Source organism: Rhinopithecus roxellana, chromosome 20, assembly GCF_007565055.1.
Source record: "Rhinopithecus roxellana isolate Shanxi Qingling chromosome 20, ASM756505v1, whole genome shotgun sequence".
In the NCBI taxonomy this organism is placed as follows: domain Eukaryota; kingdom Metazoa; phylum Chordata; class Mammalia; order Primates; family Cercopithecidae; genus Rhinopithecus; species Rhinopithecus roxellana.
The window spans coordinates 16,155,268-16,443,625 of record NC_044568.1 but is presented as its reverse complement, the minus strand read 5'-3'; the positions used below and the strand labels follow the sequence as shown (position 1 = coordinate 16,443,625).

Sequence of the window (288,358 nt, the reverse complement as noted above, 5' to 3'; positions counted from 1 at the left end):
GAGAAAATAGACTTAAAAAAAAAAATTCTCAGTGACCTGTGGGACTACAATAAAAATCCAGCATTTGTGTTCTCAGGATCCCAAAAGAACAGGAGAGACTGAAGATGACAAAGCACTGAAAGAAATAATGGCTGAAAACTTGCCAAATTTGGCAAGAGATATAAATCTACTGAGCCACAAACAGGATAAATCCAAAGAAATTCAGGTCAAGATTCATAATAATTGAACTTCTGAGAATTGAAGACAAAGTCCTGAAAGCAGCTAGAGAATGACATCTTACCTGAAGGGGAAAAACAAGCAAGGAAGCAAGCAAACAACATAACAGCAGCTTTTTTTATCTTAAATCATGGGGGCCAGAAGAAAGCAGTACAGTTTTGTTTGTTTGTTTGTTTGTTTGTTTGTTTGTTTTCAAATGCTGAAAGAAAAGAACTGTCAACCCAGAATTCTATATCCAGTGAAATTATCCTTCAGGAATGAATGGGGGAAATCCAGGTATTCTCAAATGAAGGAAATGTAATAGAATTTACCACCAACAGACTTACCTTAAAGAAATGGCTAAATGAAGTTCTCTAAATGGGAAGTAAATGGTAAAATAGGAGCCTTGGAACATCAGGAAGAAAATATAAAAGCTAAAATACAGGTAAATACAATAGACTTTCCTTCTTTTCTTGAGTTCTCTGAATTATGTTTGACAGTTACACTAAAAATTATAAAACTGCATAATGTGGTTTTAAGTGTATGCAGAGAAAACATGAAAGATAATTGTATTTAAATGCGGGAAGGTAAGGGCATGTTAAGGGAGGTAAGTTTTCTATACTTCACCCAAATTGGTCAAATGACACTATTAGAGTGTAACAAGCTATGTGTATATAATACAATACCTAAATTAACAATTAACAAGTAAAAAGATATACAAAAATATACTCAAAAAGCATAAATAAAAATGTAATTGTAATAAATGTTCAAGGAGGCAGGAAAACAGGAATAAAGTTAAGCAAAAGAAAAGAAGGCAGGAAGAGAAAACAGAGAACCCAAAATAGAGAGAACCGAAAGCAGAAAGCAAAATGGCAGACCTAAGCCCTTCTGTACATGTAATTATATTAAATATAAATGGTTTATAATAGAGTAAAAGACAGAGATTGGCAGAGTGAATTAAAACACATATTGAAATTACTGTCTAACAACTCACTTCAAAGATAATTATATAGGCAGTCAAAATTAAAAGAATGGAAAAAGATATATCATATAAATATTAATGAAAGGAAAGCAGGAGTGGCTATGTTAATATTAGATAAAATAAACTTCCGAGCAAAGAATATTACCAGAAACAGAAAAGCCATTATAGAGTCATAAAAGGGTCAGACCACCAATAAGTCATAGCAATCCTAAATACACATGCACTGAATAGCAGAGTTGCAAAATATGTGAAACAAAAACAGAATTGAAAAGAGGAATAGAAAAATCCATAATTACATCTGGAGTTGTCAACGTCAAACTCTTCCAAATTTATAGAACAACTAGACAGAAAATGAACAAGGATATAGAAGAATTCAATGATACCATCAATCAACAGAATCTAATCTAATATTTGCAGAACACACCATCCAACAACAGAATACACATTGTTTCCAAGTGCCCATAAGCACATATCAAGATAGGCTACATCCTGGGCCATGAAACAAATCTCAACTAATTTAAATGAAGTGAAATTATAGAAAGCATGTTCTCTGACCACAATGAAATCTAACTAAAAATTAATAATAGAAAAATAACAGGAAAGTCTCCAAACACTTTGGCACTGAAAAACAGACTTCTAAATAATTCATGGGTCAAAGAATAATTCTCAAGGAAAAGTTTAAAAATGTAATAAACTGTAGAAAATGAAAATGCAACATATGAAAATTTGTAGAACACAGCTGAAACAGTGCTGAAAAACAATTTGTAGCACTATATATATATATATATATATATATATATATATATATATACACACACATACACACACACATACATACACATACTAGGAAAGACTGGTGGCCATGGCTCACAATTGTAATCCCAGCACTTTGGGAGGCCGCGGCAGGTGGATCTCCTGAGGTCAGGAGTTCGAGAACAACCTGGCCAACATGGCAAAAAACCATCTCTACTAAAATACAAAAATTAGCCGGGCATGGTGGTTCATGCCTATAATCCCAGCTACTCGGGAGGCTGAGGCAGGAGAATTGCTTGAGCTTGGGTGGTGAAATTTGCAGTGAGCTGAGATCACACCACTGCACTCCAGTCTGGGCAACAGAGTAAGACTCTGTCTCAAAAAAAAAAAAAAAAAAAAAAGAAGAAATATATACACACACATGTGCGTGCACACACACACACACACACACACTAGGAAAGAGTAAAAGCTTAAAATCAATATTCTAAGCTCCCACCTCAGGAACCTAGAAAAAGAAGAGCAAAATAAACCCAAAGCAAACAGAAAGAAGGAAATAATAAAGACAAGGGATGAAATTAGTGGAATTAAAAATAGGAAAACAATAGAGAAAACAATTAAACAATAGACTGATTCTTTGCAACAAGCCTCTCCAAGAACTGATTGACTAACAAAGAAAAAAACAGAGAGAAGATACAAATTACCAATATCAAGAATAAAATATGATCTTAATACAGATCCTGCAGACATCAAAAGGATAATACAAGAATACTATCTACAACTTTACACATTTAATGTTGAAAACTTAGATAAAATGAGTTAATTCCTTGAAAAACATAAACTAATGCCATTCACCCAATATTAATTAAGTAATTTTAATAGTCCTCAATTAAGAAAACAGAATGCGGCAGGGCTCGGTGGCCTGTAATCCCGGCACTTTGGGAGGCCGAGGCAGGTGGATCACCTGAGGTCAGGAGTTCAAGACCACCCTGGTTAACGTGGCAAAACTCCGTCCCTACTAATAATACAAAAATCAGGCAGGCGTGGTGGCATACGCCTGTAATCCCAGCTACTAGGCAGACTGAGGTAGGAGAGTCTCCTGAACCCAGGAGGTGGAGGTTGCAGTGAGCCAAGGTCGTGCCACTACACTCCAGCCTGGGGAACAAAAAAAAAAAAAAAAAAAAAAAAAAAAAAAAAAAAGAAAGAAAAGACAAGAAAAGAAAAAAGAAAACTGAATGCTTAGTTTTAAAAACTCCATCCAAAAAACATTTCCAGACTTAGATAGTTTCACTGGAGAACTTACCAAATGTTTAAAGAAAAATTAATACCAACACATCTCTTATAGACAATAGAAAAGGAGGGAACATTTTTATTTTATGAAGTTGGGATTAACTAGATAGCAAAACTAGACAGGCAATACACAAAAAGAAAACTACAGACTAATACCCCACATAAATTTAGATGCAAAAATCCTTAACAAAATATTAGCAGATAGAATTCAGATAGTATACACACACACACACACACACGCATAGAGAGAGAGAGAGAGGATTGTACATGATGGCCATGTGGGGTTTATTCTAGGGATGAAAGGCTGGTTTGATATTTGAAAGTCAACCAGTATAATCCAGTATATCAACTGGTTAAATAAGAAAAATTACAAAGTGATGTTAATGAATGCCTAAAAAGCATTTGTCAAAATCCCACTCCTATTCATTTCAAAAAATCTCATATAACTAGGAGTAGAGGGTTACTTCCTCAACTTGATAAAGAGAATATAGAAAAAAGTTACAGCTAAGGTTATATTTAATGACAAAAGACTGAATTATTTCTCCCTAAGACTGGTAATGAAACAATAATTTCTGCTTTAACCACATTCAATATAGTGCAAATGCAATAAGGCAGAAAAAGGAAATAAAAGACAGACATATAAAAAAGGAAGAAATGAAAGTATTGTTAGTGGCAGATAACATGATTGTCTAGGTAGAAAATCCTAAGAAATATACAACAAACAAAACCCCTAGATCTAGTAAGTTAGTTCAGCAAGGTCCCAAGATAAATGTTTGTTAGAAAATTAATTGTATTTTTATATTCTAGCAATGAACACATGGACATCAGAATTTTAAAAAAATACTATTTACAATCACTCAAAAGTAAAATACTTGCATGTAAATTGAAGAAACCATGTACAAAACTTGCATTCTGAACATTACTGTTGTTCAAAACACTGATGAAGGAGATCAAAGGCCTAACTAAATGGAGAAGGATACAGACTTATGAATTGGAAAACTCAACATAGTAAAAACGTCATTTCTTTCCAAATTGATAGACAGGTTTGCTATGACCTGAGTTTGTCCCCAGCAAAGCACATGTTGGAATTTGATCTTCAATGTGGTGGTATTAAGAGGTGGCGCCCAGTAGGAGGTGTTTGGATCATAGAAGCAGATCTCTCATTAATGGCTTGGTGCCATTCTCACAGTAGAGTGAGTTCTGGCTTGTGGGAGACTGGATTTGTTCTCTTGGAATGGGTTAGTTCCCGTGAGAATGGGTAGTTATAAAGACAGGATTCCCTGAGGTTTTCCTCTCTTTACATGTGCCCACTTCCCCTTCAACCTTTCACCATATTGTGATGCCACAGGAAAGCCCTCACCAGAAGCTGACCAGGTTCTGGTGCCATACTTTTATGCTTCCAAGCCTACATAATCATGAGCTAAATAAACCTCTTTTCTTTATAAATCACCCAGCCTGAAGTATTCTGTTACAGCAACACAAAATGGACTCGAACAAGGCTTAACAAAATTCCTATCAATATCTCGGCAGGATTTTTTTTGTAGATTTAGATAAGAGTATTTGAAAATGTATATGGAAAGGCAAAAGAACTATAAGAGCTAAAACCACTTTGAAAGAGAAGAATAAAATACGAGGAACCAGTCTACTCAATTTCAAAACTTATTATATAGCTATAGTAATTAAGATTGCATCTTAATTATGTTAGCAGACAGATAAACACATAGACCAATATAACATAACAGAGAACACAGAAATAGAATCACAGAAATATGCCCAGCTGATTTTTGGCAAAGGTGCAAAAATGCTACTCAGTGGAGAAAAAAGATAGCCTTTCAACAAATGCTGCTGGAGCAATTGGATATCAACAGGGAAAACAGAAATGAAAAACCTTGATCTATGTCTCACATATTATACAAAAATTAACCTAAAATGATTCATGAACTTAAATGTAAAATGTCAAACTACAAAACTGACAAAAGAAATTGGAAAAAATCTTTAGGACCTAGCGTTAGGAAAATAGTCTTTAAACAAAAGTATAATCTATGCAAAGAAACATTGATATATTGCACTTCATTAAAATTAAAAAACTTTTGTTCTGTGAGATTCTGTTATGACGATAAATAGACAAGCTACATACTGGGAGAAAATAATTGCAAACGTATATCCAACACAGAACTAGTATTAATAGGTAGAATATATAAAGAACTTTTGGCTGAGTGTGGTGACTCACGCCTGTAATCCTAGCACTTTGGAAGGCCGAGGTGGGTGGATCACTTGTGGTCAGGAATTTTGAGACTAGCCTGGGCAATATGGTTAAACCCTATGTCTACAAAAAATATGATGTAGTGGCACGCGCCTGTAGTCTCAGCTATTTGGGGGGCAGTGAGCCAAGATCACGCCACTGCACCTTAGCCTGGGTGGCAAAGTGAGACCATGTCTCAAAACAGAACAGAACAAAGAATAAATAACTCTCAAGTATCAATATCAAAAAGTCAATCCAATTAGAAAATGCACAAAAAAACATACATTTTACTGAAAAGGACGTATATTAGTAGTTGGCAAATAAGCACATGCAAATATTTCAACATCATTAGCCATTAGACACATGCAAAATTAAAGCCACAATTAGATATCACTACACCTATCAGAATGGCTAAAAATAAAAATAGTGACATTACCTAACACTGTTCAGAATGTAGAGAAAGTGAATCATTCATTCACTGCAAGTGAGAATGTAAAATGGTATAACACTTTGGAAAACAGTTTGGCAATTTGTTAAAATACTAAACATGCAATTACCATACAACCCAGCAATTGCACTCCTGGGCATTTATCCCAGAGAAATGAAGCTTGTATTTACACAAAAACCTGTATATAAATGTTTATAGCAGTTTTATTCATAATAGCCCAAAACTGGAAACAACCTAGATGTTCTTCGAAGTGTGAATGATTAAACAAACTATAATACATCCATATCATGGTATACTATTCAGCAATAAAAAGGAAAGAACTGTTAATACATGCAACAACGTGGATGAATTTCCTGAGAATTATGCTGAGTGATAGCTAATCTCATTGTTTCACACTGTATGATTTCATTGATACAAAATCTTGAAATGACAAAATTATAGAAATGGAAAACAGATTAGTAGGGGTTAAAGATGGGATGAAGGCAGGAAATTGTTGTAGCTGCAATAGGGAGCATAAGGGATTTCATGTTGTGATGATGGAAGTGTTGGCTATTTTGACTGTATAGATTCTCATATCCTGGTTGTGATATTGTACTATCATTTTATGAGATGTTACCATTGAGAGAAATGAGGTAAATGGTACATGGGATTTTTTTGTATTATTTCTTACAACTGCATGTGAATCTGTAATTACCTCAAAATAAAATGATTAAAGAAATACATTGTGAAGGTCAAATAAAGATATATTTGCTGGCCAAAAATGACCACTGTTTTAAACATGACTTATTTCTTAAAGAATATTTCAAATGCTACTTCCTTTATTAAGTATTTTCTGGTTCCTCCATTTACAGGTGATCTCTCTTTCTCTTGGTTGTTTGGAATAGGCTGTGGTTCTTTGATGGCACCTACATTTTTTCCCAGTTGCATTCCCATACATGTATCGTTTCACATGTATGTATGAGTCATATCACCCTAGTTGCTGTGAGCTTCTACTGTTTTTCATTTGTTGAAATTCCATTTGGGTAATTTTTCAAATCTGCTTTGTCTCTTTTTTCTCATGTTATTGATTCCTTTTTTTTCTTCAATAATGTAAAAGACACACATTTTATTGTCACTTGTGTAGTTCAGTTAGTTAAAGTTTTCTTGGTGTCTATTTCTATAGTTTATTATATCTTTTTCTCAAGATCATTTTTTCCTGTACTGTACAGTTTTGCATTGTGAGTTTATTTTAATGAGGCTTCCCCTGTAGGAATCTTATGAGGTCTATTTTGAGAGTGTTTCCTCTTAATGGAGTGATTTTATATTAATTTCTTCCCAGGACCTCAGGAGCAGTATTTGCTGAGGACCATTTGTAATGCTGATTTCTTGACCTGGAAATTCATGTACTGTATAGTTAATATAAATGTGGACCTCAAACCAGTGTACTTTGGCATTCTCATAAAGCCTAGGTTGATCTTTAATGCTTCTTTATCTTTTTTCTCTTTTCAATTATTTGCAAATTTTTTACTATTATCTTTTTAGATACTATTTACTCCTATTTATTGTTTTTAGTATTTTTGAGTGTACATTGTATGAAGTTTTCTTAGTGTTTTTTCTGGCATTACAATATACATATTCCATATCATCATCTAGTATTGATATTTTATCAGTTCTAGTAAAGTGTGAAAACCTTACTTCCCTTTGTCTTCCCCAGTTTTAAATATTATTGTTTTAAGTATCAGAAGGAGTTATAATTTTTGTTTCAGTCATCAAATATTATTTCTAAAAGTCATGAGAAGTGTAGTCTATTGTATGTGCACATATTTTTATTGTTCTCTCTTCTTTCTGAAAGCTTCAAGTTTCCTTCTTTTATCATTTTCTCTCTATATGTTAAACTTCCTTTACCCTTTCTTAAGAGAAGTGCTTCTAGTGACAATTTCTTTTAGTTTTCTTTCATTTGAGAATGTCTTTTTTTTTTTTTTCTTAATTTCTGAAGGATAGTTTTGCTCGCTATGGAATTTATGGTTGGCAATTCCTTTCTTTTAGCACTTGACAAATATTATGCCACTTCCTCTGGCCCCCATGGTTTCAACTGAGAAATCTGCTGTCATTCAAATTGTTTTCCCCCATAATTAAACTAATGTTTTTCGATGGCTGCTTTCGAGATTTTGTCTTCATTTTTAATTTTCAAAAATTTAATCACATTGTGGCTTGGCCTGGATACTCTTTGATTTATTAAATTTGTGGCTAACTCACCTTTTTGAATTGGTAGACTTATGTTTTTCATCAAATTTTGAAAATTTTAAAAAAACAATTATTTCTTTAATGTATCTGTCAGCTCCACTCTTTCTCTTTGCTTATAAGTCTCCAATAATACCAATGTTATTGTTCCACAGGTCTTGCAGGCCCTGTTTTTTTTCTGTTTAACAGGAAAAAAATTAAATAATTTTTAAAAATTATTTTCTCTCTGTTGTTTAGAATGGTTGAATTTAATTGATCTGTCCTCCAGGTCACTCATTCTATTTTCTGTCATTTCCATTCTACTATTGAACACATCCAGCATGTTTTTAATTTCTGTCATTGTATTTTTTAGTTACATAATTTCCACATGGTTCTTTTTTATAGCTTATACTTCTTTGTAGAGAGATTCTAATTTTTCCATTTGTTTCCAAATAATTTATAATTTCTTATTAAAGCTTTTTTTTTTGAGACGGAGTCTCGCTCTGTCACCCAGGCTGGAGTGCAGTGGCATGATCTCGGCTCACTGCAAGCTCTGCCTCCTGGGTTCACGCCATTCTCCTACCTCAGCCTCCTGAGTATCTGGGGCTTATGATGGCTGCTCTAAAGTACTTGATAGATAATCTCAACATCTGATATATCTTGATGTTGGCACCAGTTGATTATTTTTTCTCATTAAAGTTGTGATTTTTCTGTTTCTTGGTATGACCAGTGTGATTTCTGATTTTATCTTGGATATTTTGGTTATTATATTGGGAGTTTGGGTTAGTACTGTTTTTTATTTTAACAGGCAGTCATTTTAAGTTCAGCACACAGTTCTGGCCTACTGTTATTGGCTGTGGTTCTGATAAAAGTTTAATTTTTAGAGCTTTGCAGTGTTATTTTGGTTTGTTTGGCTTTTTGGATGTTGCTAGCCCTCCCACTGGTCCCTGCTGGCACTGCCTGGGACAGCAGAAGAGGTTTTCCCATGCTGGGCCACCAAGTGTATCCATGGGATAGGGGAATCTCAGGCCCACGGGAATGAAGGGGCTTCCTAGGCTGGGCCACTTGTTCTGGCAGAATCCCCTTTGCTGGTGTCCCTTGGATACCTGGTGTCTCTCAGTGAGGGAGAGGAGTCTCAAGCCCAGTGGGGAAGGAGACCACTTTTCCTGGTCACTTATTATCAGTGAAGTTCTTGTTTGATTCCAGTTGCTGGTACCATCAGGCATACCAGGTGTTGACAGTGGGGCTCCCGTTCAATCTAGGGGAGGAATGAGCTACCTGAGTGCTTTCTGTTTTTAAATTGGGGGTTGAAAACATTGGACCCGAATTGCTTTTTTCTGCTGGATGGGAAATCAGAAGGTGCCCTGCTGCTATGCTTCTCTCTGGTTCTGAGGTCCCCAACAAGTCCCCTTTCCTCTTCACAATACTCAGAATCCTTTGACTGCCTCTTGCATTTTATTTGGGTTTATGGTTATACTTAGCAGGGAGGATTAGGGAGAAACAAGTCTCCCTGATTTTTATCAAACATATATTGTTATGTTGCCCCAGTTTTTTTTCTTTTTCTTTTTAGTTCATTTAATCACAAAATATTTTTTAAATGATTTGAAAAATATGTGAACAGTTACATTTAGGGAAACTGAAACTTACAGTCTGAAATTATTTCATAAAGGTTCCCTCTTCACGTCTCTTTATTTGGTTCCTTTATTTGTAAAACAAGAGAGTTAGGACAGATAAGCTATAGGAGCCAGTTGAACTTTGAAAATATACTGTGGCTGGAAAATAGTGATGACCCTGGCTACTCTGAAAGAGTAGGTGGACATTTTGGAGGCTGCACTAAGCAGCAGGAGAGAAACTGCTAATATTTCCATTTCCAGACCAAAAAGAGGGGACCAGGGCTGGCTGGGCTGGCTGAGATATGGGAGTGATTAGGTGCTCTGTTCTAACTCGGGCAGTGAGTTGAGGAGGAAATCACAAGTGGCATAAGTGCTCTGAGCAGGTGTTCACAGCGCAAACACCAGGAAGGCTTTAAGCAGCTCAGATTGATCCTCTTAGAAATGATACTAAAAAGAAGCTCATGAGAAATAAATTCTTCTTGGTAAGGATCAAGGACAAATCTGGGAAGCTGAAAACACAGCTTTATAATGAAAAATTGAGGAAAGTAGGGTTAAACCATGTTAAATAAATGGTTTGGTGGGTGGAAGTATTTAATGATCATCTTCAAGGATACCTTGAGAAATTTTCTATTTCAGGATGTAATCATCAAAAAAAATCTTTCCCTGGTGTAAGTGTACTTTTTTTCTACACCACTTAAAAAGCAGTAATTTTCTTCTGGTGAAATATCTGACAGCTAAGAGGAGCACAGAGCGATGGAATGATTTGCCTCAGGTACTGCCGGCAGGGATGGAGCAAAGACTAGACATCATCTTCTCACCTTCAACCTGCGGTGCTTTCCATTGCCAAGGGAGTCACCATGTTTCAGCTCCTCAGAGGACAGAATCAATAGAAACAAGCTTAACAGGCAGTGAAATGGGCTTAAATTAGACAAGAAGATTTTTCCTATAAGCCACAGTTGTAAGAGAATGAGCCTGGCTGGAGCACTTCCGCAAATCTTTAAGATTGGGATTCTGGGCCTCCAACACTGGATGTGATATTTTACATGGTGGCAGGAAGAGGAAATGGCTTTTGGGAGGAAGGACTTTTCACTTTCAATGTGATTGCCAAGATAGTTTTTAGAGATGGAGAGCGTTGAAGTAAATTGTGCTGATATCTCCTATTTGCCTTGCCAGGGGCATTGTCCATCATTTTCCCACTCAGAACAGTTATTTGTTCAGATTAAATCCAAGAACATGTTTTTCTTCTGGCCAATGGGAAGCCCCAGTGGGAAATGTTGAGAGAAGGAGAAAAACAAAGTCAGGATGTTTATTCCTGCATCTCTGTCCCTGTGGTTTCTCCGTAAACTGGCTGCTGCCTTCCACGGAAAAGCAGGTCCTGTCAGATGGTTCCCTCCCAGGATGGTTCTCCACTTTTGGGATCCATGACTGGTCCCCCACCCGACTCCTGCAGCCCTGCTGTTACAGGCCCTGGGATACTGCACTATCTCTTGTGGTTTCTCCACACCTTGGTCACAACTTCATAAATAATACCTTTGTTAAACTATCTCCAACTTGTCATTGTGTCTGTGTGTGTGTGTGTGTGCGCGCGCGCGCCATCTATTTTCCCCCTGCATTCTGACTGTTGCACCTGTTGTATTAGATGAAGATGCCCGGTGATCATGTTGGAAGGCTGCAATATGCAGCAAGGGGGTCACCAACTGCAAAGAAGTCTCATGCTCTTCTCTTTCTGCAGCTGAGAACTTCTGGAGAAGACACTTCAAGAAGGTGTAGTGTCATGTTCTAAAACAGAAATTGGCCAATGCTTCTAGGCAGAAATTTTCTTCAAACACACAGAGAAAAGTATCTCCATAAATAAAATTTAGTCATTCAACTGCATTATCAAGGTTAGAGCAATCAGATTATAAACAATAATCAATAATGGTCTTTACCATCCCTTAGACACTTAGCGTTAGTCATTAGTAAAGTGAATGATAAGGTTCTCCTACATATTTCAGGGATTTGGAAGAATGGAAGTACAGCTGCTCTAGAATCAGGATCCCTGAGCTTTCCTTTGAAATAAGAAGTCCTAGGAAACAGACTCTTTAATTTCTCTGGAAATCACTTCCACATTTATAAAATATGGGGCCTCTAACCCAGCTATTCCAGAAGCTGAGTTGGGAAAATCGCTTAAGCCTGGAAGTTAGGGGCCAGACTGAGCAACAAAATGAGACCCCATCTCTAAAATAAATAAATAAATAAGATTTGCGGATTAAACAAATGGTTCCCAAGTTCCTTTTTAGCTGTAATAGTCTATGGGATTATGAAGAGTTGGAAAGGAGGATATAGTGTGGTGTGTGGATCTATATTGTGTGGATGGAGAGGACTGGTGAATATTGTATGTGAATGGGAAAAACTGGGAAGTGTGGTATATGGATAGGAAAGACTGGGGAGTGTGGTGCATGAATGGGGAGGACTGAGGAGTGTGGTGCATGAATGGGGAGGCCCAGTAAGTATGGTGCATAAATGAGGACTGAGAAGTGTGGTGCCTGAACGGTGAGGACTAGGGAGTATGGTGAATGAACGGTGAGGACTAGGGAGTGTGGTGCATGAATGGTGAGGACTAGGGAGTGTGGTGCATGAATGGGGAAGAGTGGGGAGTGTGGTCAATGAATGGGGAAAGCTGAAGAGTGTGGTGCATGAATGGGGAGGATCAGGGAGTGTGGTGCATAAATAGGGAGAACTGGAGAGTGTGGTGCATGAATGGTGAGGACTAGGGAGTGTAGTGCACGAACGGTGAGGACTAGAGAGTGTGGTGCATGAATGGGGAGGACTGAGGTGCATAGGGCATGAATGGGGAGGACCAGAGTGTGGTGCATAAATGGGGAGAACTGGGGAGTGTGGTGGATGAATGGGGAGGACTAGGGAGTGTGGCGCATGAATGAGGAGGACTGAAGAGTGTGGTGCATGAATGGAGAGGAATGAGGTGCATGGTGCATGAATGGGGAGGACAAGAGAGCATGGTGCATAAGTGGGGAGGACTGAGGAGTGTGATGCATGAATAAGGAGGACTGGGGAGTGTGGTGCATGAATGAGGAGGACTGGAGAGTGTGGAGCATGAATGGAGAGAACTGAGGTATGTGGTGCATGAATGGGGAGAACTGAGAAGTGTGGTATAAGGATGGGATGACTGAGGAGTGTGGTATATAGATGGGAAGGACTGAGGAGTGTGGTATAAGGTTGGGGAGGACCAAGGAGCATGGTGTAAGGACAGAGAGGACTGAAGAGTGTGGTGTAAGGATGGGGAGGAGAATGGTGCATTAATGGGGAAGACTGGGGAGTGTGGTGCATGAATGGGGAGGACCAAGGAGTGTGTGTAAAGTTGGGGAGGACCGAGGTACGTGATGCATAAATGGGGAGGGCTGGGGAGTGTTGTCTGTGGATGTGGGAACTGAGGAATATGGTGTGTAGATAGGGTTGACTGTGGAACCTATTGCTTAGACAGAGAGAACTGAGGAATCTGTTGTGTGAATGGGGAGGACTGAGAAATTTGGTGCATGGGTGGGGAGGATGCTGGAGAGTGTTGTGCAGAGGGTGGGGATTGGATAGTGTGGTTCCTGGATGATGGGAAGGTCTGGGGAGTTGGTGTGTGGATTGGGAGCTTTGGGGGGCGTGGTGTGTAAAGGAGGAGGACTGCAAAGTGTGGTGCATGCAGGAGTAGGACTGGAGAGTGTAGTGTGTGTATGACATCGGCTGGGGATTGTGGTGTGTGGATAAAGTTGATTGGGAAGTCCATTGCATGGACAAGGAGGACTCAAAAATGTGGCTTGTGAACAGGGAAGGTTGGGGAGTGTGATGTGTGGATAGGCAGGATTACGGAGTGTGGTGTGTGAATGAGGATTGTAGAGTGTCTTGGGCAGAGACTGAGGACTGGGGAGCATGGTGTGTGGATGGGGAGGACTGGAGAATTTGGTGTGTAGATGACGAGAATGGGGGAGTGTGGTGTGTAAATGGGGGGGACTGAGGAGAGTGGTACATGATTGAGGAGGTTTGGGGAGTGTGAATGGGAAGAAATGTGGAATGTGTGTGTGAATGGGGAGATCTGAGGTGTCTATTTAATAAACAGGGATGATTGAAGAATATTGTGGGTAGATGGGGAGGACTGGGGAGGCTACTGAGTGGATGAGATGACCCAGGAATGTGGTCCATGGTTGGAGAAAACTGGGAAAGTCTGTTGTGTGGATGGCATGGACTGGGGGGCATGCTGCCTTTGTGGGAAGGATTAGGAAATGTGATATATAAGGACTTTCCCCTTGGCTTTGCCTTAAGTCTGGAAATTGAGGTAAAGATGGTGATGATCAGTGTTGAAAAGATAGAGATATTTGGTGTGCAACTTGGGATATTGCTTGCTGGTGCAGGGCTAGGAAGTAATGACATCTCAATAGTGACACTGACACCATTTCTCATCTTAACTGATCTTGTAATATGTTTCCCCAAGTAATATGTATGTGTTTAATGACCCATATGAGAGATACAAAGAAAAGTGTACTGACTCAAAGTTTGGAGACCTGGCTCTTCCTGTTAGTTGTGTGACCTTAACAAGTCCCTCTCCTCTTTAAGTTCTCGGATTGGGCTAAATAATACTATATGACCTTTAAGGTCACATCCACATCTAAAATCTTAGAAGCCCATAGCTCACAGTCTATGTTCTCAAATAGTTTGTGATCTCAGGGGGAGGCAAGACTCAAGCTCAGATAAAGCATGATGTGGCAAGAGGGCTTGGGGCCAAGAGAAGAAGATGAGCAGAGGAAGCCTAGTCATCATCACTCTCTCCCTAAGCCTTATTTTTTTAGGTCAAATGCTATCCATCTTCCGATTCTGTATCAGCTTGGGAGAACAGAGTAGCATGTTTTAAAAGCTCATTTTACATAGGTAATTCTCATTATTCTTCATAGCTATTCACAAACATTCCAGTGGTTCTTCCTATCTAGAACAGATTCAGGTTTTATGGGACCTAAAGTTTATAGAAATGCATAAAATACACAAAAAGATCTTACTTTACAAATTCAACAAAGAGCATGGCCATGGTAATTACATTGTTTTGGCGTCTCCTGGGGACTGGAAGGGGCTTGTGTAAGTAAGGAGACTAAAACTTTGATTAGTTTCACAGAGCACCTTTGCTCTTAACGGAATTGTACTTCTTCATCTCTTTGAAGGTATGCATGGCCATCTGACTTGACTTAGTGAGCAAAATGTTAGCAGAAGTGATATCTGCCCCTTCTGGATGGAAGATTCAAGAACTTGTTCATGATTCACTACATCCCTGGCCTCCTGGCATGGGAGCTGTGAAAGCAGCTGTCAGCATAGAGTCCCATCACCTGGGTCTCTGGTACTATAAGGAATGGAGCCCCACTGCCATGGGGAATGTACCAGGAATGAATAGACTTTGGTGGTGGTAAACCACTGAGATGTTTGGGATTGCTTGTTACTGCACCATACCCTAGCCAAACCTGACTGAAAATAATTATGAAGCATTTTCACAGGTGTAGTCTTGTTTCTTTCTGGAAGGAACATGGGCACTTCTCACCCTCATTTTTCTAATGAAATTCTCAGACTCAGAGAGGTTAGGTATCTTCAGGAAAGGTCATAAGTAAGCAAGTGGCTGACCTGGAAGAGCACCCAGGTTCTCAGGTCTTGTTTTGTCCACAGTGGAATGGTCTCCACAGTGGTTGATGCAGTTCCTTTGCTTGGTATCTGCACTCTCCAGTTCCTTCATCCCTCTGCTCTGATCCCAGATGAAGCCTGGGCTTCTGCTTTGGGCAGATGTCTCAGATCCAACTGGACAATCCAGACAGGTCCCTAAAGGGCTCCATTCTCATCAAAGTCAGATAAAGAATCCTAGACAGAAGTCACAGAGAAGAGGATTCTTGATAGAGTCCAGATGGATTGAAAAGTGTACATTTTGAATACAAAAAACGTAATCACAAAGACTTTTCTCTTGTCTGTTTATGGAGTGCAACCTATACTTACATACAGTACCTTGTCAACCTTTTCCCTAAACACACGTGTGTGCACGTTTTACATGGGAAATTGGATTCAGATTAACTCTGGTAATTTAACTGAGCTTGAGGGGACAGGCCTTAGTTTGAGTGGTCTAAAATGTTTGTTAAGTGAACGGGTGGAATGGTTTTGACTTAGGGAGAAAAGGTAACTTGGGACAAAAGTCACTTTCCTGGCAGGGTAATAAAAGTCCTCCAGGTGTACATCCTGCTCTAGTGAAATGGTAAGGGAGATCCAGGCTGGAGTGAGAAGGAAAAGGAATCTCACTTAGCTGAAGGGTGGTTAATACAGGGCACTGATTGAAGCATCTCAGTAAACAGTGCACATAGCTGCCCAGATCATCTGGCAGGAGATCAATAGGCTTGAGCTGAAATGAGAATCATCTGAAAAGCTGAGAAATATTGCCTGGAGAATTCCATTAGACAGCATTACACTCACTAAAGTCTGGTTCTGTCAGCCACTGGCAATGTGCTTCAGGATGATTCTTAGATTGGAATTGGTGCAGCTGGGAAAGGCTGTTAGATATGTGTAGACTTTCGCTTTGTGAGAATTGGAGTCAGCCCTGTAAACTCTCTGGGGGACTTAGAAATCCTTTCACTCACAGGTGGGAACTTGATGGTACAGGATTTACTGGAAGAAGCACTACTGTTGGCTCAGTTTCTCTCTCTCTCTCTCTCTCTCACACACACACACACACGCACACACAGACACACACACACACACACACACACACACACACACACACACTGTCTTTCTCTCCTTTTGGCTGCTCTTCTCTTTTATTCTTGGAAGCCTATTATTTGGTGAGACTTTATTTCTTTCATTTTTTCTTTTTAGAGACAGGGTCTTGCTCTGTTGCCCAGGCTGGAGTGCACTGGTGTGACCATAGTTCACTGCAGCCTCAACTTCTTGGGCTCAAGTGATCCTCTGGCCTCAGCTTCCTGAGTAGTTGAGGCTATAGGTGTATGGCACCTCACTTAGCTAATTCTTAATATACTTTTTTAAAATGGGGTCTTGCTATGTTGCCCAGGCTGGTCTCAAACTCCTGACCCCAAGCAATCCGGCTTCAGCCTCCTGAGTAGCTGGCATTACAGGTGCATTCCACTATAGCTGGTCCTTAGTGAGACTTTTCATGTCCCATCTCATAAAACATTGTTCACTGTAACCCATATAATATGAAACATAAAGCTAGATCAAAAGTTAAAACTCAGGGAAAATAAAATTTTTCTCCCCTCAGCACCTACAACCTCAAAAAAGTCAATGACAAATCCAAATAATTCTCTGTAATAGAATGAAATTCCCATTTTCCCAAAATAATTAGGGAAAAAAGCAATATTCTGTTGAAAGAGGGCTGCCGTACATACAACACATAGATTACCAGCGTCCACATAATGATACTACAGTGAAATCTGCTGTATACAAATCTAGGGATGTGCTTCTGGTGATTCAGAAGGCCCGTCACGGTCTGGTAGGGCCTTGTTACATCATTATGAGTAATTCTCATTATTTTGGACACCAACTGGGTAAGTATAGGAGGCTGAGCTGAACCTCTGCTGACATGTGGACTCCCAGGGGAAAATTTACATATAATCTGTTTGAAGTAAACTTGATTTCTTTGACATTTGTCTCTTTCATAAAAGTGAAAAACTGCAAAAAAGTACCTGTTTATTTTAGCTTTACTTGTGTTTGCATTTTGAGAAGGAGGAGGCTTATAATCCTCTGGGCTTCTTAACATCTTCCTGATGATTTTTCTCATCCATGATCTCATCTATCATTCCAGCATCCCTATGTGGCTAAGAAAAGGCAATTAGCATTAGCACCATCCACATACTACAGGTTGGAAAGCAGAACTCCTCATTGTAAGTGAAGTGTGTTTCCCAAGGTCCCCACCCTGTCATCCAAACTGGGCCTCCTCTGGATTCTCACCCATTGCCTTGCATTGAGAGGTCAGTGGTGCAGAGACATCTTCACCTTTTCAAACTATGTGTCCCAACCCTCTGCCACTTGGGCAAATGGTTTGCAATCTTGGGAGCTGTTTTCTAAAGAGGCAACATGGTATATGATGAAGAAGCACTAAGCCAGGAGTTGGGAAATTAAGACTCAAATTCTAGCTTCACCTGAAATTTTTCTGTGTTTTACCAAGAGCCTCAGTTTTCTTATCTGCAAAGTGGACTTCGTCATCCTGCACTGCCATCCTCATGAAGCTCTGATGAGGAATGAATGAACAAATTGGCAGAGAACCTGGAGCTTGCAGGGCCATCTGGTTGAGAGGGCTTGTTCTTTTACTGCCCTCTGGTCCCCTTTGTGGAGTTTCAGTGAGCGGCAGGTCCCAGGAAAGAGGTGTTTGGAGTTTCCTCCAAGGTTTAGAATTTTGCAAGCCCTCAGCTGCTGAAAAGTGATGAAGCACCTGCGAAGAACTCCCAGTTGATTTCAAGTTCATCTCTAGATAGGAGGCTGGTGAGGTGGACATCAGCCAGGCCCTAAGAGATTGACCTGAGCCTCTTGCCCTGCTCCCCTCACTTACTCTGGCTCTGCAAGTAACCTGATCTCACTCATAGATGCAGCATCTGGAGGCCCAAGGGGGATGATTCGAGAGCCTTCAAAAAGTGCCTCTGTTCACACTTACCTCCTTTCCTAACAGTTCTATAACTGTGCTGTACAGCTATACAGCAACTACTAGCCACATGTAGCTATTGGACACTTGAAATATGGCAAGTAACTGAGGAACTAAATTTTTAATTTAACTTAATTTGAATTAATTTAAATAGCCACATATGGACATGCAGATCCAAGTGTTTCTTCTTTTCATTAAGTCTCTGTGTCCAGAAGATCCTTGTTAAAGTGCTTATGTACTATTATTATTACTATTTTAAAGTGAGGCCATATGGCCAAAGATGAAGTTCTGGCATGTGCATGGGGGTAGGGGAGGGGAGAAGGGAGGAAATGTGCCAGAAAGGCCAGCTTGCTGGCTCCCAAGAGGCCTCCAGGGGAACATCTGGCTCAGTCTCACAGGAACAGAAACCAGATTTTTCAGGGCAAGGAGAGTCAAATTGATCTTCAGAGGTGGGAGCCCTTTAATCAAGCTCCCAAAACAGATGCAACTATTAGAAAGCTAGCACAACACAGTACAAGGAAACTAGTACTCTCGTCTCCTTCGGGCAGGGTGAGGGTGAGAGAGGCTGGTCATTTTCTACATGGAAACTGAGACCTGAAGTGGAGTTGGTGAGCATGGCCTCAGAGCAAGCAGCATGAAATAATTCACATGATTAATGGGCTATGCAATCATTGCAAGGTGGACCTTATCTGTCCTGGGAATGGTCCAGCTGTGTTTCTGACTATAGCCCTCTCTTCCTGAGTGGTGCTTGAGTGGTTATCAGCAGTTTTTGGTTCTGACTCTACTTTGTTTTCTAAGTGTTCATGGTTGATCAACCCCACACGATTGTCTTAGTCCGTTGGGACTGCTATAACTGAATACCACAGACTGAGGGGCCCATAAACAACAGAAATGTATTTCTTACGGTTCTGGGGGCTGGGATGTCCAAGATCAAGGTCGAAGCATCTGGTGAGAGCTCACACCTGGCTCATAGATGGCTGTCTTTTCACTGTGTCCTCATTTGGTGGAAGGGGGCAAAGAAGCTCTCAGGGGCCTTTTACATGAGGGCAATTATTCCATTCATGACCTAATCACTTCACATGCCCCATCTCCTAACAGCATCCCAGTGGAGACTAGGTTTCAGCATATGAATTTGGGAGAGGGGACACAAACGTTCAGCCTATTGTACCCATTGGCACATTCTTTATGTTACATTTAGGTTCCTGTCCTGTACCACACACTCAGGGCACATTTATTTCTTTAAGATGACTTAGCCTGAACAACTGTGGGTTGACATCACAGTTTGTCTCCCAGAAGACAATCTTATGTCCCATGTTTCCAAAGTCTTGCAGTCTCCGGCTACTGACTGCATACATTTTCTGTGAGGGGTAGCATGTTTATTAGTAGTTGATATCCATGCATGTTCTCTTTTAAAAAAAAAAATAGGTTGTGTAATCAGGTATCGATACTTGAAGTGCTTATTGGGGCCAGACAGTGACTAAATGAGAGTAGCATGCATGATGTCAGGCAGGTTGGTGTGGACCCCTTGGACATACAGAGCCGCAGCTCAGTTCAGGCTGTGTGTAGACACCCTAGAATGTGAGTCCAGAGTTGCCATATCTTCTGATTTTTAAACAGAAGTTGAACATCTGGATATTAATATGAAATCACCTGGTTTATCAAAGTGGGAAATCAATTCAACTATAACCCAACACTGAATACAAGCCCAACAAAATACATTAGCAAGTTGGATTTAACCCATGATCTCTGACTTGTAGTTTCTGGGTGTCGTGGGAGGCTTTAGTCTGGGAGTTTGCCATTGTGGGTTCTAGTCCACACTCCGCCTCTACACTGCCATGAGGTGTTGGGGACAGCATATCCCCCATTGCTGCTCAGACTCCTCCTCTGTGAATTTGACTGTCAGATGGAATGTTATCTAAGGTTTCCTCTTGCTATGTTCCAGTCTGCTGGGGCTACCTTAACAAAATACCATGGATTGGGTGGCTTAAACAACAGAAATTTATTTCTCACAATTCTGGAGACCAGAAGTCCAATATCAAGGTCAGCAGGGACTGCTCTCCTTGGTGTGTAGATGGTCACCTTCTTGCTGTGTCCTTACCTGGCCTTTCCTCTGTATGTACACATCCCTAGTGTCTCTTTCTCTTCTTATGAGACACTAGTCATATTGGATTAAGACCACATTCTTGTGAATTATGTAACCTTATTACCTTCCTAAAGGCCTGATATGATTTGGCTCTTTGTGCCCAACCAAATCTCATCTTGAATTGTCATCTCCATAATCCCCACATGTCAAGGGAGGGATTTGGTGGGGGTGATTGAATCGTGGGGGTGGTTCCCTCATGCTGTTCTTGTGATAGTGAGTGAGTTCTCACAAGATCTGATGGTTTTATAAGTGTTTGACTGTTCCTCCTTCACATACTCTCTGTCCTGCTGCCTTGTGAAGAAGGTGCCTGCTTCCCCTTCTGCCATGATTGTTAGTTTCCTGAGGCCTCCCCAGCCATGCAGAACTGTGAGTCAATTAAACCTCTTTCCTTCACAAATTACCAAATCTCAGGGAAGTTTTTTATAGCAGTGTGAAAACGGACTAATACAAAGCCTTATCTCCAAATATAGTCACTTTGGAGGTTAGGGCTTGAACATAAAAATTTGGTGAAGGGGAGAGCAAAGTTCAGTCCACAAAATGCTCAGAGAGTCTGTACTTCATTCACAAGGTCACTGAGGTTAGACTGTGACTCTAACTCGGCCATCTTTCCCTTACCCCTCCAGGTCTACTCTCTACCCTCCTGCACCCTGCACTATGTCTTTCACATATATTTTCCAGAGCAAAACTACAGAGCCCACCTATATTGCCAACCTGTGGTGCTAGCACTGAGGAGTCAAGAGCCCTGTCTTGGATATGGAGTGGCAGATCCGGGCATATGCATACATGCTCTTATGTGGGCAGCTACATAGAGCAGTTGTGCCTGGGAATGCTGCTTTGGTTGGCTTTAGCCAATGAGGAGTCTAAGTAGGTGGTTAGAGGAAAACAGGAGAATGAGGTTGGGAGAACCTTGCTCCAAGGTTCCTGTGGGCTGTCTGTGAGACCTCACTGAAGGTCACTGCTCCTGTTAGACAGCTTCTCTGCCTCCACATTCCACACTTTCTCCCTCTTACCCTATTAAGCCCCTACTGTTATTCACCCCAGTACACAGCACCCTCCCTCCATGAATTTCCTACCACCTACACTCTTGAGAAGAGTCCGTTTTCTCAAATCAGCCAACTTGTGGGTGCTGAGATCCTGACCCATACAGCCAGAGTATGAAGGAACCCCTTAGTGGGTCATCCTGTCTATCCCTTCCCCTTGGTTCCTCACCCTCCAGCTTCCAGGCAGCTCTGTCTCAGCCCAAGACTTGACTAGCTTCCCCCAGGCCACACACTTTTTTCCTGAGGTGAACCACATCATGACTCTTGCTCTCTGAGTTGGTTTGCTATTATCCCTTTGCAGTCCCTATGGACAAGGGTGGAAGAAAGAGCTGACTGGAAAATGCAGTTCCCTGCAGCTGGGTTCTGGGATTTGCCTGGCTGAAATGATGTTAGTTCCTTGACCATTTGCCCCAGACAAGTAGGCATTTCTCTGGGGACTATAGAATATGTTTAGAATGAGATCTACTCTGTTCTTTCTCATGGTCACAGACCTCTTGGGGCAGATCACATTCTCTCCTTCATCTATAATACCCACGCTAACAGCCCCCTCCCCACTTTTTATTGAGGTTCCTCCCACTGAAGCTTCAGGTACTGTGCTGGTTATGGATACAGATAAATAGAGCAAAATTAGTAATGTTTTCAGTATCCAGAGTAAGGGAAAGGAAGACACGTACATGATGATAATTATAGTGCAGGACAGAGATGGAGTGGAATAAACACTGCAAGAGTTTGTCAAGTGCTAGGGGTTGAGTGTAGCAGCACAGAAGAGTGGTTTAAAGGTGAAGACCCTGAACTCAGGTTGCCTGGGTTCAGATCCTGCTTCACTACTTAATAGTTATGACATCTTAGACAAACAGCACAACTTCTTAAACTTTAGTTCCTTCATCTGAAAAATATAGGCAGTAGTAGGTTATCTTTGCTAGGAATAAATAATATATAATGTCTGTAATATGTTTAGCCCAGTGCCTTGCATATCCTCAGTGCTTAATAAATGTCAGCTTTTATTGCTACTTAGCAAAGATTGTGCAAAGGAGTGGGTTTTGTGGTAATAATTCTTTCTTTCCTTAAAGAATGGGAGGATTTTATGGGAAGGGGAAGATCATTCCAGAAGGACAGAGGCACATGAATAAAGGCACGAAGACAAGTGTATTTAGGAATTGTCAATTAATCCAGCTGATACATGGTGGCTACTTATTAGGAAAAAGGGCAGGAAAAGCTGGTTAAATCTAAATCAAGGACACTGAATATCAGGATGAGGGGTCTGTAAGTAATTTTGTAAGCAGTAAAGAACCATTACAAATAAGGATTTTAAGCAGGGCCATGTATACTTAGATAAACTTTAGGAAATTTAATCTGGCAGCCTTTTCTAAACTGGGTTGAAGGTGGAGAAAAAATGTGGAAAAAGAAGGCATGAGGCTATTACTATTGTCCATGCAAGTAGTAACAAGACCTGTCTTAGAGAAAAGCTGATAAATAATAATCGAACTCCTAATATTTGACAGAACCAGTTTGGCAGGAGGCAGAACATATGCAAATGAAAGTGTTAAGAGCCACACATAGTCAGGGGACAACTGGGAACGAAAAGCTTGCACTTAAACTGACATCAACTAATGATGAGTTAATATTGATTTTTACAAAATTCTGAATTTAACATGTATTTTCCAGATCAAAACTGCAGAGCCCACCTGTATTGCCAACCTGTGCTGCTGGCACTGAGGAGCCAAGAGCCCTGTAGTGTAGATGGGGTGGGAGAACAGGGCATAGATGCGCATGCTCTTATGTGAGGAACTACATGGAGCAGCTTGTGGCAGGAACTCGAACAGCTGATGACTGTCCCCAAAGAGCACATCTACATGTTTGTTCAGCCCCCCTCACAGCTCCTGCCCCATTCTGACGAAAAAGCTTGCTAACATTTAGTCAGCGTTTTATTTAGAAAGATAGTGCCTTGGCTGGTATTTTCACTTGTGGGAGCTGGCTGTCCTAAATGTAACAGGAAAGTGCCCTGAAACCCACACCCCAGGTCAAAGAAGGTACAGGGTAGGGCCAGAGTATTCCCTCTGGAAGTGAATGCTAGTCAAGGAATACAGTAAGGATGGAGCCAGAGATACAAAGAGCCCTAATGTCCCTGTCCTCACCTCCAGGGAATAAGTATTTATGAAGCATGGCTGGTTGGGGAATTAGCCACAGGAAATGGAGATTCTAAGTATTGAATCCAACAAAACTTCATGTTGATGGGTTGCACCTTCAGATAGAAATGAAGAGGATCGTTTCCTTAACACAGAAAAGAAAGAGGTGGTCAAGGTTCTTTTTAGAACCGGAGAGTCCTTCTCCATAGAGCAGGGCAGCTTGGTGAAGCAACCCTAAACTGTAGGAAGGAAGACCTTCTCCAAAATGACCCGGCACAAGGAGCTGTCCGTGGTGCTGCAGCGACCCTTGCGTGAGCCTTCTTGGAAGGTGTCTATTAGCTGCCGTATGACAGGTGCTGTGTCAGGTACTTTACACACACTGCATCCTTTAGTCTTCACAGCAACCCTTCACTGTTAGTGTTTTTATCAGCCTTGTTTCTACAGATGAAGAGACTAATGCTCAGAGCTTCACTTTCTGCCTTATCCAATTTGGATGTTATGAATAACATTTTCAGACATCAGATTTGAGGAATTCCAGCCTAACAAAGACAGCATATTTGTTAACACCCTTTCTCTGGTCTGGATAAAGATATTTTATTTCTTTTGGTGGTGGAGGTGGTGGGAACTTACACCAAAGGCAACAGAGTTTAAGTCATAGGAGAGTCTTTAAAGAGAAAGATTAAGCGTGCATACCCATATTTTAGACTGTTGATTACAAAGTCTTTCAGGATCTTTAAATATGTTTGTTAAAAGAGAAGAAAAAAATAACCCCTCCTAATTAGAAGAAAGCAAATCATGAGTTTTTGTAAAAATCAGCAAGACCTTGTTACTCTTTAACAATTTTCTATTTTCTTTTTCCTGGGTATAACCTGGAAAAAAAAAAAAGCCTCCAAGACAGAAAGGTAGAGAGCAAATAAAGGCCCATCTTTCATTAATTTGGGAGAAATCTTTGCTAGGGCAGTTGAAGCCTTAATAAAGAAAAATTCACGTGGGCTTTTGATGCCAAACATCACTAAATCTCAGGATCTAAAACATCATTTAGGTGAGGGAAAGGATTTTACTCAAATTCCAATGTTGCAAAAATTCAGGAGCTGTTCTTAATGCATAGCATTTAAGCTAGGACCAAGGCTGAGACCAAGTGAGGGGTTCTCAACCTGGGTCCATAGACCTGGGGGATGGGGGAGGAAAGAAGTCCATGAATGGGCTCTGGACAGTCTATGCATACCTTAGAAATGTAGGCACAATGTTGTTTATAAATGCATTTTTACAGGGAGGGGATGAGAGCTGTCAAGATAGTCTCAAGACGTCCAGGAACATCCACAAAGTAAAGGTCTACTGGTTTAAATATTCACTCAAGAAAGTTAAGTCTTGGTGAATAAAGCATCTAATTATATCTATGTATTTATATTTCTGGGTTTGAAATAGGCAGCCCCTATCAGTATAACATTTGTGATAATTCAGATTAATGCTTGTACTTGTATATTTTAGTAAAGAGTTCTAATTTTATGGGAGATGGGTCTAATTAAGTAGAAACCGTATGTTGTTTTTTTCCAATTAAATGTATTCCTCAAGGGAGCCTACAAAGTGAGAGAAAACATCAGTCAGGAAAGACCTGATGAGAGCTCATCATGTGGCAAAGCTATCACTCACTTGCCTGAAATTCGATAAGGCTTCCTATGTTAGACATTCACATTCTAGCACAAATTCTGGAGGTCACTCCATGTCCCCATCTATCACCATGTGGCTCATTAGCCATTGCAGAGGCAGGGGAGCAGGGGCAGCACCAAGTGGAGCCCACTCTCCTTTCTGCCCGCTCAGCAAAGTTGTTTACTAAACTCTGGTGGCCAAACGTTTTATTCAGCTAGAGGAAGGTAAGAATCAGGACACAGCTGGATTTTTAAAGCCCACAGATTCAACCTAGAAGAAGAATGGGTGAGTACATATAAACTTCTCTTCTTCCTGAACTTCTACCCTCTGTCTTTGCCTGACTTACTATACAGTGATTTAAAGAGCAATGTGTGAGAGTGTGTGTGTGTGTGTGTGTGTGGCCACACCATCCAAGAAGAACATTTGATTCCTCTCAAGTGTCTTTGACAGCTCAGTGAGCTGACATAACCCAGAAAAATGTGCTGTTATTTTGATAAGGACAGAGATGCAAGTATAGCTTAGTTATCTCAGGGTTTCCCTGAAAAGAGCTAAACTTACTGAAGGCAAAAAGGGTGTGATCAATAGGCTGTGATCCATGGGGTCCTAAAAGCTTCCAGGGTCCTAGGATGTTGGGGATTCTGGCAATGTGGAGGATATAAAGGGCATAAACTTGTCCAGCACAGTAACTTTATCTCAGGACAGAGGCAGGTGTGAATGGGAGGCAGCTGGGACCTGGAATGAGTCCAACCCTGTGAGATAAAGCAGGCACAAGGGCTATAGATCTAGTTTTAGAGAAGTTGGTGGTGAGGGGATGATGGCAAGTCAGAATTTTCAAAGTGGAGCTGTGGTTGTCAGCACCTCATTTCCCAAGAGTGAGGTATTGGGCAGGTGTGCTAGACCCTAGTGTGTCAGAGTCTTAGCAGGGAAGACCATAGAGGCCACCCAGAACAACCCCCACAGGGGTCAAATGTATAATCCAAGGAAGATCCAAAGCCGGAACCCAGTGTCTTGACTGTCTAGTCATTGCCCTTGTCACTCTCCTGCATGTGTCAGGTCCCACTCCCTACTCCCTGCCTTCTACTGCCCTTCCCCAACTCCACAGTGTGATGAGGCCAGGAGCTGCTCATGACTTGTATAGCTCCCCAGTGGGGAGGACCTGGAAAGGTTGTTCTTTCTTGGCTGGCCACAGTCTACCGGGAGGCCAGCAGGTGTGAAACCAGCTTGATTTTATGGCTTTCTTGGTAGCTACTGAAGCCCCCACAGCAATGAGATAGCAAACATAGAGCATGTGCCAGGAACTGCTCCAGTGCTTCATATGTCTGATATTTAACCATCTCAACATCCCCATGTGATAAGCACTGTAACTTTCCCTATTTTACAGATGAACAACCTATGAACAGAGACGTTAAGTAACCTGCCTAACACCAGTGACGAGTGGCAGAGCTGAGATTCAAGCCAGACAGTTGGGCTCCCGAGTCCACGCTCTTCACCACTGTGTTATCCTGCCTCTCGACTCTTAGAACCACGCATTAGGCTGCCCTTCTCCTACATAGTAGTATTTTTTCCCCCAAAACCAAGCATTGCCTTTGCTTACCCCAAATCTCTCTCACTCAAAGGAGAAAGCAGGAGAATGCCTTTGGGCATTCATCAGGATGTATATTAAAGGGAGGGGTGCAGAATGAGCTCTGCTTCGAGGTTCCATTTCACCACTACTTTCTGCAAGTTGGAAATGATGAGGAATTCCTAGTGGAATCCCCCAGTTTCTTTGACTCCTACCTTGTTGCTCAGCAAGAGAGAGAGGTGGTCTGTCGTGTTGTCTCAGCTGACACAGGTGAGGAGGAATGGCACCTACAGAGAGGGTGGATGGGGCATAATTTCTGAAGCAGCATAAACTGACCATGTCCTAGTGCCAGCAAATGCCACCTCCAACCCCTTTCTGGGCCTCAATCCCCGAGACAGGGAACGCTTGTTGGTGTATAGGAAAGTGCATCTTGGTACTCAGACCTAGGGATATTGAGACCTACACTGCTGTGAAGTTTTGTGTGAACTCCACAACCTCGTGTTGTGACGTTTTCGTTTAAATAAAACTGATAGTGACTTCTTGAATTAAAGAACTGAGAGCATTCAACTTGTAAGTCAGTGAGCTGGTAATTTCCTTTATCATGAGCTTCATGGCTTCTTGCTTATAGTAATTTTACTATAAAATTTAAGTATTATCAAGAAGCTGAACATTGTTTTTCCAAGTCATTGAAGTAAATTTATGGTACAGTGAAGTTGTTACATTACATTCCCAACAAGTGAAAAAGGAAATCTGATGAAGAATATGTCCCCTTTCCTAGCGAAAGTGTTTTTGTGCATGAGGCTAAATCTACATGTATTACATTGAAGCATGCAAGAATGAAATTTGACCTCAGGAATGAGAGATACATGGAGAAACTTGTGGTCATAGTTTCCAGATGCCTTGAGGAAAAGTCAACTGTATGGGAATCTGAGATTTGATCTTGTTTTCAGCCAAACGCTATGATGCACAGCACTAGCAAAACATTAAAGCCATTAGTACTTGGTCCGAATTCCATAGATGTGTTGAAGTTGATGGCAGATATGTGAGAACCTCTTTTCTCCACTTCATTTAATGTGCCTCTCTCTCATAGAATCATAAAATGTCAAAACTTAAAGCAACCTCAGAGATCCTCTGTTTTGTGCATATGAAGAAACTGAGGCTCAGTGAGGGAGAGTGACTTACCCAAGTTCACGCTGTAAATTACCAGCAGAGCTGGGAACCCAGGTCAGCTAATACTTTGGGGACAGTACACATGACCCTTCCCCAGCTCCATCTTCAGCCTTTCCCTAGAGGTTGAAATGGGATTGATTCTTTCACCCATTAATTCTGAGCTATGATCATGCCCTCCCACCTAAAAGCATCTTCATGGCCCATCAATATTAATGGATAGTGAATGTGTGGACTTTGCTACAGTTCATAAACACAATAGGGGCACGCTTTATACACAAAAATGTGTGTATTTTGAATTCCTTGGAGATTTATTTAGATTTAACTCTTGCATTCTCGAATCTCTAGTCTCTCAGCAAAGCAATAAGCTTGCAGCTGGGAACAATCGGTGACCAGATTGGAGCAGAGGGTGTAGATTACACTGACCCCAGCCTTCAGGGACATATTGACAGTGTAGCCCAGAGGGCTGCTTCTCAAGGAGAGCTGCTATAAGAACTGCATCCCAACCTACCCAGCCAGCCCTACTGCCCACCATTCTCCCTGGGGACCTGGCCTTTGGAAGCCCCCAGATTGTCACTTCCACTGCATTTTGTTGGTCAAGCAGGTCACTAAGGCCATCCCAGATGCAAGGAGAGGGAGTAGCCTATGTATGCAGGGAAGGCAGGCATTGACAATGCCCATCTTTGCAGACTATCTAACTACAGTAAGCAGACACATTATCGCAGAGGGAAACCTACCTGCGCCTTTCTTCACTAAGTTAGCGACTGCACCGCTAGCACCGAGAAGAGCTTCAATACCAGGAAATATTTGGGGGAGGCAGATGGCAGGAAGAAGAAGGGAGAGAAGTCATTAGTTTGAGATAATGGTTAAGGAATTAAGCCTGGGGAAGATAAGGCAGGATGTAAATTGTGGATATTAGGCGGGTAGGGGTGGGGCGAGTGCTGGAGAAAAACTTTGTCTAATTCCTTTATGGGCTCAGCATCTGTTGGGGTCGATTGGAGACAAAGGCTGGCACAGTTCACAAAAGTATGGCAAAACATATTTATTTATTATTTATATCACATACAATTGTAATGAAGATTATTTTCAAAGATAAAAAAAAGTATCCAACATCCCACCAACTGGACACAGTTGTGTTCATTTTTCTTTTCAATCTTGATTCTTCCTTAAATATGTTTTATTTCTCTGTCATCATCCTGTGTTGGGCATGTGTTCTGGGCTTTTCACCTGGGCTCATTTTACAAATGCTGCTCTGATGTGAGCTGCCATTTTTTTCTACATCCTTTTAGAGGCCACATTTTATTCTGGTCGAGGGAGATTTGTTATGGGCCAATGATCTGAGCATGATTAACAAGGGTGACTCAGGTCTCCTGTGGCCCTGTCACCCACTGGTGAATGGGTAAGGCCCTAGGGAGGCTGGACCTGGCCCCTCCCGGGCTCTGGGGGGCTCTGTCCCTGCCCAAGATGCCCTGCTGGGGTGGAAGCCCTCAGGGCGCTCCGTGAATGTTTACAGCTGCCAGCAGGAAACAGTCTTCCTTTAAGCAGGGAGGCAAGCTGAGTTTTTTCCTTCTTTTCTTTTCAACCTTTCAAGGAGTTTGTTGGTTTCTGAAAACTATTAAGCTAGGGCACAAAGGTTTAGATTTCTCATCTCTTACCAGGGCTTACATTTCTTCCGGGAAGGGGGATTTAATTTTACTGTTGTAGCAATTTTTCACCACAAGAATCTGCTGACTTCTTTTTCTGATACTGAGATGCCAGGCTTGGCACATTCTGGGCAGGTGGAGGGCATCCCCCTCTCTCTGCAATGTCCTCTGCTCTCTGCCCATTTAAATTCCACCTATTCTTCAAAGCCCATTTCACATCCTTCGACGTCCTCCTTGAAGCCCTCCCTGGCCTTTTGCACCCATACTCAGGTTTCTGACATCTTAAAATATTTACCGATTGCTCATGGTCACATTCTCCTGGAAGGCATCATGGTGTCATAAACATACCCTGGGATGGAAAGCAGGATGCTTCAGATCTTGTCCCACTGCTAACCATCTGTGTGACCTTGGGTAAGTCTTTGTACTCCCTGGGCTTTAGCTTCTTCCATTTTAAAAAGAGGGCTAATCTCTGTTGTTCCTTTCTGCTATGAGTCTATGATCCGAGTTCTTTGACCTTTGAGGTTACCCTTGCACATCACTCTAGAGACTGTGGAAATTGGCCTGGTTAATTTATGCTTATTTCCTCCAATGACCTTGAATCTTTCTGCTCATAAGACATCATTTGGACAATGTGAAAATGTGCTTCTTATAGAAAACATGGATTGGGTCTCTTCCACAGACTTCTTCATCTCCTACCCCTACTTATCTACTTATTTTCATCCAATAAGTAGACTTCAGACTTTGTTCTTTCTTGTGGTTGGTGCTGAGTCTCTGACTATGACACAGTGCTGCAAATGGAAGCATACTTTCTGAAGGCTGTACTTCAAACACTCTATTAACGCAACACACCACATACCAATCCCAGTAGAATGCCCACAAACCAATTTGGCTCGTCTTTGATGAGACAGAGATGCAAGGCAATAACTACTCCTCTCCAAGGGAGAAGGGATTAGTGGCAGGGCGGCTGAGTTCCTGCCATCTCTATCACTGGAGCATGAAGGCGCACTGCAAGGACAAGCGGTCTGCCCTGGACATCCACGTTTGCTCAGCTTAAAATTGCTCAAGATTTGGCTGTGCTAAAAAAGAGAATAGGAACAGTATTGAGGAAGATGGACATGATTTGGCTTAAAATCAGAAAAAGCTAGAAATTTCTAAGGCTGGTTTTATGTCCAAAAATGTGAGGCCCTTGGGGGGAACCACCATTACCCAGTCAAAGCCTCCACCTGCTCTCAGATTCCCTCCTCTTCCATCCTTGGCACAAATCCTACATTTCCCTCTTCTAATACCCCATGCTCTTTCCTCTGCTTGGGATGCACGGGCCCAAATCACCCCCCTCAACATTCCACTCACTCACTGGGGCAAAAAGATGCTTACATAATGCCTCTACTATGGACTTTGGAGTCTCCATGTCTTCAGTTTAAATCCCAGCTTTTCTTCCTCTAGGGCAGGGGACTTAACCTTTCTGAGTAGCCTCTATTTTCTCTTTTGTAAAATGGGGCTAATTATCCCTGCCTTGCAGGGTTGCAGTAAGGATTACATGAGACAGTGAAGACTTTCAGCATTGAACACAGTGTATCACAGGGGCCCAATGAGCAGCGTTCTCACCATTGTTTCCCTTCTGTAAATCTTTTATGGGCAATAGTATGGTATTATATTTATGTAGGCAAAGAACCTATCCCACTGCTAAACAGAAAACTTCTTGAAGGTAGTAATTATTTGACACTCTTGTTGATCCCTTTCAATGTCAAGCACGGAGCTTTGCATAGAGTTAATTCTTCATATACTTTGTTCAAATGATTTCAGTCATTTTATCTGCCTTTTCCCTCCCTCTGATTATACCCAACAAAGACATGAGAAAGTCATTGTTGAAAAAACAGGGCAAGAAATAATTTCTTTCTACATTTTTAGGCCACGTTTTATTAAGAGTGCAACTTTGGGGTCTTGCCTCTTAAACTGTAAATCCAGGGAGGAGGGAGGGGATGGAGACCATGACCTTTTATGTGTGCTTTCAGTATTTACTGCTCTGCGGGGCACTTGCTGAATATTTAAGTGTGTTGCTATTCAGGATAAAAGCTTGTAGAGTGACAGATCTGGGAGCAGAAAGGCAACTTGGTAATGGATTTTATCTCAGACAAATGCAGGAGAAAGCCTGCTTAAAGGCTATAATTGCCCCAACTACTCCAGCCCCATCCTGCAATCCTATTCTCCCCTCACCACTGCAGCTCTGGGATCCTTTCTGTGATAAGCCCCTGGGCCTCACTCTTCACTCTTCACCACTAGGAGGGAGAAGCCTAGTGGATGAGCAGCCTCTTTCCTGGCATGTCAAGTTGAGTTCCATTGTGCAAGAATTCTCTACATTCTGCTGAGGAGTGGTCCAGCCAATGAGGAAGCTGTGACCTGATCTGACTGTGGGTTGAGTGTTGTTAACCCTGGCAAGATACAAAAAAGCTCAGGTCAACAGAGGCAGCATAGCACAGACTTGTGATTAAGAGCACAGACTTGAGTCAGACTGCCTAAATTTGCATCCCATTTCCATCCCTTTCTTGCTTGTAACCTTGGACATGTTATTCAATTTCATTGAACCTCAGCTTCCTTATCCATAAGATGGGAATGATAGAAAGAATGCCTACTTCGTAAGTTAATTATGAGGCTCCAAGGCACTATCATAAGTTAAGTTACATAGAACTGTGCCTCAAATATAGTAAGAGCTATGTAAGTAATTGGCTATCATTATTTTAGAGCTATAGGAGCCATTCCCCTAAATTGTATGAAAAGCCGTGTATCTCATGTTTCCTTTGTGCCTTAGCTTGCTTAATTCTTATTCCTGTACAGTGAGGTGAGCCCCAGGGTTGAAAGGGTCAACTTCTGTGGTGTCCACTCAGGAGATGAACACCTTGATATGGCAGCAAGGATGGAATAGAGGAGACGGATAAGGGGCATGTATAGGAGGAACTCACGGCAGTTACATGTGGAGCTGAGGAAAAGGGAAGATCCTAGCATGTCACCCAGGGAACCAAGGCTCAAGATCTTTGGGATGATGTCATAAATGAGATAAGGGATGCCATAGGAAGAGAGGTTCCTGTGGGGATATTGAGCTTGGAAAGTCTGCAGAATATTGGGACAGCAGGTGGAGATGCCCCCAGAATGTTGAAATTATGATTTTGGAGCTTTGGAAAGAGGTCCAAATAGAGCTATAGATTTTAAGAGTCATCAGTATTTGTGGTGAACTCTATGAGAACCAGTAGGATCCTTCAGACAATTTGCTACAAAATGTTGAGTGTCTGATCCAGGGCCAGAGAGTAAATATTTCAGGCTTTATGGGCTATGCAATCTCTGTTGCAAGTACTCAACGTATCACTGGTTTGAAAGTAACCATAGACCATATGTAAATGAATGGGTGTGGCTGTGTTCCAATAAAACTTTATTTACAAAACAGATAAAGAGTCCACACCTACTCTACTCCAGATCAGCATCTTACACATTGCAGGTATAGGATAACTATTTGTTGGATTAATCTACTAGCTCCAGAAATTTTCTCAAGTTCAGGCAGATTTTCAAAAAAAAAACAATTAAATTCCTAGGTGCTCAAAGTTTTGTTAATGACACATGAAAACAGTCACAAAAACAGGTGAGGGTGTTTGAATTTCTGCTGCTATACATAAAACAAACCACCATGAATTACAGATATACTGTTGGGTTGTGAAATATCCAGCCAGAAACCTTTTCTGAACCAAGTCCTAGGCCCTTAGTCAAGTATGATAAATCAGAAGGGTGAATTGCAGGGCCAGGTGATGTGAGAACCATTCGATTTTAAACCTCCTGAGGGCCGATGCAGGTGGGTAAGGTGAGAAGCTTTGACTTCCAGAATTGCACTCTTAGAGCCCCAGGGACCTTGAATGGCACTCTTGTTATGTCCAGGAAATCAACTGCAAATGGGTTTAATAATTAAGAAACTGCCCACAAGTATTGAAGCTTCCATTGCAAAGAAGTGGCGATGGGAGGAAATGGGAGAAAATCAGCACTAGAAGAGGAGTTGAAGTCGTGTGAGGGAGTGGGCATTTTTCACTCATTTCTAGTCATAGAAAATGAGAGAGAGAGAAAGAGAGAGAGAGAGAGAGAGAGAGAGAGAGAGAGGGAGAGAGAGAGAGAGGCTTCCCCATAAACAATAGAGTGATACAGCCGGATTATGAGTAGAAGTTATTAAAAGAGTTGAGTCAACACAAGAGCTGAGGGTTTCAGCTACTAAATTAAACTTAGTAGTAACTCAGGTGAACCACCCCGAGGACAGTCCCCATTCCTTCTTGTCTTACACTTTTGGTTGGTAAATCAAACCACCCAAGTCTCTCTTTTGCTTTTGAAGTCTGAACTGTACATCTCAATTCTTTGATCACCATCCTGGGGACAATTACAAGGTCTTGGACCTCAAGCAGTGGGGGAAAACCTAGAGAGGAGGCTCATGTTTGACTGATGGCTGCAAAAAGAATGTGTCTTAAGAGCTTAATGAAGCCCAGGGTTCCCAGGCAGGCTGTGTAACTCTGAGATACCGAGTGTTTGTACTTACAGTAATGGTAGTAGCTGTGTCATGTGCCACAAAATTATGTTTAAGTTAATGACATAGATGTTGGTGGTTTCATAAGATTATAATGGAGCTGAAAAATTTCTATTGCTTAGTGACATCTTGATGATCCTGACCCTGCATAGGTCTAGACTAATGTGTGTGTTTGTGTCTTAGTTTTTAACAAAATAGTTTTAAAAAATTTAAGTAGAAAAAAATGCTTATAGAATAAGGATTTAAGAAAAATATTTTTGTAAAGAAAGAAATATTTGAAAGCAAATTTTTTGTATAGCTATATAACATGTTTGTGTTTTAAGCTAAGTGTTACACATGTCAAAAAGTCAAAAAAAAGTTTTAAGTTTATAAAGTAAAAAAGTTACAGTTGGCTAAGGCTAATTTATTATTAAGGAAAAAAAAATGTAAATAAATTTAGTGTAACCTAAGTGTACATTGTTTATAAAGTCTACAAGTAGTAATAATCTATGCCTTCACATTCTGTCACCACTCACTCATTGACTCACCGAGTACCACTTCCAATCCTGCAAGCTCCACTCATGGCAAGTGCCCTATAGAGTTGTGCCGTTTTAAATCTTGTATACTCTATTTTCACTATACTTTTTCTCTGTTTAGATATATTTAGATACACAATAGTTACCATTGTATTACAATTGCTTACAGTATTCAGTACAGTAACATGCTGTACAGGTTTGTAGCTTAGGAGCAATAGGCTATACTATAAAGCCTAGGTGTATAGTATATAATCTAGGTTTGTGTAGGTGGACTGTATAACATTCATGTAATGATGAACTCACCTATTGACACATTTCTCAGTATGTGTCCCTATCATTAAGTGACACATGACTGTATATGCACATATATACATACATAAACATGCATACATGTTTACATGTGTGTATATATGTATGTGTGTGTATATGTATATGTATATTTGTGTGTGTGTGTTTATACATATGTATCTATATTTGTATTATGTACACTGACAAGTTTCTTTTTTTCTTTTTCGTAAAGACAGGGTCTTGCTCTCTTGTCCAGGTTAGAGTGCAGTGGCACAGTCACAGCTCATTCCAGGCTTGAAATTCTAGGCTCAAGTGATCCTTCTGCCTCAGCCTCCTGAGTATTTGGGACTACAGGTACATACTACCATGCCCAGCTAATTTTTAAATTTTTTTGTAGAGACAGAGGTCTTGCTTAGTTACCCAGGATGGTTTTGAACTCCTGGCTCCAAGTGATCCTCCCACCTCAGCCTCACAAATTGCTGGGATTACAGGTGTGAACCACCACACCTAGTGAATAAGTAATTTTTTTTTTTGAGATGAGTCTTGCTCTGTTGCCCAGGCTGGAGTGTAGTGGCGTGAGGTCAAGAGATTGAGACCATCCTGGCTAACATGGTGAAACCCCATCTCTACTAAAAATACAAAAATTATCTGGGTGTGGTGGTGCATGCCTTTAGTCCCAGCTGCTCAGGAGACTGAGGCATGCCCTATAATCCCATGACATTCAACCCTCTGATTCTTCTGGACAGGACCCCTTTCTCTCATCAGGGCATTGCACATGCATTTTCCACCAACTCAAATACCTGATGGATGTCTATCCATGCTTTAAAACGCAGTCTATTTGCTACCTTCTGTGTGAAAGCTTACCTGATCTCTACTCCGTTTCTCATGTCTTCTGCTGTTTCTGTAGTATGCCACTTATTACTTTATTATAATTATTTGGGTATGACTTTGGGGTTGTATCTAGACTGAATCTTAGCTCTTCTGTTTTTTATCTGTGTGGCTTTTGTCAAGTTATTTTAACTTCTTTGGGCCTCAGTCTTACAATCTGTAAAATGTGGATGTTAAGAAGAATTACTCATAGGGGTGTTGGGAGGTCTCAATGCAATTATATGTACCAGCAGGCTTACTTAGCACAGTACCTAGTACATAGTAAGTATTCAATAAATTATAACTTTTCTTCTCCACTTCACCTTGAGCTTATAAAACTTATGGATATAACTCAAATATCTTGGTAAATAAAATGCCTAGCTTTGCTACTACAGTATGGCTGCTTCCAGTTTTATGTTGCTAATAAAAACACACTCCAGTGAAAAGTAGGAATGAATATTTTCCAGGATTGACTATAATGTTAGGATGCAATGCAAGTATCAAAAAATTTTTTAAAAATCAAAATCATACCAAGTATCTAATCTGACCACAATGGACTAAAACTGGAAATCAACAGTAGAGGAACATTTTAAACTATACTAATATATATAAATTAAACATGCTCCTGAATGACCAATGGGTGAAGGAGAAAATTAAGAATAAAATTTTAAAATCCTTGAAACAAATGGAAATGAAAACACAATATCTCAAAATGTATGAGACGTAGAAAAAGCAGTATTAACAGACAAATTTATAGCAATGAATGTCTACATCAAAAAACTAGAAAGACTTTAAATAAACAACCTAATGATGCATCTCAAGGGACTAGAAAAGCAGGAATAAGCCAAATCCAAAATTAGTGGAAATAAATAAATAGTAAAGATTGGAGCAGAAATAAATGAAATGAGACAAAAATACAAAAGATCAACAAAACAAGAATTTTTTTGAAAAGACAAAATTGAGAAATCATTACCTATGTTAACCAAGAAAAAGGAGAAAAGACCCAAATATGTAAAATCAGAAACAAAAAAGGAGACATCACAACAGATACCACGGAAATACAAAGGGTCATTAGAAACTACTATGAATGGCTATATGGTGATAAATTTGAAAATCTGGAGGAAATGGATAAATTCTTGGGCACATACAACCTACCAAGACTGAACCAAGAAGAAATAGAAGACCTGAAGAAGCCAATAACATGTAATGAGATTGAATCAGTAATAAAAAGTCTCTCAGTAAAGAAAAGTCCAAGACTAGATAGCTTTACCACTCAATTCTACCAAACCTTTAAAGAATAATTAATACCAATTCTTCTCAAACTATTCAATAAATTGAAATTGAGGAAGTTTTTCTTAATTCATTTTCTGAGGCCAGCATGATCCTGATACTAAACCAGACAAGGCAACAACAAAAAAAGAAAGCTACAGGCCAATATCCTTGATGAACCTAGACATAAAAATCCTCAAAATACTAGCAATTTAAATCTGATAACACATGAAAAAAAGATAATACACAATGATCATGTGGAATTTATCCCAGGAATGCAAGGCTGGTTCAACATATGCAAATCAATAAATGTGGTGCATCATATCAGTAGATTGAAGGATAAGCACCATATGATCATCTCAATAGATGCAGAAAAAGCATTTAATAAAAATCAACATCTCTTCATGATAACAATTCTCAGTATATTGGTTATAGGAGGAAAGTACCTGAACAGAATAAAGACCATCTATGACAAATTCACAGTTAGCATCATACTGATTGGGGAAAAGTTGAAAGCTTTCCATTTAATAATTGTAACAACACAAAGACTCTGACAAAAAACTTCTAGAACTAATAAACAAATTCAATGAAGTTATAAAACACAAAATAAACATATAAAACCAGTAGTGTTTCTATACACAAACAACAAACTAGCTGAAAAAGAAACCAAGAAATGATCCCATTTGCAAAAGCTATAGAAAAGATACATAGGAATAAATTTCACCAAAGAGGTGAAAGATCTCTATAAGGAGAATTACAAAACACTGATGAAAGAAATTGAATAGGATAAAAAAATGGAAAAACATATCATGCTCATGGATTAGAATAATTAGTATTATTAAAATGACCACACTACCCAAGTAATCTACAGATTCAGTGCAATCCCTATCAAAATGCCATGACATTTTTTACAGAAATAAAAAAAATCTAAAATATTTATGGAACCACAAAATCTTCCAAATAGCCAAAGCCAAAGCAATTCTCAGAAAAAAAAAAAAAGATGGAGGCATTACACTAGCATTACACTAGCATTACACTATTTCAGACTTCAAAATATACCACAAGGTTGTAGTAACCAAAACAGCATGGTACTAACATAAAAACAGAAGCACAGACCACTAGAACAAAATAGATAACTCAGAAATTAATCCACACATCTATAGCCAACTAATTTTGACAAAGGCACCAAGAACACCTGTTGGGGAAAGTGCAGTCTTTTCAATAAATGGTGCTGGAAAAATTGGATATTCATATGCAGAAGAATAAAACTTAGACCTTCACCTCTCCCCTATACAAAACTCAACTCAAAATGGGTCAAAAACCTAAATGGAAGACCTAAAACTATAAAACTACTAGAATAAAACATAGGAGAAATGCTTCAGGGTTTTGATCTAGGAAAAGACTTTATGAATAAAACTTTAAAAGCATAGACAACAATAGAAAAAATAAACAAATGGGATTGTATCAAACTAAAGTTTCTTTACAACAAAGGAAACAATCAATAAAGTGAAAAGACAACCTATAGGGTGGGAGGAAATATTTGGAAACTCTCCATTCAACTCTCCATCCCGAATCCATATTCGGGATTAATATCCTGAATATGTAATGAACCCAAACATGTCAACAACAAAAATCCAAACAATCCAATTAAAAAATAGGCAAATAATTCGAACAGACATTTCTCAAAAGAAAACACACAGATGGCCAACAGGTGTATGAAAAAATGCTCAGTATCACTAATCATCAGGGAATTGTAAATGAAAACCACAATGAGGTATTATCTCATCCCAGTTAAAAGGGCTATTATCAAAAAGATAAAAAATAACAAACGTTGGTGAGGATGTGGAGAAAAGGGAGCTCTTACATGCTTTTGGTGGGAACATAAATTAGTATGGTCACTATGGAGAACAATATGGAAGTTCCTTAAAACACTAAAAATAGAACTATCATATGATCAAGCAACCTTACTACTGGATATTTATCCAAAAGAAAGAAAATCAGTATACCAAAGAAACATCTGCACCCCTATGTTTACTGCAGGAGTATTCACAATAGCCAAGAAATGGAATCAGCCTAAGTGTCGCACCACAGATAAGTGGATAAGGAAATTGTGGTATATATACACAATGGAATACTATTCAGCCATAAAAAAGAATGAAAGCCTGTCATTTGAAGCAATGTGGATGGAATGGAGGACATTTTGTTAAGTAAAATAAGCCAGCAACAGAAAGTTAAATACTGCATGTTCTTATTCATATGTAGAAGCTTAAAAAAAAAAAAAAAAAAAAAGTCGATCTCATAGAAGTAAAAAGTAGAACAGAGGATACCAGAGGTGGGGGAAGATAAGGAAATTGGAGAATGGGGAAAGATTTGTTAAAGGATATAAAAGTATAACTGGATAGGAAGAATAAACTCCACTGTTGTCTACTACTGTAGGATGACTTTAGTTAACAATAATATATTACATAGTTAGAATATACAAATAGCTAGAAGGAGGATATTGAAGGTTCTCAACACATAGAAGTCATATATGTTGGAGATAATGTATATGCTGATTTTCCTGATCTGATTACTACTGATTACTATATTATATGTATTGCATTATATGTATATCACTGTGCTATACATGATCATAGCCAAAAAGCTGAGAATAGATGCAACAGCACTATGTACCCCAGGGGATATGTTCAATTATTATGTGTCAATTTTAAAAATTAATAACAAATAAATTTAGTTATTCTGCTGTATGATCTTGGATAAGTGCAAAGACTGGGATTTTGGAGTCAGATACACTTGTTTTTGAATCCCAACACTGTGACTTTAAGAATTTACTCACTTCTGGATCTCTCATTTCTGATAGAAAATAGAGATAATGAGAAACCCTACCCTAAGAGATATTAGGATGGTTAACTGGGCAGCAAAATGGCACATCCAGTATAGTGCCTGGCACCAACAATAATAGCTTCCTTCCCACTTGGGGTCAGCACAGAGTACATGTCTCTCTGCTATGTGAAAGCTCATCTGACATCTCTATTTAGAGGGAGGAAGGGAACCAAACCGAGCTCCAACCAGGCCTCTTCCTTGTCCAGTCCTGATCCTGACCCTGCTGTCCTGAATCAACTCTCTCCTTCCCAGCTCATTTGATGGAACACTGCAATTTTAAATTGTCAGTCATCAGCACATTTAAATGTCCCAGGACTAGAAAAACATCAGAAGGAATGATTGAAAACTTTATTGATTTAATCAGATAATTTTGCACAAATTATGGTCCATAAAATTCTAGGTGCTCTGTAGTCTTCCATGAGACACAGTTGAAGCTACTGTCATCCCTCTAGGTAGGATCTAGAAGAACAAAGAAAGATTAGTGTGATTTAAGATAAATGCACGAAGCATAGGGGAGGCATTTGCTGAGAGAACAGGGAACAGTTTCTAAGTAAGCTGGACTATGAGTGTGTAAGGAAATGAGAAGGCGAGAAAGGGAGGTTGAGGGCAGGTAAGGACATCCTTGAATAATATTTGAGGCATTGGGACTTTGTAGGCAACTGGGAACCATTTAAATTTTTCAAGCCAGAAAGTGGCATGGTCAGAGGTTTGCTTTAAGAAGATAACTGGCAAGAAGGTGAGAATGGATTGTTTTGGTAGGGGGCAGAATGACTAGAGACAGGGGAATACTTAGGAAGTCTACTGCAACTGTCTGGACAAGGGGTGACAAAGGTTGCACTTGGGCAGTGGAAAAGAGAGAGCAAATAGAAGGCATATTGCAGTGCAAAATCTACAGAACTTTTTGACTAACTAGGGAAAGGGAAAGAGAGACGGAGAAGGATGACTCAGGATTTTAGCCTGAGGAAAGTGCTTGAGTTATCTACTTTAACATTCAGAATGCAGAACCTATCTGTCAACACCTGGCTTTCCTCATTTATTCTTAATGCATGCATGTGTGTGTGTGTGTGTTTGTGTGTGTGTAACTCTATGTACATATGGAATGCTATACATCAATAGCTGAATATCTCTCTCTCACAGACAGTCTCTCTCTCTCTCTCTCTTCTATTTCAGTCTTCATTCACCTCAAATGTATGTAATTATTGGCATTGTGAAATGAGGGTGTGAGGCTTTCTAACTTTGAGAAATAGCAGTTTTTATACTGGCAATGTAGAGATTATGTTTTATGATTTTGAAAATATTTAAGCTTGCCCTATTGATAATAGTAGCTTCCATTGACTGAGTGCTTCTGTGCAATGCTTTACACACATTGCTTCACTTACCCTCACAACAATATGTGAGATGGACACCATTAAGGCCCCACTCCCCTCACCCCATTCCCAAACAATTCCCAACTCCCTCCTCCCTTGCTAAACACCATAAAGACTGACCTCCCTTGCAACAAGGGTGGTCATGGAACCCAGGGCTGGACAATGAGAATATAAATGGCATCTGTTTAGAGAGTTCTAGGTAAGTCATTGGTTTCCAGATAAAGGGAATAGCATAAGAGGAGACAGCTGGTGTACTTACTCTTTTCCTTCTTGCTGGCTTGAACATGGTGGATGTGACGCTTAAGGTTCTGGCAGCCACTGGCAACCACAGATGACAAACACAGAAATAAAAAGCCAATGAGCAGGAGAAAGAAAGAGTGTGTGATCTGTGATCTCAGTGACAATGCTGAGTGACTGAACCAGCCTTGGAACCCCTATGCCCATGTTTCTTGATAAGTATTCAAGCCACCATTAGTTTTTTTTTTTTTTTTTCTGTTACTTGCAGAAAAATGAATTCTAATGTGTAGTTATTTGCCTAGGACCAAACCAGGAAATGGTGGAGCTGGGATGCAAACACAGGTGTCTATCTGACTCCAAAGTGATGTTATTAGCTATTTAAGATATAACTAGAAAGACATTTGGTCTTTGCTCCTGGTTCCTGGTACAAGGCTCTTAAAACCCTTGGAATTTCCTGAATAATAAGGGTGATAGAATCATCTTTGTTCCAATGAGGTGATTCTTAGTGGGACCCTAGAAGTCTTGTCACCAGAAAGACCAAGCCTTGATTAGAAGCTTGGAACTTTCAACCCCCGCCCCACCACCCAACCAACAGGGAGGGCAAAATGGGTGAAGATTGGATCAGTCACCAATGGCCAATGATTTAATCAATTGTACCTACATAATGACACCGCCATAAAAATTAAACAATGGGGTTGGGGAGCTTCTGAGTTGGTGAACACATCCACATGCTGGGAGAGGGGCACACTCCAACTTCATGGGCACAAAAGCTCCCATACTTGGAGCCCTTCCAGACCTCACCCTATGTACCTCTTCATCTGGCCGTTCATTTGTATCCTTTATCATAAACTGGTAAATGTAAGTAGAGTCCTTTCCCGAGTTTTGTGAGCCATTCTAGCAAATGATCCGACATGAAAGAGTGAATTTGGGAACTCCCAGTTTACACTTGGTTGTCAGAAGTATAGGGGGCCTGGGACTTGCGATTGGTATCTGAAGTGGGGCCGTTCTTGTGGGACTAAGCCATTTAACTTGTAGGATTTGATGCTAACTTCAGCTAGATAGTGACAGAATTGAATTGAATTGTTGGCTACCCAGTTGGTGTCAGAGAGTTGGAGAACTGGTGTGGATAATTCCCACCCATCTGGTGTAAAAAATGTCAGGAGAAAAGAAGAACCCTACTACCACATGTTCTCCCTCTTCTAGTACCCACTCTGAACAACATAAAGGGCTTGTTTTGTTGTGTGTGATGGATTCACTTGCTGTGCTTTCCCTGGTCTTTGTCTCTCACTTCTTCCTCCACAGTTTTGGATGTCTTCTAGTGTCAGGCAGTGAAACCCAGCCTTAGGAGATAGCGAGATGATTCTCATTCAGCCCTGCTCTCAAGTTGCTCACAATATAGAGGAGGGGTTGGCAAAGTATGTTGATCTGTCGCCATTTTTGTATGACCCATAAGCTAAGAATGGTTTTCACATATTCAGTGAGTTGAAGATAATCCAAAGAAGAATATTTTATGACCAGTAAAATGATATGAAATTCAAGTTTTAGTGTCCATAAATACAATTATGATGGAATACAGCCTCGCCAATTTGTTTATGTGTTGTCTACAGTAACTCTTGCACTACAACCATAAAACTGAGTAGTTGCAACCGAGATCATATGGTCTACAAAGCCTGTACTTGCCACCTGGCCCTTTAAGAAAAAGTGTGCTGACCTCTCATCTAAGAGGGTGGAATTTATGGATTAGGCAAATGAATAAGTCATTCTAGGTAGGGAAAGAGAAAGGATGTAGTGTAACTAAGATACTTAGAAAAATTTCCCAAAATAGCAGGTGGATCCAAAGCTCTGAGTCTCATCTCTAGACATTTTTCCTTTAAAGATAGATTCTATACAAGAGGTGGAGGTGGACAAGGGAAGGGTGGTCTGGGATATGTATTAGTTACTTTTTTCCAGTGAATGTCTTTGTTACTCATTCCTTAGAGGCAGAAGTGTGTGCTTCAGTCAGTTTGAACTCCACCCAGAGAGAACAGATCATGAATACTTCTAATGCGCACTGTCAAAATCCTGAGTTAAATAATTTTACTTTCAAAAAAATTGATCTTTTAATTAAGGTCCCCAGAGCCTCCCATGAAATGGCTGTCACCTGAAACTATTGTGTGCTTGGAATTTCTGTGAGCACACAAGACACCCTGCTCAGATCCTGATTCCTATAAACCAGGTACTGCTGTCCTCATGAATCCCATAGACCTTGTGCACATCCCTGGGATGGTGGAAGATTTCTTTCCGTGAACCCAACTCTTGTAAAAATCAAGAGAAATGTTTCATTTTTTTTCTTTCCAAAAGAAAGTAAGTGCCAGGCAGTCTTCCATAGTAACAGTGCTTGTCATTCAACCAGTGTCACATGACTTAGAAAGCACTTTTCTGGGCATTTTTGTTCTAAGCCTTAAAATAACCATGACCTACATAATGTGATCATAATGAAAAATGGTTGAACTATGCAAAAATCCAATGCTGATATGCCAATGAAATAAACGTTTGAGATCAATGAACTCATCGCCTTTTTGTCTTTATTTTACAGAGGAGGAAACTAAGACTTAGCCAGAAAGGCAGCCAATCAATGGCAACATCAAAGTGTGTGCTTTCCATTTACAGTGATAATGATGGCCAAGGCTACCTTATCACTGGCCTAATTAGATATGACCTAATTGTCACATTTAATGTATGTGGGTTATAGGTGGGATGATCCTATAATTTGTTACCCAAACTGAAATACTTTGGTTCATCAGGCATAAAGCAACCCTGTTCCCTGAGACCTATGGCCATGCTATATGCAGGTTAGGCAGATGCCATAGGCCATGTGACTCGTTCTGATAATCAGGTAGGTCCCTAAAATTTGCTTCTATTTCCTGACTTGTGTTCTCAGTCCCATGGACCCAGCACCTTGGAATGTCAGCATTTGATGAATGTTGGCCCTGTAGAGATTCAGTTCAGATTTCTCCCACTAATCTCTGGTTTTAGGCCATATTCAGAGCCTGAGCAATAAAGAAATCAGGATGTAACAGGGAAATATGAATGTGTCACATATTCTTGCATTGACTCAACCTTTCTTTATCTCCAACGTATTAAATTTCCTGTCTTTAGGTCAGAGAGAATGTTTTCAAACAGGAGTGGGAGACGATTCTAGACAAAAACCAGAGTGGAATATCCAGGGAGAAGAGGAAAGAGAATGAAACCTCTTTTCTTGACATTGTGTGTGCATTTTGTTGTGCTTTGTTTTTAGAAAGTAGTAACAGCTAATCAATATTTATTGATTATCGGTGGTGTCCTCATCTCTGAGCTATGTGGGAGAATGAAGAAACATGACAGGGAAAGAAAGAGAAAATATAATTATCTCACTATTGTTTATAATAAAGAACTAACTAAGGAAATAGATAGCTAAGAAAATTAAAATAATACTACATTTATAAAGGCAACTGTTAGAACACAAATACAGACTTTCTTAATATTAGAATAATTACACATAAAAGCTATAGTGTCTTAGTTCAGGTTGCTATAACAGAATACCACAGACTGAGTGGTTTATAAACACCAGTAATTTGTATCTTACAGATCTGAAAGCCGGAATTCTGAGATCAGAGTGCCAGCGTGGTCAGCTTCTGCTGAGGACTGTCTTCAGGGCTGCAGACTGAAGCCTTCTCACTGTATCCTCACGTGGTGGAAAGAGCAAGATAACTTTCTGGGGTCTCTTTTAAAAGAACACTAATTTCACTCATTAGGCCTCCTCACTCATGACTTAATTATCTTCAAAGTCCCCACCTCCTAATACCATCACATTGGGGTATGGATTTCAACATGTAAATTTTGGTGGGGGTTGGGAGAGGAGCACAAGCATTTAGTCCATAATAACCACATAATGAAAAGATTTAAAAAATGAAATTATTCAACAGGAACACAGTACGAATAATATGATAGGACAAAGACCAAATATATTTTATCTGTTAATAAAAGTAAATCTTCATTAAGATAATTTTCAGAATGAATTACAAAGCAAACCCAACTCTGTTATATGTAAGAGATACATCTAAACAAAGATATTCACAAATTTTAAGAGTTAAAGATACACCAGAGAAATACAAACACAAGGAAAGCAGTGATTGATATCTTAATATCACACAACATGGAATTCAAGACAAAGATCATTAAATAAGGAAGGAAGGGTACCTTTTTATGTAAATGATATAAATCAGTTTAAGATAACATTTATGAATAACTATATGCCAAATAATATAGCATCCACCTTTATAAAGCAGAAATTAGACACAAGAAATAGGCAGATACACTAATATAAAGGGAATTTAATTCACTTTTCTCACTCTATTTTATACCAAGAGGACAATAATAAACAAGGATATAGAATACCTAAGTAATTAATGAGACAGACATGATTAATCCATGTAACTAAAGAATACAGAATAAGCTTTTTGTTTTTTTAAAAGCTGTGAAAACATTCATAGAAAGTGATCATATATTAACTCATAAAGAAATCTTTAATAAATTCCCAAAATAGATATAGTCTGGATAACATTGAGTAACTATAATTCATTAAAACTAAACACTGATAACAAAAAAGAAAGCAAAAACTCCTTCCATCTGGAAGTTGTAAAGGCTCTCTTAACGCTCAGAGAGGAAATACAAATCAAAATGGAAGATTGTTTTAGGAAAAAACAGTAGTGAAAGTACTCTTTATCGGAATTTGTGGAATACTATGGGTTGAGTTGTGTACCGAAATTCATATGTTGAAGTCCTAACCCTCATTATCTCAAAATGTATTATTTGGAGACAAGGTCTTTACAGAGGTAATCGAGTTAATACGAAGTCATTAGAAGGGGTGTCCTCACCAAATAGGACTGGTATCCTCATAAAAAAGGGGAAATTTGGACACAGATACACACATATAGGGAGAAGACTATGTGAAGAGAAGGCAAGATCAGGGTGATGCTTCTACAAGCCAAAGACTGACAAAGATTGCCAACAAACCATCAGAAGCTGGGGGAGAGGCATGGGGCAGATTCTCCTTCACAGCCCTCAGAGGGAACCAACCCTAATCATGCCATGACCTTGTACTTCCAGCTCTCAGAAAACTGCAAGTCTTGAACTGCGTTTAAGATACCTGGTTTGTGGTACTTCGCTATGGCAGCCTTAGAAAACTACTACACAGATAAAGCAGTGTACAGAGAAAAAAAATTATAGCTTAAATAGCAAAAGAAAGAATAAAATGAGTTAAGCATTATGCTCAAAAAGTTAGAAACAACATACCAAAATATATTGAAGGACTCTAGAAGGAAAGTATCGATAGTGATAAAAATGGGAATTAACAAATTAGAAAACAGATTAACAGTACTAGTAAATCAATCCCAGCTCTAGTTCTTTGAACCAATGAAATACATAAATCATTAGATAACATAATTAAGAAATAACTGTCAAAATGTAAACACACAAATGAGAACTTGAAAGGGCAAAACAATGAAGAAACAGAGAAAAATTTTTAAAAATTGAAAGAAACCATTTGGCTCTACTTTAAGCAGATGAATGTAAAAATCTAGATGACATAGATATTTTTCTAGAAAAATATAATTTATCAATACTAACTTTAGAAGAGGTAAATTACCTAAATAAACTAAATTGAAAAAAATAATCAAAGAGCTACTTTCCCAAAAAAGCACCAGGTGTTGATGATGTCTTACTTTATTTTGTGTTGCTATAACCAAATACCTGAGGCCAGGCAATTGAGAAAGAAAACAGATTTATTTCTTACTGTTCTGGAGTCTGGGAAGTCCAAGACTGGGAGGCTGCTCCTGATCAGCTTCTGATGAGGGCCTCATGCTGTGTCATAACATGGCAGAAGGCATCGCAGGATGAGAGGGACACAAAAGCCAGACTGACTTTTATAACAGACCCACTCTCATGATGACTAATGCATTCCAGTAATAATCCATTAATTCATTAACCCATTAATCCATGAGTAGATTAATCTATTCATGAGGGCTCTGCCCAATTGCCTCAATGACCCAATTGCCTCTTAAAGACCCCACCACTTAATAGTGTTACATTGGGTCATAAATTTTAATGTGAGTTTTGAAGGGAACAAGGAAAAACTCTATAAAACTTTCAAAGAGCAGATAGTTCTAGCTTTGATTAAAAAAAAACACTTAATAAAATGGATATAGATGGTTACTTTCTTAACATGATAAAATGTATCTCTCTCAACCTAAAAGCCAAAATCATCATTACTCAGGAATTTGTAACATTCTAATTAGAAACAAGAGCAAGGCAAAAATACTCACGTTATTGAAAATTGTACTGGAGGAATTATCCAATTTAAATAGACAAGAGAAAGAAATTGACAGTAAAAAAAATCGAAATGTGAGACGTAAAACTATTACTATTTGCAGATCTTATGACTGTATATCTGGAAAACTCAAGAGAATTAACTAAAAAAAAGACAAACAATAAGATAATTTAGTATGGTGGCAGGATTCAAAACTGTATAAATCAATACTTTTGCATATGCAAATAACAGCCAGTTAGAAAATATAATGGAGAAATCACCCTATTACAGTGGCCGTGCATATATAAAGACATAACACCTAGGAATAAACTTAATAAAAAATGTGCAATACATATAGGAACAAAAACTTTTAAGTCCCAAAAGATACAAAAGAAGACTTGAGAAAATGGAATAACTATGCACTTGGATAGAAAAACTCATAATAATAAAATGTCAGTTCTTATTAACTTATTTTTACAATTAATATAATAGTATACACAGGGTTTTGTTTTTAATTAGATAAGCTTATTCCAAAGTTCACTTGAAAAAAGAAACTAGAATGGTAAGAAGGATACTTGCAAATAAAAGAAATGGCTAGCCTAACCAGATATAAAAACATACTATAAAGCCTCAAAAACTAAAGCAAGGTAATTGTGGTGAATGAATAGTGCTGCCCATGAAACAAAATAGAAAATCCAGAAATAGGTCCAACTACTATGGTAATTCAGAATATGATAAAGAAGATACCCCAAATTATAGGACAATTCAGTAAATGATGTTGGAATAACTGCATAGCCATTTGGAAATATTTCAAAAGTGTCAAACATTTAAATGCGAAATATGAAACCATAAAAGTATACAATGGAAATATGGCAGAATATTTCGTGTTTATAGATAGAAAGACAACATTTTTAAGATATCAGTTCTTCCCAACTGGTTCTATATATTCAATGCAGTTCCAATCAAAATCTCAGCAAGTTATTTTGTAGATAGGAAGAAACTGATTGTAATGTGAATTTTCATCTGGAAAGGCAAAGACCCAGAATAGTCAACACAATATTTAGGAGAAGAACAACATCAGATGACTGACGTTACCCAACTTAAAGACTTACTATAAAGCTACAGTGATTAAGCAGTGTGGTGAAAGAACAGACAAATAGATCAATGGGACAGAATAGAAAGCCCAGAAACAGACCCACATAAATTTGGTCAATTGATCATTGAGCAAAAGTAATACAGTGTAGGAAAGGCATTGCAATACATATGAGCAAAGGCAATACAATGGAGAAAATAGTCTTTTCAACAAATGGTTCTGGAACAACTGGACATTCACGTGCAAAGAAATGAATCTAAACACAGACCTTACACCTTTCACACACAAAAAAACCTCAAAACTGATCACAGACCTAAATGTGAAGTACAAAACTATAAAATTCCTGGAAGATAACAAGAGATGACCTTGGTTTTGGCACTGACTTTTTAGACATCATACCAAAGGCATGATCCATGAAAGAAGAAATTAATAAGCTGGACCAATAAAATCTAAAATTTTACCTATGCAAAAATCATGATCAAGAGAATAAATAGACAAGCCAGACTGAGATTAAATATTTGCAAATATATATCAGATAAAAAACTTACAAGATATGAAAAACCTCTTAACCTCAACAATAAGTGTCCGGAGCCATGAGGCCTGGAATTAGCCGACCTCTGTTGCTTGATCTCCGCAAAGCGGAGACAAGAGGGCACATTCCCGGGTTCTTTATTTACAAACCCTTCCCGCGCGCGCCCAAAGCTTTTCCCGCGCGCGCCTAAGTTTCTCCCGCGCGCGCCAAAACTGTTCCCGCGCGCGCCAACCTTTCCCGCGCGCGCCAACCTTTCCCGCGCCCGCGCAAACATTTTCCCGCCCAGGAAGATATGCAGCCCAGGGCGCAGGCGCGATCCCGCGCCCGGGAAAAGTACAAACCCACGGCGCATGCGCGATTGTAATTTAAGAAGACCCGGCCCCCGTCACCGCCCTGGCCCAACCTCTTCCCCTGCCAGCCTATATAAGGCATGACCCTACACTCAATAAACGAGACTTGATCAGGCTGTTTGTCTTGTCTCCATTTCTTGTGTTTTCTTGTCTCCTCCATTCCCACTCCCCCTTCCAGGGCCCGTTCGACTGTCCTGCAGGTCGGGACAAATAAGAATACAAACAACTCAAAAAAAATGGGCCACATGTCTTAGGAAACACCCTTTCAAAGAAGATACATAGATGGCAAATAAGCCTATAAAAAATGTTTCACGTCATATGTTATCAGGCAAATGAAAATTCCAACAACAACGAGATACCACTACATATCTATTAGAATGGCCAAAATCCAGATCACAGACAACGCCAAATGCTGGTATGTGGAGGCATCATGCTATATAACTTCAAACTATACTACAGGGCTATATAAGCAAAACAACATAGTACTGGTACAAAAACACACACCTAGACCAATGGAGCACGACAGCGGGCCCAGAAATAAGGCTGCATACCTACAACCATCTGATCTTCGACAAAACTGACAGAAACAAGCAATGGGAAAAGGACTCCCTATTCAATAAATGGCTAGCCATATGCAGAAGATTGAAGCTGGACTCCTCTCTTCACACCATATACAAAAATCAACCAAAGACAGATTAAAGACTTAAATGTAAAACCCAAAACTATAAAAACCCTGGAAGACAATCTAGGCAACACCATTCAGGACATAGGAACAGGCAAAGATTTTATGACAAAGATGCCAAAAGCAATTGCAACAGAAGCAAAAACTGACAAATGGGATCTAATTAAAGTAAAGAGCTTCTGCACATCAAAACAAACTATCAACAGCGTGAACAGGTAACCTACAGAACGAGAGAAAATTTTTGCAAACTATGCATCTGACAAAGGTCTACTATCCAGCACTTATAAGGAACTTAAACAAATTTACAAGAAGAAAACCAAACAACTCCATTAAAAAGTGGACAAAAGACATGAACAGACACTTCTCAAAAGGAGACATACATGTCGCCAAGAAACATGAAAGAAAAGCTCAATATCACTGATCATCACAGAAATGCAAATCAAAATCACAATGAGATAGCATCTCACACTAGTCAGAATGGTATCAGTAAGTCAAAAAATAACAGATGCGGCTGGGCACGGTGGCTCACGCCTATAATCCCAACACTTTGGGAGGCTGAGGTGGGTGAATCACGAGATCAGGAGATCGAGACCATCCTGGCCAATATGGTAAAACCCCGTCTCTACTAAAAATACAAAAATTAGCCAGGAGTGGCGGCATGTGCCTGTAGTCCCAGCTACTAATGAGGCTGAAGCAGGAGAATCACTTGAACCTGGGAGGCAGATGTTGCAGTGAGCCAAGATCACACCACTGCACTCCAGCCTGGGTGACAGAGTGAGACTCCATCTCAAAAAACAAAACAAAACAAACAACAACAACCCCCTCAAAAACAAAACCAAACAAAACCAAACAAAAACCAAAAACGGATACTAGCAACGTTCTGGAGAAAAAGGAAAGCTTATACACTGTTGATGGGAGTGTAAATTAGTTCAGCCATTGTGGAAGATAGTGTGACAATTCCTCAAAGACCTAAAGACAGAAATATCATTCAACCCAGAAATCCTGTTCCTGCATATGTACCCAAAGTAATAGAAATCATTCTGTGATAAAGACATATACATGCTTATGTTCATTACAGCACTGTTCATAATAGCAAAGACATAAAATCAGCCTAAATGCCCATCAATGGTAGACTAGATAAGGAAAATGTGGTACATGTATACCATGGAATACTATGCAGCATAGAAAAGAACAAGATAATGTCCTTTACAGGAATACGGATGAAACTGAAAGCCATTATCCTTAGCAAACTAATGCAGGAACAGAAAACCAAATACTTCATGTTCTCACTTATAAGTGGGAGCTAAGTGATGCGAACACATGGACACATAAAAAGGAACAACAGACACTGGGGCCTATCAGATGGTGGAGGGTAGGAAGAGGGAGAGGATAAGGAAAAACAATTAATGGATACTAGGCATAACACCTGGGTGATGAAATAATCTGTACAACAAACCCCCATGATCCAAGTTTACCTGTATAACAGACCTGCACATGTACCCCTGAACTTAAAATAAAAGTTAAAAAGAAAAAGAACTTTTATTCATTGCTGGTGGAATTTCAAAATGATGCAGCCACTTTGGAAGACAGTTTGGTGATTTCTTATAAAACTAAACATACTCTAACCCTCTAACCATACAATCCAGCCATTGCACCCCTTGGTATTTACCAAAAGCAGTTGAAAACTTATGCTCACACCAAAGCCTGCACATGAATGTTTATAGCATCATAATTGCCAAAATTTGAAAGCAACCAAGATGTCTTTCTGTAGGTGAATGGATAAATAACCTGTAGTACATCCAGACAATAAAATACTAATTAATGCTAAAAAAATTGGTTTCTGTTTTTATAAAAGTGGGCCAAAACAAACAAATGAAAAAGGAAATGAGCTATCAAACTATGAAAAAGCATGGGAGAAACGTAAATGCATATCACTGAGTTAAAGAAAACAATGTGGAAAGCTTTTGTACTGTGTGATTCCAACTATATGACATTTTGAAAGGCAAAACTATAAGACAGCGGTTGCTAGATCACTGAAAAGATCATTGGTTGCTAGGGGTTGGGGAAAGGGACAAATAGACAAAGCACAGATTTTTAAGGCAATGAAAAGAACCAGTATGCTAGCATCGTGGTGGATATATGTTATAATACATTTGTACAAACCAATAGAATCTACAACACCAAGAGTAAACTCTAGGTAAACTGTGGACTTTGAGTGATAAGGATGTGTCAATATAGATTCATAGATTTTAACAAATATACCACTCTCTTGGGGAATGTTGGTAATGGAAGACTATGCATGTGTGGGGGCAGAGGGTACACGGGAAATTTGTACTTTCCTCTCAATTTTGCTGTGAACCTAATACCACTCTAAAAAACAAAACAAAACAAACAAACAAACAAACAAACAAAAAACCCTCATAAAAGTTCTGCCTGATGGAAAAATAAGGAAACAACCAACTGGGAAGAAGCATTTGCAACTCTTAACAAAGAAACAGCAGTGATGTTTGTTATTAAAAAAAGTACCCTTCTTACAACTCAATAATAAAAAGACAAATAACACAATTAAAATAGGGACAAAGAATCTGAGTAGACATTTCTCCAAAGAAGACTTAGAAGTGGTCAATAAGCACATGAAAAGATGCTCAACTTGATTGGCTATTCAGGGAAATGCAGAAGAAAAACAATGAGATATCATCTTACACCAACTAGGATGACTATAATAACAAAGGCAGACGATAACAAGTGTTTGTGAGGTTGTGGAAAAATGTGAACCTTCATACAGTGCTAATGGCAATGTAAAATGGCTTAGCCTCTTTGGAAAATAGCCTGGTGGTTCCTCAAAATGTTAAACACAGAGTACTATATGACTCAGAAATTCTTCTCCTGGGTAAATATCCAAGAAAATTGAAAACATACATCTATGCAAAAAATTTCTATGCAAATATTTATAGCAGTATTATTTATGATAGGCAAAAGGTGAAACAACCCAAACGCCCATCAACTGATAAACAGATAAATAAAATGTAGTATATTTATACAATGCAGTATTATTCAACAATAAAACGAAATAAAGTACGAGTACACGCTACCCATGAATGAGCCTTGAAAACATTATGCTAAGTTAAAGAAGCCAGTTACTCCCACAGGTGGTATAAAATTAAAAAAAAGAAGCCAGTCACAAAAGATTGCATATGGTATAGTCTGTTTATACGAAACGTCCCCAAACGGCAAACATCCAGACACAGTAGCTTAATGGCGGCCTAGGTTTGGGGATGGGAAAGGGGGAGTGAGGTTGGATGGAGAGGTGGGGGAAGGGATGGAGGGTGGGGATGTTTTCAGGGGAATGAAGAGTAGCTAGGAAGTGATGGCTAAAGTAGACAAGATTCCTCTTTGGGATGAAAATGTTCTAAAATCAATTGTGGTTGTGATTGTACAACTCTGAATATACTAAAAACCATGGAATTGTGTATTTTAAATGGGTGAATTAAATGGCTGTGAGTTATATCTAAATAAAACTGTTATATAAAAAATAAAACTGTTGTGTTACCAAATTTAAAAAAAAAAAGTCTTATCCATGGTATCACTTAAAATCATCCTGGTGCCACTTAAACCATCCCACATATCACCAGTAATGTGCATTCCAAGTCTGAAAAACACTGATGATTCAAGTAAAAGTAGCATGGGTTATTCCTAGAAAAACGGTTTAAACTTCATCTAATCATGATGATGCGATCAGAGAAATCCAGAACATGGGGCGTTCTATGAGACAATAGGCCTGGATTCTTCAGAAATATCAATGTCATCAATAACCACAAAAAGGCAAGGCTACTGCTCTGGAAAAAAGAGAGAAAATCGGTGTGACAACTAAGTTAAATGCATGATCTTTCAGTGGATCCTAGATAAAAGAAAAAAAGAAGAAGCCATAAAGGTATATTTGGGAAAACTGAGGAAATTTGAATGTGACTGAATGGTATAATATTATCTGTTAAACTCCTTAGGTATGATAATGGTATTAGTGATACATAGGAGAACGCCCTTGTTGTTAGTAGAAATACACTTAAATATTAGAGAACAAAGTGTCATGGTGTCTGACACTTATTTTAAAGTGGTTAGCTACATACACACACATGTGTGTATAAAGCAAAAATCGTGTTTTCACTATGATATTCTTTCATCTTTCTGTAGTTTTGACATTTTTCAAAATAGAAACTTGGAAAAAATTAATTAAAAGAAATTGAAGCATTAAAAAATAAATAATTGAAGCAATGAAGGCCTTTTGCTTGAATAATTTACATAATTGTCCCAATACTTAGTTCACTTCTCTTTGTATGAGCATTTCACTTTTCATAACACAATTTTACTATTTTTTTTTACTTTCTGAAGAAAATTGTAAGTTGATTACCACGAATTCTTTCAAATTTTCTCTGAAAATAATTTCTTATTGCACAGAGCAGTATCTTGGGACCTGAATCATATGAGCTTTTCCTCCCATTTTGTACCTCTGGCTTTTTGGGATATCTTGGTCAAGTTGCCTCCCTATGGGCTTTATATCTCTCCTCTTAAAAAGGCAAAAGATTGAAAGAGTGAAAAGGCAGGACACAGGGGGAAAATGTTTACAGTACAATATCCAGGATATATAAAGAACTTCTACAGATTAAAAATAGGCAAGCAACACAATACAAATAAGCGGGAAACACTTGAAGGGGCACATCATGAAAGAGGATATCCAAATGGCCAATAAACACATGACAAGGCCAGGTGTGGTGGCTCACGCTTGTAATCCCAGCACTTTGGGAGACTGAGGTGGGTGGATCACAAGTTCAGGAGTTCGAGACCAGCCTGGCCAACATGGTGAAACCCCATCTCTAAAAATACAAAAATTAGTTGGGCGCAGTGGTGCGTGCCTGTAGTCCCAGCTACTCAAGAGGCTGAGGCAGGAGAATTGCTTGAGCCCTGGAAGCAGAGGTTGCAGTGAACCAAGATCGTGCCACTGCACTCCACCCTGGGTGACAGAGTCTCACTCAAACAAAACAAAACAAACAAACAAAAAAACACATGACAAAGTGCTCAGCTTCATCAGTTATCAGGAAAGGGCAATTAAAATATAATGAGAGCTAGCGTGGTAACCCACGCCTGTAATCCCAGCACTTCGGGAGGCCAAGGCAGGTGGATCACGAGGTCAGGAGTTCGACACCAGCCTGGCCAGCATGGTGAAACCCCGGCTCTACCAAAAATACAAAAAATTAGCCAGGCATGGTGGCACACGCCTGTAATCCCAGCTACTCAGGAGGCTGAGGCAGGAGAATTTCTTGAACTCGGGAAGCAGAGGTTGCAATGAGCCAAGATCACGCCACTGCACTCCAACCTGGGTGACAGAGCGAGACTCGTCTCAAAAAAAAAAAAAAGTAATAATAATAATGAGATACTATTGACACCCATCAACATGGATGAATATTTTAAAAAGACTTACAAAGTCAAGTGCTGGTGAGGACACAGACCAATAGAAATTTTCATACACTTCTGGTTTAAGTATAAATTAAAAGAATCACTTTGGAAAATAATTTGCCCATATCTGATAAAGCTGAACATTCACCACTCTGGGTATGACTCGGCATTCCTTTTTCAGTTATATATTCAAAAAAATCTACGTATATGTCCTTAAGGACATATACAGGGGTGCTATGAGCAGCTTAATTTGTATTAGTCTCCAACTGAGAACAACCTGGATGTCCATTAACAGTAGAGTAAATAAATAAAGGTATTTTCTTTTTTCTTTTCTTTTTTTTTTTTTTTTTTTTTTTTGAGACGGAGTCTTGCTCTGTCGCCCAGGCTGGAGTGCAGTGGCGCGATCTCGGCTCACTGCAAGCTCCGCCTCCCGGACTCCCACCATTCTCCTGCCTCAGCCTCCCGAGTAGCTGGGACTACAGGCGCCCGCCATCTCTCCCGGCTAGTTTTTTGTATTTTTTAGTAGAGACGGGGTTTCACCGTGTAGACCAGGATGGTCTCGATCTCCTGACCTCGTGATCCACCCGTCTCGGCCTCCCAAAGTGCTGGGATTACAGGCTTGAGCCACCGCGCCTGGCCAAATAAAGGTATTTTCATACAAAGGAATCCTGGCAAAAATAAATGAGCTACTGCCATGCAGAATGTTCAGTTAGTTTACCTGCTAAAGTAGGTTGCAGTTCAGTTACATAAGGTAGCCTACTTTAATTTATGTAACTAACGTAAGTTACGTAAGGACTCAAGTACAGAGGCATCCTCAGGCCACTTAGTTTCGTTTAACAATTTTCCCCTTTGGTCAGATTCTCAATTCTAAGAGATTGTCCAAAACTTTGGGCATTGATGCCACTCTCTGTAATCATTATAAAAGGATTCTTTTGGTTTCCATATAAGAATTCACAAGTCAGACATCACATGAGTTAAATAATTATTTATGCTCTTGCTGGTTTAGTTGAAGTAAAATCACTCAGTGCTTGATGGATGGCTGTATCCAAACACTTAAGACTTTACAGAATATAGCACACCAGGGGGACTATTATAATGACTATCAGGAGGAAAATACCAAAGGACTGAAGTGTACACCTTAACAGTAGTCCTTACAAACTGAACTCATCTAAATCATACAAGTTAAAGTTCAGGCCAATATAGTTAGTTCAATATTATTTGAGTTCACTTGGCTATAGTCCAATTGTATGATGGCAATTCAGGGCCATAGTTCTCTGTAGAATGGTCTGATTTAATCAAGTACCCACTTTCATTCCTAGCCTTTAATACAAATGATAGTAAACTGGAGACTTACTAGAAGAACGTCAAGATTTGAAAACCTTGGAAAAGTCAAGTTTGCCATCGGATGTCTGCCAACCAACTGTTAGTTGCTCCTATAAATACATCATGTGTTCCTTTCCCTTGACAAATTCTCTTAATGCATTTGGTAGCAGTGTTTAAAGAAACAGCAGTATCAGCCACCTTTATAGTTCAGCTTTCTGTAGTAGCAAAACCAGGTGAGAGGTAGGTACAACATTCGATTTTGTTCAGTACCATACACAAGCCCCCAGCTTGAGGAAAAGGTAGATAGAAATCATGATGTCCCATTAAGTAATTTTGTTGAACCTAGATGTCATTATACACTTTTTGGAGAGTGACTTCTACCCATTTGAACTTCTACCCTAATGAGGTCTGGTTGGCCACAAAGTCCAAGGTTGTTTTTTCAATGTATGGATTAGCTTCAAGTTTCATATTACTGGTACCCCACTACCACAGAGAGTGAGTTCCCAGGAATCCCATTGGAATCTTTCCTCAGTGATAACTAGCTTATCTTCATAAACCCAACTGTCACTCTGTTTTTTTGTTTTTTGTTTTTTGCTAGAAAAACAAACACCATAAATCTATCTACAAATTATGTTCCATGGATTTTTGTGTGTGTGTGTGTGAAAAAGAAAAAAAAGAAAGAGAAGAGATTTGGACATCAGGAAATAGGGGGAAAAGGAAGAAGTTAAGAGTTTGATGACAGAGAAGTCTTGATGCATCTTGGGAATGCTGTTCAAATCGAAGATGCTGTCTGCCTCTGGGGAAAAACCTTTTCTGGTCAGCTTTACCATAATGTCTTTAAAAAGTATGCAGTTCCCAGGGTCTGAAGGGACCCTTTTGAGTTGAGAGATGTGGATCTAAGACTTGAGGCCCGGAAGTTTGGCTGCAGAGAAGAATTTGGCATGGTCCCTCCCAACAGAGTTCAAGGGCAGTCATTCTCTGATGATCCCAAAATATCCAATGAAAAGCTTCCTTTACCTAGTGAAAATATACTTTGGCATAATGCATTAAAGCCTTGCAGCATGTAATCACATCAGTTTAGGAGAGCAGGAGATACATAAGTTTTTATTATTAGAAACATAGGCCTTTTGGTGACTATTTCATAAGGGATCAACTTACGTTTTTCCACTGGGGCTGGATCTGGTTGCCATTAAGGCCAATGGTAATAACTTTAGCCAAGGCAATATAATCAATTTAGTTAACTTTGCCAATTTCAGTTTTTAAGTTCCCATTTGTTCTTTCAACTTTCCCAGAAGACTGAAGATGACCGGGGCAATGATAGTGCCATTATGTTAACAACTGATTTAATTGCTTTATAATTTTCCCAGTAAAATGGGTCTCTCTATTGCTGTAGATTTCTCTGGAAATGTCCCATAAAGGAAATTCATTTTTGAATAACATTTTGCTTACAGTTGTAGTATTGGTCTTCCTGCATGGAAAGCTTCTGTTCAACCAGAAAATATAGGCTATTACAAAAACATATTCATATCCCATTGAAGGTGGCAACTGAATAAAATACCTCTGTAAATGTACAAATGACTCATCAGGTAGCAGACATGTACCATTTGAACCTTTGATTATCTTCTCAAGATTAGGATTTGATAAACCAAACATGGGTTATAAACCAGTTTAGCAACTTTAGAAAAATCACCATACCACTATTTTTCTATACTTTGTCTCATTTTGTCTAGTCCATGATGAGTTATGGAGTGCAAAACTTTTAATAATGGAAGCTTTAAGGACTCACAAAGAACCAGGCAGCCAACCAGATAGCTGTCTAAATTCTTCATGAGTTTAACTCTATATTTACAGACTCTTAAATCCGATTGTTTCTCCATCTCAGTTGCATAGCACTATTTATTAAATAGGTTATCATAGATAATTTGAGGATCAATCATAAGGAGTTCACTTAAATGGACTATCTTAACAACATTAGTACTGGCTGACTTAGCCTGAAAATCTGCCAAATCATTTCCCTTTTATTTAACTACTTCTTGTTCCACTTAATGCTGTGTTAGCAGTTTCATGAACCAGTCAGGTTCTTCATTAGAGTTCTGGGAATCCTCACCCAGGCCAATAGTATGATCTTAAAGTTATCAGAAACCTGAACTTGTCAGAGTCCTTTCCATAAATATTCTTAAAGATGAAACACTTTAGGCTTACAGTTGCTTGGGAAAGTACCAGAGTAAACAATTAACTGTGAATAATAAGACTTAAAGTGACCATGGTTGAAGATCCAAGGAGAGTTCATTGCAATGATGACACAATTGACAAAGATACAGTTATTTCTGTTGCATATAATAATTTAAGATAACTAGAATTTTGACTGATAGCAATATGCCAGGACTATTAGATTTCTATGAATTTTATATAATTTATAAAATACATATTAATAATGCATTCATACAAGTATGACTCAAAGGAGGTAAAACATCATTTCTTATTTGACAATGCTTCCCATATAATTTACCATATCAAATAAGCCTAATTAGCTTAATATCTCCTTTATAAGAGAGAACAATTTTCTTTTGATCAGTTCCAAGGGCCCATTTGGAAAACTCCACAGTTCAAAAGGTCAGAAAGACTTAATTTAAAATTTGATTTTTGGGAAGTATGTAAAAAGCCAAAGTGTGTTAAAACACTTAATCAAAATAGAATCACAGGTTATTGTGAACAACAGTCACTCATTTAACGTGATAATGAAAAGACTTCAAGGCAAATACAGAAAGTTACAAAGTTGTAGAATAATGTTAGCTCTTTTCATAGTGAGAACTCAGTTTCCTTAAGTGATCAAAAATCTAATAAAGACAACAGGAGCACAGAAAATTATCTTTTTAAAACATAGAATCTTTATTTTCTAGGCCAGTTACCCTAAAAAGTAAAGAAAAACCATTCGTAATTTCCTATTAAAAGCAGAGGCCAATACTCTAAGAAAACCTTGTTGTTTTTAACAGAAAGGACTAAATTCCAGTTTTGCTTCAGTATATTATCGCTCAATTTTTAGAGAAACTTACAAATAATTTTCTTCTCATATTAGCTAGTTTGGTTACACATAAAATTTCTTTCACAAGATTCATCTTTCACAAACTTTCTACAACTTTCTTGTCCATTCAGTTTTTGTCCTACACTTCTCCTCTTCTCATTTTGGAACAACCAGTCATTCTATTTTAGGACAAAACTACTCTCTTTTTTCTTTTTTTAAATTTTCCGACAATTTATTTATTTATTTATTTTATTATTATACTTTAAGTTCTGGGGTACATGTGCAGAACGTGCAGGTTTGTTACATAGGTATACACGTGTGCCATGGTGGTTTGCTGCATCCACCAACCCCTCATCTTCTACATTAGGTATTTCTCCTAATGCTATCCCTCCCCTAGCCCCCACGCCCCTGGTGTGTGATGTTCCCCTCCCTGTGTCCATGCGTTCTCAGTTTCAACTCCCACTTATGAGTGAGAACATGCAGTGTTTGGCTTTCCATTCTTGTGTTAGTTTGCTGAGAATGATTTCCAGTTTCATCCATGTCCCTGCAATAGACATGAATTCATCATTTTTTATGGCTGCATAGTATTCTATGATATATATGTGCCACATTTTCTTTATCTAGTCTATCATTTTTTCTTAATAAAACAAAACTTCTTCATACTTGTCTATTTTCCCTACCAAAGGCATATTTTACTTTCCTCACATGATGTTGTTGTTTCCCTTGTTATTTCCATTTTTAATGACCATATATTGATTAGAATTTTAGCTCTTTGTAGCCTTAATTCTAATGAAGACCCAACAAGCAATTTTTAACTGTCATGTACTGACATTTTATGAATATATAGTTCATAGTTTCCAGAAACATGTGCTTCCTCAGAGAACAATTTTTTAATGTTCACTAACAGATCCAGGTATATTTAGCTTCTCTATACCACATAAAAACAAGAAGCTGAAGTATATGTACTTTAAACTTAGGTTTAGAAATTAATGTTTCAGTATTTTAACTTAGAAATGACTCAGATATTTCATAAATATCAACTATTTAATTTAACATAACATAACTTTAAAATTTCAAATTACTGAGAAAGATTTTTGAAACTATGACAAATTTATAAACTTTTATCTCATCTACATTCACCTGGTTTATTCACTCTTAACAGTTATGTTTGAATTTCCCATTAGGCAAAGATAGACATTGAAGGAGTTCAGGAAATGCCACCTACTGTGGTTTGAATGTGGTTTATCCCCATCAAAGCTCATGTTAAAATTTTATCCCCAGGAGGAGTATAGGGGCTCATACCTGTAATCCCAGCACTTTGGGAGACCAAGACAGGAGGATTGCTTGAAGCTGGGAGTTCAAGAACAGCCCAGGCAAAAAAGTGAGACACTGTCTCTTAAAAAACATTGATCTCCAATGTACCAGTGATGGGAGGTGGAGCCACGGGAATATTTGGGCCATGGGAGCAAATCTCTCATGCATAGATTAATGCCCTCCCTCAGGGGTGAGTTTTCACTAATGCGGAAATGGATTGGTTTCCATGAGAACAGGTTGCTATAAAGTGAGGACGCCCCTTGGGTTTTGCCTCTTTGCATGTGTCCACCTCCTCTTTGACTTCTTCTGCCGTGTTTTGACCCAGCACATGGCCCTCACCAGAAGCCAAGCAGACGCTGGAACCATGCTTTTTGTACTTTCATCTTGCAGAGCCATGAGCTAAATAAACCTTTTTTCTTTATAAGTTATCCAGTCTCAGATATTTTGTTATACCAACAAGAACTGGACTAAGATAGCAAATTGGCACCAAGGAGTGGAGTGCTGTTGTACAGACACCTGAAAATGTAGAAGCACTTTGGAGCTGGGTAATGGGCACAGGTTGGAAGTATTTGGAGGAGCAAGATAGAAACACACTGAACTGCAGTGAATAGAGCATTAAGGACAATTCTGGTGAGGGCACAGAAGACAAAAAGGGGAGAGAAAGTTTGGAATTCTTTAGAGATTGGTTAACTGGTTGTGACCAAAATGCTGATAGGAATATAGATAGTAAAGCCCATTTTGATAAGGCCACAGATGAAAATGAGTAACAAGGCATTGGGAACTGGAGAAAAAGCCATTCTTGTTACACTGTGGCAAAGAACTTGACTTCATTGTGTTCATGTCCTAGGGCTTTGTGGAAGGCCTAACTTAAGAGCAATGGAATAGCAAATCTGGTGGAAGAAATTTCTAAGCAGCAAAGTGCTCAAGAAGAGATGTGATTACTTTTAACAGCTTATGTTCAGTTATGGCAGCAAAAGAATGACCTAATGGAGGAGCTTATAATTAAATAGGAAGCAGAGCATAAAGATTTGGAAAATTTGTTGCCTGGCCATGTGGTAGAGAATGAAAGAATATTTTCAGGAGTGGAAACCAAGGGTGTGGCTGAGTAACTGGTTGCTAAAGAGATTAGTAGTGATAGAAGGAAACCAGCTCCTAATTGTCAAGACAATGGAAAAGAGATCCTAATGGCATTTCAGAATTCTTTCGGGCTGCCTCTTCCATCACAAGCCCAGAGGCCTGAGACGGCAGAATGATTTTGGGGCACAGGTTTGGAGCACTGCTATCCTGCACTGCCTCAAAATTTTGCTCCCCAAATTCCAGCACTGAGCTCAGCAGTTATTCCAGCTGTGGCTCAAGCAGCCCCATATGCAGGATGCAAGGAATAAGCCTGGGGGCCTCTATATGTTCTTAAGTCTGCAGGTGCCTAGAATGCAAGAGCTGTGGAGGCTTGGCGGCTTCCACCTAGATTTTGGAGGATGTATTGGAAAGCCTGGGAGACCAGGCAGAAACCTGCTGTAGGGACACAGCCATCACAGAAAGCCCCAACCTGGGCAATGCCTAGTGGTACTGAAGGGGTGGGGCCACTACTGGGACTCCAGAATTATAGAGCCACTGGCAACATGCAGCTTCAGCCTGGAAAAGCTGCAGGCATTTGACTCCAACCTGTGAGAGTGAGTAGGTATGTGGTCTGCACTCAGCAAAACCATGAGGGTCAGCTGTCTTAGGCCTTGGGAGCTCACCTCTTGCACCAATGTACCCAGGATGGAGTTGAAAGATACACGGAGTTAAAAGAGATTATTCTGGAGCTTCAAGATTTAATGTCTGCCCTGCTAGATTTCAAAATTGCATGGGGCCTGTTACTCCTTTCTTCTTTTGGCCAATTTTTCCCTTTCACAATGGAAATGTGCACCCACTCATTCCACCATTGTATGTTGGAAGTAAATAACTTGTTTTTGATTGTATAGTCAAGTTGGAACTTGCCTTGAGTCTCAGATGAGACTTTGGACTTTCGAGTTAATGCTGAAATGAATTAAGACTTTTGGGATTATTGGAATGAAGTGATTCTATCTGGTATGTGAGAATGACATAAGTTTTGGGGGACTAGGGGTGGAATGCTGTGGTTATCCCTGGCAAAATTATATTGAAATGGGATCTCCAATGTGGTAGTGTTGGGAGATGGGGCCTGGTAGAAGGTGTTTGGGTCATGGGGGCAGATCCCTGATGAATAGATAAATGCCCTCCTGTGGGGGTCAGTGAGTTTTTGCTGTTATAGGAACAGGCTAGTTTCTTGAGAGCAGGTTGTTATAAAGCAAGGACACCTCTTGGGTTTTACCTTTTCACACGTGTCAGCTTTCCCTTTGACTTTTTCTGCCATGTTTTGACCACACACATGGCCCTCATCAGAAGCTGAATGAATGCTGGTGCCATGCCTCTTGTACTTCCATCCTGCAGAACTGTGAGGTAAATAAACCTCTTTTCTTTATAAATTACCCAGTCTCAGATATTCTGTTATAGCAGCATAAAATGGGCTCAGACCATCCCAAAATAAGTTGCTTCGCTGTATTGATCACCAGTAGGTAAGAACGGTGACGCTTTCTGAATTCATTTTATCTGCCTGAGGACAGATTCTCCTAGAAGAACTTAATTGTTATCAATCCTCCCCACAGGGAGTCTCAGCAACCAGAAGGTTAACTTTTATCAGAGGAGAGGAGATTTCATCCCATTCAGACAGACCTTGCCACAAACCATCATCTCTTCCTCCAAGACCACTTTCATCTTCCCAAAAGTCAGTTATTGTGAGGATATCTCTCTTCTTTAACTTGTGAAAGCAAAATAAATCTTGTGACCCCATTCTTATTAAGCCAAAGGGAAAAGTTAAGCTGGGAACCAGGTCATGCAAACCTGCCTCCTCCTTTGGTTCCTGAATAAGATGGCTACAAAATGAAAAGCTATATGCCTTCCCCATATTTTGCCCGTAAAGAATTTCCTAGCAAGCTCCAAGATCTTTACCCTAAGGTGTTTCTGTTAAAATTCACCACGGTAATGTGAATTGATAGCTTATTTTTACAGGTGCAGTCACCCCCCTGCCCACCTGACACAAATGCGTATCTGGTTGTTCCCCTGCCCCATTTTGTCTATGTTAGCTTATGTAAAAGCAGATTCCCTGCATTTTTTCCTCTACCCCCTTTGTCTATGTCATCTTATGTAAAAAAAAATGCAGATTCATCGAGCCAGACAAAGACATGAATGATTATTTTTCCCTACCCACCTCTTAAATGAAAATTGTGTACATCTCAGTATCTCGCCCTTTCCCCTTTAAATTTGGAGCCCTCAAAATCATCTTCGGAGAAAGGCATTGACCTGTCTCCCAGGTGCAGGTCCTTAACTTTGGCAAATAAAGCTCCTAAAATGATTGAGACTTGTCGCATCCTTTTTCTTGATTGACTGTCTCCTGACCATTTTACGCATTCCAGTGAGGAGACCGAGGCAAATAACCTGTGCCCTTTTCTAAACTGACCAGCCAGGTTACTTCTCTAAGCCATTGTTAGCAAAGTTGTTCATTGTTTTCTCCACTTTTTGGCTTTTTAACTTTCTCCAAACTTGGATAAATGGATCAGGCTGATTTGGGGCCTTATGTTAGGGGCCAGCAGGGACTCCCTTTGGTCAATCCAACCTTCAATAGTGTTGTATCAAAACCTTTCTTTTAACCCCACAACTGTCCATTTTATTCACCTTGTTTGTAATAACCATCTAAATGTTTTCTATCCTAAATTTGTATTTCCTAATGAATGGTTTTACCTAATAAAACGAGGTAGGAATTTTACATCTCAAAAGCGTAGCATTTAGGTTTCAGGCCTAAATATTTTTATTTGCCTAAACCAAGAAAGAAACATACAGGTTAAGGCCCAGTTAAGATAAGATGGCCAGAAAAAGCATCTTAAACAAAGGTAAGGCTTCTTATGTAAATTTAAGCCAAAGCCTTCTCCATTGTAAGGGTTTCTAGTGACTTAGTCCTCCCTCTCTTCCCAGTGCAAGGAGGGAGACACTCTTTCAAATGGCAATTTTCTGTATAGATGAAAAACTTTCTTACAAAAGGGTCTCAAAATAACCAGCTGAAAATAGTCCTTATGCCAGAAAGGCATATTTTGTAGACTAATTTGACTAAATCGGCGGTTTCCCAGCTCAGCCTGTGTCTTTTAACTAGAATACTAAGTGAGTGGTTCCCACTGAAGACTAGGCCAAGCATTTCGCACGCCTGGACTCAGCACGGATACTTCTAATCTTGCTTTATAGTCAGAGACTGCTTCGTCCTTTTCTGTCTGTTTTTAAGATTGAATGATAGACCAGTTGATTGTTTACTTTTTTTTCCAGGAAAGAGTTCTGAGGCATACCAAGGATCATGACAAGAAAAAAAAGGAACAGTTGTTAGGACACTGTCAGCAGTGGGTTAGAAGAGGGGCATTAGCTGACTGAGAAGTCCCCACGGGAGAAGCAGGATCAAATAGAAAAACGAAGAGAACTAATTCTTACAAATATTTTTCAAAAATGGTCGAAGTGTCAATTAGACATATTTGGACATGGAGACCTTTCAGACTTGATTTGAAATCCCTAATGAAAAAAATATTATTTTTTTTTCTGGGAGATTAGTAGATTATTGCCCTGGGAGCGAAGATTTTGGGGGCTTCCTCTGGTGGGGAAACAGTGCACCCCAAAGGGAGTGGGTCCATCAGATGGCTGGTGTAAAAATGGACAATATATTTTCCAGTGGGCTGGCTGTTTATAATAAAGGCATCTAGGGACACAGAATTCACCAGTTTGGAACCCTTTGGTTTTGATTTAAAATATATACAAAAAAGGGCCAAGTGCAGTGGCTCATGCCTGTAATCCCAGTACACTGGGAGGCTGAGGTAGGCAGATCACTTGAGGTCAGGATTTCAAGACCAGCCTGGCCAACATGGCAAAACCCTGTCTCTACTAAAAATACAAAAACTTGTCAGGTGTGGTGGCAGGTGCCTGTAATCCCAGCTACTCAGGAGGCTGAAGTGGGGAAATCGCTTGCACCCAGGAGGTGGAGGTTGCAGTGAGCTGAGATCATGCCACTGCACTCCAGCCTGGGTGACAGAGTGAGACTGTCTCTCTCTCTCTCTCTCTCTCTCTCTCTATATATATATATATATATATATAGGTATATAAAGGTATATATATATATACCTTTGCCTTGTGTGTGTGTGTGTGTGTGTGTGTGTGTGTGTGTGTGTGTATATATATATCCTCTTGGCCCCTGTAATTATTGTAGTTGTGAAGATGGGCACCTGTTTGCCTTTTGTAAGGAGTCTTTTAGAGATGCAATTTTTGATTCATTTAGTTTTTTGGAAGTCTCTGTGTACCAATAAAAAATACGCTTCTTTGCTTTTGAGGCATTTTTTATTCCTTCTTTTCTAATGCATCTCACAAGTGAACAATTTTACCTAGGTTAAAACTTCCTACTGTGACCACTATAACTCTATAATCCCTTTGGTAAGGTTCACCCATTTCTCTAGAAAACCACGGGTACCAGGCCTGTAATTTTTATACATGAAATTGGCTGGAGTTCCAGATGGAGGCGTTCTAGATTCCTTGGATACAGATGAACTCATGATTCCCTGTCTTCTGGGAACCTTACCTACTGAACCCAGTCTGGTTTCTGTCTGACCTAGTCAGATACTTCAGGCCTCCTTACAGAACCCAGTCCTGTTTCTTTTGTGACTTCTAACCCAGTCTAGATAAAAAACACTCAAACTTGGAGAGCTCAAAATACATGTTCATGGAGCTTGGGATCTGAGAGAGAACTTACCCATGATCCTAGTTGCTGCAAGAAGTCAAAGGGCACAATGGGCCCAGGTGGGTACCTTTGCCTTCACTCAGGGCTCCTGGGGAGTCACTGGAGTTCTACTCTGGACACCACTCTGACATCAATCTGTTAAAAGAAAAACTTTAAACAAAGTAAAAGTGTCAATTAGACCGGTTTCGACTTGGAGATCTTTCAGACTTGATTTGAAATCCCTAATGAAGAAATTTTTTTTTTTTTTTTTTGGTGGGGGGTGGGGGGTGGAAATTAGTAGATTATTGTCCTGGGAATGAAGCCTTTGGGGGCTTCCTCTGGTGGGGGAACAGTCCAACCCGAAGGGAGTGGGTTAAAACTTAACAGAGTTTAGTTGAGCAAAGAACAATTTGCACACAAAATAATGATCAGACAGCCCTCAAAACCAGAACAGATTCAGAGAATTCCAGACTGCAATGGGGTCAGGCAGCATTTATGGACAGAATAGGAAAGTGAAGTACAGACGCAGTTCCATTGGTTACAGCTCAGCATTTGCCTTATTTGAACGTGGCCTGATCAGTGGGGCACCTGTGATTGACTGAAGCTTGGCTGCTTTGATTGGCTGAGACTCAGCAGTTTGTTACAAAAGTATACTCCTAAGATAGGCTTTCAGCGAGCTTACCTGCTTACCTGCTAAGATAGGTTGCAGTTCATTATATAAAGCCTCAAGTATATCCTCAGGCCAAATTTAGTTTAATTTAACGTTGGGTGTGGAGCTTCTGAGGAGCTTATAATATCCTAATTATGACTCTGACTGCTGGTGATAGGAATGTATTCACTTTGCAAAAATTCATCAAGTACTTCTCTATATGACATGCTCTATACTTGAACGAGAATGTATTAAAATGAAACAAAAAGAATAAAGGTTTAAACATTCCTTCCTCTTTTCTATTGGATCTCACAGGATTATTATACAAACAAGCAACATCAGGAAGTGAAACATCAATATAGTATATTTTGAATTATACCCTTATAGTATGCTTCCAAATTGCTTAGCTGGATAATTATTTTGTGTGTATATTATGTGTAGTGCATAATTAATAACGTTTATGGAACAGTTGCAATTTTCCTTCCATTTGCTTCTTTAATTCTCTTACAAAAATGGTGTAGCGGGCGGGTCAGATATTGTCTTAAATTTACAGATGAGAAAATTTAAAATTAAATGCATGCAGTGAATTACATACCCCCAGCCGGTTGTCTATACTTTTTGTTCAAATTAAATACTAATTCTAACTGGGTAACCTTGGATAACCTCAAGTGGGTACCTGGGACATATCCAAGGTCACCCAGCTAGAATTAATATTTAATTTGAGGAACAAGTATAGGCAACTGGCTGTAGATATGTAATTCGCTGTCTGCATTTTTATCTTGCTTCACATTTCAGAAATCCCGGGTTGAAGGAATGTAAGAGCTAAGACCTTGGGTGCAGTTTTCCTTCTGCTTCTCTAACATGGCCAGATTGTACAATCTTTCTGTGTTACAGTTGATACCCACTAATAGACTCTGGCTGGAACACGACATTTATCTCCTTCTCATTTGTACTGCACAAATGAAGTTAAAATAATGACACTTTGTTGGCACTGAGGAAAGCCAGTTCCAAAGTGTCCCACTTTTTCTCTGCTATTCAGCATTTAGAGCTGATGCAAAATAACAAATGTCTGGCCCAGTTTGAGAACACAGCCTGGTGGTGTAGTAAAGGCAAGGACTCATCCTTCCAATAAGTGCTTAGTCATGGGGTCTCCCATTCTTCTCACGTGGACCCGCCGAGTCTCCTTGGGGAGGGTCCTGGAGTGGCCATCAGTAAGAGTGAAACAAGAAGGGGAAGTCTGAGCTGGTGATCAGGTGATCCTCTTTGAGTCTTAGAAGTATGAAGCGGGAAAGGAGCCTGGACAAGAAGGGGGAAGACCCTCATTTCAGTTAAGACCCTATTACGTCACCCACTAGCCATGGGAAACTGAGCAAGCCACAAAACCACATCATCACGGGGTATTGTGGAAAGAGCCCTGGATTTCCAGCCAGGCAAACTTGGGTTCAGTTCTGACGTGGCATCTTAGCAGCTGTGTGACATTGTTCCAATGCATCACCTTCTCTGGACCTCATCTTCCTTTTCTGTAAATGAAGGGGGTTCTTTGGATGTCCTTGAAGGAGCCACTTCCTGCTAGCCATATTATGATCCCCAAGGATCCATATCACCATCTATAAAGTGGGGAGGGTGATTCCCGAAGGTTCATCTTCCAGGCTTGCTGGGAGACGCATGGGGATCAGGCAGCAGTGGGCGCTTGGGAGTTTTCCTCAGTGCTAAATGTTTGGGGTTGGGAGCTGCTGCCTAGATTTTCAGCGGCATAATTACTAACCATTAACCTCACTTTCTTTTCCAATCTCTTTCATAGGCTGTATTTTGTTGGAACAATTATCTTACATTAGCTGGCTTTTTTTTGTTTGTTTGTTTGTTTGTTTTTAGACGGAGTCTCGCTCTGTCGCCAGGCTGGAGTGCAGTGGCATGATCTCGGCTCACTGCAACCTCCGCCTCCCGGGTTCAAGAGATTCTCCTGCCTCAGCCTTCCAAGAAGCTGGAACTACAGAAATATGCCACATTAGCTGGCTTTTTAAGGTCTGTTCATCCCTCAGTGAAGAGGCAATTCAGGTTAATCACATGGAACTGGCAGAGCAGTATTCCACTGGTTACTGGAAGGAGGGATAGGTCCTCTTGTATTCTGATTCTACTCACGCTCTCCCCTTAACCCCTTGCCATCTCAGGGCTAAGCAGTTCCAGGAAAGCACTGAGCACATGCACGCGTGCGTGCGCACGCACACACACACACACCCCTGGTGCATCCCTTCTGAGGCTTACTGGTTTATCTGTGGAGACAAGAACTAAGCCACAGCCCTGTGGGGAGGAGCTGGGGCCAGGACTCTCTTGCAGAGACTGCTAGAGCATCCAGGGAGGTCAGGAGCAGGGATGCTGGCTTCAGTGGTCTCCCTCTCTTGGATTCATATGACTTCAGCCATATCCACATCCTTGTGGTCACTTTAGGAGGTGAGGATCTTGTAGGGTCTCTGCCCTGTGGAGACGGCACGACTTTCCCTCTGAACTTAAAAGAACCATCAGATTGTCTACTATCTAACTCTGTGTGTGTTGTTTAAAGGAGGCACAGTGATTTTCCCTCAGGGAGGCCTCCCTGAGGCTGGCACATTAGTGGCAGAAGGGGTTTGAGAGCTCCAGAAGGGCAAACATTGCCGTTGGAGTGGCTAGACTCTGACATCCGGCCATGCTCCCCCAGGGAGAGTGTCCCGTTATAATCCTCGGAGGCTGGACTCAGTTGAATAGTGTCTCCCAAAACTTCATGTTCACTGGATCCTTAGTATGTGGCTTTATTTGAAAATAGGATCTGGCCGGGCGCGGTGGCTCAAGCCTGTAATCCCAGCACTTTGGGAGGCCGAGACGGGCGGATCACGAGGTCAGGAGTTCGAGACCATCCTGGCTAACACGGTGAAACCCCGTCTCTACTAAAAAATAAAAAAAAAAGCTAGCCGGGCGAGGTGGCTGGCGCCTGTAGTCCCAGCTACTTGGGAGGCTGAGGCAGGAGAATGGCGTAAACCCGGGAGGCGGAGCTTGCAGTGAGCTGAGATCCAGCCACTGCACTCCAGCCTGGGCGACAGCCAGACTCCCTCTCAAAAAAAAAAAAAAAAAAAAAAAAAAGAAAATAGGATCTTTGCCCAAGTAATTAGTTTAGTTAAGATGAGGCCATACTGGATTAAGATAGATCCTAATCCCAGGACTACTGTCTATATAAGAGAGGGAAATTTGGACAGTAACACGGACACACAGGGAAGAAGTCCTTATGAAGACAGAGGCAGAGATCAGAGTGACGCAGCTGCAAGCCAAGGAATGCCATGAAAACCACCAGAAGCTTGAAAGAGGCAAGGAAGGATTCTTACCTAGACCTTTCAGAGGGAACAAGGCCCAGCTATCACTTTGATTTCAGACTCTGGCTTCTGGAACTGTGAGGGAATACAGTTCTATTGTTTTAAGCCACCCAGGGTGTGGTGCTTTGTTATGGCAGCCTTACGAAGCTAATATAGGGGCCAAGCTTTGATTCTTCTTGGGACCATGCTTATAGTTTAGCCTATGCTTTTCCCAGCCTGGGCTGAACTCTATTATTCATTTCACCAGCAGCTCAGCTTCAGATGTAAATTTGCTTTCGAAAGTCCCTGTTCCAGAAGAGAAATTACCCAGCTGAGTGTAACTCAGCCAATACCGTATCTATTTATTGCTCTTTGGACCTAAATGAGAAAGAGAGACCGTCTTGTCTCTCCTCAGCTCCCCATTTTGTGTTCATCTTTGTAGGTCTTGGTGGAATCTCAGGATTCATAAAGACCTAGATCCCCGGTCCCCAGGAATGCCAGGCTTCACTTGGCAGTATCTCCACCAAGAGGTCATCTTGCCTATGGCTTGGGCCTCTCTGGGATCTTTGTAACATCTTATTGCTCTTCCCTTCCACAAATAAGTGTTGACTACTGTTGTGTGCCAAGTGTTGTGTGGTAAGCAAATAGACTCAGTCCCTGCCCTTGTGAAGCTCACGTTTTGGTGGAGATTTGATGCAGGAAAGCTCTTCCTCTGTTGGCCCTGCGATCTGCCACCCGTGCAATCCAAGGCTGTTCTTGGTCTAAGTTGGTGGAGATTGTGGTACTAAATCCTATACCACTCCCTTGGAGGCTGGACGCATGCTGCTCTCACATCTAGATGGATGCAGGTATCAGGAAAGGATAAGACTGTTGAGATGGCATCTTCCTGCCCTCCGATGAGCCTGGGTTGCTATAAATTGTCCCCAGATCCATTTTACAAGGCAAATAGTATTTTAAAACACTGTAACCATGAGACAACTGGTAATTTCCATGCTTTATTTATCTCCAAATCAAATTAAGCATTGGGCGTGTGAACTGGAAGGAATAACTGTTTTTATTATGTGAGTCACACATTGTCATAATTTTGAGGTGTATTATCACACATGTATTTGACATAATGCAACATATATCATGTAAATTATACAATCTGTTCTAATTAAAATGTTTACAATGTACTATGTATTTTATTGTATTAGAAATAAAATATTTGGCAAGCTTACCAAATTCACTGAACAATCTGAAGACATTTTATAGACATTTAGAGCTGGCAGGAACTTTAGTATTTATTTGGCTTTCCCACTTTTATGACAGAGGAAACTGAAATGGAAAGAGCTAAACTAACCCATTAAATAAATCACTAGAGATAGATTAGAGAATCAAACATCATCTCTTGGCATCTTTCTAGCAACATGTTGAGACAGATTCCCATTTTGTGGATATTGAAGGATACTGAAGCTCTTGAGAAGTGAAAGCTTTTGATGTCCAGCCAAGGTCACATGGCTGGTGGTTCCATATATGTGAGGTGTGCTGTGCTTGTAATGTGAGTTATGTATCTTGATGTCTGGATAGAGATAGAGACTATTTAACACATGTTTCTTTTCTACTTTAAAATCCTATGGTGGGGGTTGGGTTTCTGCTGATGAGTAGTGGCATGATAACCCTTAATGGACCAAGGTTGAAGCTGGCAGGGGAGACGGTCTTCTTCCCACTGCATGGGGTGGTCAAGATGGGTCTTCATTTGCTCTCAACAGGATGGGCCTGGGACAAAGCAAGATTATGTACTTCCTGTGCTCAAGGAAATCCTCAGGGTTAGTGGGGTCTCTTAGCAGGAGCCTTTTGGGTACTGAAGCCAAGTAGGAAACTGGCTTAAGGAAGCCATGCTTATGAAGAGATCCTGGAGCATCAATCCAGACTATCACATGCTTCTGGTGCAGATGCCAGTTGTCAGGACTTTGTCTCAAGATTTCTGCTCCAGGGACACAAGATGCTGTCCTCCTGAACTCTGGTTTGGCTCCTCAAGCCTCTGATCCAGGCTGCTGATCATACAGTGTTGCCAGAACAACCTTTGGAAGGGCCTGAAGTGGGATCGGAGCATCACTGATAGTGTCTTGGGGCTCAGTTCTTCTTAAAGGCTGAGTGAAGCTCATAGACAGTTCTGGCAAAGTTTTGCACCTACCATAGGTAAGGTGTCAGAGAGGGTTATGTCTGGAGAGAGAAAGAACTAAAGCTAATTTATTCCATTCATTGATCCATTCATTCAAAAAATATTTACTGAGCATTTTCCATATACCATTCCTATTTCAGGGTGCTGCTAGATACTGCAGTGAATAGACAAGCTTCCTGCCCTTGTGAAGCTCCCATTTCAGAAGAGAGACAGATAATACACAAGCAGACATCTCCATGTAGAATGTATCATCACAGAGTGATGAACCTTATGCAGAAAAGCAAAGGACAGCGAAAGCATAGAGGGTAATGAGATGCATAATTGTAGACAGGGTGCTTCAGACACCTCTGAAGTGGGCACAATCGAGCAGAGAACAGAACACAGTGAGAAAGTAAACCCCTGGTCTATTTGGAGGAACGGTATTCTAGACGGAGGGAACTTAAGGTGCAAAGACCTTAAGAGGGAAGCACGATTGCAGTGCCCAAGGAAAATCACAGAGGTAGGTGTGGCTGGATAGGAGCAGGGAGAGAGGACGAGGGGTTAGGAAATCTCATCTCCAGTCCCAGAACTTTAATACCTACCTGTGAACTAGGGCACATCACTTACCTTTTAAAACCTTAAAATAGAGTTACCTTATTTTTGTTGTGTTCCTTTTGTTTACCTGGAAGGATGGTTGTTAGTGTTAAAGGAGATCATGTAGGTAAAAACATTTTGTAAACTGTTAAGAAGCAAGCGCATAAAAAGAACTATACTTTTTTTGTGTTTATTTTATCATTATCCTGGGTATTCAGAAATAACCCATCACGTGTTAACTGATGGTGAAAACACAAGATACAATCTTGGTGAACTGCAAGCAGACTAACTGGTTAAATAGAGTCTTTAAAGGATGTGGAGATAGAAGAAACTGCATTCATGTGGGCTTGCTGCTTTTTCTTTAAGCTCTAGAGGATTCAGCCCCAACTCCCATAAACTTCTGTATCTCCTGGGATCCATGAGACAAATGGTATTCAGAATAATGGTCTGTGCCCTCATGCTTTCCATCTCAAACCAAAATTTCTTTATAATCCCTGAGCTCTATTAAATGAGTCTGGAAAATGATCTCGATTTTCTTGTAGCATTTCAGCAAAGTTTGTGAAGTAAAGGGACATTAGGTCACCCACTGTGTTAGACTATATTACTTGTCCATAATTCTTTCTTTCCTCTGTGTCCTAGCCATGGATTATCCATAGCTCTAGTATACCTTCCTGCACTATTGATTTGGGGCTTGGTCATATGGTTTGCTTTGGCCAATGGGATGTGGGCAGAAGTGACATAGTGCAAGTTCCAAGCTGAGACCTTAAGTGAGTTTCTTCCAGCTCCCTTGTAGCTTCTGCTCTGCATTATAAGAACATGTCCCACTCTGAGGGAAGACACAGAGATGAGATCTGAAACATCCCAAAGCATGGGTCTAGTCTAGTTTGTGGAGCTCTGCGAAGCCTAGCTGAGAACAGTCAAACTACAGTTGACCCATGAGTATGAAATGAATGCTTAGTATTGTAAACCATTAGGATTTTGGGATTATTTGTTACACAGCATTATTACAGTAAAACCTGACTCTTATGCCACTGAAATGACAGCAATATTTTTAAACCACATCAACCTCTTCTCCAGCCACTTTGATTCCCCAGGGTTTCTCCGAGCTGTCTGGGGAGCTGCTCAGCCTGCTCTTTGCTCTCTTCTGGGCTTTCCCTCATTTGTCCACATCAATGACTATTCATTAGATAGAACAGGATTAAAGAACAGCCTCGCCAGGTGTGGTGGATTATGCCTATAATTCCAGGATTTGGGGACGCCAAGGCAGGTGGATCACTTGAGGTCAGGAGTTTGAGACCAGCCTGGCCAACATGGCAAAACCCCATCTCTACTAAAAATGCAGTAAAATTAACTGAGTGTGGTGGCACATGCCCATAACCCCAGCTACTTGGGAGCCTGAGGCAGGAGAATCACTTGAACCCAGGAGACAGAGGTTTCAGTGAGCCAAGATCATGCCACTGCACTCCAGCCTGGGCAACAGTGACATGCTCTTGCAAACCAAAAACAAACAAAAGAACAGCTTCCATGCCTATCCCCACTACAACAGCTAACCCCAAATCTGGCCTGTGTTGATACCAAAAGGAAAATTTTAAAGTTAAGATAGCTTATAGAGCCCTTGGAGATGGAAGACTGGAACTACAGGTACATCAGTCTCTTACGGCTTCAAATGAGAAACAGTGGTCCCACAGAAAACCATATGCAATTGCAAAGTCACCTTTATGTTTGAAGACTGACTCATATCAAAAGCTCTGAGACTTGGTGAATAAAGAAATAACTTTCCCCTTGTCAGCAACTGCTATCACTTAGGTTTAACAAATACATTCAGAATTTACAGTCCAGTATCTCTGGATATGCCTACCTGATGGAAAGATGAAAGATCTTCAGTGGAGCTTTTAGCTCATTGTAATTAGAAAAGCTTCCCATAAGACAGGCAGAGCAGGGAGAATGTAATACGAAAACCCAAAGGTATAAGAGACCCCTAGACCAGAGAGTCACCTTGGCACCTTCTGGCCTCAATTGTGTCTGAGTCATAAACTCTGGACACCTCAGGGCTGGAAGGGGTTTAAAGATCATCTGCTTGCTCCCTGTCCTAATTCTTGAAACTTCTAAAAGCATCTCTGAGAAGTGCATGTCTACCTGCAGACACTTCCAGCCAGAGAAAACACTTCTTTTCAAGGCTATGTATATCATTTTTAAATAACTCTTTGCTGTGGACTGAATGTATTCCCTGACCTCCACCAAGTATGTTAAAACCATAATTTCCAATGTGACGGTATTTGGAGGTGGAGGCTTTGTAAGTTAATTAGGTTTAGATGAGATAATCAGGATAGAGCCCTCACAATGGGACTGGTGTCCTTACACAAAGAGGCACCAGAGTGGGTTTTGTGTTTGTGCTCTCTCTCTCTCCTGTTTGACATCTGAGGATACAGTAAGATGGCCATCTGTAAGCCAGGAAGTAAGCCCTTACCACACGCTGAATTTGCTGGTGCCTTGATCTTGGACTTCACAGCCTCCAGAATCATGAGAATATAAATGTCTGTTGTTTAAGCCACCAAGTCTATGGCAATTTGTTGTTTCAGCCCAAGCTGACTAACACATTCTGGTTGTTAAGCAGTTTTCTCTGCTACCAAGTTTCTGTGTGTGTGTGTGTGTGTGTGTGTATGTGTGTATCTCACTCTCTCCCAACTCTTCACCAATTTTAAAGGTTTAGAACAGGAGGATTAAGCCTGTAAAGGATTAGACACTGTGGTAAACCTTTTGGGGCTTTGTGGGCCATATAGTCTCTATATCAACTACTCAACTCTCACACTGTAACACACAAAAGCATCTATCAATAATATGCTGTGTTCTGATAAAACCTTATAGATACTGATGATTTTCACCTGTCACAAAATATTCTTTTTTTGATTTTTTCCAACTATTTAAAAATGTCAAAACCATTCTTAGCTTGTGAGCTGTACGAAAATGGTTTGAGGCAGATTTGGCCTACAGGCTATAGTTTGTTGACCTCTAGCAAAGCTTCTCTCTCTTTTTCAACATAGTCTTCTTTCAATTATGAGTAATTTCTACACCATCCTGGAGACTCATCAAACACATGTGGAGTACCTATTATGGGCCGGGGCAAGACTATATTGGGTGATGGTAACATGAATCTGACAATGACATGGTCCCTGCTCCAAGGAGCCTGGGCAGAGGTGGAACTAACTTCAAGGACATCTCTCACCTTCACAAGTCCCCAAAGCCCTTAAGGTTGGAGAGATGCCTACCTCCATTTAAACTTTGCTTGAGCCCATTAATTTTGCTCTTGCCTCATGCTCAGTGCACAGTGCAATAGAAGACCAACTTTACCACATTTCTTTTGGTTATCTACTTACCTTTGGCTTTTATGGGTCTATTTTAAGTCCCGTGACTGTGACCTTCTGTTCTTCTAAAGGAGAAGACAAGGAGGTAGACAACACTATCTTTTACTAAGTTAAGTGACTTAATCATGCAAGAGTTACAGGTTTCTGTTCATTTGCAACATAGCGTGCTCCTGAATCACTGCAATAGCAATTGCATTCCAACCATCAATATTCCTGGCAATGCAAAGCTTCTCTCGGTTGCTTTCCCCATCTGTGCAGTGCTGGGACCATCTGAAATGGTTCTAAGGAGCTTATGCTGCCCATTTTGGGGAAACAAATGAGTTGGAACTCAGCACCACTGCTAGGGTAGAGGAGTCCCTATGTTAAAGTATTAAATTGCAGTTTTAGTGGAAATTCAAGCTTTTGTGTGATGGTGAAGCAAAGTCAAATGGTAGCATTCACTCTGATTCATAAGCTCTATCCCAATGTTCTGTGGTCTGGAGGCTCTGGATTCAGGACATCAGTCTAGGACAGCGTCTACCCTTCTAGGCTTCCTCTTGACTTTCCTTCCAGGAACCCTCTCCACAGTTTCCATACTCTACTTCCAAGAGCATCAGATAAATTTCCCTGGTTCAGACATGGAATTAAGAGAATTTTGCCAGCAGAAAACCTCTATCCTGTGGGCTCCCTTTTCTTCCCAAACTGTCCCCATCCTTGACGAGACTGGCTGTCCTGAGATAAGTAGTAGATCCTGCTCTTTGTTAGTGGGTCTCCACCACACTGCTCAACTCCAGAAAGGGTAATAAGATGTTTAGGTTTATTAAATTCAATAAAAATTTCCAGTATGAATTCATTAGCTCACTCATTCATTTATCCAGTGAACATTCTAGAGAACCTACTGCTTCCCAGGCTTCAAAAGGGACACACAGATGAAAAAGGCTTGGCCCTAGACTCTGGGGTCTTGGTTGGAAGGCAAGAAAATGATTGAACTCGGATGTTACAAGTACCTTAATAGAGGAATAAACAAGACTCCATAAGGCACCAACAGGGGATACCCTCCTGCCATGTGAAGGGCACCATTGCCTAGTTGCCCTGAGGACTGGAGTCCCAGGCTAGGGAGGCTGAAAATCCAGCCAGCTCTTTCTGGCTTACTTTGCAATCCTCACTGCAATAATGATATGTCTGTTTCCTGAGGTGGAAAGTCTCATGCAAGTCCCCACCATTAACAGGAATAGGACTCCCAACATTTGCCATGCTGATTGCAAAGGAGGTCAGGGATCTGCAGCACCAATAGTAACAACAACAGTAGCCAAAATAATAGCTGTTTATGGCGTGCTTACTGTGTTGTGTGCCTGGCACTGTGCTAAGCACGTTAAATGCACTTTTTAATTTAAACTTCACAGCAACCCTTTGTGGCACGTGCTGTTTTCATACAGAAGAGAAAATCAAGGCCAGAAAAGTTAACCACTTGCCCCAGGTCTAAGAAGTGAAACAGTCTAGATTGGACCCAGGCAGCCTGAGTTCAGTGTCTCTGCCTTGTTTGTGGCATCTCTGTAAGGAAATGGAGACAGTCAACTATGTTTTACACATCCCTCCTGTGCTGGGCCCTTTCTACCCAATGTCTCATTTAATCCAAACAACATCCTAGGAGGTGAGTATTAGCTATCCCAGTTTTACAGACGGGACTCTTGCAAGGAAGTGACTTGCCCAAGGCCATGCAGGGCCTTGGGCATGCTTCAAATTTTGACCGTTCAGCCCAATCCAAGAGAGACAAGAGAAGGGGACTCAGAACTGCCCTCAGAACACTTACCATCTGGGCAGGATCTACCTGACATGCCATTCATTCATAACACTTAACATCCCTCCCTAAGGTCCAGATGACAAAGTGCATTCATTTCCATGACCTCACTATGTGCGGAGACTGTGAAAAACTGGGAATTGTTGCTTGACGGTTGAATACTGGGATTGCGAAGGGAGGAGGAGGTAAATAAAAGGGATCTGGACCCTTGCTACTTAAAGTGTGGTCCCAGACCAGCAACATTGACCCAGCCTAGGTGCTTGATTCCCTGAAGAGTGACAGTTATTTCCAGGGCATGGCACTCTTCCTTGGGCACCAGTAACCAACCTGAGCCCAACTTGTTCCTTTCCCACACGTACCTTGGCGCACACAAGGAGCTCACATCACACTGGTGGAGACCTGGGTTCTACGCAGCAATCCTTCTCACTTGCTGTGTGACTTGGGGCAAGTTCCTACCCTTCTCTGTGCCTTAGTTCCCTTCGGTAAGGGAAAACAACTACCCATATAGTCGTTTTCAATCCTCATGGCCTATTGTTATCTCTTGGGGAGCTTTTAAATAATTCTGATGTCTGGGGCTTATAGCCAGAAATCCTGATTTAATCAGTGTGGCATGAGGCTCAGGAATTGGTACTTTTAAACCTTTCCCAGCTCGTTACATTGGTTTTGGGTTTTTTGTTTGTTTGTTTGTTTTTTGAGGTAGAGTGAGACTCTGTTGCCCAGGCTGGAGTGCAGTTGTGCAATCTCGGTTCACTGCAAACTTCACCTCCTAGGTTCAAGTGATTCTCCTGCCTCAGCCTCCTGAGTAGTTGGGACTACAGGTTTGCACCACCATGCCTGGCTAATTTTTGTATTTTTAGTAGAGACAAGGTTTCACCATATTAGCAAGGCTGGTCTTGAACTCCTGACCTCAAGTGATCTGCCCTGCCTTGGCCTCCCAAAGTGCTGGGATTACAGGCATGAGCCACCATGCCTGGCCCCAGCTCATTACTTTGTATAGCCAATGTTGAGAACCTGGAAGCCAAATCACTGGTTTTTAAAAATCTGAATGTGTCAGCATTTGCTGCTCTTGAGGCTTCAGACACCCAGGCCCACCCAGACCTTCTGAGTTAGAATTTCCTTGGTGTGTGGAGGGGCTGGACATTAGTATGTTTAACAAGCTCCCAAGGTGATGCTGACATACCAAAGCTTCAGAACTCCCCGAATCAATGGCCTCTGAGGTCTCTTTCAGCTCTGATTCTGAAGTCCTCCGAGTCAATGATTTCTTTCTTTCTCTCCACGCTGGAGCTGCCCGTTCGTGGTAAGCAGAGACGTCATCAGCTTGTAAGCTGAGCTTCAGTGTCCCCTGAGAATACAGCCAGCTGGCAACGGTAGAGGAAAGTGGTGAACTCATTTGACTTTTCTTTATCAGCTGTACCATGTACATGATGTGCAAGAGGACTGGGGCTCTGTGTTAAGGCCAGCTGGGATGCTGAGGTTTTGTGTTAGGACCAAGGGTGAGCCTGATGGCCGTTCTGGTTTGCCCTGCTCCATGTCATGTCCTAAAGGTGAGTATTAGCCACAGGGTGCTACTGCCTGGACCCCAGCCCCAAACCCACTGGAATGAGAAAGATGAGCCTTAGAGTAGATGTGGATTTACCCACCCAACTTTTTCTCTCTGGGTCAGCCCTACGGTAGGCTAGATAGATACCCTGACTGCCAGGAGAACCCAGGGCTGGGCTAAAGACTGAGAGGCAGGCTTGGAGCAGGCTCCTTGCTGAGCTCTGACTCTGCCCTGTCTTAGAGAGGCCATCCTGGTATCTCCTTTCCTCCATGCGGCATGTGGCAATTTAATGGCAGTGAAATTTATTGTGGGTAATGGAGTGTCAAGCTCTGTATTGCTAATGGATTATTTCAAATGTGGAGAAAGATTTATTAAGTAAGTCAAGCATATGCCTCCAAGAGAATATTACTGTGAGTGAAAACAATTATATAGTTAAACAAGGAGGAAAGAAAATTTAAATTCTTCTTTAAAGGTCTCTTTAAATCAGTTTAAATGTGTGATTTTTAAAAGATGGGGGGATTAGTTTCAGCAAATTACTCATCAATTTTTTTTTCTTTTTTTTGATTCAACAGGAAGCCAACGGCCCTACTTGGCTTCCATTTAAAGAAGTCACTTATTGGTGTTTGAAAAAGAAGGAAAAAAAAAAAAGTTAAGGAAGTGACTTTGGTAGCCTCTTGTGGTTCTCAGGTTCTGATTTATGTGGTGTATACTGAGCTCTCCCTGGGGCAGAAGGAAGGGGTCAGGGAAGCAGCAGCCAGAACTGTCATTCAGAGAGGAGGATTGGGGATGTCTAACTGGTATTAGACAATGCATCAGAGCTTTAGAGTTGGAAGCAACTTTGGAGAACATTTGGACAATTTTCTCATGCATGTGGAGAAGCTAAGGTCCAGAGAAGAAAAGGAACTTTTCCAAAAACCCACAGGTGGTAGATTACAAAGCTAGAAGCCGGGCTTTGCCATTGCTCTCTCCATGCAATGGGAATAATATTTGTCTCAGGGATGTTCAGAGGAGACAAGAACCTAGGGAAAGTACTTTGGAAAGTATACATGCTTAGTCCCTGGAAGGGATGATACGTGGAAGAGATTGGCTGGGAGCCTCCATGGTGGGTTCACTTTTGTGAGAGGCCTTCCCCCTACCCTCGGCCACTTCAGCAGTTCTGCAGCCAGGACTGTAGCTGGCTGAGGTTCCATACCTCTCTCCCCCACCAAAGTGAGGAGAGGCACAGGCAGCCACAAGCCCCTGACATTTTCCTTGAGATGGTGACAGCTGGTAAGACTTTTGACTAAAGGAATAAAGAGCAAGCAGGCAAAAAAAGTTACTGTGTTAAAAGTGGTTTAAAAATGTTTTGCACCATCTGTTTGGCCACCCTGGTTTTTTGGAGCATGTGTAGGGGGAGAGACCTCTCCTCTCCCACTCCTGAGCTTCACCTCGGTCTCAGGACCGATCATGAGAAGTTTTAGCATGTTTCCAGGCTTTGTTTTCCATGTTCCTAAAATTTTCTTTCTGCTCCCTTTGCTTTGCTTGCAATGCATGCTCTCATTCTGCTTCCGGAAAAGATATTTTCTTAATTGCTAATGAAATACTGAACCTGCAAAGCCCGGCACATTTGGATCAACAAACAGGTGTTTGATTTTGGCCTTTGCTGTCTGAACTTGGTTCTACTGTAAGGGAAATAGAACCTAAAAAGCAGATATTGAAAGACACATTTTGAATGTTCACATATGGGAACTAAAAATTAAAACAATTGAACTCATGGAGATAGAGAGTAGAATGATGGTTACCAGAGGCTGATGTGGGCAGTGGGGAGCAGGGGAAAAAGTGGGGATGATTAATGGATGCAAAAATATAGTTAGACAGAATGAATTTGTGTTAGTATTTGATAGCACAACGGGCTGACTATAGTCAACAATAATGTATTGTATATTTAGAAATAACTAAAAGAGTAGAATTGGAATGTTTCTAACACCAATAACTGATAGATGCTTGAGGTGACGGACACCCCAATTACCCCGATGTGATTATTACACATTGTGTGCCTACATCAAAACATTACATGTACCCCACAAATATATACGTCTACTATGTACCCATAATAATTAAAAATTTAAAAGAAAATATCATTTGAAGCAAAATAATAAGAAAAACTAAAAGGCAGAACAAACAAAACCAGAACAAAAAAAAGCTCTACTCCACCTAATAACATCACAACTGGGTTTCCCTTCACGTCCTAACTCTTTATACCACTTCTGCTGACATTTCTTATGAAATTTGTATGAGGTATTTTTCAGTTTTTTTTTTCCTTTTGTGAATAGAGTTATAAAAATAAATATTCTACATAGTTATTGCTGTGCTACTTTAAAATTATTAATTTTGTGTGTCGATTTTATATCTAGTCAACTTGTTTAACTCACATTTGGTTCTTGTGGGTTTTTCTGGTAGATGGTTATACTGACTGCAGATACTAACAGTTTTGTCTCTTCCTCTGCAGAGTTACATTTCTTATTTTCTTCTCTTGTCTTTATGTAAGCTTTCAGGGCAATACTGAAAAGTAATAGTGATTATAGACCTCTTTGCCTGGTTGCTGATTTTAAAAGGATTGTTTCTGATATTTTACCATTAACTATGATGTATACCGTGGGTCTGTGATATGAAAACATTACAAATTGAATTTGTTAGTTTTAATCAGAAATTGTTGTTAAGTTACATTAAATTTTAGCATCAGTTGACAGTATCTATTGAGATGATTTTACTCTAGTGAGGAACATTAGTTGCTTTCTAATGTTGCACTATTCTTACATTTTTTGCTCCTAATACCTTACTAGTTTTGACTTTCTAATACCTTAGATAGAATTTTTGTATCTTTGCTCATAAATAATACTGGCTTGTTCCTTTCATCCACATTTTCCCCGCCCACTGTTGGTATTTGGTTATGGTAGCCACATGGAATGAGTTAGAGTAGCTTTTATCTTCTTCCATGCCCTGCATAGTATATGACATGGGATTATGGATTTTTTGAATGTTTGCTAGAACTTGACCATAAAGTTTCTCACTTTGGTGCACTTTAGTGGGGGTAGATCTTAAATTACTATTTCAATTCTTTATACGATTATTGGTCTTCCATGATTTTCTTCTTGAACCAATTTTTGTGATTTATTATCTATTGTGATTTATTGTTTCCCAGGAAATTATTCATTCATTTAGATTTTAAAATATTTTGGTCTAAATTCTCTTTAATTTAAAATGTGCTTTGTATGTTATATCTCTATTATGTCTTAATGTTGTTGATTTTTGTGACCATTACTCTATTCTCACTCTCAGTCTTGCCACAGACTGTTCTAATTTATTGATATTTTCAAAGAAAGAGATTTTAGTTTTATTGATCTATACTATTGATTTTTCTGTGTTCTAGTTAATTAATTTCTGCATTTTATCTTTATTAATATCTTCCTCTAATTTCATTGAGCTTATTTTGTGTTTTTCTTTCTAACTTCTTGAATTAAAGAGCTTATTGATTTTGCTTTCAATTTTTGCCTCATTTCTAAGAACTTTATTTGAGACTATACATTTTCATGAGTTAGGTATATATCTCAGGTTTTTGATATATGGCCTCTCCTTGTTATTCATTTCTAAATAGTAATATTTTTTTCTTTGCTAACCTAAGAGTTATTTTTAAAGTATTTAGCATGTTCAGATGCATAGAATTGTTTGGCCATTTTTTTGTTATTAATTTCTAATTTTATTACATTTTGTCCCAGAAGGTAACCTGTCTGACTTCTTTCTGATGAAGTTTGTTGAGTTTCCTTTGTGGCCTACTATATGAGTAATTTTTTTTTAATGTTCCATGTGTGACTGAAAATAATGAAGTCTCCTTTTCTTAACATCTATGTCTATTAGATCACACTGTAAAATTATAATATGTATGTTCTTCAGATTCTCTCTAACTGTCCCTGATCCACAGCTACTTGATCAGGTGATTTCTGAGAGGTGAATAACGAGACCTCTTACCATGATTGTAGATTAACACTTTCTCCTTGTATATCCTTCAGTTTTTGCTTTCTGTATTGAAGTTAAGTTACTGGGTGCATAAAAGTTCATAGCTGAGATATCTTCTGTATTGATGTTATATTTTATCAACATGGATACTCCATCCCCCTACTTCCTTTCATTGTTCTTTTCCTTGAGCTCTATTTTGTTTGATATTGTTACAACTTGGCTTTCCTTTTCTTAGAATTCGCACAACATAGCTATTTCCATTATTTTATTTTTAACCTCTCTGTCTCATTTTGCTTTAGGTGTATCTTACAAGCATCATGTATCTGGATGTTAGTTTCTAAATCTAAGATTTTCCACTTAAATGACTTTTCATTTCATTTTTTTCTTCTATAATTGTTTGAAATTATTCATCCTATTTTGTATCACTAACCCATAGATTGATGCACTGATGCATTTTAAGAGACATATTGATATTTAGAGTCAATCACTTCCTAGATCCTCCCAGCAAAAAATATTAAAAACTTTTATTTCTTTACAGCTTACTTTCTCCTATTACTCTCTTTCTTCTTCAGCCTCCAGAACTGTGAGGACATAAATTTCCATTGTTTAAACTCCCCAGTCTGTGGTATTTTGCCAGGGCAGCCAAAGTTCATTAATCTGTTTCGTTTGTTAGAAGAATTTTCTCTTCTTCCTTGTAAATTTTTCCAAAAAAAAGCTTAAGTGTGGGTCTTTTTATTTAACTTACTCAGCAGTTGATAGATCCATTCAATCTAAAGACTACTATCTTTTGTTTTCGATCTAAAGACTTCCATCTTTTTTTTTCTCTGCCTCTTAATTATTTCTTCTCCTTCACTCCTCTTATTCGCAATTTCTGGAATTCCTATTAAATGGATTATCATGCTGTTGGATTCATTCTCCATTTCTCTTTACTTCTTTCTTAACTTCCATCTGTGTTTTCTTCTGTGTTCTGTTTCTGGGAAAAGTCCTTGGTTGAGTCTTTCAGTTTAGTCATTTTCTCTTGGTTTTTTATCTATTCTGATATGCAGCTCATATATTGATTTTTTAAAATTTCAATATTCAAGTTTGTAATTTCCAAGATCTTCATCTGATAATTTTGTATGTGTGCTACATTCCCTTGCATGAGAATACTGATTAGACTTTTATAAAGTATTTTCTTATTGATTCTATTAATTCTTTCCATGGGAATTTAGTTCTTCAGTTTGTTAAATTTAGTTCTTCATGTCCAATTTAGTTCTTCAGATGGTTAAATTTAGGACTTTTCTTTCATGAGGTTGATTTTCTTCAGAACCCCAAGCAATCATCCTATCAGTCATCCTTGGGTGCCCCTGCTGCCTTGGATGTTGGTACTCCTTCATTCTTGTAGCAGGTCTCTTCTTTGTGCTCTTGGGATGTGGTTTCCTTCTTTAGTCTTCTCCATCTGCCTTTCCCTTTCAGTCATTCCTAACTTTTTAATCCACTGGGGGTACCCTTTTTTTTTTTCCTACACTGTTATGGATTTTTATTATTATATGTTGTTATATTCTTACTTATATGCTGTACTGGTTATATTATCTTTTATTTATGTTATTGTTATTATCAATGTTTATTATTATTATTTCTTTTTTTCTAGGAGTTTAGGATAAGAAGGGAAATGTGGAGATTGTGCCTGGTTTACTATTTTTATCCAACCTCCTCAACTTTGTATGTATTGAAGATTGATGTTTTAAACCACAGTTCCAAAGATGAGAGTGAGTGGTTTGACTAGAAGTTACCAGGGTTGGGTCTGCCCTTTGAGTCTGGCCAACAGCTGCACTCGCAATCCATGGTTCCATTGGTGGCACCCTTCCACCAGGAATTCCATTTGTGTTTATTTTCATTGTCAAGATATTCTTATCTTGCCTCACCTCTGACTGGAAAGCTTGTGAACTCAGATGGGTTTGCCATTTGCTGACCAGCCATGAATTATTAGTGCAGGAGAAGAGATGGTCATAACAAACAGCCTGCGTCTTTGTGTCTGGCATGAGGGGATGTGTTGGGCATTGTGATGTGCCACCTAGATCTGCTTTTAGGAATGAAGGACATATTTCCCCAGCTGCTGGCAGTGGTACAGCTCACAGCTCTCTTCCCTTTGGGGATTGCCTCAGATAAAAGAATGGCTTTGCCCCTGGTGGCCAGCAGCCCACTTTCTCAGCCTTCTGCCCCAACTCAGGCAGTTCTGAAGGATCGCCTCATCTTCAGAACTCCCCATGCTTCTCTGACACTGCATTGCAGCTCACTGTCTCCCTCTTCCCAATCTGCCTCCTCCCCTTTATTCCACTGGCAGTGACCCCAAGATCAACTCCCTAATAAACCTCATGCCTGCTAAACTTCATCTCAGGGTCTACTTCCTGTGGATCCCAACCTATGATCAAGCATTTACTGAAAATTACTACATGTATCAGAGCAAAGCACCATTGTGGCTATATTTGGCTATAGAAACCCTTAAACCTGCCCTGGGATTGGGGAAAGGAGCTGCATATGGCCAGCCAGAAAGTATGGGGAGGCAACGGCCCCTTACACATGCATTTTGATTTGCCCACCCAAATCCGCTCCTTCTGCAACAGTCCCCAGCTCAGAAAATGGCAACAATATCTATTCAGTCAGTCAAGACAAAAATCTTGGAGTCATTTCTGACCTCAAACTCTAACACCACATTAATCTAATTCATCAGAGAATGGGCTCAGCTTTACCATCCAAACTGATCCTAAATCTGACTCTTTCTCACCACCTGGAATGCCAACCCCTGGATTCCAGCCACTATCACCATCCCTAACTTGGATTACAGCAATTGCCGCTGTGAAAGGAAAACAAAATCTTGAGACCCTCAACTCAACATGTCAAGGGAAAAGTTAAGCTTGGAGACCAAGTCATGCAAAAAACTTCCCTTTCCTTTTGTTCCTAAATAGCTGCAAGATAGAAGGCCACATGTCTCCCCAGGGGGCCTCCCTTACCCTGACGATGTAAATTAACAGCTTGTCTTTATGGTACAGGACAAGAGGAGACTAGAAATTGTACCCCCTTTCCACCGCCTACCCCGAGATGAATTTATATTCGACTTCTTCCTGTACTCTGTGTTTACTTTATCTTATGTAAAGTGCAGATTAACTGAGCGCGAGACGAATACATAATTGACTGTTCCTCTGCCCCCTCCTTTTCACATGCAACATGTGGATTCAGGGAGTGCTAATCAAAGCCTCAGAAAAATTTTTTTTCTCTTTTTTTCCTCTCCTTTCCCTGCCTGCCTGTTTTTTCCCTGTTAAATATTGAAGCCCTTAAAATCATCCCTGGAAAAAGTATGAGCCACAGATCTTATTGTGGTTTGTGTCTCTTTATCCCAGGCACGTCCTCAACCTGGGCAAAATCAACCTCTAAATTGATAGACATCACTTTTTCTTTCTCTTTTTTCTTTTTTATTTCTTTGGCTTTCAGGTTCCAAACTCTTAGCCCCTACAATCTATTCTCAACACAGCAGTCAAAAGGGTCTTTTAAAACCAAAGTCCATTCTTGTGTCTCCTTGGCTCAGCACTCTCCAATATTTTCCATCTCATTTTAATCAAAACTCCTAGCCCTTCCACGGCCCCCAATGCTCTTTATGATCTGGTCCTCCCCTGCTGTCCTGCTGACCTTTCCTACCACTACTTCCCCCTTGCTCACCCCAGTCCATGCCAAGCTCGTTCCTGACCTACTTGAAGTTCTCCCTGCTGAAAACGCCGAGATATCTTCATAGCTCCTCCCCTCACTTCCTTTCACTTCCATTTCAAATATCCTCTTGTCTGAGACCTTCCTTCACCACCCGATCAATGACACTAACCTCCTCTCCCTACAACCCCAACTTTGGCACTAACCATCTCTCTTGCCACGTTTATTTTTTCTCATAGCACTTATCACCATGCAATGGATTTCCTTGTTCATCTAGTCTGTTCCTCCCCCAAGCAGAATGGAAGCTTTATGAAAGTGTTTTGTTCACTTCTTTGTTCCTAACATCCAGAACAGTGCTTAGCACAGAATGGGTGCTAAATAAATGTTTGTCAAATACATGAAATTTTAATTTCCTGACTGTTTAGGAGAATCTCAGATGGGAAAATTGCTTAGGCACAGGTAATATTCCTTGTTCTGCTTCTTACTTGCCTAATGACCTTCCATAAGCTCCTTTTCCTATCAGGCTATCAGGAAGCTGAGGGGGTGGGACAAGATGGTCACTCAGTGTCTCTTCTTCATCTGATCTTTTGCTGAAATTGTGATTTGTTTGATGCAAACAACCTGGTGTGACATTACTGCAACCATTTTTCTACTGCTTAAGTGAATTCCAAATGAAGCCCAGCTCTAGCTTGCCCAGGATCCCTCCCTGGTGTCATTCCAACTGCAGGATACTGCCCCCAAGTACTTGACTCTCTTTCCATTTTAACCTTCCCATGCCCCTCCTGTGTTCTGTGACTTGTTTTGGCCTCACATTGGGCAGATTGTATGTCATTACCCTTTGCTCTGGTCAATGGATATGAGCAGATGTGAAGTCAGCAGCAGCTTGAAATAGACTTGAGTGGTGAGCTTGCCCTCTTGGGCTTCTTCCATCACAATAAGAGAAACATGTCTTGGCTAGCCTGGTGGTCCAAGAAGAACTGAGGGATACCTGGAGTACCTGGATCAAACCGAAGGCCAGAGCCAAACTCAGCTGAGCCCAGGTGAGATCAGCAGAGCTGCCCCAGTTAACCCATACTCATACTCATGTATGAGTGAGAATAACTGAATGCTGTAAGCACTGAGTACTGGGGTGCTTTGTTATGTGGCATTCTTATGGCAATAGCTGACTGATACACCAGTCTTCCAAAACTCAACCCAAGGTACATACTCTTCCAGAAAACATTCCCTAAGCCCAAGGGCATGGCCTAACAGTGAGAATTTCAGGTCTGTTTCAGGTTAGTGAGGTCAGCTGCTTGCAGGAACTGAGAGACTGCAGCAGAAAGAAGGAAAAATGGTCAGCCAATATTGCTCAGTTGTGCCATTTGATGACTCTGCAAACAGGAAGAACAAGGATTGAAAGGATTTATAGTACGAGCTGATAGAATGGAGCTGGGGCTGGCTTTGTGCCTTGCGGCTTCTTTCTCATTTTTTTCACAAGGCTCCTCACCAGGACACAGGAGCTGGTAACCCTGTCCTTGGCCTGAAATGTGGTTCCACCTATGGCTTCTGGGTATATCAGACTGGGGCAACAGGGCACTGTTATTCTGACAGTGAACATTACACTTTCCAAATGGACATTGCCGAAATTTAGAATTGAGTCTTGTCAAAACATCCTGATTTGCATATTAGGAAAGTCAAGGGAGAAGTTACTTTATCTTCTTTCTAACCTGATGAAAAGATTTTTAAGGAGACTTTACTGCAATCATGTTTCTATTGCTTAAGTGATTCCAAATGCTACTGTAAATTCCATTCATTATTTAAATAGCTTTAGCTCCCTTAAGAACCTAAGCACCTTACAGGAAGGAAGGAGCTATCAAATCCATGCAGGATGGAAAATTGCTCAGGAGGGTCAAATCCTGGGGCATAGGGAGAGGGACTGTAGTGTTCATGATGGGTTTCTAGGGAGGCAGATCAAGAGCCCGACTGAGTGATAATAGGAGCTGGGAGAATTACTAAGATCATCTGGGCCTAGGATGCTTTCCTAACTTTCCTAGTCCTAAGAATTTTCTGAATAACTTGTTAAAAATAGATCTGCAGACCCTTCCCCTGGAGATTCTATTTCAGCAGACCTGACACGGAGTTCAAAATTTCATACTTTCAAGAAAGACCCCAGGTGATTTTGACAACTAGACATGCATGGAAAATACTGATCTTTCAAGCTGCCTTGTTTATAGGTGAATAAATTGAGTCCCAAGGAGGGGTTAGTGCTAGAGGTTAGTGTTAGTCCCCAGTTAGTGCTAGAGCTAAATGCAGGACAGGATCACTGAGACACGAACAGCAGGTTTAGGATGCCCGATTTGCAGCTGTGCGGCTGGGATTGGCAGTGTAGTCTGCAGGTTTGCTGGTCCCTTGGTACATTTGTTTAGCTGCTCACTTTCTGTAAGAACAGCTGAAGGCAGCGCTCCTGGAGTCAGACAGACCAGGTTCAAATTCTAACTTTGCTTCTGATTCACTGAACAACCTTGTGCAAATTGCTTAACTTTTCCGAGCCATTAATATGGGCATTAAATCAGATAATGCACCTACCCCTAATAGGTACTCAATAAATGATTATTGCTTATGAAGTGCTAGACCCCATTCCACGCCAAAGAACTGGCCAGTATGAACTCATTTAACAAATAAAACAAGCCTATTATTAATCCCATTTTAAAATGAACGAAATTGAAGAAGAGAAAACTTGAGTGACTCGTTCAAATCACGCATATAGCAGGTGAGAAGCAGAGGCGGATTTGAACTTATGTAGTCTGTAGCCCCCCTTCTTCCCCCTGAGGATAGAGTCTGGGTCCCACTTACCCCAGCATGGCCCCTGGTGCAGGCCTTTGCACACAAGTAGATATCAATAAGTGCCTGATTAATGGGATTGAGTTTTAAAGGCAGGATGAGAAATTCACTTGAAGCATGGCTGAGGGTGGGATATTAGTATGGGGTATCTGGAGAGGGCAGTAGGAGGCCATAAGTGGAGAAGCCTGTATCGAGAGAAGATGGGACAGAGCCTGCAAGACCAGTCCCTGGGAGTTAAAGACTGTTTTCAGGCCTAACAATTAGCATTGAAATGCGCAGGAGCCTGGAAGTTTTTTGTCGCCTGCAATAAGGAAAAATCCAGACTGAACTGGCTGCTTGGATCAGAAGTGATGTAACGGGCTGGCTTTGGCCTAGTTTTCCTAAAGCAGGCGGCCCCCTGGCTCTCCCACACCCTTTTTTTCCAGAATTGGCAAGTGACAGCTACCGCCATCTAGTGGTTTGAGTGGCACTGCACAGGGATGGGGAAAAAAGGTTGGTCCGCATCACAGGTACTAGAAGATGCCCCTGACTTCCCTCGCCCAAAAGATGAGAGCCCCCAATGGTGGTAGAGAGTTTATTCTGTTCAAGGCATATTCTTACCTTTTACTTCATTAGATCTTCTCAACAACCCAGGAGGTCATTAGGGGCCATTAACTCCATTTTATGGGTGAAGTGACAAGTCCCTGGAGGAGAGGGGTCTTGTTCAGAGTCGTATTGTCAGCTATTGATGGAACCAGGACTGGGACCCAAGCCTTCACAATACAATTTTTTAGCCCATAAGTAATTCAGAGAGGTTGTCAGATCCCTTGAAGTCTCCTTGGACAGGAAATGGAAGATGATTTATCCTGGAGGTCTTTGTCACTTCTCTGCATGGAGGTGAGTCCCCTTCAGCTCAATGACTTGTGATTTTTCTCTGGAAAGAGAATCCTCAGGTGGGATACCTGAACTGATAATACTCATATGGGAGGTTTCAGAAGAAGATGAATACTGCCCCTCCAGCTCTAGACCCTCTTACTGGATACTCAGTCAAAGCTTATCTGGTCCAGGCCCCTTGTATGAAAGATGGGGAAACTGAGTCTCAGAGAGGGGGAATGACTAGGCTGATATCACTCTGTGGTTAAAGCCCTTCCTCTCCAGCCTGTCTTTCTATTCTATGTACTTTGGTATAATAGCTGGTGCCTGGAGCCTGCACTGTTTCAAACAGATATAACTGCTTTTGGTCCAGAGTGAAAATTGGAGTCTAATGTCTCCCAAATTATACCACAAAGGTATGCAAAGGAAAAGAGAAACCCCTGGATATGTATGCTTGTTTTAGCATCTGTAACATCAGTAATTCACAAACTTTTCAATGAAATCTTAGGCAGAATTTGAGTATGCAAAAGAGATTAATGTGGTGAGAATTGAGGCAGCTGAAATTTACTGTGCCACTGGGGATCTCTGTAATGCCTGAGAGAAAGGGAAAACATGTTTTAAAACAAGGTATTGCATAAGGAGCACTGACTGTGGAGTCCTAACACCTGGGCTTTGGTCCCTGCTCTGGCAGGAGCTTGCTCTGTGTGTGACCTTGGGAGTCACTCTGTCATTCTGATCTCTCGCAGTTTACTCATTCATATAATAATCCTGATCTTCCTACTGCCTAGGGTTGATGAGAAGATTATATGGAGGGACTAGGGGAATGGGTGTGAAAATGGTTTGTAGAAAGTAAAGTGTTACATTTACAAATAGTTTCTTTTTTTAACTAAATTGAGGTAAAAATTTATATACAATAGAAATGCACAACTCTAAAATGTTCTATTTTATGAGTTTGAAAAATTGTAATCAGCTGTGAAACCATTATCCAAAACAAGCTACAAAGTATTAACATCCGTCCAGGAAGTTCTCTTGGGCTCATTTGTAGCCAACCTTCCAAGCCCACAGGCAACCACTGTTCTGATTCCTACCACCTTAGCTTAGTTTTGTGTGTCCTAGAACTTGACATGAGCAAAATCGCCCAGTATGTACTATGATGTGCCTGGCTTCCTTTGCCCACTGTAATGTTTTTGAGATTCATCCAGGTTTTTTTCTTTACTGCTGCGGAATAGTATTTTATTGCGTGGACATACCACTATTTGTTTATCTATTTTACTACTGAAAACATTTGAGTTATTTCCAGTTTTGGATATTATGATTAAGACTGCAATGAGCATCCTCTTCCACATTTTAAGTGCACATATGAAGCCATTTCTGTTGAAATAGGAGTGAAATGTTGAAGCGTACATAAGATGCATGTGTAACTTTAGTAGAAACTGCTGTTCAGAAATCCAAACGGTTATACCATTTTATACTCCCAACAGTGACACACCAGAGTTCCAGATGGTTCATAGGTTCCACATTTTGTATTGTTAGAATAGACATTCTGGTGAGCATAAAATGGTGTCTCACTGTAGTTAAAATTTGCATGATGTTAAGTACCCTTTCTTATTAGCTATATGCGTATCTTCCTCTGTGAAGTATCTTTTAAGTTATTTGCCCAGTTTTAAAAAGTTAGCTTGCCATTTTATTGTTGATTTGTAGGAATTCTTTATGTGTTATTCACAAGTCATTTGTCAGATGTAAACGTGGCAAAAACCTCTCCCTTATTTGTTTTTTCCTATTCATTTTCTTAATGCTGTCTTTTCGTAAGTAGGGATTTAAAAATTTAAGTTTGTGTTACCTATTGTTTTCATTATGCTTCGTGCTTTTTAATGTTCCAAGAAATCTTTGTCTAATCTAAGAATGCAAAAGTATTCTTTTGTGTTTTATTCTGGAAGCTTTATGGTTTTCACTTTTATGCTTAGATCTTAATTTATGTCTGCATATGGAATGAAGATAGAGTTGAAGTTCATCATTTCCATATGGATTGTTTCAGCGCATCTGTTAAAAAATTTTCTTTTCACCAGTGAACTGACTTAACACTTTGGAAGTTTATTTTTCAATGAAAAGGTCTAAAAAGAAATTTTATTTTTAAAATATAAGATAGTACCATTGACTTTTGGAAGGATGTACAGTTCTATGACTTTTAACTCAGGTATAGATTTGTGCAGTCACTGCCACAATCAGAATATAGAACAGTTTGATCATCCCAAGAGACTCCCTCATGCTATCTATGTGCCTGTCCTTTTGCTGACACCACACTATCTGGACTACCGAAGCTTTATAGAAAATCTTACAATCAGGTAGTGTAAGTGCTCCAACTTTGTAATTCTTTTTTCAAAATTGTTTTGGCTATTCTAGTTCTTTTCCATGTTCATATAAATTTGAAAGTCCATTTGTCAATATTTAAAAAAAAAATCTTCCTGGTATTTTTATTGAAATTGTGTTAAATCTGTAGATCATTTTGGGAAGAACTGACATTTTAACTATGCTGAGTTTTGCAATCCATGAACATGGTATATCTCTCCATTTATTGAGGTCTTCTTTAACCTCTTTCATAAACATTTTTTATAGTTTTCAGCATACAGATCTTATATATGTATTTCATTTTTTGAAGGGGTATTGTGGATGACATTGTTTAAAATTAGCAATATATTGCTAATATATAGCAATATGATTGATTTTGTGTGTTGCCTTGCAATCTTGCTAAACTCAGGTATTAGTTTTAGAAGCTTTTATAGATTCCTTGGGATTTTCTGTATAGAATGCTATGTCGTCTACAAATAGAAGGTTTTATTTCTTCTTTTCTAGTCTGTGTGCCTTTTGATTCTTTTCTGTGCTTATTGCAAATAGCTAGGACTTCCTGTACAATATTAAAAAGGAGCAGTGAGAATTCATCCATGCCTTTCTCCCAATCTGATAAGAAAAACATTCATAATTTGCCATTAAGTAGAATGTTAGCTGTAGGCTTTTTACATTTGTTCTTTATCAGATTGAGGATGTTTTCTTCTATTTCAGGTTTATGGAGAGCTTTTTTTTCAAATCATGAATTGTTGCATTTTGTCAAATGCATTTTCTGGATTACATATGAAGATGTATTTTGTCTTTTGAAATTTTAATGTAGTAGATTACATTGGTTGATTTTTAAATATTGAATCAGCCTTATATTCCTGCTATAAATTCCACTTATGTGTTTTTTTTAATTTGGTTGCTATTATTTTGTTGAGAAATTTTGCTTCTATATTTATGAAGGATATTAGTCTGCAGTTTTCTATTTGTCACTATTTTTGTATGTTTTTGGTATCCTGGCTTCATGAAATGAGTGGGTATATGTTTCCTTCACTTCTATTTTCTGAAAGAAATTGTGTAGAATTAATGTTTTTTTCTTCTTTAAATATTTTGTAGAATTTCTAATAAAGGTATCAGGCCTGGAAATGATGTTTTTGAAAGGTTTTAAAAGATAGATTCAATTTTTTAATATTTATATGACTATTTAGGTTATTCATTTCATCTTGGATGAGTTTTGTTTTTTGTGGTTTTCCAATAATTGTTCAATTTTATCTAAGTTTTTGAATTTATTTATATTATGTTGGTATTATTTCCTTATTATTTTTAATGGCCACAGGATCTGTAGTGATGTCCTCTCTTTCATTCCTGATATTAATCATTTGTATCTTCTCTCTTTTTCCTCTATCAGTCTTGTTAGACACATTTTGATTTTTTCAATTATTGAAAAAACACCTTTGACTTGATTAAGTTTCTCCATAGTCTTTCTGTTTCAATTTCATTGATTCTGCATTACTTTTACTGCTTTCTTTCTTCTGGTTACTTTGGTTTTGTTTTACTCTTCTTTTTCTAGTTTCTTGTGGTGGAAGCTTAGATGGCTGATTTGAGATCTTTATTTTCTTTTTTCAGTTTTGTTTTTCTTTCTTTTTTAACCAATACTATAAATTTTCATCTAAGCACTATTTTAGATGCACTTCACAAATTTTGATAGGCTGTATTTTTATTTTCATTCAGTTGAAATATTTTCTCATATTTCTTGGGACTTCTTTTTTGACCTATGAATTATTTAGAAGTGTGTTGTTTAATACATTAGCATTTAGATATCTTCCTCTGGTTTTTCTCTTATTGATCTCCAGTTTAATTCCATTATAGTTTGAGAACATACTTTGTATAACCTCAATTATTTTAAATTGGTTAAAACTTGTTTTACGATCCAGGATCATGATCTATCTTGGTGAATATTTAATATGCATTTGAAAAAAATTGAATGTTGCTTTTGTTGGATGAGGGTATTCCATAAATGTCAGTAAGGTTTTATTTGTTGATGGTGTTTTTCAGTCCATTCCCATCTGAGAGTAGGAGTTCCCTTTCCTACTTCTTGACCCAGAACTATAGAGTGTCTCCTAGAGCTCTCTGTTCATGTTAATGACCACGTCAGGGTGTCAGGCCATGTCATGTTCTGGTCCTAGAATAGCAGAGGGGAAAAAATAATTCATAACATTCAACATTCAATGGTACTTTGAGTTCTGGTCTTACTTCCCTATCTACCTGTTAGTATTTACTATACAGAGTCCTCAGAATGGCGTACATATTTAGTCCAGGTTTTAATGTTGATTTTTCTTTAGGGAACTACCTCTTTGTACTCTTAGTTCATGAGATGTGAGTAAGGTGGACCTTAACCCTACTTTCATGTGCTCTGATCTGACCAGTTAATGTATTCTATCCCAAGGCTGCGATGATTGGTTGAGGACTGAGCATGTGATTCAAACTGTACAAGTGTCATTTCTGAGACTTTTGTGGGAACTAGTAGGAAACAGAATTTCTCTTCACTGGGGTTATTTACCTATGGGGATGAAATCTTGTCACAGCTTGAGAAGAGTTTGCCTGAGAGTAAAAGGGCACATTGAGGAAAGTGAGCTAAAGAAAGAGAAAGACAGACTCCTAATGAGCTTGCTTAAGTGCACAGATCCAGCCATTTCTGAAGCTAGTAATCATCTCCCACATTCTAGACTTTTCAGGTACATGAACAAAACAAATCAAAATAGCAACAACCCCACCCCCACCCCACTTCCTCTGCATTAGCCAGTATCAGTTGGTGTTTCTGTCACTTAATATGAAAAGAGTCTTAATACATATATATATATATATATATATATATAGTTTGTTTGTTTGTTTTGTTTTCTTTTGTTTTGTTTTTTTGAGATGGAGTCTCACTCTGTTGCCCAGGCTGGAGTGCAGTGGCACGGTCTCGGCTCACTGCAAGCTCTGCTTCCCGGGTTCACGCCATTCTCCCGCCTCAGTCTCCCGAGTACCTGGGACTACAGGCACCCGCCAGCGTGCCCGGCTAAATTTTTGTATTTTTAATAGAGATGGGGTTTCACTGTGTTAGCCAGGATGGTCTTGATCTCCTGACCTCCTGATCCATCCACCCCTGCCTCCTAACATATCTACATATCTTAAGTTTCCTTTCATCTTCCTTAAGTTCCTCAGTCAGATTCTAGGGACCCATTGTTCCCTTAAGCCCCAGGGCAGCATCCCCTTCCTTGAGAGAGCAATTAGCTGATTTCATGGTTCTCCAAACAGAAATGGTTGTCCTTAGAGAATCTCAGCATGAAAAATGGGCAGAGAAGCTGGGTCTCCGTATGGAGCCAGAGAGCATGTTTGCAAGTCTGCATCTGCTGGCTACATTAATGTGCAAATCAGGCTGTGGGCCAGAGTTTATTTTTAATAATTAGAAGCCCATCTTACTTTGGAAATGTGCTGCAGCTTCCTGTGATGAAAGGGAAAAGATGGTTCATCCCTTCTTTCCTTCACTCCATGGAATCTACATTTCTGGAAACTTAGAGATGACATAGCTTATTCACTCGTGGAACTCAATATTTGAGGAGGAGAAAATTGTTGTCAGTAGAAAAAAAGACAATTTTTAAAGATGGGAAAGGAAAATTATCTATTTCTGTATGGTATTTGGGAAATTTTGCTAAATTTCCTCAGGATCCCAAACTAGGGGGTAGATAACATTTTTGGCACATAGATGAGGCAGGTGCCTGGCATGGTTGTCAAGAGCATGGAATCTTAGAACCACAAGACAGTAAGCTTGTAGCCCAATATTTTGCCTATGGAAAGAAAGAGGACCCTTGTGGGAAAGGGCCCTGTCCAAGGTCAGGCTGATAATTAATAAGAAGAATTATGAAGAAGGAGCATGGGCTCCTTCTTCTGTGTCCCAAAGGCTTCCACCATAGCCCACACCATCCAGACTCACAACTTTCCTACAGTTCCAGAAGTGCCTCTTTGCAGGGGTCCCAGGTGTGAATATGATATGCCCACTTGGCTTGGCCATCCACCACCTGTTTGTCACTCAGCCAACTGGCAGTCCCCATCCCCATGTTTTGTTTTTGTTTTTGTTTTTATTTTGTTTTTGGCATAGCTGAATTTCACCAGGCAAAGTCTCAGGTGTGGAACGCAACCAGAAGCATGCCATTTGCTGCGGGCAATGGAATGTGAGTGGAAGTCACATGTCACCTCAGGATGGAGGCCTTCAGGTAAGCCTGCCTCACTGCTGTATCATCAACAAGGGTTGGCGCTGAGAAGGCCTTGAAGCACAATCTGTCCTGCCCTCCAGGAGAACTCATGGCCCAGCGAGGGAGGCAGATATGGAAGTAGTCATCACGCAAGGTGATTGGGGCTGGGCCGCTGCTTTGTCCCAGCAGGAGGGGCCAACGAAGGGTGCAGACAGCTCCGCTGGGGGCAGGGGTTAGAGAAGCCTTTACTAAAATGCACAGATCTTGAGTTGGGTCTTGAAGGACATGTTGAATTCCCCAGGTAGGCAAAGCACATACGGAAATCCCAGTTGAGAGAACTATGCTCTCTGCTTTGTTTTCTTGTGGTATTTGTCTTACTGTGCTCTTTGTGATAGTATCATGTATCTACCTGGTCTCCTATAGCCCATTTGCTGCTGTACTTAACATCTGTATGCCTCAGTTTCCTCATCTGTCAAGGGAGTATAGTTATAATGCTCCCTCACTAGAGTTCTTTTCAGGACTAAATTGTTTAAGGTATGTAGATATATATGAAGCATATCAGATGAAGCATATATATGAAGCATATCAGTGCTTACACATGGTAAGCACTTGGTAAATGCTACAGCACAATACTTTATATTTAATAGATACTCAAAAAAGTTTTCCTCGTTAAAGTGCTCCTCAACTTTATGTGACCCCTGTCACCTAAAATAAAAACTATTTTGGCTACTGGAAGCCACTAGCAGCCTAATGTCTACTCTCAAAAAGCATCCCTCCACTGAATTAGCTAATCCTCTGAACTGTATTTGTATCACTCAGTGATTAGCAGGGATTAGAGGGGCACCTACTACTAAAAGTCAGGGAGACACAAAAAATGATAGGATTAAGAACTGGCCCTCAGACTTAGGGGCCAGCTGGAGCAACCCAATGTATGCTTGGGTCCAATAGAAAAGATACACCATAGGATGACTCCACTCTGTAGCTTGTAGATGCTTTGATATAAAGAGCATCATGGCCAGAAGTGCATGGGAGGAGAATTATCTGACTGGGTAGAGATCTTAGAGGATTCTCAAGTGTATTTTCCAGTAAGTGCTCTATACAAACACACATGGGAGGAGAAGATGTGGGATTGCAGAGCTGCAAAGATGGCATTGTGCAAGGCAAACCCCAGGTCTCTCCATGAATTATTCCTCTTGCATTAATTCTTTGAGGTATAGAAAGTAGATTTCCAAGTATCATGGAAAGTTAAGCATGCTGCTGAGGATGGTCCAGAAATAACAGCATGGCTACTGGAGTGCTGGGAAGACTGGAAGTGACAGAGGCTCCAAGGAGGAGTGAGAGTTGAAGCACCCATCAGAGAATGCCAAACTGAAGTCAGGAGGAAGGCAGGCCTGAGAATATGGGCTCATGGGCTCCCTACTTCGGTGACTATTAAAGACCCATCTACAGATTGGAATATTGGCAGCAATGGAAATTTTAGCTTTTGCATGTCATCTCTTTGACTCTATGTTTTTATACGTTGCTTCCTGTTTATTAACTTCTATTTCTTATAACTTTGTGATGAGACAGTTGGAAGGCATGCCTGTCTCTCATATTGTGTACATGGCCAGGAGGACTAGGTGGAGTGTGCATGGAAGAAAGAATATGCCAAAAAAAAAAAAAAAAAAAAAGCATTAGTGAATGAAACATCACCAGGAGAGTTCATGGAAGAATGCACTGGCAAAGAAGTTACACATAGGCATCTACCCAGAGAGAAAACGAGTGTGGTGGAAGACTTCTAGGAAGAGGTGTTTCTTTACTGGGCCTTGAAGGATGGTTGGACTTTGGGTACATGGAAGGAGAAAAAATCATATTCTAAGATGGATGTGATGATTAATTTTACCTGTCAACTTGACTGGGCCATGGAATGCCCAGATATTTGGCTAAATATTATTCCGGCTGTGTCTGTGAGGATGTTTTTAGATGAGATTAACATTTGAATCAATAGCCTGAGTAAAGCAGATTGCCCTTCCTAATGTGGGTGGCCCTCATCTAATCAGTTGAAAGCTGAAATAGAACAGAAAGGCTGACTCTCCCACAGATAAGAAGAAACTCTTCCAGCCTGTTTTGAGCTGGGATATCTTTTTTTATTCCACTTTTTGGACTCAAATTGAAACATTAGATCAAGTGCAGTCTCTCATGCCTGTAATCCCAGCACATTGGAAGGCCAAGGTGGGTGGATCACCTAAGGTTGGGAGTTCGAGACCAGCCTGGCCAACACCATGAAACCCCATCTCTACTAAAAATACAAAAATTAACCAGGTGTGGTGGTGAGCACCTGTAATCCCAGCTACTCAGGTGCCTGAGGCACAAGAATGGCTTGAACTCAGGAGGTGGAGGTTGCAGTGAGCTGAGATCATACAACTGCACTCTAGCCTAAGTGACAGAGCGAGACTGTCTCAAAAAAAAAAAAAAAAAAAAAAAACCAAAACCAAAAACATGAGTTCTTCTTGGGTCTCCAGGCTGCCAACTTTCACACTGAAACTTACACCAGGAACTCTCCTGTTTCTCAGGCCCTGCACTTAGATTGAAGCTACACATGGGCTCTCTGGGGCCTCCAGATTGCTGACTGCAGAACTTGGGACTTCACAGCTTTCATAGTCACACAAGACAGTATCTTATAATCTCTCTCTCTTCCTCTCTTGACATACATACATGCACACACATGCACGTGCACGCACACACACACACAATCTCTTGGTTTCTATTGGTTCTATTTCTCTGGATAATCCTGACTAATAAAATGAAGAACATAGCTTTTGAGGCAAAGTTGTAGTAAATTAACACTTACTGAGAATCTACTGTGGGTCAAGCACTTTATGCATAATCTCATTTAATCCCTATCCTCATGCAGTGGGAAACATTTTTAAGTCCAGTCTGTGGGTCAATATTGTATTGATATTGAATTAACAGATATTTATTGAGCACCTACTATGGGCCAGAGACTTCTCCATTCGATGTGATGACACATTTCACATATTTATTTATTTATTTGTTTAATCGACAAATACTAACTGAATGTCTACTGAATGCTTGGAATGCATCAGTGAACAAAACAATAATATACATTCTTTTGAAATTTACATTTTAGTGAGGAAAGGCAGAACAATAATGCTAGCTATAACAATTAATTATACAATACGTTAGAAGGTGATAAATGCTCTAAAAATGTTGATACAATAAAGGGGATTAAACATGTTGAGGTTGGGGTTGGGTCACAATTTTAAATAGGACGGTCAAGGAGACCCTACTATAAAGGTAAAATCTGAGCAAAGTATTGAGAAGGAGATGTATGAGTGAGCAAATCAGAGAGCAGGAACAAGTGCAAGGGCCCTGAGACAAGAACCCTTGGTACATTGGAGGAATAGCAAGAAGGCTGGTGTGGGTGGATGAGAATGAATAACAGGAGATGATAGAAGAAGGAGGTGAGGTCAAGGGTTAGAAAAGAGAGAGTCATCAGGTATGTAGGCCTTTATAGACCATTGCAAATAATGTGGTTTTAGTCTTTGCTGTGTATTTTGCAAATGATGACCTAATCTGTTTTACCTTATAACAGAATCACTCTGGCTACTGTGTTTCAGTGGTCCAGGTGAGAGATGGTGGTGACTGGAACCAGGGTAGTAGCAGTGGAGGTAAAAGAAGTGAACAGATTCTAGATATGTGTGTATATGTATATACATATGTGTGATGTGTATGTATGTATATACATATAGTAACAGCTTTAGTGAGATAAAATTCACCCACTTAAAGTATGAAATTCGGGTAAGACCCCAAGGCTTTGGAACTGAGAAACCAGAAACATGGAATTTTCACCAACTAAGATGGAGGAAGAAAGTAGATTCATGGGAAGGAAAGGGCAATAGTTTGGTTTGGGATATGTTAAATCTACACCCAATTGCTAATGAGGGAAATCTGGGAATTATCCCTTACTCTTCCCATTTCTTTATCATTACTATCCCAAATCTCTACATCTAATCTGTGTAGTCAGGTCACTTCTACCTCCAAAGTGTATCTTGAGTACGCCCATTTCTATTGCAAAGTGCTTATGAGATATCCCATGTCCTCCCCTCCATTTCCCATTCTCCTTTGCAATTAGAATGAAGTCATGTGACTGGTTCTGGCCAATGAGCTGTGAAGAGAAGTGACACATGGCACTTCCTGGTCAGAACAGTTAAGAACCCATGACGTGCCTCCTTCATCTCTTTCTTTCCCTGATAGGGTGCCTTGAAGGCCATGTATTCCAAATGGTAGAGCTGCAAGATGAAGGACTTCCCAACTCACACTGGACTCTCATGTAGGCAAAAAAATAAACTCTGTATGTATTGAGCGTTACTTAACTACTGAGATATCAGATCTATCCTCATACAATTTTTCTTCTCCCTCCTGCTACCCTAGTCTGAGCTTCCATCATCATTACCAAATTTTGTGGAATAGTCAACTAATTAACGTCCCTACTCCTACCTTTGTATCCCCCAAATTCATTCTTCACACAGCAGCCAGATCAGAGTTCTTCTTCAATGGCTTCCTGTTGCACTTATCACTGAGTTGCTGTGTGATCTGGCTCCTGCCTTCCTCTTGAACCTCATCTCATCAGGCCCTAGCTCACTGAGCTGCTTATTCTGCCTCAGACTCAACAAGTTCTTTCTTTTTGCAGGGCCTTTGCCTGTGCATTTCCTCCACTTGGTTGGTCTCATGGCTGGGTCCTTCCTATCCTTCAGGTGTCAGGTTAGATCTCACCCTGTTCAGCGAGGCCTCCCTGATGACTCTATCCAGAGTTGCCCACCCTCCCCTCCCCATTATTTTCTATCATAACACACTATTTATTTTAAACACCAATAACAATCTATCATTTAATGAATGAACAAATGAACTAAGCAACTAACTAACTAACTAACTAACTAACTAACTAACTAACTAACAAACATATTTACTCTCTGTCTCATCCACTGAAAGTAAACTCCACAAGAACAGAGACCTGTATTCATCATTGTACCACCAGTACAATGATGTGTCTTAGTCTGTTTTCTGTTGCTATAACTGAATACCTGAGACTGGGTCATTTATAAAGAAAACAAATTTATTTCTTTCAGTTTTGGAGGTTGGGGAGTCCAAAATCAAGGGGTTGCATCTAATGAGGGCCTTCTTGCTGGTGGAGACTCTGCAGAGTCCTGAGGTGGCACAGGGCATCACATGGATAGCAATTGCATGAGAGAGAACAAAACTGGCTTTTATAATAGACACACTCTTGTGATAACCAACCCACTCCTGTGATAACCCATCAATCCATTTATCCATTAATCCGTGAATGAATTAATCCATTTATGAAGGCATAGCCCTCATGACCCAATCACCTCTTAAAAGTCCCACGTCTTCATAATGTGACATTGGTGATTGGGTTTTAACATGAGTTTCAGAGGGGCCAAACATTCACACCATGGCAGCCCGAGTCAGCTGTGCATTTAACATGTGGTAGATGCTTCAAAAGCATCACATGATTCAGCATCAGAGACACAGCAGTGCCCAAGGCAGGGTCCCTGTCCTTAGAAATCTCATGGTTGAGTAGTGAGAGGCCAGCAGTCAGGGTGCAGTGGGTTTGCAACCCAATCTAACCTAATTTGGGAGAAGGTTGGAAAAGCTTCCTGGAAAAGGGGATGCCTGAGGCAGGCCCCAAAGGACTGAGGACTATTAGTTGGCCTGATAGATTAAGAGAAGGGCCTTTTAGAAAGTAGAAGTGACATGCATAAAGGATCAGAGGGGTGAGAATAGGGTTAAGGCCAGTCCAGAATGACTGCAATGTGGGATATGAGTTGCAATAGCAAGAGATAGGGTGGAGACAGAGCAAGGACCAGATCATCCAAGGCCTGGCATATCAGGCTAAGAAGATTGCACTTGACCTTGCATCAGTAGGCTGTCATTGACTAAGTCCAAGTGTTTTGTGGCAGAACAGACTTAGGCTAATTCCCTTTGGGCATCATGGTGAGGTGGAGGACCTTTGGTTAAAGGATCTTGCCTCTGTTCCTCATTGGCTGCATAGATTTCTCTTCTCCGTGGCTCCCAACTCCATTCTGTCTAGTACATGTGGTGTAGAAAATAGACTGCAGGAAGGGAACGAGAAGGAAGAATATTTACAGTAGAGAAGTTTGGACATTGGAAGTAATTCCTGGGATGAAGAAAGAATAGCAGAGGAGGGAGTGGAAAAAGCACTGGAAAGAACCCTGGTTCTGTCACTAATTACTATATGGCCTTGGAAAACTCATTTTATCTACCTGGGCCTTGATTTCTCCATATGGATAATGGGGCTTTGGGCTTAATCTGGTAATTCACCAAAAATGTCCAACCTTACAGAATCATACTGGTGGTGGGTTTTCAGGCAACATGATCTTGAAATAGGATGTATATATATATATTTTTTGTCTATGACTTAAGACATATCCTATAAATGGCTCTTATGCATCTCCTCCATTCCCCTTCTCAAGGGAACAGACATACTATGTGTCTATGTGTCTATATGTCAGTACTTTGATAGGCATTGGAGATAAAACAGGCCCAATCTCTCTGTTTTCAGGAGGCCTAGAGTTTAGCACTAGAAAACTGATTTTAAAAAAAGCACACAAACAATGTAAAATTACAACCGTGATCAGAACCACAGAAGTAACTCACAGCATGAAGAGAACCATTCGAAAGGGAGTCAGAAAAGCCTGGGACAGTTCTGGAGGCTGGGAAGTCCAATATCGAGGGGCTGCATCTGACGAGGGCCTTCTAGCTGGTGGGGACTCTCTCTAGAGTCCCAAGGTGCCACAAGGCATCACGTGGCTAAGGGGTGCAAAAACCAGAACCAAACTGGCTTTTATAATAGACCCTCTCTTGTGATAACTCCTTGCAGTAGTGACACTTGAGGGAGATCTGGAGGATCAGTCAGAGATAACTGGGCAGGGAGGGGAAGGTATCAAGTACGAGGCAGAGGGAACAGCATATTCAGAGAGACAGGGCAAAGGCTGGTATGGCTGGAGCAGGGAGAGGAGCCTGGCAAAGGACGAAGCTGGACAGGAGACTATTTAAAATATTGCATGTGCAGAGCCTAGGGGATCCAATTGGTCAGACATTGGTCCTTTGGTTGCTGAATTGTGGGGGGTTCTGACAGGGTGCTGGGGGAGGAGGGAGGATGTCAGGGTATAGGTGTGCTTGGGATAAGGAAGTATTTTCATTATTCTAACACTCTTTATGGCTACATGGGTGTGTTCCATCTGACCATTAGTGATTGGGACAAAGAGGTGGGCAGAGACCCAACCAACCATGAGGACCTAGAGGACACAGTGTTTGCCCTGACAATACTGGGGAGCCACTGCTGGGGCCAAGGAAGGTAGTGAGGGGACCACAATTGGGTTTTACGGAACTGAGATTAAGCTGAGGAGAGTAAGGTTCTCACTTCAGTGTCAGAACTGAAGTGGGGGCCAAAAATCAGTACTTAAGATGTATCTATCTTAATATTTCTGCAATATTTAAAAAAATTTCAAAGCAATGCAAAAAACATTCCATTGTGAGCAAAATATCAACATTTTCAATTAAGATGGCACTTAATCCTGCACTTGCATGATTCGACCTCACTTTCTTCAATACAATCTATGCCCTGTCGGATACTGTCTTCATGTAAATTTTTGCTAGTTTGTTCACCATGGCCATATTTTGCACTCATTTAAAAATATTGCATGAAAATAGTATTTATCTTGATTGCTGAGTATTTAGGGTGTCTCCATAAATGTTGGGCCTAGCCCTAATTTTGAAGCACTCTGATTTTGAAGTGATGACTTGGGTCTGTGGATGTGGAGGCGCAGAGGGGCCAGTGTGGATGTGGGCAGTCATGGGGGTGGGGCGCACATGGGAGATGTAGCCAGATTGTCTGAATGCGGCAGGAGGGGATGTACAGGCAGACATGCTGCTCGCCCCTCTTCTGGGGATTCTGAGGAGGGGGTATGAGGGGGATGCTGTTGGCAGCCCATCTGCACTATGTGACTGCCAGTCAGGCTTGCGAACCAAGCACCCACCTCCCTTGATGAGGCTGTTGGGAAGCCATTTTCCCAGGAGAGTGGGAAGCATCTCATGGTCTGACTCGGCCACGACTTGGGGCTACTCTGATGTGCTCCCCTGATAGACCCTAATCTGCTCCCTTCTATTGCCCATGTGACCCACTCACCTCCAGGTGAGCCCTGGTTCCAGCTTGTGGAGTGTGTATAGAGCCCATTGGCCACGTGCTCCTAGACCTCCTGGGTCTGTGTACCGGCCTGTGTCTTTAATGTTGCAGATTGTGCTCCACCCCTGAACTTAACCTGCTTCTATGATCCTGCAGGCTGTGGCTGGGAAGCAAACGACATCCATCTAGGGCCTTGGACGCACGCTAGAAGACCTTCCCATGATGTGAGGTCAGAGTCACCTGGGACCTCTGAGTCCTGGGGACACAGGTAGGATTGTCAAGACAAGGTCAGGTCAGGAGCATGTGGGACAGCAGGGGATGGGGGAAAGGCATTGAGAAGGACTAATGATTAACAGCAGAATCAACAGCCAACACCATAGACATCTCAATTGGTTTAGCTTACCAAATTCTGACTGAAAAAGTTGAGCAAACTTTACATTTGATGGGCGTCAAAACTGTTGCTCCCAGATCAGCTATAGACAAGAGCAGAGTCTCAGTGGAAATTTTATTTTATTTCTTAAAAAAATGACATTTACTTCTTATTAAGGTGAAGGTTGAGTGTCGCTTAAACAAATTCCAAAGCTTTAAGAGTACTCGTGGTTTTTGGTTATATAAACGTACTGTATAGTGATTAGTCTGGGTTTTCAGTGTACCTGTTACCTGAACTGTGTATATTGTACACAACAGGGGATTTTTTTGTCTCTTATCCCCCTCCCACCCTTCCACCTTCTGAGTCTCCAGTGTCCTTTATACCACTCTGTATGCCTTTGCAAAGCCACAGCTTAGCTCCCAGTTATAAGTGAGAACCTGCAGTGTTTGGTTTTCCGTTCCTGAGTTACTTCACTTAGGATAATGGCCTCAAGTTCCAGCCAAATTGCTGGAAAAGATGATTCTTTTTATGGCTGAGTAGTATTCCATAGTATATGTATACCACTTTTTTTATCCACTTGTCAGTTAATGGGAGCTTAGGTTGATCCTATATCTTTGCAATCGTGAATTGTGCTGTGGTAAACATATGAGTGCAGGTAACTTTTTAAAATATAATAACCTCTTTTCCTTTGGATAAATATCCAGTAGTGGGATTGCTGGATCAAATGGTAGATCTACTTCTAGTACTTTGAGAAAGCTCCATACTGTTTTCCATAAAGATTGTACTAATTTACATTCCCACCAACAGTGTATAAGCATTCCCTTTGTACTGCATCCACACCAACATCTATTGATTTTTGACTTGTAAAAAATGACCATTTTAACTGGGGCAAGGTGGTATCTCACTGTGGTTTTAGTTCTCATTTTCCTGATGATTAGTGGTGTTAAGAATTTGTTTTCATATTTTTGTTGGCCATTTGTATGTCCTCTTTTGAGGAATGTCTATTCATGTAGTTTGTCCACTTTTGAATGGGATTACTTGTTTTATTCCTTGCTGATTTGTTGAGTTCCTTGTAGATTCTAGATCTTAGTCCTTTGTCAGATGTATAGTTTGTGAATATTTTCTCCAATTCTGTAGGTTGTCTATTTATTCTGTTGATTATTTCTTCTGCTGTGCAGAAGGCTTTTCATTTAATTAAACTCCATTTATTATTTTTGATTATATTGCATTTATTTGCTTTTGGAGTCTTAGTCATAAATTCTTTGCCTGTGTCAATGTCCAGAAGAGTTTTTCCTAGGTTTTCTTCTCAAATTTTTCTGGTTTCAGGTCTTATATTTAAGCCTTTTTTTTTCTGTTTAAGTATTTAATTCATCTTGAGTTAATTTTCATATATGGTGAGAGACAGAGATTCAGTTTCATTCTTCTACATGTGGCTATCCAGTTTTCCCAGCATCAATGGAAATTTTAAATAAGTGAGATGAAGATCCTGAAGCATTTCTTTGAAAAATTGTAACAGAAGAGGAAACATGGCTTTACCAGTACAATCCTAAAGACAATGCACAATCAAAGCAATGGCTACTAAGAGGTGGATGTGGTTCAGTCAAAGCAAAAATAGACTGGGCAAGAACAAAGGTCTTAGCAACAGTTTTTTGCGCTGCTCACAGAAGTTTGCATGTTGACATTCTTGAAAGTCAAATAATAATAACATCTACTTATTATGACAATATTTAGAGAAAGCTACAGCTTTAGCAAAAATGCTCAGAAAAGCTTCACCAGAGAGTCCTTCTCCAGCATGACAATGTTCAATGTTTCTGCTCATTTCTTTCATTAAACAATGGTAATTTTGCCAGAGTTTTGGTGAGAAACCATTAGGCATTCGCCTTAAAGTTCTGATTTGACCTCTTCTGACTTATTTTTATTTCCGGATCTTAAAACATTTGTAAAGGGCACTCATTTTTCTTCAGTTAATAATGTAAAAATGACTTCATTGACATGGTTAAATTGAAAGAACCCTCAATTCTTTAGGGATGGACCGAATGGCTGACTTCATTGCTTACAAAAGTATCTTTAACTTGGTGCAGTTTATGTTGATAAATAAAGTTTATATTCTTAATTTTTATCTTTTAATTCCATTTTCCACAACTTTTGTTGAAGCCTCTTCATAGTTATTAGTTGAAGGACAAAGAACAGATTTACTGCCTGTTTTCTATTCTTTTTAAAAAATTTATACATAATAGATGTACTTAGTTTTGGGGTACTAGTGATAATTTAATATATTCATATAATTTGTAAGGATCAAATCATTGTACTTGGCATGCTCATAACCTTAAATATTTTTTCTTTGTTCTAGAACCTTTATAATTCATCTCTTCTTGCTATTTAAAAATGTATGATAGAATATTATAAACTGTAGTCACTAGTCACTGTACAGATCTAGCTAACAGTAGGTCTTATTTCTTCCATGAAACCGTATATTTGTACTCATTAGTCAACTTCTCTTCATTCTTCCCCTCCTCTCTACCCTTACCTGCCTTTTTTATCTCCCACATATGAATTATTTGTTTAAGTTCCTTGTAGGTTCTAGGTATTAGTCCCTTGTCAGGTGTATGGTTTGGAAATATTTTCTCCTATTCTGTAGGTTGTCTATTTACTCATTGATTATTTCTTCTGCTCTGCAGAAGCTTTTTAGTTTGATTAAGTCCCATTTAACATGTGATATTTGTCTTTCTGTGCTTGGATTATTCCACTTGAAATAATGACCTCCGGTTCTGTCCATGTTGCTGCAAATGACAAGATTTCATTCTTATGGCTGAAAAATATTTCATTGTATGTATATATCATGTTTTCTTTATCCATGTATCCATTGATGAGTAGATAGGTTGATTCCCTATTTTGACTATTGTGAGTAGTGCTGCAATAAATATGGGAATGCAGAGATTTTTTTTTAACATATTGATTTGCTTTGTTTTGGATATATACTCAGTAGTTGAATTGCTGAATCATATGGTGCTTTTATTTTTAGTTTTTTGAGGAAATTCCAAACTGTTCTCCATAATGGCTGTGCTAATTTACATTTCCACCAACAGTGTACGAGGGTTCTCCGTTTTCTGCATTCTTGCCAGCATCTGTTTTTTCCTGTCTTTTTGATAAAAGAAATTTTAACAGGGTGAGATGGTATCTCATTGTTGTTTTGATTTGCATTTCTCTGATGATTAGTGATGTTGAACATTGTTTTTCATATACTTGTTGGCCATTTGTATGTCTTCTTTTGGAAATGTCTACTCAGATCATTTGCCCATTTTTAATTTGGATTGTTTATTTACTATTGAGTTGTTTGAGTTCCTTATATATTCTGATTATTAATCTGTAAACTCTCAGTTGAGAGTTTACAAATATTTTCTCATTCTGTGGGTTGTCTCTTCACTTTGTCGATCATTTCTTTTGCTGTGCAGAAGCTTTTTAACTTAATGTAATCCTATTTGTCTATCTTTGCTTTGGATGTCTGTGCTTTTGAGGTCTTACACAAAAAATCTTGCCCAGACCAATGTCCTGTGGCGTTTCTCCAATGTTTTCTTCTAGTAGTTTCAAAGTTTCAGGTCTTAGATTTAAGTCTTGAATCCATTTTGATTTGATTTTTGTGTATGGTAAGACAGGGGGGTCTAGTTTCATTCTTCTGCATGTAGATATCCAGTTTTCCCAGCATCATTTATTGTCCTTTAAATGTGTTTAATTTATATCTGTGTTCTCTACTCTGTTCTGTTGGTCTATGTGTCTGTTCTTATGCCAGTAGCACACTGATTTGGTTACAATTGCTTTGAAATAAATTTTGAAGTCAGGTAGTATGACTTTATTCTTTTTGCTCAGGATTACTTTGGCTATTAAGGGTCTTTTGTGGTTCCATATAAATTTTAGAATTTTTTTTCTATTTCTGTAAAGAATATCATTGGTATTTTGATAGGGATTGCATTGAATCTATAAATTGCTTTGGGTAGTATGGTCATTTTAACAATATTAATTTTTTAAATCTATGAGCATGGATTACCTTTTTTGTGTGTGTCTGCTTCAATTTCTTTCATTAGTGTTTTATAGTTTTTTGTATAGATTTTCCACTTATTTGGTTAAATTGATTACTAGATATTTTATATTCTTTGTAGCTAATGTAAATGGGATTGCTTTCTTGATCTCTTTTTCATATTGTTTGCTATTGGCATATTTAATTGCTACTGATTTTTGTATGTTGATTTTGTGTCCTGCAACTTTATTGAATTTGTTTGTCAATTCTAACAGATTTTGTGTGGATTCTTTAGGTTTTTCTAAGTATAAGACCATGTCATCTGTGAAAAAAGATAATCTGATTTCTTTCTTTCCAATTGGAATGCACTTTATTTCTTTCTCTTGCCTAATTACTCCGACCAGGGCTTTCAGTACTATACTGAATAAAAGTGGTGAAAGTGGGCATACTTGTCTTTTTCCAGATCTTAGGGAAAAGGCCTTCAATTGTTTCCCATTCAGTATGATATTAACTGTGAGTTTGTCATATATGATATGTATTATTTTGAGCATGTTCCTTCTATACCCAGTTTGATGAGGGTTTTTTTTTTTTATCATAAAGGGATGTTGAATTTTATCAAATGCTTTTTTGACATCTATTGAAATAAGCAAGTGGTTTTAGTTCTTGTTTCTGTTAATGTGATGTATTTTGTGCTAGTATTTTGTTGAGGATTTGTGCATCTAAGTTCTTCAGTGATACGGCCTGTAGTTTTCTGTTTTCATTGTGTCCTTATTTGACTTTCGTATCTGGGTAATGCTGGCCTCATAGAATGAGTTTGGAAGTGTCCCATCCTCTTCAATTTTTTTGAAGAGTTTGAGAAAACTTGTTTTTTTTTTTTTTTGTTTGTTTATTTGTTTATTTATTTATTATACTTTATGTTCTAGGGTACATGTGAACAATGTGCAGGTTTGTTACATACGTATACATGTGCCATGTTGGTGTGCTGCACCCATTAACTCATCAGTTACATTAGGTATATCTCCTAATGCTATCCCTCCCGCTTCCCTACACCCCAAACAGGCCCCGGTGTGTGATGTTCCCCTTCCTGTGTCCAAGTGATCTCATTGTTCAGTTCCCACCTATGAGTGAGAGGATGTGCTGTTTGGTTTTCTGTTCTTGTGATAGTTTGCTGAGAATGATGGCTTCCAGCTGCATCCAAGTCCCTACAAAAGACATGAACTCATCCTTTTTTATGGCTGCATAGTATTCCATGATGTATATGTGCCACATTTTCTTAATCCAATCTGTCATTGATGGACATTTGGGTTGATTCTAAGTCTTTGCTATTGTGAATAGTGCCACAATAAACATACATGTGCGTGTGTCTGTATAGCAGCATGATTTATAATCCTTTGGGTATATACCCAGTAATGGGATGGCTGGGTCAAATGGTATTTCTAGTTCTAGATTCTTGAGGAATCGCCACACTGTCTTCCACAATGGTTGAACTAGTTTACAGTCCCACCAACAGTGTAAAAGTGTTCCTATTTCTCCACATTCTCTCCAGCACCTGTTGTTTCCTGATTTTTTTAATGATTGCCATTCTAACTGGTGTGAGATGGTATCTCATTGTGGTTTTGATTTGCATTTCTCTGATGGCGAGTGATGATGAGCGTTTTTTCACGTGTCTGTTGGCTGTATAAATGTCTTCTTTTAAGAAGTGTTTGTTTATTTCCTTTGCCCACTTTTTGATGGGGTTTTTTTTTCTTGTAAATTTGTTTGAGTTCTTTGTAGGTTCCGGATATTAGCCCTTTGTCAGATGAGTAGATTGCAAAAATTTTCTCCCATTCTGTAGGTTGCCTGTCCACTCTGATGGTAGTTTCTTTTGCTGTGCAGAAGCTCTTTAGTTTAATTAGATCCCATTTGTCAATTTTGGTTTTTGTTGCTGTTGCTTTTGGTGTTTTAGACATGAAGTCCTTGCCCATGCCTATGTCCTGAATGGTATTGCCTAGGTTTTCTTCTAGAGTTTTTATGGTTTTAGGTCTAACATTTAAGTCTCTAATCCATCTTGAATTAATTTTTGTATAAGGTGTAAGGAAGGGATCCAGTTTCAGCTTTCTACATATGGCTAGCCAGTTTTCCCGGCACTATTTATTAAATAGGGAATCCTTTCCCCATTTCTTGTTTTTGTCAGGTTTGTCAAAGATCAGATGGTTGTAGATGTGTGGTATTATTTCTGAGGGCTCTGTTCTGTTCCGTTGGTCTATATCTGTGTTTTGGTACCAGTACCATGCTGTTTTGGTTTCTGTAGCTTTGTAGTATAATTTGAAGTCAGGTAGCATGATGCCTCCAGCTTTGTTCTTTTGACTTAGGATTGTCTTGGCAATGTGGGCTCTTTTTTGGATCCATATGAACTTTAAAGTAGTTTTTTCCAATTCTGTGAAGAAAGTCATTGATAGCTTAATGGGGATGGCATTGAATCTATAAATTATCTTGGGCAGTATGGCCATTTTCATGACATTGGATTCTTCCTGTCCATGAGCATGGAATGTTCTTCCACTTGTTTGTGTCTTCTTTTATTTCATTGAGCAGTGGTTTGTGTTTGGACGAACGGAGGCAAGATGGCGCAGTTCCGGGTTCTTCACCGTCAACTTTCCCGTGCCCGGGAAAGACAGGGGTGGACTGCACAGGCGCAACTCCACCTCCCACGGAGAAAAACCGGAACCTGCCTAGCCACGACTACTGCCCAGCCCCTGACCCACCTATGTCCCACCCACTGCCCTCCCACTCCCAGGCCCAGGACATAAAATCCGCTCCTGGTGGGCACGTGGTGCGCACTTCCTCAGCCCCCACTCCTGTGGAGACTGCAGGAACTCCGCGGAGCTCCACCGGGTGATTCCCCTGGCCTCCCCTGCCGGAGACCAACGGACCTCACCCCTCCTCCACAAAGCTGGCTGACCAAAAAAAATAAATTTGCAGTTTTGCTCCTAGCCTTGCCTACTCACTGGTCCTTTAATACTCGCCCTGGTGAGCCTAGAAAGCAAATCAGTTTCCTGGAAAGCAAATCAGTTTCCTAGAAAGCAAATCAGTTTGTAGTTCTCCTTGAAGAGGTCCTTCACATCCCTTGTAAGTTGGATTCCTAGGTATTTTATTCTCTTTTAAGCAATTGTGAATGGGAGTTCATTCATGATTTGGCTTTCTGTATGTCTGTTATTGGTGTATAAGAATGCTTGTGATTTTTGCACATTGATTTTGTATCCTGAGACTTTGCTGGAGTTGCTTATCACCTTAAGGAGATTTTGGGCTGAGACAATGGGGTTTTCTAAATATACAATCATGTCATCTGCAAACAGGGACAATTTGACTTCTTCTTTTCCTAATTGAATAGTCTTTATTTCTTTCTCTTGCCTGACTGCCCTGGCCAGAAATTCCAACACTATGTTGAATAGGAGTGGTGAGAGAGGGCATCCCTGTCTTGTGCCAGTTTTCAAAGGGAATGCTTCCAGTTTTTGCCCATTCAGTATGATATTGGCTGTGGGTTTGTCATAAATAGCTCTTATTATTTTGAGATACGTTCCATCAATACCGAATTTATTGAGAGTTTTTAGCATGAAAAGCTGTTGAATTTTGTCAAAGGCCTTTCCTGCATCTGTTGAGATGATCATGTGGTTTTTGTCTGGTTCTGTGTATATGCTGGATTACATTTATTGATTTGCATATGTTGAACCAGCCTTGCATCCCAGGGATGAAGCCCACTTGATCATGGTGGATAAGCTTTTTGATGTGCTGCTGGATTCGGTTTCCCAGTATTTTATTGAGGATTTTTGCATCAATGTTCATCAGGGTTATTGGTCTAAAATTATCTTTTTCTTGTTGTGTCTCTGCCAGGCTTTGGTATCAGGATGACGTTGGCCTCATAAAATGAGTTAGGGAGGATTCCCTCTTTTTCTATTGATTGGAATAGTTTCAGAAGGAATGGTACCAGCTCCTCCTTGTACCTCTGGTAGAATTCGGCTGTGAATCCATCTGGTCTTGAACTTTCTTTGGTTGGTAGGCTATTAATTATTGCCTGAAATTCAGAACCTGCTATTGGTCTATTCAGGGATTCAAGTTCTTCCTGGTTTAGCCTTGGGAGAGTGTATGTGTCCAGGAATTTATCCGTTTCTTCCAGGTTTTCTAGTTTATTTGCATAGAGGTGTTTATAGTATTCTCTGGTGGTAGTTTGTATATCTGTGGGGTCAGTGGTGATATCCCCTTTATCATTTTTTATTGCCTCTATTTGAGTCTTCTCTCTTTTCTTCTTTATTAGTCTTGCTAGTGGTCTATGAATTTTGGTGATCTTTTCAAAAACCCAGCTCCTGGATTCATTGATTTTTTGAAGGGATTTTTTGTGACTCTATCGCCTTCAGTTCTGCTCTGATCTTAGTTATTTCTTGCCTTCTGCTAGCTTTTGAATGTGTTTGCTCTTGCTTCTCTAGTTCTTTTAATTGTGATGTTAGGATGTCAATTTTAGATCTTTCCTGCTTTTTCTTGTGGGCATTTAGTGCTATAAATTTCCCTCTACACACTGCTTTAAATGTGTCCCAGAGATTCTGGTATGTTGTATCTTTGTTGTCATTGGTTTCGAAGAACATCTTTATTTCTGACTTCATTTTGTTATGTACCCAGTAGTCATTCAGGAGCAGGTTGTTCAGTTTCCATGTAGTTGAGTGGTTTTGATTGAGTTTCTTAGTGCTGAGTTCTAGTTTGATTGCACTGTGGTCTGAGAGATGGATTGTTATACTTTCTGTTCTTTTACATTTGCTGAGGAGTGCTTTACTTTTAACTATGTGGTCAATTTTGGAATAAGTGCGATGTGATGCTGAGAAGAGTATATATTCTGTTCATTTGGGGTGGAGAGTTCTGTAGATGTCTATTAGGTCTGCTTGGTGCAGAGTTGAGTTCAATTCCTGGATATCCTTGTTAATTTCTGTCTCGTTGATTTGTCTAATGTTGACAGTGGGGTGTTAAAATCCCCCATTATTATTGTGTGTGAGTCTAAGTCTCTTTGTAAGTCTCTAAGAACTTGCTTCATGAATCTGGGTGCTCCTGTATTGGGTGCATATATATTTAGGATAGTTAGCTCTTCTTGTTGAATTGATCCCTTTACCATTATGTAATGACCTTCTTTCTCTCTTTTGATCTTTGTTGGTTTAAAGTCTGTTTTATCAGAGACTAGGATTGCAACCCCTGCCTTTTTTTGTTTTCCATTTGCTTGGTAGATCTTCCTCCATCTCTTTATTTTGAGCCCATATGTGTCTCTGCATGTGAGATGGGTCTCCTGAATACAGCAAACTGATGGGTCTTGACTCTTTATCCAATTTGCCAGTCTATGTCTTTTAATTGGAGCATTTAGTCCATTTACATTTAAGGTTAATATTGTTATGTGTGAACTTGATCCTGTCATTGTGATGTTAGCTGGTTATTTTGTTCATTAGTTGATGCAGTTTCTTCCTAGTGTCGATGGTCTTTACAATTTGGCATGTTTTTGCAATGGCTGGTACCGGTTGTTCCTTTCCATGTTTAGTGCTTCCTTCAGGAGCTCTTTTAGGGCAGGTCTGGTGGTGACAAAATCTCTCAGCATTTGCTTGTCTGCAAAGGATTTCATTTCTCCTTCACTCATGAAACTTAGTTTGGCCGGATATGAAATTCTGGGTTGAAAATCCTTTTCTTTAAGAATGTTGAATATTGGCCCCCACTCTCTTCTGGCTTGTAGAGTTTCTGCCAAGAGATCTGCTGTTAGTCTGATGGGCTTCCCTTTGTGGGCAACCCGACCTTTCTCTCTGGCTACCCTTAACATTTTTTCGTTCATTTCAACTTTGGTGAATCTGACAACTATGTGTCTTGGAGTTGCTCTTCTCGAGGAGTATCTTTGTTGTGTTCTCTGTATTTCCTGAATTTGAATGTTGGCCTGCTTTGCTGGGTTGGGTAAGTTCTCCTGGATAATGTCCTGCAGAGTGTTTTCCAACTTGGTTCCATTCTCCCTGTCACTTTCAGGTGCACCAATCAGACATAGATTTGGTCTTTTCACATAATCCCATATTTCTTGGAGGCTTTGTTCATTTCTTTTTACTCTTTTTTCTCTAAACTTCTCTTCTTGCTGCATTTCATTCATTTGATCATCAATCGCTGATACTTTCTTCCAGTTGATTGAGTTGGTTACTGAAGCTTGTGCATTAGTCACGTAGTTCTCGTGTCATGGTTTTCCTCTCTATCTGGTAGGCAGTCTGTCCGTTCTGAGATCTCAAACTCTGTGCTGGTGGAATCACTACTCTCTTCAAAGCTGTCAGACAGGGGCATTTACATCTGCAGAGATTTCTGCTGCTTTTTGTTTAGCTATGCCCTGCCCCCAGAGATGGAGTCTACAGAGACAGGCAGGCCTCCTTGAGCTGTGGTGGGCTCCACCCAGTTCGAGCTTCACAGACGCTTTGCCTACCTACTTAAGCCTCAGCAATGGCAGACGTCCCTCCCCCAGCCTCACTGCCACCTTGCAGTTAGATCTCAGACTGCTGTGCTAGCAATGAGGGAGTCTCCATGGGACCCTCCGGGCCAAGCATGGGATATAATCTCCTGGTGTGCTGTTTGCTAAGACCCTTGGTAGCCAGGCACGGTGGCTCAAGCCTGTAATCCCAGCACTTTGGGAGGCCGAGACGGGCAGATCACGAGGTCAGGAGATCGAGACCATCCTGGCTAACACGGTGAAACCCTGTCTCTACTAAAAAAATACAAAAAAACTAGCCGGGCGAGGTGGCGGGCGCCTGTAGTCCCGGCTACTCGGGAGGCTGAGGCAGGAGAATGGTGTAAACCCGGGAGGCGGAGCTTGCAGTGAGCTGAGATCCGGCCACTGCACTCCAGCCTGGGTGACAGAGCGAGACTCCATCTCAAAAAAAAAAAAAAAAAAAAAGACCCTTGGTAAAGTGCCGTATAGAGTGGGAGTTACCCGATTTTCCAGGTGTTGTGTGTCACAGTTTCCCTTGGCTAGGAAAAGGAATTCCCTTCCCCCTTTTGCTTCCTGGGTGAGGCGAAGCTTCACTCTGCTTCAGCTCTCACTCATTGGGCTGCATCCACTGTCCTGCACTGACTGTCCAACATGCCCCAGTGAGATGAACCCTGTACCTCAGTTGGAAATGGAGAAATCACCCGTCTTCTGTGTCTCTCAGGCTGGTAGCTGCAGGCTGGAGCTGTTCCTATTTGGCCATCTTGGTGACCAATCTCAAAAATTTGTTATTACTTCTTTAAATGTTTGATAGAATTCATCAGTGAAGCTATCAGGTCCTGGGCTTTACTTTGTTGGGAGACATTTTATTATGCCTTTGATCTCATTATTTATTATTGGCTTATTGAGGTTCTATATTTCTTCATAGTTCAATCTTGATAGATTGCATGTGTCCAGACATTTATCTATTTCTTCTAGGTTTTCCAATTTGTTGGAGTATGGTTGTTCATACTAGTCTCTTACAATCTTTTTGTATTTCTGTAGTCTCAGTTGTTATGTCTCCTTTTTCATTTCTGATTTTATTTATGTGGGTTCTCTCTCTTTTTTTTCTTAGTCTAGCTAAAGATCTGTTATCTTATATTCTCAAAAAAGCAATTTTTCATTTTGTTAATCTTCTGTATTTTTTTAGTCTGCATTTCACTTATTTCTGCTCTGATCTTTATTACTTCTTTCTTCTATTAATTTTGCTTTTTTTCTTGCTTTTCTAAATCCTTGAAGTGCATTAGATTGTTTCTTTAGTCTTTCTAGTTTTTAAATATAACTGTTTACTGCTATAAACTCCTCTCTTATTACTGCTTTTGCTGTATCCCATATATAGGTATGCTGTATTTCCATTTTCATTTTCTTCAATAATTTTTTAAATTCCTTCTTAACTTCTTCATTGACCTATTGGTCATTCAGGAGCATGTTGTTTGACTTCCACGTGTTTGTAAAATTTCCAACTTTCTTCTTGTTATTCGTTTCTAATTTTACTCCATGTTATGGAAAAAGATACTTGATATCATTTCTACTTTTTTGAATGTATTGAGGCTTGTTTTATCACCTGATATATGGTCTATTCTGGAGAATGTTCTATATGCTGATGAAAAGAATGTGTATTCTGCAGCAGTTGAGTGAAATGTTTTATAAATGTCAGTTAGGCTTATTATGTAGAGTGCAGTTTAACTCCAGTGTTTCTTTGTTGATTTTCTGTCTGCATGATCTGTCTCATTACGGAGAACAGGGTGTTAAAATCTCCTACTATTACTGTATTGCAATCTTCTTCCTTTAGATCTATTAATGTTTGCTTTGTATACTTTGGGAGCTCTGGTGTTGGGTGCATAAATATTTATAATTGTTATATCCTTTTGCTGAACTAACTCCTTTATATCATTACGTAGTGGCCTTTGTGTCTCTTTTCACAGCCTTTGATTTGTAGCCTATTTTTTCTGATATAAGTATAGCTACTTCTGCTCCTATTTGGTTTCTGGTTGTTTGGAATATCATTTTCCACCCTTTCGCTTTCAGTCTCTGTGTCTTTATAGGTGAGGTGGGTTTCTCATAGGCAGCAAATAGTTGGGTCTTGTTTCTTTATTCATTCAGCCACATGTCTTTTAATTGGAGAATTGAATTCACTTACATTCAGTGATAACATTCAGTGTTATTATTAAGTAAGGGCTTACTATTGACATTTTGTTGCTTGTTTTCTGGTTGTTTTGTAACTCTTCTCTTCCTTTCTTCCTGTCTTTCTTTGTGGTTGATTTTCTCTGGTAGTATGTTTTAATTCATTGCTTCTTATTTTTAGTGAATCTATTATAAGTTTTTACATTGTGGTTACCATGAGGCTTACAAAAAATATCTTACAGATATAACAAGTTATTATAAGGACATGACAACTTATCTTAGATCACAAAGAAAAGAACAGAAAGAAAAATAATTTTAAAAACCTACACTTTAATTCCACTCCCTCTCCCATTTTTGACTTCCATTTGTCTCAACTTACATATTTTTATATTATCCATTTCTTAACAGTTTGCTGTAGCTATTATTGTTTTGATATATTTGTCTTTTGGCCTCCATACTAGAGTTTTGAGTGGATTGCACACTATAATTACAGTATTAGTGTATCCTGGGTTTGTCTGTTTACTTAATTTTACCAGTAAGTTTTATGCCTTCAATTTTTTTCTTTTTTTGCACTTTAATATTTTTTTTTCTTTCAGATTGAAGAACTTCTCTTAGTACTTTTTGTCTGATGGGTCTGGTGGTAGTGAATTCTCTCAGCTTTTGGTTATCTGGGAAAGACTTTATCTTTCCTTCATATTTGAAGAACAGCTTTGCTGAATGCAGTAATTTTGAGTGAGAGTTTTTTCTTTCAGCACTTTGAAAGTATAATACCATTTCCTCGTGGCCTGTATGATTTCCATTAAGAAGTCTGTTGCTAGATAAATTGAGGCTCCTTTGTATAATATTTGCTTCTTTTCTCTTGTTGCTTTTAGGATCTTCTCTTTGTCCTTGACCTTTGAGAGTTTAATTATAATAAACATTATATGCCTTGGATTAGTCTTACTTGGGTCAGATCTTTTTGATATTCTCTGACCTTCCTATACCCAGATATTTATCTCTTTCTCAAATTTGGGGAAGTTTTTTCTCTTTGAGTAAAGCTTTTTATCTCTCATTCTTGTTGAACTCTCTTTGAACACTAATAATTCTCAGATTTGGCCTTTTGAGGTAACTTTTTACATCTTGTAGATAATCTTCATTGCTCTTCATTCTTTTTTTCTTCTCTGAGCGTGTATTTTCAAAAGCCTATCTTCAAGCTCACTAATCTTTCCTTTGCTTGATCCATTCTGTTGTTGAGAAGAACTTCTAATGAATTTTTCAGTTCAATAAACATATTTTTCAGTTCCAAGATTTTGGTTTGATTTTTAAAATTATTTCAGTCTCTTTGTTAAGTTTCTCTGGTAAATTTCTGAATTGCTTTTCTGTGTTATCTTGAAGATCATTGAGTTTACTTAAAACTACTATTTTGAATTATTGGTGAAAGAGATAACACACCACCATCTCGTTAGGGTCAGTCACTGGTTCCTTGCTTTGTCCATTTGAGGAGATCATGGTTCTCTGTTTGCAGTTGCTTCTTACGGATGTATGTTTATGTCTTTTCATTGAAGGATTATTTGTTTCCGTCTTCCCTGGCTGGCTTGTTTTGTTTTTTATTGGATATATTTGTTTAGAGGTTCTTCACCACTAAGTCGTTAACTCATTTTCAATTCTAGGTAGTGCCTTAAGCCCAGGTTCGCCTTCATTCTAATAGATGATCTAAGCACTGCCCTTTCTGAATGGGGGAGTCATAAAGGGGATACCTCACGAGTGCAGGAAGGCTGACTAGGGATTCATTCAAAGAAGACCTGTGGGACAAACCTCCTTCAGTGTGATGCTGCTGTAAGTCCTGCCTCCCCTTTTTGTCTGCCTCTTACCAGGGATGGTTCTCCTTTCAGGCACTTGTGATGCTTTCTGTGAGTTAAGGCGGGGAGAGGTCTCCTGTCAGAGAAATCAAGATGGTGGAGAAGTTGGTTGCTCTTCTCAATCTCACCTTTTGCAGTGTAGAAACAGTAAGTTGGAGAAAATTTTCTGCATACTTGGTGCTGGACAGAATTGGGGGGGGTGCATCATGGATGTGAGAGTCCAATTCCTTTACTGCCTTCTTGGAGTTTTTTCACATCTCTGCAGCTCCCAAAACTGTCTCATCCTCATCTTTGAGTGCTGGGTTATTTCTGATGATAATCTTGGCACTGTATATTTGTTTTTGGTATCCTGTTGGTTAGGAAGGGTGATGGAAGTATGTGAAGCTAGCTTACTTCTATGCTACCATTTGGGGACTGGAAGTCTCAGGCATTCTTAAATATTTCTGAACCTCAGTTTTCTCTTTTGGAGAATGGCGGTAATAACTATAGCTGCCTTTCAGGACTTTTGGAAGGACACACTGTATTTAACTCACAGAAAGTGCCTGGCACATGGCCGGGCAAAGAGAAGGACCTCATATGTGCCTGCTATGATTATTTCCACAATTCTACCGTTGGGTTGGTTTATGTCCAACTCACTTAATAATTTTTGGTAGATAAAATGAGATAACAGATGGGAAAACATTTTTGGAATGTATAAATTGATTTTTTAAAAGTAGTGATTTTTCTAAATCTTAAAAGAAAATCACTCACAAAGGTTGTTTCATCTGTATATGGCTAGTGGCTTTGACATGTACCTTTGAACAAGGGTAGAAAGCAGGTAAAGAGACAAAGAGAGGTCACCAGGAGGGTGCAGGGTTCTGAGTTGAGAGTTGTAGGAGCAAAAGAGTCCATACTTTCTCAGGAAAGAGCAGATAAAATCATTTGGGTAAGGAATCCTGGCTAAAGACAGATTCCAGAGAGCCCTGGGTGGTAGGTGAAGACCTCGGGCTTTAACTAGGAGGCAATGGATATGAAACTAATCACAGTGACACCCACGTGACTGTAGCTTGTCCATAGCCCTTTGGCCTGACAAATTATGAATCTGTTTCTGACTATATGTCTTCACGTGTTGCACAAACCTCAGAAGAGTTTCAGGTAGGTCTTAAGGGCCTGACACAAAAAGCTGGTGAAGACTATGAAGGAAGGGAGGCCTGTGCCCTGGGGTGACTCAGTCTGTGCAGGGAATCATTGACCAGCAGAAGGTTTGGTGCCCAGCCCTGAGCCTTCTGTGATTGACTCTATGTGGCTGACAGTTGGATCTCAGCCCATTAGAGAGGTGGAGTGGGGTAGATAGGGGGTCCTGCAGGGTGCTTCCAAGATCCCAGGATGAAAATCTGCCCCCATAAGATGGGATAGGCCCATGGATCCTCTGCTCAGACCTTGATTACATCTGAAGACCCACCTTGGTAGAGATACTCTCCCTGGATTTTGAGATTTGTAGGGGTGGGGAAGTGTGAAGGAATAAAAGTTTGCTAAGAACCATGAATGCTCATGATCATTCTCTGAGGTGCCTGTGGTTTACAAATGAAGACCTTGAGATTGAGAGGCTAAGAAACTCCCAACTGCAGCTTCAGACATGGGGAAGCATTATAGTGTGATGGAGAGAATGTGTTAGAAGTCAGGCAGAAGTGGTTTCAGATCCTCTTCTTACTATCGATTTTCTTGCTTATTTGTAAGCTCCTGGGCAAATACTTCACTTCTTTGTGCCTTCATTTCACCATTGAAAATAGGATTAGACACACCCTTTATTACACGAATGATGTTACAATGATCTGTGATGGCATAAAATATATAGTGCCATATGTGGGAAATGGTAAGAAGTTGGTAAGCATTACTGATGATTACTTCTTTCAGAATCTAATGGTATGGGAGGAATGGAACATAGACAGGGAGGTAAATCCAGGAAAGGCCTCTCTAGGGAAGAGATATTTCAATTGAGATAAGAGAGAGCCAGCATTATGATTATTATGGAATGAGGGATTTATTATAATTGGAACAGTAGTTGGACACATTCAAGACATCCAGTACATCCAGCCACCAAGGGGAGGCCGTAAGAAAAGCTCATGTAGAGGGTGATGGGATACTGCTGCCTCTGTGCAGTTTGTACCTCTCTGGGCCTGCAGCCATGCCTGTGGAGGTGGGCATTGGGTAGATGTTGGTCAGCAAGATCTATCATTAGAAAGACAAGCTGGACACAAAACAGAAGAGCATGGGGTCAAGCAGAGATGCTCTAGGTACCTCTGTGCCTACCCATCAGCATATCTGACTATGATGATCTTTCAAGAATGCCAACTGCTGCTTCACTTCCTACTTTCTAAATCTTGTGCAAGTTCCTATTTTGGCCAACTCTCTCCCAGAACCATGCAATAGGGGGATTCCGAGAGCGACAGTTTCATCTTATCCAGTTGACAGCACAATTATGACAATGCTGCTACATTATTTCTTAAGATAGGAAAAACTTGAGGGAGAAGTTTGGGATGGGGAAAATCAATTCTGTTATGGATATACTTCATTTCATATGTATGTTTATGATGGCCTTAGTGACCCCTGTGTCCTGCTGTTCATGCCCTCTGTAATTCGTTATCCTTGAGTGTGGGCTGGATTTAATGACTCACTTTTAACAAACAGAATTTGGGAGAGGTGATGGAACCTAAGATTAGCTTACAACCATGGCTTCTGTTTTGGGTACTCTTTCTTGTTCTCTCATTCCCTTGCCCCGAAGCAAGCCAGTTGCCCCTCTGTTAGCTGCCTGAGATGCCCACATGGCAAGAAACTGTAGAAGGCATTTGGCCAATGGCCAGTGAGGAACTGAGACCCTTGGTCCAATGACCTACCAGGAACAGAACTCTGCCAACAACCACATGGGTGAGTTTGGAAGCAAAGTTTCCCTTGGTTACACCTTCAGATGAGACTGCAGCTCCAGCCAACAGCTTGACCATAATCTTGTGACAGAACCGCAGTTAGAAGCACCCAGATAAGTGGCACTTGATTTCTCACTTACAGAAAATGTGACATAAAAAGTACTTATTGTTTTAAACCACTAAATTTGGGGAATAATTTGTGATGCAGCAATAGGTAATCAATACAGACATTCAAATGAATATTTGTGCTTGGAGCTTAAGAGAGAGGTCAAAGGTGGAGTAAGTGTTTAGGAACCATTAGCATTTGATGGCACTTAAAACCGTGGAACTGGATAAGATGATTGAAGTAAGAACAGTGATCAGAGGAGAGCAGAGCTCTGAGGAATGAGCCTTGGAGGTTGCCAGCCTTCAAGGTTTGGCCAAACAAAGGAAATTTAGCAGAGCAAATGGGCATGAAGATGCCAAGGTGGAAGGAGGAAGAGCAGAAGGGTGTGGTATCAGGAGTCAGGAGAAAATTGTGTCAAGTCTATGCTGCTGTGAGTTCAGTTAAGGTGAATACCTCTGAGAAGAGGTCATTGACTTTGACCACAGGGAGTTGATTGGCAACCTGGACCAGCACCTGGAGTGGAAGAGAAGCCTGGTTGGAGAGGACTGGGGAAAGCAGGGAACAGGGAGGTGATTGTGTTCCTGACTAGGCAGCAGGAGGTATGTTCAAATAAATATAGACTTTCCCTTTCAATTCCACTAAAGCTGTGTTTACTTTCCTGTGTGGTTCTTGGTCTCTGGTGATGGGAGGCAGGAAAAGAAAACAGAAGTTGGGGCTGAGTAGAGGGTGGTGTTAGGGAACTTGATTGACATAGCTGAAGTAAGTTTGATGGCAGAGCCAGGGGGCTCATGTGATTTAAATCCTATCTGGGTTAATTAGTTAATGAAATTGCTTTTGCAAAATTATGATAAGATAAATCTGACATGGCTGGCTCCATCTTGCTTCTAGCCTGACAGGCAGGCTGTCCACTCATTCCTGGGCTTAGTCCAAACTAACTTTGGGAAACATTTAATTTATAGTATAAATGATAATAGGCCTTCCCCAAAACTAAACCACTTTTGTAAAGCTAATGAAAGGTCACCAGGTTAAGAGGATGTGAGGAGGCTGAATTCTGCTAAGTTGTAGACATAAACCATTACCAGTCATTATTCCAGAAGTCAAAAGATATGCAGCTTTCCCAATTACTCCTGCAGATAACATCGCTGTCTTAGATCCTAAGATTAACCATTGGAGACGTCTTTTCAAGTTTTTGCATTTCTGACTACCAGTGGCTCTACCTGGACCTGTCCTTACCCAACTGGTCCTGTGGCCCCAACCCAGAAGTAGAATCCCTGACTTGCCAAACAACCCTTGAAAAACCCTAGCCTCCAAGTTTTTTGAGATTGATTTGAGTAATAGTGCTGTCTGCCATATGGTGTGGCTGGTCTTGTGTCTATTAAACTGTTTCTTTATTGCACTGCCACTGTCTGGTTTTGCCTGTGTGGTGGGCAAGAAGAACCCATCGGACAGTGATGTGAAGATAGTTTCTTTGTATTGTCTGAACTAGAAATCCATCCTTCAGCCATTCAGCACTCTGCACTGGGACTCTGCCAGGCAGTGGTGATCCATCATCAAGTCAGACATCATGCAAAGGAGAGACAATCCAGGGTCTGGAGAGGGACAGACAATTTCATAAACATTATAGGACCTGTGAGTAGTCAAAGTGAAACAGAGGTACATCCTGGCATTAAGGGAGAGAGAGAAGGAGAGTCCAAGGTTGCCTGGCGGAGTGAATGAAGACTTCCTGGAGGAGATGGCCTCTAGCAGGGCTTAAAGACCTTGTTGTTAGCACAATGATCAGCTATTCCAGGCCTCTTCCTGCCCTCCCCTCCACCCCCACCTGCTATTTCTCCTCCAACTCTTCCCTTCCAAGTTTCCCACTAATGTCCAGCTTTTCCCCTCCCCAAACATCTCTTCTTTCTCCTTCCAGTTATCTCCTTTGCCCTCCCTCTTTCTTTTCTCCCTCCTCCCTCTCCACCGCCCTCCACTGCTCTTTTCTCCCCTTTCCCTCCTTTTCCTCCCCCTTCCCTGGCCCAGGATGAAAGCCCTTCTGCAGCCTCCCAGCTGATGAATTATGCATGTCCTTCAGCGGGTGTGCCTGGCATCCAATTAAGGCCTTGGCCAGGGTGATCACTTAGACAGATTAAAATGTAATTCATTGGAGTTGACATTTAAGCCCCAGTGTGAATGGCAATGAGAAGAAGCAAATGCTCTCCCGGTACCTGGTGTGTATTTGGGGGTGGGTGAGGCTCGCAGCTACCTGCACTTGCTTAACTAATTCCAGCCTGGCGTAATATCAACACACACACTGGCCCTCTGATGCACAATGGGACTGGGGAAAGGTCCAATGCAGGCTTTGAGCCAGAGGAAGCTTAAAAGAAAAAAAAGAAAGGACTTTTTTATTTAGAACTAATTTGAGATTTACACAAGAGTAGTGATAATAGCACAGAGAGTTCCCATATGCCTGTCACCGAGCTTTCCCTAATGTTAACATCTTATGTAACCATGGCACAGGGGTCAAAACTAAGAAATTAACGAGGGTACAATACCATTAACGAAACTACTGATGTTTCTCCGATTTCACCCAGTTTCCCACTAGTGTCCTTTTTCTGTTCCAGGATCCAGGCCAGGATCCCACATTCTAAAGCAGCCCTTCAGGATTCTCCAGGGGCAGCAATTTCTCCCTGCTCCCCAGACCAGCAATTCTCAAACTTTAGAGTCCAGAGAGTTATCAGGGATTTTGTTTAAAGGGCATGTCCTTCCTAGACATTCTGATGCAGCAAGTCTTAGATAGAACCCTGGCATATCCTTAGCAAGCATCCCCAGCCAGACACACACTCCCAGATAACTGGTTGGTTTCCGATTTCTTTGTAAGTCAGGTGTCAACTTGTAGATTTCCTTCATCCCCTGGCTTATCCTCAGGAAACAGCAGAATTACCCCCACCCCCCACCTACTACCAGACTCTGGGGAAACTGCTGGGCTAAAACAAAATCCTGATTTTGGAACCACTGGGTCAGACACATCATCTGCCAGGTCAACCTCCCTGGCTAAGTCCTTCTCGAAGAGGGGAGAAAGTGGCATTTACCTGCCAGTCACAGATATATACATATTTTCATTTAATCCAAAGAGATTATCTGTAAGTAGATACTATTTCCCTCATTTTATAGGTGAGGAAACTGAACAAAAGTGATATTAAAGGTAGGGTTGCCAGATTTTGCAAATAAAAATATAGGAGGCCCCGTAAAAGTTGAACTTTAGATAATACAATACTGGAGACGTACTGATATTTTTAAATATTGTCATTTACTAGAAATTCACACTTAACTGGACCTCCTGTATTTTATCTTGCAGCCCTGTTTAAATGATAAGTCTGTGGCTGCAGAGCTAGTAAGTAGGTCCAGATGTGGATCTGACTCTGATGTCTGCAGCACAGGGCACCCTCAATACCTGCCTCAATGCCTGCCTCACCTAGTGAGCTGCAGGCAACATGACATGGGAACTGTGTGGATTTGTTTCCTGCTATATCTCCAAGGCCTGGCACCATATGGCAGTAGATGCTTAATAAATATTTGTTAAATAAATGAATGACTAAATGCATTCATGAGGGGACTCAATACTCTTTTTGAACCAGGGAAGGCTGCAGAGTGATAGTGATTAAACAGAAAGGCTGAGTTGGCGAGGTTGAAACCGCCTTTGCAAAATTGTAACTGAGGAAATTATGACAGTGAAAGAAATCAGATCTAACCGACTCCATCTTGTTTCTAACCTTTAAGCTGTCCTTGTTCATTCCCGGGCATAGGCTGAACTAACTTTGGGAAGGGATTCAGTTCATGATTTGACTTTGAAACAAAATGGATAATAGCCCTTTCCTGAAAAGACCCTCTTCTTGCCTGGGGACCGGTCTGCCTTGGCAGGACTAACAAATCAGCTACTGATTAGAAATTACAGTTTAGGGGTCATGCAGCCTCCGGCTCCAAGAGTCTGAACTTTCCCACATTTCTCCTGCGGATAATGTCACTATTGTGAAACCTAAGATCAGTGCTTGAGAGATTTTGCAGCCCCTGCACTCCATGGATCGGCGGACACCACCCAGACCGGTAATGTGGCTCAGTCAGTTCTGCCATCGCACCCAGAAACACAGACAGCAAGAAAACCTCACTTTGACCCCCGATGATTCCATCTCCAGCCTGACCAATCAGCACTCCCCACTTCCCAAGCTTCTACCTGCCAAATTGTCTTTAAAAACTCTGATCCCCAAATGCTCGGGGAGACTGATTTGAGTAATAATAAAATTCTGGTCTCCCGCACAACCAGCTCTGCATGAATTATTCTTTCTCCATTGCAGTTCCCCTGTCTTGATAAATCTGCTCTGTCTAGGCAGCAGGCAAGGTGAACCCAGGGCACTTACAAGGTGCTGGGTGATAAAACTGCCTGTAGGTATGCAAGAGGAGTTGGAGGTCTGTGGCCTCGTGCCCACACCTGGGGGCTCAGTTCTTGCACACTGAACGATGGCAAAGAGCCCTTTTTCTCTTCACCTCTGAGGGCCTCTGTTTTCTCAAGGGTGAAATGGGATTGTGTCTCTTCTAGTTCTAGGCTTCTGTGAGTCTATGCTTTTTCTTCATTAATCCCACCCTCCAGTAGGTAAAGAATATGGCCAAAGTAGAGGATTTGCTGCTGAACACTACCCATTTACTTCCCAGGTCACTATTTATTCTCCCTCCTCCTCGCCTTTCCCCTGCTCCTTCTCTTCCTCCTTTTCCTTGTCTTCCTCCTTCTCATTCTCCTCTTCCTCCATGTCTTCATCCTCCATCTCATTCTCTTTCTCCTCTTTCTCTTCCTCCTCTACCTCCTTTTCCTATTCCTCGTCCTCCTCCTCCATGACAAGTTTCTGAGTACCCCCTTGGTGCCTGGCCTTGTGTGTTTTTTTCCTCGAATGCTCCCTTCCACCCTAGCAGACAAAATCAGAAGCCCAGAGAGACCCGGCACAGCACAGTTCCTCACAGACAAGGAAAGACGTTGGGAGCGCATTGTATCTTTTAAAATAGACCTGTTGTCGTCGGAATGTATTTTTAGCCATGGGAGAGACTGGCATGCACTCAGTGCCACCATCTGCCAAAGGCAGTTGCTAGGCAACTGACACTGACGACAGCAAGGAGATGACTTCATGGAGGATCTGAGGACCCTGGTGGCCCAATCCCGCTTCCCTGTCTAATGCCTGCGTGCCAACAGTCAGGCCCACGAGAATACACGTTCTTCTCCTTCTGGGAGGGGCGGGGAGTTGATTCAAGGCCTGTGAGCTGACAGCATTGGATGCTGCACAGGTAACAAGGGACACTGAGCCATCACTGTCACCTTGATTAGTAGATTTTCTATTTAGAAACTTCAGATGCAACTGTGGTCTGAGACGGGGGCTCTGAATTCAACTAGACCAAAGAATACACATCCCTCTCCCTGGCAGCCCCATAGGCACTGGTCTGGGTCCGGGTAAGAGCTCTTTGGAGGTAGCTGACTCAGAGGAAGCTTCATAGACAAAGTAGCAGGTCGGTGGCCAGGACCCTGGATTCTGGCCCAGTTCTGCGTTTTGCTCTCTATGTGAGTTGGGTTAGTCTCTTCCCTTTCCTGGCCCTCCCTTTTTGTCACCTTCCAAGTAGGTATACTGCACCAGATAAAATACATTTATGGGAATAAAAAACAGAATAAGCACAGATAGAAAACCCATAAGCCAGATCTGGGTTTGCTCATGTGATACTTCAGGTAAGATACTGAAATTCTCACTACCTTCATCTCTTTATCTGCAAACAATAGTAGTAACACTTTTGTTGTGATGTGAGGATTAAACAAAGCAGCACATGAAAGACATGCACCTTTGTTTTGGCATATTTTGGAGCACAATAAATGGGTGAGTATTATTCAAGGTCTGTAGCAGAGACTGTGTGTTGTCCACCACGATCATTTCTCCTCATCCTTATTAATAGACTTTAAGCTGGGCATGTTTCCAGCCTCCCTTGTAGCTAAATTCTCACCAAAGGCATATGAAAGGAAGGGATGGGGGCAGCTTCTACTTCACTCACTTACAGGAAAATTGTTTTCCTGAGTATCTTCTCTTTTCCTCTCTGTAAGCCAGAGCATAGATATACCTGGGACACAGTCTGACCATGCAGAGCAGTAGGACGTGCGGGGGCTGGGGCAGAGCAACAAGATGGAAGGGACCTGGGGTTGCTCTTGTCTTAGCACAGTTCGTGCACTAAAAAGAGGACTGAGTGAATGTAGTTTGCTTGGGAGGCATGAGCACTGGCAGATGAGTAGGGAGGGGACAAAGAGAAGGAAAAGCAGCCACAGTGTGGATGACAAGAACTTAATCCCATAGGGAGGCTCTGGGAAATTGTGTGAAATAGGCTTTAGGGCAGGCCAGGGAGTGAGGAAGCAGGGGCAGTTTTACCCTGACACCCGTCAGACGCTGGTACCTCCAGTCTTCCACATGGTGTGAGCAGAGTGAATGTTGGCAGCCCAAGGGCAAAGATGCAAGTGATAGCCATGGGCAGCTGAGCCAGAGGGTGCAGAATAGGTATGGGGCACAGAGGGGACGTAGGCACATCTCCTGCAGCATCAGCCATGCTTTGCCAGAAAGAGAAAGAGACTTCCGTGTTCTTGAACCACTGTACATTGAGGATTCCCTGCAGCTTAGCTTTTCCCCTAATTAATTTAATTGCCAAGTGCATGCATATGGAATGCTTTGGTTTTATTCGGTCCCTCCAAGCTCCTGGGCTTTATGTGGTACTCACGGAGTTTATGTTGTGATTGAGGAGACAAGGTTAATGCTGAGAAGCAGCAGTGTCTCAAAAGAGTGTGCAATCAAATGGTTAATGGTGTTTCTAGGGCTCAGGGAGCAAGTGGCATAGGCCCTCAAGGAAGGGGCAGATGAGTGTGGACCAGCATAGTCAGAGAAGGCTTCCTGGAAGAGGTGGACTGAAGTGGACCTTTATCTGCTGGAGAGGACTGGGAGCACTGGAGTGAAAGGCATCCTTGCTGAGCCATGGAATAGCTCCTTCTGTCAGGTGTGGGGTAAGCAGGTACCTTGGCTTCTTTGATGGCAGAGTGGACTTAGGCCAGTGGCTGTTGGAGGTGGCTGCATGATGCATTTAGAGGAGTGGGCTGCAGGATGCCTCTTAGCTGTGAGTGATCTGGAGGAGGGGGTGTGGCTACAGGGCACATCGCCATTGCTCTCCGTGTCCTGAGGTGAGGAGGCTAATGGCAGGTGCCGCTTGTCACACACCTGATATTGCCAGTGTCCAGATGGCATGTCAAGCTCACTGAGGCTGAGACCTGCCCAGCACTCAGGGAGCAGAGGTGAAGGTCCTAGAGTGAACTCTGCGGCTGGATGACCAACTCAGGCTGGGCACTCATGCAAGCAATGTGTCTAACGGGCTTAGCAGACTGTAAGCACTCACACCATCTTGGAAGGCAGGGCTGGGGGCTCCTTAGGGACCATCTGGTCCAGATCACTCATTTTGAGGATGGAGGCATGGAGCCCAGAGAAGGTAATGAACTTGTCCAAGGCCAGCAGAGATAACCAAAGTTCAGATTTCCTAACTTTCCCAGGCAGCCAGTGTAGCGGACATAGAGCTAGATGCGGCCACAGACCTCAGATCTTCTGCCATTCACCTGTGGGTCATTCACTTTACCCACTGGCCCCTTTTTCTTATTCATGGTAGCTCAGAACTCAAGAGAGGGCGAGATCAGGTTCCTCTGCCTCCAGGCATGTGTGTGTGCCTGTGTGTGTGTGTGCACGTGCACACACACATGTGCTCAACCCATGGTAATTAAAGCCTTCTCCTTTCCTTCAAATATCCATGGTTCCTCTCTGCCACCTCTCTGTTCTACCCCAATGTAGAACACAGTTCTCCTTGGTGACTAACTGCAGTCATTCCTGCTTTGCTTTTGGTTTGATTTGTTTCAACCTCTAGGCACAGTTTGGTTTTGCTGATGAATCTGAGGAGCGGGTTGAAATTAGCAGATTAACTTTTATCCTCATTCTGTGTCCAATTTCAGTGGGAAAGAGGGTGCAGGAAAGACTCTAGCCCTCCATTTTCTCAACAATGAATTGAGGACAAGTGGAAAGGCGTGAGGAAATTCACCCAGGCTTCCCAAGTTCCCAGTCCTCCCAGCTCTCGAGGGAAAGTGGAGGGCAGTGTCTCTCAGAGGTAAGGAGGCTGTACAGCCTTACTCAAACCAAGGCAAATGAAAACTGCCCTTTTGTGGGCTTGTTATAAATCCCATCACTTCTCTCACTCCTCACATCTACAAATGTGGAACATTCATTCCCTGTTCTAGATTCTCTCTGCATATTATTCTCTTTGAGAAAATATGAACAGCTTCTTTTGTTCTCTTTGGGGAATTTTTGTCTGGAATGGAGAGAAATGAGGAAGAAGGGTTCAGCCCTCAGCCCCTGAGAAGGGGAGCCTCTCTGGAGCTGGTACTAAGTGACCATGCCCACTGCAGGTGGAGAAGTCGAGAGGCCTCCACGGGACACCCAATCTATTTGGGGAATCAGGCCTACAAGTCAAGGTACTTATGGACAATACAAGACATAAGATGAACTAAACTGCGAGAACTGCGGGTCATCTCAAACATACAGGTAGCAAGAAGGGAAAGATTAGTGTGGACTATCACAGAGAAGACACTATGGGGGCCAGGAGCAGTGGCTCACGCTTGTAATCCTAGCACTTTGGAAGGCTGAGGTGGGTGGATCACCTGAGGTTGGGAGTTCAAGACCAGCTTGACCAACATGGAGAAATCCTGTCTCTACTAAAAATATAAAGTTAGCCAGGCGTAGAGACACATGCCTGTAATCCCAGCTACTTGGGAGGCTGAGGCAGGAGTATCCCTTGAACCTGAGAGGTGGAGGTTGCGGTGAGCTGAGATTGCTCCATTGTGCTCCAACCTGGGCAACAAGAGTGAAACTTCATCTCAAAAACAAACAAACAAACAAAAAACTGAGAAGACACTATAGGACAAGAAGCCTGCAGTGGGATGCTGACAGATGGGATTGGGTAGGATAAGAGGAACAGGAAGAGGAGGCTCCGGTGTTCAAGGAGGAAGAGTGAAGAAATCAGAAGCCCTAAGATGTGAAGGAGTAGAAATGAAGCTGGAGAGTTAGGCTGATTTAAGGGGTGTATGGATGGGGGCTGCGGGGGAGCAAACTGATAAAGAATCAGACAGAGCAGGGGGAGGAGGAGATGGTTCTTCAATACTGAGGCGAGACAAGAGACTAGTACATACTCTGATAGCCTAGGAGGGCTTCCGGGGACAGTGGCACATCCATAGCCATTTTCTAACAGTTTTGAGAGAGGTGAGTGGGAATGGAGGGATCCAGTGAGTGGGACAGAAAGAGGGAAGATGGGCAGTTTCCTGTGGAACAGATCTGCTGTGCATCTCAATTCCCAGGAGCCCTGGAGATTTCCTCGTTAATTCCACAGACCCGCTCATCAGGCACAAGAAGGGACAGTGACAGGGGCTTAGTGGTGAGGAGACTTGTCCTGTCAGGTTGAGCTCAACTCTCCGTACTCTCCCCCAAGAAGTCTGGGATGAGTGAGTTGGCCTTGCCACCTGCTATGGGGGGCTCACTTGAGAATAATGGGGGTGTCCTCTCTGACTATGCTGGTCCACACTTATCTGCCCCTTCCCTGAGGGCCTATGTCACTTGCTCCCTGAGCCCCAGGAGCATGATTAACCATTTGATTGCATGCTGCTTGGAGACACTTCTGCTTCTTAGCATTAACTTTTTCTCCTCAACCACACATTACCTCTATGAGTATCACACGATGTCTGGGAACTTGGAGGCACCGAATAAATCCAAAACCTTTCATATGCATAGCACTTGGCAATTAAATTAGTTAGGGGGAAAGCTAAGCTGCAGAGAATCCTCAGTATACAGTGGCTTCAAGATCGTGGAAGTCCATTTCCCTTTCTGACAAAACGTGGCTGATGCTGCAGGAGCTGGATCCTTTGTCCCTTTCTGACAAAACGTGGCTGATGCCAAGGAGCTGGCTTCTTTGCATCAAGTCCAATGCTCTTCTGTCTGCTGGAGTTTCATTCAGAAACAGAGAATCCCTTATTGCACATGGGATGAAGTTTCTCATTTCTTCCCATAGCACTTGAAGCTCTCAATCACTTGGCCTTGGTCTAAAGTCCTGTTCTTATTTCTCATTAGTATCTTATCATCGTCGTCAACATCATTATCAGCAGCAGCACCAAATAAAATTAACTAGCTTAATTGAGCAACTATCTATGCCAGGAACTGTTTTGAGCATTAGATGTGTAATAACTTTTTAAGCTTTACAACAACCCTATGGGCAGAGACTATTCCTCCCCATTTCATGAAAGAGGAAACTGAGGTACAGAGAAACAAACTAGCCTGAGGTCTCCCAGCTAGCACGTGGTGGGACAGTGGATGCATCTGACCCAGAACTTCTTGCTGTGCCTCAAGCACACCATGCTGGCTCAGGACTCGCAGCTTTTAGCCAAACTGGTCCCCCTGTCTACCTCTTAGCTTCTTACCTACCTGCTGAGCAGCTGCATAAGACCTGCCTGCAAGGTCTGTCTTAAAAACACCTCTGCTGGAAATCTTCTCCAGCTCCCCTGGGAAGCCCCTCTCTCTGGACTCCCCAGCACACTCCAATTCTGGTACCCAGCATATCACACTGCTGGTGTTCATTCACATGCCCGTGGCTTCCCTCAAAGGAAGAAATCACCCTTTTTCTATTTTTGCACTCTTTTAAATAAACATTTAATTGACATGAAGGAACTACATTGTCAACTTCAAGGCTTTTTTCTCCCTCCCTGCAAGGTCTGGTGTGGGGCAAGGATTTGATAAGTATTCACTGAATGGAGACATTTTTCTGCCCCGGCTTGGCTCCTCTGTGACCACTCTGTTCCCAACTCTTTGCTGACTGGGAGAATCCAGACATCTCGTACAGCTGCAGCTCCGTGTGGCCCACTTTGGCTGGAATTCAAGTAGTAATTACAGAAAAATGAGTATTATCACAAACCGCATCAATCAACATCCGTCTCCTCAAATGCTCTCACCAGGAAACAGGGACGATCTCAGTCAGACATTGTCTTATTTCAGCCTGAATGTCTTTCTGGTGACCAGAGAATGTGTGCACCTTGGAGGGACACCAGTGTTGATCATCTGTAACAGAGTCTGTAGGACGTACTGCTTGTCCAGTTTGAGGCTGCAGGTCCCTGGAGACGGACAGACCTGAATTCAAATCCCATCTGTCACTTTCTCTCTCTGTGGATTTGCACAAGGAGCTTAACTTCTCTGAGTCTTATTGTTATAGGTGATGTGGGGACAGTAATACTTCCTGAGAGTGTTGTGATGATTAAATGACGTTGCATATCTAAAGTGTACAAAGATTTCCTAGGTGATTAAAAAAATAAAAGCATCCTTTTCCTCCCACTTCTCAATTAATCATTGTATTCTTTGTTCTCCATTGGGGGTATAGTTTTGTAATCACGAGGACTTTGCGTCAGCAGCTTGATGCTAAGGCCCAACTTTATCTACGTGCTTTGCAGAGCTCAGAAGAACCAGGACAGAATTTTCCTGGAGAAACTGGGGCTTGCTCTGGGCATGGGAGGAAGAATCACGTTAAAAATCAGATTTAGGGCCAGGTGCAGTGGCTCATGCCTGCAATCCCAGCACTTTGGGAGGCTGAGGTAGGCAGATCACGAGGTCAGGAGTTTGAGACCAGCCTGACCAACATGGTGAAACCCTGTTTCTGCTAAAAATACAAAAGTTAGCCGGGCATGGTGGCATGTGCCTGTAATCCCAGCTACTCAGGAGGCTGAGGTAGGAGAATCGCTTGAACTCAGGAGGCGGAGGTTGTAGTGAGCTGACATCGTGCCACCTCACTCCAGCCTGGGCAACAGAGCGAGACTCCATCTCAAAAAAAAAAAAAAAAAAAAATTCAGATTTAAAGATATTCTGGGGAGTGCCAGGATAACCTGGATAAAAGGAGAAAAGCAACTGGGAAATAGAGGACCCCTAGCCATAAAACTCCCCACACTTTATAATACCAATGTAGAAACCATCCATGCTTAGTCTGCCAAGGAAGTTGTCTGTGTGATAAAGCCTGGATGCAGAGCCTGGGAAACATCATGGATGGGAAGGGCAGGACTTTGCTGCTGTAAGAAGTCTGGGGAGAAGAACTTCTGCCCTGGGCCACTAGCACATTTAGCAACCTTCCAAAATTTAAAGAAAATTTATGAAACTTGAGACTCAAGTAGCCATGTGCCTCCATTTGCATGGATGGAGCCTGGGTATGGTGGATTTTGGATGATTTTTGTCAATCTATTCAATTCAATTTAATAAAAATATCCTGATACCCTTTTTGGGTAAGACATAGCGCTAGGAGTTGGGCATCCGGGAGAGAACAAGACAAGTTGACACTCTGTGTTGCTTGCAGTCTTCTAGACTGATATAGGGGGAGGTATGGATTAGAAACATAGGGTACTGACCCCTAGCCGGTGGTAAGGGGAGGCCCAACCTAAGACTAGAAAGATGAGAGTGTCTGGTGCCATTATGCTGTGCCAGGTGGGTCTATTTCCTCCACTTATTATTTACTTTGTCACTTATTAGCTGTGCTACTATAGGCAAATCACTGAATTTTTCTGAGCTTGTTTCCTTTTTTGTATAATGGAACTACTATTAAAAACTTCCCATTTGAAATAGGTTTTGTGAAGATTAAGAGAGACAATGAGTATAACATATTTATGCAGTGCCTGTGTAATCACTGGACAGGTGGTGGAGGTAACGATAGTAGAGATTTGACCCTGAGAGGTCCAGGAGTGGAGGAATTAGGATCTCAGAGTGAATCTATAGTTGGTGCCTTATTATCTGCCTTCCTTTGGCCTTCTCAGACTTTCTATGAAGCTCACAAATTCTCCTTCCCTCTGCCATCAAATCCTGGCTATTTCTACACTTAAGTTCAATTCTGCCCCGATCCTGGTACTCCTCCCTGACAGGTGCAGAAAGAAAGAGATTCACAGAGAATGAACACGAGCACAATTATATTTCATTTCTAGCCTTGGCTTTGGTCCCAAATCCCAATGAAACCACAGTGAGTTGAACTGCATCTCTTTCGTGATCATGTCAATTCTTCATCTCTACAGAGAAATTAAAGTCCAGGAACCTCCTTTTCCTCATTTTATTTTATTTTATTTTATTTTATTTTATTTTATTTTATTTTTTCCGAGTCTGATCTTATTTATTTGTTACTCAAAAAGGTATTTCTGACTGGATTCAGACTTAGAAGTAGAAGCTCGCAGAGAGGAAAGTCTGCGTCTCTTCGCAATTTGTTCCTGGCGCTTCTCCTTAGCCTCCTTCATTCTTTTGGCCAAAAGTTTAGCATATTCTGCAGCCTCTTCCTTGTTTTTCTTAGTACGCTGCTTCTTCAGAGCAATACGCCGCCGTTTGTGCTGCAAGACACGTGGAGTAACAAGACGCTGAATCTTGGGTGCTTTGGTCCTAGGTTTCTTACCTTCTTTGTTTAAGGGCTTTCTCACAACATACTGGCGGACGTCATCTTCTTTAGAGAGATTGAAAAGTTTGCGGATTCTGCTAGCTCTTTTGGGGCCCAGGTGGCGAGGCACTGTAGTATCAGTCAGTCCAGGAATATCCTTCTCTCCTTTTTTTACAATAACCAAGTTGAGAACGCTCAGATTGGCATCCACAATGCAACCACGAACTGATTTTCTCTTTCTTTCTCCCGTTCTCCTTGGTCTGTAACAGGAATGCCCCTTACTCAGCAGCAGGCGGACACGGCCATGGGTCAAGACACCCTGCTTCATGGGGAAACCTTGTTTGTCGTTCCCACCACTGATTCGGACCACATAACCCTTCCATTCTTCACCCAGAGCGTCAGCAGCAACTTCTGTGGCCATACGCTTCTCATAAAAAGTACGAAGTTTGCGTTCATCGTCCACTTCAATGAGTTTCTGGCAGCCAGTGGCTGGGAAGGAGATGTTCAGCTTCATCTTCAAGCAGCTGAACTCATTTTATTTTTATTTTCCTCAGTCCCAGACATGAGAAGTCTTTCTCTGGAGCATCCAAGTATAGTCTGATTTCCCTATTTAACAGGGCTATGTTGTTAAAATCATCTCACTATGAGTAAAGATTTTCTATTTCTCCTCATTTTTTCTGTTAGTCTTTGCTTTATGCATTTTGAAGATATGTTATTAGGTGCCTACAAGTTAATGATTGTAATAACTTCTTGCAATTTTTTCCCCATCTGGTTGTAAATATTTCCCTTTCCCCCCACCTTACAACACAGGGCTTTATACCATAGGGGAAGAGTTGCAATCGAAATCCCTCTCAACTAGACAATTTCTTTGATGGCTCTATGAATGATTTGATTTAAGACAGTTAATTTTCCAGGTCTTGCAATTTCTGATGTAAAAGGTCTGTAAAGAGGATCAGAGCTAGAAAGACCCCAGTAAGATCTCAAACTGCTGAGAGAGTAAAATTGCAGAGAAGTCCACCTGATAACCCTGCTCAGCAGTGCTTCTCCCTCACTGTCCTTTATTTTTACTATTTCTCTTATTTCTTCCTTATTAGTCTCTGAGAGCTTACGAAGCAGTTGGACTGCCATTATATCCCTGTGGATTGGAAAAATGATAATCCCCTTTTTATAAGTGAGAAAACTGAAGACCAGAGAGGTTGGTGTGACTTGCCTAGGCCTCCTCACTCAAAAATACTCATAATAGCAGAAACAAGACCAGAACTCATTTATCTTGCCCCAAACCACTGCACAATGACAATTTTCTGCACTCAATTCCTTTGTTTCTTTTTTTCTTTGTAAGTAGTTTGTTAAAAACAAATGTTGATTGAACCTCTTTCTGGTTTCATGTACTGTGCTAGGCATGACCTTTTATGAGGCAGTTATGGCTCCTGCCCCCTCGGATCTCATATTCTGGTGTAGAAAGCATGTTGACACCTGCACACAGGTGCACTGGTGAGCATCACACCAGGAGTGCCCTGTTTCTCCCCAACTCAAAGGCAGTATCTTTGGATGTAGGAGTTGTGTCCTTTTATTGTTTTCTCTGCATCCCTTTAGACTAACGAGTCCTGGTCTAGAACTCTGTGACCAAAGGGATCTCAGTTCAGACTGATGCCTAGCAGAGGTGAAATGGCCATTCCCCCAGTCAGAATTATAACATGTGCAGTTGGTTTCTGTTGCCCCTCTTCCTTATTCTGTCTATCTTTCTTTCCTCTCTCTCTCCTATCTTTCTTCTGATCTCTGCTACTTCCATATTGACCTGGATTCTCCAGTCTGGCAAACTCATCCCCTCATCTGAGGGTCTTGTACTTCACCACCCCACGTCTTCCTCCAGGCACGTGTGTTGTAAGGAAGGAGTCACCAATGGTGGCATCTCAGGCAACAGCTGTGAGACAGAAATTCGGATGATGACCTTCATGTCTTCCTATATATAAATCAAGAGGCATAAGATTATATCTGACAGGGACTGCACTTTTGTGTCTTCTGAGTTTCCTTCAAAATTCCCTGGACTCAGGACTCTGACAGCTGCAAAAGATGCCTCGAATAACTACTCCTTCCTGAGTATCTTCTGGGGAAGAATTTGAATAAACAATGATTTCACAGGATGTAGGTCAGGACATGGAGAAGAATCCAAAGTGGTCTTCTCTCCCACGTTCCTCCCACAGGCACATCATTAGGATGTCAGTCCTGATGGTCAGGAAGTGGTAAACAGTGAAGACACTGGGCCATCTCTTCCCACCAGATGGTGGGGATGGCCATCTTTGGGACTTGACCAAACTGGACTGAAGTTGTCACATAAGAAAAATTACTGCTACCCATTCCATGCTCCATGGATCACAGCCTCCTCAAATGCAGTCATCATTAAAGTAAATGTTCACATTTCTCATCCCCTGCTGCCGGCTGCCCTGGCCTGCCAGAGGATGAAGTTTCTGCTTCATTCTATAAACAGAGCAGAGGACATGGAAAATCTTTGGTGGCTTTCAGCAGAAGGATCAAAGCAGTATTCAGCAGCCAAACACACAGTCAAAAAGGCTGAGATCCAAGAGGAAGGATTTGATTTGAGGGTAAATTCTCCTGTTCCTCATTACAGTCCTCACCAAGGCTGCGATCCTTCCATGTTAAAAGGAACAAGGATGAGGAATTTTGGCTGCTGCTGGCTGCTAAAGCCACGTGCTAACAGACAGACAATCCCAGCACAGCTGCAATGTAATTGTAAGCCTCAAAATTAAAATAAAACCCATTGATATATAAGAGGAAAAGAGGAACAACACCAGTGGGGTCAGAAAAAATATTTGCAAGGGCCCTTGGATTGGCCTAAATCCTGCATATAAAATGAGAGGTGTAAGTGTTTGCCATGGAAGCCTTCAGAGGGAAGCTGGGGGAATTCAGGCCTTGGCAGGTGATTCCAGTCCTCCACTATGGCTGGTGCTCAGTGCACCAGGGAATATAAATGCCACCTTGATAAATAGAAAATCTGGGGAGGCCAGAGCCAAGGATACGGCACAGTTTGTAAGAGGAAGGCTTTCTTGCCAGGATGGAGAATTTGCTTCCCAAACTGTATGGTTGGGCAACTTTGTGTATTTTTTGCTGAGGGACTTTAACTTTATAGTGTGAAGCTTTAAAAACAAAACAAACATCTTTTAATAAGATGCCTACAAGGTATGTGCTAGCTGGCTTTATTTCCCTTCCTTTCTGGGAAAGGGCCTGTATTAGTTTGTTTTCACGCTGCTAATAAAGATGTACCTGAGCCTGGGTAATTTATAAAGCAAATAGGTTTAATTGACTCATAGTTCTGCATGGCTGGGGAGGCCTCACAATCATGGTAGAAGGTGAATGAATGGCAAAGTCACGCGTCTTACATGGCAGCAGTCAAGAGAGAGTGTGCAGGGGAACCCCCCTTTATAAAACCATCAGATCTTGTGAGACTTAGTCACTATCGTGAGAACAGCACGGGAAAGACCCATCCACACGATTCAATTACCTTCCACCAGGCCACTCCCATGACACATGGGAATTATGGGAGCTACAATTCAAGAGAGATTTGGGTGGGGACACAGTTATACTATATCAGGGCCCTGGTGTAGATATGAGAGAGGTGGGCAACTCTCCTTCTGACTCACATAAACCACTTCCTCTGTGCTTCAGTTTCCCTATCACACAATGAGGATGCGGGGTGGAATAAGCACTTTCCACGTGTGCTTTATAGACAAGTGTTTGAATAAAACTTGGGCAAGGTACTGAGTGGATGAGATTTAAGTGTCCTGGTACTAAAAGGAGTGTGAGTGAGTTGAATACTGTGTAAGCTGGCAGGTCCAACTGCCTACCGCTCCCTGGCTTTTGGCTGCAGAGCAAGAGCAAGCTCGACTCTTGTTCCTCACCACAGATCTGCGTGGTGCACTTGCTTTTTTCCCCCTGGACAAGCACCAGGGGCCTTCTCAGCCCTGACAAGCAGAGCTTTGCTGTAGGCTGTGGGTCTTCAGCCCCTGAAAGTGGCTGTGGCATCGCAATTTCATTTTTCCTGGAAGACAAGTTCCCCTCCTCTCTTTCAGGTCCCTGCACAGGCTTTACTATGGGATTCCCTGGACGCATTCTTTTAGAGTGAAAGGCTCCTTGTCCATTGGTGCAAAGCTATTATTCCACTAGAGGAAAGCCCTGTCATTCCCAATGTGCTCTTCACGTGCCTCTTCTGTCTTGATCAACCTCGTGGGTGTTAATCTTGCTTAGTTCCCTACAGCTGACCTTACTTTGCATGGGTGTTCCCATTTTCTTTCTTTTTAAGAAAATAGGTTTTCTTTTGAGTCTGAATGAATATCATCCCAAGTTTGTGATGGGAAACAGCTCTCTGGGAAACTTCTCATGGGGCAGGGCATGAGAGCAGTAAGTGGGAAAGAAGCCATTTCCCGTGGTGGGAGAAATGAACCGGTGATGGAGGTCAGGCTTCTGTGTTGACAGAGAGGGTCGCTAGGGATGAAGGGGGGTCTGCATTCAGGTCTGGATCCGCATTTGCTGCCCTGTGACCTTGGGAAATCCCCTTACCCTCTCTGGGCCACATGGCTGCCATCTGTGCAAGGAGGGGTTTGGATTTGATTAATAGCTTGCAAATTTTAAAAATACTTCAGAATCCTCTCTTCAGTTGAAATCTATTGAAACTCAGTGTGAGTCATGGGAAATCACTGGGTGTTTTTGTAGGTCAAAATTTTCAAATATAGACAATATCATATGTTTAGCCAAGGGTTTCTCAGCCTTAGCACTATTGAGCTTGTGGGCCAGATAATAGTGGGAGGTTGCCCTGTAGGATATTTGGTGGCATTTCTGGCCTCCACTCAGTAGATATCAGTACTTCTCCACTAGCTGTAACTACCAAATATCTTCAGACATTGCCAAATGCCCCTGGGGGACAAAAACACCTTGGTTGGGAACCACTGCTTTAACATAGTAAAACTTAGAAGGTGAGATTCTCCTTTGAAGGTCCATGGAAGGAATGTTAACATACCAGAGGCTCTTCTGATGAACCACTGTTGCAGGAGACAGTTTGAAAACAGATAGACCCAGAACCCTGAAGCCTCTCAGCTCAACACTACCGTGTGAATCCAGGATCCTCTTTCCAAGTTGGATTTTTCATGGGGCCTCAGGAGATAATTTCAACAGCTTCCTCAGTGTTGCTGGCTCCCAGCTCAGAAGGATATGCAGCAGGGCAAGGTGTTTTCTAGCCATTCTCATTTGGAAACCTTCTCCAGGAAGCCTTCCATTATAATGGCAATGAGAGTGCAAGCTCTTGACTTCTGTATCTATCCTGAAAGGGAACTGTCCATTCTGTGCTACCAATCAGAGCTACTCTCCCCCTTCCTCTATAGGCTCAGGCATTCAGGACCTTTGAGATGCTAGCATCAGGACCTAGGGCAGGCACGTAAACAGGAGAGTCTCCAGATAGGTAGGCCAGGTGCATGCTTTGCTGGTGGTAAACAAATCTGTGGTGTATTTGGATCCATTCTGAGTTATGTCGTATGGGATTTTTAATGCTTTCCTTAGCACCTCTGTCTCAGCCTCCCCAAGGTACTGCCACACCAGTTGTAGGAACTTAAGAAAACCTCTCCTTCCTCATCTACAAAATGTAACCACCAAGACTTCCATTATGAGATGGTTGAGAAAAGTAAATTTGGCTGCCAACCCAGTGCCAGACACACAGTGGTCTCTGGGAAAGTGGTCATGAAGGTGACCATGCCTGTGATGATCCCAGGTTTGGGACCACTATATCCTGGTCTTCCTGGTCAGATGATCTTCCAAGAAGGCCCTCAGTCTCTCCCATGGTGCTGGAGACCTGGATTGACTGTGGCAGTGACCCCTGGGCCTCATATGCCTCCTAGTGATGCATCCTTTTATGAGGACAAAATCTTTTTTCTGTGGTTGGAGATGAGACTTTAAAGCACTTCTCCCTGAGTCTCAGTTTCCTGGTCTGTCGGAATGACTTCATGGGGTTGTTCATTCATTCCACAGATATTTATTGATTGTTTATGATGTGCCATTATACTTCACTTGGAGTCTTCCTTTTTAAAGATCTCTTCAGGGGTTATTTGCTTTTATTTTACTTCAATTATGTTTTTCCTCAAAATAAGCAGAACCAGCTTTTTTCCCTGATTTTAAAAACAGTGCATACCTATTGTAAGCAAAGTTTCAAACAATGCAGAAAATTATGAAAAAAATAAAAATCACTCAAACTCCTGTCTTGCAGATCTACCCACCCTAGACATCTTATGGCCACGTTTCAGTTTCTTGATGCATCTGCACATGATTTTATATGTATGAACTAAAGAATGACCCACTATTGCTTTTACTTTTTAATTGAAGTATAATGTGTAGCAATGAATATAGGAAAGCACACAAATCCTTAGTGCATAAATAAATTTTTGCCAATTTTTACTCTTGTAGCCACATGACACAGATCAAAATTGAGAGCATCCTGAAACCCCTGATCCTCATGATCATTGTCCATACCACCAGGGCAAGCACTATTCTGACTTTTATCCCTATAGATTAGTTTGATTGTTTTTCAAATTTACATTCTGGGACTTATTCAGTATATATGCTTTCATGCTTGGCTTTTTTAGTTTGACTTCATCTGGGAAATTCATTCATTTCATGGCGTAAAGTAGCAGTTCATTCTTTTTCATTGCTGTATTGTGTTCCACTATATGTATATACCACAATTTATTTATCCTACTACTAAATTTCTTTATTCTACCAATGCTGGACATTTGAGTTGGCTCCAGTTTTTTACTATTACAAATAATGTGTTATGGATGGCAAATTAACTTTTAAAGTCTGATGGTAAAGACATGGTCAACTGTCAGTATTTCTAAAGGAAAACGAAAACATGAAGCTCTCTGTCCCATGTGGGATCTTAGTTTCCCCATTGTACATTGAGAGCTTTGGAGGTGATGCTGTCTCAGAGTCCTTCCATCAGGAACATTTGGGTATTCTGGAGGTGTATCTCTGCATCCAGGTTCTTAACTGGTCATCTCTAGTCTGAGGCTGGCTTCCACAGGACTAGTGCCTTTTGGGTTGGGTGTTGACTGACAAGAAAGGCCAAGTATTTCCCAAGAAAAGCAAGGCAAATCTTCATCTTGGTCCCCTTCCAGGAGCCTGGGCCACTTAGAAGACCCTAGAACCATTTTTCCCCTCCTCCAAGAACTCTTGTCTTCTACTCCTGGGAGCATCTTGGAATTTTGGTAAGACTAATGAATAGATAACTCCTCCTGCCCCTGGCTTCCTGCTGGCTCTCCCACTAACTCTAGGCAAAGTGCTTTGTTTCCTACATAGGACAGCAGGGAATGGTTCTCTGGCAGAACAGCAGGGAGTGGTACCCTGGGGTTGGATGCTCTTGGCTTGGGTGTAGCAAATGGAGTACTTAGCAGTCCCTGGAGACACAAGCTGGAGAAGAGCAGAGGGTGAGCTCTTTCCACAGCAGTGAGCAGGCCATGAGATAGGGGATGGGGGGATGGGAGAATGAGGGTTAGTCTAGGGGTGCAGAAATACTCCTGTAGTTCCCAAATGACAGAAAATCGACATTTGTGAATCCATTCCCTAGGATAAGCACTGCTCTCCTTAGGTAGGCAAAGTAGGAGTTAAAGGCATGGACTTCCGTATAAAGTTTTACTTTCAAATGCTGACTCTGCCATTCAGTATTCAGGGCCTTACACAAGATAATAATTTTTCTAAAGCAGTTTTGTGATATTTAAAATGAGGCTAAACCCTCCTTCCAGGGTTGTCATGAGGATTAAATGAGATAATGGATGTACCCTTTAGTCTACAGTGCCTGTCAGATTGTGAAGCCCTCCACCCTGGCAGAGGAAAGTGAGAAACCTCTACCATCTCTATGGAGAAAGACACTAGCCAAGAGTCAGGAACCTCAGTTCTGGCCCCAGCCTCACCCCACCCTAACACTCAGTGTCCCCATCCCTCCAATGATATCTTAGTTCATTTAATGTTGCTGTAACAGAATACTTAATGCTGCACAATTTATAAAGAAAAGAAGTTTATTTGGCTCATGATTCTGGTGGCTTGAAGGTTCAAGATTGAGCAGCTGCATCTGATGAGGACCTCTGGCTGCTTCCACTCATGGAGAAGGTGGAAAAGGAGCAGGCATGTGCAAAAAAATGACATGGCGAGAGGAAGCAAGAGAGAGAAACTGATATGGTTTGGCAGTGTCCCCACCCAAATCCTGAATTATAGCTCCCATACTATTCACATGTCATGGGAGGGACCCAGTGGGAGGTAATTGAATCATGAGGGTGGATCTTTCCCTGGCTGTTCTCATGATAGTGAGCAAGTCTCATGAGAGCTGATGGTTATATATGGGAGAGTTCCCCTGCACATGCTCTCTCTCTTGCCTGCTGCCATGTGAGACGTGACTTTGCTCCTCATTCACCTTCTCCCATGATTGTGAGGCCTCCCAAGCTATGTGGAGATGTGAATCAATTAAACTTCTTTCCTTTATAAATTACCTAGTCTCAGGTATGTTTTTATTAGCAGCATGAGAACAGACTAATATAGAAACTGAGGAAGCTAGACTCTTCTTGAACGTCAGGTTCTCCTCTCTCTCAGGAACTAATCCATTCTCATGAGAGTGAGGCCTCACTCATCCTCTCAGGAGGGTATTAATTTGTTCATAAGGGATCCATGACCTAAACATTTCCCTTCAGGCCCCCCTTCCAGTGCTGCCACATTGGGGATCAAATTTCAACATGAGTTTTGGTGGAAACAAACTACATCCAAACCATAGCATTCCACTTCTGGATCCCCCAAACTCATGTTATTCTCACACGTAAAATACAATCATTCTATCCAAATAGTCCTAAATGTCTTAACTTGTTCTAGCACAAATTTTTAAATCCAAAGTCCAGCTATGAGCTTGTAAGATAACAAACAAACAAACAAACAAACAACAACAACAAAAAACCAACATGTTATTTGCTTCCAAGACAACAATGGTAGAACAGGCACTTCCAAGATATAATGGTAAACATTTTCATCACAAAAGACTGAGACAAGAAAGTAGTAACAGGCCCCATACAAGTCAAAAGTCTGGCAGGGCAGATGTTAAATCTGAAAGCTCCAGAATAATCTCCTTTGACTCCATGTGCCACATCTAGAACACACTGGTGTGAGGGCTGGGCTCCCACGCTTTGGAGCAGTGCTGCCCCCATGGCTTTGCTGAACATAGCCCATGTAGCTCCTCTCATAGGTTGGAGTTCATAAACGCATTTTTGGAAAGCTTGTTGTTTGTTATTGTGGACGTTTAAGTCTTTGGTTAGCTTAGTAGTCAGGTAGTAATTTGACAGAGATTTCTTTGAATTCCTGGGGGGAAAACAAAACAAATTCTTCCAATCTTTGCAAATGTATTCTGTGTGTGTGTGTCTTAAGGCAAGCCTTCTACACTGAGCTGGACAATTTACATCTCTGCCTTAGCCTTAACCTTCTGTTTGGGCAGAGTCTGAAGGTCAGCCAGATGCGAGAGCTTAGGGACCTTAGAGGTTTTTTCTGAGTATGCTCCCTACTTTTGGCAAGCACATGGTCTTCTAGATTCCCAGGAATATGTGAGAGCTTTCAAAGCCCTTATCCCTTAAAGTATCTCACTTCGCATCTTTCCTTCCAAGCTTTTTGGTATGTTTATTGTTTCCCCCAAGGATCCACAACATGGGACTCTTGTTTTCCATTGGGATATATTCTTTGACCCAGGTGGCAGTAGCTAATGCATTTGTCTTGCATTGTAGGCTACCACCTTCAAAACTGCCATGGAACTAAAGAGTGGAAGAGGTTGCCAAAAATGTTACAAAACTTTTGTGTTGAGATTCAGCAACCTTTTTCTGCAGCGAATGTTTGATTATTGTAAAGATTTTATTACCTTCCTGTGTTCAGATAAAGTTTATGCTGACATTTTTGCTAGTGTATTTACTGTTTTTGTGGAGAAATGGGACCTTGGAGTTCCCTGCTCCATCATTTTCTTTGTTGTCACCCACATCCTCTAAAAACATCATTTATTATTTCTATTCTTTTTTTTTTTTTTTTTTTGAGACAGAGTTTCACACTATCACCCAGGCTGGAGTGGAGTGGCAGAATCTGCAACCTCTGGCTCCCAGGTTCAAGCAATTCTCCTGCCTCAACCTCCCGAGTAGCAGGGACTACAGGCACCTGCCACCACATCTGACTAATTTTTTGTGCTTTTAGTAGAGATGGTGTTTCACTTTGTTGGCCAGGCTGGTCTTGAACTCCTGACCTCATGATCTGCCTGCCTCGGCCTCCCAAAGTGCTGGGATTACAGGTGCGAGGCACTGCTCCTGGCCTATTAATTCTTACAGTGTGGGTCTGCTGGTAGCACATTCTCCCAGCTTTTTTTTCTCTGCATATTTTATTATTTATTATTTTTATTTTATTATTTTATTCATTTTTGAAGAATATTTTCTAAAAATATTCTTTCTATAAAATTTTAGAAAAACATTTATTTTTTAGTCATTACTTTTTCATCTTTTGGTTTCTGTTACTTCTAACAAAAATAGCCACCATTCTTATTGCTTTTTTCTACTATCCAATGAGTCTTTTATTCTTTGGCTTTTGGCAAAATTTTTTAAGCTTTAGTTTCAGCATTTGATTATAATATACCAAGAAGTGATTTTTAAATTGGTGTTTAAATTTGTATTCATCTTGCTTGAGATATGTTGAGATTGTCAGATATGCAGTTTGGTGCCTTTTATCAATTTTTCAGCTGATACCTCCTCAAATAGTTGTGCAACTTTATTCTCTTTCTCTGCTCTTTTGGATTTCAATTATACATATGTTAGATCATTTTATATTATATTTTAGGTTATTGATGCTTTTATTTTTCTTATTTTCTTCTTTTCACTTTGTGCTTCTGTTTGACTCTGATATTTCCCTCTTTTCAAGTTCACTAATGATTTTTTTCAACTGTCTAGTTTGCTGTTAAGCACATTTAAATAATGTTTTATTTCATGTGTTGTATTTTTTAACTTTAGAATTTTAATTTGTTTTTTTGCAGAGTTTTCATTTCTCTACTGAAATTCTTCATATTTCCATTTATTTTGTCCAATTTCCCCTCTAAATTTTTAAATGTGCTCATAGTAATCACCTTAAAGTTCTTGTCTGTTATACCAATGTTGTTGTCATTTATGGGAACTGATTCTATTGACCTTACTTGTCTTTTGATTATGGGTCACATTTTCTTGTTTCTTTATGATTCTAATTGTTTTTTCTGTTTCACACTGATATTGAAAACAGATCTGATCAATTTAAGCAGAAATTAAGCTGAGTAAGGGTTGAGGCTTTGATTAGTTATGATTGACCTCTGGTTTCAAATGTCTCGAAGGTGTAGAAACAAGTCCCTCACTTCTCTGGGGCTTTGATAGATAAGCATTGTGAATACACAAAATTTCTTTCTGTTTTCCAGCCCTTCCTCAGCTTCTCAGTGCCACTACCTACTCAGAAAAACTCCTGTGGAAGAGAATTATCAGGCAGGGACCAGAAGGCTGAATTTGGCATTTTTCCAGATTTCAACTTGCCAGGCTAAACCACATTTGACTTTAGAAGCTTAGGTGATTTCTCCTTGTCCCTGAATAACTCCCCTGCCTCTGATAGGCTAATCCTTTTACCTATTTTTGACCTTAACTTGGCAACTTCTCCCAAGGATATAACTGTACTCATCTATATTCATCTGTACTCATTTAGGAACAAATTGTTCCCTCTGTGGAATTTAGCTCAATTAGGTTTCTCTGTGTCCATAGTTCTTTGATAGCTTTATATATATAGTTTTTAAAAGTCTACCTACTATTTTTGTTGTTGTTGTTGTTAGAGTGGGAGCTGTAAACAGCTTCTATGTCCTAACTGGAAGCAGAATTCCATTAGTGCTCTTATAAGCAGACTTATATTTTGAAAAAACTTTAATTTAAAAAGCCAAAATTATAATTGCTTAAGTTTTTTGTATTAAGCTAGGCATTTTTTATGTGGTAAACCACACTGATTGATTTTCAAATATTAAACAAACCTTGCACACCAATGTTGACAAAAAGAGTCAAACTCTGTAAAATATTCAAAGAGATTTATTCTGAGCCAAATATGAGTGACCATGGCCTGTGACACAGCCCTCAAGAGGTCAAGAGAAAATGTACCCAAGGTGGTTGGGGTGCAGCTTGGTTTTATGCATTTTAGGGAGGCACGTGACACTGATCAAACACATTTGAGAAATAGATTGGTTTGTTCCAGAAAGGGGGCAATTTGAAGCAGGGATGGTGGTGTTGGGGGTGTGGGGGGGCTTCCAGGCTATAGGTAAATTTAAACATTTTCTGGCTGACAATTGGTTGAATTTGTCTAAAGACCTGGGATCAATAGAATAGAAATATTCAGGTTAAGATAAAAGATTGTGGAGACCAAGTTTCTTTTGAAATCTCATAGTGGCTGCCCTTAGAGACAATAGATGGCAAATGTTTTCTATTCAGGCCTTTAAAAGGTGCTAGACTTTCTGTTAATCTCTTCAGGATTGGGAGCACCTGGAAGAAAAAGATCTAGCTATGTTAATAGAGATTCTTTACAAATGTAAATTTACCCCTACAAAGGATGGCTTTGCAGGGCCATTTCAAAATATGGCAAAGAAACATGTTTTGGGGTAAAATATTTTATTTTCTTCTTTGTCACATATGTTATGCTAGAGTCAGATTAGAAAGGAAGTCATGACATAGAGGGTTAAATAAAACCCATCTGATGAGAATTTATGGTTTGTAGGGTGTGAAAGCGAAATATTGTGGGCCCCCCAAATCACTAAGCTAAAGGGAAACTCAAGCTGGGGACTGTTTAGGTAAACCTGTCTCCCATTCTATTCAAAGTCATCCCTCTGCTCACTAAGATAAATGCATATACGACTGCCTTCTTTGGAAAGGTTAATCAGAAACTCAAAAGAATGCAACTGTTTGTCTGTCACCTACCTGTGACCTGGAAGCCCTCTCCCCACTTTGAGTTGTCCCACTTTTGCTTCGAGTTGTTCTGCCTTTCTGGACTGATCCAGTGTTCATTTTACATATGCTAATTGGTGTCTCATGTCTCCCTAGGATATATAAAACCAAGCTGTGTTCTAACTACCTTGGACACACGTCATCAGGATGTTATTAAAGTTTTGGTGCTGCAAAATAGCACTAGAATATAAGATTTTCTTTTTTATTCCTTCTCAGCAAGGCAATTTGCTTCTATAGAAGGGTGTGCCCTCACAGATGGAGCAATGGTGAGCACACACCTGGACAAGAGAGAGAAGTGGTTCTTATTCCTGACATGTGGCCCCTGCTGCTGTGTCATTCCCCATTGGCTAGGATTAGACCACACAAGTTAAACTAATTCTGATTGGCTCATTTAAAGAGAGTGACAGGGTGAGTGGTTTGGCAGGAAAAATGGTTATGGCAGAGCAGGAAATTGGAATAAGTCAGGGTGGAGAATGAGCAGGTAATTGGAATGAGGGTGGAGCAGATAATCAGAAAGAGTCAGGGTGGAGCAGGTGATCGAAAAAGGTTGCTTTACATGGAAGTTAAGTTTAAAAGTAGAAGGAAAAGAATTGAACATATTGACATATTGATTCTTTGAAGAGAGATTTAGAACTCATATCTAACAAGGACCTCCTGAGGCTGCGTCACAGGTGCCCATCCTCAACATTGGCAAAATAAACTCTCTGAATTAACTAAGACCTGTCTCAGATTTTCGGAGTTCACAAGGGCAAGACTCCCCAGACCCCTTGTATATTTGGGCAAGATAAGAAGAAAACAGAGCTTAGTTCTCACCAGGAATAAGCCTCAGTTTGTTGTGATACGTGTTTTTATATATCACTAGATTTGAATTGCTAGTATTTTAAAGGATTTTTTTTCACATAGGTTTATAAGATATATCACTATTTAATTTTTATTTTTTCATAAAGTCCTTTGTGGGTTTTGCAATCAAGGTTATGCAGGTCTCATTAAAGTAGTTTGGAAGTATTCCCTACTTTTTTATTCTCTGGAAGAGTTCCTGCAAGATTGTCATTGATTGATCCTAAAATGCTCGCACAGAATTCTCTTCTATATTTGCCTCCACAAATTCACAAACAAAACAGTAAAATTAAAAAAAAATAATAATTCAAGCCCACATCTGGAACATTAAGCTGCCTCAATCATGTCTGAATATTCATTGAAATTTGAGATTAAGTAATGTGATTTTCTTTTTCTAAACTGGGTATTTCTTACAATTAAAAATTTCAGCTTCTTTCATTTTTTTTTCAAGTTGTGTTGGAATGCTTCTTAAGCTTTCTGCCTTTCTTTTGCCTTTCTCTACCTTCCCACACCTTTTCTCCCTTCTCAGCCTGATGGAAAATATGGAGTCCATCCTTCTTGGATGTTTGCAAGACCCCTACAGACTCAGCTTATGCTACCATCAAGGGCATTCAAACTTTCTTTAAGTGAGTGTTGACTCTGATCCTTTCCTGGCTGGAACGTCACTATGACTTGGTTCTGGAATCCAATTGTGTGAGAGTCTCTAAGAAGCTTCTATTTTAAGACTAGCCCACTGTGATATTGTGAAATACATAAGTGATCCTCATCCTTCATTTCCTAACATAAAGCTCCTAAAACGTCTTACATTCCTAGAGCAATAAGAGTGTCTTTTGTATTCTAATGAGATGACTGATGGCTGGGGGCTCCCACATAACCCAAGGATAGGAGCTGGTCACCAAGGGAACCAACCATGTGATTAGAAAGTAGGGGAGAGACATTGAAAGTAGGGTTAATTATCAATGGCCAATGATAGAATCGATCACACCTACAAAATAAAACCTTCATAAAAAAAAAAAAGGACTCGGTTGGGAGAGCTTCTGGATAGCTGAACATGTGGAGGTTTAGGGTCAGGGGTGGGGCAGGTGGCATACCAGACAGGACATAAGCACTCCATGCCCCTTCCCAGATACTTTGCTCTCTGCACTCTTCCATCTGGCTGTTCACTTGTATCCTTTGTAATATCCTTTCCAATAAATGAGTGAAGTGTTTACTTGAGTTCTGTGAACCATTCTAGCAAATTAATTGAATCTAAGGAGGGGTCATGGGAACCCCAATTTATAGCCAGTAAGAGTCACAACCTACTACTTGCAACTGGCATCTGAAGTGGGGAGAAGGCTTATGGGACTGAGCCCCCAACCTGTGGGATTTGCTGTTATCTTCAGGTACATAGTGTCAGAATTGAATTGCATTAGAAGATACTCAGTTGGCATTTCTTGGAGAATGTCTTGGTGTATGGGGAAATACACACATTTGGTGTCAGAAGCATTGTGTTGAATGGTGTATGAGAATAGAGAGGAAAAAATATCTTTTTTTTTTCTATGTCTTAGACCCACATCCAGTTTGGCCCCTTTAGAGTCCTAGCAGGTTTCAGGGTTGAATATTTTCTGGGTTTAGGTCATTCTAGGCTACTTTTGAGTAAAGCTCCTCTTTATCAAATTAGAGAGAGAAGCATATTCATAATTTTAAATGTAACATTTGTTAAAGTGCTGATCTCAGGTTCTGAGCTGGTCACTGAGGGTGCAAAGTGAATCCAAAATGTCCCTGCCCTCATGAAGTTCATACCTTGGTGGGAGAGGCTGAATAGCATGATGGTTAAAGCTAGAGTCAGACAGAGACCTAGATTTGAAGACCAGCTCTGTGACCTTCACTTAACCTTTCTGTGTCTTAGCCTCCTCATCTATAATTAGAATAACAATAGAATCAACTCCATAGCATTTTGTGAAGATTCAATGTGACATGCTTGCAAAATGCTTAGCACAGTGACTGACACAACCAATAAATGAAAATGGAAATCTTAGTCTGGGTTCCCTGAAAAGCAGAACCTGAGACAAAGACTAAGGTTCAGGTAGTTTATTTAGCAGACAATCCCAGGAATAAGGGAATAAGGGAACATGAAACAGGGTAGTGGAGGAAAAGTGAATGTAAGGGTCTTCTGTTGAGAATTTTGCTATTGTCAACTTGGGTCTTGGTTCCAGAGACCTATTAGACAATTAACAGAACATCTGCTAGAATTGTTCACTTGAATAACAGGAAGCTGGAGCCTTTATCCACTGACTCTTGCCCCATTGGTTAAAGGTTGTGCCTTCCTTCTGTGCTAACTTGTGCATGGGCCAGGTCGACTTTCCAACATCAGGAAGACCCTGGGGACAGCAAATGGAAAGCTGCATGGCCCCGTGATTGAGGTGAAATTTGTCAACATGAAGTGAATCTGTACTCCCATGGTACAGTCTACAACAACTGCAGCTGAAATCAGAGGTGGGCAGAGAGGACGAGATGTGGAACACTAGATATACCTGTGGAGTCTTAATTAGGAAAAAGGAGTCGGGCTGGCAGGACTGAAGGAAAGCAAAAAGAAAAGGCAGATAAGCTACAAGTTTGTCTTTCTTCATGGTCCAGGACACAGCCTTTCCGTGCAAATAACTCACAATTTTCCTGTGCCCAGGTATCACCAGACCCTTGGCTGACAGAAAAATTGCAATTTAGCACCCTGTAACCTTGCCATAATCAGTACTGTATGCAGTACGCTGCAACTCAAGAACCATCCTATACAATTTCCAGCAAGCCTTTGTTTCCTTGGAGTCATCTCCTTTCTTGCTGATTCTGCCCATTGCTCCTTTGCAACATATTTTCATACTTTCTCTAATAAATCTGCCTTTTTTAATCCACAACTGGTAAAGTCGGCCTCAGACAGTCACTGCCTCAGCTAGTCACCATTCACCCATGACAATATCTTATACAGTCCACTCCTTGCTCCACTTAGATCTGCTCATACCCCACATTAAGTTTACACTGTCACATAGTCTTCATACTGGTGCCAGCTTCAATCTCCATAAAAGACTTAAGGCAGTAGAGTTAGAGGAACAAGTTCAGTATCCATTGCTGCAACAGGGCCTGAGTCCAAGTCCATCTGGTGAAATGCTCCAGACCCTTATCCCTGATGGATCTGATACCTTGGTTGACCTGGTTTGCCACACTGAATTTTCTGTAACTGAACATAAAAGCACTCTTATATATAGCCACAGCCCTAGTTTTTAATGACAATCAGTGTAGTAACTTAGTACCTTTTTTTTTTTTTTTTTGCCTCTGGTCCACTGGTAACAAGAGTCTGAAGTCATCAGGGAGCGGTTCTAGTTTCAAGTTCAATGAACTATTTGCTGGGTCAACTGGTCAACTGTTGACCCGTGGAAGCATCCCTCCACCCCTAGAAAATGACCTGATATTCCACAGAGCCTAGGCTCTGGGGAACATGAAGCACAAATTCTGCAAGTGATGCAGAGTGATGGTGACAGAGGTCAATATTTCTTTCACCTCTTGATTCTCAGACTGGTCTGTTCTAGCCTTTGAGGCACAGCATCACATTTTAAGTATTATAGAGTGTATACTGCATCCTGTAGTACAACATTCCAACCCTGCAGCGTGTTGATACCAAGTTTATTCCTTAGCAGATCTCCTAATAGACCTTCCATTGTTCTATTATGCTGTTTCCAGTGGATGCAGCATATGGTAGGACCAGTGGGTCCTGTGGCCATTTGTTCACAGACCCATCCTTGACCACAAAATAGCTCCCTTTTGTTGATGTGATTACATCCTATGTAATCACGGGATTACATAGGATCCCATGATACAGATTAGGCAAGGGCCCTCAGGTGGTGGTGTTGACAAAGGTACTGTGAGCAGGGAAGGCAAACCCATAAATCTATATCCTGAGTAGGTGTCAATTCTGGTAAGGATGAGTCACCCATGTCTCCTCATATCCCAGGGTTAGGAGTCTGACATAATCAACAAGTTACCAAAGAGAGTTTGATTCCCACTTAGGATAGTGCTGTAGTGAGGGCTCATATTAGTTTCTGCTGCTGGCCAGTGGGCATTCAGGAGCAGTATTGCCAAGATCAGCCTTGGTGAATCAGAGCCCATGCTTAGCCACCATAGCTATTCTGTTCATATTCATTCATGGGTTTGTTGCGCAAGCACTGCATGGCTGAGGAAGGGGGCTGGTTGACATGACTTGGATGAGTTTTGTCCCTCTGTTTGTAGAGTTCCTTGTTGGGCATTAACATGAAACACAAAGATCTACACACTGTCCCACTCCCATAGATGAATCCTCATGATTCTTTCTCACACCTCTTTGTCACTGACTTAGGATCCTATCTGTTACTTCCCAGGCCCCTGAGCAATTGGCAAAGCCATTCACCACTGTTCAGAGGTCATGTATGTCTTTAACTCTTTTGTGACTATTTAAAGTAGCAACCAAGTATATTGCTTAAAAGTGGACACAAGGAGGATGTTTTTCTCACCACTATCTTTTGAGGTCACTCCTGAGAGTGGCTGTTGTGTAGCAGTTGAATTTTAGCCCATCTTCTTAGGGCAGTCCATATGTAAACCAGGCCTGTTTTGCCTCCTCCACCAGCTAGCCATAGGGAACCTGCCATGAGGTAGTGGACGGATGTGATTGAGGGGAAGCACTGGTGCAGTAGAGGGAGACAACGTGGGGTCGGCCATGTGTATGTAACTTTCTTGTGCTAGCCAGACTTGCTCAGTCACAATTTCTAATGTACCAAATGTGCTTGCCTCATCTTGTTGCTGGATCTGAAAATACTCAGCTCATAATGGGCAGCTCTGGTTGCCTATTCACTTGATATGCCATAGTAGGTAGTGGCCATGAGAATGAACCTTGTGGGCTTCTGACTATGGCTTCCAATCATTGAACCAGGGCACCAGCTACTTGCTGCTGGTCTGTCACAGCATTTACATCAAGGCCATGCTTCCCACAGGCTGCTCCCAGCTAACAACTGAGTGTAACAGGGATACAACGGCAGACCCATTTCTGGGAGACTCAAGACTCCTCTGGTGATTGACATAGGCTCTCAGTCTCCCTGAAACACTTGCTGGACCTTCTTTAGTCTTCATGGTAGCTAGGACGCTTTTACCCAACTTCATTATCTCTCCTTTGCAGATTGTATCACAGTCTGGCAGCTCTCCTGGACTTTCCTGGCTCCTTCCCCACTTCCCGTCCATAGGCATCTCCCCTAATGAAATCTTTGCATGTTTAATCCTGTCCTGGTGTCGGCTCCTTTGCATGTTTAATCCTTCTCAGACCAATGAAAGTGGTCTTAGAAGACAGGTGGTAAGATGGGGGTCTGGGACTGGATTACCTAGTAGGAGTGGAGAATACCATCTTAGGTGATTGATGAGGCACAAGATGATGACTCAATTGCAAGATTTTGCTGGTGGTGATCTGAAAAAAATGTCCTACATTAGGGGGAATGCTGTAGGAGGGGCAATGATGTAAGTATTTGAAAAACACATGGAGAACAAAGCCTACAAAGGCAGTAGAGTAGGCCAGCTATGGCTAAGCTGCACACTGCAGAAGGAAAATGAGAGACAGAGAGCTGCTAAAGAGCAGATAATGGCTAAGTGTGAGATCAAAGCAGCCTTGGGGAGAGATTAAGAAAAGGCCCTTATCAGCAGTAGTGGGAGGGCACACGCAGTTGAAGCATAGGCTGAAGACTTCACCAAAAATGTGCTCTTGAAAGGAGCACCAGTATCACTAAGAAGTTTAGTGGTAAGGCTGGGCACAGTGGCTCCCTCCTGTAATGCCAGCACTTTGGAAGGCCTAGGTGGGAGGATCACTTAAGCCAAGGGGTTCAAGACCAACCCGGGCAACATAAGGAGGCACTGTCTCTACACAAAATTTAAAAATTAGCCAGGCATGGTGGCATGTGTCTGTAGTCAAAGCTACTTGGGAGGCTGAGGAAAGAGAATCACTTGAGCACAGGAGGTTGAGGCTGATGTGAACTGTGATCATGCTATTACACTTCAGTCTGGGCAGCACAGTGAGACCCTGTCTCAACAAAAAAGGAGGAAGTTTAGTGGTAGCAGTGGGATGGCCCTCTTCTGCAGGCCAGGGGACATGGCAGGAGAGGTGGCCATAGAGCTGAGTTCATTAACATTGATAGAGAAGAGGGAGTCTCAAAGTCACTCATCCGGAGGCTGGGTAGTGGCACTTAACTGCCAGAAGGCAGGAGGCTGCAATTACTTTAACGATCACCAAGGCCAGAGGATCAGACAAGGGGACTTGACCTGTAAGGAGTGGTGGAGATGGTTAAGGGAGTGTGGTGTCTATAGGGGAACATAGACAGACTATTGACATAGGTGCTGCTTTGCATCCATGAAAAAGGATAAAGCAAGCATGGAGCAGTAGCACAAGACTGACGGGGGCTGCCCCAGTAAAACGCTACACATTTCTACTCAGTTCCCAGATCTGTGCCAATTGTCAGATCTTGAAATCACTGAAAGAAAAGGTGGCCAGGTCCTTAGAAAGAAGGACTGCACAATTGCAGCAATTATATACCATGATAATTTTCCTAGTTCTTTTCTGAAGGTGCGTATGGTTATTTATTCAGGTGACTATGTACTGAGCAAATATTTCCAGGACTAATGGACACAGAGTCTGAAGTGACATTGCTATGTAGAGACCTAAAGTGTCACCATGACTCCCGTGTTAGAGTGGGGACCTACGAAAGCCCGGTAGTGAATGAAACTTTAGCTAAAGACTGGCTCACAGTGGGCTCACTGTGTCAATAGACCCCAGCTAGTGGTCATTTCCCCAGTGCCCAGGTGCATCAATTGGGAGGGATATACTTGGAGTAATCCCCCATAAGAAATCCAGGGTCTGTGAGGTAAGAGCTATCACAGTGGGGAAGCCCAAATAGAAACCTCCGAAACTGCCAGAAGCTAGTACGTTCCCATTTCATGGCCAAGTTAGTAAAGATAAAACAATATTGTATCCTCAGAGAGTGATATAGCAGAGATTAGCACTACTGTTAAAGACCTAAAAATGCAACGGTGGGCCAGGTGCAGTGTCTCATGCCTGTGGGAGGCCAAGGTAGGAAGATCATGAAGTCAAGACGTCAGGACAATCTTGGCCAACATGGTGAAACCTCGTCTCTATTTAAAAAAAAAAAAATACAAAAATTAGCTGGGCGTGGTGGTGCACGCCTCTAATCCCAGATACTCGGGAGGCTGAGGCAGGAGAATCACTTGAACCTGGGAGGCAGAGGTTGCAGTGAGCCATCGCGCCACTGCACTCCAGCCTGATGACAGAGCGAGACTCCATCTAAAAAAAAAAAAGATGCAATGGTGGTGATGCCTTTCACAATTCCATTCAATTCATCAGTCTGGCTGCTGCAGAAGTTGAACAGCCCCTGGAGAATGACCGTAGACTACCGCACACTCAACCAAGCGGTAACTCTGATCATAGCTGCTGTGCTAGGTGTGGCATCCCTGCTTGAGCAGGTGAATAAGGCTTCTCCTATAACGTATGCTGCAGCTATAGATTTGGTGAATTCAATCTTTTCCATTCCAACTAGAAAAATTCGCATCTACATGGGATGAAAAATACTCAGTTACAGGGGTAGCTGCCTCTCACAATACAGTCCAAAGACATCTACCCTGCCTGGATGTCCCAAGAACATCACACTCATATGTTCCATTTACCACTTCATGCTCAATGGACAGGATGAGCAAGAGGTGGCCAGCCCTCTGGAGGCTTTGTGCTCCAGAGGGTGAGAGATAAGCCCTTTGGAAACTCAAGTAAGGGACATATCAGTGAAGGCTTGAGGAATCCCATGGGCAGAACATGCTAGGATTTCTCCTCTAAAGTAGAAGAAAAATCTAAGGTGCAGGTGGAGCTTATGGCAAGCTCCAGTGGGAGGATCATGATCTGGTCCCTGCAATTCTGGTATAAGTCTATGCCTACCACAGTAGGGAATTAAACCCCTTTGAGAATCGTCTCTGCACATTAGTGGGTCTTGGTATCAAAAAATGCTAGACCATGGGCACCAAGTGACTGTGCATCCAGAACTTTCCATTAAGAGATAAGTCCTGGCTATAAATCACTCTTGGGAAGGATTGGGGGTATGTTTATAGTCACTATATCTATAGTCCTCTCTTGAAGGACCCAGACTCCTTAAAACAATGAGCTCAGTAGGTTTGAGAAGTAGTTCAGGTCTGGAAGGATCTAGTAAAGGATTGTGATTTTTCATTGTTATGGCTGACATAAACTTCTAATCATCATCTCTTGACTTTCTCTGATTTTACAAGTTAAACAATATTCAGATTGGCTGCCTGTCTACTTTACTTCTAGGAATACCATGATGTATTAGCCATTGTCATAGATCTCTGTTGGACAAGGCATCTTGGTTGCCACTCTGTTTTTTTGCCCTTTAAGGTAATTATCTCCACCTTACCTCTGGTTATGCAGCACTACCTGGTCTCTGCTATTCCAGACTCATTCACACTGATACCAGGGAGCCCATTTCTATGGTAGCTAACAAGGATTATCACCACTGAGCTTCTCAAATAATTCCTTCCTGCCTAGCAAATTCCTTACTGCCCTAGTGAAGGGATCCTCTGTCATTCTCGGGAAACATTATCAGATAGTGGGTCCCTCATTCTAGGAGATGTATTTATTTTAACAGTTCCACATCCCTGAACCTTCTCATCTCTTCATCAATACTTGACCATTCTAACTGGCTAATTCTAACATCTCCATCGCATTTGCTGTAGGCTGTCATCATGTCCATGCTTCATAGGTCCACTCTCATAGCATATTAGCATCTACCCGAGGCATTCTCTGAGGATAGTAAGTCCTGCATCATAAGAATGTGCTCTTGTGCTAATAAATTCTCTCTACCCAGTCTTACCTTCTGCTCCACCCCTCAGGCTCACCACCATTCAAGACCCACCTCCACGCATGTTTTTCTCTGTTCCTATCAGGACATAATAGCCACATCAGGCGATTCATTCAGTAGGAAAGCCCTTTTCTTCTGGGGAAGGGACTCATGTTCTTGTTTAAGCTATGCTTAAGCTTGGCCCTGGTTACTGACCTGGAACAATGAGTGGATTGGGTGATCTTGATGAGGAAAAGCTTTATCTTGGGAAGTATCTATCATGGGTCAAGTCTATGCATTGTTACCAGAGTACAAGTGTCTGGTGTCCCCTAGTAAGGAGAGGCCTGCTTCTGCCAGGCTGGAGAGTTTAGGAGAAGCCGGGTATTCATTGTTCTCAAGTGCATCCATCCAGATGTCTGGAGTCTCAGACATTCCATGTCTCAGGGTCTGAATCATTCCCTGTTGGTGTCCTAACTTTAGCTTAGAAGATTTTTCAAGGCTATAGGCTCAACCTTACCCTTATGGGTAAATTCTGGGTCTAATTTTCAGCATAGTTTAACTATGGTTCCAGGAGACACAGCTATCTTTAAAAGCTGCTAGGAGACCTTCTGATTTTCACAGTGTACTCTGTGTTGATAGCTGATTAACTGAGACTGCCATTTTCTTCAAGATTTCCAAGGCAGTTAACAAAAGGCAGCCAACGCCACAATACTTGTAATTACCCTTGCCTCTAGACCTAGAGGTGCTAGTGTTAATGCACGCCTCAGTGTAGCCCGCCCCTCTGAACCACATCCCGGGTCACCACTGACAGTCTTAGTAATAGGATGCTGTCTGACTAGCGGGGAGATCCAGTTTCAGAATCTGACTGAGGATTTGCTCTCTAGGTCTCCTTCTCATACCTGTCAACTGACTTAGTTTGTGTGCCTGAAAACAGAGCCTGAGGCAGGGATTTGGGTAAAAAGGTAGATTTCTCGGGAGCAAGGGTGGAGGGGAGGAGGGAAGGTGAGACGAGGGGATATTCCTGAGACTGCTGCTGTGAGTAATGGGAGCCCCACTTCCTTGGACTTTCATGCAGCACACAGAATGCCTCAGAGCTCCCTCAGCTCTCATGGCCCTTCTGTTGAGGGTTCCTCCTGGGGGACTCCATCTGTCCTGTAATGTCTGGTCTCACTTGAGCAAAGACAGAAGGGATGTTTCTGCCCTGGGGCAGAAGATAGAAAGCCAGGGGCCCACCCATGCTTCAGGTGGTATGCTGTCAGTGCAAAGGGAGGCTGGGCACCTGCACACTACTGTCCACTGCAGCTGTGGCTTAAATCCGAGGTGGGCTGAAGTTTTGTGACCTGCCTGAGAGATCACATGGTCCTTGTCAGAGTCATCATCATCATTATCATTGGGTATACCACCATAGAACAAGGGCAGCGTGTTGTAAATAATAGAGTCATCAAAAAGTACATGGGTGGGAAGAGGAGAATGAGTCTAGCATTTGGTAATGAGGAGGTCTACATGGAAGAAGTGGTTTTTCATGGAATCTTTAAGACAAGTAGGATTTCATCAGGTAAAGAAGTCACCTGAGTGTGGTGGGCCATGCCTGGCCACACCCCTGTAATCCCAGAGCTTTGGGAGGCAGAAACTGGTGGATGACTTGAGACCAGGAGTTGGATACCAGCCTGGGCAACATAGTAAGACTCCATCTCTCCAAAAAAAAAAAAAAAAAAAAAAAAAAAATTAGCCAGGTATGGTGGTGTGCACCTGTAGTCCTAGATACTTGGGAGACAGAGGTGGGAGGATTACATGAGCCTAAGAGTTTGTCATGCCACTGCACACAAGTCTGGGTGACAGAGAGACACTGTCTGAAAAAAAAAAAAAAAAAGGCAAGAAAGAAAAGAATTCAAGGCAAAACATTCCAGGGGAGGAAAATATAACAAACAAACACTGGATATAGTGATGGGGGTGCAGTGATGAGACGCAGGAGTGGAGGTACAGTGATGGGGTGCAGTGATGAGGTATAGAGATGGGATGCAGCAATAGGGCACAATCATGGGCTTGCAGGGATGGGAGGTAGTGGCCTGCAGTGGTGGGGTAGAGTGATGAAGTATATTGGTGAGGGTTCAGTGGTAAGGTGCAGTAATGGGAGTACAGTGGTATAGTACAATGGTGGGGTTGCAGTGATGGAGTGCAGTGATGCAGTGCAGTGGTGGGATGCAGTGATGGGGGTAGCAGTGGAGCTGCAGTGGTGGAGTGCAGTGGCAGGGTACAGCAATGAGATAATGGTGGAGGTGCAGTGATGGGGTGCAGTGGTGGGATGCAGTGGTGGGGTGCAGTGGTGGGGGTGCAGTGATGGGGTGCAGCAATGGGCTATAGAAATGGGGAGCATTGGTGGAGTGTGGTGGTGGGGGTGCAGTGATGGGGGTAGCAGTGGAGCTGCAGTGGTGGGGTGCAGTGGCAGGGGTGCAGTGGTGGGGTGCAGTGATCAGGTGCAGTGGTGGGGTACAGTGGTGGGGCACAGTGATGGGGTGCAGTGGTGGGGGTGCAGTGGTGGGGTGCAGTGATGGAGGTAGTGGTGGGGGTGCAGTGGTGGGTGTAGTGATGGAGTGCAGTAGTGGGGTGCAGTGGTGGGAGTGCAGTGGTAGGTTATAGTGATGGGATAATGGTGGAGGTGCAGTGATGGGGTGCAGTGGTGGGATGCAATGGTGGGGTGCAGTGGTGGGGTGCAGTGGTGGGATGCAATGGTGGGGTGCAGTGGTGGGGTATAGTGATGGGGTGCTGCAATGGGGTGTAGTGATGGGGTGCAGTGGTGGGATGCATTGTGGGGGTGCAGTGATGGGGCACAGTGATGGGGCACAGTGACGGGGTGCAGTGGTAGAGTGCAGTGATGGGGTGCAGTCATGGGGGTAGTGGTGGGGGTGCAGTGATGGGGTGCAGTGGTGGGGATAGCAGTGGGGTTGCAGTGAGTCATTAGTTTGGAATCATAGAATGGAGTCAGATGAGAAAAGGTTTGAAGGTCAAGTTAAAGTGTTTGGGTTTAATATGAATGTGTGAGAGGTTTGAAGAAACAGGTTATGAGATGGAAGCTCTAAGGCTTCCCAGCTGTGGGTCCATATGTGGTGTGTGGGGCATTGCCTAGTGACCTGATTCCAGCACCAGAGCACCACTCCTTTGTTTTGTCCACCTACAGACTGGTTTCCACCCTGAGGCAGCTGACATTACTCTTGTACCTTCAAGGTTCCTTTAGCCTCTCTTTATGAGGATCCAAAAGTGGGCTTTGATCTTTACCACCTATCGGCAGAGGTAGATGAACCTATGTTTTAAGCCAAGCTGCTTAAAGTACAAGCCCTTAGCCCTCATCTTGGTTTTCTCCCTCAGGGTTTCAGCAGAGCAATCTGGGAGAACAGGGAGAGCCTATCAAAGGTCTATGTCTCCCAAAGGGCCATCCAGACCACTGGCCTGTGCTACTGATGGGGACATCAAGGTCCAAGGTGGTTATTCAGCTTTCTAGAAGATTAAGTAAGTTTTCATGACCCAAGAACTGCAGAAGCTGGCCCATCCTCCCAGATCTTTCTATGGCCTCTTCTTTCCTACTCCCTCCTCCCCAAATTGCAAAGCCTGCAGCTCAAGGGCAGGAAACCTGAGCTCTAGTCCCAGCTGTGCTGCTTCTCAGCTTTGTGATATTGGACCAGCAATCCCACCTTGCAAAATCTGTTTCCTCATCTACAAAATGAGACTAATCACATTAAATTAGGTAACAGATGCAAAGAAAGCATTTAGCCCAGGGTCTGGTACCTATAAGGCATTCTGTAAATGAAGGCTAGTGGCATTGATTCCTGACATTATCAGTATTCCTCACAGAGTAGGTCCTGTGCATTAGGGGATGCCTGCGACAGAGGCAGTACCTAGAGAGAACAGCAAATAGAAGACACTTCATTAGGAAACCATTTCCTCTACAGTTCTCTTTGCATTCTGATTTTGTGGAAGAGAAAGACTCAGTTTGGTGGTATTATAGCATGTTATATATATATATATATATACACACACACATATATATACACACACACACGTATGTGATATGTGTTTGTGTGCATATATATATATGTGTGTATATATATATATATAATGCTTGTTAATTTCCATTTTTAGCATGGAGAATTCTTTGCCCCTCTGGCTAATGATATATAATTACATCTAACTCAATCTGGTAAAGTCCTATTCAGTAACTTAAACAGCCTCTTTAGATAGCATAATCACTTCAAATAAATCCATAGCCTCTCAGATTTGCTCCCCACCCCACCCACACTCCTTGCCAAGATGGTGTCAGGCTGTGTAAGTCAAGGGATGTTAATAGGACCGCGTGAGTGGGAGGGCAGAGGGAACTTGGACCCACTTGCAGAAGTCCTTGCGTTGTTGTGGTCTCCACAGAAACGTCCCGCTGCCCGGGTTCCTGGGAGGAGGATGAATTCTCACTTGGTGAGCTCATGGTCTGTCCTCTCGTCTTGATCAAAGCCCACTGACCCTCCCTGGCTGACTCAGTGCCCCACCTCACCGTGCCCAGTGCTCAACACCGTGCTCCAGCACAGGCCAGGCTGTAGTTTCACTCTGTTCTCGAGTCCATGAAGCGCATCTGTAGCCCCCTGCCCTCCTCCTCCTCCTCTAGCTCCCAGCCCAGGTTGGTAGTCACCTCTGAGTTTTCTTCAAAGCCACATGGTGATGTCTGGATCAATTTCAAGGAATTGGGGATCCAAGGGAAGTGGGAGCACTCTCTGAGATCTCTCTTGGCCCAACCACTTCTGCTCTGCTGTGGCTGCCCCAGGTTGGTTGAGATGTGGAACCCTTCTGTCAGTATCCTCCTGCAGAACTCTTCACTGCTTAGCACACATTTCATCCTTGGCACACGTTTCAGCCCGTCACTGCATCCCATCACTTTCCCCCATTGCTGTACCCCTTGAGGACCTATGTCTAAGAAAGGGAGTCAGGGCACTTTGCATCACATGTGCTTTCCCTACCTCTCTTCCCTTCTCCTTTCCAAAATCCACTGTACAGAAGGGCCGGATTTTCCTGTTTGTCCTATTTTGGGGATCTTCTCCACCATACACCTCCCCTTCGTTGTAATGGTTGCTAGAGGTAAGGGAATGGTTTTGTGGTATAGAAATGCAAGATATATTGGCTTGCTCTTCCCAAAACACTACCCTTGTTGCACTAGGTAGATACAATTTTCTTTAATAACAGCTTTTAAAAAATCTCAATTTAAATAAAAAAAATCAAGTAATTGATAGTGAATTTGGTAGTGGGAATGGAACAAATTGTGAAGACAGAAGGTCTAGAGCTGAGCTTTGGGAAGCCACAGGGCACACGTAAGACACTGGGATGAATATGTACCTGGAAGAGTCCAAGGTGTACTCCAAGGAGGAGAAGAGTCATGGCTACGATTTATTAGAGAATAAGAGAGGTTGGAAAAGCAAAGCACTAAGAAGTTCAGGAGAAACAGGGGAAGGTTCTTGGAAGAGGTGGCAGTCAAATTGGATTTTAAAGAAGAAGCTGGAGAAGAAAGACATCCACACTGGGGGTGGTGGTGTTGGTAACAAGATAGTTTGTGTGAAGTGATTTAAAATAGTTGAGTGAGCAGTGGTGTACAGAATTGATAATATTTCTGGTCAGATGAAGGGACAGATTTGAAGGACAGGGAGAAACTTTTTGGTGGCAACTATGAAGGGCCAGAGGGGAAATAATATAATCTAAGAGGCCTCAAGGTTGCCAAGGAGGCTGTAGACCAAATGGCCATTGAAGACTCTTGTTGGCAGGGCCAGCTGGGCTGCCAGTCTGAGCTGGCAGTGTTTGTGCCTTCAGAGCCACTGGCTTGTCCCAGCAGCAGCCTTCTTCCTCTTCTCAGAAACTTCTCGGCTTCTCTAGCCTGCACTGTGTCCCACAAGCAGGGCTGGAATCCTCATTCATCCTTGGGTCTCTGGCACTCGTAATCCTAAAATGTCTTGCGTGGTCTGGAATGTCTTTTCTATTCCCCCATCCCGGAAGTCCAAAGCCTGTCAAATTATCTTTCCCCAGCTAAAGAGTTAATCATCAGCTTCTTATGTAAATCAGAACAGGAAAGTCTTGCTTGGTTAATTCCTTTGAGAATATTGTTCTGATGCTGTTCTTCAGTAACTCGGCTGCCTCTGCCTGCCTATTCAGCACTTACCAGTTAACAAGAAGCTCTTACTGGCTCCCGAACGAAGTTCTCTGAGGCGAGCAGCAGCCGTCGATGTTCACGGAGTTCAGGCAGGCAGCCAAATGAGCGGGAATTGGGTGCACCCAGGCCAGATCCTATTTTGGGCTATCTGGGTCCTTGCAGCCCCCACCAAGGGTGAGATATCCAATGGGAGAGGAGGGCTTTCAGAAGATGGGGTGGGTGAGGATTTTCCACTGGTAGAAATAAGGTTATTTTTTAGAGGTCTCTGAGGGTCCATGGAGAGCAATGTAGTACTTTGATAGCATCAATGTTCTGGTGTTACCGAGAACCTAGGACCAGAGCTCCTTTCTTGGGGTGGGTAGCACACAAAAGACCCTGGTTCTGCCCTTGGGTTCCTCACACGCTGCAAGGGGTTTAGAGGGGCTCTATCCTGAGCACTGTGGAGGTGTGAGGATCAGAGCCTGTGCTTCCGCACTCCTGGCTGCAGCGACAGGACTTTCAGTAATGAAATGACATTAGAAACAGTGCTAAGACACCTGGGTCTTGCTAAGTAAGTAGCCAGGCAGTTTCCTTCCCAGACCTCCATATTCTCTGTGGTAACAGACCCCTGCATGCCCAGTCTCCCAAAGTGCCATGCTGCTGGAAGTAGATGGGTTGATTTCAGGAAGCATCTGCTTGAGAATTTTACATTTTCATCCATGAATATTCATGTGTATTCAAAAGCATATACCTAACTCACCAACCACAATTCCATAAATGTCATTACTTGGAATTCTTCTAGGTAAAATTTTAAAAGGAGTTTATTGAAATTAAATTTTAAGAAAAAAATAAAAACCCAGTAATCATGCAGGTGCTGCACAGATGTGCCGGCAGTGGTGCTGGAGGGTGTGGAGTGACAGAAGTGTAGGAACCCCTGGGAAGATGAATTTGTGGCATCCCAGGATCTACAGTGTTCGGTGTGTGTCAATCCTGTAGAAAGAAAGAGCTCTCAGCAGAAGGGAGATGGGTTCCTGAGTGAATGGGGGAGATTTGGTGGCTAGGTGCTGCTGGGCTCCTAGGAGAAACTAAGTCAGTGGTCTCATGGGGGTGACTTCTACAGCAATCTTGGAAGAAACTGTGGACCTGGATTCATGGAGAGGGAACCTGGATACCGTCAGCTGCACAGCCTCTGGGTGAAGGAAGCATGTCCCCACTGGGGAGCTCCAGGCTGGGTGGGCCATGACCCTGCCTGTCCCCAGCCTGCTCCTGATTCCTCCATGTGTTCCCCCAGGGCCTTCTGCTGAAGGGCCACAGAGGAACACCAGGCTGGGATGGATTCAGGGCAAGCAAGTCACCGTGCTGGGAAGCCCTGTGCCTGTGAACGTGTTCCTCGGAGTCCCCTTTGCTGCTCCCCCGCTGGGACCCCTGCGATTTACGAACCCTCAGCCTGCATCGCCCTGGGATAACTTGCGAGAAGCCACCTCCTACCCTAATTTGTAAGACCAGGTTCGGGCCCACGGGTGGCTTGTGACTCTGGGAGTGGCAGGAATGCAGGTCATGCAGCCCAGTGAGAAAGAAGAGGGGTTGGTGTGGATGAGGGAGGAGGAAACGAGAGGGCTTGATACTCGAGCCAGTGGTTTGGTAATTTCCTGACTCCTAAACCGACTGATGGCCAGGATGCTGGAGGCATCTTTAAAGATATGCCGATTCTCCAAGCTCCCTTCTGAACTTTCTGAATCAGAGTATCCCGAGCTGAGCCCGGGAAACTATTATCGGAATGCTCTCTAGAGACTCTGATCAACAACCAGGTTTTCTGAAAGTGCTGAGATGGGTTTACTGAGTCTTTTGATCAGAAGGGACTGTCTAGGTATCTTCTTGTGACCTCTCACCCAAGCCTGACCTCTATGGTCAGACTGGGTGGGGCTTTATTGAGAAGAACCACACTAGAAGGGTGTCAGCTCCAGCTGTCAAAACTGTGCCTGATGCAATACCTGGCCCATGGTGAACTCCATAAATACCCGTGGAATGAACATGTAGACATGTCTCTGTGACACAAGGACTCTGGGAGGTAAGGAGCTCCTGGTCACTGCAGATTTTCAAGCTCGGGTAGGGAACCAGTTACCAGGTTAATTGTGGAGGGGTGAGGTGAGACTTACTGGGAGGTCAGTGAGACTTGAAAATCCCCCTAGAATCTTCCAACTCTTTAGATTCTGTCAAGCTCTCAGATTGGGCCACATGGGTTCCTGGCAGAAGAAATTTTGGTGCCAGGATATTCCCTAAGCCACAGAAGATGACCCCATGTGGTCCAAGGACTGAGGACATCAAGCTGAAACTCATTTGTTGTGTGCATTCATTCATTCACCCAACTAATATTCATTGAGAACCAACTTGATAACTGGCTCCCCATTAGGCCAACTGGCTCTCCATTAGGCCAACTGGCTCTCCATTAGGACTGGGGACATGGCAGGGGATGAGTCACAGCTGTCCTCAGGGAGCATGCAGAGGGGTGATGGTGGCAGGAATGTAAGCAGTAATCGACAGTTAAAATATAAGATGGGAAGGGCAACCATTAGGGTGTCAGGGAAGGATGCTGAGGGGAAATAAAGACCCACCTGGCCCAGCTTTGATGGGAGGTCAGAGATGGCTTTTCTGAAAGCACTGAGGCCTGATCAACAACATACAAAAGGGGCAAGGAGGCATGAACACCTGTCAGGAGAAGACGTGCAGTGATATTGCACACTATTCTATTACGAAAACAATTAGCATTGATTGTGCACACAGTATGGTAGAAGCATTCACATTACAGCCTCACTTAATCTTACAGTGTATCATGCTCTGTGCTGGTGCTCTGAGGTAGAGAGGTGACTAAAGCAGAGTCGTAGGCCCTTAGCTGCTCACAGCTGAGCTGGGGATGATGACAATGCACACACACAAGCTTAGGACAAGTTCTGGGAAAGAACACAAAGTAGGTTGGTGTTTAAAAAGAAGAGATATGGTAGAACTGGAGAAATCTCAGAAGGCTTTTGGGAGGAGGTGGCAAGTTGGAGTGAATCTGAAGCAAAGGAAAGAATGTGAGCACACAGATATGGGGAGAGAGCAGTCGAGGCAGAGGGCCCGGCTTGAGCAAAGCCTGGGTGCGGGAGTCTATCCTGGTTGGTTCCAGGTACAGAGGACTGGAAATGTTCCTTTGCTCTTCTGGGGACAGAAGAGGGAGCCGCAGGGGCAAAGCCCTTGTTATTCGACTGTGTCCTGCCCTCTACAGTTTGGGGAGTTGTTGGGCCAGCTTGGTTTCTTATGTGTGTCTATATTATGGTGGTGGCATAGGAGGGTGGTGTAGGCATGGGAGGGTGGTGGGTGGGTGGTAATAGTGCAATTATTCTACACCATGTGCTTTCCTAGCCAGGAACCAGATCAAAGAGAATTATAATTTGCTTGCTTGTTTGTTTTGGAAACCATGGGGGTTTGGGCATGATTGGACGTTGTACCAGTAGCTGCCTCTTCTGCTCAGGCAGAGGAGACGGCCAGGCCTCCCTGCTCTCAGAAGAACTGGCCCTTCCCAGGCAAGTTTGCTGACAACTTTTTCTGAGGGTTTTCTCCTCTCCCTCTCCAAGGTGCCTCCAGAACTCAGAGTGGCTGCGCTTAGATCAACACATGCTCAAGGTGCATTACCCCAATATCGGCGTGTCAGAAGACTGCCTGTACCTGAACATCTATGTGCCTGCCCACGCCGATGTAGGCTCCAAGCTCCCCGTAAGGCTGCCTGCTGTGTGTGCTTCAAGCTCCAGCTAGCAGGACCTTGGCCTGGGATCCAGGCAGCGCAGCTGTGTGTCTGGAATCGGAACTACCCGCTGTTGGGTAAAAGGGAAATGTAATCACATCAACACTTTTAAAAAATCATTCGAATGATAGATTCACGTGATCAGTTTTTCTGATTGATTCTTTATTGGCAGTGCCTTGACTTTTAATTTTTATTTTGTTTTGTTTTTCCCATCTGCTGCATATTTAGTGACCTGTAAACTTTCAGAAAAGACACTACTTAAAAGGAGTCTGACTTTTTTTTTTAATTTGAGGTATCTTTTTTTAAAAATTATACTTTAAATTCTAGGGTACATGTGCATAACGTGCAGGTTTGTTACATATGTATACATGTGCCATGTTGGTGTGCTGCACCCATTAACTCATCATTTACATTAGGTATATCTCCTAATGCTATCCCTCCCCCCTCCCCACTCCCCACAATAGGCCCTGGTGTGTGAGGTTCCCCTTCCTGTGTCCAAGTGATCTCATTGTTCAATTCCCACCTATGAGTGAGAACATGCGGTGTTTCATTTTCTGTCCTTGTGATAGTTTGCTGAGAATGATGGTTTCCAGCTGCATCCATGTCCCTATGAAGGACATGAACTCATCCTTTTTTATGGCTGCATAATATTCCGTGGTGTATATGTGCCACGTTTTCTTAATGCAGTCTGTCACTGATGGACATTTGGGTTGATTCCAAGTCTTTGCTATTGTGAATAGTGCTGCAATAAACACACGTGTGCATGTGTCTTTATAGCAGCATGATTTATAATCCTTTGGGTATATACCCAGTAATTGGATGACTGGGTCATATAGTATTTCTTGTTCTAGATCTTTGAGGAATCGCCACACTGTTTTCCACAATGGTTGAACTAGTTTACAGTCCCACCAACAGTGTAAAAGTGTACCTATTTCTCCACATCCTCTCCAGCACCTGTTGTTTCCTGATTTTTTTAATGATTGCCTTTCTAACTGGTGTGAGATGGTATCTCATTGTGGTTTTGATTTGCATTTCTCTGATGGTGAGTGATGATGAGCATTTTTTCATGTGTCTGTTGGCTGTATGAATGTCTTCTTTTGAGAAGTGTCTGTTCATATCCTTTGCCCACTTTTTGATGGAGTTGTTTGTTTTTTTCTTGTAAATTTGTTTGAGTTCTTTGTGGGTTCCAGATATTAGCTCTTTGTCAGATGAATAGATTGCAAAAATTTTCTCCCATTCTGTGGGTTGCCTGTTCACTCTGATGGTAGTTTCTTTTGCTGTGCACAAGCTCTTTAGTTTAATTAGATCCCATTTGTCAATTTTGGCTTTTGTTGCCATTGCTTTTGGTGTTTTAGATATGAAGTCCTTGCCCACGCCTGTGTCCTGAATGGTATTGCCTAGGTTTTCTTCTAGGGTTTTTATGGTTTTAGGTCTAACATTTAAGTCTCTAATCCACCTTGAATTAATTTTCGTATAAGGAGTAAGGAAAGGATCCAGTTTTAGCTTTCTACTTGTAGCTAGCCAATTTTCCCAGCACCATTTATTAAATGAGGAATCCTTTCCCCATTTCTTGTTTTTGTCAGGTTTGTCAAAGATCAGATGGCTGTAGATGTGTGGTATTATTTCTGAGGACTCTGTTCTGTTCCATTGGTCTATCTCTCTGTTTTGGTACCAGTACCATGCTGTGTTGGTTACTGTAGCCTTGTAGTATAGTTTGAAGTCAGGTAGTGTGATGCCTCCAGCTTTGTTCTTTTGGCTTAGGATTGTCTTGGCAATGTGGGCTCTCTTTTGGTTCCATATGAACTTTAAAGCAGTTTTTTCCAATTCTGTGAAGAAAGTCATTGGTAGCTTAATGGGGATGGCATTGAATCTACAAATTACCTTGGGCAGTATGGCCATTTTCACGATATTGATTTTTCCTATCCATGAGCATGGTATGTTCTTCCATTTGTTTGTGTCCTCTTTTATTTCACTGAGCAGTGGTTTGTAGTTCCCCTTGAAAAGAGATCCTTCACATCCCTTGTAAGTTGGATTCCTAGGTATTTTATTCTCTTTTAAGCAATTGTGAATGGGAGTTCATTCTTGATTTGGCTCTCTGCTTCTCTGTTATTGGTGTATAAGAATGCTTGTGATTTTTGCACATTGATTTTGTATCCTGAGACTTTGCTGGAGTTGCTTATCAGCTTAAGGAGATTTTGGGCTGAGATGATGGGGTTTTCTAAATATACAATCATGTCATCTGCAGACAGGGACAGTTTGACTTCTTCTTTTCCTAATTGAATACCCTTTATTTCTTTCTCTTGCCTGATTGCCCTAGCCAGAACTTCCAACACTATGTTGAATAGGAGTGGTGAGAGAGGGCATCCCTCTCTTGTGCCAGTTTTCAAAGGGAATGTTTCCAGTTTTTGCCCATTCAGTATGATATTGGCTGTGGGTTTGTCATAAATAGCTCTTATTATTTTGAGATACGTTCCATCAATACCGAATTTATTGAGAGTTTTTAGCATGAAGGACTGTTGAATTTTGTCAAAGGCCTTTTCTGCATCTATTGAGATAATCATGTGGTTTTTGTCTTTGGTTCTGTTTATATGCTGGATTATGTTTATTGATTTGCATATGTTGAACCAGCCTTGCATCCCAGGGATGAAGCCCACTTGATCATGGTGGATAAGCTTTTTGATGTGCTGCTGGATTCGGTTTGCCAGTATTTTGTTGAGGATTTTCGCATCAATGTTCATCAGGGTTATTGGTCTAAAATTATCTTTTTTTTTGTTGTGTCTCTGCCAGGCTTTGGTATCAGGATGACGTTGGCCTCATAAAATGAGTTAGGGAGGATTCCCTCTTTTTCTATTGGATTGGAATAGTTTCAGAAGGAATGGTACCAGCTCCTCCTTGTAACCTCTGGTAGAATTCGGCTGTGAATCTGTCTGGTCCTGGACTTTTTTTGGTTGGTAGGCTATTAATTGTTGCCTCAAATTCAGAGCCTGCTATTGGTCTATTCAGGGATTCAGGTTCTTCCTGGTTTAGTCTTGGGAGAGTGTATGTGTCCAGGAATTTATCCGTTTCTTCTAGGTTTTCTAGTTTATTTGCATAGAGGTGTTTATAGTATTCTCTGGTGGTAGTTTGTATATCTGTGGGGTCAGTGGTGATATCCCCTTTATCATTTTTTATTGCATCTATTTGATTCTTCTCTCTTGCTAGCATGTATCAATTTTGTTTCTTTTCAAAAAACCAGCTTCTGGATTCATTGATTTTTTTGGAGGGTTTTTTGTTTTTCTATTTCCTTCAGTTCTGCTCTGATCTTAGTTATTTCTTGCCTTCTGCTAGCTTTTGAATGTGTTTGCTCTTGCTTCTCTAGTTCTTTTAATTGTGATGTTAGGGTGTCAATTTTAGATCTTTCCTGCTTTCTCTTGTGGGCATTTAGTGCTATAAATTTCCCTCTACACACTGCTTTAAATGTGTCCCAGAGATCTTGGTATGTTGCATCTTTGTTCTCATTGGTTTCAAAGAACATTTTTATTTCTACCTTCATTTTGTTATGTACCCAGTAGTCATTCAGGAGCAGGTTGTTCAGTTTCCATGTAGTTGAGCGGTTTTGATTGAGTTTCTTAGTCCTGAGTTCTAGTTTGATTGCATTGTGGTCTGAGAGACAGTTTGTTATTATGTCTGTTCTTTTACATTTGCTGAAGAGTGCTTTATTTCCAACTATGAGGTCAATTTTGGAATAAGTGCGATGTGGTGCTGAGAAGAATGTATATTCTGTTGACTTGGGATGGAGAATTCTGTAGATGTCTATTACGTCCACTTGGTGCAGAGTTGAGTTCAATTCCTGGATATCCTTGTTAATTTCTGTCTTGTTGATCTGTCTAAGTTGACAGTGGGGTTTTTAAGTCTCCCATTATTATTGTATGGGAGTCTAAGTCTCTTTGCAAGTATCTAAGGACTTGCTTTATGAATCTGGGTGCTCCTGTATCTGTATTGGGTGCATATATATTTAGGATACTTAGCTCTTCTTGTTGAATTGATCCCTTTACCATTATGTAATGGCCTTCTTTGTCTCTTTTGATCGTTGTTGGTTTATAGTCTGTTTTATCAGAGACTAGGATTGCAACCCCTGCCTTTTTTTGTTTTCCATTTGCTTGGTAGATCTTCCTCCATCCCTTTATTTTGAGCCCATGTGTGTCTCTGCATGTGAGATGGGTCTCCTGAATACAGCAAACTTGACTCTTTATCGAATTTGCCAGTCTGTGTCTTTTAATTGGACCATTTAGTCCATTTACATTTAGGGTTAGTATTGTTATGTGTGAATTTGATCCTGTCATTATGATATTAGCTGGTTATTTTGCTCATTAGTTGATGCAGTTTCTTCCTAGCATCGATGATCTTTACAATTTGGCATTTTATGCAATGACTGGTACCGGTTGTCCCTTTCCATGTTTAGCGCTTCCTTCAGGATCTCCTCTAGAGCAGGCCTGGTAGTGACAGAATCTCTAAGCATTTGCTTGTCTCTAAAGGATTTTATTTCTCCTTCACTTATGAAAGTTAGTTTGGCTGGATATGAAATTCTGGGTTGAAAATTGTTTTCTTTAAGAATGTTGACTATTGGCCCCCCTCTCTTCTGGCTTGTGGAGTTTCTGCTGAGAGATCTGCTGTTAATCTGATGGGCTTCCCTTTGTGGGTAAACTGACCTTTTTCTCTGGCTGCCCCAACATGTTTTCCTTTATTTCAACTTTAGTGAATCTGACAATTATGTGTCTTGGAGTTGCTCTTCTCGAGGCGTATCTTTGTGGCGTTCTCTATATTTCCTCTAGTTGAATATTGGCCTGCCTTGCTAGGTTGGGGAAGTTCTCCTGGATAATATCCTGCAGAGTGTTTTCCAACTTGGTTCCATTCTCCCCATCACTTTCAGGCACACCAATCAGATGTAGATTTGGTCTTTTCACATAATCCCATATTTCCTGGAGGTTTTGTTCATTTCTTTTTACTCTTTTTCCTCTAAACTTCTCTTCTCGCTTCATTTCATTCATTTGATCTTCAATCACTGATACTCTTTCTTCCAGTTGATTGAGTCGGTTACTGAAGCTTGTGCATTTGTCACCTAGTTCTTGATTCATGGTTTTCATTTCTATCAGTTCGTTTATGGACTTCTCTGCATTGGTTATTCTAGTTATCCATTCTTCCATTATTTTTTCAAGGGTTTAATTTCTTTGCTCTGGGTACGTAGTTCCTCCTTTAGCTCTGAGAAGTTTGATCATCTGAAGCCTTCTTCTCTCAACTCGTCAAAGTCATTCTCCATCCAGCTTTGTTCCATTGCTGGCAATGAGCTGCATTCCTTTGGAGGGGGAGGTGTGCTCTGATGTTTTGAATTTCCAGATTTTCTGCACTGCTTTTTCCCCATCTTTGTGGTTATTATCTGCCTTTGGTCTTTGATGGTGGTGATGTACTGATGGGATTTTGGTGTGGGTGTCCTTTCTGTTTGTTAGTTTTCCTTCTAACAGTCAGGACCCTCAGCCACAGGTCTGTTGGATTTTGTTTGAGGTTCACTCCAGACCCTTTTTGCCTGGGTATCAGCAGCAGAGGCTGCAGAAGATAGAATATTGCTGAATAGCAAGTGTTGCTGTCTGATTCTTGCTCTGGAATCTTCATCTCAGTGGTGTACCCAGCTGTGTGATGTGTGAGGTGTCAGTCTGCACCTAGTGGGGGATGTCTCCCAGTTAGGCTACTCAGGGGGTCAGGGACTCACTTGAGCAGGCAGTCTGTCCGTTCTCAGATGTAAACCTTCATGCTGGGAGAACCACTGCTCTCTTCAAAGCCATCAGACAGGGACATTTACATCTGCAGAGGTTTCTGCTGCTTTTTGTTTCACTATGCCCTGTCCTCAGAGGTGGAGTCTACAGAGGCAGGCAGGCTTCCCTGAGCTGCGGTGGGCTCCACCCAGTTCAAGCTTCCCTGTGGCGTTGTTTACCTTCCTTAGCCTCAGCAATGGCGGCCGCCCCTCCCCCAGCCTCGTTGCTGCCTTGCAGTTAGATCTTAGACTGCTGTGCTAGCAATGAGGGAAGCTCTGTGGGCGTGGGACCCTCTGGGCCAGGCATGGGATATAATCTCCTGGTGTGCCATTTGCTAAGACTCTTGGTAAAGTGCAGTATTAGGGTGGAAGTTACCCCATTTTCCAGGTGTTGTGTGTCTCAGTTTCCCTTGGCTAGGAAAAGGAATTCCCTTCCCCCTTGCACTTCCCAGGAGAGGTGATGCCTCACCCTCCTTCAGCTCTTGCTGGTTAGGCTGCACCCACTGACCAGTACCAACTGTCCGACATGCCCCAGTGAGACGAACCCAGTACCTCAGTTGAAAATGCAGAAATCACCCGTCTTCTGTGTCGCTCACGCTGGGAGCTGGAGGCTGGAGCTGTTCTTATTTGGCCATTTTGGGTGCGCTCTCTTTTTTCAAAAAGGATAATTTTATCCTCCAACTTTTCTGTTTATAATGAAGACAGTCAGGTAATCATGTTAAGTGTTTCATTTAAGAATATAAAATATCCCTATGTCAGTGAGTGGGGGAAAGGCATATTCCATTTTTTTAGCCACACCTTCACATCCTCTTCTCTTCCCCATGCCTCTGACAGGGGAAGCTGGCTGTCTTGTATCATAACAGTAATGTCTATTAAATGCTTGCTGTGTACCAGGCACAGTACATCATCTGATTTAACTGGGTAAGGACAATTTGGACCCATTCCACAGATGGAGAAGATGAGGCCTAGGAAGGGCATAAATGACTTGCTCCATGTTGTACACACAGTAGGCGCTAGATTCTGGCACCAAAGAAAGCACTTTGTCCACCTCCCCTTTCTTCTGTGGCTTTCTTCTCTTTATCTGCCCCAAAGGCTGTAATCTCTAATATGACCTTAAGAAAGAGAATGGAAGGGATTTGTTATTAAATATATAAATAGAAATAATGCCACTTGAATAATGTCTTCTATTTCCTGGTCCCAATTTTTCTAATCAATACAATTTTTACTCTTCCCGGTTTTTTTTTTTTTTTCCTTCTTTTTTTGGGGGAGGTGGGGGCGCAGACAGAGTCTTGCTCTGTTCCCAGGCTGAAGTGCAGTTGTGCAAACTCGGCTCACTGCAACCTTCACCACACGGGCTCAAGAGATTCTTGTGCCTCAGCCTCCTGAGTAGCTGGGATTACAGGTGCCTGCCGCCATGCCCAGCTAATTTTTGGTTTAGTAGAGACAGGGTTTCACCATATTGCCCAGGGTGTTCTCAAACTTCTGAGCTCAGGCAATCTGCCCACATCAGCCTCCCAAAGTGCTGGGATTACAGGCATGAGCCACTGAGCCTGACCTTTCTTCTTTCTCTTCTTTCTTTCATCATTTTTCATCCTTTCTCCTCCTCCTCTTCCTCCTTCCTCCTTCTCCTTCTCCCTTCCTCCTCCTTTTTCTTCTTCTCCTCCCTTCTTTTCCTCCCCCTCCACTCCCCTCACCTCCTCCATTCTCTTTTTCTCCCCTTCCCTCCCCTCCCTTCCTCTCCTCTCTCTGAGAGCTTTTCTCTGAAACACTTTGAGCTGCTTTTGCTCTTATACATGGCTTACAATGGTTTCCACCTTCCTGTGGGTCACAGGCTCACTGGTATTTAGTGAACAATTTCTGAGCACTTGAAACTTGAAATGTGCTATTGCTCATTGTTCTATGAGCTTTAGATGCAGAATTTTGTTTAAACCTCATGATAACTTCGTTAGTGAGATACTTTCCTTCTTCACATTTTACAGATGAGAAAAATGAACTTTAGGCTAAGTAATCTTCCCAAGGTCACACACTTAGTCAGTGGCAGTGGGAGTCAAACCCAGGCACTCAGGTGCCAGAGCCCACATGCTTAACCCTGGGCCTTCTTCAAAAGACAAAACCTCGTACCCTGCTTAGCAAGTGGGACATTTCTATTTGGTGTTAAGAACGTGTGCCTCACCTGCATGTGGAGGGGAAGTGGTGCCTCTTGGTTGACTGGACACTCCTCTCCCCTCCTCAGGTCTTGGTGTGGTTCCCAGGGGGTGCCTTCAAGACTGGCTCAGCCTCCATCTTTGATGGGTCCGCTCTTGCTGCCTATGAGGACTTGCTGGTTGTGGTCATCCAGTACCGGCTGGGAATATTTGGCTTCTTCACGTGAGTCTCTCCAAATAATCGACACCCCAGATCCCCAAGGAGCAGGCATGCAGTAGCCAGAGACAATGCTGAGCGACCTAAGAACGAGTGAACCTTGAATGCCAGGCTGTACATGGAGTTTGGGCTTTATCCAACACAGACTGAGGGGCCAGGATTACCTTTCTCAGAGTAATTTACCAGGAATCTCACTCTGAAGCAGAGTAGAGGCTGAGCCAGGGGTACCCAGCTGCAGATAGGGAGCCCCACTGCGAGGCACTGTCTTGATGCATGCCATGGGGTCATTCAAACACAAAAGCAATAGCTAACATGTATATAACGTGAGTGTATGACGTGCTTATTGTCTGCCTGGCACTGTCAATCTTCACAGCCATGTGGAGTGGGCACTATCATTATCCCCATTTTAGATGTGAGAACTATTGAGGCAAAGCAGGTTAAGTGACTTGCCCAAGGTCACCCATATAATAAGTGGCCAGACTGTGAATCCTGTGCTCGAGGCTGAGATGGTAACCATTAAGGTGTAATGCTTCTCAGGATAAACAGAGATGAAGAAACGGGGACCAGGGTGGGAGCCACAGTAGAATGGAGGTAAAATTGGCGGGGCCTGACTCTTGACCAGATGCAGGGTCCTGGGAGAGAGAAGGTGGAGTCAGAGCCAGCTCAGTGGTCATGGACAGTGGAGGGGACCAGGGGAAGGAGCAGTGTGGGGAACCGGAAAATGGAGGGGAGTAGAATGTGCCCCAGGATGATGTGCATATATGGTGTGCACTGCATGCATGCTTTCAGTCTAGACATTTCTTTGGTTCTATGGCATTTCCACTTGTTTCATTTGTTCTCCCATTAATTCCATCCTGGAAAACATGCAATTGGCAGGGGCAGCAGGATTGGGGTGTGGGATCCCAAAACTGCAGCTTTCTAGCTCTTGGGCAAGGGAGTTTAACCTCTCTGTGCCTGAATTAAAGAGTTGATGTATCCATTGGTGTCCTGACAGCAGGCTCACAGGTTTAGTGGAAGGGAGTTGGCATGAGCTGCTACTGTGGAAAAAGCACCCTCTGCCCAAACACTTCCCATCAGAGATGGAGCATGGGGTGGTGGGATAAACATCGCAGTCTCTCTCTAGCCCACCCTCATGTCACACAGCTGAGGCCTGGGTGATGCCATTCCTAGAGGTCAGCTTTTCGGGGGCAGGGCAGAGAAGGGTGGAGAAGACCCAAAGAAGCAAAGGGAGAAAAACCAGCACCACCTACTTCATAGGTGTGACGGTTGTAGGATTATTAGCCTTAAAGTCCTTTGAACAGTGTCCTGTACTTGCTGCAGCTGCTGTTATTGTGTTGTTTTGTTTTGAGACGGCGCTCTGTCTCCCAGGCTGGAGTGCAGTGGCATGATCTCAGCTCACTGCAAGCTCCTCCTCCCGGGTTCTTGCCATTCTCCTGCCTCAGCCGCCTGAATAGCTGGGACTGTAGACGCCAGCCACCACGCCTGGCTAATATTTTTGGTTTCTTTTATTTTGTTTTTTTCAGTAGAGATGGAGTTTCACCATACTAACCAGGATGGTCTCGATCTCCTGACCTTGTGACCCGCTCGCCTCGGCCTCCCAAAGTGATGGGATTACAGGCGTGAGCCACCGTGCCTGGCCTGTTATTATTATTATGACTATTATTAATTTAGTTTCATGGAAAATTCTGTGCCCAGGAAACCCTTGCTTTCTAGTACAGACCAACTCTCAGGATTGGATTCATGGATTCCAGACCAGCCTGGGCAACAAAAGATTCATGGATTGGGATTCATGGATTCTGAGGAGCCCATGAATACTTGAAATTGCACCTACAATATTGTATGTGTATTTCTTCTCGGTTGCATAGCTTTCATCAAATTCTCAAAGAAATCCAAATCCCAGCAAAGTGTGAGAACTGAGCCCAGTTTCCCCAGCTCCTGAGAGTCAGGCCTCTGACTCTCAGTTCCCTCCCCACTGACTCCTGCCCACAGCCTCTGCTGAGAACTTCCAGGGCTGTGGGAAACACACCATGGCTGACTGAGAATTCTCACCCTGCCTCTTGTCCTCAGCACATGGGATCAGCACGCTCCGGGGAACTGGGCCTTCAAGGACCAGGTGGCTGCTCTGTCCTGGGTCCAGAAGAACATCGAGTTCTTCGGTGGGGACCCCAGCTCTGTGACCATCTTTGGCGAGTCCGCGGGAGCCATAAGTGTTTCCAGCCTTGTGAGTTCTCTGCTTTGTGATTTGAATGAATCTCAGTGCGGGAGGTTCCAAAAATGATGATTAATTATTAACATTTGATTGGTGGCTTCATGTTGAGCAAACACTTTAATACACATCGTCTTCTTCAAGCCTCACACACACATTATGAGTTAGGGGCTCAGTCTCATTTCACAGACAAGACAGCTATTGTTGGGAAAGTTTAAATAAATCACCTGAGGTCACAGAGTAATAATTTGAGGAAAAATCCCTTGTATTTGTAGAGGAGAAACCCTAGTATTCAATTACCAGAGTGGTAATTACTTGTTTAATAGGAAACTCAGCTAAGGCATTAAATGCCAAAAGATGCATATAAATATTTTAATTTAAACCATAAAATGTATATTCCCTCACCAACAGTTTGATACGGGGCCTTATGTTTGCAGAGTTGGTCTGCTGACTCAAGTTCCACCGTGGATTATCTTGCATAAACCACCCGCAAAATTCGCTGTCCTCAAATTGCAGTTTCTTTACAGTGGGTACAAACTTAAAGACGCATGCAAAGCCGCCTGATTTTAGTGCATTTGGGATTTTTATACTTTTCCTGCAAATATTTTACTTCTTTCTGGTCCACACACAATTTGACAGCAATATATATATTATATATCTATATATCTAGATACATAGATATCTGTATAGTATATATATACATACACACACATATATGGATTTTTGTTTTGTTTTGTTTTGAGATGGAGTTTCTCTCTTGTTGTCCAGGCTGGAGTGCAATGGCGCAATCTAGGCTCACCACAACCTCCGCCTCCTGGGTTCAAGCAATTCTCCTGCCTCAGACTCCTGAGTAGCTGGGATTACAAGCATGTGCCACCATGCCTGGCTAATTTTGTATTTTTAGTAGAGATGGGGTTTCTCCATGTTGGTCAGTCTGGTCTCGACCTCCTGACCTCAGATGATCCACCTGCCTTGTCTTCCCAAAGTGCTGAGATTACAGGCATGAGCCACCGTACCCGGTGACAGCAATATATTTTTTTGAGACAAGGTCTCACTCTGTTGCCCAGGCTGGCAAGCAGTGGGTGATCATAGTTCATTGCAGACCAAACTCCTGGTCACAAGCAGTTGTCCTGCCTCAGCCTCCCAAGGAGCTAGGACTAAAGGCATGCGCCACTTTGCAGAGCTAATTTTTTATTTTTTATTTTTTTAGAGATGAGGTCTAGCTATATTGGGCTATATTGCCCAGGATGGTCTTGAACTTCTGGGCTCAAGTGATCCTCTTGTTTTGACTTCCCAAAGTGCTGGGATTATAGGTGTGAGTCACTATGCCTGGCCCAACGCAATATTTTTTAGCCATCTTTTATCAATAATTTTTTTCCAGACATAATTTGATTTTCTTTTTACACGTACAGTTCATTTGTTCTCATGATATTTCATTGATTATGTAATTACAATAACAAGTGCAAATGACAAAATAGGTTTGGAAGTGAACAAACCTGATTCTTGCCAAGAAACTGGTGAGAAGAGAAATGTACAGAGGTGCTGGAAAATGGCCCACTGGCTCAGTGGTCAGCATTTCCTTGGCATCAGTTGGCAGGTGAATTGCAGCAATGAGTGACATGGTGGTGAGTTAAGAAAGCTTCTGCTGAATAGCACTTGACAATATCTGTGGTCTTTTTATACCTTCAAAATTACCTTCTAAGGTGGATTATATTAACCTAATTTTTCATATATTATAACAGCCATTATTTCATGAGCAAAATTGGAGCAGGCTCTCTGTGAAGAGTTCTATGTTTATTACTTCCCCTGCTTCTCACAACAGTTTTGTGATACGGGCTCAATTTTTACTCCAGCTTTACAGGGGAGTGAACTGATACTTAGAAATATTAAGCAACTTGGCTGGGTGTGGTGGCTCATGCCTGTAATCCCAGCACTTTGGAAGGCCGAGGTGGGTGGATCAAGAGGTCAGGAGATTGAGACTATCCTGGCCAACATGATGAAACCCCATCTCTACTAAAAATACAAAAATTAGCTCGGCATGGTGGCACGCCCCTGTAATCCCAGCTACTCTGGAGGCTGAGGCAGGAGAATTACTTGAACCTGGGCGTCAGAGGTTGCAGTGAGCTGAGATCGTGCCACAGCACTCCAGCCTGGCCACAGATTGAGACTCCATCTCAAAAAAAAAAAAAAAAAAGATATATTAAGCAACTTCTCCGAGGTTACCTAGCTAGGAAGTGAAGGAGCTAGAAATCACATGCCTGAACATTTGACATCAAAGTCCATGAAGAACCAGGGACTCAGAGAGGTTAAGTAAGTTGCCCAAATCTTAACAGCTAGTCCTTTAACCCCCAAACCAGGGCTTTTTTCCCCTCTAAGCTTAGAGCTTTTAAGGAGGCTTCCTGGGAAGGTTTCCGAAGAGGGGTGAATGGTATGTGTGTCGCTGGGGAGTAACTTTTCCTGGGTGTTCTGTGTTCTCTCTCCAGATACTGTCTCCCATGGCCAAAGGCTTATTCCACAAAGCCATCATGGAGAGTGGAGTGGCCATCATCCCTTACCTGAAGGCCCATGATTATGAGAAGAGTGAGGACGTATGTATACTGTTAACACCCTGCCAGCTTCCTCTCCTCAGTTAGCAGAGAATGTGGTCAGGCACCTTCTCACCATGTGTTTGGCTTTCCTTAGTGACCATGCCCAAGGAACCTCATGCTGGCCCAAGGTGAACCTTGTTCCACCATGAAATGTCTGGTTCAACAGGAAATGGATCTAGCTACACAATGCCATACCACTGGTGTGCACAAGTGTGTGTGTATGTGTGTTATGGTTCTTACATCTTACCCGTGATTCTTTGCTGGTGATATATAACTCAGTGCCCTGTATCCTATACAGCTCTTCTGTGCCTACACGACTCTACTGGGAATGGATACCCAGGACATTGTGTTAAGAAAGATTTAGAGGCTGTTTCCAGCTCAGTGGGAAATAACCCTGTGACTGATTAGTGTAGTCTGGCATGGGATTATAAGGGGCATCTATCACACGAAATTTCTCATCTGTCTCTTGTCTTAATTATCTACTAGATCGTGAGGTCCTAGAGACCAGGATCTCTCTGTCCTTCAGGCCCCCAGCATAATACTTGGTATATATCAGGCAGCCATAAATGTTCTGAATGAATGAGTTAACGAATGAGCTGTTTCATTCAATGCACATTAATTAAGCACTGGGCTGTGGAGCCATCTCTTGAGTATTAATCATTTTCGTGGTAAATTTTCTTAAACATCTTACAGAAAGTAACAGTATATACCAAGAGCAGTAACATAGAGTTATAAAGTTGTAAAAAGAATACCTCAATACACAGAAATACTGATTTTGGTAACATTCTCCATAAAACTGTTTTCACTTTGGGCATATATTTATTCACTTGACACGCATCACTGGGTGCCCACTATTTTCCCTGCTCTGTTAGAGCTTTGGGACTTATCAGTGGAGAAAGCACATCCTAAACTTGAGGGCAATCTAATATTTTTATCGCCTATCCATGGATAGGATTAAATCCTGGAATCCATGGATAGGTTTGGGAAGTGGTCCCACAATTGTGCCAGACTCCACATACTTGCACGTTTTCCCAGGGAGAGGGTCTGTGACTTTGATTGGATTCTCAGAGTATCCATGACTCCCAGAAGATTAAGAACCATCATTTTCAGGGAGCGAGTTCTACAAATATGGAAGGTTCAGTGACAAGGAAAGCAGGTGTTCAGCAATGGGCCAGGCATGGAAGGTGGGGAACATTGAGCTTATAGGAGATTGGATGAGGAAGGGATTTCTGGGGGGTGTAATGGCCTGAAAGGACATCGTGGAGGGAAGGCCTTGGGCATTAAAGAATGGGAAGGATTGGTATAGAGGCAGGAAAAAAAGCAGGTAGGACATTCCAGGCTGTGTGTGGGCCTGGGGCTTGGGCAGGGCTGACAAGCTAAGAATCTGATCTGGAGCCCTGCCTCTAGTGACAATGAAGGAGCTTGCAAAGCTGCTCCTCGCTCTTGGTGTTTCTGTCTTCATTTAGCACCTCAAGATTAGGCTTCTAGACTCCGGAGGGGCCAAGTACCAATGCAGCCAAGCTCACAGGACTGATCTCTTTGTGACCAGGAATCTTGATTCCATTCCACAGTCACAGACTGGCAAACTCTCATCCCCAGCTGTGGTGTTCACTAAAGATGACAAGGGGAGCCAGGCGAGTTAGGGTGATGCAGTGGCAACCTGTCCGTCATGTGCACCTTCCATTATAGGGGCGTGGGGCTAGGCAGGGGTAGCAGGATGGACTTATATGTGGAGGACAAACCTGTGTCTGATTGGAGGGCATTTTCCAGCTTCCATTTTCCTAGATGCTTCCAATATCATGCTCTAACCTGGCCCTTCTCTGCAAAATAGCTGCAGGTGGTTGCACATTTCTGTGGGCACAATGCGTCAGACTCTGAGGACCTGCTGAGGTGCCTGAGGACAAAATCCTCCAAGGAGCTGCTGACCCTCAGCCAGGTGAGGACAGAGGGGGCAGTTTTGGGGGTGGGCTTGCCCTTTGGAGAGATGAACAAATCCTACCCCTCTGTTATTTATTTGGATTTGGAACATAGAAAAGAGGAGGATTGGGGATACTTGGTAACAGCAGTAAAAAAAAAAATAAGTAGGGGTATAGAACGCTTGTAGGTAATTTAAGAAAATTGTTGGGGAAGGGGTGCAACTTAGCCTGGAGAAGATTCAGCAAAGTACAAGGCTTGTCTCTAAGTCCCCGAAAGCATCTCACTGGAGAGAGGGACCACACTTGTTACCCATGCTTCCAGAAGCTGCAGTCAAAATCAGGAGCTGGAAGTTCTATTAGGAAGTCATTTTAGTTCTGCATAACTGAAAACTTTTCAAGATCTCAGGTGTCTGGAAAATGACTGGGCTCCTTCAGAAGGTGGTGAGATGCCCACCTCTCCAGGTATTCAAGCAAAATCTAGCTGACCTCTGACAAACTTTCAGTCAGTGACAGTTAATTGAACTGGGTGATCTTTATGTCCCTTTCAATCTTGAAAGCCTTTGATGACAGTCTTTGAACGATCAAGATCATTATCTTTCAGATTTCAACATTTGCTAGTTATGTGGTATGTACTGAATGTTCACTCTGAGCCATGCTGGACTCAGTGCAATGGATAATAAATCCTGGACCTGATGTAGTGTCAAACTCTTTCATGTGCTCCTTTCTGCCCACATCCCAAAACAGAAACCTAAGGAAACCATGATTAGGGCTGAGTGTTCCTTTCTGAGACCCAAAATATATCCAGGCATGTCCAACGCACTGTGTCTCAGGGAGACACTTGAGGAAGATGTTCACACCAATCCCTACAGTCCTGACCACTCCATCTACCACCATTTTTACCTTTGCATTTGGCCAGTAATTCTCAAATTTGAATATGCATTAGGATCACCAGGAGGACCAGCTACAAGAAGGTTCCTGGGCTACAGCCCCACCCCAGAGTTTCTTATCGAGGAGCCTGAAGTGGGCCTGAGAATGTGCATTTATAACAAGTTCCCAGATGATGCTGATGCTGCTGGTCTAGGAACCACACTTTGAGTATCTCTGGGCTAGGCTGTATTAGTCTCTTCTCATGCTGCTAATAAAGACATACCTGAGACTGGGTAATTTATAAAGGAAAGAGGTTTAATAAACTCACAGTTCCACATGGCTGGGGAGGCCTCATAATCATGGTAGAAGCTGAAGGAAGAGCAAAGGCACATCTTACATGGTGGTGGGCAAAAAAAAAAAAAAAAAAAAAGCTTGTGCATGGGAGCTTGCTTTATAAAACCATCAGATATTGTGAGATTTATTCACTGTCATGCAAATAGCATGGGAAAGACCTGCACCATGATTCAATTACCTCTCACCAGATCCCTCCCACAACATGTGGGAATTATGGGAACTGTATTTGAGATTTCGGTGGGGACACAGCCAAACCATGTCACAGGCCACTGTTTTCCTTGGTAGATATTATTATTATTCCCATTTAGCAGATGAGAAAATAAGGCACAGACAACTTTAGCCACCTTGCCCAAGTACATGGCAGAGCTGCCAGGGACTGATATATTGAGCTGGGCCCATAGTGTTTGTTTTTACTTTTTAAGTGCATTTAAACCAGTGCTGGACTGGGTTGGCTTTGCTTGGCCAGGATTTGGGACAGCAGATTTTGTGAACAGAAATAGCTGATGATTTTTTTTTTCCTTCCTTATTACAGAAAGCAAAGTCTTTCACTCGAGTGGTTGATGGTGCTTTCTTTCCTAATGAGCCTCTAGATCTATTGTCTCAGAAAGCATTTAAAGCAATTCCTTCCATCATCGGAGTCAATAACCATGAGTGTGGCTTCCTGCTGCCTATGGTAAGGATTCTGGCTGTCCGTGCTGCCACTCTCTCAAACCATGATGTAGCTCTTGGCTTCAACAGTTGGGCATTTCCACAGATGACAGCAAGTGTTGTAAATGCTGAAGTCCACTAGCCAAGCACACAGTGATCACCGTTCCTCTCTCTGAAAGAGGGCAAGTGAGGACCGGGCCAGTCACAACAAGTGTCTGCCTTCCTCCTCATGTGATGAGGTTTAGGGTGGAAGAAACAACTATATAAAAAGGAAAGAGGGGATGGGCCCATTTCATCTTTGTTCAAACAATATTTTAAATGATCATTTCCAAAAAATGCAGTTACCACTTCAGAGCTGACATTCAGATAGGTTTGAAAAACTTTAGTCCTTTAAACTGTTTATGTCCAGCCTTGGTTCTGGCATTTTGACATCCGAGAATGCTAATGTTGTATAAGTTGCAAAATTGTTAAATCATTTTATTTATTCAACAAGTATGTACTGAGCATTTATTAGAGGCTTATAAAAACTGAGCATAGGAGCTTTCTGGGAGCTTACACTCTCATGAGAAGAGATAGATGAGACACGAGGTTGAGAAGATGATTTCAGAGAGTGATAGATGCTATGAAGGACACAAGTGGGGAGAGAATGTATCTTTAGGGAGGTTAACAGTTGGTCAGGAAAGGCTCTTCTAGTGAGAGATTGTTGAGCTGAGGCCCAGGTGCTAGGAAAGATCCATGACTTTTTTGATTCCGTGACTTAGCAAGACTCTATTCATTGGAAATAAACTTTTCATCTGTGGAAGAGTGGAGAGTTTAAATTCCTAATACTGTTGAAGTTCATTTATATAGATTGACCTCCTCATTTTAAGCTGGAGAAAATAGAGTTAAAAAATAAAGAGGTTCATCAGATTACAAAGCCAGTTGATGGCTGTCTAGAACCAGAGTCCCGAGTTCATTGAGTTGTGAAAGCATGTTCTGCCATTATTAATTTGATCTCCAGGGCAATGTTTTGAAGTAGGACTAGGAATTTTTGTCCTCACGTTGCAGACGAGGCCACTGAATCACAGTTCATGGCTTAAGTAAGGCCTTTCAGTGATTTCTGGGTGTGTGTTAGAAAGAGGAAGGCAGGTGCTAGTGATGACAACCACCACTGTAACTACTGTAACCAGTTCCCCAGTGCCTTCCAGTACCAAGCACAGGCCATCCAAGCAACAACTTGAAAACAGGCATGATTTTCCCTATTTTAAAGAAACTGAGGATCAGAGCAGCTAAAGTGTCTTTCCAACATCTCCCGGCTAGTAAGGAGACAGTGGTGTATAATTTTTATGCATTTAGGCTCTGCCTTTTAAACTAAATTAAATTTAATTTTTGAGTCAGAGTCTTCCTCTGTTGCTGAGGCTGGAGTGCAGTGGTGTGATCTTGACTCACTGCAACTTCCACCTCCTGGGTTCAAGTGATTCTCCTGCCTCAGCCTACTGAGTAGCTAGATTACAGGCACCTACCACCATGCCCAGCTAATTTTTTTTTTTTTTTTTGTATTTTCAGTGGAGACAGGGTTTCACCATGTTGGCCAGGTTGGTTTCCAACTCCTGACCTCAAGTGATCCACCTGTTTCGGCCTCCCAAAGTCCTGAGATTACAGTCATGGGGTGGTGCCCAGCCTAGGCTCTGCCTTTAAATGCTGAGTTCTCTGCTTACCTGCTGTGTGATATTAGGGGAGTTGCCCACCCTCTCTGAGCTTCCCCTACTTCATCTGTGAAATAGGGCTAATCTTAGCCCCTGCATCACAGGTATACATCAAACAACCTGGCATACTGTCAGTGCTCACTAAATGCTAGATATTGGAGTTATTCAAGTAACAGAATTTGCAGAGCTCAAAAACCTGTGTGGGTGCTGAAATTCCATGTGAATTTGCCTTTAAACCCATTGCTAGCTGTTAGAGACCACAAGAAATTCCTGAGAAACAAATCCCAGCTCCTTAATGTTCAGAGAAGGTTTTTGTAGTTAAAATATGCTTGTGGGTAATTTAAATAACTCTGAGGGTTCCCTGAGATTCCAGGAGACAGGTATGGCCCTAGTATTCATTTAAGTATCCGCCATAGTGATTCATTACCCCAAGATTTTCAGCAGAAAACATACCAAGAAAATTCATTTGCCACGTGGATAGTGTTTCTGACGCCTCACGTTTTAAAGCTATAATTTTGCCAGAAAATGGTAATTTAACAAATAATCACATGAAGTGCTTACTACGTACCAAGTACCATTGTAAGAGCTTTACAATTATCAACTCGCTCAGTTCTCATCACCACCCTCGCAGGAGATACTTGTTGCAAACTCCACCTTACAGATCAGGAGCCTGAGGCAGAAAGAGTTGAGTCCCTTGCCAAATTTTCAGCTGGTGAGGGCAGTGCAGGGAGCCTGTGTTTTCAGCCACCAGCCTCACCACCACTGCCTGACCTCCCACTGTGGCTTCTCAGAGGCCCCACCCACAAAGGTCTTGAGAAGGAGAACAACAAACATCAGTTTGGAAATTTTCTGGCTTCTCTTTGAACTTGATGCCAAAGCCAAGTTGGGACCTCTTAGGCAGTCAGGGCTGCCATAATAAAATACCATAGACTGGGAGGCTTAAACCACAGACATTCATGTTCTCACAGTTCTAGGGGCTGCAAGTCCAAGATTAAGGTGCTGATATCGCTTTGTGTGTCTAAACTTCCTTTTCTCATAAGGACATCAGCCAGATTGGATTAGGGCCCACTCTAACAGCTGCATTTTAACATAATCACCCCTTTAAAAGTACTATCTCCAAATAGTCGCATTCTGAAGTACAGGGGGTTAAGGCTTCAATGTGTGAATTTTGAGGGGGCCACAGTTTAGCCCATAATGGGAGCCTTCCCATAAGGTGACCACTCAGGCCCCACAAGGCTGCAGGTGGAATGACAGGGAACAGCTGCCTTTTATCAAAAGTGAGAAGAAATTAACTATCTGACCAGGACACTGAGGCCACTTCCACATGTGGTTGCCTGGGCTTCAGGGCTCCTTATCCAGCTTCCCCTGTGAAAGTCGGCTGCCCATGCCCTCAGGGAGATGGGTTTGCCTTCTGATGATCGGATGGCTTACAGAGTGCACTGCTTCTCTCCACAGAAGGAGGCTCCTGAGATCCTCAGTGGCTCCAACAAGTCCCTTGCCCTCCATCTGATACAAAACATCCTGGTGAGTAACTCGGGAGGCTGCAGCACTCCAGAGACACATGCACTTAACAGATAGCCCTGGGTCACACTCAGCGGGAGAGGCCAGGGGCACAGACACTCCTCACTCACTCAGTCATTCAATAGACCTTTACTAAGCACAGGTGTGTTAGTCCACTCTTGCACTGCTATTGAGAAATACCTGAGACTGGATAATTTATAAAGAAAAGAGGCTTTATTAGCTTATGGTGCTGCAGGCTGTGCAGGAAGCATGATGCTGGCGTTTGCTCAGCTTCTCGGGAGGCCTCAGGAAACTTACAATCTTGGTGGAAGGCGAAGGGGAAGAAGGCACGTCTTACATGGTTAGAGCAGGAGGAAGGAGAGAGGGATGAGGTGCCACACACTTTTAAATAACCAAATCTTGTGAGAACTGTATCATGAGAATAGCACCAAAGGAATGGTGCTAACCATTCATGAGAAACTGCCCCTACGATCCAATCATCTCCCATCAGGCCCCGTCTCCAAAATTAGGGATTACAATTCAACATGGGATATGGTGGGGGACACAGGTCCAAACTATATCAATAGGCCCATAAACCCAATCCACAATCCCCGACCTGGAAGAGCTCCAAAAACCCAGAGGCTTTTTGTAACCCACCCAGGAGCAGAACCGGACCTCAACTGATTTGTGGCTATCAGTCATTTTCGTTCCCACACATTTATTCATGTTATTTATCCCACTATTCAGATATTTCTCTGTGGATGCATTAATGTGGGTTTTGGGGTGTTGCCCCCACCCTGAGCCTGTGTCATAACACACAGCATGGGTGATGCATTATCTACCTATAGTCTGAAAAGCTCTGAATGCTGAAACACACACAGGACTAGGGACCTGTATTCACCACACACCTGCCAGGCATCAGGCCAGGCTCTGGCAAGACCAGTCATTTACTCATTCATTCACTCATTTATTGTTCTATCACTCATTCATCGTTCACTGCACAAACTTAGCAGTATCTGGTCTTACTCTAGACACTAGGATATAGAGATGGATTGTTTTCCTTCCTTTCTTTTCTCCTTTTTCCATCTTCCTCTTTTTCCATAAACATTTATTCAGTGTGGACTCAGTGCCAATATTCATTTTGTTCACTTGTCCATGGAACACATGTTTAGTGAGAGTCCACATGCCCCTGCACTTCCCTGGGCACTGGGGTGCAATATGGGGTGGACGGAGATGACAAGACACTTCAATACAGTACACACGAAGCACAGCAATGTCCAAGGCCCTGTGGTGCACACAGAAGGGGACAGGCAGCTGTCTTGGGGAGAAGGATTTGGAGGATTAATGGAGCTTGTCTGGTGATGGAATGGGTGGGTGGATAAACTGGGAAGAACCAAGAGTACCAGCTGGGAGCAAAGGGTGTGAAGAGATCAGCTGAGGGTTGGCTGCAGCAGGAGAGAATGCTTTCAGCTGTTATAAGCTATGTAATGAGCATACACTTCGTCCTAAAGACTGAGAACAGAAGGAAGAAGGACATGATTTGATTTCTATTTTAGGAAAAGCCCTCTGAAACTGGGCATGGTGGCTCACACCTGTAATCCCAACACTTTGGGAAGCCAAGGCAGGAGGATTGTTTGAGCCCAGAAGTTCAAGAATAGCCTGGGCTACACAGGGAGACCTTGTCTCTACAAAAAGTAAAAAAGATTAGGCAGGCCTGGTGGTATGCATTTGTGGTGCCAGCTACTTGGGAGGCCAAGCAGGAGGATTGTTGAGCCTGGGAGTTTGAGGCTGCAGGATCTCGCCACTGTACTCTAGTCTGGGCAACAGAGTGAGAGACTGTCTCAAAAAGAAAAAAAAAGAAGAAGAAGAAAAACAGAAAGAAACACTACAGGCAGAGATCCCTCAGGCCCCCCTGGTAGAGAGGGATGTTTGACGAGTTGCAGCTGTCTGATGATGAATTGGGACTAAGGTTTGAGAGATATTGATGTTATAAATCACACAGTGGAATTCTCAGGTGGACTGGAGATGGCCTCATGGAGAAGATGCTCATTGATCTGATCTTTAGGGGAGGGGAACAACTGAGCAGAAGGACATTTCAAGTAGAGTAGGAAGTAGGTTGTGTGGGAAAGTGCAAGAGGAATGGAAGGGCATGTGTTTCTCCTAGGCACGGTAGCATGCTAGGGGCTGCTTTTTAAACAGTAAGTAGTTCTCTGACGCAGAAGGCATAGCCTTACCCCAGAACCCTAGGACTTTGCACTCTGACTGTCCTATGGGGACTCACCTGAGAATCTACACAGCATCTATACCCACCTTGGACACCTCCAGCACCATGGGGTCTGCTGGTTATATGGCCAAAGAGGCCAGGCCGTTACGCCATAGACTGGACCTACTGCGGAGGCCTCCCTTGCTCTGGCCTGATTAAAAACCACCAGCCTCCTGAGGACCCCATAAACGAGTCTGAGCAGCATTATCCAATGTGGTGTACACTGCCTCACCTCCAAATTCCAAAGACACCCATCAAGGGCTGTGCTGCTGTCTTAGTGGTAGGGGTTTGAGCTGCAACACCTTTCCAGCATTTCCTAGAGCACCAGATCCCTGAATCTTCATGGAATTTACCATGCACTCTTTGCCATTAGTCCCTGGGGGAAGTTGAGAGGGAGAAGCCTGGGAGGCAGGCTGTTGCCAGGTCAGAGAAGCATCGAATGTCCTATTAAGGCACTCAGCAATGGGGCCTGGGGGAACCAACAGGACTGAATACCTGCTCTGGGCCAAGCAGCATACTTTTCTCTTCACATCTCATATAACCCTCTACATCCCTACAGATGAGGAAACTGAGGCTCCAAGAGACCAACTAGCTTAGGTAAGATAATAGCTAAGGGCTGGAGGCAGTGCTGGTACCAGGAGCAGGGCTGATTTCATGGATGTTCTCCCTGTGTAGTCACAGAGGACCCTGTTGCTCAGAAGGGTCCTACCTTTGGTTTAATGCTCTGTTGTCACCATCTGGAAATTCTTAATGATTTTTTGAACAAGGAGCTTATGTTTTTACTTTTCACTGAGCTCCACAGATGATGCAGCCAGTTCTGCCCAAGAGTGACTCATTCTGAGACACGAGAGAGAGCGGCCTGTGGTCAGGAGCATGGGATTTGGATGCAAATAGACTTGTGAAAGAATCATGGTTCTTCCAGTTGGGGCCAACCACTTCACCTCTCTGAGCCTCAGTTTCTTAATCTGTGAAACGGGGCTAGTTTTGATACTTGCATCATAGGGTTGCTGTGTGGATTAAATGAAGCAATGTGGGTAAAGCATTCAGAATCATACCTGCACAGGTGAGTGTTTAACGTGTTGGCCACTGTGGTTGATCTGGATCTCCTATGACTACAGTTTTTTTTTTAACAGCACATCCCGCCTCAGTATTTGCACCTTGTGGCTAATGAATACTTCCATGACAAGCACTCCCTGACTGAAATCCGAGACAGTCTTCTGGACTTGCTTGGAGATGTGTTCTTTGTGGTCCCTGCGCTGATCACAGCTCGATATCACCGAGGTGAGTCTCTGAGAACCCCGCTCCAGGACCACAGCCCAGCGAGGCTGGTGGCCACAGAGATCCATGTTGTCTACTGACCGGCTGCCTCCTCTGCCTCTGTTCCCTCACAGAGAGGGTGTCTGTGTCTGGATGGGAACGTGCCATGGGGACCTGTGTCATTCACCTGCCTTTCAGAGTTTGGGAATGTTGATCAGTTGTTTCTGTTTCTTCCCCTTCTTCAGGACCATGTAGAAAATTCTCATCTCCCTATAATTTTCTGGGCGCTGTCCCCTGGGATTTTTTCTTTCTAGAAATGTCTTCCCCAACATCTTAGCCATACATAGTAATGGAACAAACATTTTAGCTATAAGGAGTAATGGAACTCCTAAAGTAATAGACTTTAATTCAACTATTTTAAAGGCAGACAAATACTCCACCCCGTAACATTAGATTCCACATTCTTCTCAAGTGCACATGCAACATCCTCCAGAATCAACCACATGTTAGGCCATCAAGCAAATCCCAATAAATGTAAAAGGATGGAAATCATGCAGCGTATCTTCTTCAACCACAAGGGATGAAATTAGAAATCAATAACAAAAAGAAATCTGGAAAATTCACAAATACTTATAAGTGAACTGGCATACTCTTTTTTACATTTTAAAAATTGTAGTTAAAAATGTTTAATAAAAAATTTCCCATTTTAACCATTTTAAGTGTATAGTTCAATGGTATTAAGTACATTCATATTGTTGTACAACCATCACCGCTATACATCTTCAGAACGTTTTTATCATCCCAAACTGAAAATCAGTACCTATTAAACATAACTCCCCACTCCTCCTTCCCCCAGACCCCAATAACCACCATTCTACTTTCTGTCTCTATGACTGACGTTTTAGTTACCTTAGTGACTTTAGTTACTCAATGTAAATGGAATCATTCAATATTTGTCCTTTTGTTTGGCTTATTTCACATAGCATAAGGTCTCAGGATTCCTATATGCTGTACTATACATCAGAATTTCCTCCTTTTATAAGGCTGAATAATGTTCCATTGTATGTATATATCACATTTTGTTTATCCATTTATTCATTAATGGACATTTGCATTGTTTCCACCTTTCAGCTATTGTGCAATGAACAATTGGCTATTGGCTACAATTGGCTATTGACTATAATGCTGCAGTTAACACAGTTGTAGAAATATCTGTTCAAGTCCCTGTTTTCAGTTATCTGGGGTATATGCCAGTGGTAGAATTGCTGGATCATATGTAATTCTAAGTTTAATTTTTTGAAGAACTGTCATGGTGTTTTCCACTGTGTCTGAACCATTTTACATTCCTACCAGCAATGCACAAGGGTTGCAATTTCTCGACATCTTGACCAACATTTGTTATTTTCTGTTGCTGTTTTTTAAGTAATGACTATTCTAATGGGTTTGCAGTAGTATCTCATTATGGTTTTCATTTGCATTTTCCCAGTTATTAGAGATGTTGAGCATCTTTTCATGTGTTTATTGGACGTTTGTATATATGTTTTTGGAGAAATGTCTGTTTAAGACCCTTGCCCACTTTTAAATTGAGTTGTTTTTTGTTGTTGAGTTTTAAGAGCTCCTTACTCTTAAATATATATATATATATGTGCGTGTGTGTGTGTGTATATATATATATATATATATAGTAGAAATCAATCCCTTATGACATATATGACTTGCAAATATTTTCTCCCATTCTGTGGGTTGCCTTCTTACTCTGTTGATAATGCACCAAATTTGCACAGTAGTTTTTAATTTTTTTTTTTATTATACTTTAAGTTCTAGGGTACATGTGCATAACGTGCAGGTTTGTTACATATGTATACTTATGCCATGTTGGTGTGCTACACCCATCAACTCGTCAGCACCCATCAACTCATCATTTATATCATGTATAACTCCCCAGTGCAATCCCTCCCTCCTCCCCCCTCCCCATGATAGGCCCCAGTGTGTGATGTTCCCCTTCCTGAGTCCAAGTGATCTCATTGTTCAGTTCCCACCTATGAGTGAGAACATGTGGTGTTTGGTTTTCTCTTCTTGTGATAGTTTGCTAAGAATGATGGTTTCCAGCTGCATCCATGTCCCTACAAAGGACGCAAACTCATCCTTTTTTATGGCTGCATAGTATTCCATGGTGTATATGTGCCACATTTTCTTAATCCAGTCTGTCACGGATGGACATTTGGGTTGATTCCAAGTCTTTGCTCTTGTGAATAGTGCCGCAATAAACATACGTGTGCATGTGTCTTTGTAGTAGAATAATTTATAATCCTTTGGGTATATACCCAGTAGTGGGATGGCTGGGTCATATGGTACATCTAGTTCTAGATCCTTGAGGAATTGCCATACTGTTTTCCATAATGGTTGAACTAGTTTACAATCCCACCAACAGTGTAAAAGTGTTCCTATTTCTCCACATCCTCTCCAACACCTGTTGTTTCCTGACTTCTTAATGATTGCCATTCTAACTGGTGTGAGATGGTATCTCATTGTGGTTTTGATTTGCATTTCTCTGATGGCGAGTGATGATGAGCATTTTTTCATGTGTCTGTTGGCTGTATGAATGTCTTCTTTTGAGAAATGTCTGTTCATATCCTTTCCCCACTTTTTGATGGGGTTGTTTGTTTTTTTCTTGTATATTTGTTTGAGTTCTTTGTAGATTCTGGATATTAGCCCTTTGTCAGATGAGTAGGTTGCAAAAATGTTCTCTCATTCTGTAGGTTGCCTGTTCACTCTGATGGTAGTTTCTTTTGCTGTGCAGAAGCTCTTTAGTTTAATTAGATCCCATTTCTCAATTTTGGCTTTTGCTGCTGTTGCTTTTGGTGTTTTAGACATGAAGTCCTTGCCCATGCCTATGTCCTGAATGATACTACCTAGATTTTCTTCTAAGGTTTTTATGGTATTAGGTCTAACATTTAAGTCTCTAATCCATCTTGAATTAATCTTCGTATAAGGGGTAAGAAAAGGATCCAGTTTCAGCTTTCTACTTATGGCTAGCCAATTTTCCCAGCACCATTTATTAAATAGGGAATCCTTTCCCCATTTCTTGTTTCTCTCAGGTTTGTCAAAGATCAGATGGCTGTAGATGTGTGGTATTATTTCTGAGGACTCTGTTCTGTTCCATTGGTCTATATCTCTGTTTTGGTACCAGTACCATGCTGTTTTGGTTACTGTAGCCTTGTAGTACAGTTTGAAGTCAGGTAGCGTGACGCCTCCAGCTTTGTCCTTTTGACTTAGGATTGTCTTGGCAATGCGGGCTCTTTTTTGGTTCCATATGAACTTTAAAGCAGTTTTTTCCAATTCTGTGAAGAAAGTCATTGGTAGCTTGATGGGGATGGCATTGAATCTATAAATAACCTTGGGCAGTATGGCCATTTTCACGATATTGATTCTTCCTATCCATGAGCATGGTATGTTCTTCCATTTGTTTGTGTCCTCTTTTATTTCACTGAGCAGTGGTTTGTAGTTCTCCTTGAAGAGGTCCTTTACATCCCTTGTAAGCTGGATTCCTAGGTATTTTATTCTCTTTGAAGCAATTGTGAATGGAAGTTCATTCCTGATTTGGCTCTCTGCTTGTCTGTTACTGGTGTATAAGAATGCTTGTGATTTTTGCACATTGATTTTGTATCCTGAGACTTTGCTGAAGTTGCTTATCAGCTTAAGGAGATTTTGGGCTGAGACAATGGGGTTTTCTAAATATACAATCATGTCATCTGCAAACAGGGACAATTTGACTTCTTCTTTTCCTAACTTGATACCCTTGATTTCTTTCTCTTGCCTGATTGCCCTAGCCAGAACTTCCAACACTATGTTGAATAGGAGTGGTGAGAGAGGGCATCCCTGTCTTGTGCCAGTTTTCAAAGGGAATTTTTCCAGTTTTTGCCCATTCAGAATGATATTAGCTGTGGGTTTGTCATAAATAGCTCTTATTATTTTGAGGTACGTTCCATCAATACCGAATTTATTGAGCGTTTTTAGCATGAAGGGCTGTTGAATTTTGTCAAAAGCCTTTTCTGCATCTATTGAGATAATCATGTGGTTCTTGTCTTTGGTTCTGTTTATATGCTGGATTACATTTATTGATTTGCGAATGTTGAACCAGCCTTGCATCCCAGGGATGAAGCCCACTTGATCATGGTGGATAAGCTTTTTGATGTGCTGCTGAATCTGGTTTGCCAGTATTTTATTGAGAATTTTTGCATCGATGTTCATCAGGGATATTGGTCTAAAATTCTCTTTTTTTTGTTGTGTCTCTGTCAGGCTTTGGTATCAGGATGATGTTGGCCTCATAAAATGAGTTAGGGAGGATTCCCTCTTTTTCTATTGATTGGAATAGTTTCAGAAGGAATGGTACCAGCTCCTCCTTGTATCTCTGGTAGAATTCAGCTGTGAATCCATCTGGTCCTGGACTTTTTTTGGTGGGTAGGCTATTAATTGTTGCCTCAATTTCAGAGCCTGCTATTGGTCTATTCAGGAATTCAACTTCTTCCTGGTTTAGTCTTGGGAGAGTGTAAGTGTCCAGGAAATTATCCATTTCTTCTAGATGTTCTAGTTGATTTGCGTAGAGGCGTTTATAGTATTCTCTGATGGTTGTTTGTATTTCTGTGGGGTCAGTGGTGATATCCCCTTTATCATTTTTTATTGCATCTATTTGATTCCTCTCTCTTTTCTTCTTTATTAGTCTTGCTAGCGGTCTGTCAATTTTGTTGATCTTTTCAAAAAACCAACTCCTGGATTCATTGATTTTTTGGAGGGATTTTTGTGTCTCTATCTCCTTCAGTTCTGCTCTGATCTTAGTTATTTCTTGCCTTCTGCTAGCTTTTGAATGTGTTTGCTCTTGCCTCTCCAGTTCTTTTAATTGTGATGTTAGAGTGTCAATTTTAGATCTTTCCTGCTTTCTCTTGTGGGCATTTAGTGCTATAAATTTCCCTCTACACACTGCTTTAAATGTGTCCCAGAGATTCTGGTATGTTGTATCTTTGTTCTCATTGGTTTCAAAGAACATCTTTATTTCTGCTTTCATTTCGTTATGTACCCAGTAGTCATTCAGGAGCAGGTTGTTCAGTTTCCATGTAGTTGAGTGGTTTTGATTGAGTTTCTTAGTCCTGAGTTCTAGTTTGATTGCACTGTGGTCTGAGAGACAGTTTGTTATAATTTCTGTTCTTTTACATTTGCTGAGGAGTGCTTTACTTCCAATTATGTGGTCAATTTTGGAATAAGTGCGATGTGGTGCTGAGAAGAATGTATATTCTGTTGATTTGGGGTGGAGAATTCTATAGATGTCTATTAGGTCCGCTTGGTGCAGAGATGAGTTCAATTCCTGGATATCCTTGTTAACTTTCTGTTTCGTTGATCTGTCTAATGTTGACAGTGGAGTGTTGAAGTCTCCCATTATTGTTGTATGGGAGTCTAAGTCTCTTTGTAAGTCTCTAAGGACTTGCTTTATGAATCTGGGTGCTCCTGTATTGGGTGCATATATATTTAGGATAGTTAGCTCTTCCTGTTGAATTGATCCCTTTACCATTATGTAATGGCCTTCTTTGTCTCTTTTGATCTTTGATGGTTTAAAGTCTGTTTTATCAGAGACTAGGATTGCAAACCCTGCTTTTTTTTGGTTCCCCGTTTGCTTGGTAGATCTTCCTCCATCCCTTTATTTTGAGCCTATGTATGTCTCTGCATGTGAGATGGGTCTCCTGAATACAGCAGACTGATGGGTCTTGACTCTTTATCCAGTTTGCCAGTCTGTGTCTTTTAATTGGAGCATTTAGTCCATTAACATTTAAGGTTAATATTGTTATGTGTGAACTTGATCCTGTCATTATGATATTAACTGGTTATTTTGCTCATTAGTTGATGCAGTTTCTTCCTAGCCTCGATGGTCTTTACATTTTGGCATGTTTTTGCAATGGCTGGTACCGGTTGTTCCTTTCCATGTTTAGGGCTTCCTTCAGGGTCTCTTGTAAGGCAGGCCTGGTGGTGACAAAATCTCTAAGCATTTGCTTATCTGTAAAGGATTTTATTTCTCCTTCACTTATGAAACTTAGTTTGGCTGGATATGAAATTCTGGGTTTAAAATTCTTTTCTTTAAGAACGTTGAATATTGGCCCCCACTCTCTTCTGGCTTGTAGAGTTTCTGCCGAGAGATCTGCTGTTAGTCTGATGGGCTTCCCTTTGTGGGTAACCCGACCTTTCTCTCTGGCTGCCCTTAAGATTTTTTCCATTTCAACTTTGGTGAATCTGGCAATTATGTGTCTTGGAGTTGCTCTTCTGGAGGAGTATCTTTGTGGTGTTCTCTGTATTTCCTGAATTTGAATGTTGGCCTGCCCTACTAGGTTGGGGAAGTTCTCTTGGATGATATCCTGAAGAGTGTTTTCCAACTTGGTTCCATTTTCCCCCTCACTTTCAGGCACCCCAATCAGACGTAGATTTGGTCTTTCTACATAATCCCATACTTCTTGCAGGCTTTGTTCATTTCTTTTTCTTCTTTTTTCTTTTGGTTTCTCTTCTCGCTTCATTTCATTCATTTGATCCTCAATCGCTGATACTCTTTCTTCCAGTTGATTGAGTCGGTTACTGAAGCTTGTGCATTCGTCATGTATTTCTCGTGTCATGGTTTTCATCTCTGTCATTTCGTTTATGACCTTCTCTGCATTAATTAGTCTAGCTGTCAATTCTTCCACTCTTTTTTCAAGATTTTTAGTTTCTTTGCGCTGGGTACGTAATTCCTCCTTTAGCTCTGAGAAGTTTGATGGACTGAAGCCTTCTTCTCTCATCTCGTCAAAGTCATTCTCTGACCAGCTTCGATCTGTTGCTGGCGATGGGCTGCGCTCCTTTGCAGGGGGAGATGCGCTCTTATTTTTTGAATTTCCAGCTTTTCTGCCCTGCTTTTTCCCCATCTTTGTGGTTTTATCTGTCTCTGGTCTTTGATGATGGTGACGTACTGATGGGGTTTTGGTATAGGTGTCCTTCCTGTTTGATAGTTTTCCTTCTGACAGTCAGGACCCTCAGCTATAGGTCTGTTGGAGATTGCTTGAGGTCCACTCCAGACCCTGTTTGCCTGGGTATCAGCAGCAGAGGTTGCCGAAGATAGAATATTGCTGAACAGCGAGTGTACCTGTCTGATTCTTCCTTTGGAAGTTTCCTCTCAGGGGTGTACTCCACCCTGTGAGGTGTGGGGTGTCAGACTGCCCCTAGTGGGGGATGTCTCCCAGCTAGGCTACTCAGGGGTCAGGGAACCACCTGAGCAGGCAGTCTGTCCGTTCTCAGATCTCAACCTCCGCGTTGGGAGATCCACGGCTCTCCCAAAAGCTGTCAGACAGAGTCGTTCACGTCTGCACTGGCCCCCGCTGCTTCCCCTGTTGGTCTTCAGCTGTGCGCTGTCCCCAGAGGTGGAGACTACAGAGACAGGCAGGCTTCCTTGAGCTGCTGTGAGCTCCACCCAGTTCGAGCTTCCCAGTGGCTTTGTTTACCTACTTAAGCCTCAGCAATGGCGGGCGCCCCTCCCCCAGCCTCACTGCTGCCTTGCGGATAGATCGCCGCAGACTGCTGTGTTAGCAGTGAGGGAGGCTCCGTGGTCATGGGACCCTCCTGGCCAGGTGTGGGATATATTCTCCTGGTGTGCCTGTTTGCTTAAAGTGCAGTATTGGGGTGGGAGTTACCCGATTTTCCAGGTGTTGTGTGTCTCAGTTCCCCTGGCTAGGAAAACGGATTCCCTTCCCCCTTGCGCTTCCAGGTGAGGCAATGCCTCTCCCTGCTTCAGCTCTCGCTGGTCAGGCTGCAGCAGCTGACCAGCACCGATTGTCCGGCACTCCCTAGTGAGATGACCCCAGTACCTCAGTTGAAAATGCAGAAATCACCGGTCTTCTGTGTCGCTCGCGCTGGGAGTTGGAGACTGGAGCTGTTCCTATTCGGCCATCTTGCTCCGCCCCCAGTTTTTAATTTTGATGTGATATAATTCATCCACTTTTATTGTTGATTGTGCTTTTGGTGTCATATCTAAGAATCCACCGTGAAATTCAAGGGTGTGGAAATTAACCACTATATTTTCGTATAAAGGTTTACAGTTTTAGTTTTAACTTTAGGTCTTTGATCCATTTTGAGTTAGTTTTTCTATATAGTATGAGGGAAGAATCTACCTCTATTCTTTTGCATGTGTTATATATTAGGGTGGCTATAATTTTTTTAAAAAAGAAAAGGAATAAGAACAAGTGTGAAGGATATAGAGAAACCAAAACTCTCATACACTGCTGTTGGAAACATAAAACAGTGCAGCCCCTGTGGAAAAATGTTGTGGTTGTTGCTCAAAAAGTTAAACATAGTTTCCATATAACCTAGCAAATCCAGTCCTAGGGGTATACTCAAGATAACTGAAAACTGATATTCAAACAAAAATTGTATGTGAATGTTCATAGCACCCTTGTTCATTATAGGCCAAAATGGTAACAACCCAAGTGTTCATCAACTGATGAATCAATAAACAAAATTCAGTATATACTTACAATGGACTATCAGTTTGCCATAAAAAGAAATGAAATACGAATGCATGCTACAATACAGATGAGCCTTGTAAACATTATGCTAAGTGAAAGAAATTAGGCACGAAGGGCCACATGTTGTATGATCCCAGTTATACGAAATGTTCAGATTAGGCAAATCCATAGAGACAGAAAGTAGAATTGTGTTTTCCAGAGGCTGAGAAGTGGGGCTCATGGGGAGTGACTGCTAAATGGGTCTGAGGTTTCTGTTTGGGGTGATGAAAATGTTCTGGACCTAAATAGTGGTGATAGTTGCACAACATCCTAAATGTACTAAAAACCACTGAATTATATATTTTCAAATAGTTAAAGTGGCAGATTTCACTTATGTACATTTTGCCTTAAAAATATTGTTAAGAAAATGAGAAGGCAGACCACAGACTGGGAGAAAATACTCATAATACAATTATTTGACAAAATCATCATATCCAGAATAGAAGAACCCTTACAGTTCAGTAATGAAAAGAAAGTACTTTTCAAGAATGGGTAAAAGACTTGAACTTTGAGAGAAAGTCCCAATGAGGTAGATCTTGGTTGAATATGGAGGACGTTTTTTGAGAAGCAGAACTACTGCCTTCTCAGACGTGAGCTCTTCCTCGCCAGGGATATAAGCACTGCTGTAACAGGAAATTCCAGCCTCAGATGAGGAAGGAGGAAGTGAGGCTGGCTTAGGTAGCCTCTTGTCTCTGAGCTGTCTCACCCTTTGGTCTATACATCCAAGACTAGATATATGGGGACACAGAGCCAGCTCCCTGCTCCACGCTGCATGCATGCCTGACCTTCCCTGACCTTTGTTCAGATGCTGGAGCACCTGTCTACTTCTATGAGTTTCGGCACCGGCCCCAGTGCTTTGAAGACACGAAGCCAGCTTTCGTCAAAGCTGACCACGCTGATGAAGTCCGCTTTGTGTTCGGTGGTGCCTTCCTGAAGGGTGACATTGTTATGTTCGGTAAGGGACTGGCCACTCCCCACAGTTCACATGAAGCCCCTTGCTTACCCCACCACTATGCAAGAGCCCGGAGGACTTCGGGGTTGGCATTTAATCACCTCTGTGGTTTACAGGCAGACACAACCTTTCTCTGGAAAATGCCCTTACTTCCATTTTTAGAAGCCAGGATGAAAAAGCACCGTGACAGTTGCTTGATGAGGGCTTCTCTTTGTACTGAAACATACAGATGTGGCCACTTCGGAGCACTCAAGCAATCTAAATAATTTTAAAAATATATGTATTAGAACCATTTTCTTCCTTTTCTTTGGCCGTGGGTCTTACCCTCCCTCCCCTTCCCAGAAATCCCATGAGGCCATAATCTGAGGCTTTAAGAGGCAAGGACCATGTTTTTCATAATTTCAGCTCCCAGTGGTCTGCACCCAGATGAGCTCATGTAAAGGCTTGTGAACTGTTACTTGTGATGTTAGCTCATTTATTCTTAAATTTATGACATATTTGGTGCCTAAAATAAACCAATCAGATGAGGTTATCGATAGAAAAAATTTTCAGGGAAAATTACACGCAGGAGCTATCACTAAACTGTTTAGTTAGAAACATTACACAATGCAGGCTCTTAACTTATTCACACTGGCCTCTTGACAAAGAGGACAGAACATTCCATATAGAGTGTGTTTGTGCACTGTGGTTTATTCATTATTTCAGTGTTTCATCCTCATCTTACAACACAGATAATAAAGAACTTCCTCCTAGGTTGTCATAAGGACTAAATCAAATAAGCCCCATAAAGTAAGAGTGAATAGCTAATAAATGTCACTGTTATTCCTCAGCAACCATTCCTGAGCCCGTACTATGTAATGGCACAGGGACTCCCTAAACTGGAAAAAGTGAACAACATATGTATCAAAAGGTGAAATTCCTTGATGTCTAAAGACCTCCTAAAATTCATAAGAAAAGAATAACCTAATTGAAAACTGGGTAACAGATACAAACAGACAGTTCGTGGAAAAGAAAACACAAGTGCCTTCTAAACATATGAACATCCGCTCAACCTTCCTCTTAACAAGAAAACTGCAGACCATCCTTAGCAAGGAATTATTCTTCATCAATCAAGGTTGAAAAAAACCAAAACACTTAAAATAATGTATTCTAGCAGGTGTGAGAAAGAATTTTATACATCGATACATTAATAGAGAAATCTATCAACATTTAAATGCATGTAAGGCCGGGCGTGGTGGCTCACACCTGTAATCCCAGCACTTTGGGAGTCTGAGGCGGGAGGATTGCTTGAGTCCAGGAGTTCCAGAACATTTTGGGCAACATAGTAAGACCCACATTTTTTCTCTACAAAAAAAATAATAATAATAACAAACACAATTAGCCAGGCATGGTGGCACACACCTGTAGTCCCAGCTACTCAGGAGGCTGAGGTGGGAGGATCACTTGAGCCCAAGAGTTTGAGGTTACAGTGAGCTGTGATCATGGCCCTGAACTCTAGTCTGGGCAACAGCATGAGACTCCTGTCTCAAAAATTGTTTTTATTTTTATAAAATAAAAAAATGCATGTAGTCTTAGCCAGGTGTGGTGGCTCATGCCTGTAATGCCATCACTTTGGGAGGCTGAGGCAGGAAGAATTGCTTGAGCCCAGGAGTTGGAAGCTGCAGTGAGCTATGATGGTGCCACTGCACTCCAGCCTGGGTGACAGAGTGTGACTCCATCTTTATAAAAATAAATAACGTAGATTAAAACGCATGTAGTTTTTAGCCTGTCAATTCTACTTCTAGAGTTTTTGTGTAAGTATACTTCCACATGTGCAAAATATATATGCACACTAAAATACTGCTTTTACCAGCAAAAGATCGGAAACATGACACATACATTATATATTTATATATAATTGCATATAAATATGTATTTATCTATTACATGTTCATAGAACAACAAATGGCAGTTTGATAAGTGACAAGTCCTGTATATGAGATCAATTTTAATAAAAAGAGCAACATGTAGAATATGTGTTGAGTCTCCTGCCAGATGTGTAGAAAGGCGTCTGTTTACACCCTGGAACCTGCAGAGCCTGTCTTTGGGAAGGTGCCTCTGAGGCTCGTCACTGGGTGTCTGCAGGGAAGAGATGAAAGGGAAACATTTTCATTGGATATTAGATGCTCTTTCTGCATTTTAGATGTTCTACTTTTTAAATAAAGAAATACAAAAATTAATTGTAAAAATGTGTGTGGGAGGACAGAGGCAAAGGAAGAGAGAGAAAGAAAAGAGAGGAAAGAGAAAGAGAAGCAAGAGAGAGGGAAGACAGGGAGAGAAGGAACAGAGAGAGAGGGAAGAAAGACAGAAGGGAGAGAGAGAGGGAGAGAGGAGGAAGAGAGAGAGAAGAGAGAGAGAGAGGAGAGAGAGGGAGAGAGAGAAGAAAAAGAGGGAAGAGAGATGGAAGACAGAGATGGGGAGAGAGAAGGAAGAGAGGATGGAGAGAAGGAAGAGAGAGAGGGGAAAACAGAGACAGAAAGAGGGAGCAAGCTGGTCTGTGTCCCCAGGGAACCTGTAGCATCATGGTACTGGCTGCAGGAACATGGGGTGGACAGGGAAGATGTGTGTTCAGCTTCCACCATTCGGAAGCCACAATTCCTTGGGCAGGTGCCCATTGCTCTGAGCTTTAGTATCTGCATGTGTAAAATGGGTACCTTGACTTGGTAGGCTTGTAAGGTTCCAGTGGGAGGAGGGGTGTGAAAGGGATTCATCAAATACAAGGCACCCCAGGCTTTCCGAGCTTCACCAAGAGCAGCAGCATTTTGTGATTATCTCCTTCAGAAGGAGCCACGGAGGAGGAGAAGTTGCTGAGCCGGAAGATGATGAAATACTGGGCTACCTTTGCTCGAACCGGGTAAGTAAACCTCCCGGTGTCTCCTGTGCCTGGGGTGTGAGGAGGAAAATGTCACCCCTGTTTCTGTTCTCCTTTCCAGGAATCCCAATGGGGACGACCTGCCTCTGTGGCCAGCCTATAATCTGACTGAGCAGTACCTGCAGCTGGACTTGAACATGAGCCTTGGACAGAGACTCAAAGAACCGCGGGTGGAGTTTTGGACCAGCACCATCCCCCGATCCTGCCTGCTTCCGACATGCTCCAGTCCTCTTTCCTTCTTAATTTTCCTTTCTCTCCTCCAGCCTTTCTTTTTCTCTTTTGTTCCTTGGGAAGCTATCTTTCTGTGATTTTGGTTTCTCTTCTCCTCCTACAATTTTTCCCCGCAATCATTAGCTTTTTTCCAAGTTCAGCTGCTTTCTATGGGGATCTTTGCAGAACAAGCTGCTTTCGCTGATATTTTACAGACTTAGGAATGATCCTTACGGAATTCTTTTCAACATCAAAAAGTGCAATTTGTCTTGGAAGGCAACACGATTTCTTCAATAAATTTGGAAGAGGACTGACCTATTAGTTGTCATAATAATGATTTTATAACTCATATGAAATAAAATCAGAATGTAAATATGGATAAGGGGGCAGAATTTAAATCTGTGCTGATAATGCTCCCCCTGTCCCCAGCACCCACTTTCTATCAGAGAAGGTGTCTGTGTATGTTACCCAAAATGTGAGTCCACCACCCCAACCCATAGGGGCTTCAGCCACAAGCCAAGTATGGATGTCTTGGACATCACGGGTTTGAGCTGGGTCTCTTCTCTGGCTCAGAGAGACGTGTGGGTGACGGGGTATCCTCAGCCATGGAAAGCTGACGTCATCCAAAATAAAAAACCTAGAAGCCAAATTCTAGGCATCAAGGGTCAGATCAGCACTGCCAAGAAGAAATGAAGCTTCTGTGATGGGGTCGAGATGAATCTATCATTCAATAAATCCACACTGGCTGGGTGTAGTGGCTCATGGCTATAATCCCAACACTTTGGGAGGATGAGGTGGGTGCATCACTTAAGGTCAGGAGTTCAAGACCAGCTTGGCCAACATGGTGAAACCCCATCTCTACTAAATAATACAAACATTAGCTAGGCATGGTGGTGTGTGCCTATAGTCCCAGCTACTTGGAAGGCTAAGGTGGGAGAATCACTTGAACCTGGGAGGTAGAAGTTGTAATGAGCCTAGGCCACACCACTGCATTCCAGACAGGGTAGACAGAGCAAGAATCCTTCATAAAAAAAAAAAAAGATAATAATAATAAAAAAATAAAAAATAAATCTACACTGAGCATCTGATACATACCAGGCATATCCTCACCGGGGATACAGCAGTGAAGAAAACCTGGCTACTACCCAAGAGTGAGCAAACAGACATTAAGCAAACTTTCACGCAAGTGGATATCTCATACTGTAAATTTGATAGGTGTCACTAGGAGAATAAGGTGTTTTCAAGAAAGTGTAACAGAGGCAACCTAAGTTAGATTAACGTCTTCGGAGGCTCTCCCTGGAGAAATAGCATTTACATTAAGAAAGGACAAATCAAAATTAGTCACAGGGTAGGGAGAGTGTTAAATACCGTCATTCAAAGGGTACACTCTTACTTTGTACAGCCACATAATCCATATTATATCCATATAATTCACCATGGTCATTATTTTTTCTTCGCAATTGCTTCAAGATTACATAAGATGCATAGAATAGGAGGGTTTCTGAGATGCCAGCAACTCGTCTGGGTGAGAGATCTCCAACTCAGAGCCTGAATCTGACCCCCTGAAGTGTTTTGTTTGGCCCACACAATGTTAAATATGTTTTGGAATTTGTGGCCAGCAAATTTTAAATTAGGGAAATTTCACATTAAATCCCATATTTCCAGCTTCTTCAGGAAACAACAATAACAAGAAAACCCAGAAGATACTATTACAGAGCTGCATTCGCACATGATAACCAGCACTTCTGGCGGGCCATACAACACCTTTTATGCAAATTACAAGGTGCCCCTTCCTCAAAACCTTCTACAGTCATCTTCAGAAACTGCCATGGATAAATATCTGCATCTATGATGCAAATGACACCTTCTGTAAAGTGTTATCCTTCTGCAGTGCACTCCCTGTGCAACCGTCCTCAGGAAAGACAGAGTAATCTCCAGGAACTGAGTGGTGGCTGCCCTCTTTACAGAGGCATAAGTTCTCCACTTTCCCCAGTCTGCACCATTCCACTTTGTGCTGTGCCTGGTCCATTTTATTCACCGATATTATCCAACCTCTGAAGGTGTTAAAGTTTGGACCCTTGACCTCTCATTTCATAGTGAACCTCAGAGAGGTGAAAGGATTCACCCAAGATCACTCAGCAAGTATGCAGTGTCAGCAAGTTAGCAGTAAGTCAAAACTAGGCCTTAAGGTTCTTGTCACTTCAGAGCAGGACTCTTACTGCCACGCAGCTACCTCTCTCACCAGATGGTCCAAGGCATTCTCTGGATTAGGTGGTTGTGGGAGGGGTGGATCAGAGATGCTCTGGGCCACTTTATGGCTGTAGGCCACATGAAAGCAAGCTGGAAACTGAATTGCCTCTGCAGCTGCAGAAGACTAATTTCTATATTGATATTTGGAAAAACTAACAGCTAGAAAACACCACTCAACTCATTTTTAAAAATATGATCATATTAAATGACATTACACACATCATTTATATATTGCTTGCAGTGCCAGCATCCTCAAATACGGTTCTAATTTTGGTAAATATCTTGCTAGGGGGAGCACATTACTAAGTTATCCAGATGTAGGCCCCTCTTTCCTTCTCTTTCTGTCCACATGCAATCAGATGCTTTGTGGAATTAAAGTTGACATTTATTTAAGTGGAACTTGGTGTCTTTTTTTCCCCCTTTAATTTAGAGTTTTCTATCTGGGGTGTAAGTAAAAGAATCACTTGGAGGGCTTTTCCAAAATACCGATGGCCAGGTTACTAGCCAGTCAATTGGAAGCAAAATCTCCTTGGATGGAACCTAGAAGTCGTTTTCTGTTTTCTGCAATTTTAATGAACACCGCTGACTAAGAACCACCAGGTCTTAAGAGTGTGGCATATGTATTCTTCAAGTTCCTAGAGGCTCTCCAAAACAAACAAACAGAAAAATCAGCTGTATCTTCTGCCTGGTGTTGATGTGTCACAGTCTCTTTAGCCATTAGTTTAATCCTGTATATTTATGGTTATAATTTGATGAGCAATGTTGGGAATGACTTCTTTTTTTTTTTTTTTTTGAGATAGAGTCTCACTCTGTCACCCAGGCTGGAGTGTAGTGGCACAATCTCCACTCACTGCAACCTCCACCCCAGTACTTCTATTTTCAAATATTATTTAAGGCATCCAGATTTGCATAAGATGCACTAGGTCAATGGCCATGGCATTTATAAATCAATGTTCTTAAGTTCTACAAATTCATTTTCCTAAAGCGCCAAATCACATCCTACTCACCAGCATGATGGGTACACATCATTTTCATAATCGCTTCTAATTTTCCACCATTTAAAAAAAAAAGTTTAATCACTTTCTTATTGTAAAATAAACAATTTACTTTTCCAGGACCCACTGCCTCTCCCCTCCCTTTTTTGTTTTTTTAAACAATCTTGAACCCTATCCATTAAATTAAATCAAAGCAAAAGCAGGGACAAACATTAGTCTTCACCTGTGATTTTCCTGATGTCCAGTAGAGGGCAGCATTATCACAAAGGAAAGACACCGCTCTCTATTCTGAGGTTCCTGAGATGCTGGTAGTGTGACATCGCAGAAGTTACCCCTACAACAAAATCATGCAAAATAGTTAAATTATATACAAACCTATACAATATAGTGTTATCCATTCCCTCTGTAACATTTGCAAAGAGGAAAAGGTACAATCCACTCCCTGAAAAGTCTGACTGAAAAGACTAAACTCACTAGCAGAACAGAGGTTGGGGCCAGCAGTGTTTCCCTTTTCCACTTCTTGGATTTTCCCATTAAGTCTCCAGGGGCCTACCTCAGAGGGGCATAAGGGATTTCCTCTCCTTGGATGAACTCAGTCCAGATTCCCCCTGGGCAGAGCTGCAGGGGAGGGTGGGAAGCGGGCTCAGGCCCTGCACCTGGGTAGCTGCCCCACCTGGTGCTGCCCCAGGTAACGCATCTACAAGACTAGCTTCCCTTCCCCCAGCAGGGAAAGATCCCACTCAGTCCTGTCCCGTGTGATCTGCTAAAAGTTTCTATCAAGAGTGTGCCTTATTATTCCCCAGGACGGGAAGGGCTGGGGAGAGAAAATCCTACCTTGCCACTTGATTGTGTCAAGATACAAGGGAATTCATTGCAAAGAGCTCGCTGTGCTCCATGAATGGGGTGGAACTCAAGTCTGAAATTACAGGATGGGTAGGAAGGGGGATGGCCAGCCACAGCATGGTGGAAGTGTAACCCTGAGCAGTGGTGGCAAGGGGGCCAGCCCACGGGCAGCAGGGCTGGTGTTGGCAAGGTTGTTGGAGCTCTCCGTGAGTGCCTGGAGGACAGCTTTTCTACCTTGACCTGTAGGAAACAGACTTCTATCTTTGTAGGAAGACAATGCCATAAAACGTCTGTCTATCTATTTATCTATCTATCATCTATTTACCTACCTACCTATTATCTATCAATTATCTATGATCTATCTATTATCTATCTAACCTATTTATTTCGTTAATTACATTTATTTATGAAATTGTATTTCAAGTTCTATTTACCTCCTGAACTCTTCATGTGAGAGACCAGAACTCTGACTGATACCATCAGTATTTTTAGGAGGATTGGTACACTTTGATTCTTATTCATTACTATATAATTCCTCCATTAGTTTACCTGCATGCAACAATTGAGTTACAGAAGCACATTTCTGAAAATCAGTTATTCAATGGGAATAATGGACTGTCGATGGTCAATTAGTACTATGAAGGCCGGGACAAACTTGTCCACCATCATGAGAGCTTGTTTGGTGGCCAGGCATTGACTTCATCAAGAGTCATCATTACTGCAGCCATTACTTGAGCTTTGGGAAACTTCTTCCTTTTGACACTCAGATCTCTGGGCAGAAATCACCTTATGTTGACATCTGGCAAGGACCTTCCGATATTCTGTTGTAATTAGGTGGTCAGAGTTCCTGGGGTGAGCCCAGTTCTAGGACTGGCAGAGGCAGACAGTCTTCAGGAAACTTTGGCCTTGGGGTGGAGCTCAAAGGGGAGAGGTGCACTCCCCACGGGCATAAGTAGGGGATACCTATACCCCAACTTTCACAGGTATCCAATACCACTAAACCCAGAGAGTCTTTCTGTCTCTATTCTGATGGCATAGGTGCACGGTGGTGTCTTTCTCTCCATGAGTTAACGTCTCCTTTTTCTGTTCTAAAACTAGTTCTCATCATTCTATTGGCCTTCCAGTGTCCAAAATGCTGTCATCTCTTCTTTTGCAGTTTGCCTATGTGGGTTTGTAGCTTTAAAAACTTTATTTCACTGTTTTTTTTTGGATGATTGGAGGAGGGAAATAAAAAAATTTGGATCCCTCTTCCTTCACAGGAAGTGGTGAACAATTTTTCCTTTACACAAACATTTAAAAACAACTTTTCTACCTTTTTGACAGCTACATTGCATCCCATAGTATAATACTCAATAAAGTATTTAACCATCTACTATTGTTAGCCATTCGAATGATTTCCTATTTTATACTGTTGTCAACTGCACTGAGGTGACCATCTGATACGTATATCTTTGGGCCCATTCAGAATTATTCCTAGAGAATAGTGCTTTAAAATAAAGGTTTTATCATTATTTAGGTATGGCAGGGCCGACAGATCAGATGTCAGCCATTGAAAAAGCAATTTGGGCTGTGCGTGGTGGCTCACGCGTGTAATCCCAGCAATTTGGGAGGCCAAGGTGGATGGATTACTTGAGTTCAGGGGTTCGAGACCAGCCTGAACAACATGGTGAAACCTCATCTCTACTAAAAATACAAAAAACAGTTTAGCTGGGTATGGTGGTGGGTGTCTATGATCCCAGCTGCTAGGGAGGCTGCGGAAGGAGAATCGCTTGAACCTGGGAGATGGAGGTTGCTGTGAGCCGAGATTGTGCTATCGCACTCCAGCCTGGGCAACAGAGCGAGACTCCATCAGAAAGAGAGAAAGAGAGAAAGAGAGAGAAAGAAAGAAAGAAAGAAAGAAAGAAAGAAAGAAAGAAAGAAAGAAAGAAAGAAAGAAAGAAAGAAAGAAAGAAAGAAAGAAAGAAAGAAAGAAAGAAAGAAAGAAAGAAAGAAAGAAAGAAAGAGAAAAAGAGTAGTTTGTTACTCACATATTACTCACAGATCCCAAGACAAGACAAGAGGGCACTCCATGCTATGGGAGCTGGAGGCTGCACAGACAACGCTGGAGTCCGTCAGAAGGTGGTGGTGATGGGCATGTGGCAATAGGTGTTCCTGTGGTTTCCATGGGAAAGAAGAGGTGAGGCAGGGTGAGCACGTTTAGGATTGGTTAGTTTGAACATTTTCAGTGGGCTCTGCAGCATCGGGGCTCTTCCATCTCGTACCTAGCCCTGGGGTGATGAGGGTGCGAGGCTATTAGTCCAGAGTGGGAGAGCCCCATAAAGGAGGTGGTTGGGGATGTGGGCTCTGGATCAGTGAGTTTGCATATGAAAGGCACACTAAGAGACAAGTGGCTTATATCTCTAGGAATTGGCTAACTCTGGGAGGAGCAGTCTCTTGAGGAGTAAGCCCTGGATGTCAAAGTATCAGAATGGAGAAAATAAAGAACACGGTTAATAAAAAATAGCTAGGACAAATGGGATGCCTTTTTGAAATGTTAGGATAGACTTTCCTAAATTGCCCCCAAGAAAACTTGAACTAATTGATCTCTCACATCAGTGGTGAAAGTTCCTGGTTTTCTATATTCTTGCCACTAAAGAAGAGTGGTAAAAATCCTTGCAAAGTCAGTAAGTGCCATTTGGGCATCCGGTTTGAATTTGCATGTCTTGGTGTGTGTGCTATTGATCTGTGAAAATGGTATTTTGTGGATGTGAAGACCCCTTGGAGCCTGATTGGTGGGATGGAGGGGGACTGTGAACAGTATCCACCCCAATGTGCTCCTGGCTTCCATAGAAGCACAGATACATGGGAAGTGTCAGAGGGATTACAACTTCCCCACCCCAGCTGTGACCCAGCCCACAAAGGATTCTAGATATTTTGTCCCTTGCATGACCTTCTAAAGTGAGAACACAGGGCTAGCATCAGTAGCTCCTGGGATTTGGGCAGACCTTTGTGCACTCCAGCTTTTTGGAGAAGCTTATGTCATTTATACTTGCTGAGTCCTGTGTAAGTCCCAAAGCCAAGTTTTCACAAGCATAGGACTTAGGCACCTTTGAAAAGGAGAAGGTTATATTTTACCCTCCCAAAGAGTGTGTAGGAGGTTCCCCTTGAGGGTAACCATTGATCCCTCCAGATGGCTTGGCTGCTTCTGCCAGGCTGTACTTTCGGAAATGCCCTTCATTGTGCAATTCTCAGAATTCAAGTCTTTCAGTGTCTCCTCATTGTTCAGGGATGAAGTCTGTTCTCCTTGGCTTGGCATTGAAGCTCTCTGTCCTCTATTCACCCTTCCAGTCCAACTGGCCTCCCCAAGAAGCCCCTGAATCTGCATTGTACCAATGCTAATTTCTTCTCTGTCTCTCTAAATTTTGCCCATCTCTCAATACCTAGTAGCATCAAGAGACATCACAGTTTTGGGCATTAACATATATGAATATTGATAGTTCTCAGGGCAAGAAAACACACCAAACATGCCTCTCTGTGGAGGCCACTCTATTCACCTGGATGTTTATAATGTAATCTATAGTTTGAGTTTATAGGACTCTTTCGAGATTATAATTCAATCTTAACTTTTCTCTGTCTGAATTTTTACATGGCTTTCTGAATCATCCTTTTTTCCCCCATTTTATTCCTAACAGGGTAAAGGGAGGCTTAACAGAGTAGCCCTAACGAATAGGGAATGGGTTTAGAATCACGCTTTTGTGATTCGAATCAAAGAAATACAAAAACTTAGTGTTTATCAGAGTGTAGTGCACTTATTCCTGGAGTTATGCAGGATCATTTTAGATGGCGCACAAACTAGAAACCACTTATACAATAGTTGTGTATTTATTTTGCTGTGTATTAGGGGAATAAAAACCCTTTACTATCAAGTCCTTGGTTTAACAGATATTACCTGTGACAAGGATTGCTGGCAGTCTGTTAAAATCTGTCCCACCTTCCTTGGTACACAGCCAGATTACATTTTCCAGCCTTGGTTGCGATTAGATTGATCGTGTGAAAAAGTTCTCACCAATGTCCTCTGAGTGGGAGTGCAGAGTGCCACAGCCAGGCCTGGCCCACACAAATGCTCAATGGTCACACTTCTGTTCCTGCCTCTTCCAGGTGACAGGAAATTGACACCTATGGCAAATTTAGAAACCATGACTTAAGGATGGCAAAGCCACCATAGCCTAGATCAGGAGTGAGTAAACTACAGCCTAAGGGCCAAATCTGGCCTACTGTCTTTAAAAATAAAGTTTTATTGAAGCACAGCCATTCTCATTTGCATAGGTATTTTTATGCACTGCCTTACTACCACAGTAGTTGCCACAGTCAGCCCATGGCCTGCAAAGCCCGAAGTACTTACTATCTGGCCCTTTATAGAGAAAGATTGCCGATACATTAATTTCGATTTCTGAATGACCATATGGAGGACAGCCACCTTGTTGACCTGAACAACACTCTGGTCATTTACTTATGCAAAAAATAAGCTGTTGAAATTCTGGGCCTATTTGCTACCATAGTTTACCTACTCTCACTAATAATCCTTGCTCAGCAGTCACAGGGTGATTGCCTAACGAATGAATATGGCCCAATTTCCGGTTGTTTGAGCCACTGAGGGTGACTAGTTATACCCATGGGATTATAGGTCTCTCCTCTACGACCCACGACCAGGCCAAAATTTCCTCCAGATGCTCGAACCAGTCAGTCCTAGGACCTGATTGACACCAGGGAGTCTGACCCCCTAAGTATAACACAGCATCACGGTCCTGGGAAGGTGTAAACATAATACAGTTTCTGCCCTTTGAACTGAATGTTAACCAGAGGACATTCCACGAAGCAGAAGGAAATGACCTTAGTGACGATGACCCTTGCCAAAGGTAGGTAAGTAACCCTTGCCTTGTCACCTACCTGGTAGTCATGATGGCGATCAACGCTGGCCCTGCTTTCATGTAACTAACTGGCCTTCAATGGTTCACTTTTCCCATTGAGTGACTTTTTTCAGTTACACACTTTTGTAAACTAGAAGTGCTTTTACTGGCATTTCTTTATGCACTGCTTTATTTTTACCATCATTTTAACTTAAAAAATGCAGTCACACATTTTCCATGCATATCTCTAATTTATGGCAGGCTATATAGGTCTTACACTTATGGAAATGATATAAAGTCTCCCTTTTGAGTGAGCATGTTAAAGTGAAAAGAGTGACTTCATTTAAAGAAAACTACTCATAGAAGTACAGACTGTACGCTGATGAGGCAAAAAAGCATGATATTAGTGTGAGAATAACTGAGGTTCCAGAAACACTGCATATGCCTAGGCTGCAGTGGAGAATGTCATAGAATCCTGGATTCATGGAGTGCGGAGCCACGGTGAAGGGTGAGTGAGAGAGCCCCTCCCCCAGAGCCACCCCCTGTCTTTCCACAAAGAATTCCCAAATGTCACCCATTGGATCCTCAGACTTCTGTCTCCCAGTTCAGTGTTCTCTACCACAAAATCTACACCTGATCAATCCCATGGTTTAGAGACAAAGCTGAATGAGGGGCCCAGCAGGACATGGACTTGCTGTGCCCAATGCCTGCTCTAATGTGAGCTCTCCACAAAGCTGCTGAGTAAACTGTTGGAGGTGGAGAGGTTTGGGGGAAGTCCACATATGCCCACTCTCCCAAGTCCTACCCCCTGCTTAGAAGTTAAGGCCTGTTCCTAGGATTTTACTTTCCATGTCATATAGTTCCTCATGGGAAACCAGAGGGATTCCCCAGAGAAAACAATAACCCCAGCCAACTGCCACTTAAACAAGGGATGTATTGCTTACAGCTGAAGTGATGCAGGGGAGTTATAAGTATTAAGCAAAACTGAGATCTATTGTAAGGCTTGGTAGGCTCTGGCTTCACCCATCACAATGTGCAGAGTCATCATGAACCAGAAATGGGCTTCAGAGACTGCAGTCAGACCCAGGCAAAACCTAGGAGTGGCCAAAAAAGATTTCTGTTTGCACAATTGGCTGGTGTCACAAGCAGGCATGTGATTGAGTAGTGGTTCAGGAGAAGAACTAATCCTTACCTTTTATATTTTGTGAACACAGCACCACAAAATCTTCATAGGCCAAGAGCCAGGGCTGCTTCCCAGGTTGCAAAGGTCAGCTGGCTAGGGCAACAGGGCAGGATGGCTAACAGGCATGTGCATGCGTGCACGTGTGTGTGCGTTGTGTGTGTTGTGCTGAGTGAGTGGGACTAGCCTTGCTTTCTACTTAGGAGGACCACCCAGATTGTCCCTTGTGGATACAGACAGAGATGCTTTTTATTAGCATACAGTTTATCAACCAGGTTTCTGTCCTGGATAAAAGTAAGGGAGGAACCCTAAAGCTCAGGTCAACTTTTGTGGAGTCAATTAACTCTGGGGAGTGATTCTCATGCTGTCACAGCATCCTCATTTTCATCACATAATGCCCCTCACCAGCCTGCACGTGGCTGGAATGAGTGCTAATGAGCATCTCTTTTTGAATTTGAGTCTCTAGAAGCTTCATTTCAGCTACAACTCATGGCCTTGGGCAAGAATCCATCAGCAGCTCAGGGACCGTCGTGTACTTTATGGCTGCTGGTTGCCCAATCTTTCCTGATACAATTGCGGTCAGACCTGGACAAGGGCAGGCTTGCCAAGTGACATTGGGAAAATAGAACATGGCTGCCCAGGTATCTGGTACTTGGCTCCCATCTTTCTCTCTTTTTCTTTCCTTCTTCCTTTCTCTCTTTTCTTTCTTTCTTTCTTTCTTTCTTTCTTTCTTTCTTTCTTTCTTTCTTTCTTTCTTTCTTTCTTTCTTTCTTTCTTTCTTTCTTTCTTTCTTTCCTTCTCTCTTCTTTCCTCCTCCTCCTCTTCTTCTTCTTCTTTCTTCTCTTCTCCTTCTCCTTCTTCATTTTTTGCTTCTTCTTTCTTTTTCTTCTTCTTCCTTTCTCCTTCCTCTTGTAGAGATAGAGTCTTACTATGTTGCCCAGGTTATTCTTGGACTCCTCTCTCAAGAAATCCTCCCACCTTGGCCTCCCAAAGTGCTAGGACTGTGGAGCAGGAAGGGTTGCCACGGTGCCCGTCTCCCCTGGCTATTTCTATCCCTTCAGCTCTACCATGCTCAGCCTGGGTCAATGATCTGACAAGGTAATTTGCCTTAGATAAGGCTACCAATGATAATATCTCCCTGATGTATAAAAGCAAGAGAAATGGCTGCCAGCCACACTGTGCTGGAAGGCAGAAGCCTCAAGTTCTGGTTTTGACTTTGCCATTGGGTCGCTGTGTGACCTAAGGCAGTACCTCCCCATCTCTGGGCCTTAGTTTCTTTTGGGGATAATTAACAGAATTGAATTGAGCCTATGTATGAGTTTACTGAGGCTGCCAGAACAAAATATCACAAACTGGGTGGCTTAGACAACAGAAATCAATTTAAGATCCTGATACGGCATTAATCTCACAGGGTTATTTTGAGAACTGAGATCCTGCGTACAAAACTCTCGGCATAGTGTTTGCCACACAGTAAGCTCTCAGTAAATATTTGTCAATGAATGTATGAAGAAATAAAAGTGGAAAATACAAATAAGTAAAAACACTGACAAGATTACAGCCAGGAAATGGCTGTTGTAATTCTAATTAGATATATAGCCTTCCAGTATTTTCCTGTGCAAATAAAGACATATGTTACTACTCAAACGGGACCATATCATACCTGTCAAGATTTTCAAAAAACATTTCATTATTTTATTGAAATGTAAGTCACATACCATTAAGTTTACCTTTTTAAAGTGTACAATCTAGTGGTTTTTAGTATATTCCTAAAGTTGTGCTAACATCATCACTATTTAATCCCAGAACATTTTTACCACCGCGAAGATAAAACTCATGCCCATTAGCAGTTACTCCTCATTCCCCTCTCTTTCGCCTTCCCCAGACCCTGTCAACCACTCTGTCTCCATGGATTTAACTATTCTGGAAATTACATATAAAAAGCATCATACAACATGTGACCTTTTGTGGCTGGCTACTTTCCTTTACCATGATGTTTTCTAGCTTCACCCACATTGTAGCATGTTCTTCTTATGACTGTATGATATGTCTCTGCAAGCATTGACCACACTTTATTTACATATTCATCAGGTCATGGACATATGGGTTCTGCCCATTTTTTGACTAGGATGAATGACACTGCTCTTTGTGTACAAGTTTTTGTATGGACATGTTTTCAGTTCTCTTGGTTACACACCTAGGAGGGGAATTGCTGGGTCATATGGAAACTCTATGTTGAACTTTTTGAGGAACTGTCTACACCACACAACAATTTATAACCTGTTATTTTCTCCTTCACAACGTATCCTGTCTTCATTGTTAACAAATAGCTGTGCACATCACTATTTTGAGTGAATACGTCATATCTCCTTAGCCAGCTGTACCAGAGTGTGTTTAGTGAATTCCCTATTGTTGGACATTTAATGATCCCATGAAAGAGGCTTTGAACGACGTCCTTGTGTCCCCAGCAGCTTGTAAATGACAGTTTTCCAGGTGTGCTCAGAGCACTCTGTATCCCCTTAATTTGGTCATTTCACATTGCCTTGATATCACCCCTGCTGCTTCTCCACGCATCTGTCTTGTCTACCAATGGTGAGCTCCGTGAGAAGCTGAACCATGTCTTGAAATAGCCTTTGTATTCATTATATGTGGCCAGGCGCCAACTATTTTGGTAAATATTCACAGAGTGGATGGGTACATGGATGGATGGATGATTAGAGCCAGGGACTATGGGTGGACAAAGTTCATTCTGTCCAAAAATTCATGCTTTGGAAAGTAGTGAGTTCTCTGACACTGATGGTGTGTGACAGGGGCTGCGCCAGTTGGCAGGATATTGTGAAGCTAATTCAGGCCTTAGAAGGGGACTAGATGAAATTTAAGACCGCTTCCAAGCTTGAGAGCCTGCAACGCTATGAAGCACAAGCTCTGGGAGCTGAGATATGTCCTAACTTACCCAGCTGAGCTGTGAGGTGTCAGTGGCTCTAACATTTTCCAATTTTTTTCTGAGGACCTCAGATTAAGGCTCCCCTTTGCCTGAAAGCATCTGCCTGCTGGTGCGGGCCTTTGTGGGCCCTCACAGTGCACTGAGGTTAGAGTCCTGCAAGGGAGAAACCCTTATGTAACAAGTTGTTGGGCGAGCTTACAGCTCTCTGTAATCTGAGAGTATAGTCCAGAGTGGTTTGATGAAAGAAGGTAAACTGTGGGTGGGTGTGGCTTGAGTTCCCACCAGAAGCCCAGGGAAATCTGGGGAAAGGGAGGGCTTTTCTGCTTTCTCCCAGTTAGAGGATTAGGCAATTGGCAGCGCAGGGTGGTAACTCGGGGCAGGGCTGGGCTCCAGGGCTGGACAGCGCAGTCCCTCTGAGCTGCAGGGAGACCTCGCAGGCTCCGGGAACTGTCACCCTTCCACGATGTGGCTCCGTGCTCTTGTCCTGGCCACTCTTGTTGCTTTCACGGCTTGGGGTGAGTCCTTCTGAAATCAAATATGCGGGGCACTTTTTGAAATCCTTGTTCTGGGCCGAGGTTGACGCAGATGCACAGAAAGGCAAACACACAACAGGTCCGGCTCCGCGGCTGTGCTCGCCCTCCGTACTTGGACTTGGACTTGGAGCAGCTGAGCCTGGCTAGCCCGGTCCGAGCGGAGATGCAGGGAGGGTGAACATCCTGAGACCGCCCTGCACTGCTTGCCCCCATGCAGGCCGGCAGCTGGCCGACCTCAGGCCTCACACAGGAGAAATTTAGGCAGCTCAGTTTACTGTCCCTTAATTAGTGCCGTTATGGTTGGATCACGGAGAGCGGCTCAGCAGAATATTACGAGTATCGACTCTGGAGCCAGAGTGCCTGGATTTGAGTTCCCACTGGGCGCTTCACAGCTGTGTGTCCTTAGGCAAGGGACTGAGCCTTTCCATACTTGGGTTACCCCCTCTCTGAAATAGAGGTGGCAGTGCTACCCACCTCATTGGGCTTTGGTGAGGAGGAAATGAGTCGTTGTTTTTAAAGCACTCTTGGCAGCGCCTAGTATGTAGAAAGCTCGAAAAAGGGTTGGATAAATAAAGGCTTTGTTTACAAATGTAGTGTATGAATAGAAAATTTGAGCTGTGGTCAGGCCACTATATCAGGACCTCTTGCCATTAAAAAGACAGTTTCTTACTCATGTTCTCAACAGGAGGAGAACACCAGTGTGGGGGGCACAAGGGGAAGCAGCAGAGCATGGGGAGGGGACAGGGCGGATCTCAGGACAAGGGGCTTTTACTGTCGCTTCCACTGGAAAGAAGAGGCAAGGCAGAGCAGACAGGCTGAGGACTGGCGAGTTGGGATAATTCAGGAGGCTCTGGGGCACAGGGACTGTTCCTAGCTGTCTGGCACCTAGCCCTGGCTGATTAGGGCAGGTGGGTAGTGGCCAGGGCATGGCCACCAGATCAAAGAGGCGGTTGGGGTGTGGGATCTGGGTTGGCTGGACTCTAGGAGGGACAGTTTCTCCAAGGTCAACAAGGCCTCAGATGCCAGAGCATCAGAATACAGAAAGCAAAACACCTGGTACATAGAGGGGTGCAGCGAGGGGCCTGGAAAGGCCCCTGTACCATTTTATAGACGGAGAATCTGAGACTCACACAGGGAAATGTACTTACCCAAGGTCAACCCGAAAATCGTGCCTGGGTCTGTCTCTGGGTCCTGAATCCTGACAGCCCAGGCCCCGTCTGCATCCTGTCTTCCTTCTGGCAGCCCGACACTGTGAGAGCTCTGGAACTGTGGGGAAGGGCAGAGGAAGAGAGGAACCCTACTTGGAACTGAATGTTCCTTTACCTCTGGTTACTCCTGGCAATGCCATCCATTTCCTTCCTTAGGAAGACAATACAGGCTGCCTCCACTTCCTCAGTTCCTCGTCTGTAAAATGGGCATGTTGATGCCTACCTAGCAAGGCTTCTTTGAAGATTAAATAAAGTGGAATGCATGCCTGACACATAGTAGGTGCCCACCATGTTCATGTTTCATATAACATCAGTGGCAACTGCTCTTGTTCTTATACTTGTTTCTGCTTCCCCCCATTCACCCACTTTTTCACCCTTGGCATTCTGGCTGCCATCCTCCTCATCCTGTTGAAGTGAATCCCTGAGCTGAGAAAGACCAGCCCAGTGGTTTCTTCTCTGCCTTGACCTTCCTTCCTCTACCTCCCTGAAGCCCTCAGCACTCTTAGCTGGTTCCTCGATCTCTTCCTCCCTGGGCTTCCAGGACACCGGAATGTTCTCTCCTCCCTACACTGATGGACCTTCTGTCCTGGCTGTAGTGGTCCCTGTGTTTGATCTTTGTTTTTTTCCCTTCCCTCTCACACTGGCATCTTCTCCTGTCTAGGAGAAGATTCTACCCTGCTCCCCCACAAAGCTTCCTTCCAGCCTTGAAGTGCGCTTGTCCTGTGGCATCATCTTGCCATGATATCTCACTGACATCTCCACTGAGCCTGTGTAAACAGGGATCCAACATCACAAGCCATCTCTGGTCTTCTTTCCCTTCCATTTCCCCCACCTCTGGTCAGGGACTGAGTCTTTTTCTTTCCTTTTCTTTTTTCTTTTCTTTTCTTTCCCTCCCTCCCTCGCTCCCACTTTCTTTCCTTCCTTCCTTCCTTAGTTCCTTCCTTCCTTAGTTCCTTCCTTCCTTAGTTCATTTGTTCCTTCCTTCCTTCCTTCTGTCCCTCCTTCCCTCTCTTTCTTTCTCTTTCTTTCTTTCTTCTTTCTTTCTTTCTTTCTTTCTTTCTTTCTTTCTTTCTTTCTTTCTTTCCTTTCTTTCTTCCTTCCTTCCTTCCTTCCTTCCTTAGTTCCTTGCTTTCTTCCTTGCTTCCTTCCTTCCTTGTATCTCTCTCTTTCCTTCCTTCCTTCCCTCCTTCCTTCCTTCCTTCCTTCCTTCCTTCCTTCTTCCTTCCTTCCTTCCTTCCTTCCTTCCTTCCTTCCTTCCTTCCTTCCTTCCTTCTCACTCTTTCACCCAGACTGGAATTGCAGTTGTGCAGTCTCAGCTAACTGCAACCTCTGACTCCTGGGTTCAAGTGATTCTCCTGCTTCAGCCTCCTGAGGAGCCAGGATTACAGGCACACGCATGCCCAGCTAATTTTTATATTTTCAGTAGAGAGAGGTTTTCACTATGCTGGCCAGGCTGGTCTTGAACTCCTGACCTCAAGTGATCTGCCTGCCTTGGCCTCCCAAACTGCTGCGATTACAGGTGAGCCACTGTGCCTGGTCTCCAAGTCTTTCAAAATACCTTCTAGACATCATCATATTTCTTCGTATTTTTTCTTTTTTTATTTAAAAATTTAAAATAATTTAGATGGGGTGGGAAGATTTCAGGTGAAGACCAGAAGTCCCATACAGTGCAGAAAACATGGAAATCACCAAAAAAACAGGCTACCTGTAACGCCACCACCCATTGCTATGTCGCTAAACATTCTTCCAAGGATGTTCATCTCAGTATTATTTGTAATTAGCAACAACACCAAAAGAAAAGAAGCTAAATATTGACATTACAGGGTTGGCTATTGAAAAGATGAGCATGGAGGCTGTTGTGTAACTGGGCTTTGCATAAGGGGTTTCCATTGTGATTGGATATTCCCCTTTAAGACCAAATCCGAATTGTTCTGTTCTGTTCTAGCCCCACGCTTTGAGGGAGGTGTTGACGTCTTGTCTGTATCCAAAGCAGAGCAGCTGGGAGGACAAGAGGCTGGAAATGACTTCCTAGGAGGGAAGCTTAGATCAACTGAGGTCACTGGAGCCAGATAGGACCTGAGGGGTAGGCAGCAAGATCAAGTGTCTGAAAGGCCACAGGCTGCAGGTCAGATCAGGCCAGTACAATCCCACGACAGGTAGAACCAGGACTGATGCAGAGGCTGCGGGAAATGAATTTCAGCTCAGTGAGGAAGCACTGTCTGTGCTGCAAGAACGGAGCAGACCTGCCCAGGGCCACCAGAAGAATCTTCCTCGACCTGACCACATCCTTTATCTGGAATGGTTCCTGCTGCTTATTTATCCACTAAAGAAAACTCAAGTGCTTAGCCTGGCATTCTAGTCCCTCCCTGACATGCGCTCTGTCATTCCAGGAATATTTTCCATTCCCCGCAGACTCCACCTGGTGCACGTGGGCCAGCCCCCTCTCCCAGACAGGCTCTGTATTCTGCTGCTCTGAGCCTCAGCACATTCCCTTCTCTCTGCTGTGTACCACCCCCTGCTTCTCATCTCCCCTGATTCAATCCTCCCCTAGCGCAAGTCCCACCTCCTCCATAATGCCCGCAATCAGAAGGCCTTGCTCCCTCTTCTAATTCCTAGACTGCCTTATGGGTACCTCTCCCAGGACACAGCCACTTCCTTCCTAGCTGTAGGCTCAGGTGTATATGTGACCCTTCCCTACAAGGGTCAGTGCTTCTGAGAATATGGGGCACCCCTTGTTCATCCTCTCATCCAGCATGCGGCTCAGTGCCAAGATTGTAATGGATAAATGTTTCCAGAGGCTTCTAAGGGGGAAGCTAAATGTCTTGTTCTTTCCTAGTAGGTTTCCTTCTTGCGTTTATTTTTGGCTAGAAGTTTTTATGCCTCCAATTCTAATTTGCTCCTTAAACCAGCTCGATGAGTTAGGAAGGACGTTGATCCTCATCCCTATGGTACATCAAGAGAAACTGAGACCTAGAGGGTTTAGGTGACTTATTTAAGATTACTCACTTAGAAAGCGGCAAACCCCACCTGGAATCCAGGTCCAGCCTTTTGCTTCTGATGCATTTTGATTTCTTCTCCATGTCCAGCAGGGCACCCGTCCTCACCACCTGTGGTGGACACCGTGCATGGCAAAGTGCTGGGGAAGTTCGTCAGCTTAGAAGGATTTGCACAGCCTGTGGCCGTTTTCCTGGGAATCCCTTTTGCCAAGCCCCCTCTTGGACCCCTGAGGTTTACTCCACCGCAGCCTGCAGAGCCATGGAGCTTCGTGAAGAATGCCACCTCTTACCCTCCTATGTAAGCCAGGGGTGGCTGTGGCATGTGTCTGTGGGGGATGTTCACCTCAAAGTGATGCAGGAAGGAGTCAAGGCAGTCCCCTGATGGGTTGATCCTTTGCTCTGGAATCCTTAAGATCATTGTAGATCCTTAAGAACATTCCAGAAGTCTCACAGCATTCTGGAGTCCATTATTTAACACATGTTTATTGAGCACTTACTGTGTGCCAGACATGTGTCTGGGTTCTTGGGATCCATTATTGAACAAAGCAAAGATCCCTAGATTCATGGAGCATGCATTCTAGCAGAGGGAGACAGAAAAGAACAACATGCAAATTACTCCATGGATTATGTGATCTGTTAGAACGGGATAAGTGCCTTGGAAACAAAGAAGCAGTTAAGCAGGTGAGGGAGATCAGAAGGAAGGATCCCATGAATTCCTGTGTTCTGAATTTTGACATAGTTGGGGAGAGGGGTGGGCCAGGAGGTGTGTGGGTGGCAAGTGTACTGAGGTGTCTGCTCGGCAAGTGCTCAACTCTCAGGTGTGCCCAGTTCCGTATTCCTGAGGAGAATGGTGGCAGGTGTGGCCATTCACCCTGGCCAAGCTGGGAAGAAAAGCCCAAAGGTTCTAATTGGCCTCACCGACACTCCCCAGGGTACCAAGGACCCTACAGGCATCAGAGCGGACCCCACTCATCTCAGTAGCTAGGTATTGGGAGGCTTTCCAGCAGTCCACCTCTGACTGCCTTCTTTTCTTTCCTTTTTAAAAAAATAATATTTACTGTTTTTATTTTGTGACTGCAAAAGTAATATATACTTATTATGGAAAATTTAGGAAATTCAGAGAAGGAGAAGTAAGAATATTAAAATCACATACAATAACCCACCACCCAGAGAGAACAACTATCAGTATTTTAGATGATAAAGTATTATGATCTAATATTATGCTTGTATTCTAGTTTTTTGCCTGTTGCTGTACTTTCTTCCTTTAAAATGTATGTCATGAGCATCATTCCATCCCATGAAATAGCACAGCCTGATGTTAACAGCTGCATTACATTGGGTATTGAACCATAATTAATTTCCCCAAGCTTTTATTTGGTGTTATTAAGTTACATATGATGTTTTTAATAATATAACATCACGAATGTGAAACCTTTATGCACACTCATGGTTTAGGATAATTTCTCAGAAATGACATTTCTGAGTGAAAGAGTATATATCTCTTGTTTGATTTCCCTCCCAAAATATTCCAACTACACTCCTCCCACTGATGTATGAAAATCTCCATTTGGCAGATTCTTGGCAATGCTTGGGGTTATTAAAAATGTTTTGACTATTGGATAGGCAAAATAATAATAACAATAACAGCAATAGTATTTTCCTCTTTAGTTTGCATTTATATGAAGACCAGTCAAGTTGAATTCTTTTTCCCTTTCTTCACATTGGAATGTCTTTTGATTATTATTATTATTGTAACGCCGCTTGTACTTGGTGTTCTGTAGGAAAATCTCCCAGGATGGAAATCAAGAAGTCATCTTTGCTGGCTCTGATTCTGTCACTTGACAACCGTGTCATCCCAGAGCCTGAGTGCCTCAGTTTCCTCATGTATCTAGTGGGGGCGGTGACGCCTGCCTTCTGATACTTTGAGATCTGGGACTGTGGCTTATAATATACTTGTGTATAAGAACCACATGGCATGAATCTTCCTGGCTATGTGAAATTGGTCAGGTTCTCTAACCTCTCTCGGCTTCGGTTTTCTCATTTGTAAAATGGAGATAATAGAACTTATGTAATGGAACTGATCTGAGGCTTAAATGAGTTAATATACAAAGGGTACTTAAAACAGTGCCTGGAACACTGGGAGGACTCAATAACTATTACCAATGTTCATCTATGTTGTATCCTTGAGATCTTTCATCAGGGCCACCAACAGCACTTTCCTGGGAGAGGCAGATGATAGAATCTTGGCATGTCAGGGCTCCAAGACCCATGTAGAAATCACTCCCCTCACTTAGACCCGGCAGATTGGGACCCAGAATGTGAAAGGAATTCACCCAAAGTCACCCTGTAAATGCGTGGGAGAGACAAAATTAGAGCACAGTTCTCCTGATGTTGTCCCACAAAGATTTCCCCCCTGAGCTATCAGGGAAATGTCACCTCCCAGGGAGGATCAGTGTATTTGTTGTCTCCCCTCCTTGATGCTGGGAGTCCCAAAGGCTCCGGGAAGGGAAGAGGTGTGAAGCCCTTTTCACTCTGCTTGGTCTTAGGAGACCTTAGTGAGTCCCAGCGCCCCCACCTGAAGCCCCTGATAGCCTCCTACCCACTACAACATCGTGAGTCTGTAAATATCAAGTCCATTTTCAGGCTTAAACCTCCCAGTCCAAGGTGCTGCCTTAGATGACACCTGGCTTAGATGTGGTTGAACTTCAGGAGTTCTTGCTTCCCCTTCCCCAGGTGCTCCCAAGATGCCATGGCAGGGCAGGTACTCTCAGAGCTATTTACAAACCGAAAGGAGAACATTCCTCTCAAGGTTTCCGAAGACTGTCTTTACCTCAATATTTACACTCCTGCTGACTTGACCAAGAAAAACAGGCTGCCGGTAAGCCCTGGGATCCCCTGGTCAAGGCGTGTCAGTTCTAGTACCCGGGATCTTCTAGTGTAGATGGGAAGCAGATGAAGGCAGCTTGAGGAGGGAGTTGCACCTCAAGGCCAGGACCTCAGGGCCTCCACAGGAAACACAGGCTTTCCACACCTCAGTTTCCCCTCATGACACAGGGACTCTGGGGGAGTTTGCTGTGCATCTTTAATGAACATCTTAATTGTTCCAAGTTCCCTTATGCTAATAGAAGGATGAGAATGATTACTTTTAGTTACTAGATGAACAATCTGATACCCAGAGTGGGTAAGACATGATTTCTAATAATGTTAGCGGTGGAAGGAACTTAGAGAAAAACCAACACCCCAACTCTTTCTTTTCAGATAGAGAAACTGAGGCCCCGAGGGAAGGGGAGGTCACCCAGTAGGGTAGTTTTGGTTCAAGTCTTCTGATCTTCAAACCAGTGCTCTTGACACAGAGTAGGGCATTGAGCTTGTATGTGGCCTTTCTCCAGCACACCAACATTCATCTGGGGTCACTTTCACTGTCCGGGTACGGGCTTTAAGGGAAAAACGTGGGACAAACCCAGAAGCATTTCCTTTTGCCTTTGGCCAAATATCTGGGATTTTTTTGTACCTATTTTCCCTCCCTAATTGTCTTGGCAAAGGCTGATGACCCAATGAGTCAGCATTTCCCAAATAAATGAAGGGCAGGAGGTGGGGCAGGCTGCCAGCTGCGGGTTGCAGGGTGGGTAGGATCTTCTGGCAAAGGAGGCCACTCCAGGGTGTAAAAACAAGGGGTGTTGCGTCCAGCCAGTCTCCCAGGGGCACCGTGGCATGGTGCCCAGGAGTGGGGGAGCAGGTTTGCAAATGTGGGACTAGAAGTTGTCTCTACATGTGCTTTGTAAGACAGAGGAAGTGGGAAAAAGGTTTACTCTTTCTCTTTCTTTCTTTCTTTCTTTCTTTCTTTCTTTCTTTCTTTCTTTCTTTCTTTCTTTCTTTCTTTCTTTCTTTCTTTCCTTCCTTCCTTCTTTCTTTCTTTCTTCTATTGTGTACTCAGTGCCCCATATACACAGTCAGACCTGGGGTTTCAGCAAAAGGAGGAACATGAACCCACTCCATGCAGCCCCTGCCTTCACATATCTTGCCATCTGGGCTGTAGAGACATATCCTCTCTTCAGCATGTTATTGCAGGCCAGCCCGCGGGCTCAGCCTTCACACAAAGATGAATGCACACTGAGTCCCTCCCCAGGAGGCAGGCAGGGATTAGATGTGTGGGAGAAACAGGGGTTCTGGGAACCTGGAGGCAGGAGAACCTCCAGGAATGGCCACAGGTTCTAGAACTACATAGTCTAGGTTTAAATCCTGATTCTGCCTCTGCTGAGAGACTTGGAAGTTTCTTAACTTCTCTAAGCCTCTCTTTCCTCAAAATGGGAAATCATCAGATATGATCAGTCAAGGGTGACCACTAAGCTTGGTCTCAGTCCCTGGCTAAGTAGGCAGAGGCAGGCTCGTACCCCTACCCTAACAGTGGCCCCACTGCACTGGGGCCGGCACCTGCAGTATGCCGCGAAGCTCAACATGTGGACTCTGGAGCCAGACTGCCTGTGGTTAAAGTCCTGCAGCTACCATTTTTGATTTGTAGGACCTTGGGCAGGTTAAGTGCCTTCATTTTCCCACCTGGAGAATGGGACAGAATTAGTACCTACCCAGTGGATAGTTTAATTTACTGTGCTTAGAACAGCACTTGGGACATAGTTTATGTTGTGAGTTCTTTTTTATTTTATTAATAATATTATTACAATATTACTACTTTAGCCCCTCTCACTTCTTCCCCACTATGTGGAATTTTAAAATGCAAGAACCATGCATGAGGAATTGTATCCACTCTCATCCTCGGGTATTAGCAGAGTCCCTGGCACATAGTAAGTTCTCAGACAGTGTTAGTCCATTGATTGGAGGCATCCCGAAGTGGGTGGGTTTTAGTCTGGGCTCCTGAGGGATGGATAGGATTTGGGGATGCAGAGGCATAGAGGAGACATTTAAGGAAGCGACACCATCACAGGCATGTGTGCTTCCCGAGACAATCATTCATGCACAGAGAAGTTTACTTCACCATGAGAGAGTTAACTGAGATGAAACTGAGATACAAGGGCTCTTCAAGGGTATGCTGAGCTGCATGAACAGTCCAGGCTTGAGGGTGATGGGAGTGAGAGGGAGAACACAACATCCTTAGCCTTTGCTATACCCATGATGATGTTGTCAGCATGAAGAGCCTTGGGAGGAGGAGGCACTGGAGGCTGGGTATAAAGGAAGCGGCAGCTGAAGTGTGTACAGTGGGGTGGTGGCTTGGGCCCCGGTTGGGAGAATTATGGAGGAGAGAGACTACCTTTTGCAACCTTGCTGGGCGCTGGTGAACTTTGGGTAACATCCTCCTTCAGTTGTGACCCACAGGTAGGTCACCAAACAAGACGCCTTCTGAGTGCTCTCTGGCTCTGTGTCCTGTAACTGGTATGTTGCTTCCTCCCTGCCCAGGTGATGGTGTGGATCCACGGAGGGGGGCTGATGGTGGGTGCGGCATCAACCTATGATGGGCAGGTCCTCGCTGCCCATGAAAACGTGGTGGTGGTGACCATTCAGTACCGCCTGGGCATCTGGGGATTCTTCAGGTAGGAAGTTAGACTCTCCTCACTGCACTTTGACCCCCAATGTGAGGCTGCTAGGACCCAGCTCTGGTCATGTCCGCCCTCAGGGGACCTTAGCTAGGTTCCATAGTAAGACATCCAAACCCCTTCATAATAGTACACTACCTACCCTCTCACTCCCCAGCCACACTCATCCACTTGCCTCTGAGCTTTTCCATGTGCTGTTCCTCTGCCTGGAATGCTAACTCTACCTGAAGAACTCCTCTTCATCCTGCAAGACCCAGCCCCCTGTTACCTCCACTGAAAGACTCATCTCCTCTTCACCTATGTTTCTCCAGCACATTGCATTTCTCTGTCATGACACTTAGCAGGCAGCCCAGCTCTTGAAGGTTGACACATCTGACTTCTCATGGAAAGCAGGGAAGGGGCAGAGTCACAGAGGGAGCTCAGAGCATGTTGTGGGTGAAGGAATGGGGGCTGCAAAAGATGGGGCGTGGGAGCATCTGACCCCTTCCTGGAGGAGTGTTGGCGTCCTCTCACCCCATGCTCCGCTTGAAATCTGGCAAGTGCGGGAAGCAAGGATGAAGTCTTCCCCATCAGGTCTCCATGGGGACGGGAGTCAGATCTCCTTCAAGGTACAAACTACTATGAACCTTTTCTAAGTGTGTCCAAACCAGCACCCCAACCCTAAGCGAGTGTTGGGAGGGCTGTGGGAGGGATTCCACTCACTGATGAGAATATTTGCCTAGGGAGATGGAGGATGGGTTCTGGTCTACCCATGACCAAGGAATCCCAGGTCAGTCTTGGCTGTATCATCTTCATCCCTTTCAGCCACAGCCTGTGTCTCTGCTCCCCATTATAATAAAGCTGCTTCATGATCTCTCTCCACTTCCTCTCCTCCGTGTGTCTCCTCCATCCATGTCAGTCAAGTTTCTTCCTGAACATGCCACTTGGCTGGTCTCATCGCAGTCACCAATGACCTGCCTCTGCTCTCCACCCAACCTCACAGGTCCTCCCAGCAGCAGCCAATGGCCGCTCAGCCTCTGCGACATGCTTCCTTCCCAGTCCCTTTCCTGGTCCCTCCTCCTCCCTGTCCACAGGCCTCTCTTGTCTCCCTCTCCCTCCCTACTAATTCCCAGTGATCCCGGGGAGCAGCCCAGAGCCCCTGTTTCCAGCCCACTTCACCTTTGAATCCCGCAGGCATCACTCACTGCCTTCTCCCCACCCCTGGCTGTCTAAAGGGCACCCCACTCTTCCCAAGGACAAGCTGAATCCTTGACTCCCACTGCCCCTCCCCAACAGAAACCCCCTGCTCCTCCCACCGCGCCTCCACTCAGCTGCTGCTGTCCCATCCTCCCAGGGGCTCAGGAGAAGGCCTCAGGGCAGCCTGGACTCTCTCTTTTCTCACAACCCTCTTGGCTCCATCTTCAGAATCCACTCAGAATCCACTACTTCGCACCCTGTCTCTGGCTCCTTACCCGGTCAAAGCTCTCTGTCTCTCACCTTGATTATGATCCTAACGCTTACTTTCAAATCCCTGCCACTTTTATCCTGAGGCTGAGTCGCACAGTACTGAGAGTGATCACTTAACATGTGTATTGAATCATGCAATGCCTCTGCACAAAACCCTGCAGGGGTTCCCATGTTCCTTACGATGACAGCCGAAGTTCTTACCAGGGCCCTAGGGCTCTCTCTAGCTGCACCTCCTGACTCACACTTTCTTTTACTGGGCCCCAGGGCCTTTGCACTTGTTTTTTCTTCTGCCTGGAATTCCTTTCTTCGGAGATTTACAAGGCTCATGTGCTCTTTGTGCTTGTTTTCTGAAGGTCTTTGCCTCCAAAACCTCAAATGCCACTGCCTCTAAAAGGCCTACCCTGATTGCAATCTGAAATGGCACCCGCTGTCCCATCCCTGTTTTTTTCCTTCCTTCATTGTATTTACCTTAATGCACTTTGACTACCTGACATCATTATATTCTCTCTATACAGCTGTTTATCTGCTTGTGATCTGTAGTGGGAGCTCTGTGTCATCACAGGTTTTGCCTGTTTTGCTCTCGGATGTGCTCTAGCTCATAGGATACTGTCAGACATAAAATAGATGCTCAGTAAATAGTTGCCAGTAGGGTGAATGTAGAACCATACATCACCACGATACTGTAGGAATAAAGGCAGGGTCTCAGAGATGCTGAAGCCCAGTCTTATTCTTAAAGACTGCCTGAGAGCCCCCAGCCCCATCTCTAGTCCTGAAGGTCCTGCCATGACATCTCTGCTCCCCACCCTCAATCTGTTCTCTTCCTCACAGCACAGGGGATGAACACAGCCGAGGGAACTGGGGTCACCTGGACCAGCTGGCTGCCCTGCACTGGGTCCAGGACAACATTGCCAGATTCGGAGGGAACCCAGGCTCTGTGACCATCTTTGGAGAGTCAGCAGGAGGAGAAAGTGTCTCTGTTCTTGTGAGTGCTCCTGGCACCAGGCCCAACCCCCTGCTTGATGTGATGCTGATGAGACCTCTTGGATACCTGTCAATCCAGCTATGGATACCTCTGATTACAATACCTGAATTTGGAACTGACCCTTCTCACTGCCTAGCATCAGAGGGTGGAAAGCTAAAGACCAAGCTCTCCTTGACCCCCAGGAAGCTCAGAGCTCAGCTTAGTGTCCTGGGGCCATATGAATCTCTAGTTGCAGCCTACAATGGTGGCATTCTCCTCTTCTAGCTTGGTTCAGCTCTCTCTTTCTCTCTCTCCTTCCCACTCATTTTCACATAAGAACTCACTTCCCTTCTCTTGGGAAGTAGGGATAGGCTTAAATTATGAGTGAGGGCAGGCAAAGACAAGAGGTGGACAGAGGTCATTGTTTAGTTAAAACAGAACTAGGTGTGGAGGGGACATGGACACTGAGCAGGCTGGGGATTCCTCTGGGGTGGTCTGATGGCTGGTCCATGCCCAAGAAGTAGGCAACAGTCTCTGCGACTGTGGGGCCGGGTGGGCTAGGGGAGGCGGACAGAGGAAGGAGGGATGGAGCTGGGGATAGGGAGGGATGGGGCAGGGGTTGTGGGTCATAGACGCAACCTGTGGGTGTGAGGGGTCCTGCTGGAGTGGGGGATTGGGTGCAGGAGAAACTGGGGGAGCTGGGGTGAAAAACCAGATGAGAAGTACCGGGAGCCGTAGGAAGCCTTCCGCCTGCCTCGATGTGGGCAGAGGGTCAGCCCACTGCTGGAGTCTTCAATGCTGTGTTGGCTTTGTACTTGAATACACAGAGGAAAAATTTTTATACTTTTTAAAGTAAAGAAAAAGGAAAAATACAGATAAGCCCAAGAAAGACAAAAAACGATCTACAATCCCATAACCCAGGGATAGTCACTGTGCTCTGTTTGACATGGATTTTTCTAGTCGTGTTTCCTTGACTTTTTATTTATCTGTCTATTCATCTATCCATCCATCTACCTATCAATGAACCTACCTATCATCTATTATCTATCTTTGTCTTTTTTATTTACAAAAGTACTTTCCTGAATATTATAATACAATGCAACTATTTTACTAAATATTAAGTGCTGTCCCTTAATAGTATCTTTTACAGTTGTACCGTATTCCATGATAAAAATGAAAAACCATTTATTAGCCCAATTGTATAATATTGGAACTGTGAGGTATTTCCAGTGTGTATCATTATAAACAGCAGAGGCATTCTTAGAAATCTTCGTGTGCCGCCAGGATCACTTTTTAGGATAAACTCTGAGTAATGGAGATGCGGATTCGGAAGTTGTGGCTAGGAGATGCTAAGTTGCCTTTCCAATAAATTTGTTGGTTAGGCTCGGCTGTCACACACCTCCCATTATGTCCCTGCCCTGTGCTCTATCCCAATCCCGCTGAGGTTCCCTTGGGTGGCCAGGTGGGCGGAGAGCCTGGCAAGCAGGCAGGGCCAGGTGAGGAGCCATTGTGTCCACTGAGCCCCAGGGTCTCAGGGGAATGGGTCAGGGCAGAGGTGGGATAGATGTAGCTTGGAAGAGCGAGCGAGTCACTGACCCCACTCCTGAGCATGAACTCTCCTCCCCTCCACTCTGCTCTCAGGTTTTGTCTCCATTGGCAAAGAACCTCTTCCACCGGGCCATTTCTGAGAGTGGCGTGGCCCTCACTGCTGTTCTGGTGAAGAAAGACAATGTCAAGCCCTTGGCTGAGGTAGGTCTCCCGTTGGACGCCCCCACCCCCTTGGCTCTGTGCTCCTGAAGCCTCAGGGGTCTCTCTTGTGGTGGGTTCTAGCTAATGTTCTCCTAGAATCACTGAGGCATCAATGGCTGAGCAGGAAGGGCGAGGAGACACCTTGATCAACGTCCCAGTTTCACAACCGGGTAAACTGACACAGGGCTTGGAAGGGGTTTGCCAAGGGCAGCAGGTGATCAAAGCAGAGCTGGGACTCCAGCTCCTGGCCCTAGCAGCCAGTACAGTGCCCTGTCTGTGACCACACTCCTCCTATGTGCCAGGGCCTGGTGCCATGTTGGGCAGTAGGCAGGGGGCAGTGGGCTGAGATGATGTCTTATATCTCTCAGGGTCTGAGTTCTGTGGACTCACTTGTGGGCTGTCGGCCTGGAGCGGTTCCACACTGAGCGCCTGATAACCAGGGTTGGTTCTTGGAGAATTCACTCATTGTTTCATTTGTTCACACAACAAAACTAGGTGAATAAATGAAGGCAAGAACAAGAAGTGGGCAGAGGTCACTGTTTGGCTCAAAGTCAGATGTCCATGTGGAGGAAATGCGGACACTATATGGCCGTATGTGGCTCTGCATTCTAGCCAAACACCTAACACCTCCCCAAGCTTCTGCTATAATGTAGGGAACAGATGAGTCGTTACAGAATCGCATAATTACAAAGCGTCACCTATGACAAAAGCAGTGAAGGTGAGGTACTTGCTGCCACAGCAGAATCTAAAGAGAGCTTTGAGTCCTGGGGTAGGAAGAGGTTACCAGAGAAGGCTTGCTGGAAAAGTGACCAGGGAGTCAGGAGCAAAGAATGTCCAGGGAGTGGGAGCAGCACATGCGTGTGTCTTGTGGCAGGAGGCCACATGTCAATCGTGAGGGAGAGACAGAGACAGGGCTGACGGGGTCAGAGCAGGGAGAGCAGGGGGAGCGTGGCGAGTACTGAGAGCTGGGATGTTGGCAGGGATCACACTGCACAGGACCCTGGCAAGGATTTTGTCATTGTCTGGAGAATGGTTGGAAGCCAAAGGAAGAGGTGACAAATAGGAATCCAGACCTAGGCTAAGGAGCGTCCACTGGAGCCAGTGGCATGGAGGATTTCAGTAGATTTGAAAGCTTGTTTGAGGATAGCGTCAAAATTTAAAGGGCTGGTACATAGGAGAGAAAATGGGGATGTCAAGAATTTTTAGAATTTTTGAGAATTTTTTTAGAATTCACTGGTTATAAGCAACAGTCGCCCATTGATCCAACTTAAGTCAAGAAGGAGCATTAGCCTGGTGTGGTGGCTCATGCCTGTCATCCCTGCAATTTGGGAGGCCGAGGCAGAAGGATTGCTTGAGCCCAGGAGTTCAAGACCAGCCAGGGCAACAAAGTGAGACCCTGTCTCTACAAAATATCAAAATATTGAGCTGGGCATGGTGGTGCAAGCCTCTGGGCCCATCTACACAGGAGGCTAAAGAGGGAGGATCAGCCGAGCCCAGGAGGTCTAGGCTGCAGTGAGATGTGTTTCCACCATGGCTCTCCAGCCTGGGCAGCAAAGCAAGACCTTGTCTCAAACACTTCTTTATAAAGGGAGAATTAATTTTTCAAGGAAATAGAGGTCTGGGATGAGGCTGGGCTTTGTGAAAATATAGGAAACTGAAATTACAAAATGATGGGAATCGTAGACTCTCTTTTTTCTCTCTGTCTGTCTCTCTCTCTCTCTCGCCCTCTACTTCTCCTGGTCCCTGTTTATTTACTCGAGAAATACTCTGGGCATTGATTCTGTTCCAGATCCTGCACCAGGCTCTTGGGGCATGTACACTCGCCCTGGCTCCCCACCATGGAGCCTGCCTGCTCTCCCTCTGTGCCCTTCTTTCTGGCTGCACTTTGCTTCCAGTGTGCATGAGCACCTTATCTGCCCCTAAGCTTAAGGACTCTCCTTTTGTTCCAGAAAGTAGTCAGGCTGTCTTTTCTGTTGTGAAAAATGAGCGTTTTTACATTAGCAACTCTCCGCCCCAATTTCAGGTCACTTAGGAGAGAGGCTCACTGTCCTGTCTTTGTTTCGATGTCCCTGGACTCTTAGAAAAGAAGGAAACCAGAGTGTGCTGGGCAGACTGACCCCAATCCCCAGGGCAGGCATGAGGGAGCCTCTCCCTCAGGAGGGCTTTTTAAATTTTTACATTTTTTACATATTATTAAAGATTGAAAGAGTTCTTGGTGTACTAATTGGTGTTGCTCTGTGGCTTGACTTAGGACAAAGGTGAACAGACCATCGCTCATGGTCAAATCTGGATCTATGCCTGCATGGCCCTTGAATTAAGATTGGTTTTTAAAAATTTTTTGATGATTGAAAGGAATCAAAAGAAGAATAATATTTCATGAACCATAAAATTACATGAAATTCAGGTTTCAGTGTCCATAAAGGAAGTTTTCTTTGAACACAGTGACACCCATTCATTTACCTCATGTCTATGGCTGTGTTTCATGTCAACAGCAGTGCTAAAGTTGCAGCACAGACCATGTGGCCCACAAAGCCTCAAATATTTACTATTTGGCCTTGATGGGCACATTGCCGACCTGTGCCCTAAAGAGTCGTGCTTGATTACTGCTTGCGACTCTAGTACACAAATGTGCAGCTGGAAACTCCTGGCTGTGCCACAGACGCCTCACTCAGCTGAGAAACCCCGTCTATGTCTTACAAGGGAAGACATCCTGTTTTTCTTTAGAACTCACCTTTAAAGCACATTCGCTACCTTCTGAAGTGCCTCTGTGTGAGTCGTCTTACCTAGGCCTCCTGCAACTCCGCACGTGTTTATTGTGTGGGAGACATGGCACTCTCCCACATGTATTAACTCATGAGGTAGGTGCAGTCTTTATTCCCATCCATGGGTGGAGAAACCAAGGCCCAAAGAAATCAGCTGGACTGCCTGTGGCCTAATGGCTGGTAAGTGGAGCAGCCAGGATTTGAAAGCAGACAAGGAAGTTCAGGATTCCATGCTCTCTACCCCAGCTCCACCTCGCCTTTCTTGACACATTCAGCTTGAGATCATTATGTCCATTGCAATGGAGATAAGGTAGCAGAGATGAGAGATTACATAATTGACCCATGTTACAATTGAGATAAGTAACAGAGGCAATGCTCTGTGGGATCTGGAACCCACACCCACGGGTCTACAGTATCTTCTGCTGCCCCCTGCCACTTGTACAACTTGGGCTTGGAATAGTACGCCACTTTCCACTTTGGTGGAGGGAAGGGAAATAGCTCTTGAACTCTGCTGTTGCCTGTGATCTTTGCAGCAAATTGCTATCGTTGCTGGGTGTCAAACCACCACCTCAGCTGTCATGGTTCACTGCCTGCGACAGAAGACAGAAGAGGAGCTCGTGGAGACAACATTGAAAATGGTAGGTGTGCCTGTTCCCATAGCCCAAACCCTGTAAACTTCGTCCCAGACTTCTTCATTTCAGCCGTACTCTTGCCCTGGGACAGTTACCTGGGACAGTGTCTCACCTTTCAGGAGCCTCAGTATCTGAATGGGGAATCTGATTTGTCCTTTTTTAGTGTAAAATGCCACAAATGTAAAAAAAAGTCCAAAAACAACATGATAAAAAATTGTGTAACAATCCTCAATCCTGACCAAAATTTATTATTTTGCCATTCTTGTTTTCACACATATCGTTAAGGAATTAAATGTCATATATTCCCAGGGGACACCATCATTCTTTGGGGGATGGAGATATTAAGCTCAAAGATTTTCAGAAAGATGTCACAATTTATCTTGGTTGACTTAGAAACTGTCTGTATTAGACCTGGTGGTGGTCCAGTTTTCTAGATTTTCTGAGACTCTGACTCAGTTTTCCTCGTAGGATAGTCATCCGTCCACCCATTTGTTAATCCATCTATTATGATCTTCTTATCCATCTATCTGTTCACTAATCCATCCAATTAACTCATATCTTTTTATTGATCTAATGTCCACCTATTCATAACTTTGTATTTGTCCATTTTCAATCCATCCACCATTCATGGATCATCCAGTCACCTTACATCTTCACTCCATCACCCATTCCTCCAAAACCAACAATCCAGTTATCACCTATCTGCTAGTTTTCACCCATCTATTCATGTATCCATCCAATTCAACTGTACCTCATGTATTGACCAACTCCATCCATCCCTCCATTGATCCATCCATCCATCCATGCTCAGTATGTAGGGGTGGGTGTTAGTGGTAGTGAAACAGACATGAAGTGGACATAGTCCCTGCTCACAAGGATGTATCCAAAGAGAAACACATTCATATACTTCACAGGTTGAGTATGGTGGCAGCACAGAGGGGAAGCATTCATTATAGTCATCAGGGATGCTTCACAGGGAAGGTGGAGGAGCCAGGTTTGAGACCAGACAGTGGAATTCGGGAGTTCGTGCCCTTAATCCTGACTCCACCTTATCTTTCTTGAGAAATTCAGCTTTGAGATCATTGTGCCCATTTTAATAGAGGTAACAAAAACAGATGAATTTTGTAATTGGCCCATGTTACAGTTCAAATTAGTCACAGAAGCAACATTGTGGGATCTACAACCCACACCTGCAGGTCTAGAGTATCTTCTGCTGCCCCTGCTGTCCTCACATATTAGGACTTGTGGACCTTTAGGATTGATAGATGGCCATGGCAGTCTCTCATCACAGGGAAGCCCAGCAGGACAAACACCCAGATGACACAGCACCCAGGGACATTGCAAACTATTGCCTTTGAGGGAGAAGGGTATAAATTCCAAGCTCAGGAGAAGCCTGATCCCTGGACTGTCTCCTTGGACCTGAGGCTACTCCTGGGTCTCAGGGCCAGCCTCTATCACTGGACTCTACTTGTGTTTTCATGGATTGAGTCCAGTGTGGTCTTGGGGCTTAGGTCTTGGTTTAGGCTCTAAGTGACCAAAGTGCTCAAGGAATTAAAGCACACCTGTTTTCTCATGCCTGGAAGGAGGCGAATATTCCAGCAATTCTGCATGTGGCATCAGAGGGCCCAGCTTAAAAGGGAAGAATTGAGTCTTTGGGAAAACCCATCCCTAAGATCCTGGGACATCCTTTTGAGTTTTTCTGAAATCTTGTGGAAGCGCCTCCATGATTACCCACTGCCTCCTGTACACATACATGCACACACACACACACACACACACAGACACACACACATACAGACACACACACACAGAGACACACACAGACACATACAAACACACACACACACACACATACACACACACTCCTGACTAGTGGGACTACAATCCTTAATGGAGGGAGCTGCACTGGTTATGTCCTGAGCAGAGGTCAGACCTGTGAACTACAGTGCAACATTACAGTCACTGCAATGTTGGTGAACACACACCAAAGAGAAGCGTGGGGTAGGATGAGACTCAGTGAGCTTGTATGAGTCAGGGCTTTCTAATGGGAGATGAGGAGACTCTCCCAAGTGCCTTGAACAGAAAAAGAAATGTGTTGCAATAGCATCCTCTCGTAAACTGGAAATCTCAGGAGTTGATGGCTTCAGGCATGGCTGGATCCAGATGATCACAGGATATTACTGCGAATCTACCATTCTCTATCTTTTAGCTTTGCACATCTGTGTTGGCTTCACTCTTAGGCAGATATGTCTCCTGGAAAGGTTAAAGACAGCATCCTCTCTGCTTAAAAACCCTTTCTTTTTTAATTTATTTTTATTTTTTATTCATTTATTTTATTTTTTTTTGTAGTTGTATGATATATGTTTATTTTTTAATGTTAGTCCATCATCCATTCCTACTCTGGTAAAAGTTACTACTTCCTTTATTTATTTATTTATTTATTTATTTATTTTTTATTATACTTTAAGTTCTAGGGTACATGTATACAACGTGCAGGCTTGTTACATATGTATACATGTGCCATGATGGTGTGCTGCACCCATTAACTCGTCATTTACATTAGGTATATCTCCTAATGCTATCCCTCCCCTCTCCCCCCTCCTCACAATAGGACCCAGTGTGTGATGTTCCCCTTCCTGTGTCGAAGTGATCTCATTGTTCAGTTCCCACCTATGAGTGAGAACATGCGGTATTTGGTTTTCTGTTCTTGTGACTGTTTGCTGAGAATGATGGTTTCCAGCTGCTTCCATGTCCCTACAAAGGACACCAACTCATCCTTTTTTATGGCTGCATAGTATTCCATGGTGTATATGTGCCACATTTTCTTAATCCAGTCTGTCATGGATGGGTTGATTCCAAGTCTTTGCTATTGTGACTAGTGCCACAATAAACATACGTGTGCATGTGTCTTCATAGCAGCATGACTTATAATACTTTGGGTATATACCCAGTAATGGGATGGCTGGGTCAAATGGTATTTCTAGTTCTAGATCCTTGAGGAATCACCACACTGTTTTCCACAATGGTTGAACTGGTTTACAGTGCCACCAACAGTGTAAAAGTGTTCCTATTTCTCCACATCCTCTCCAGCACCTGTTGTTTCCTGATTTTTTAATGATTGCCATTCTAACTGGTGTGAGATGGTATCTCATTGTGGTTTTGATTTGCATTTCTCTGATGGCGAGTGATGATGAGCATTTTTTCATGTGTCTGTTGGCTGTATAAATGTCTTCTTTTGAGAAGTGTATGTTCATATCCTTTGCCCACTTTTTGATGGGGTGGTTTGTTTTTTTCTTGTAAATTTGTTTGAGTTCTTTGTAGGTTCTGGATATTAGCCCTTTGTCAGATGAGTAGATTGCAAAAATTTTCTCCCATTCTATAGGTTGCCTGTTCACTCTGATGGTAGTTTCTTTTGCTGTGCAGAAGCTCTTTAGTTTAATTAGATCCCATTTGTCAATTTTGGTTTTTGTTGCCATTGCTTTTGGTGTTTTAGACATGAAGTCTTTGCCCATGCCAATGTCCTGAATGGTATTACCTAGGTTTTCTTCTAGGGTTTTTATGGCTTTAGGTCTAACATTTAAGTCTCTAATCCATCTTGAATTAATTTTTGTATAAGGAGTAAGGAAAGGATCCAGTTTCAGCTTTCTACTTATGGCTAGCCAATTTTCCCAGCACCATTTATTAAATAGGGAATCGTTTCCCCATTTCTTGTTTTTGTCAGGTTTGTCAAAGATGAGATGGCTGTAGATGTGTGGTATTATTTCTGAAGGCTCTGTTCTGTTCCATTGGTCTATATCTCTGTTTTGGTACCAGTACCATGCTGTTTTGGCTACTGTAGCCTTGTAGTATAGTTTGAAGTCAGGTAGTGTGATGCCTCCAGCTTTGTTCTTTTGGCTTAGGATTGTCTTGGCAATGCAGGGTCGTTTTTGGTTCCATATGAACTTCAAAGCAGTTTTCTCCAATTCCGTGGCAAAAGTCATTAGTAGCTTAATGGGGATGGCATTGAATCTATAATAAAAGAGGACACAAACAAATGGAAGAACATACAATGCTCATGGATAGGAAGAATCAATAGGAAGAATCAATATTGTGAAAATGGCCATACTGCCCAAGGTAATTTATAAAAATCCTCTTTCTAAACAATTCCTGCAAAAGTTTTGGGGTAAACTCTATTGGATTGACATGGGTGTATGCCCATTCCTGAGCTAAAATTCATGTTCAGAGAGATGGAGCACACCAGGTGGCATATAGATGTATGAATTCATGGAGTGATGGGGGAAGAAGGAGGTCTCCGAAGGAGAATTGCATGTTCTTCCCAGGGGAAGAGGAAAGGGAAAGAGATTGGGGGCTGGGCAGCCACAACCAGTGGGCATCCTCTCCAGAGTTCCATCAACTCTGGCTCAGAGTCCCTGGCCCATCCTTCCCATGCGGGTGCCCACCCTTCCCTGCTACGCCTTCACCCTGTGCTCAGGCCCAGCGGAGCTGGAGTCCTGCCCACTTCCTTTTGGCCCAGCCAGCTTGGCATCACGAGGGAGAGCCTGACACCTCTGTTGACCCAGTCACCCAGCTGCCTCTAACCCACATCCTCTGCCTTTGTCTTCACAGAAATTCTTGTCTTTGGATTTACATGGAGACCCCAGAGAGGTAAGGACCTTTTGTTTCTCGATTACAGGTTTTGAGTCTTAGCACCTTTAAGCTCCAATTAACTGTGAGTGAAAGAATCCTCTCTCGGGTAATTATAGTAACTCCTGTGTGTTTGTTGCTGAGGCCCAGAAAGGGGCAGTGACTCACCTGGGTAACACAGCCAGGAGGAGTAGCAGCAGGCCTGGAACCCATTTTCCTGACTCCTGGTCCAGTGCTCCCGGCATCACCTCTGTGTGCACTGGGCTCTGCCCACTCCCCTTCTATTTTACATTGTCTGCTCCTCAAAATGGCACTATGGGAGGAGGCTGAACCAGAACCTTCCACTATCAGGAGGCAGAGATAGCAGGGATGATTAGGCATGGAGAGGGTAAGCCTGAATCTCAGTCCAAGGACACTCGCCTCCTCCCAGCACAGGAAATTCCAACATATCCTCCCGATCTCCTCACCCCCACCCCTACCTCCCAGTGGGTTGACTGTTTCTGGTGACATCACGTCTGCAGCATCTTACAATCCTGTCCTCTGTGCTGCCTCCCTGGAGGTCACAGCACTCTCCTTAAAAGGTCTTGGGAGGAGTACATGAGATTCATTCAGCAAAGATGTAATAAGCACTTCATAGGTGCCAGGACTTGTTTAGGAGCTGGGGATATAGCAGTGAAATAAGAAAGATTCCCTGCCCTCTTGGGACCCTCCATTACAGTGTAGGGAGAGTGCAATAGAAAAGCAAATCAAGTGTGTATTCTGTTTGATGGTGTGCAGCATTAGGGGATAGAGTTTGTGTGTGGTTTCAATTGAAGTAGCAGCATCAGGGAATGGGTCAGTGAGAAGGTGGCATTTGAGCCAAGCTCTGGAGAAGGCGGGAAGCCAGCTGTCAGGAAACCCGGAGAAGCCTATTCCAGGCAGAGGGAACAGCCACTGCAAAGACCCTGATGGAAGTGGCCAGTTTGGCTGGAGAGGACCGAGTGTGCAGACAGAGTGGCCTGATGCTGAAGAGGTAATGGGCAGTGGGAGAGGGATCATTTAAAGTATTTGGATTTGGATTCTGAGCAAGATGGGAAGCCTTTGGAGGTTTTGAACAGAGGAGTCACATGATCTTAGATCTCACAAAGGTCTCTGCCTCTGATGTTCAAATAGACTGTAGGAAAGGAGCAGAGTGGATGCAGTTGACCAGCTGGGCGGCCACTGTGTTGCCATAATCCAGGCAAGGACTCCTGGCTGCTTAGACAGGGCTGTGGCAGTGGGGATGGGAGGAGTGGTTGGAGTCTGGATATCTTGGAAGGAATAACTGAGAGGATTTGCTGATGGACAGAATGCAGCGGGTGAGAAAGAGAGGGGAGTGGAAGATGCCCTGAGTTTTCTGACACAAGCAAGGTCATGCCCACACAGGGCAGCCACTTGAAAACTCTGAGTGGACAGCGGCAATCACTTGTCATTGTTGCTGATGGGAGTCTTCCGCAAGGCTGCCGCCCAACCGGGGTGCTCCTGTCTCTTGCCTCAACTTTTATATCTTCTACTTCACCTTCCATCCCCATTTCCATGTCTCTTGGTGCAGCCAGACTCACCTTCCTTAACAGAGTTAGAGCATGTCACCCCCACTTCTTGAAAGCCTGACTTTCCTTATGAGACAAATCCTCTTCCCTCCATGGAGTTAGTCCTTCAAAACACACCTGCATGCGCTCTGTGTGCCAGACTGTGCAGAAGGTAGGCTCTGTACCTATCCCTCTCTCTGGACCCTGCCCCATGGCATTTCTCCAAGCCCAGAACTCTTGGGTGTTTCTGGAATTGACCTTGCACAGTGACACCTGTGCCCTTTTGCTCCTGCGATTCCCCCTGTTTAGAAATTCTCCCTCCTTTCCTTACCTGTCAATACAATTCACTGCCCAGAGCCCACTGCAGGTGGGTGGCGCCATCTCCACGTAGCCTGCCCTGCATCTTCCTTCCAGAGGGGCTGCTCCTCTTGCTGCCCTCCCAGGGCAGGCCTTCTTGGACAGCCTCTCAAAGAGGCAAAACTTGCACCCCAATCCTCTTCCATATTGTCAGCCATAGTGGATTAGGATCTGCACCTTGTCCAGCTGGGTCTGGTCCACTTCACAAAATATCTCCCCCAGGCAGCCTGAACTAGCTCATCATTCATTGGTTTTCGTAGAGCAGACCAAAGGTCCCAGAAGCCATAGGTTATCAAAGACTAGGAATTGTCCAGTTCCATCTGATATCCAGGAGGGAAATACAGCCCATGGGGCATGGAACTGGGAAGATGTCACAGAGGACTGATGTCTCTGAGAGGGACCCGCAGCAACCCTGCTAACAAGTAATACCTAACATTCGTTCAGCCCTTCCAGACACCAGGTGCTATGCTAAGTATTTCACACGTGTTCAGCCATTTAATCCTCACAATAACTCACCTCTTAGATGAGAAAACTGAGGCCCAAACAGGTGAAACTCCCAGCCAGTAAGTAGCAGAGCCAGGCTTCAGATCCAGTTAATCTGCTTTAAATGTCCATGCTCTATCTTAGCAACTACACCATTGTGACTAAATATGAATTATAAAAATATAACTGTACCCAGAACCAGCTGCCCTGATGGCAACACATGAGTCGGGCTCTCTCTAATCTGTGACAATATAAAAATTATTCATCAAAGGTAAAACCTAAGATTAAGACATGGATCGATATAGTGTGAGTTCATCACTGATTCTTTTCTTCATGATTTTCTCTCTAATAGGGAACCAAGTCTTAGTCTAGGCTCCTTGAGTGATGACGGTTCAGTACCTCCTCAAAGCCACCCATGGATCAATAACAGCTCTTGTTTAAATACAGATAGATAGCACCATCTCTCCTCATTAATCATGGATTCTGCATTTATAAATTCACCTGCTTGCTAAAATGTCCTTGTAACCCCAAAATCGATACTGGTGGCACTTGCATTGTCACACACAGGCAGGCACAGAGCAGAGGAAGCTGGATTTGCATGATGGGCACATTCCATCTGAGATCCGGCGAGACCACCTCTGTCTTCTCATTTCATCTCTCATGCTAACAAGCGTCCTCTTCGCGGTCTATTTAGTGCCATGTGTTCTGCATTTTTGTGCTTTTTGTGGTGATGTCACTGTTTAGAGTGGCCCCAAGAGGAGCACGGCTGTCTGGCATTCCTGAGCTAAACAGGCTGTGCTGTGCCTTACGGGGAAGGTGCCTGTGTGAGACAAGCTTGGGTGAGGCAGGAGCTGCAGTGCTGCTGGCCATGCATTCAGTGTTGAAAAATCCACAAAATAGCACGTTCAGAAAAAGGAGAAGGAAATTGACTTCTCCAGTGAGGTTGTGATGGAAAGGGCTAAAGTAACACCTCTTGTGTGGGATGGAGCTGTGGAAGTGTCTTTCAACAGAAACCCACACATAAAAGAAGGTTGATGAAAATGTTGTGGCCAGAGGTTTGCAAGAACCTAACCCAGTATTTCCCCTTGAGTGATGACTCTGTATTCTCTAATTCAGCACTCATGGGAGCTTTATCGGAAGCAACTGCCAGGGCTACCGAAAATCAACTGTGGACAGAGAGAGGGAAATGCATGCACTTCAAATTGAAATATATAAACATGTAATTTTATATAGATAATACATGTATTTCATCCTGAGTGAAGATTTCTTCCTCTACTCATCACCTGACCAGTGTCAGCCTCTGCCTGAAGTTCTACCCTTGAGTCCCAGAGACCTACCCCCTTAAGTTAGGACCCTGAGCATGTGCAGCCATGGCCCATGGCCATGCTGATCTGTGGTACTGGTCTCACCCTCAGACAGGCAGAGTTGGGGACATGGGTGTGACCAGGGAGGGAATCACAGGTGCTGCATTTTTGTCTCCCAGAGTCACCCTTTCTTGGGCACCGTGATTGATGGGGTGCTGCTTCCGAAAACACCTGAAGAACTTCAAGCTGAAAGGAAGTTCAACACTGTCCCCTACATGGTCGGATTTAACAAGCAGGAGTTTGGCTGGATTATTCCAATGGTGAGAATGTGCAGGCTTCTTGGAAGGACTCACCCTCCCCCATCAGCCCTCCCGTCTCTGGTCCCAGGAGTGCTTCCCTCTCTGAGCTGCACTCTGAGTCCTGGGCAGCTGTCCCCTTCAGCAGGAGTTACCATTTCTATGGAAACCTTCTCCAGGAGGGCACAGTGGCCACCTGGGTATCAGGACCCTGGGATTCCCTCTCCCTGGATTCTCTGATTGTCTTCCTATTGAAGAATCCTGAAGTGTCTGTGCTAGGGAGGGCCAGTAGAGAAAATAACTGTGCAGATGGGAAAACTGAGGGGGCCTAGGAGTGGGAAGGAGCTGAGGAGTACGGACAGTCAGTCAGGGGCTTCCTGGCTTCCCACCTCAGGCTGGCTATGCGTAGTTCCCCTGAAAATCACTGGTGCTCTTCATCATCTCATTGGAAATATCCAAAGAAAGTGGCTTCTTCTTGAGTTACCATTGACTTCTAGGGAATAGTAGACATCAGGGTCTACTTAAGAGTGGAGGGTCAGAGGAAGATGAGGATGGAAGAGCTACCTAATCAGGTGCCATGATAAATACCTGGTGATAAAATAATCTATGCAGCAAACTCCAGAGACTCAAATTACTCATGATCAAACCTGCACAGGTACCCCTAAACCTCAAATAAAAGATGGAAACAAATACATGGAAAAAGTGATTGGCTTCTAAAAGTAAAGATGGGTTCTTCTTCCAGTTGAAGATAAACAAAGCTGCCCCTGGTTAAAGTTGTAGGACGGGTTTATTCAGTAACATGATTGCAATAGGGAAAACAGTCCAGTATGGACTGGACTCACATCCCCAAAACAGAAGCCTGACAGTATTTCATAGGCAAAGTGTGCCAAGGGAAACACACTGTGGTCTGTGGGGAGAGGCTTGGTCCATGTGGCTAGGCCACCTGGATGTCTTCATCCTGGCTCACCTGGGGCAGAAACAAACTTATCTTCAGGAAAGGAAGCCATGCATTAGACTGCAGGAAGAGCTCACTGAAGTCAGGCTCTACTCCTTCCACGGGGACTGGGAAGATCAGGAGTGAGCTCCCTGAACATTTGCATTGCAAAGAGAAGGCTCTCAGGTCCTCCAGGAAACAGGGTTGGGTGGTAGATTCATATCCCAAAGGACAGAGAAAGGGTTTATCATTACAGGCTTTCTAAAGTAACTGCTCTAGTTGGGTTCAGGGGTCTGTCTGCTTCTCGGTTGGAGCAGAGTAAATTGTCCTGGCAGGGTTGAGCCTTCCCAGGCAGGTATGTTAAGGATACTGGGGTCATTCTAGGGACACAGCCTTAAGCTGCTACAAGCAATGCTAGAGTTTGGTTGAGTCTCTGAGTGCAGAGGTTTGGGAAGAAATGTTACGTGCGTAGAGATGTGCAGTTCGCCCCTCAGAAGGATTTCAGAGGTTCTACCAAAGACCAAAGCCATGAAGGCAGGATCTAAGGCTGTCAGTGTCATCTGTGACACATGGCAGTACTTGGGAGGTCTACATTCTCTTCTCCAGAGTCCTCCATTCCACACTGGTCTGGCAGAAACCTTGGCTCTCCATGTTACTGACCACTGTACGGATCCCAGCCACACACACACACACACGCACACACACAAACTGCAAAATACTGCCGCAGCTTCTCCGAAAAAAAAAATGTTGGTAATCTTTGCAATGCTTGAGTTTCTGGATATAAGCCCATTTAATTAATTGATTTTGCCCATTTCAGTAAAGCCCTAAAATCCCCCAACATTAGAGGACTTTCAGTCTGCATTGATTTAGTGGGTTGGTAAGTTTGTTTCTTCTCATTAATTCCCAATGATTCATGCATGCCTAACTTTTTTTTTTTTTTTTTTTTTTTTTTTAGCAGTTGATGGACTATCCACTCTCCGAAGGGAAACTGGACCAGAAGACAGCCATGTCACTCTTGTGGAAGTCCTATCCCTTTGTTGTAAGAGTCTAAGAATTATGAGAATTGGCTGAAACGCAGAGAGGGACAATGACTTGCCACAAATTGTAGAGCAATTAAATGGCAGAATGAAGACTGGGGTCTCAGGGTTTCCCCCATATTTCTACCTTTCCCACTTCACTTTCCACCCTAGCAGGAAGTTACACAGGGCTTGTGAGATTCACCATTGAGGCAGCCCTTCCCAGTGGGCTGGAGAAGCTGCATCACTCACCAGGGGGTTGTGGTCACTTTATTGATCTATTTCAGTACATTCCTAAGGAACTGATTCCAGAAGCTACTGAGAAATACTTAGGAGGAACAGACGACCCTGTCAAAAAGAAAGACCTGTTCCTGGACTTGTTAGCAGATGTGATGTTTTGTGTCCCGTCTGTGATTGTGGCCCGGCACCACAGAGGTGAGTCTCAGAGGTTGAACAGGGGAAGGACATGGACCCCACCAGCTTCTGTATCTGACCCACCTACCTCCCAGCATAGACAGACCTGGAAACAGGCGAGGGTGACTTCAAAGGCTGATTCCATATGGCATGGTGTGAGGTGCTGTCTTATTTTGGTTTTTGCCAGCAGCAAACTGTGAGAAAAAATAATCTAGAGGCAAGTGGTTCTTTAAGGTGATGATCCCAGATAACAGCAGTAGGGAGGTGGGGAAGTGAGCGAGGGAGGAGATGAAATCCAATCCATGTTGCATTGCCAAGGGAGTATCCACGGTGGACAACTGGAGCTGGGAAACTCAAGGAAACAAGGAGAATACAGTGCTCAGGGGCATCCCATCGGAGTGGCAAGGGAGCTGTGGTATTTATCTACCAGTTTCCACTTGTCATTGGTTGAAGGTTCATGCAAGGAGTTGTTTATTCCCTGTGACTTTGACCTGCTGCACACAAGGGCAGAGTAGTCTCTTGTGACCAGACAAAGGCCTCAGGCCGGGAGCTACAGATGCTGGAGGTGGAAGTCAGGCTGGCATGCCCAGGAAGTGGGAATATGGGTGAGACACTGACAGCACCTGCTGCAAGGGCTCCATGCCTGGTGTTATCACATAGGGCTGCTGTAGGACAAATATTGAAAGATGAGTCGTGGAAAGTTTTTAAGGTCCAAGCCGGCTGCAAGCAAGTTTGTTAAGTATTGGAGCTGGATAAAAAGTGGGAGCCCTGCATGGGATCCAGAGGATCGTCCAGGACCAAGAAGACCAAAAGGAGGAGCTGTGGTGGGTGTGGGGGAGGTGTCTGGAGAATGGCAATGTCTGAGGCTGGCTTTTGTCTATCTCGATGTGTGCAGGAACAGGCAAGCACAGGGCCAGGGCAGGGTCTATGCAGGACCTTCTACCATTGACCCAAGGCTGTGTGGGTGGCGCATGAGGTTAGGAATGCTTGGGCTCACCTAGAGAGGAGTATCCTTTCCTGGATGCCAACTAGAGGTGGCTCACAGGACTCTTTCTTCCAGCTGTCATTCGCCTAAACTGCAAGCCAGGAAATGTCCTCTCTCTAACCATGCTGGAAGGGTTTTTAAATACAGAACTTCATAAACATGATAAAAACTAGCTAAAGCTGATCTAGCAGGTGCCCAGACACACCTTTGCACAGGAAGGGGCAGGTACTCATAACCCTCATTTATTCACAGGGTCCTGATAAAACCATTTAACGAAGACCACTGAAGTTGAATCTGTTCTTTCTTAAACTTGGCCTTTCCCCATGCTCTGCATCTGATCTATATATAGTGTTCCCATCTCCATCTTCTGATGGTTTGAGCATCCGTATTTGAGCAATATGGAGCCTCTGTTTTTCATCTGATTTCCCATGACTTTGAGTTGAGCGTTTTTTATTTCCCAGGACTACACAGATTTTATCAACTTTCCCCTATTGTCGTGTCTCACTCTTTTTGATAAAAATCACATTTCTGAATATAAAATTAATGTGTAAAATTATAGAAAGTTTCAAAAATATGGAAACACAGAAGGAACTAAGTATCACTCATAATTCCACTACCTGGAGGCAAATGGTATAAATTTTTTGTGTTTTCATCTAAAGATTTTCCATGTCCTATATACTTCAAAAATCAATTTTATATTTTACTTTTGTTCATAGAACACTGTGTTGTGAGGATTTTCTGAATGTTGATACAAACTCATCAAAGCATTCCTTCTTCCATGAAATGGCTGTATTAAATTGACTTTAATATTCCTATCCTATTATGCATTTAGCCTGGCTGCTCACACTCTGATGCTACAATAACATTGTGCTCAGCCTAATGTTCATAAGTCTCTAACCACATGTCTAACAATTTTCTTTGGATTGTTTCTAGAAGTGAATAACTAGGCTGGGCAATAGAAAGTTTTAGAACTCTGGGCAAATACTGCAAAATTGCATCCATTGCATAAGAATGTGGATTTCTTAATTTTCCTTCTCATTTGGGATGCTAAGGTTAAAAATTAACATAAGCTGCCAGTTTCATAAGCCTTCCCCACCAACAAGAAGCACATCAGCCTGTTTTAATCTGCATGTCTTTCATGGCTAGCCCTCTCATTGTTTCTGCTTCTCTTGTTGTGCCGAATTGTCATGACCCAAATCTGTGCCCTACTTCCCCCTGAAGACTTGTGCTGTGATTGTAAGAATTGTATAAATATCAATGGCTTTAGCCAAAGAGTTTTACAAAGTACGTTTGGGGCAGCATGCTGCCTATAATAAGTTCTGTCATTCCCAAAAGCTCTTTCTTCTATGGTTGGCTCTGAGTTTCTTTGGAAAATGTTCAAGGGGCAAAGGCGAGGTCAAACCTTCCCTTTAGCAAGTTTTGCTTGACCTTGAAGCAGTCATTTAACAGGTGGATTACAGAGCCGCAGAAGGATGGCATCTTCCCAAGCACATTTCCTGCTGAGCCGAGGGTGCAGTGAAGGAGGCTGACAAAGATGAGTGAATAGATTCTTCTTCATTCTCACATTGAAATGACATGCGCGGGTGGGATATGAGGTTAGGGGTGCATGAGCTCCCATTGTTAAATCCTTTTGTGGATGAATATTTAAGGATGTTAAGGAATGATGGCTGGAGGTGGTGGCTCATGCCAATACTCTCAGCACTTTGGGAGGCTGAGGTGGGAGGATTGTGAGAGCCTAGGATTTCAAAAACAGCTTGGGCAACATAGTGAGATCCTATCTCTACAAAAAAAATTAAAAAAGAAATAATTATACTACAAAATACCATATATAATATACGATATATATATATATATACTACAAAATACCGTATATAATATCATCCCAAGTTTATATACATGAAAGAGAGATATGCTAAAATCAAAAAGAAGCATTCTCTGAGTGGTAGAGTTATGAGTGATATTTTAAATTTGATAAAATTGATTTTTAAATGATATAGGATATGGAAAAATTTTAGAAGGAATTACAAAAAATGCAGCCCTTGCCTCAGGTAGTGGAATTATGAGTGAATTCTAGTTTTGCTTTATGGGTTTCCATATTTTTGTCTCTTCTAATTATTCCTAATTGTTTTTATTTTATTTTCCAAATTTCTTCCTGTACCCAAAGGGGAAGACGTTGTAAATTTTCTCCACCAGCCTGGCATTGCCCTGACTCTTTCCTTCTCTGTGTCACTTCTCGGTGGGTATCATGACCAATGCAAAGTGCTGAGGCACAGGGCCGGGCAGCCCAGAAGGTAGTCCTGAAGGGGCAGCGGTGTGTGGCTCCAATGAGCCAATCATTGGGAAACTGGCCACTTCCTGGGGCTCGGACAGGAGAGGTTTGTTGCTGGGATAGGAGGGCAGAGCAGAAGGAGAGAGGGCAGAGGAGAGGCAGGGTCACCCTTGCTCAGCCCCTTCTTTTCTCTGCCAGGACTTTAATGCCTTAACACCCTAACACTCCCAGGCCGGGCAGGCAGCAAGACACATGGGGACAGTGAGATATAAAGCAGTGAGCGCCGCAGATTCCTGAGACACAAGAGGCAGATTGTTCCTTCTCTGCGTATGTTTGTATTTAAATAGCCTCACATTCAGACAAGCAACTTGGATTTGCTTCAGTCTTCTCAGGATGGGTGAGAAAAACACTGGAAATTTTCAAAATGAGGCAGAACAGAAGATACCTGTCAGGGTGGAGATGGTGTCCAAGTGAATGAATGTGAGACTGTTATCAGTGAATTGCATCCAGTGTAACCAGAAGTAGAGAGATTTTCTTCTGTGAGAATTCACCAGCAGGCAAAGGGGTTTACGAGGCTGAGTCAGTGTCCCTGCACTGGCACTTATTTTAAATGAATTGACCCAGGATTTCCACATTCGTTCATTAAACATTTGTTCATTGAACAAATATCTGGCTCAAATTCCAGTTCCATGTCAACCAGCTATGCAGCCCGGAGCACGTCACTGAGCTTTCCCGTGACTCTGTTTCTCTACTGTGCTGACAGCCAGAGGTTTCCTGCAGAGCTGGAGACCTTGGTAGCCTCCAGGTGTGTGTCGGGCAACATGAGCTGAGCATGAATCCTTGTCTTCTCAGATGCTGGAGCGCCCACCTTCATGTATGAGTTTCAGTATCGTCCAAGCTTCTCATCAGACATGAAACCCAAGACGGTGATAGGAGACCATGGGGACGAGATCTTCTCCGTCCTCGGGGCCCCATTTTTAAAAGGTAACGGCTCCTTGGTGTCTGTGAGCTTGGAGTTAGGAGACCTGGGTTCCAGTCTTGGTGTGGTGAGCTTCAGCAAGTTTCTCCTCTCCTGGTCTTAGTTTCCTGATTCTCTATAACAGGGTTGAACGTCATTGGGTAGTCCCTGAGCTTCCTCTCGCTCTAACACATGTGAGGGGGGATGTGTCTTCATGTGACCTCTGCACAGACACTCAGAATCCTGGGCTGTGTCATCAACAAGACAGGTGTGGGGTGGTCTCTTGCAGGATTCACTATGACACGGTGGAATGCCATTGGGTTGTGCCCCAGGTTCCTCCTGCTCTAACACACCTGAGGGAGGATGTGTATTCATGTGACCTCTGCACAGACACTCAGAATCCTGGGTTGTGTCATCAACAAGATAGATGGTGGGACACATGGAGGGCCCTGCTCTAGGTTCAGAAGCTACCAATCAATTTCCCGCTCCCAGGAGTGCTGAGAACGTGACTGAGGGTGAGGTTAGAATTGGTGTTAACCCTGAGTCAGGTCTAATGTGTGTCTGTTTGTCTTTCTGTCTGTCTCTAACAAAAACTCATAACCTTTAAATTTAATACATTTAATAATTGTTAATTTGGAAATCACAGGGTGCATGACTTTCGAATAAGAGACGAGACTTTATTTTTGATATGCTTTATAGCCAGCAAGATGGCCATCCCGCAGGCTGGGAAGGTGCCTCTGGCCAAGCCCAGACATAGGCTCATTGATAGAGGATGGGTTGGGTAGGAGCTTTATGTGAATGGATTTGCTAAACATACATGTTCAACAGGTTACAGGGGGAACAATGGATATTCATGAAGACAGTCCTGACACATGTGTATTAAACAAACATGCATGTAACATGGCCCATGTTCACCTGGTGGTGGAGACCTAATATTTAAATATATTATAATTAAGGCCTATAAGTCCAAAGGTCTTCTCAGGACATAAAGCCCAGCAAGTGAGCAGCCTCTGTACAGCAGCCAGGTCCAGTGCATGGTTGGTGATGTTCTTATGTGGAGAAAGTTACTGAAATCAGACTCTTATGCAGTCAAAGCCATAGTTAAGACTGGAGGGTCAGGGTTCTGTTTGTCTGCGTATCCCAGCTTCAGCCATTGTAATTATTGTCATTTTGCTTAAGTCCAAGCCAGTGCTTGTTTAGCTGCTAGAGAACCAGAATCACCTCGTTGCAGTGAGAACTGAGTGGATTCTTTAAGGGTAGAGATGTAGTCCAGAACCCTTGCCCGACGTGGCCTTAGGTCTGATTTTTAATTTGGTGTCTTATTGCCACAAAGAGTGTTCTGTCAGAATGATTACCTTTATTTTATTGCTGATGCTGCTCAGTGGCATCTAAACTACAAAAGAGACGGAGTATTATGAGGCGTGTCTGACCCCCTGTCTGTTCCCAGGCAGGAACACAGTTGAAGGATTTTCTGGGCTCCCCTTAGCCCAGAGAGGGTCTGTTCAGTCAGCTAGAGGTGTTAGGATTTTATTTTTAGTTTACATTATACAATATTTTTAAAAGTCCTCTCACAATATCTTCTAAACCTTAACTCTCAGCAGTTAGAGATCACATGGGACTCACCCCACGGCTGCTCAGAACACACCAGCGCCTCTGGGCTACTCGCTGTGCATGCTTAGGAGCCTTGCGGTTCTGTTGGTTTCCAGAATGTGAATTGTGGGTGTGTGCCGGGGAGGCAGAAAAGACCCAAGAGAGAGCAACCCTGGGAGGTGGGGCTGCTGTAGAGGAAACCCTGGGGTGTGGCATTGCCTGTGACCCTGAGCAGGGAGGAGGCAGGCGAGGGTCACAGGAGACAAAGGCAGCCAGCACATGGAAAGACGCATGCCCATTGCTGAGCTCTCAGTCAGATATGGTCAAAGGTAAAGTACACACAAACCCACCAGGATCTTCTAGAACGGCAGATCTCAGCTCAGTGGGTGTGGAGCATTCGCCAAGACTGTGTTTCTAGCAGGCTCGCACATTATGTTGATGCTGCAGGTCTGCGGACCACACTTTGAGTCACAAAGGCTTTTTTTCTTCTTCCCCTCAGAGGGTGCCTCAGAAGAAGAGATCAGACTCAGCAAGATGGTGATGAAATTCTGGGCCAACTTTGCTCGCAATGGGTGAGGCTCTTGGCAAAGACAGAGGAGGACTGGTGAAGGTGGGCGGGGGTGGGCGGGGCAGGGCATGCCTATTGGGAAGGGGCAGCTTCTAAGGTTCTAGTGATCAATCTCCTGACCCTGTGACCATAGCATTCTGACAATGAGAGCTCTCTACAAATGGAGAGGCCACTCCCGGAGATAGTCAGCTCCCCATCTCGGGAGGTATACAAGCCTCTTGACAGAGATAACTTGGGCATCCTCGCACATCTCAGAAGATTGTTGGGAACACACAGCAGCTGTGGGGCAATTCTATTTGATTCTGTTTCCAGAAACCCCAATGGGGAAGGGTTGCCTCGCTGGCCAGAGTACAACCAGGAGGAAGGGTACCTGCAGATTGGTGCCAACACCCAGGCGGCCCAGAAGCTGAAGGACAAGGAAGTGGCTTTCTGGACCAAACTCTTTGCCAAGAAGGCAGTGGAGACGCCACCCCAGACAGAACACATTGAGCTGTGAATGGAAGATCCAGCCAGCCTTGGGGGCCTGGAAGAGCAAAGACTGGGGTCTTTTGTGAAAGGGATTGCAGGTTCAGAAGACATCTTACCGTGGCTGGGGAATTGTCTGGTGGTGGGGGGCAGGGAACAGAGGCCATGAAGGAGGAAGTTTTGTATTTGTGACCTCAGCTTTGGGAATAAAGGATCTTTTGAAGGCCCAATTAGTGCTTGTGTCTTATACTGGAGATTAATCAATTGTCCTCAGAGACAGAATAATGCTGAAATAGGCAATGTGAGAGGAAGGTGGCTCTGCTGGGGATGACCAGGCCTCAGGATGAGCAGAGCCCAGAGGACTGGGCCATGGATGGTGCTCAGGGGAACTCTGGGCCTGTTGCATGTTTCTGGGCCCTCAACAATTTCCAACAATAGGAGTTGGGATGGCCAGAGTGTAGCATCCAGACCCTCTGTTTGGAGCTGCCTGTGGAAATGGAAGTGGCCCAGGCTGAGCATGTGCCTGGACCAGGGAACAGGGAGACATGCTGAGGTGATCCTGTGGTACTGTTGCATGGCATTTACTGACCCTTGCAAGGGCCTAAAACACCTTTCTGAGTATGTACACTAGCCTCTCAAAACCCCCCGTGAGGCTGTGTCTTCCAACAACTGGTCTAAACTCCTTCTGTAGCCTGGACCACTTCTGGTGTGGACAGTGACCACCTTGGAGTAAGTCTCCAGAGGGCCATCATAATACTGTGTCTTTCAGAATCCCATGGGTGATTTCTGGAGTCTGTTAGTACGTAGAAAGCTCTAAAGCATGTCATTGCTGCCGTATCAGCAAGAGGAAGCTGGACTGTCCTCAAAATCATAACTTTTCCTGCACCAAACAGCTGAAGTTGCAAGGCACATGGTTCCCTTGAAATGGAAGGGAAGGCAAGCACCGGGGGGAGTGGTGGGATGTGAACACTGGCTTACTTCTCACCTGCAGGCAGGAGACGGGGTGACCATCATGAGTGGATATACTCTGTGAATTTTAGTCAGTGCTGAAGGCCAAGTGTGGTCACTGTGAGAGTATAAAATCTCTGGGAACCATGGACCCATGAGGAGGTTGACTCCCATCACAGACTCTACTCCATGGGTATCTATCAGGGCCCAAGAGAAAGATTAGGGTAGATAGTAAGACTGGAGAAAATCTGCCTTCAGGAATGCAGGCATGAGCCATGCTCACACCCTTCACTCCTAAGGAACAAAATCCTTCAACCATTGCAGAATGGCCAACAAATCTTGTCCTCCTCAAGGTACTCGTAGACACACACTGAGTTTGAAGATAAGAAATCTTGTAAAACTCTGTAGCCCTGGGAGAGGGACAGGGAGTCATCTTGGGCCCAGGTTATTGGTCTTTTACTGCTGGGGATAGTCAATCTCTCTGAAACGCTCCATCTCCAACAGCAAGAAACGAAGGTCCTACCCAAGGTTGAGGCTGGATCATGACAAGAGAAGGCATTCCTGGCTGCTACCATGGAGTTAGCAAGTCCCAGGTAACAGAAATGTACTGCTGGGGGAGAGAGCAAAGCATGCAGAGCAACCCTCTGGTAAAAGCAGGTGAACAGAAAGGGCCTAAACCTGAGAGTGGAACAAGACATTAGGAAAATCCTTCAGAAAACCAGCCCTTACACAAGTGCACTAGAACCAGCACAAGGTAGCACTGGAAGCATTTGAAGCAGATGGTGCATTTAAGATAGCCATAGCAACAACAAAACTATTCCCTGATCACCACACTCGAAATACACACACACACACACACACACACACACACGTACACACAAAATCAGTGTAGCAGCAGCAGAAAAGATATGTCCATTTCCTGTCATGGATACTACTTACTTCAGTTTCAGTTCACTTACCCATGATGTCAAGTATTGAATTCAAAATCACAAACCTTATAAAGGAAGCAAAACGTATTAACAAGAGACAAAGCAGTTGGGCACAGTGGTGCGTGCCTGTAGTCCCAGCTACTTAGGAGGCTGATGCAGGAGGATTGCTTGAACCTGTGAGTTCAAGGCTGTAGTGCACTGTAATTGCACCTATGAACAACCATCTGCACTCTAGCCATGGTATTATGGTGAAATAGCATCTCTTAGAGTGAGAGAGAGAGAGAGAGAGACAGACAAACAAAACAATCAACAGAACCAGATTCAGAGATAACCTAGGTGTCAGACTAACAGACTGGGATTTTAAAACAACTATGTGGAATAGTTCCATGAACAGATGGATAGTTTCACCAGAGAGGTAGAAACTATGAGAAAGAAGCAAATGGAAATGTTAGAAATAAAAAATAAAGTAGTAACAGAAATTAGAAATGCCTCTAATGGATTCATCAGTAGATCTGACGCAGCTAAGGAATGAATGAGTGCAGCTGAAGACAGGTCAATAAAAATTACCCAACTTAAAACGAGAAAAGTCAGTGAAAAAAAAAAAAAAAAAAACCAGGGAATCAAAGAACTGAGAGACAATATCTAATGGTCCAACATATGCATAACTGGAATCCCAGAAAGAGAAGACAGATCAAACAGAAGAAAATATTTGAAGAAATAATGGCTGAGAATTTTCCAAAACTAATGAAAAACATCAAGGCACAGTCCAAGAGCTTGGAAATCCCCAAGCGGGATTCAACAACAACACCACCACCAACAACGACAGCAACAACAACATACACATTCAGACACACACTGAGAAAATATTGAAGGCAGCCAGAGGAAAACGACATTGCATACAAAAAAAGGGATTAGAGCAGACTTCTCATTGGAAACTGTGCAAGCCAAAAAATAATGGAGTGACATGTTTAAAGTATTCAAAGGAAAAAAATCTTTCAGAATTCTACATCCAGCAAAAGCACTTCTCAAAAAATACAGGGAAAAATATTTTCAGATGAATAATAGAGAGAATTTATAATTACATACTTGTGCTACTAAAAATATAAAAGGAAATTCTTCATGCAGAAGTTATATGATACAGACAAAAACTTAGGGCGATGATCATGGGAACCCTCAGCTGGTAGCCAGTTCCTCAGAAGCGCAGGTTAGTGCAGGATAGGCATCCCTCTTTTCTCACTTGCAGTACTCAAGAATAAATGTAGAATGTGCTAGGATGCAACGTCCTGCCATGGGGGGACATGGAGGAACTGGCCATCACAGCCCCGGCTCTGTTCCAGTCCCTCCCCGGGAACAAGATGTTCTTCAACACTCTAGCCCAGCATGTTATGGGTCCCCCAAAGTATGAAACCCTGGGTGGGCTGCCTTCACAGCCCTGCAGCTGCAGTACAAGCAGGGCATGCGCAACTAAGATTCCATCTGCCCCAGGCAGCCTTCTGTTGTCCATTGCTGCCTATGCGTTTGGGTGGGAGTTTCCCAACTCCCTCAAACTGGGATTGAATGCCTTCTTGCTACAAGTAAAAACAGCTTCATAGATTTGTTGGATGTCGGGGTGTTGTGTCACACCGGATCCAGACAGGCTGATAACAGGCCTGTGGTGAACCTGCTTCACAGTTACAACCTGAGACTTGCGACTGGTCTCTGACATGGGGGCACTCTTGTGGGACTGACCCCTTAAGCTGTGGGATCTGGCGCTGTCTCCAAGCAGATGGTGTCAGATGGGACTGCATTAGAGGATATTCAGTGGGCGTGCACTGGAGAATTGGTGTGTGGGAAAAGCCCACACATGGTGTCAGAGGTGAAGTATTGAGGTTGGCGGAGCGTGGAGAGGAAAAACAGTTGGGTTTTTAAGTTCGTGAATTTTAGACTGGTCCAGGGAAGAGGAAAGAGATGGACCCGTTGTAGAAAAATGCTAGGTAGATGGAGTTTGCTGAACACTTCTGACATGCCAGGTACTGGATCAGATTTGTGTTAGAGGCTGGGGAGGACCCTGAGCCAGAAGGCATTTTTAATCTCCGTTTGGAAGAGGAATAAGATTTGGAAACTCCCACCCAAACAGCCCATGCGTGATGACGACTGTAGAGACTGAAAGAGCCAAGAGACCAGGCTTGATGCTGTCCCTGGATGTGTCAGCCAAGGCGTCCGCACCACTATCTGGGGACATTGCTGGGAGCCTGGGCCTGAGGTTGTGGTTCTGACTCTGCCCTGGAAGCAGGGTGGCTATCTGACACTGCCCACAAGGGGGCACCAGAGACTTGCTGACAAATGGGCGCCCTTGGCCAGAATAAGGACCCTGCAATTAGAAACCAGGAAGGGCCCAGACAGGGATTTCAAACACTGCTGTGGGTGAGAAGGCAGTACTGCTTGGCACCTAAAGACTCAGGCTCTAGATCCAGGCTGCGCAGCTTCATATTCTGGCATTGTGACCAGGGCCGGCTGGTTTCCTGGGTCTGAGACCTGTGCAGTCACAGGGCCCTACTGTCAGGAGGGCTGTATGTGGCTTTAATGCTGTGCTCCTGTTGTCCTGAAATTCTTCCAAATTGTTAGAGTGAGCATCCTGTATTGTTTTTGTGTGTTTGTTTGCCCAGCAAATTCCACAGCAGGTCCTGTCTGTCACTTTCCAGCCAGTTTTCTTGGGCCTCATGGTGACGTTCACGTGGTTGATGCCAAGTGTTTGCTCGTAGGGTTTCTGTGAAGACTCTCTGAGTTACAATGGAGAGTATTTTATCATCAAACACATAATAACTATGCAGTGAGTTTTACTTACTAACTTTTACTTACGTCTATTACTGCTATTCTTCTCTCTTTCTTTCCTTCTTTCCTTCCTTCCTTCCTTCCTTCCTTCCTTCCTTCCTTCCTTCCTTCCTTCCTTCCTTCCTTCCTTCCTTCCTTCCTTCCTTCCTTCCTTCCTTCCTTCCTTCCTTCCTTCCTTCCTTCCTTCCTTCCTTCTTTCTTTCTTTCTTTCTTTCTTTCTTTCTTTCTTTCTTTCTTTCTTTCTTTCTTTCTTTCTTTCTTTCTTTCTTTTCGTGATGGAGTTTTGCTCTTGTTGCCCAGGCTGGAGTGCAGTGGCGCAATCTTGGCTCACTGCCACCTCCACCTCCCCAGTTCAAGTGATTCTACTGCCTCAGCCTCCCGACTAGCTGGGATTACAGGCACCCGTCACCACACCTGGCTGATTTTTGTATTTTTAGTAGACATGGGGTTTCAGCATGTTGGCCAGGTTGGTCTCGAACTCCTGACCTCAGGTGATCCACCCACCTCGGCCTCCCAAAGTGTGGGATTACAGATGTGAACCACTGCGCCTGGCCTATTACTGCTATTATTATAGAGTTCAAGGGTACCATGGACTGTTGAACAAAGGCCAATGTGCACTTCCCTGGGTACAGATCCATCTGCTGGGCAGCTCTCAGTCCATCCACCAGGTCGCATTGCCCAGCACTTCTTGGGGAGCCCCAAAATGAGTTTGACCTTGGTCCTGACCCAAGGATCCCACGGTCTGACAGGTGAGGCCTCTGGGCTGCAGCTTACCGACCCCTGCTCTGCAGCGTCTCCCCCTCTCTCTGGACCAGAAGGAAAAAATATGCTGTTTCTTCCCACTGCTGAGGCTCAAGGAGCTCTGGGACGCCGTCTCAGACAGGACCACCAGGTATGGTATGAGGATTCTGCACTGGGTCTGTGGTCAGCTTTCTCATGGTAAGCTTTGAATTTTCCTTCAGCAACAAAGGAGGAAGCACCCAGGCTTTCTTATCAGCTTTCCAGGTGTCAGCAAGAGGGGACAAGGGAAGGCTGAGACTTAAAATCCACCAGGAGTCAAAATCCACCAGGAGACACAGCATTAGGTTGGGTTTTGTGTTTTCTTTAATCCAATCTGAAAATCATTTTTAATTGGTGTGTTTACATCATTTTTGTTTAATATAATTATTGATACGATTGGACTAAAATCTGTCATTTCAGGGGTACTTTTTCATTTGTTCCTGTGTCTTTGTTCTTCTCTCTGCTTGTTTGTGTAGCGAGTATTTATGATTTCATGTTATCTCCACTATTGTGTTATTATTCCTATCTCTTTAAAATTATTGATTGGTTTTCCTGGGCATACAATATACATATTTGGTTAATCACCTTATACCTTCAGATAAGACCAATTACACAAAGTGTAAGAATCTTACGAAAGTGTACTTCAAATACCTATCTCTCATCTTTCCTATTATTTTTATTGTATATTTTATTCTTACATATGATCAAAATCCACAGCTCATTGGTGCTATTTTTGTTTCAAACAGTAATTAAATAAGAGGAAAAATAGCTTACATTACCTTTATTTTTAAGTTCTATATAGAGCTTCACTTCTTTGATGAATATCCAAGTTTTCTTCCTGTATCGTATACCTTCTCCATAAAGAATTTCCTTTTATATTTTTGGTAGCACAAGTATGTAATTACAAATTTTCTCCATTGTTCATCTGAAAAAAATTTTCCTTTTATTTTTTTGAGCAGTGGTTTTGCTGGAGCTTGGAGCCTGCATCGGTGTGGGCAGGCGCATAGATGTTCAGGTAAGGCAGTCTTCTGACACGCCGATATTGGGGTAATGCACCTTGAGCATGTGTTGATCTAAGCGCAGCCACTCTGAGTTCTGGAGGCACCTTGGAGAAGGAGAGGAGAAAACCCTCAGAAAAAGTTGTCAGCAAACTTGCCTGGAAAGGGCCAGTTCTTCTGAGAGCAGGGAGGCCTGGTTGTCTCCTCTGCCTGAGCAGAAGAGGCAGCTACTGGTACAAAGTCCAATCATGCCCAAACCCCCGTGGTTTCCAAAACAAACAAGCAAGCAAATTATACTTCTCTTTGATCTGGTTCCTGGCTAGGAAAGCATATGGTGTAGAATAATTGCACCATTACCCCCCACCACCCTCCCATGCTTACACCACCCTCCTATACCACCACCATAATATAGATACACATAACAAACCAAGCTGGCTCAACAATTCCCCAAACCGTAGAGGGCAGGACACAGTCGAATAACAAGGGCTTTGCCCCTGCGGCTCCCTCTTCTGTCCCCAGAAGAGCAAAGGAACATTTCCAGGCCTCTGTACCTGGAACCAACCGGGATAGACTCCCGCACCCAGGCTTTGCTCAAGTTGGGCCCTCTGCCTGGGCTGCTGTCTCCCCATATCTGCGTGCTCACATTCTTCCCTTTGTTTCAGATTCACTCCAACTTGCCACCTCCTCACAGAGGCCTTCTGAGATTTCTCCAGTTCTACCATATCTCTTCTTTGGAAACACCCACCTACTTTGTGTTGTTTCCCAGAACTTGTCCTAAGCTTGTGCGTGTACATTATTATTATCCCCAGCTCAGCTGTGAGCACCTGAAAGCCTACGACTCTGCTTTAGTCACCTCTCTACCTCAGAGCACCAGCACAGAGCATGATACACCGTAAGATTAAGAGAGGCTGTAATGTGAATGCTTCTACCATACTGTGTGCACAATCAATGCTAGTTGTTTTCATAACAGAATAGTGTGCAATATCACTGCACGTCTTCTCCTGACAGGTGTTCCTGCCTCCTTGCCCCTTTTGTATGTTGTTGATCAGGCCTCAGTGCTTTCAGAAAAGCCATCTCTGACCTCCCATCAAAGCTGGGCCAGGTGGGTCTTTGTTTCCCCTCAGCACCCTTCCCTGACACTCTAATGGTTGCCCTTCCCATCTTATATTTTAACTGTCAATTACTGCTTACATTCCTGCCACCATCACCCCTTTGCATGCTCCCTGAGGATAGCTGTGACTCATCCCCTGCCGTGTCCCCAGTCCTAATGGAGAGCCAGTTGGCCTAATGGAGAGCCAGTTGGCCTAATGGGGAGCCAGTTATCAAGTTGGTTCTCAATGAATATTAGTTGGGTGAATGAATGAATGCACACAACAAATGAGTTTCAGCTTGATGTCCTCAGTCCTTGGACCACATGGGGTCATCTTCTGTGGCTTAGGGAATATCCTGGCACCAAAATTTCTTCTGCTAGGAACCCATGTGGCCCAACCTGAGAGCTTGACAGAATCTAAAGAGTTGGAAGATTCTAGGGGGATTTTCAAGTCTCACTGCCCACCCAGTAAGTCTCACCTCACCACTCCACAATTAACCTGGCAACTGGTTACTTACCCTAGCTTGAAAATCTGCAGTGACCAGGAGGTCCTTACCTCCCAGAATCCCTGTGTCACAGAGACACATCCACATGTTCTTTCCATGGGTATTTATGCAGTTCACCATGGGTCAGGTATTGCATCAGGCACAGTTTTGGCAGCTGGAGCTGACACCCTTCTAGTGTGGTTCTTCTCAATAAAGCCCCACCCAGTCTAACCATAGAGGTCAGGCTTGGGTGAGAGGTCACAAGAAGATACCTAGACAGTCCCTTCTGACCAAAGGACTCAGTAAGCCCATCTCAGCACTTTCAGAAAACCTGGTTGGTGATCAGAGTCTCCAGAGAGAGTTCAGATAATAGTTTCCTGGGCTCAGCTTGAGATATTCTGATTCAGAAAGTTCAGAAGGGAGCTTGGAGAATCGACATATTTTTAAAGATGCTTCCAGCATTCTGGCCATCAGTCGGTTTAGGAGTCAGGGGATTATCGAACCACTGGCCTGAGTCTCAAGCCCTCTCTTTCCCTCCTCCCTCATCCACGCCAATCCCTCTTCTTTCTCACTATGCTGCATGACCTGCATTCCTGCCACTCCCAGAGTCACAAGCCACCCGTGGGCCCAAACCTGGTCTTACAAATTAGGGTAGGAGGTGGCTTCTCGCAAGTTATCCCAGGGTGATGCAGGCTGTGGGTTTGTAATTCGCAGGGGTCCCAGCGGGGGAGCAGCAAAGGGGACTCCAAGGAACACGTTCACAGGCACAGGGCTTCCCAGCATGGTGACTTGCTTGCCCTGAATCCATCCCAGCCTGGTGTTCCTCTGTGGCCCTTCAGCAGAAGGCCCTGGGGGAACACATGGAGGAATCAGGAGCAGGCTGGGGACAGGCAGGGTCATGGCCCACCCAGCCTGGAGGTCTCCAGTGGGGACATGCTTCCTTCACTCAGAGGCTGTGCAGCTGACGGTATCCAGGTTCCCTCTTCATGAATCCAGGTCCACAGCTTCTTCCAACATTGCTGTGGAAGTCACCCCCATGAGACCACTGACTTAGTTTCTCCTAGGAGCCCAGCAGCACCTAGCCACCAAATCTCCCCCATTCACTCAGGAACCCATCTCCCTTCTGCTGAGAGCTCTTTCTTTCTACAGGATTGACACACACCAAACACTGTAGATCCTGGGATGCCACAAACTCATCTTCCCAGGAGTTCCTACACTTCTGTCACTCCACACCCTCCGGCACCACTGCCGGCACATCTGTGCAGCACCTGCATGATTACTGGGTTTTTATTTTTTTCTTAAAATTTAATTTCAATAAATTCCTTTTAAAATTTTACCTGGAAGAATTCCAAGTAATGACATTTATGGAATTGTGGTTGGTGAGTTAGGTATATGCTTTTGAATACACATGAATATTCATGGATGAAAATGTAAAATTCTCCAGCAGATGCTTCCTGAAATCAACCCATCCACTTCCAGCAGCATGGCACTTTGGGAGACTGGGCATGCAGGAGTCTCAGTCACCACACAGAACATGGAGGCTTGGGAAGGAAACTGCCCAGCTACTTACTTAGCAAGACCCAGGTGTCTTAGCACTGTTTCTAATGTCATTTCATTACTGAAAGTCCTGTCGCTGCAGCCAGGAGTGCGGAAGCACAGGCTCTGCTCCTCACACCTCCCCAGTGCTCAGGATAGAGCCCCTCTAAACCCCTTGCAGCGTGTGAGCATCCCAAGGGAAGAACCAGGGTCTTTTTGTGCTACCCACCCCAAGAAAGGAGCTCTGGTCCTAGGTTCTTGGCAACACCAGAACATTGATGCCATCAAAGTACTACATAGCTCTCCACGGACCCTCAGAGACCTCTAAAAAATAACCTTATTTCTACCAGTGGAAAATCCTCACCCACCCCATCTTCTGAGAGCCCTCCTCTCCCATTGGATATCTCACCCTTGGTGGGGGCTGCAAGGACCCAGATAGCCCAAAATAGGATCTGGCCTGGGTGCACCCAATTCCCACTCATTTGGCTGCCTGCCTGAACTCCGTGAACATCGACGGCTGCTGCTCGCCTCAGAGAACTTCGTTCGGGAGCCAGAAAGAGCTTCTCGTTAACCAGTAAATGCTGAATAAGCAGGCAGAGGCAGCCGAGTTACTGAAGAACAGCATCAGAACAATATTCTCAAAGGAACTGACCAAGCAAGACTTTCCTGTTCTCATTTACATAGGAAGCTGATGATTAACTCTTGAGCTGGGGAAAGATAATGTGATAGGCTTTGGACTTCCGGGATGGGGGAAATAGAAAAGACATTCCAGACCAGGCAAGACATTTTAGGATTACAAGTTCCAGAGACCCAAGGATGAATGAGGTTTCCAGACCTGCCTATGGGACACAGTGCAGGCTGGAGAAGCTGAGAAGTTTCTGAGAAGAGGAAGAAGGTTGCTGCTGGGACAAGCGAGTGACTCTGAAGGCACAAACACTGCCAGCTCAGACTGGCAGCCCGGCTGGCCCTGCCAACAAGAGTCTTCAATGGCCATTTGGTCTACAGCCTCCTTGGCAACCTTGAGGCCTCTTAGATTATATTATTTCCCCTCTGGCCCTTCATAGTTGCCACCAAAAAGTTTCTCCCTGGCCTTCAAATCTGTCCCTTCATCTGAACAGAAATATTACCAATTCTCTACACCACTGCTCACTCAACTGTTTTAAAACACTTCACACAAACTATCTTGTTACCAACACCACCACCCCCAGTGTGGATGACTTTCTTCTCCAGCTTCTTCTTTAAAATCCAATTTGACTGCCACCTCTTCCAAGAACCTTCCCCTGTTTCTCCTGAACTTCTTAGTGCTTTGCTTTTCCAACTTCTCTTATTCTCTAATAAATCGTAGCCATGACTCTCTTCCTCCTTGGAGTACACCTTGGACTCTTCCAGGTACACGTTCATCACAGTTTCTTACATGTGCCCTGTGGCCTCACAAAGCTCAGCCCTAGACCTTCTGTCTTCACAATTTGTACCATTCCCACTACCAAATTCACTATCAGTTTACTTGATTTCTTTTCTTTAAATGGACATTTTAAAAAATCTGTTATTAAAGAAAATTGTATCTACCTAGTGCAATAAGGATAGTGTTTTGGGAAGAGCAAGCCAATATATCTTGCATTTCTATACCACAAAACCATTCCCTTACCTCTAGCAATCATTACAACGAAGGGAAGGTATATGGTGGAGAAGATACCCAAAATAGGACAAACAGGAAAATCCGGCCCTTCTGTACAGTGGATTTTGGAAAGGAGAAGGGAACAGAGGTAGGGAAAGCGTGTGTTATGCAAAGTGCCCTGACTCCCCCTCTTAGACATAGGTCCTAAAGGGGTACAGCAATGGGGGAAAGTGATGGGGTGCAGTGATGGGATAAAATATGTGCCAAGGATGAAATGTGTGCTAAGCAGTGAAGGGTTCTCCAGGAGGATACTGACAGAAGGGTTCCACATCTCAACCAACCTGGGGCAGCCACAGCAGGGCAGAAGTGGTTGGGCCAAGAGAGATCTCAGAGAGTGCTCCCACTTCCCTTGGATCCCCAATTCCTTGAAATTGATCCAGACATCACTGTGTCGCTTTGAAGAAAACTCAGAAGTGACTACCAACCTGGCTGGGAGCTAGAGGAGGAGGAGGAGGGCAGGGGGCTACAGGTGAGCTTCATGGACTCAAGAACAGAGTGAAACCACAGCCTGGCCTGTGCTGGAGCACAGTGCTGAGCACTGGGCATGGTGAGGTGGGGCACTGAGCCAGCCAGGGAGGGTCAGTGGGCTTTGATCAAGACGAGAGGACAGATCATGAGCTCACCACGTGAGAATTCATCCTCCTCCCAAGAGCCTGGGAGCAGGACATTGCTGTGGAGACCACAACAATGCAAGGACTTCTGCAAGTGGGTCCAAGCTCCCTCTGCCCTCTCACTCATGTGGTCCTATTAGCATCCCTTGACTTACACAGCCAGACACCATCTTGGCAAAGAGTGAGGGTGGGTGGGGTGGGGAGCAAATCTGAGAGGCTATGGATTTATTTGAAGTGATTATGCTATCTAAAGAGACTGTTTAAATTACTGAATAGGACTTGATACCAGATTGAGTTAGAGGTACAACAAAGCAATCAACATAATCAGATTCACAGATAACCTAGGTGTCAGACTAACAGACTGGGATTTCTTCAAGCCTCGGACAAACATTTTGAGTTAGGGGCTCAGTCTCATTTCACAGACAAGACAGCCGTTTTTGGGAAAGTTTAAATAAATCACCTAAGGTCACAGAGTGAGCAATAATTTGAGGGAAAATCCCTTGTATTTGTAGAGGAGAAACCCTAGCATTCAATTACCAGGGTGGTCATTGTAATTACTTGTTTAAGAGGAAACTCAGCTAAGGCATTAAATGCCAAAAGATTCATATAAATATTTTATTTTAATTGAAACCATAAAATGTATATTCCCTCACCAACAGTTTGATATGTGGCCTTATGTTTGCAGAGTTGGTCTGCCGACTCGAGTTCCAATGTGGATTATCTTGCATAAACCACCCGCAAAATTCGCTGTCCTCAAATTGCAGTTTCGATTTCTTTACAGTGGGTGCAAACTTAAGGATGCCTGCAAAACCGCCTGATTTTAGTACATTTGGAATTTTTTTACTTTTCCTGTAAATATTTTACTTCTTTCTTGTCCACACAAAATTTGACAGCAATCTCTCTCTCTCTCTCTCTCTCTCTCTATATATATATATATATATATATGTATATGTGTATAGTATATATATACATACACACACACATACGGATTTTTGGTTTGTTTTGTTTTGAGATGGAGTTTCACTCTTGTTGCCCAGGCTGGAGTGCAATGGCGCAATCTAGGCTCACGACAACCTCTGCCTCCCAGGTTCAAGCAATTCTCCTGCCTCAGCCCCCTGAGTAGCTGGGATTACAGGCATGTTCCACCATGTCTGGCTATATTTGTATTTTTAGTAGAGATGGGGTTTCTCCATGTTGGTCAGACTGTTCTCAACCTCCCGACTTCAGGTGATCCACCTGCCTTATCTTCCCAAAGTGCTGGGATTACAGGCATGAGCCACTGTGCCCTGTGACAGCAATATATTTTTTTGAGACAAGGTCTCACTCTGTTGTGCAGGCTGGCAAGCAGTGGGGTGATTATAGTTCATTGCAGCCCAAACTCTTGGTTACAAGCAATCGTCCTACCTCAGCCTCCCAAGGAGCTAGGACTACAGGCACGCGCCACCTCGCCCAGCTGCCCAGCTAATTTTTTTTTTTTTTTTTTTTTTTTTTTTTTTAGAGATGAGGTCTAGCTATATTGCCCAGGATGGTCTTGAACTTCTGGGCTCAAGTGATCCTCTTGTTTTGACTTCCGAAAGTACTAGGATTATAGGCGTGAGTCACTATGCCTGGCCTGATGCAATATTTTTTAGCCATCTTTTATCAATAATTTTTTTCCAGACATAATTTGATTTTCTTTTTACACATACAGTTCATTTGTTCTCATGCTATTTCATTGATTATGTATTTACAATAACAAGTGCAATTGACAAAACAGATTTGGAAGCGAACAAACCCAATTCTTGCCAAGAAACTGGTGAGAAGAGAAATGTACAGAGGTGTTGGAAAATGGCCCACTGGCTCAGTGGTCAGCATTTCCTTGGCATAAGTTGGCAGGTGAATTGCAGCAATCAGTGACATGGTGGTGAGTTAAGAAAGCTTCTGCTGAATAGCACTTGACAATATCTGTGGTCTTTTTACATCTTCAAAATTACCTTCTAAGGTGGATTATATTAACCTAATTTTTCATATATTATAACAGCCATTATTTCATGAGCAAAATTGGACCAGACACTCTGTGAAGAGTTCTATGTTTATTCCTTCTTCTGCTTTTCACAACAGTTTTGTGATACGGGCTCAATTTTTACGCCAGCTTTACAGGGGAGTGAACCGATACTTAGAAATACTAAGCAACTTGGCCGGGTTCAGTGGCTCATGCCTGTAATCCCAGCACTTTGGGAGGCTGAGGTGGGCAGATCATGAGGTCAGGAGATTGAGACTATCCTGACCAACATGGTGAAACCCCATCTTACTAAAAATACAAAAATTAGCTGGGCATGGTGGCACACCCCTGTAGTCCCAGGTACTCTGGAGGCTGAGGCAGGAGAACCACTTGAACCTGGGAGTTGGAGGCTGCAGTGAACTGAGATTGCACCACTGCACTCCAGTCTGGCCACAGAGTGAGACTCTATCTCAAAAAAAAAAAAAAAAGAAAGAAAGAAAGAAAGAAATATTAAGCAACTTGTCTGAGGTTACCTAGCTAGGAAGTGAAGCAGCTAGAAATCACATGTCTGAACATTTGACACCAAAGTCCATGAAGAACCAGGGGCTCAGAGAGGTTAAGTAAGTTGCCCAAACCTTCACAGCTAGTCCTTTAACCCCCAAACCAGGGTTTTTCCCCCTCTAAGCTTAGAGCTTTTAAGGATGCTTCCTGGTAAGGTTTCTGAAGAAGGATGAATGGTATGTGTGTCGCTGGGGAGTAACTTTTCCTGGGTGTTCTGTGTTCTCTGTCCAGATACTGTCTCCCATGGCCAAAGGCTTATTCCACAAAGCCATCATGGAGAGTGGAGTGGCCATCATCCCTTACCTGAAGGCCCATGATTATGAGAAGAATGAGGACGTATGTATACTGTTAACACCCTGCCAGCTTCCTCTCCTCAGTTAGCAGAGAATGTAGTCAGGTACCTTCTCACCATGTGTTTGGCTTTCCTTAGTGACCATGCCCAAGGAACCTCATGCTGGCCCAAGGTGAACCTTGTTCCTCCATGAAAGGTCTGGTTTCAACAGGAAATGGATCTAGCTACACAATGCCATACCACTGGTGTGCACAAGTGTGCGTGTATGTGTGTTATGGTTCTTACATCTTACCCGTGATTCTTTGCTGGTGATATATAACTCAGTGCCCTGTATCCTATACAGCTCTTCTGTGCCTACACGACTCTACTGGGAATGGATACCCAGGACATTGTGTTAAGAAAGATTTAGAGGCTGTTTCCAGCTCAGTGGGAAATAACGCTCTGACTGATTAGTGTTGTCTGGCATGGGATTATAAGGGGCATCTATCACACGATATTTCTCATCTGTCTCTTGTCTTAATTATCTACTAGATCGTGAGGCCCTACAGACCAGGATCTCTCTGTCCTTCAGGCCCCCAACATAGTACTTGGTATATATTAGGCAGCCATAAGTGTTCTGAATGAATGAGTTAATGAATGAGCTGTTTCATTCAATGCATATTAATTAAGCACTGGGCTGTGGAGCCATCTCTTGAGTATTAATCATTTTCGTGGTAAATTTTCTTAAACATCTTACAGAAAGTAACAGTATATACCAAGAGTAGTAACATAGAGTTATAAAATTGTAAAAAAAAAAAAAAATACCCTGAATAAACAGAAATGTTGATTTTGGTAACATTCTCCATAAAGCTATTTTCAGTTTGGGCATATATTTATTCATTTGACACGCATCACTAGGTGCCCACTATTTTCCCTGCTCTGTTAGAGCTCTGGGATTTATCAGTGGAGAAAGCACATCCTAAACTTGAGGGCAATCTAATCTTTTTAGCACTTCTCCATGGACAGGATTAAATCCTAGAATCCATGGATAGGTTTGGGAAGTGGTCCCACAATTGTGCCAGACTCCACATACTCGCACGTTTTCTCAGGGAGAGGGTCTGTGACTTTGATTGGATTCTCAGAGTATCCGTGACTCCCAGAAGATTAAGAACCCTCACTTTCAGGGAGCGTGTTCAACAAATATGGAAGGTTCAGTGACAAGGAAAGCAGGTGTTCAGCAATGGGCCAGGCGTGGAAGGTGAGGAACATCGAGCTTATAGGAGATTGGATGAGGAAGGGGTTTCTGGGGAGTGCAATGCCCTGAAAGGACATCGTGGAGGGAAGGACTTAGGCCATATAGAATGAGAAGGATTGGTATAGAGGCAGGAAAAATACAGGTAGGACATTCCAGGCTGTGTGTGGGCCTGGGGCTTGGGCAGGGCTGACAAGCTAAGAATCTGATCTGGAGCTCTACTGACAATGAAGGAGCTTGCAAAGCTGCTCCTCGCTCTTGGTGTTTCTGTCTTCATTTAGCACCTCAAGATTGGGCTTCTAGACTCTGGTTGGGCCAAGTACCAATGCAGCCAAGCTTACAGGACTGATCTCTTTGTGACCATGAATCTTGATTCCATTCCACGGTCACAGACTGGAAAACTCCCATCCCCAGCTGTGGTGTTCACTAAAGATGACAAGGAGAGCCAGGCAACAGTGAGGGTGATGCAGTGGCAACCTGTCTGCCATGGACACCTTCCATTATAGGGGCGTGGGACTAGGCAGGGGTAGCAGGATGGACTCATATATGGAGGTCAAACTTGTGTCTGATTGGAGGGCATTTTCCAGCTTCCATTTTCCTAGATGCTTCCAATATCATGCTCTAACCTGGCCCTTCTCTGCAAAATAGCTGCAGGTGGTTGCACATTTCTGTGGGCACAATGCGTCAGACTCTGAGGACCTGCTGAGGTGCTTGAGGACAAAATCCTCCAAGGAGCTGCTGACCCTCAGCCAGGTGAGGACAGAGGGGACAGTTTTGGAGGAGACTTGCCCTTTGAATGGAGAAATGAACAAATCCCACGCCTCTGTTATTTATTTGGATTTGGAATATAGAAAAGAGGAGGTTTGGGGATGCTTGGTAACAGCTGTAAAAAAAATAAGTAGGGGTATAGAACCCTTGTAGGTAATTTAAGAAAATTGTTGGGGAAGGGGTGCCACTTAGCCTGGAGAAGATTCAGCAAAGTACAAGGCTTGTCTCTAAGTCCCCGAAAGCATCTCACCGGAGAGAGGGACCACCCTTGTTACACATGCTTCCAGAAGCTGAAGTCAAAATCAGGAGCTGAAAGTTCTATTAGGAAGTCATTTTAGTTCTGCATAACTGAAAACTTTTCAAGACCTCAGTTGTCTGGAAAATGACTGGGCTCCTTTAGAAGGTGGTGAGATGCCTACCTCTCCAGGTATTCAAGCAAAATCTAGCTGACCTCTGACAAACTTTCAATCAGTGACAGATAATTGGACCGGGTAATCTTTATGTCCCTTCCAAACTTGAGAGTCTTTGATGACAGTCTTTGAATGAACAAGATCATTGTCTTTCAGATTTCAACATTTGCTAGTTATGTGGTGTGTACTGATGTCCATTCTGATCCATGCTAGACTCAGTGAGATGGAGAATAAGTCCTGGACTTGATGTTGTGTCAAACTCTTTCATGGGCTCCTTTCTACCCAAATTCTAAAAGAGAAACCTAAGGAAACCATGATTAGGGCTGAGTGTTGCTTTCTGAGACCCAAAAAATATCCAGGCATATCCAAGGCACTGTGTCTCAGGGAGACACTTGAGGAAGATGTTCACACCAACCCCTACAGTCCTGACCACTCCATCTACCACCATTTTTCCCTTTGCATTTGGCCAGTAGTTCTGAAAGTTGAATATGCATCAGGATCACTTAGAGGACCAGCTACAAGAAGGTTCCTGGGCTACACCCCAACCCCAGAGTTTCTTATTGAGGAGCCTGAAGTGGGCCTGAGAATGTGCATTTATAACAAGTTCCCAGATGATGCTGATGCTGCTGGTCTAGGAACCACACTTTGAGAATCTCTGGGCTAGGCTGTATTAGTCTCTTCTCATGCTGCTAATAAAGACATACCTGAGACTGGGTAATTTATAAAGGAAAGAGGTTTAATAAACTCACAGTTCCACATGGCTGGGGAGGCCTCACAATCATGGCAGAGGCTGAAGGAAAAGCAAAGGCACATCTTACATGATGGTGAGCAAAAAAAAAAGCTTGTGCAGGGGAGCTTGCTTTATAAAACCATCAGATATCATGAGATTTATTCACTGTCATCCAAATAGCATGAGAAAAACCTGCCCCATGATTCAATTACCTCTCACCAGATCCCTCCCACAACATGTGGGAATTATGGGAGCTGTATTTGAGATTTGGGTGGGGACACAGCCAAACAATATCACAGGCCACTGCTTTTCTTGGTAGACATTATTATCATTCCCATTTAGCAGATGAGAAAATAAGACACAGACAAGTTTAGCCCCCTTGCCCGAGTACGTGGCAGAGCTGCCAGGGACTGATGTGTTGAGTTGGGCCCATAGTGTTTGTTTTTACTTTTTAAGTGCATTTAAGCCAGTGCTAGACTATGTTGTCTTTGCTTGGTCAGGATTTGGGACAGCAGATTTTGTGAACGGAAATAGCTGATGATTTTTTTTTCCTTCCTTACTACAGAAAACAAAGCCTTTCACTCGAGTGGCTGATGGTGCTTTCTTTCCCAATGAGCCTCTAGATCTATTGTCTCAGAAAGCATTTAAAGCAATTCCTTCCATCACTGGAGTCAATAACCATGAGTGTGGCTTCCTGCTGCCTATGGTAAGACTTCTGGCTGTCCATGCTGCCACTCTCTCAAACCATGATGCAGCTCTTGGCTTCAACACCTGGGCATTTCCACAGACGACAGCAGGTTTTGTAAGTGCTAAAGCCCACCAGCCAAGCACACAGTGATCACCATTCCGCTCTCTGAAAGAGGGCAAGTGAGGACTGGTCAAGTCACAACAAGTGTCTGTCTTCCTCCTCATGTGATGAGGTTTAGGGTGGAAGAAACAACTACATAAAAAGGAAAGAGGGGATGGGTCCATTTCATCTTTGTTCAAACAATATTATAAATGATCGTTTCCAAAAAATGCAGTAACCACTTCAGAGCTGACATTCAGATAGGTTTGAAAAACTTTAGTCCTTTAAACTGTTCATGTCCAGCCTTGGTTCTGACATTTTGACATCGGAGAATGCTAAGGTTGTATAAGTTGCAAAATTGTTAAATCATTTTATTTATTCAACAAGTATGTACTGAGCATTTATTAGAGACTTATAAAAACTGAGCATACGAGCTTTCTGGGAGCTTATACTCTGGTGGGGAGAGACAGATGAGACACGAGGTTGAGAAGATGATTTCAGAGAGTGATAGATGCTATGAAGGACACAAGTGGGGAGAGAAGGTACCCTTAGAGAGGATAACAGGTGGTCAGGAAAGGCTCTTCTAGTGAGAGTTTGTTGAGCTGAGGCCCAGGTGCCAGGAAAGACCCAAGATTTTTTGATTCCATGTCTTAGAAAGACTCTCTTCATTGGAAATAAACTTTTCATCTGTGGAAGAGTGGAGAGTTCAAATTCCTAATACTGTTGAAGTTCATTTACACAGATTGACCTCCTCATTTTAAGCTAGAGGAAATAGGCTTAAAAAATAAAGAGGTTCATCAGATTACAAAGCTAGCTGGTGGCTGTCTAGAACCAGAGTCTCGAGTTCATTGAGTTGTGAAAGCATGTTCTGCCATTATTAATTTGACCTCCAGGGCAATCTTTTGAAGTAGGACTAGGGATTTTTGTCCTCATGTTGCAGACAAGGCCACTGAATCACAGTTCATGGCTTAAGTAAGGCCTTTCAGTGATTTCTGGGTGTGTGTTAGAAACAAGAAGGTAGGTGCTAGTGATGACAACCACCACTGTAACTACTGTAACCAGTTCCCCAGTGCCTTCCAGTGCCAAGCACAGGCCATCCAAGCAACAACTTGAAAACAGGCATGATTTTCCCTATTTTAAAGAAACTGAGGATCATAGCAGCTAAAGCGGCTTTCCAAAATCTCCCGGCTAGTAAGGATACAGTGGTGTATAATTTTTACGCATTTAGGCTCTGCCTTTTTAATGTAATTTAATTTAATTTTTGAGTCAGAGTCTTCCTCTGTTGCCAAGGCTGGAGTGGAGTGGTGTGATCTTGGCTCACTGCAACTTCCACCTCCTGGGTTCAAGTGATTCTCCTGCCTCAGCCTACTGAGTAGCTGGATTACAGGCACCCACCACCATGCCCAGTTAATTTTTTTTTTTTTTTTTTGGTATTTTCAGTAGAGACCGGGTTTCACTATGTTGGCCAGGGTGGTTTCCAACTCCTGACCTCAAGTGATCCATCTGTGTTGGCTTCCCAAAGTGCTGGGATTACAGGCATGGGCTCATGGGCTAGTGCCCAGCCTAGGCTCTGCCTTAAAATGCCGAGTTCTCTGCTTACCTGCTGTGTGATATAAGGGGAGTGGCCCACCCTCTCTGAGCCTCCACTCCTTCTTCTGTGAAATAGGGCTCATCTTAGCACGTGTCTCACAGGTGTACATCAAACAACCTGGCATACAGTCAGTGCTTAGTAAATGCTAGATATTGAAGTTATTCAAGGACAGAATTTGCAGAGCTCAAAAGCCTATGTGCGTGCTGAAATTCCATGTGAATTTGCAGTTAAACCCATTGCAAGCTGTTAGAGACCACAGGAAATCCCTCAGAAACAAATCCAAGTTCCTTAATGTACAGAGAAGGTGTTTAGTAGTTAAAATATGCTTGTGGGTAACTTAAATAACTCTGAGGGTTCCCTGAGATTCCAGGAGACAGGTACGGCCCTTGTATTCATTTAAGTATCCGCCATAGTGATTCATTACCCCAAGATTTTCAGCAGAAAACATACCAAGAAAATTCATTTGCCACATGGATAGTGTTTCTGACGCCTCACTTTTTAAAGCTGTAATTTTGCCAGAACATGGTAGTTTAACAAATAATCACATGAAGCGCTTACTACATACCAAGTATCAATTGTAAGTGCTTTACAAATATCAACTCGCTGAGTTCTCATCACCACCCTCGCAGGAGGTACTTCTTGCAAACTCCGTCTTACAGATGAGGAGCCTGAGACAGGAAGAGTTGAGTCCCTTGCCAGGTTTTCAGCTGGTGAGAGCAGTGCAGAGAGCCTGTGTTTTCAGCCACCAGCCTCACCGCCACTGCCTGACCTCCCACTGTGGCTTCTCAGAGGCTCCACCCACAAAGGTCTTGAGAAGGAGAACAACAAACATCAGTTTGGAAATTTTCTGGCTTCTCTTTGAACTTGGTGTCAAAGCCAATTTGTGGCCTTTTTGGCAGTCAGGGCTGCCATAATAAAATACCATAGACTGGGAGGCTTAAACCACAGACATTCATGTTCTCACAGTTCTAGGGACTGGAAGTCCAAGATCAAGGTGGTGATATTGCTTTGCGTGTCTAAACTTTTCTTTTCTCATAAGGACATCAGCCAGATTGGATTAGGGCCCACTCTAACAGCTGCATTTTAACATAATCACCCCTTTATAAGTAATATCTCCAAATAGTTGCATTCTGAAGTGCAGTAGGTTAAGGCTTCAATGTGTGAATTTTGAGGGGTCCACAATTTAGCCCATAATGGGAACCTTCTCATAAGGTGGCCACTCGGGCCCCACAAGGCTGCAGGTGGAATGACAGGGAACAGCTGCCTTTTATCAAAAGTGAGAAGAAATTAACTATCTGACCAGGACACTGAGGCCACTTCCACGCGTGACTGCCTGGGCTCGACGGCTCCTTACCCAACTTCTCCTGTGAAAGTTGGCTGCCCATGCCCTCAGGGAGATGGGTTTACCTTCTGATGATCGGATGGCTTACAGAGGGCACTGCTTCTCTCCACAGAAGGAGGCTCCTGAGATCCTCAGTGGCTCCAAGTCCCTTACCCTCCATCTGATACAAAACATCCTGGTGAGTAACATGGGAGGCTGCAGTACTCCAGAGACACATGCACTTAACAGATAGCCCTGGGTCACACTCAGGGGGAGAGGCCAGGGGCACAGACACTCCTCACTCACTCAGTCATTCAATAGACCTTTCCTAAGCACAGGTGTATTAGTCCACTCTTGCACTGCTATTAAGAAAGAGCTGAGACTGGGTAATTTATAAAGAAAAGAGGCTTAATTAGCTTATGGTGCTGCAGGCTGTGCAGGAAGCATGATGCTGGTGTTTGCTCAGCTTCTCGGGAGGCCTCAGGAAACTTACAATCTTGGTGGAAGGCGAAGGGGAAGAAGGCACGTCTTACATGTTTAGAGCAGGAGGAAGGAGAGAGGGATGAGGTGCCACACACTTTTAAACAACCAAATCTCGTGAGAGTTCTATCATGAGAATAGCACCAAAGGAATGGTGCTTACCATTCATGAGAAACCACCTCTATGATCCAATCATCTCCCATCAGGCCGCGTCTCCAACATTAGAGATTACAATTCAACATGAGATTTGGTGTAGGACTCAGGTCCAAACTATATCAATAGGCCCATAAACCCAATCCACAATGCCCAACCTGGAAGAGCTCCAAAAACCCAGGGTTTTTGTAACCCACCCAGCAGCGGAACCGGACCTCAACTGATTTGTGGCTATCAGTCATTTTTGTTCCCACACATTTACTCATGTTATTTATCCCACTATTCAGATGTTTCTCTGTGGATGCATTAATGTGGGTTTTGGAGTGTTGCCCCCACCCCGAGCCTGTGTCATAACACGCAGCATGGGTGCTACAATATCTACCTACTGTCTGAAAAGCTCTGAACGCTGAAACACACACAGGACTAGGGACCTGTATTCACCACACACCTGCCAGGCATCAGGCCAGGTTCTGGCAAGACCAGTCATTTACTCATTCATTCACTCATTTATTGTTCCATCACTCATTCATTCGTTCACTGCACAAACTTAGCAGTATCTGGTTTACTCTAGACACTAGGATACAGAGATGGATTGTTTTCCTTCCTTTCTTTTCTCCTTTTTCCATCTTCCTCTTTTTCCATAAACATTTATTCAGTGTGGACTCAGTGCCAATATTCATTTTGTTCACTTGTCCATGGAACACATGTTTAGTGAGAGTCCACATGCCCCTGCACTTCCCTGGGCACTGGGGTGCAATATGGGGTGGACGGAGATGACAAGACACTTCAATACAGTACACACGAAGCACAGCAATGTCCAAGGCCCTGTGGTGCACACAGAAGGGGACAGGCAGCTGTCTTGGGGAGAAGGATTTGGAGGATTAATGGAGCTTGTCTGGTGATGGAATGGGTGGGTGGATAAACTGGGAAGAACCAAGAGTACCAACTGGGAGCAGAGGGTTGTGAAGAGATCGGATGAGGTTTGGCTGCAGTAGGAGAGAATGCTTTCAGCTATTGTAAGCTGTGTAATGAGTATAGACTTCATCCTAAAGACTGAGAACAGAAGGAAGAAGGACATGATTTGATTTCTATTTTAGGAAAAGCCCTCTGAAACTGGGCACGGTGATTCACACCTGTAATGCCAACATTTTGGGAGGCCAAGGCAGGAGGATTGTTTGAGCCCAGAAGTTCAAGAATAGCCTGGGCTACACAGGGAGACCTTGTCTCTTCAAAAAACAAAAAAATTAGGCAGGCCTGGTGGTATGCATTTGTGGTGCCAGCTACTTGGGAGGCCAAGCAGGAGGATTGTTGAGCATGGGAGTTTGAGGCTGCAGAATCTCGCCACTGTACTCTAGTCTGGGCAACAGAGTGAGACACTCTGTCTCAAAAAGAAAAAAAAAAAGTAGGAAAACAGAAAGAAACACTACACGCAGATATCCCTCAGGTCTCCCTGGTGGAGGGATGTTTGACGAGTTGCAGCTGTCTGATGATGAATCGGGACTAAGGTTTGAGAGACATTGATGTTGTAATTTATACACTGGAATTCTCAGGTGAACTGGAGATGTCCTCATGGAGAAGATGCTCGTTGATCTGAGCCTTAGGGGAGGGGAACAACTGAGCAGAAGGACATTTCAAGTAGAGTGGGAAGTAGGTTGTGCGGGAAAGTGCAAGAGGAATGGAAGGGCATGTGTTTCTCCTAGGCACGGTAGCATGCTAGGGGCTGCTTTTTAAACAGTAAGTAGTTCTCTGATGCAGAAGGCATAGCCTTACCCCAGAACCCTAGGACTTTGCACTCTGACTGTCCTAGGGGGACTCACCTGAGAATCTACACAGCATCTATACCCACCTTGGACACCTCCAGCACCATGGGGTCTGCTGGTTATAGCCAAAGAGGCCAGGCCCTTACGCCATAGCCTGGACCTACTGCAGAGGCCTCCCTTGCCATGGCCTCATTAAAAACCACCAGCTTCCTGAGGACCTGATAAACGAGTCTGAGCAGCATTCCCCAATGTGGTGTATACTGCCTCGCCTCCAAATTAAGAAGAAACCCATCAAGGGCTGTGCTGCTGTCTTAGTGGTAGGGGTTTGAGCTGCAACACCTTTCCAGCATTTCCTAGAGCACCAGATCCCTGAATCTTCATGGAATTTACCATGCACTCTTTGCCATTAGTACCTGGGGGAAGTTGAGAGGGAGAAGCCTGGGAGGCAGGCTGTTGCCAGGTCAGAGAAGCATCGAATGTCCTATTAAGGCACTCAGCAATGGGACCTGGGGGAACCAACAGGACTGAATACCTACTCTGGGCCAAGCAGCATACTTCTCTCTTCATGTCTCATATAATCCTCTACATCCATACAGATGAGGAAACTGAGGCTCCAAGAGACCAACTAGCTTAGGTGAGATAATAGCTAAGGGCTGGAGGCAGTGCTGGTACCAGGAGCAGGGCTGATTTCATGGATGTTCTCCCTGTGTAGTCACAGAGGACCCTGTTGCTCAGAAGGGTCCTACATTTGGTGTAATGCTCCGTTGTCACCATCTTGAAATTCTTAATGATTTTTTGAACAAGGAGCTTATGTTTTTACTTTTCACTGAGCTCCACAGATGATGCAGCCAGTTCTGCCCAAGAGTGACTCATTCTGAGACATGAGAGAGAGCGGCCTGTGGTCAGGAGCATGGGATTTGGATGCAAATAGACTTGTGAAAGAATCATAATTCTTCCAGTTGGGCCCAACCACTTCAGCTCTCTGAGCCTCAGTTTCTTAATCTGTGAAATGGGACTAGTTTTGATACTTGCATCATAGGGTTGCTGTGTGGATTAAATGAAGCAATGTGGGTAAAGCATTCAGAATCATACCTGCACAGGTGAGTGTTTAACGTGTTGGCCACTGTGGTTGATCTGGATCTCCTATGACTACAGTTTTTTTTAACAGCACATCCCGCCTCAGTATTTGCACCTTGTGGCTAATGAATACTTCCATGACAAGCACTCCCTGGCTGAAATCCGAGACAGTCTTCTGGACTTGCTTGGAGATGTGTTCTTTGTGGTCCCTGCACTGATCACAGCTCGATATCACCGAGGTGAGTCTCTGAGAACCCCGCTCCAGGACCACAGCCCAGCCAGACTGGTGGCCACGGAGATCCATGTTGTCTACTGACCGGCTGCCTCCTCTGCCTCTGTTCCCTCACAGAGAGGGTGTCTGTGTCTGGATGGGAACGTGCCATGGGGACCTGTGTCATTCACCTGCCTTTCAGAGTTTGGGAATGTTGATCAGTTGTTTCTGTTTCTTCCCCTTCTTCAGGACCATGTAGAAAATTCTCATCTCCCTATAATTTTCTGGGCACTGTCGCTCAGGATTTCTTCTTTCTAGAAATGTCTTCCCCAACATCTTAGCCATATGTAGCAATGGAACAAACGTTTTAGCTATAAGGAATAATGGAACTCCTAAAGTAATAGACTTTAATTCAACTATTTTAAAGGCAGACAAATACTCCACCCCGTAACATTAGATTCCACATTCTTCTCAAGTGCACATGCAACATCCTCCAGAATCAACCACATGTTAGGCCATCAAGCAAATCCCAATAAATGTAAAAGGATGGAAATCATGCAGAGTATCTTCTTCAACCACAAGGGAATGAAATTAGAAATCAACAACAAAGGAAATCTGGAAAATTCATAAATATTTATAAATGAAATGGCATACTCTCTTTTACATTTTAAAAATTGTAGTTAAAAATGTTTAATAAAAAATTTCCCATTTTAACCATTTTAAGTGTATAGTTCAATGGTATTAAGTACATTCATATTGTTGTACAACCATCACCGCTATACATCTTCAGAACGTTTTTATCATCCCAAACTGAAAATCAGTACCTATTAAACATAACTCCCCACTCCTCCTTCCCCCAGACCCCAATAACCACCATTCTACTTTCTGTCTCTATGACTGACGTTTTAGTTACCTTAGTGACTTTAGTTACTCAATGTAAATGGAATCATTCAATATTTGTCCTTTTGTTTGGCTTATTTCACATAGCATAAGGTCTCAGGATTCCTATATGCTGTACTATACATCAGAATTTCCTCCTTTTATAAGGCTGAATAATGTTCCATTGTATGTATATATCACATTTTGTTTATCCATTTATTCATTAATGGACATTTGCGTTGTTTCCACCTTTCAGCTATTGTGCAATGAACAATTGGCTATTGGCTACAATTGGCTATTGACTATAATGCTGCAGTTAACACAGTTGTAGAAATATCTGTTCAAGTCCCTGTTTTCAGTTATCTGGCGTATATGCCAGCGTTAGAATTGCTGGATCATATGTAATTCTAAGTTTAATTTTTTTGAAGAACTGTCATGGTGTTTTCCACTGTGTCTGAACCATTTTACATTCCTACCAGCAATGCACAAAGATTGCAATTTCTCGACATCTTGACCAACATTTGTTATTTTCTGTTGCTGTTTTTTAAATAATGACTATTCTAATGGGTTTGCAGTAGTATCTCATTATGGTTTTCATTTGCATTTTCCCAATTGTTAGAGATGTTGAGCATCTTTTCATGTGCTTATTGGACGTTTGTATATATGTTTTTGGAGAAATGTCTGTTTAAGACCCTTGCCCACTTTAAATTGAGTTGTTTTTTTGTTGTTGAGTTTTAAGAGTTCCTTACTCTTAAATATATATATATATGTGTGTGTGTGTGTGTGTGTGTGTGTATATATATATATATATATATATATATATATATAGTAGAAATCAATCCCTTATGAGATATATGACTTGCAAATATTTTCTCCCATTCTGTGGGTTGCCTTCTTACTCTGTTGATAATGCACCAAAGTTGCACAGTAGTTTTTAATTTTGATGTAATATAATTCACCCACTTTTTTGTTGATTGTGCTTTTGGTGTCATATCTAAGAATTCACCGCCAAATTCAAGGGTTTGGAAATTAACCTCTATAATTTCTTATAAAGGTTTACAATTTTAGTTTTAACTTTAGGTCTTTGATCCATTTTGAGTTAGTTTTTCTATATAGTATGAGGGAAGAATCTACCTTTATTCTTTTGCATGTGTTATATATTAGGGTGGCTATAATTTTTTAAAAAAGGAAAAGAATAAGAACAAGTGTGAAGGATATAGAGAAACCAAAACTCTCAGCTACTGTTGGAAACATAAAACAATGCAGTCCCTGTGGAAAAATGTTGTGGCTATTCCTCAAAAAGTTAAACATAGTTTCCATATAACCTAGCAAATCCATTCCTAGGGGTATATTCAAGATAACTAAAAACTGATATTCAAACAAAAATTGTATGTGTATGTTCATAGCACCCTTTTTCATTATAGGCCAAAATGATAACAACCCAAGTGTTCATCAACTGATGAATCAATAAACAAAATTCAGTATATACTTACAATGGATTATCAGTTTGCCATAAAAAGAAATGAAATACGAATGCATGCTACAATACAGATGAGCCTTGTAAACATTATGCTAAGTGAAAGAAGTCAGGCACAAAGGGCCTCATGTTGTATGATCCCACTTATACGAAATGTTCAGATTAGGCAAATCCATAGAGACAGAAAGTAGAATTGTGTTTTCCAGAGGCTGAGAAGTGGGGCCAATGGGGAGTGACTACTACATGGGTCTGAGGTTTCTGTTTGGGGTGATGAAAATGTTCTGGACCTAAATAGTGGTGATAGTTGCACAACATCCTAAATGTACTAAAAACCACTGAATTATATATTTTCAAATGGTTAAAGTGGCAGATTTCACTTATGTACATTTTGCCTTAAAAATATTGTTAAGAAAATGAGAAGGCAGACCACAGACTGGGAGAAAATACTCATAATACAATTATTTGACAAAATCATCATATCCAGAATAGAAGAACCCTTACAGTTCAGTAATGAAAAGAAAGTATTTTCCAAGAAGGGGTTAAAGACTTGAACTTTGAGAGAAAGTCCCAACAAGGTAGATCTTGGTTGAATATGGAGGACGTTTTTTGAGAAGTAGAACTACTGCCTTCTCAGACGTGAGCTCTTCATCACCAGGGATATAAGCACTGCTGTAACAGGAAATTCCAGCCTCAGATGAGGAAGTGGGAAGTGAGGCTGGCTTAGGTAGCCACTTGTCTCTGAGCTGTCTCACCCTTTGGTCTATACATCCAAGACTAGATATATGGGGACACAGAGCCAGCCCCCTGCTCCACGCTGCATGCATGCCTGACCTTCCCTGACCTTTGTTCAGATGCTGGAGCACCTGTCTACTTCTATGAGTTTCGGCACCGGCCCCAGTGCTTTGAAGACATGAAGCCAGCTTTTGTCAAAGCTGTCCACGCTGATGAAGTCCGCTTTGTGTTCGGTGGTGCCTTCCTGAAGGGTGACATTGTTATGTTCGGTAAGGGACTGGCCACTCCCCACAGTTCACATGAAGCCCCTTGCTTACCCCACCACTATGCAAGAGCCCGGAGGACTTCGGGGTTGGCATTTAATCACCTCTGTGGTTTACAGGCAGACACAACCTTTCTCTGGAAAATGCCCTCACTTCCATTTTTAGAAGCCAAGATGAAAAAGCACCGTGACAGTTGCTTGATGAGGGCTTCTCTTTGTACTGAAACCTACAGGTGTGGCCACTTCGGAGCACTCAAGCAATCTAAATAATTTTTTTAAAAAAATATATTAGAACCATTTTCTTCCTTTTCTTTGACCACTGGTCTTACCCTCCCTCCCCTTTCCCAGAAATCCCATGAGGCCATAATCTGAGGCTTTAAGAGGCAAGGACCATGTTTTTCATAATTCCAGCTCCCAGTGGTCTGCACCCAGATGAGCTCATGTAAAAGCTTGTGAACTGTTACTTGTGATGTTAGCGCATTTATTCTTAAATTTATGACATATTTGGTGCCTAAAATAAACCAATCAGATGAGGTTATCGATAGAAAAAATTTGCAGGGAAAATTACACACAAGAGCTATCACTAAACTATTTAGTTAGAAATATTACAAAATGCAGGCTCTTAACTTATTCACACTGGCCTCTTGACAAAGAGGACAGAACATTCCATATAGAGTGTGTTTGGGCACTGTGGTTTATTCATTATTTCAGTGTTTCATCCTCATCTTACAACACAGATAATAAAGAACTTCCTCCTAGGTTGTCATAAGGACTAAATCAAATAAGCCCCATAAAGTAAGAGTGAATAGCTAATAAATGTCACTGTTATTTCTCAGCAACCATTCCTGAGCCCGTACTATGTAATGGCACAGGGACTCCCTAAACTGGAAAAAGTGAACAACATATGTATCAAAGGGTGAAATTCCTTGATGTCTAAAGAGCTCCTAAAATTCGTAAGAAAAGAATAACCTAATTGAAAACTGGGTAACAGACACAAACAGACAGTTTGTGGAAAAGAAAACACAAGTGCCTTCTAAACATATGAACATCCACTCAACCTCCCTCATAACAAGAAAACTGCAGACCATCCTTAGCAAGAAATTATTCTTCATCAATCAAGGTTGAAAAAAACAAAACACTTAAAATAATGTATTCTAGCAGGTGTAAGAAACAATTTTATACATTAATAGAGAAGTCTATCAACATTTAAAATGCATGTAAGGCCGGGCGTGGTGGCTCACACCTGTAATCCCAGCACTTTGGGAGTCTGAGGTGGGAGGATTGCTTGAATCCAGGAGTTCCAGAACAGTTTGGGCAACATAGTAAGACCCTCTGTCTACAAAAATAAAATAATAATAAACAAAATTAGCCAGGCATGGTGGCACACATCTGTAGTCCCAGCTACTTATGAGGCTGAGGTAGGAGGATGACTTGAGCCCAAGAGTTTGAGGTTGCAGTGAGCTATGATCATGGCCCTGAACTCTAGTCTGGGCAAGAGCATGAGACTCCTGTCTCAAAACTTGTTTTTATTTTTATAAAATAAAAAAATGCATGTAGTCTTAGCCAGGTGTGGTGGCTCATGCCTGTAATGCCATCACTTTGGGAGGCTGAGGCAGGAAGAATTGCTTGAGCCCAGGAGTTGGAAGCTGCAGTGAGCTATGATGGTGCCACTGCACTCCAGCCTGGGTGACAGAGTGAGACCCTATCTTTATAACAATAAATAACGTAGATTGAAATGCATGCAGTTTTTAGCCTGTCAATTCTACTTCTAGAGTTTTTGTGTAAGTATACTTCCACATGTGCAAAAGTATATATGCACACTAAAATACTGTTTTTACCGGCAAAAGATCGGAAACATGACACATACATTATATATTTATATATAATTCCATATAAATATGTATTTATATATTACATGTTCATAGAACAACAAATGGCAGTTTGATAAATGACAAGTCCTATATATGAGATCAATTTTAATAAAAGGAGCAATATGTAGAATACGTCTCCAGTCTCCTGCCAGATGTGTAGAAACGTGTCCGTTTATACCCTGGTACCTGCAGAGCCTGTCTTTGGGAAGGTGCCTCCGAGGCTCATCACTGCGTGTCTGCAGGGAAGAGATGAAAGGGAAACATTTTCATTGGGTATTAGATGCTCTTTTGGCATTTTGCATTTTCTACTTTTTAAATAAAGAAATACAAAAATCAATTGTAAAAATGTGTGTGAGAGGACACAGGCAGAGGGAGAGAGAGAAGGAAAAGAGAGAGGAAAGAGAGAGAGAAGCAAGAGAGAGGGAAGACAGGGAGAGAAGGAACAGAGAGACAGGGAAGAAAGACAGAAGGGAGAGAGAGAGGGAGAGAGAAGGAAGAGAGAGAGGGAAGAAAGAGAGAGGGGAGAGAGAGGGAGAGAGAGAAGAAAAAGAGGGAAGAGAGATGGAAGACAGAGATGGGCAGAGAGAAGGAAGAGAGGATAGAGAGAAGGAAGAGAGAGAGAGGGGAAAACAGAGACAGAGAGAGGGAGCAAGCTGGTCTGTGTCCCCAGGGAACCTGCAGCATCATGGGACTGGCTGCAGGAACATGGGGTGGACAGGGAAGATATGTGTTCAGCTTCCACCATTTGGAAGTCACAATTCCTTGGGCAGGCCATTGCTCTGAGCTTTAGTATCTGAATGTGTAAAATGGGTACAGTGACTTGGTAGGCTTGGAAGTTTCCACTGGGAGGAGGGGTGTGAAAGGGATTCATCAAATACAAGGCACCCCGGGCTTCCCGAGCCTCACCCAGAGCAGCAGCATTTTGTGATTATCTCCTTCAGAAGGAGCCACGGAGGAGGAGAAGCTGCTGAGCCGGAAGATGATGAAATACTGGGCTACCTTTGCTCGAACTGGGTAAGTAAACCTCCCGGTGTCCCCATGCCAAGGCCTGGGGTGTGAGGAGGAAAATGTCACCCCTGTTTCTGTTCTCCCTTCCAGGAATCCCAATGGGGACGACTTGCCTCTGTGGCCAGCCTGTAATCTGACCGAGCAGTACCTGCAGCTGGACTTGAACATGAGCCTCGGACAGAGACTCAAAGAACCAGGAGTGGAGTTTTGGACCAGCATCATCCCCTGATCCTGTCTGCCTCCGACACGCTCCACAGTCCTCTTTCCTCCTTGATTTTCCTCTCTCTCCTCCAGCCTTTCTTTTCTCTTTTGTTCCTTGGGAAGTTATCTTTCTGTGATTTTGGTTTCCCTTCTCCTCCTACATTTTTTCCCCGCAATCATTAGCTTCTTTCCGAGTTCAGCTGCTTTCTATGGGGATCTTTGCAGAACAAGCTGCTTTCACTGATATTTTACAGACTTAGGAATGATCCTTATGGAATTCTTTTCAACATCAAAAAGTGCAAATTGTCTTGAAAGGGAACAAGATTTCTTCAATAAATTTGGAGGAGGGCTGACCTATTCGTTGTCATAATAATGATTTTATAACTCATATGAAATAAAATCAGAATGTAAAATATGGATAAGGGGCAGAAATTAATTCTGTGCTGATAACACTCCCCCTGCCCCCAGCACCCACTTTCTATCAGAGAAGGTGTCTGTGTATGTTACCCAAAATGTGAGTCCACCACCCCAACACATCGGGGCTTCAGCCACAAGCCAAGTATGGATGTCTTGGACATCACGGGTTTGAGCTGGGTCTCTTCTCTGGCTCAGAGAGACGTGTGGGTGACGGGATATCCTCAGCCATGGAAAGCTGATGTCATCCAAAATAAAAAACCTAGAAGTCAAATTCTAGGCATCAAGGGTCAGATCAGCCGTGCCAAGAAGAAATGAAGCTTCTGTGATGGGGTCGAGATGAATCTATCATTCAATAAAT

At 42.7% G+C, this 288,358-nt stretch overlaps 4 protein-coding genes and 1 pseudogene across 10 annotated transcripts; 3 read left to right on the top strand and 2 right to left on the bottom strand.

Annotated features, from left to right (window-relative positions):
• The first annotated feature begins 80,758 nt into the window (after window positions 1–80,758).
• CES5A (carboxylesterase 5A) lies at window positions 80,759–207,573 on the top strand. Of its 3 annotated transcripts, XM_030924974.1 has the most exons (14): window positions 80,759–80,946; window positions 86,566–86,683; window positions 168,644–168,848; window positions 170,964–171,102; window positions 179,149–179,282; window positions 181,344–181,497; window positions 183,966–184,070; window positions 185,902–186,006; window positions 187,740–187,880; window positions 190,996–191,064; window positions 194,437–194,584; window positions 203,933–204,082; window positions 206,900–206,972; window positions 207,052–207,573. In XM_030924974.1, the coding sequence occupies exons 1-14, from the start codon at window positions 80,905–80,907 to the stop codon at window positions 207,296–207,298; spliced, it is 1,830 nt and encodes a 609-aa protein (XP_030780834.1). In that variant the 5' UTR covers window positions 80,759–80,904; the 3' UTR covers window positions 207,299–207,573. The 3 variants fall into 3 exon arrangements, with proteins under 3 accessions (XP_030780834.1, XP_030780835.1, XP_030780836.1); XM_030924975.1 differs by lacking the exons at window positions 80,759–80,946; window positions 86,566–86,683 and adding an exon at window positions 167,323–167,547 and having other exon boundaries at window positions 207,052–207,513; XM_030924976.1 differs by lacking the exons at window positions 80,759–80,946; window positions 86,566–86,683; window positions 203,933–204,082 and adding an exon at window positions 167,323–167,547.
• Window positions 138,145–138,947, bottom strand: LOC104664015 (annotated as a pseudogene). Its single transcript, XR_748200.2, has one exon. The product of XR_748200.2 is annotated as a 40S ribosomal protein S6 pseudogene (transcript).
• Window positions 207,574–220,575: 13,002 nt separating the features above from the next.
• On the top strand, window positions 220,576–256,167 carry LOC104665604 (liver carboxylesterase 1). Of its 4 annotated transcripts, none has more exons than XM_030924980.1 (14): window positions 220,576–220,810; window positions 225,126–225,330; window positions 227,766–227,910; window positions 230,442–230,575; window positions 232,853–233,006; window positions 234,627–234,734; window positions 238,030–238,134; window positions 242,734–242,772; window positions 246,622–246,762; window positions 248,631–248,711; window positions 248,976–249,123; window positions 253,209–253,340; window positions 255,404–255,476; window positions 255,785–256,167. In XM_030924980.1, the coding sequence occupies exons 1-14, from the start codon at window positions 220,759–220,761 to the stop codon at window positions 255,966–255,968; spliced, it is 1,701 nt and encodes a 566-aa protein (XP_030780840.1). In that variant the 5' UTR covers window positions 220,576–220,758; the 3' UTR covers window positions 255,969–256,167. The 4 variants fall into 4 exon arrangements, with proteins under 4 accessions (XP_030780840.1, XP_030780838.1, XP_030780839.1 ...); XM_030924978.1 differs by having other exon boundaries at window positions 248,628–248,711; XM_030924979.1 differs by having other exon boundaries at window positions 225,123–225,330.
• A 6,227-nt stretch (window positions 256,168–262,394) lies between these two features.
• LOC115895279 (carboxylesterase 5A-like) lies at window positions 262,395–266,989 on the bottom strand. The gene is made up of 4 exons (XM_030925421.1): window positions 266,948–266,989; window positions 265,924–266,095; window positions 264,622–264,826; window positions 262,395–262,510 (listed from the first exon to the last, which is right to left on the bottom strand). Exons 1-4 carry the CDS (start codon window positions 266,987–266,989, stop codon window positions 262,417–262,419), a joined length of 513 nt encoding a protein of 170 aa, XP_030781281.1. The 3' UTR covers window positions 262,395–262,416.
• Window positions 266,990–270,585: 3,596 nt separating this feature from the next.
• LOC104660505 (carboxylesterase 5A-like) lies at window positions 270,586–287,891 on the top strand. The gene is made up of 8 exons (XM_030924981.1): window positions 270,586–270,678; window positions 272,514–272,618; window positions 274,339–274,479; window positions 277,609–277,671; window positions 281,034–281,181; window positions 284,361–284,510; window positions 287,316–287,388; window positions 287,473–287,891. Exons 1-8 carry the CDS (start codon window positions 270,586–270,588, stop codon window positions 287,609–287,611), a joined length of 912 nt encoding a protein of 303 aa, XP_030780841.1. The 3' UTR covers window positions 287,612–287,891.
• Window positions 287,892–288,358: the final 467 nt, after the last annotated feature.

Excerpts from the sequence above, each read along its gene's own strand:
- LOC104665604 (XM_030924977.1), top strand. The coding sequence starts at position 220,759 with ATGTGGCTCCGTGCTCTTGTCCTGGCCACTCTTGTTGCTTTCACGGCT. Across the intron at positions 234,735-238,029 it reads ATGTCAAGCCCTTGGCTGAG|CAAATTGCTATCGTTGCTGG; the intron begins GTAGGTCTCCCG and ends TGATCTTTGCAG. Across the intron at positions 255,477-255,784 it reads GCCAACTTTGCTCGCAATGG|AAACCCCAATGGGGAAGGGT; the intron begins GTGAGGCTCTTG and ends TTCTGTTTCCAG.
- LOC115895279 (XM_030925421.1), bottom strand. The coding sequence starts at position 266,989 with ATGGTACAAATTGTGAAGACAGAAGGTCTAGGGCTGAGCTTT. Across the intron at positions 266,096-266,947 it reads AAGGTCTAGGGCTGAGCTTT|CATTTACTGGTTAACGAGAA; the intron begins GTGAGGCCACAG and ends CTGCTTATTCAG. Across the intron at positions 262,511-264,621 it reads GCCACCTCCTACCCTAATTT|GTGCCTCCAGAACTCAGAGT; the intron begins GTAAGACCAGGT and ends TCCTTCTCCAAG.
- CES5A (XM_030924974.1), top strand. The coding sequence starts at position 80,905 with ATGGCCGTTCTGGTTTGCCCTGCTCCATGTCATGTCCTAAAG. Across the intron at positions 80,947-86,565 it reads CTCCATGTCATGTCCTAAAG|GAGTTTAGGATAAGAAGGGA; the intron begins GTGAGTATTAGC and ends CTTTTTTTCTAG. Across the intron at positions 184,071-185,901 it reads ATTATGAGAAGAGTGAGGAC|CTGCAGGTGGTTGCACATTT; the intron begins GTATGTATACTG and ends TCTGCAAAATAG.
- LOC104660505 (XM_030924981.1), top strand. The coding sequence starts at position 270,586 with ATGGCCAAAGGCTTATTCCACAAAGCCATCATGGAGAGTGGAGTGGCC. Across the intron at positions 277,672-281,033 it reads ATCTGATACAAAACATCCTG|CACATCCCGCCTCAGTATTT; the intron begins GTGAGTAACATG and ends TTTTTTTAACAG. Across the intron at positions 287,389-287,472 it reads GCTACCTTTGCTCGAACTGG|GAATCCCAATGGGGACGACT; the intron begins GTAAGTAAACCT and ends TCTCCCTTCCAG.